The sequence below is a fragment of the Macaca fascicularis genome, chromosome 14 (genome assembly GCF_037993035.2).
Source record: "Macaca fascicularis isolate 582-1 chromosome 14, T2T-MFA8v1.1".
In the NCBI taxonomy this organism is placed as follows: domain Eukaryota; kingdom Metazoa; phylum Chordata; class Mammalia; order Primates; family Cercopithecidae; genus Macaca; species Macaca fascicularis.
The window spans coordinates 100,394,362-100,682,719 of record NC_088388.1 but is presented as its reverse complement, the minus strand read 5'-3'; the positions used below and the strand labels follow the sequence as shown (position 1 = coordinate 100,682,719).

The 288,358-nt window shown below is 37.8% G+C and overlaps 1 protein-coding gene, 1 long non-coding RNA gene and 1 pseudogene across 2 annotated transcripts; 1 reads left to right on the top strand and 2 right to left on the bottom strand.

The window, feature by feature from the left end:
* Positions 1-57,821: 57,821 nt before the first annotated feature.
* LOC123568705 (putative monooxygenase p33MONOX pseudogene) lies at positions 57,822-59,000 on the bottom strand (annotated as a pseudogene).
* A 14,811-nt stretch (positions 59,001-73,811) lies between these two features.
* Positions 73,812-204,433, top strand: TRPC6 (transient receptor potential cation channel subfamily C member 6). Its single transcript, XM_005579435.5, has 13 exons — positions 73,812-74,386; positions 150,020-150,794; positions 162,707-162,889; positions 165,391-165,555; positions 171,331-171,547; positions 177,966-178,199; positions 180,807-181,071; positions 182,286-182,481; positions 183,225-183,428; positions 185,442-185,516; positions 201,243-201,326; positions 202,596-202,671; positions 203,211-204,433. Exons 1-13 carry the CDS (start codon positions 74,217-74,219, stop codon positions 203,360-203,362), a joined length of 2,796 nt encoding a protein of 931 aa, XP_005579492.1. The 5' UTR covers positions 73,812-74,216; the 3' UTR covers positions 203,363-204,433.
* LOC123568706 (uncharacterized) lies at positions 174,737-267,465 on the bottom strand. The gene is made up of 4 exons (XR_006692175.3): positions 267,352-267,465; positions 205,350-205,651; positions 194,486-194,670; positions 174,737-176,521 (listed from the first exon to the last, which is right to left on the bottom strand). It is a non-coding gene; the product is annotated as an uncharacterized lncRNA (long non-coding RNA).
* Positions 267,466-288,358: the final 20,893 nt, after the last annotated feature.

Genomic DNA, 288,358 nt, shown 5'->3' with positions numbered 1-288,358 from the left:
AAAAATAAAAAATAAAAAAAATAATTTTGCTATTGGTTTGTGTGAATTTAAGATGTTCCCCTATGTTCTAAGTTTCCTAAGAGCTTTAAATCATGAACACGTATTAAATTTTATCAAATACTTCTTTGCATCATTTGAGATTGTTGCAGACACTCCTTGACATACTATGGAATTATGTCCTAATAAATGCATCATACATTGAAAATACTGTAAGTCAAAAACGCACCTAACCTGCTGAATATCATAGATCATCCTACCTACCTTAAGTGTGCTCAGAACACTTATATTAGCCTACAACTGGAAAAACTTACCTAACAAAAAGTCTACTTTATAATAAAGTCCTGAATATATCATGTAATTTATTAAATACTGTACTGAAAGTGAAAAACAGAATGGTTCCATGGATACTTAAAGTATGGTTTCTACTGAATGCATATTGTTTTTGCATCACCCTAAATGTGAACCATCATAAGTTGGGAGCCCTAAGTATGATTTTTCTCCGTTATTATTTTAATGTGATCAAACACATAGATTGCTTGCTGAATGTTAAGCCATCCTTGCATTGATGAAATAAACTTAATTTGGGAATATGAATATTATTTCCTAATATTTATTTATAAGTTTACATCTATGACTTTTAAAAATTATTTTATTTATTAAGTTCTGGTGTACATGCAAGATGTGCAAGTTTGTTACACATATTTATGTGCCGTGGTGGTTTGTTGCACCTATTAGCCTATCACTTGAGTATTAATTCAAGCATTCATGAGCTAGTTTTTCTGATGCTCTCCCTCCCCACCAGTACCCCACAACAGGCCCCAGTGTATGTTGTTCCCCTCCCTGTGTACATGTATTCTCGTTGTTTGGCCTCCACTTATGAGTGGGAATATGTGGTGTTTGGTTTTCTGTTCCTGTGTTAGTTTGCTAAGGATAATGGCTTGCAACTCTATCCATGTCCCTGCAAAGGACATGATCTCATTCCTTTTTATGGCTGCATAGTAGTCCATGGTGTATATATACCACATTGTTCTTTATCCAGTCTATCACTGATGGGCATTTAGGTTGATTCCATGTCTTTGCTATTGTGAATAGCACTGCAATGAACATACATATGCATGTATCTTTATAACAGAAGGATTTATATTCCTTTGGGTATATACCCAGTAATGGGATTGCTGGGTCATATGGTGTTTCTAGTTCTAGGTCTTTGAGTAATCGCCATACTGTCTTCCACAATGGTTGAACTAATTTACATTCCCACCAACAGTGTAAAAGCATTCCTATCTCTTAGAAGCATCTCCAGCATCTGTTATTTTATTTTATTTTCAGACAGAGCCTTACTCTGTTGCTTGGGCTGGAGTGTAGTGGCACAATCTTGGCTCTCAGTTCACTTGAACCTCCGCTTCCTGGGTTCAAGCAATTCTCCTGCCTCAGCCTCCTGAGTAGCTGGAACGACAGGTTCATGACCATACCCGGCTAATTTTTATATTTTTAGTAGAGGTGGAGTTTCACTATGTTGGCCAGGCTGGTCTCGAACCCCTGACCTCAGGTGATCCACCCATTTTGGTCTCCAAAAGTGCTGGGATTACATGTGTGAGCCACCATGCCTGGCCTGTTGTTTCTTGACTTTTTAATAATCCCCATGCTGACTGGCATGAGATGGTATCTCCCTGTGGTTTTGATTTGCATTTCTCTAATGATCAGTGCTGTTGAGCTTTTTTTCATATGTTTGTTGGCCACATAAATGTCTTCTTTTGAGAAGTGTCTGTGCATGTCCTTTGCCCACTTTTTAATGAGGTTGTTTTTTTTCTTGTACATTTGTTTACGTTCCTTGTAGACTCTAGATATTAGACCTTTGTCAGAAGAATAGGTTGCAAAAGTGTTTTCCCATTCTGTAGGTTGTCTGTTCACTCTCAGATAGTTTCTATTGCTGTGCAGAAGCTCTTTAATTTAATTAGATCACATCTGTCAATTTGTGCTTTTGTTCCAATTGCTTTTGACATTTTCATCATGAAATCTTTGCCTGTGCCTATGTCCTGAATGGTATTGCTTAGATTTTCTTCTAGGATTTTTATAGTTTTGGGTTTTATGTTTAACTCTTTAATCCATCTTGAGTCAGTTTTTGTATAAGGTCTAAGGATGGGGTCCAGTTTCAGTTTTCTGCATATGGCTAACCAGTTCTCCCAGAACCATTTATTAGATAGGGAATCCTTTCCCCATTGCTTGTTTTTGTCAGGTTTGTTGAAGATTACATGGTTGTAGATGTGAAGTCTGATTTCTGAGTTCTCTCTTCTGTTCCATTGATTTATGTGTCAGTTCTTGTACAAGTAGCATGCTGTTTTTGTTACTGTAACCTTATACTGTATAGTTTGAAGTCAGGTAGGGTGAGGCCTCCAACTTTGTTCTTTTTGCTTAGGATCATCTTGGCTATATAGCTCATTTTGGCTTCATCTAAGATTTGAAATAGTTTTTCAGTTTCTGTGAAGAATGTCAATCGTAGTTTGAAGGGATAGCATTGAATCTATAAATTACCTTGGGCAGTATGACCATTTTCATGATATTGATTCTTCCTATCAATGAGCATGGAATGTTTTACCATTTGTTTGCACCCTCTCTTACTGTCTTGAGCAGTGGCTTGCAGTTCCCCTTTAAGAGATCCTTCACATCCCTCGTTAGTTGTATCCCTAGGTATTTTATTCTCTTTGTAGCAATTGTGAATGGGAGTTCATTCACGATTTAGTTCTCTGCTTGTCTGTTGTTTGTGTACAGGAATACTTGTAATTTTTGCAATTGATTTTGTATTCTGAGACTTTGCTGAAGTTGCTTATCAGTTTAAGAAGCTTTTGGGCTGAGATGGTGGGGTTTTCTAGATATAGGATCATATCACCTGCAAACAAAGATAATTTTACTTCCTCTCTTCCTATTTGAATCCCCTTTATTTCTTTCTCTTGCCTGGTTGCTCTGGCCAGATCTTCCAACACTATGTTGAATAGGAGTGGTGAAGGAGGTCATCCTTGTCTTGTGCTGGTTTTCAAGGGGAATGCTTCCGGGTTTTGCCCATTCACTATGATATTGGCTGTGGGTTTATCATAAACGGCTCTTATTATTTTGAGGTACATTCCATCAATACCTAGTTTATTGAGAGTTTTTAACATAAAGAGATCTTGAATTTTATTGAACACCTTTTCTGTGTCTATTGAGATAGTCATGTGGTTTTTGTCTTTAGTTCTGTTTATGTGATGAATTATGTTTATTGATTTGCATATGTTGAACCAGCCTTGTATCCTGGGGATGAAGCTGGCTTGATTGTGGTGGATAAGCTTTTGATGTGCTGCTGGATTTGGTTTGTCAGTGTTTTATTGAGGATTTTTGCATCGATGTGCATCAGGGATATTGACCTGATGTTTTCTTCTTTTGTTGTATCTCTGCCAGGTTTTGGTATTAGGATGATGCCTCATAAAATAAGTTAGGGAAGAGTCCCTCATTTTCAACTGTTTGGAACAGTTTCATAAGAAATGTTACCAGCTTCTCTTTGTACCTCTGGTAGAATTCAGCTGTAAATCCATCTGGACCTGGGCTATTTTTGATTGGTAGTCTATTTATTAATGCTTCAATTTCAGAACTCATTATTGGTCTAATCAAGGATTCATCTTCTTACGGGTTCAGTCTTGGGAGGGTGTCTGTGTCCAGGAGTTTATCCATTTTTTTCTATTAATGGATTTTCTAGTTTATTTACATAGAAGTGTTTATAGTATTCACTCATGGTTGTTTGTATTTCCATGGGGTCCGTGATGATATCTTATTTATCATTTTTTATTATCTGCTTGACTTTCTCTCTTTTCTTCTTTATTAATCTAGCTAGTAGTCTATCTATTTTATTAATTTTTTCAAAAAACCACCTCCTGGATTCGTTGATTTTTTTTTGAAGGGTTTTGTTGTATGTCTGTATCTCTTTCAGTTCTGTTCCGATCTTGTTATTTCTTGTCTTCTGCTACCTTTTGGGTTTTTTACTCTTGGTTCTCTAGTTCATTTAGTGTGACTTTAGGATGTTATATATGAGATCTTTTTGATGTGGCCGTTTAGTGCTATAAATTTCCTTGTTTTACTTTTGTTTTTAAATCTTTTTTTTAATTATACTTTAAGGACTAGGGTACATGTGCACAACGTGCAGGTTTGTTACATATGTATACAGGTGCTGTGTTGGTTTGCTGCACCCATTAACTCGCCATTTACATTAAGTATTTCTCCCTTTGCTATCCCTCTCCCATCCCCCCACCCACAACAGGCCCCAGTGTGTTATGTTCCCTGCCCTGTGTCCAAGTGTTCTCATTGTTCAATTCCTACCTATAAGTGAGAACATATAGCTTTTGTTCTCTGTCCTTGTGATAGTTTGCTCAGAATGATGGTTTCCACCTTCATCCATGTCCCTACAAAGGACATGAACTCATCCTTTTTTATGCCTGCATAGTATTCCATGGTGTATATGTGCCACATTTTCTTAATCCAGTCTATCATTGATGGACATTTGGGTTGGTTCCAAGTCTTTGCTATTGTGAATAGGGCCGCAATCAACATACTTGTGCATGTGTCTTTATAGCAGCATGATTTATAATCCTTTGGGTATATACCCAATAATGGGATGGCTGGGTCAAATGGTATTTCTAGTTCTAGATCCTTGAGGAATTGCCACACTGTCTTCCGCAATGGTTGAACTAGTTTACAGTCCCACCAACAGTGTAAAAGTGTTCCTATTTCTCCACATCCTCTCCAGCTCCTGTTGTTTCCTGACTTTTTAATGATCGCCATTCTAACTGGTGTGAGATGGTATCTCATTGTGGTTTTGATTTGCATTTCTCTGATGACCAGTGATGATGAGCGTTTTTTCATGTGTCTGTTGGCTGCATAAATATCTTCTTTCGAAAAGTGTCTGTTCATATTGTTTGCCTAGTTTTTGATGGAGTTGTTAGTTTTTTTCTTGTAAATTTGTTTAAGTTCCTTGTAGATTCTGGATAATAGCGCTTTGTCAGATGGGTAGATTGCAAAATTTTTCTCCCATTCTGTAGGTTGCCTGTTCACTCAGGTGATAGTTTCTTTTGCTGTGCAGAAGCTCATTAGTTTAATTAGATACCATTTGTCTATTTTGACTTTTATTGCCATTGCTTTTGGTGTTTTAGACATGAAGTCCTTGCCCTTGCCTATGTCCTGAATGGTATTACCTAGGTTTTCTTCTAGAGTTTTCATGGTTTTAGGTCTAACATTTAAGTCTTTAATCCATCTTGAATTAATTTTTGGATAAGGTGTAAGGAAGGGATCCGGTTTCAGCTTTCTACATATGGTTAACCAGTTTTTCCAGCACCATTTTTAAATAGGGAATCCTTTCCCCATTGCTTGTTTTTATCAGGTTTGTCAAAGATCAGATGGTTGTAGATGTGTGGTGTTATTTCTGAGGCCTCTATTCTGTTCCATTGGTCTTTATGTCTGTTTTGATACCAGTACCATACTGTTTTGGTTACTGTAGCCTTGTAGTACAGTTTGAAGTCAGGTAGCTTGATGACTCCAGCTTTGCTCTTTTTGCTTAAAATTGTCTTGGCAATGGGGGCTCTTTTTTGGTTCCATATGAATTTTAAAGTAGTTTTTTCCAATTCTGCGAAGAAAGTCATTGGTAGATTGATGGGAATGGCATTGAATCTATAAATTATGTTGGGCAGTATGGCCATTTTCACAATGTTGATTCTTCCTCTCCATGAGCATGGAATGTTCTTCCATTTGTTTGTGTCCTCTTTTATTTCGATGAGCAGTGGTTTGTAGTTCTCCTTGAAGAGGTCCTTCACATTTCTTCTAAGTTGGATTCCTAGGTATTTTATTCTCTTTGGAGAAATTGTGAATGGGCATTCACTCATGATTTGGATCTCTGTTTGTCTGTTATTGGTGTATAAGAATGCTTGTGATTTTTGCAGATGGATTTTGTATCCTCAGATGTTGCTGAAGTTGCTTATCAGCTTAAGGAGATTTTGGGCTGAGACGATGGGATTTTTGAAATATACAATCATGTCATCTGCAAACATGGACAATTTGACTTCTTCTTTTCCTAATTGAATACCCTTTATTTCTTTCTCCTGCCTGATTGCCCTGGCCAGAAATTCCAACACTATGTTGAATAGGAGTGGTGAGAGAGGGCATCCCTATCATGTGCCAGTTTTCAAAGGGAATGCTTCAATTTTTTGCCCATTCAGTATGATATTGGTTGTGGGTTTGTCATAAATAGCTCTTATTATTTTGAGATACATTACATCAATACCTAGTTTATTGAGAGTTTTTATCATGAAGTGCTGGTGAACTTTGTCAGAGGCCTCTTTTGCATCTATTGAGATAAACATGTGATTTTTGTCTTTGGTTCTGTTTATATGCTGGATTACATTTATTGATTTGCGTGTGTTGAACCAGCCTTGCATCCCAGGGATGAAGCCTACTTGATCATGGTGGATAAGCTTTTTGATGTGCTGCTGGATCTGGTTTGCCAGTATTTTATTGAGGATTTTTGCATGGATGTTCATCAGGGATATTGGTCTAAAATTCTCTTTTTTTGTTGTGTCGCTGCTAGGCTTTGGTATCAGGATGATGTTGGCCTCATAAAATGAGTTAGGGAGGATTCCCTCTTCTTGTATTGATTGGAATAGTTTCAGAAGGAATGGTACCAACTCCTCCTTGTACCTCTGGTAGAATTCAGCTGTGAATCAATCTGGTCCTGGACTTTTTTTGGTTGGTAGGCTATTATTTATTGCCTCAATTTCAGAGCCTGCTATTGGTCTATTCAGGGATTCAGCTTCTTCCTGGTTTAGTCTTGGGAGAGTGTAAGTGTCCAGGAAATTATCCATTTCTTCTAGATTTTCTAGTTTATTTGCGTAGAGGTGTTTATAGTATTCTCTGATGGTAGTTTGTATTTCTGTGGGGTCAGTGGTGATATCCCCTTTATCATTTTTTATTGTGTCTATTTGATTCTTCTCTCTTTTCTTCTTTATTAGTCTTGCTAGTGGTCTATCAGTTTTGTTGATCTTTTCAAAAAACCAACTACTGGATTCATTGACTTTTTGGAGGGTTTTATTGTATCTCTATCTCCTTCAGTTCTGCTCTGATCTTAGTTATGTCTTGCCTTCTGCTAGCTTTTGAATGTGATTGCTCTTGCTTTTCTAGTTCTTTTAATTGTGATATTAGGATGTCAATTTTAGATCTTTCCTGCTTTCTCTTGTGGGCATTTAGTGCTGCAAATTTCCCTCTTCACACTGCTTTAAATGTGTCCCAGAGATTCTGGTATGTTGTATTTCTGTTCTCATTGGTTTCAAAGAACATCTTTATTTCTACCTTCATTTCATTATATACCCAGTAGTCATTCAGGAGCAGGTTGTTCAGTTTCCATGTAGTTGAGCGGTTTTGCTTGATTTTCTTAGTCCTGAGTTCTAGTTTGATTGCACTGTGGTCTGAGAGACAGTTTGTTATAATTTCTGTTATTTTACGTTTGCTGAGGAGTGCTTTACTTCCAAATATGTGGTCAATTTTTGAATAAGTGTGATGTGGTGCTGAGAAGAATGTATATTCTGTTGATTTGGGGTGGAGAGTTCTGTAGATGTCTATTAGGTCCACTTGGTGCAGAGTTGAGTTCAATTCCTGGATATCCTTGTTATCTTTCTGTCTCATTGATCTGTCTAATGTTGACAGTGGGGTGTCAAACTCTCCCATTATTATTGTATGGGAGTCTAAGTCTCTTTGTAAGTCTCTAAGGACTTGCTTTATGAATCTGGGTGCTCCTGTATTGGGCACATACATATTTAGGATAGTTAGCTCTTCCTGTTGAATTGATCCCTTTACCATTATGTAATGGTCTTCTTTGTCTCTTTTGATCTTTGATGGTTTAAAGTCTGTTTTTATCAGAGACTAGGATTGCAACCCCTGCTTTTTTTTGTTCTCCATTTGCTTGGTAGATCTTCCTCCATCCCTTTATTTTGAGCCTGTGTGTATCTCTGCATGTGAGATGGGTCTCCTGAATACAGCAAACTGATGGGTCTTGACTCTTTATCCAGTTTGCCAGTCTGTGTCTTTTAATTGGACCATTTAGTCCATTTACATTTAAGGTTAATATTGTTACGTGTGAACTTGATCCTGTCATTGTGATATTAGCTGGTTATTTTGCTTGTTAATTGATGCAGTTTCTTCCTAGCATTGATGGTCTTTACATTTTGGCATGTTTTTGCAATGGCTAGTACTGGTTATTCCTTTCGATGTTTAGTGCTCCCTTCAGGATCTCTTGTAGGGCAGGTCTGGTGGTGACAAAATCTCTAAGTGTTTGCTTGTCTGTAAAGGATTTTATTTCTCCTTCACTTATGAAACTTAGTTTGGCTAGATATGAAATTCTGGGTTGAAAATTCTTTTCTTTAAGAATGTTGAATATTGGCCCTCACTCTCTTCTGGCTTGGAGAGTTTCTGCCGAGAGTTCTGCCGTTAGTCTGATGGGCTTCTCTTTGTGGGTAACACAACCTTTCTCTCTAGCTGCCCTTAACATTTTTTCCTTCATTTCAACTTTGGTGAATCTGACAATTATGTGTCTTGGAGTTGCTCTTCTCGAGGAGTATCTTTGTGGCATTCTTTGTATTTCCTGAATTTAAATGTTGGCCTGCCTTACTAGGTTGGGGAAGTTCTCCTGGATGATATCCTGCAGAGTGTTTTCCAACTTGGTTCCATTTTCCCCCTCACTTTCAGGCACCCCAATCAGACATAGATTTGGTCTTTTCACATAATCCCATATTTCTTGGAGGCTTTGTTCATTTCTTTTTCCTTTTATTTCTCTAGACTTCTCTTCTCGCTTCATTTCATTCATTTGATCTTCAATCATTGATACTCTTTCTTCCAGTTGATCAAGTCAGTTACTGAAGCTTGTGCATTTGTCACATATTTCTCGTGTCATGGTTTTCATCTCTGTCAGTTCGTTTATGGCCTTCTCTGCTTTGATTATTCAAGTTATCCATTCTTCCATTCTTTTTTCAAGATTTTTAGTTTCTTTGCACTGAGTATGTAGTTCCTCCTTTAGCTCTGAGAAATTTGATCAACTGTAGCCTTCTTCTCTCAACTCATCAAAGTCATTCTTCGTCCAGCTTTGATCCATTGCTGGCGATGAGCTGCGTTCCTTTGGAGGGGGAGATGCGCTCTAATTTTTTTAATTTCCAGCTTTTCTGCTCTGCTGTTTCCCCATCTTTTGGTTTTATCTGCCTTTGGTCTTTTATACTGGTGACGTACTGATGGGGTTTTGCTGTGGGTGTCCTTTCTGTTTGTCAGTTTTCCTTCTAACAATCAGGACCCTCAGCTGTAGGTCTGTTGGAGATTGCTTGAGGTCCACTCCAGACGCTGTTTGTCTGGGTATCAGCAGCAGAAGCTGCAGAAGATAGAATATTGCTGTAGTGCTGCTGTCTGATTCTTGCTCCGGAAACTTCATCTCAGGGGTGTACCTTGCTGTGTGAGGTGTGAGGTGTCAGTCTGCACCTAGTGGGGGATGTCCCCCAGTTAGGCTACTCAGGGATCAGGGACCCACCTGAGCAGGCAGACTGTCCATTTTTAGATCTCAGCCTCCGTGCTGGGAGATCCACTGCTCTCTTAAAAGCTGTCAGACAGGGTCATTAACATCTGCAGAGGTTTCTACTGCTTTTTTTTTTTTCCTATGCCCTGTCCCCAGAGGTGGAATCTATAGAGACAGGCAGGCCTCCTTGAGCTGCGGTGGGCTCCACCCAGTTCAAGCTCCCTGGAGACTTTGTTTACTTTAAGTCTCAGCAATGGCGGGTGCCCCTCCCCCAGCCTCACTGCTGCCTTGCAGTTAGATCTCAGACTGCTGTGCTAGCAATGAGGTAGGCTCTGTGGGCGTGGGACCCTCCCAGCCAGGTGTGGGATATAATCTCCTGGTGTGCCATTTGCTAAGACCCTTGGTAAAGCCCAGTATTAGGGTGGGAGTTACCTGATTTTCCAGGTGCTGTATGTCTCAGTTTCTAAAGGGATTCCCTTCCCCCTTGTGCTTCCCAGGTGAGGTAATGCCGTGCCCTGCTTCAGCTCTCACTGGTCGGGCTGCACAAGCTGACCAGCACCGATTGTCTGGCACTCCCCAGGGAGATGAACCTGGTACCTCAGTTGAAAACGCAGAAATCACCCGTCTTCTGTGTCGCTTGTGCTGGGAGCTGTTCCTATTTGGCCATCTTGCTTGCACCCCCCTCTTGAGTCAGTTTCTTAATCTTGAGTTCTAATTTGATTGCACTGTGGTCTGAGAGACTGTTTGTTATGATTCCAGTTCTTTTACATTTGCTTAGGAGTGCTTTACTTCCAACTATGTGATCAAGTTTGGAATAAGTACCATGTGGTGCTGAGAAGAATGTATATTCCGTTGATTTGGGGTGGAGAGTTTTGTAGATGTCTATTAGGTCCGCTTGGTCCAGAGCCAAGTTGAAGTCCTGGATATCCTTGTTAACCTTCTATCTCATTGATCTGTCTAATATTGACAATGGAGTGTTAAAGTCTCCTATTATTATTGTGTGGGAATCTAAGTCTCTTTGTAGGTTTCTGAGGACTCGCTTTATGAATCTGGGTGTTCCTGTATTGGGTGCATATATATTTAGGATAGTTAGCTCTTCTTATTGAATTGATCCCTTTACCATTATGTAATGGCCTTCTTTGTCTCTTTTGATCTTTGTTGGTTGAAAGTCTGTTTTATCAAAGATGAGGATTGCAACTCCTGCTTTTTTTTGCTTTCCATTTGCTTGATAGGTCTTCATCCATCCCTTTATTTATGTGTGTCTCTGCATGTGAGATGGGTCTCCTGAATACAACACACTGATGGATCTTGACTGTTTATCCAATTTACTAGTCTGTGTCTTTTAATTGGGTCATTTAGCCCATTTACTTTTAAGGTTAATATTGTTATGTGTGAATTTGATCCTGTCATTATGATGTTAGCTGGTTATTTTGCCCATTAGTTGATGCAGTTTCTTCCTAGCCTCGATGGTCTTTACTATTTGGCATGTTTTTGCAATGGCTAGTACCAGCTGTTCCTTTCCATGTTTAGTGCTTCCTTCAGGAGCTCTCATAAGGCAAGCCTGGTGGTGACAAAATCTCTCAGCATTTTCTTGTTTGTAATGGATTTTATTTCTCCTTTACTTATGAAGCTTAGTTTGGTTGGATATGAAATTCTGGGTTGAAAATCGTTTTGTTTAAGAATGTTGAATATTGGCCCTCACTGTCTTCTAGTTTCTGGCGAGAGTTCTGCTGTTAGTCTGATGGGCTTCCCTTTGTGGGTAACCCAACCTTTCTCTCTGGTTGCACTTAACATTTTTTCCTTCATTTCAACTTTGGTGAATCTGACAATTATGTGTCTTGGGGTTGCTCTTCTTGAGGAGCATCTTTGTGTTGTTCTCTGTATTTCCTTAATTTGAATGTTGGCCTGTCTTACTGGGGTGGGGAAGTTCTCCTGGATAATATCCTGCAGAGTGTTTTCCAACTTGTTTCCATTCTCCCTGTCACTTTCAGGTACACCAATCAAATGTAGATTTGGTCTTTTCACATAGTCCCATATTTCTTGGAGGTTTGTGTGTTTCTTTTACTCTTTTTTCTCTACACTTCTCTTCTCACTTCATTTCATTCATTTGGTCTTCAATCACTGATTCTCTTTCTTCCACTTGATTGAATTGGCTACTGAAGCTTGTGCATGCGTCACGTAGTTCTCATGCCATGGTTTTCAGCTCCATCAGGTCATTTAAGGGTTTCTCTACACTGTTTATTCTAGTTAGCCATTTGTCTAATCTTTTTTCAAGGTTGTTAGCTTCCTTGTGATGTGTTCAAACATCCTCCTTTAGCTTGGAGAAGTTTGTTATTACCAACTCTGTGAAGCCTACTTCTGTCAACTTGCCAAAGTCATTTTCCATCCAGCTTTGTTCCGTTGCTGGTGAGGTGCTGCGATCCTTTGAAGGAGAAGGGGCTCTCTGGTTTTTAGAATTTTCAGCTTTTCTGCTCTGGTTTCTCCCCATCTTTGTGGTTTTATCTACCTTTGGTCTTTGATGATGGTGAGTTACAGATGTGGTTTTGGTGTGGATGTCTTTTTTGTTGATGTTGATGCTGTTCCCTTCTGTTTGTTCATTTTCCCTCTAGCAGGCAGTTCCCTCACCTGCAGGTCTGTTGGAGTTTGCTGGAGGTCCCCTCCAGACCCTGTTTGCCTGGGTATCACCAGCAGGGGCTGCAGAACAGCAAATATTACGGAATAGCAAATATTGCTGCCTGATCCTTCCTCTGGAATCTTCATCTCAGAGGGGCACCCGGCTGTATGAGGTGTCAGTCAGCCCGTACTGGGAAGGTGTCTCCAAGTTAGGCTACACAGGCGTTAGGAACCCACTTGAGGAGGCAGTCTATTTGTTCTCAGATCTCAAGTACCATGCTGGGAGAGCCACTGCTCTCTTCAGAGCTGTCAGACAGGGACGTTTAAGTCTGCAGAAGTTTCTGCTGCCTTTTGTTCAGCTATGCCCTGCCCCCAGAGGTGGAGTCTAGAGAGGTATGGGGGCCTTGTTGAGCTGCGTTTGGCTCCACCCAGTTCAAGCTTCCCAGCCACTTTGTTTACCTGCTCAAGCCTTAGCAATGGTGGACGCCTCTCCCCCAGCCAGACTTGCTGCCTGGCAGTTCAATCCTGGACTACTGCACTAGCAGTGAGCAAGGTTCCATGGGCATGGGACCCACTGAGCCAGGTGCGGGATATAGTCTTCTGGTGTGCCATTTGCTAAGATGGTTGGAGGAGTGCAGTATTTAGGTGGCAGTGTTCCAGTTCTCCTGGTACAGTCTGTCATGGCTTCCCTTGGCTAGAAAAGGGAAATCCCCTGCCCCCTTGCACTTCCCAGGTGAGGCAATGCCCCGCCCTGCTTCAGCTCACCCTCCATGGGATGCATCCACTGTCTGACCAGTCCCAATGAGATGAACCAGGTACCTCAGTTGGAAATGCAGAAATCACCCATCTTCTGCATCAATCACGCTGGGAGCTGCAGACCAGAGCTGTTCCTATTCAGCCATCATCAGATTTCCTTCTTAACACTTTTTTAGCTGCATCCCAGGGATTCTGGTACATTTCCTCTTTGTTCTCATTAGTTTCAGAGAACTTCTTGATTTCTGCCTTAATTTCATTATTTACCCAGGAGTCATTAAGGATCAGGTTGTTCAATTTCCATGTAGTTTTGTGGTTTTGAGTGAGCTTTTTAATCTTGAGGTCTAATTTAATTGCACCGTGGTCTGAGAGACTGTTTGTTATGATTTCAGTTCTTTTGCATTTGCTGAGGAGTGTTTTACTTCCAATTATGTGATCAATTTTAGAGTAAGTATCATGTGGTACCACGAAGAATGTATATGCTATTGTTTTCAAGTGGAGTGTTCTGTAGCTATCTATCAGGTCCACTTGACCCAGAGCTGAGTTCAAGTCCTGAATATCTTTGTTTATTTTCTCTTGAAGATCTGTCTAATATTGACAGTGGGGTGCTAAAGTCTCCCACTATTATTGTGTGGCAGTCTAAGTTTCTTTGTAGGTATCTAAGAACTTGTTTTATGAATCTGGGTGCTCCTGTATTGGATGCATATGTATTTAGGGTAGTTAGCTTTTCTTGTTGCATAGAACCCTTTACCATTATGTAATGCCCTTCTTTGTCTTTTTTGATCTTTGTTGGTTTAAAGTCTGTTTTGTCAGAAACTAGGATTGCAACCCCTGTTTTTTTTTCTGTTTTCCCTTTGCTTGGTAATTTTCCCTCCATCCCTTTATTTTGAGCCTATGTTTGTCTTCGCATGTGAGATGGGACTCTTGAATACAGCACACCGATAGGTCTTGACTCTATCCAGCTTGCTGGTCTGTGTCTTTTATTTGGGGCATTTAGCCCACTTACATTGAAGGTTAATATTGCTATGTGTGAATTTGATCCTGTCATTATTATGCTGGCTGGTTATTTCACAGACTTGTTAAAGTAATTGTTTTATAGTGTCATTGGCCTATGTACTTCAGTTTGTTTTTGTAGTAGCTTTTAATGGTTTTTCCTTTCCATATTCAGTGCTTCCTTCAGAAACTCTTTCTAGGCAGGCCCAGCAGTGACAAAATCCCTCAGCATTTGCTTGTCTGGAAAGGATTTTATTTCTCCTTTAATTATGAAACTTAGTTTGGTTAGATATGAAAGTCTGGGTTGGAAATTCTTTTCTTTAAGAATGTTGAGTATTTGTCCTCCAGTCTCTTCTGGCTTGTAGGGTTTCCATTGAGAGGTCCACTGTTAATCAGATAGGCTTTGCTGTGTAGGTGACCGGACCTTTCTCTCTGGCTTCCATTAATAGTTTTTCCTTCATTTCAACCTTGGAAAATCTGCTGATTATGTGTCTTGGGGTTGATCTTCTCAGGGAGTATCTTACTGGGGTTCTCTGGATTTCCATAATTTGAATGTTGGCCTGTCTTGCTAGGTTGGGGAAGCTCTGGATGACATACTGAAGTATGTTTTTCAACTTGTTTCTGTTCTCCTCATCTCTTTCAGGTACCCATCAGTTGTAGGTTCAGTCTTTTTTACAAATTCCAACCTGATGCCTGCCAGAACTCTTCTGTATGAGGTGTCAGGTGACCCCTGTTGGGAGATCTCACCCAGTCAGAAGGTACAGGATCAGGGACCTGCTTAAAGAAGCAGTCTGGCTGCCCTTGGCAGAGTATGTGTGCTGTGTGTGTGTGTGGGGCGGCGGGGTGGGGGGCGGGGGGCAGAGTTCCTGGAGGTTTTGTTCATTCCTTTTCATTCTTTTTTCCCTAGTCTTTCCTGCCTGTCTTATTTCAGCAAGATAATCTTCAAGCTCTGAGATTCTCTTCTCTGCCTGGTCTATTCAGCTATTTATATTTGTGGTTACACTGTGAAGTTCTTGTGTTGTGTGTTTCAGCTCTATCAGGCCACTTATTTTCCTCCCTAAACGGTTTTTCTGGTTAACAACTCCTCTAATGTTTTGTCATGGTTCTTAGCTTCTCTACATTGGGTTAGAACATACTCCTTTAGCTCAGTGAAGTTCATTATTGCCCACCTTCTGAAGCCTGCTTCTGTCAATTCATCCGTTTCAACCTCAACCTAGTTCTGTGCCCTTGCTGGACAGGTGTTACAGTCATTTGGAGGAGAAGAGCCACTGGCTTTTAAAATTTTCAGCATTTCTGTGTTGATTTTTTCTCATTTTCATGGGTTTATCTCCCTTTAATCTTTGAGACTTTTGACCTTTGGCTGGGGTTTTTGTGGGGTCTTTTTTTGTCGATATTGTTTTTTCTTTCTTTTTCCTTTTTTTTTTTTTTTACATCCAGGTCCCTCTTCTGCATGATTGCTACAGTTTGCTGAGGGTCTATTTCAGACCCTATTTTCCTGGGTCTCTCCTGCACCTGGTAGTATCACCAGTGGAGGGTGCATAACAGCAAAGATGATTGCCTGCACTTTCCTCTGGGGCCTTGGTCCCAGAGGGCTACCAACCTGATGCCTGCCAGAACTCTTCTGTATGAGGTGTCAGGTGACCCCTGTTGGGAGGTCTCACCCAGTCAGAAGGTACAGGATCAGGGACCTGCTTAAAGAAGCAGTCTGGCTGCCCTTGGCAGAGTATGTGTGCTGTGTGTGTGGGGGGGGCGGGGCGGGGGGGGGGCGGGGGGCGGAGTTCCACTTGCTTTCCTGACTCCTCAGAGCCAGCAGGCAGGAAAGACTAAGTCCACTTAACCAGAGATAGCAACTGCCCCTCCCTCCAGGTGCTCCATTCCAGGGAGATCAGAGTTCTGTCCATAAATCCCTGGCTGGAGTTGCAGCAATTCCCACAGGGAGGTCCTTCCTGGTGAGGGGGGATGAATCTGGGTTCCACCCAGAAGCAGTCTGGCCACAATCTGCCTCAATCACTGTGCTGTGCTGTGAGGAATTCTTTCCAGTCCAGACCACCCAGCCTCCCTGGTACTGGCAGGGGAAGATGGCTGGTTGGAGTTGCAGTGATGGCTGCTGCCCCTCACCCCTCTGGAATCAGTGGTCTTGGGCAGTCTCTAGCCTGCTGCCACTGCCCAAAACCCGAGCAGCTGCCAAGAGTCTGTACAGTTTTGTGCTCAGGACCCGAGGCCCAGGTAGTATGGGTTCACCAGCGGATCTCCTGATCCATTGGTTGCACAGATCCATGGAAAAAGTATGGTTTCCCTGGTTGGGTAGCACAATCACTCACCATCTCCCTCGGTTAGGGGTGGGAGTTCCCCTTACCCTGTGTAGCTCCTGGGTGGGCTGTCACTACACCTTGTTTTTCCTTGCTTTCCATTGGTTGCACCAACCACTTATTTAGTCCCAGTGAGAGAAGTTGGATACCTCAGCTGAAGGTGCAGAATTCACTTGCAATTTTCATTCTTCTTTTTGGGAGCTACAGTTGGCAGCTGCATCTAATTGGCCATCTCAGCCTCTCCCACATCTATGATTTTTGATCTTAGAAAATCACTCTGTATTAATTTTCCTTTCTTTTTTGGTTATATTGGTAATATGTATTCCTTTAGTGTTTGGGGAAATTAACTTTTAAAGCCATTATATCCAGAATTTTCTTTATAGTGTGGTTTTTCAGTGACTTCAACATCTTTAGAACTATCCAGATTTTTCAGTTTCCTCCTAAGGTTTTTCAAAAGGTTTGTCTCTATGAGAATGACTATTTTTTTTTGCACTGTTTATATTGGTTAAATTGTGTTTTGTCTTTTTCTCCTAAGGGTTTATGAATTTTACTAGTCTTTTTAAAGGAACAGGTTTTGGCTTCATTAATGTTCATTTATTTTCTATTTCATTAAGTTCTTATTTTACTATTTTTTCTTTCTAGTATTTTTGAGTTTATTTTACAGTTTTCTTTCTAGCTTCATGAGAAAAATAATTAGGTCATGAATGCTTAGCCTTTCTTTTTATCTAGTATATGGAATTTAAGGCTGGAAAATTTCCTCTAAGCACAGCTTTAGCTGAATTTAATTTTTTCTATTGTCTGTTTTTTTCTTGGTTATCAGTCCAATCTTATCTTTTCAATGCTGGATGTTTTTTTCTTTTATTGAATGATAACCTTTATGTGAAAAAATAAAACAGAGAACATTTGAGGTTCTGATAATAGTATATACAAGTAGAAAGAATTTACTTCTTTAAGTATGCTTTTAGACATTAGTGGCAGATCACTGTAATTCAATTGGGAATTAAACTGATTTGAGCCTGGAATTTAGTGTTAGTGAGAGTGCAGATTATTTCCAGTGCATTCCTATTCCTGGGGTAAATAGTCCTTTATGTGTTCTTACTGAAAGCCAAAGATGTTCACCAACAGTTCTTCACTTTAACAAGCCCTGAGCATCGATGTTTATTTCCCTAGTACAGTGAGATTATTCAAAGCTCTGAAAGGTCTGTTAGTCTCTAGATTGCCATTTGCGGACTGAAAAAATGCCTAGAGGAGAGAATCAACACAGAATGTTTGGTTCACCTTTCCTTACTGTGTTGCTCTTTTGAATCTTGTTCACTCAGTGTTGGTTGCTTTGTGAGTTTTCTTTTGCCCTCAAAAATATATTTAAAAATATTTTATCCTCATTTATTAATTGTGATTATTTTCCTTGAACTATATTTAATGACATGTAAACATGCAAAACTATTAAAAGATAAAAATCAGATTACAGTTATTACTCTTTTGAAATCATGTACATTTGTGTATATGTGAGCACATGCATGGAACATATTCTGGCTGATGGATAACAAGATATTAGTAGTAACTGTCTCAGAGTGATGGAAGTATAAGTCATTTTTAGTTTCTCTGTCTGTCTCTCTCTCTCACACACACACACACACACACACACACACACACTCATACATACCCTCACTCCAGAGATTCTTGTGGTGCTTCTCGGTTCCAAAGGGTCCAGGTCCAGAGTTCAGGTTCTCAGATTTCCTACAGTCAGATCATATGTACACGTGTGAAACATGTGAAGGAAAGTTAAATGGTTAAATAGTACCTCTTAGTCTCCATCTGACACCAGAAAAGTCACTGGCAACTTTACCGCTAGGCAAGACCTTGATTCCTCAAAGCCTGTGGTTTCCCTCAGGTTCTGGCACACCAGAAATATGTATATAAGTGATTCTTATTAGATAACAATGAATTTGGTATGGTTAGTTTGGGGCAAGGGGGAGTTAGTGAGCAGAGATACATGAAGTTATCTATGTTCCTATGTACATTTTTATTGATACATAATATTTATATGTATTTGTGGGGTACATGTGATATTTTGATATATGCATACAATCTATAATGATCAAATCAGGATGATTGGGATATTCATCACCTAAAATATTTATCATTTCTTTGTGTTGAGAACATTCCAAATCTTCTAGCTATTTAAAATACACAAAAATTTATAGATACCTATAGTCACCCTTGTAGTCACCTATAGTCATTCTTTTTCCTTTTTTTTGTCTGAGTAAGTTATTTTAAAAGTCCTGTTTTCAAGTTCAGAACGTCTTTCTTCTGCTTAATCTAGTCTATTGTTAATGCTCTTGATTGTATTTTTTATTTTAATGCTTGAATTCTTCAGTTCCAGGATTTTGTTCTGTTCTTTTTTATGATACCTCTTTGTTGATTTTTAAATTCTGGTCATGAATTATTTTCCTTATTTCTTTGTAATGTTTATCTGTGTTGTTTTGCATTGCACTGAGTTTCCTTAAAAGCAATACTTTGAATTCTTATTCAGTTATTTAACAAATTTCCTTTTCTTTGGGGTCAGTTACTAGAGAATTATTGTGTTCCTTTGGAGGTATCATGTTTCCTTGCTTTTTCATGTTTCTGTGTCTTTATATTAATATCTGGTGTAACTGTTGCTTCTATTAATTTTATTGAGTAGCTTTCATAGGGAAAGACTTTTTCCTATAGATGTATCTATAAGGTCAATTGGGCAAGGTTCTTGGGCTTTGATTTTGAGTGGGCAACATAATGTAGTCTCCATATGATTACTTTGGTTATAATAAGTATCAGTGGTGTCCTTAGTGGGTTACGCTGTGGTAGGTTGTGGAGGCTTTTCTGAGGATAGAGATGCCGGGCAGACTGGTCTTCAGGCACCTATCTAGGTGGTTTGTGCAGTCACCAGATGTGGTCGAAATATGCCCTTAGCTGGCTATTCTTCAGGCCTCAGGTGAAGTATGCAGTAACTGGTGGTGGTAGTGTTGGGCACTGAGTGGGGCATGTGGGCACGGGCAGTAGCAAAAATGAGTCAGTCATCAGGCACCTATGTGGGCCTTGTGTATGTCAATGGCATTGATGATGGGTCAGCTGGACTAGTCCCCAGGTCTCTAGGCAGGGCGTGCAGACACTGGAAATGTCCATGTCGGGTCAGTCCCCAGACTCCTAGTGAGCTGTGTCATTCTGCAAGGGCTGTGGCTTTGAATTCAAGTGGGGTCACTGTTGGTAGCTACAGCCTTGGACAGGTGGATCTCAGGCTTTGGGGAGTGCATGCTTTAGTTCCCTATGTCCCAGGGCAGCCTCCCTAATGTACTGGACTGTATATTCCCGAGGGTACAGGGCACTTTGCTGGCTCCGGTGTTGGTGATGTGATCGTACCACTAGGTCCAACTGGTACCACAATGCTGTAACCCTCTAAGTAGATGTGGGGGAATGTTGGTGGGGCTCCAGGGATGTGGAAAATGCAGGGGCTACTGGGCTCCCAGGCAGGTTGTAGCTTGGTGTTGGCTCCACACTCAAAATGGTGCTGTGCTTCAGCAGCTTGAGTCCCAGGGGTAGAACCCAACATAAATTCCTTCTCTGGAATAATACCATCATGTGGACTCCAGGCAGCCCCTTATATTAGGCTCAAGGACTATGAGGGCTGAGGGGCTTTTCTGCAGTTAGAACTGTCAGAGTCTGCAGTGGAAATGTGGACTGCTGAGGACCTCTTACCTTTTCCCCTCATTGGGGAGTCCCTCTGGGCTCTGAGCCAATCTGGCCAGCTCCCTTACTTCCCTCTCTATGCTGTCATGTCAAGCTTCTGTTCCTCATATAGTACCTGTCACTTCCTGCTGGATTCTAGAATTCCCCTCTAGAACATCTACTTGATGTGCAGTTATCTCTGCTATTTTGGTCCTTGTTATGGAGGAGGATAGTGCTGGGTGCCTCTAGTCAGCCATGTTGATGATGTCTCCTCCTTAGGTGAATTTTGATATATTCCCCTGGAGGGATTTATCGCAACGTGACTATTGATCATGGTAGTGTGTGGTATCCCATAGGGATGGTTGGGTATAAATCATAGCTAAGAGTAGTTCATCACTGTTAAAGTGGAGTTGTTCTTATTTTTAAGGTAAGTCTAATACAAGATAATCCTCCATAGACAAAAGCAGAAATCCCTACCAGCCAGCCTTTTTCTACAGAGAATAGCCAAAGGGATCTTTTCAATTCAAGATCAGTTCAGATCACTTTTCTAATTAGCACCCCTGGAAGTTTTTCAGAGCGCTTAGAGTAAAAGCCATACTCTTTACCATAACTAGCAAGGCTTCACATGGTTTGGCTCCTGCTTGCCATCCAATCTCATTTAACATGATCTTCACATTTTGCTATGCCAGCCACCAAGGTCTTCTTCCTGTTCTCAAACTCGCCAAAACTCCTACCTGCCTTGGGATTTTTGGTTCCTTTTGCCTGAACACTTCTACCTCAGAGAGTTATATGGATGATAAGATTTTATTAACCAGGACTCCACCCAAATGTCATCTCTTCAAAGAGGCCCTTCCCCGAACACTTAGGGCTGCTGTGTAGCACAGTTGAGGGGACATTATTCATATTAGGGACTATGGAAATGGCACTGGAATTGGGCAGTGCACAGCCTGTTGTGGCTCTGTGCTTTCTTCCTGGACCACTCTATTTAAAATTCCTCCCCCATTGCTCCCAAGCACAGAACCTTACCATTATCTAAAATTGTGTTATTTATTCATTTACTTTACAGAACACATGCTTGCATGCTGCCACTTGCATCCCAAGAAGGCAGGAACTTTGTCTCTGTTGTTCACTCCTATATTCACAGAGTTTAGAGAAGAACCTGGGACAGAATTTGGTACTTCCTATGTATTTGTGGCACTTCCAATATATTTCCTATATAAAATGGATTGTAGGGGTATCTCAACACAGACCATAGGAATGGTCCCTGGTTTCATTTGTTCTTTTTCTTTAGGGGTCCAGGGGACCATATTGGCTTCTTGTTCCAGATATGAAGTATTTAATAAATATTTATGAATAAGATTACAATAAAGATACAATAATTAAGATGGCATGATGGTCATACAAGAATAAATGAATAAATCAATGGAACAGAATAGAGACATGAGAAATAGAACACACAAATGTGGACAATTGATTTTTGAAGATCTCGCCATGTAATTAAAAGCAAATTAAATGTTTTATCAATAGTGGTCCTGAAGAAACTGAGCATTCATATGGAAATAAGTGATTATTTACCTCTAGCTTATACCACATATAACAATTAACATAAGATGAATCATAGACTTAAATGTGAAAGCTAGAACTGTGAAGCTTCTAGCAGAAAACATAAGAGAATAGTTTTAAGACCTGGGTCTACAAAGATGTTTTAAATAGGAAGCCAAAAACCCTTGCTATAAGATAAAAATAATAAATCAAACATTATCAAAATTAAAATTTTCTGCTCATCAAAGATACCATTAAGAATGTGAAAATGCAAGCCACAGGCTGGAAGAAAATGATTATAATACATATATCTGTCAAGGGTGTCATATCCAGAACAGATAAAGAAAAATAAAAACAATCCTATTTTATAAACATAAATAAAAGTACTTTAAAAGTACTTCACAAAATAAAACATCCAAACAGCTGATAAACACATAAAAAGGTGTTCAACATTATTAGCCATCAAGGATATACAAATTAAAAACACAATAATATACCAGCACACATCCACCCTAAATGACTGATATTTAAATGGCTGACAATGCAAGTATGTTTTTCTAGAATTTTGAGCAAACAGAAACTTTTTTTCAATAAAAGCCCATCAACTGAAAACAACACTAAATGTTCATCATCAGGATAATGGATAATGATGTGAATGCATTACAAACTGGTACAGACAACAATATGAAAGAATCTCAAACATGTGGAGTGACAGAAGTTGAAAGAGTAATAGTACGTGATTCCTTTTTTTTTTTTTTTTTTTTTTTTTTTGAGACAGAGTCTCACTGTGTGGCCTAGGCTGAAGTGCAGTGGTGCGATCTCCACCCACTGCAATCTCCGCCTCCTGGTTTCAAGTAATTCTTCTGCCTCAGCCTCCCAAGTAGCTGGGACTACAGGCGTGCATCACCATGCCAGCTAATTTTTTGTATTTTTAGTAGAGGCAGGGTTTCATCATATTGGCCAAGCTGGTGTTGAACTCCTGACCTCTTGATCCACCTGCCTCAGCCTCTCAAAGTGCTGGGATGGTGGCGTGAGCCACTGTGCCTGGCCTATGTGATTTCTTTTATATGTAGGTCAACAGCAGACAAAACTGATCAGTTAAGCTTATTGACTGAGAAGGTGCACAAGTAAGTAATAGAAATATATATATATATATATATATATTTTTTTTTTTTTTTTAATGGGGTGGTAGTTACATGGATGTTGTGATGGTTAGTAATGGGTGTCAACTTGGTTGCATTGAAGGATGTAAAGTATTGATCTTGGGTATCTGTGAGGGTGTTGCCTAAGGAGGTTAATATTTGAGTCAGTGGACTGGGAGAGGCAGACCCACCCTTAATCTTTGTGGGCACCATCTAATCAGCTGCCAGCCTGGCCAGAATATAAAGCAGGCAGAAGATCATGGAGAGACTAGACTGACTTAGCCTCCCAGCCTACGTCTTTCTCCCATGCTGGATGCTTCCTGCCCTCGAACATCCGACTCCAAGTTCTTCAGCTCTGGGACTTGGACTGACTTTCTTGATCCTCAGCTTGCAGATGGCCTATTGTGGGACTTTGTGATTGTGTGAGTTAATACTTCTTAATAACCCCCCTTTATATATAAGTATATATAGCAGCCTCTCTCTAAGGTTGTCATTTTATATATACATATATCTTTAAGGACATCATTATATCATATATATTATATAGTATATATAATATATATAAAATGACATTATATATATATAAAGGGGAGTTTATTAAGGAGTATTAACTCACACAATCACTATATATATATATATATATATATATATCCTATTAGTTGTGTCCCTCTAGAGAACCCTGACTAATACAAATTTATATGTATTGCTTATACAATTGGTTATACAATTAAGATCTGTTCATTTTCCTACATTTAAATTATAATTTATTAACAATTATACTAAGAAAAATGGAAAATATATGTTGAATGAAAAAACGGAAATTCTTTACTATACAAATATAAATGTTCAGAGAAGGTTGTAATACATTTTTCCTTCAGAACTACATTTATCTCCATTTATTTCACTTATTAATATTGCCTATTATTTTAAAATATTATATAGCTAAATAACTAATATAAATTGCTATTCAGAATTTCCAGCCCGAAGTTTAACTTAAGAAAGAAGAAAGCCATGATTTTAGTTTTACAAATAACAGAAATTTCCCTCATGTCAGACTACTGCCAACAGACGATATTATACTCTGGACAGCAGTTATGAACCTATAATTGACAACAAGATGACCTTCCCTGATGGTTTCATGAGACAAACAGTTTAACATCCTAAATAAGTTACAGAATGCTTATCTCAGATAGCAGCAAAAATAGAACATATTTAATAACCATACTTTGTATGTTTCACATTCTTCTCCATGGTTTTCAAATTCTGTGATTTTTCTTCTCACTGTATCTCTCATATTCACCGCCGCCTTCTCAATCCCAGAAACACACCATAATTCAAGATCTTGAGCATTTCTCATAGGGAGTGAAGATGGTACAGTAAAGGTGACATTTTTGCTGTATTATTATTTGATTCCAGTTTTAACAATGACATCTACAGGTTGACAGGCTTTTCAACTGACTGAATGAAGCTTATATTATGACCTCTGTTACTAAATATTATCCCCATTTTATTCCCCATCTTTTTCACATGTGTTCTCCTTTATGTGCTCATGATGTTATTTGCCCAACTTTTTTCTCTATCACTTTCTCATGATCCACTCAACCATACTCTATCATTCAAGGCAATGAGGCAAAGACTTCCTGTTGTATTTTCCACTGGTGCCTTTTGCTGGCATTCTTGATCTTTCTTGCTTATGTCCTTCATATGTTCACATCTTCACACATAATATATATAGAATCACCGAATGTTCTGGAAATTTCTGTTTCCTTCTCCAAGTTCACAGTCCACCTTTTCCAGTGGGTTCTGTGCCTTAGGAGCCTGACGTCTTTAACTGCATCACTCACATTCCCTCACTTTCTAGTTTGTGGGTGGATTTTGCAGGCGACTCTTATTGGCTAGATATTGGTGAGTCGGAGTAAAGAAAGATGGAGGTGTTTGCTTTTGAGATTCTGCAGTGGTTGCACCCTGTCTCTACGGTCATCATTATTATTGGGTAACTCCTCTCCCACAACTGTAATTTTGCTGAGTTCTGTTAATATTTACCTTCTCTTACCCCATTAGACTAAAGGAGTGTAAAAGTTTCTAGCCATTTCTAGTCCTAGAATTCTTAATCCTTCCTGTGTGTTCCTACAACTTGCCTACAGCTTTTCAAATGATCTCTTCATAAAATTCTCTTTGCTTTCCTCTTTTGGTATGACTTCTCTCAAGACCTTGATGGATACCCGTGTTTGGCATAAATAAATGAGGCTTGAATATGTGACCACCTCTGAGGACACATATGCTACTTTTCCAGCTAGCCATCAAGATTAAACCCATGAGATTTTCATGCTCAGATTCGTGAAATTATCTCAGGAGTCACACAGATTAGGTGTGGCGAATAATCTTGCTATTACCTAGAAATTCCTGGGATTACCATTAGTATGGAAACTTGCTAGGCCTCCTCCTGGAAGGAACAGTGCGTGCAATGAATTATGTCAGTTAAGGTCCTCTGGACACAAATATTATAAAAATAGTTAACAATAGCTGACATTTATCAAATGCTTAGTGTACATTGGAATAATTTCTTTATATTCATTATGTCATTTAGTTATAACTCTACCACCACTACTCCAATAAAACATAATAAAACTCATCTCAGTCTCTGGGGATTTTACTGCATTTGAGTATATAACTCTACACTGTAATGTTTGGCCCCATTAGTTGACAGCTGTCAAGATGATGAGAGGTTGAAAGAGTGTATACCAAGATATCACTTTTTCTCATTCATTGAAAACATTTTATTTCTCTAATTACATCTGTCACCTGAAACAGTACAATGAAAACTGATGAATTTTCTTCATGGTGAAATGACTTAGGAGGAAGATTCCTTTAATTAGTATTTACTGCATATCTGCTCTGTGTAAGATACTGTGTCAACATAGGAAGATGAACTAGGTACAGCCTGTGCCCACAAAATGCTCATAAACATGAACATAAACAAAGTGACCATACAAATACAAAGTGTGACCTAGGTCGCCAGGTTGTAGCACATGAAACACTCTTTGAAAACATCTAATCCGTCCTCCCCATCTTATACGTGAAACCCAACTATAAACCCAACTAGTGTATGCACTTCCCAGGTCTGAATTCATGGAGTCACTCATTAGTTTAATAATTAAAATTTAAATTGTTACAGGGCTGTATTCCATGTATTGGAGGAGTAGAATGCCTTGTACAATGTTAGCAATTTGGCGAGGATTTAAATTTTAATAGTTCTATCCCACTCCAGTTTCATATTTCTAAGAACACTTGATCCTATTCAGGTCTTCCCCACCATGGCCATTCTGTCCTCTTGTCTCTGAGATGTTTAAGTCATTTATCATAGTCCCTGCCTGTGATGTCTCTGAAGCATCACCCACAGAAGTCAGTCTGTAGTTTGGAGGGGAAGGGAGAGATACATTGTAGCATGCCAAACCCTGTACAATTTAATATTAAATATCCTCGTTCATAAATAGCAACTGGACATCCCCTACCTGAGGAATTACATGGAGGAGATAGCATAAGTTGGGCCCTGAAGAACAATAGAATTTTTTGAAGTTAGAAATTGGGGGTAGGGACACATAGAGAAGAAACATTCGAAGCAAAGGTACAAGTCAAGGATGGGGCATGCACAAAAATTTTTTCACAAAAATGACTTCCCTGCTTGTCCACCACTGCTCTGACATACACACCATTCATCTGGCAACAATAGTACCCTGAACTGTCTTAGGGAACAGTGATTTTGCTAAATGGAAGATATGTAAGTGAGGACTGTGGATAAAACCTAGAGAGGTGGCTTGGGTGAAATAATGGAGAGTTAGCTAAATGTGATGTGTATGATGGAAGCCTGTGAAGGTTTTTGAGCAATGGAGTTGCATTACCAACCTGGGTTGTTGGAAGATTAATATGGGAATAATGTATGTGCTAAATTACAATAGGGAGAGGTGAAAAGAGGAAGGCTAGCTGTCACCAATAGAGGGATGTGCTGCCCAAGTGGGGCAGTGCTCCTGGGAGTGTTGATCATAGACAGCCTTCTCTTGTCAGACTTGCGGTGGATTGGCTCACCTACCGAGAGTTCTCTCAGCCAATCGCAGACCCCTTGGAGTAGTGGCTCACTTCTGGTGACTGATGTATGTGTAAGCATAAAGGCCTGGACATACTGGCCCAAATCGGGATGACCCTGTAGTGTCTATCTAGCTTCCGAGCTTCTCCTGGGGTGGGTGGTGGGCTTGGGCTGACCTTAGACCTGATTTTATCTCTATGCACTCAGGTTCCTTCCTCTCCCTTCTACAGGTGTTGATCCCAAGGGCACACTTTAATCAATATTTGGCACCTTAAACGACATCTCAATCTCTTTTCCAGATAAGCCAATCTGAGACATTGGTTAGAACATGATTATCCTAGTCTAGGTTAGGGGCAGTAAAGACCTGAATTAGAACTGTGTCATCTGGAATAGAAAGTTCAGATATAAAGGAATCGGTTCCTCCATGGTATAACTTTGCTGCCATGTAGATGTTACTGGGGATTCTGTAATTAGGATTCACTAGGACCAAGTCCATGTGACTACAGAAATGATTCAGCCTAGTCCTTTCAAAGCATATGTGAAAACACGAATGAGTGAATAATTCCATGAATGAATTGGTAAGCACAACAGATGTGGTAACTTCATTTATCATCTCATGAATAGAGTGGGTCCAGAAATACTTATTCTACTGTTTGTAGAGTAACAGTAACAAGCCATAGAGAAGCTGACTGGCTGTCTATGTTGTTGCATCTGATTCGGCTGTACTTGTATATACAAAGACTGTGATCAGAAAAGCAGCACAGAGCATTTTCAATGAGATATTTATTGTACTACAATTGCAAGTTCCACACATGCTAATCAGGAATTTGAGATATCCTAAACAGGTATATCTTACCACAGTCCACTGCCAGCTGGGAAACATAAAATGACCTTTTGTTTTGCATTCAAGGTATCAGACTTAGAAAAGGATACACTGGAATTTCACCCAGTATTTGTTAACTGTGAATCAGCCAGGAAATTGTTTTTCAACACTTTCATTTTGTGAGGTAGTAAAAAATAAAATAAGACAAATTTTACGGTAAATGAGCTTGTTCTGTTGTAATTTGTCTCTTTCTCCTAAACATAGAAAGAATAAGACCTGGATAATTTTACATACTATCAGTTAGGTACTTGCTAATTGGGTTTTTATCCCATTAAGAAAAGACAGTTTAGGGGATGGCCTAATGCAGTCAGATTCCTACCCTAAGTATGTCCATAGCTCAGACACACTAATCCTTAGACACTAAAACATACCTACTATCCAGATAACATGTATTGTTGTGTAATGTATTATTCTTATCAAATGTATTTTTATTCCACAAATACTTATTGAGGACTAACAATGTACTAAATAACACACTAAGCAGGGGGATCTAATGTTATAAGAAATAAAAGCACTCAAGGAGAAAGGGAGGAGGGGAGGGAGGAATGGAACTCTTGACAGTGTCACTATTCCTGAGGATTAAAATAACATAAAAACCAAAAAACATTCCTTAGATTTAATATCTTGTACATTATAAGCAACTTTTGAAAAGCAGTTTCTACAGCGTAGAGGACAAAATGTGGTAGGTTCATATTTTCACATCGGGAGAAGGAAGTGGACACAGCAGATTCTTTGAGTTTTTTGTTTGTTTGCTTGTCTGTGTGTTTAAGTTCTGTCACCCAGGCTGGATTGCAGTGGCACAGTCATAGCTCATTGCAGCCTCAAACACCTGAGCTCAAGTGGTCCTCCTGCCTCAGCCTCCTGAGTAGCGAGAACTACCAGCATGTGCCACTACGCCGGGGTAACAGCAGGTCTGAGTAGATTTCAGGGAACTCTATGTGAAGAAAAGGAAAAATGCAGGGTAGTGACTTTGGAAGCGGAATAAAAGCAGAGAAAGAAGCTTTTTTACAGATGTGAAATAATTGATCTTATATGCTGAGAGGAAGAAATAAAAACTGCTAGAGAGGAAAATGCAGAAAATACAGGAGAGTGAGGAGATAAATGAAATGGGATCCCTCAAGAGGCAGCATGGGATGGGACTGTGAAGACAGGTGTTGAGGATACGTTTCAACAACCACCAGAGTCATAGCAATAATGATAACTAATAAGCATTGATCTCTATGTGCTATGCCTGCCTAAGGATTATATATGTTATTTAACCTCCCCCATAACATTGTTAGATGTATGTAATTATTATCCCATATTTTAATGATAGCTTAGGAAAGTGAGACACAAAGAGGAGTGGTGTAGATGCCACGCAAGTTTTTAGGTGGAGAAAGAAATTGAAATGTTTGCTTTGGTGGGCCTCACTTTGGTCTGTAAGGCAGAAGGTGAGTCAATCTGCTGAGAATGAGGAGGAAGCTGATACAGCTTGTGAATTGTGAAGGTTGGAAATGGTTGTGAATGAAACTGGAAATCATATGAGACTTCCTTAGCAGGTCTGAGGAAATGAGGTTCAAGATCATGGATTTTCACAATTCCAATCAACTTAATTGTGCAATCTGCTCTAGGAGCAGAGGAGGAGCTCCCAGGAGCAGAGGAGGTAGATGCTTAGTGTTGACACCAGGATCACAGTCTTTCTCTGTAGCTCTAAGAGCTTTTAGCATCTTGAGGACATCAGTGTCCACATGATGGCCATAAAGTATCCCATTGTTAAAGTTCCTTGACCCTCTCCATTCCAATGACCTTCCTTCTCACTCCATTTCATCCACTCATTTCATGGACATTTCATGAACTCATTATAAACCTTATTTGCACAATATATATTCGGAGACCTCATTAAAACTAGCAGTGCTTAAGTCCTCCATCTTTTCCTAAGCTATGAGATTCTTCCTATCCAGCCCGGATCCAAACTTTCACGATTTTAATTATTTATTTTTAACTTGCTTTCTTTCTTTTCTTTTCCTTCCTTCCTTCCTTCCTTCCTTCCTTCCTTCCTTCCTTCCTTCCTTCCTTCCTTCCTTCCTTCCTTCCTTCTTTCCTTCCTTCCTTCTTTCCTTCCTTCCTTCTTTCCTTCCTTTTTCTTTTCCTCCCCTCCCTTTTTCTTTTCCTTTCCTTTCTCTTGCTCTTTCTTTCTTTCTTTCTTTCTTTCTTTCTTTCTTTCTTTCTTTCTTTCTTTCTTTCTTTCTTTCTTATCTATCTATCTATCTATCTATCTATCTATCTATCTATCTATCTATCATCTGTCTATCTATTTAGAGACAGAGCCTTGCTCTATCAGCCAGGCTGGAGTGCAGTGGGACAATTATAGTTCACTGTAGCATCGACCTCCTGCTTTGGCTTCCTGAGTAGCTAGGACTGACTACAGGCATGGCATGTGTCACCACACCCAGATAATTTTTTTTTTTGGAGGGATGGGGACTTGCTGTGTTGCCCAGGCTGATTTTGAACTCCTGGCCTCAAGCAATCCTACTTTAGCCTCCCAAAGTGCTGGGATTACAGATGTGAGCCACTGCACTCGGCCTTAATCATTTATTGATACTGTCCAAATTACTGCCTCCCTATTTGTTGTCCTTGCACATGCTCCTCTCTTTGTCTAGTACATAGTTTTCTGCTTTCTTTGCCCAGCAAAAGCTGTCCTATATGTCATATGTAGTATATGTCTTATATGTTCTCTAGGAAACCTTCCTTGGCTCCTCTCATCCCTAAGGATTTTTTAGTTATGTGTCTCCCATAGGCTTCCTCTTGGAGCACTCTGCATGACTTCTCCAGTTTATTTTCTGGTCTCTCATACAGTTAAATCATGAGGCTCTTGAAGCCAGAGATACTGTTTTTGTTTAATGTCTATGTGCATATAATTTACTGTAGTGACTTAAATAGAGCAATTGCTTAATAAACCCTTGAAAGATATAATCAATTTCTTTTTATATTAATTCAAGACTGCATAAATGTTCTTCTACTCATCATTTCCCAAGAACATGAAAATAAAATTCTGAATACAGATACATATTCACTGTGTAAGAATTTAATGAGGCTAGACTAATATATACTAATTTTCAGTAATCTACATAAGCATTCAGAAGTCTTGATGCTGTGTTTATCCTTTTATTATTTCTTAGACAGTGATGCATCACATGCTTATTCCTAAGAAAGTATCTCAATAACAACATGAGTGATATTAGCACTGAGGGGCTGACAAAGTTACTATACTTCAAGGAAAATATTTTTTAAAAGGGAATAAATTTTATATTTCTAAGCTTTGTGCTATTTTTACAACCACAGAGAAATTAAATGAGATCTGATAGGGCCTAGCTTTATTACTTGTATTACGCCTCATTACTTGCATTTTGGAGTAGCTCAAATCTGTCCTCACTGGAGATAGAATATTATTTTTATTTTGATATGTAAAAATAGTGATAAACAGTTGATCTTTAAACATTTGAAGAGTTATATATGTTTTTAAAACACTGGAGATTTATGTAGAATTTCTAAGACAAAAGTGACAAAATAGGAGGAATGATCTCATGTAAAAGTGCTGAGAAGGTTATGACGCATCATCCAAATATGGAAGTTTATGATGAAGCCACACAATATTCCTCTGCTTCGCTCCATAACAGGCTCATAAGATGGAGCACCCCTTGCTATTTCAAGCCAAGGGCCTTGGCTAACACTGTTCTCCAACACATACCTCATGGCTTGCCTCCTTCAGGAAGACTTAATTCCCCTTTTCTGTGATCTCGTGGGACCCAGGCATTACTTTATCTAGCCGAGCACTCAGAGCTCTGTATTTTGATTTTAGTATATTTGTTGGTTTCCCTCCTGGACCATGAGCTTCTTTAGGTCATGGATCATGTCTTATCTGATTGTTCATCCCCTCTCTTTCTTAACAGGGAGCTTGGCACAGAGTAACTGCTGAATAACTATTGATGGTTGGATGGATGGATACATGGATGGATGAGATGAATAAGTACAAAATACTAGATCTTTGCCTCTTTCCCTGCTTGTAATGCAGACAGGGGATATGTTAGAGCTAGAGAGTGGAATATGGGAGATTTCTGGTTAAGAGTATCTCTCTTTTCTCTCACCACCAGTTGTTTTTCATGAGATTTATACTTCCCATATATAGTTAACTTCCTAAAACAATTAGCTCTACTGTTGAATTCCATCCTGCGAAGATCACGCATCCATCAATCTATGCACAGAGCTCACAGAGAGATGACCCTTTTGACACACACAAAAAATCCAATTCTAATGTCACTGAGCTGCCTGCAGATGTCACTCAGAGATAAAGCCAGTGTCTCTGTACCTGTCTTTCTTTTCTTCATTCTGGGCCACTGTCTCTTTAGATAAAGAGGAAGAGATGAGGATTCTGTTGTCTGTTATGTGCCAGGCCTTATTCTAAGTGCTTTACTTTGTGTCATCTCATCTCACCTTCACACAGTACTGCAATATAGGTACAGTTTATAGACAAGAAAACTAGGGGCTAGCTACATTCATTAGAAGCAATGGGACCCATCGAAAAATGCACCAGCTTTAGATTCAAACATTGACCCAACCATGTACCAAGATATTACCTTAGGCAAGCCATTTACCTTTTCTAATATTCAGTTTTTTAGTCTGTAAATGGCAATAATAAATGCTTTCTTTAGAGAGTGGTCATAACAGTTAAAGCAACTAGCACAGTGTTAGGCACGTAGTGTTAAGCGGATCTACATTATTATACAAATAGTCTAATATCATTCTACTCAATAGTAAAATTAACTCCAGTTTCAGAAGCCCATGTCCCCAGCCTGTTTAATGTCTATGTACATATAATTTATCATAGTGACTTAAATAGAGCAATTGCTTAATAAACCCTTGAAAGATATAATCAATTTCTATTTAATATTAATTTAAGACTGCATAAATGTTCTTCTACCCAACATTTCCCAAGAAAATGAAAATAAAATTCTGAATACAGATACACATTCACTGTGTGAGAATTTAATGAGGCTAGACTAATATATACTAATTTTCAGTAATCTATACCCTGTTAAATGAGATAGTGTATGGAAAACTCGGCATGGTTGTAGAAGTATAGGGACTAAATATAGAAGTAGTGATAGCAGTAATAGTAATCTTTGGAGGACACTAAAATATTACAAATATTTTTCATAAATTATCTCGTTGTATTATCGCCATCTTACACATGAGAAAACAGAAACTTATAGAACTTTAATCACCTGCCCAAGACCAGGTTAAGTGCCAGAGACGAGACTCACATGTCCTCAGATTCTAAATTCTCTCTGCTTTCCACTATAACAAGTGGCCCCAATGGGAAATGTGTTCAGCATTGGTCATGGTGTGGTTGATGAGGTCAGCTTATTATTGAAGTCAGCTTATCGCCCCATTTGCAACCTGGCCCCTCCTCTTCCTGTGTGTGGAACCTGGATTCAAACGGCCAGAGGGAAGCACTCTAACAGGGGACTCTGGCCTTGTGGAGAGTCCCTGTTTCCCCCTTTTCTTCCTTTTCACACAATAAAACCCTGCATTACTCACCCTTCAAACTGTCTATGAGCCTAAATTTTTGTGGCCGTGCAATGGACAAGGAGTAACAAATTTTGCTTCATCTTCATCTTGAGACAGGAATACTGGGTGGTCACAGAAGCGAGAAAATGTCAAGCAGCAATTTCATATGGCAGCAAGAAAGGAGCTGTTAAAATTAGCTACAGGCTGGGCGTGGTGGCTCACGTCTGTCATCCCAGCACTTTGAGAGGCCAAGGTGGGCATTTCATGAGGTCAAGAGATCAAGACCATCCTGGCCAACATGGTGAAACCCTGTCTCTACTAAAAATACAAAAAACAAACAAACAAAAATAGCTGGGCGTGGTAGTGTGCACCTGTAATCCCAGCTACTTGGGAGGTTGAGGCATGAGAATTGCTTGAGCCCGGAGGCAGAGGTTGCAGTAAACTGAGATCACGCCACTGCACTCCAGCCTGAGCAATACAGTGAGACTCCATCTAAAAAAAAAGAAAAAACAATTAGCTACAATGACAAGAATGAGCCTAGGCTGATAAGACCCTAACAGAAAGGCTATGGGATAACCTGGTTGAAACTGGCTAAGTCCAACATGGTGGTGAATTTGACCCATGCCTTCCAGACCTAATTATATGCTCATTACTATACTAAATTACACACCCACCAGCACCACGACAGATCCGAGCATGCCCATATTTAATATAAAAATAGATGCCACCCCAATTCTAAGAAATCACCACCTTTTTTTTCCCTAGAAAACGTCATGATTATTCCACCCCCTAATTGAGAGGAGCACATTAAAATAGAAAACCCAAATTCCTTTGTGTGTGACTTGTTCTCTTGAGCATGCCTGCACTTCTCTCTCACGTGCGTACTTTCTCTTCGCAATACAAGCTTCTTGTCTTTCGCATCATTCTGACTCATTCCCAAATTCTTTCTTGTGACAGTGTCAAGAACCTGGATACTGGCTGGGGCTAGGGTTTCACTAGCATCCGGGGACCTTCCTGAACCCTCCAACAATAAGCTGACCTCATCAACCACACCATGACCAATGCTGAACACATTTCCCACTAGGGCCACTTGTTATAGTGGAAAGCAGAGAGAATTTAGAATCTGAGGACATGTGAGTCTCGACTCTGGCACTTAACCTGGTCTTGGGCAGGTGATTAAAGTTCTATACATTTCTGTTTTCTCATGTGTAACATGGTGGTAATACAATGATACAATGAGATAATTTATGAAAAATATTTGTAATAATATTTTAGTGTCCTCCAAAGATTACTATTACTGCTATCACTACTTCTATATTTAGTACCTATACTTCTACAACCATGTGAAGTTTTCTATACATTATCTCATTTAAACCTCACAAAACACTTGATGTGCTGATATTTATCATACAATAGTTACACCTGGAGAAATTAAAGTTTAGAGAGTTTAAGTCACTTTCTCAAGGTAAAAGAGCCATCAAGTGGCTGAATTGGAGTTTCAACATGTATCTTCGCACTCCATGACCTAAAAATGCTACTCTATGGCTTATAACATGGTAGACAAATGCCCTATTCAAGCTAGTTTACCATATGATATGATGGCAGCAGTTAATTGTATCATGTAACTGAATGCTTAATACTTGTAAGAAGGCATTTGAAAATTTTCTGTAGGATTCATTCTCAAATTACTTCCTTCTGAATTAGCAGGAGCTGTGGGTAGTGCTGCACATCTTGCCACTACTCATCCTGGAAGGTCTATTGCTAAGACAGAAGGAGAGGAAATGTTACACACATTTTCAGAGTATTGAGGGCTCAGGCATTGATGAAGATGAGCCAGTAAGATGGGAGTGGGTCCCTGGCAAACTCCTACTGGCCTGTGCACTGGGAGAAATGCTCACTGAGGTGGGTCCTTGGGAAGTTTGCTCCGTTTGCAGCCTGGCCCCTCCTCTTCCTGTGTGCGGAACCTGGAAATCAAACTGCCAGAGGGAAGCTCTCTAACAGGGGACTCTGGCCTTGTGAAGAGTCCCTGTTTCCCCCTTGTCTTCCTTTTCACCCAATAAAACCCTGCTTTACTCGCCCTTCAAACTGTCTGTAAGCCTAAATTTTCATGGCCGTGCGATGGACAAGGACCCTGTCTTTAGCTGAACTAAGAAAAATCCTGCAACAAAGGCAGTGCCAGGTACTGAAGAGAGCTCCTGGTTTGATTCACACACACATGAACTAGAAACCAGCTTTGCCATCTTGCAGTTTTAGCAGGCAAGCATTCTATACCTCATTACCCTCATTCACAAAATGGGAATCACTATACTTCAATTACTTCATTAACCTGAAAGCACAAAAGGTGATTCAAAAGCCAAAGATTTCCAAGAAGATAACTAGAAGGGCAGGGCAAGTCTGCAAGCCTTTGCCAGACAGATAGCATTAAAAATAAATAAATAAATAACTCCTCAGTGTGGGACACCTCGTGATCCAAAGATCCAAGTTGAACTGGGATTTGTTTCATGAGAAGCAGAGGAGCCAACATGAAGGGGAAAATACAATAGAATGTATGTTGTAATGTGAAGAATGTGATTACAGAGCAATATTTGTTACTCAAAACCCCCCACAAAGTGTGGCGTACTTGCAAAATGCCCATAAATGAATACGCTCTGTCGGGATGAGACACTATAGGACAAGTTTTAGCTTCATCAGCATGTCAGTGCTTATAAGCCCAAGTCAGTTTCATTGCACGATGGAGCCACTGCCTTGCAGAGTGCAGGGCAGGGAGAGAGCCTTCTGAGAAGCAGACTTCAGTCCCCTTTCCATAAGTCAAGGTTCACAAAGGAACATCTCAAATCACTCATAGGTCTGCCTACAGGGAAAAGTGTGTGGACATTCAGGCTTTCAGATATTTCCGGGCTCTGAGGCAGGCACTTTTCATGGTTTCTCAACAACTTCCCATGTTGCTTACCACAGGAGAAGAGTGTGCTTGTCCTACATCTTTTATTGCTGTGACAGTTGTTTTTTCTCTGGCTAACACCAGTTCTTTTGTGCATTTTACTAAGCATGAGTCAGGTTCACAGGATCTGACCACCTTGAGGCATTGACCCAATTATGTCTCTGAGCCTTCACAGAAAAGGGCTACATCCAGTTGCATTTTCTTAGAAGGTGCTGCTTCCCCACGCATAAAAGCACAGTCCCACACTCAGAGCATGCACATTTTAGATGAAAGAAATAAACATAGTTAGAGACCTGCTTGGCTGCCATGGAAGGGAATCTTGGACACTAAGGTCAGCATGTGATTTACTATAAAATTACAAGAGAATGTGCTCTTAAAAAGAAGTGTAGTCTTCTTCTTCTTCTTTTTTTTTTTGCCTGAGGCAGGTCATGGAAAGTGACTGATGCCAACAATTGCCATCATCCCTTTTTGTGACCTTGCTCCCACTTCCTGATTCCTCAGATCTGCATGAACCAGATTGAAACTCGGTAGTGCAATAAAACTTTATGCCATAAAATTCAAAATTCACCCGAATGTTTTAGCCTTAGTTCGTCATTTTCCAACTCTAGTGTGTGAACATTGAACATGCTCAGTGCACATATGTTAACACCACATCCCAGGACAGGAGATGACCATATGGATGAATGAGTGAAGTGTTCCACTTAGCAGCATTCTGTATCTTCAAATTCAGAAGAGCACAAAGTGCACAATACATACATGGAAAGTCAGTTAGACACATTTTTCTCTTAAAAACCATCCCCTCATTTACCAACTTTCTTCTATCAGCCTCTTTGAATTCACTTACATGAAAGCATGAGTCAAATACATAAAATTCTCTAAAGACATCATAGAGGAGACAGAGGAAATTCTCCTCATACATTCCACAGCCAAAATTTTGGAAGAAAATACATGACAATAAATTTTTGTTTGTCCAAGTTCTTTTTTAGCCAGGGATGCTGGGCTACAGAGGAGCATTTTTCTTAAAGTAGAATCACTGGTACCTCAATGATGCTTGCTCCCTTTCCCCCAGATTTTCTTCCAGGAATTTGAAATTGCCCAGTCATTTTTGGAGGACTTATTGTCCATCTCAAGAGTCTTATAAGCAGTTTCTCCACGGAGCATAACCTACTGTGTGAGGAATTCTTATACTAGCTTCTAAGAGACAAATATCACAGTTCCTTATTATGTAATAATATAAAGAATACTCTTATTTTTACATGTGTGTCTGTTAATATGCTACAGAGGTGAGGATATTTCTTTTTGAAACATTTAGAACAATGGAAATAAAAATAAACTACAGACTTCTATATTTATAGATTAGAGAGCTATTTAAAAGTAGTGTTCTATACTCTTCTGTGGAACGACAGGTTAATTATATTTAATGACTGAAAAATAGACACATTGAAACAGCACACTGTATCTCATAAATATACACAATTAGTATGTGTCAAAAATAAAACTTTTAAAAAGCTAGGAAAAAAGCTAGTCTACTGTGTTAAAACCATTAGTCATTAATAGTAATTATGAAAAAGGAAATATTATCATAGTGGTCTGTATTTTGGAAAACTTTGGCTGTAGCTGAGTATGTTTCTCAGAAAGAAGACATATGATTGAGGAAAGTCTACTGCAATCACACCTTCCATGTGGTTATATAAATGATTTGGAGGGATAGTTGCTTTATCAGTCAGGTTCCAGCTGGGAAAAGAGAAATCACTCTAGCTCTTTCAAATACAGTTAATTTGATACAAGAAATGGTGGTACTGGGGTAGAAAGGATGAAAAGCTAATATGAGGTGGTGAGGCAACCTAGAGATTTAGCAGCACCAGTAAGACAATAGGGTGATGCCAGACCTTGGACACCAGGGCTGTGTAGAAGGTGCTAGAAGAAGAGTGGGTACCTGGATGGGAGCTGGGAACCCAGCTTGGTCAGATTGTGAGCCATGGTGAAGGTGTAATTGCTGCCAGACACCATAGGAAGCAGACAGAAAGAAGGAGGGAAAGACACATTATAAGCCCAAGTTAGTTTCATTGCATGATGGAGCTGCTGCCTTGCAGAATGCAGGGTAGAGAAAGAGCTTTCTGAGAAGCAGACTTCAGTCCCCTTGCTGTAAGTCAAGGTTCACAAAGGAACATCTTAAATTACTCATAGGTCTGCCTAAAGGGAGCACTGGTTGCTCCCTTCCTTCTCTCCTCCCATCTTCCACAATTGCCACCAAGTACCCAAACTTACCACCAGACCAAAAGAAATGGCCTAGGCAATGTAGCTTCTTATAATTCAGGGCATAGGAAAGGAAGAATAAGAAATGGATCTGAGAGGAAATGGAATTTTGACATGCATAAATGCTCTTCTCATAATCTGTGTTCGAACTAATAAGAAACTTACAAGATATAATTTTATTGGACAAGTAGTTAAAGGAAACCTAATCATGCACTTTCTCCACTACTCTTCACCAACCTATTGAGCTCTTCATTGAACCCATCCTTACTCTCTTACCTCCTTTATCAAAGGACTGTTCTTCCTTAAGTATCACAATCTACCTAGGCTCATGTCATCCCGCCATGACTATGTTCCACCAACTAATCCATGTGTCCTCAAATATGTTACATCCCTCTCTATTCTTTCAGCCAAGATTCTTTGCAAAAGAGCATATACATGGTTTTTACACTTTTTATTATTCACTTTAATCTGATTTCTGCTGTTACAGTCTTTACATCTGACAAAGTCTTCCAATAACTCATCTCTCACCAAATTGAATGGGACTACCCCTTATAAAACTTTGAAGCTGACTTTGATTCTATTTATCTCTCCCTCCTTTAAATTGTTTCCTAACTTGTCTCTGTGAGACCAGTTCCTGTAAGTTTTCCCTTTTCTTTCTTAAATAGGGAAGGGTGACATTTCTCCATGGGAAGAAGAAACCGAGGAGAAGGCAATGCTAGGCTGGGAAAGAATAGATGACTCTTGGAAAGAGTCTTGGAAAGAAGTTAGAAGATGAGTTTCAACATCCCCAACAATCTCTCTGGCCAAACCCCCTATTTTGTGGCAATTAAATGGATACCAATAACTGTGGAATCCCTGGTAAAACTACCACCATTTTTCTGAAAAGGAAAGGAAATCTTGTAGTTCAAATAGTTCCCAGCAGAGTGGATTCTTTCAGCTTCCACCCTCAGGCCTAGCTACCAGCCAGTTGCCATATGCAAGCTGTCCTCATAATGCAAGGAGGCTGAGCTGGGCATATCACCCTCACCAGTGGTTGGAAAGGCTCCTGTATAGCTTCATACCCAAGGGCTAAAATATAGAGAAAAATTAAGTTCTTCAGCGTGAGCACAGCAACACTAACAAATGGCCACTCCATGGAGTCCAGTCTATCCAGTGTTTTAGGTTCCAGGATTTCTCTCTCTCTGCTTGGACTCTATCAGGCCTCTCATACTGTATCCAAGCCAGCTGGCTGGGGCCTGCATTCCTCTCTCATTCCTACCCAGCTCTGCTTCTTTGGACTCAGCCCAATTTTGAGTATTCCAGGGTTCATCTCAAAAAGAGATTATCCAGGGCATATCTCTGACATCCGGTTGCCGTGTCTGTCTCTGCTCTGCCCTCCGGAATCAAACTTTTGTTCCTTCCCCAAACCTTGAGGCTCTGCCATTGGATATAAATCTTGTGGCTACACTTTCTTAGGATCAAACATTTCTGCCCCTGGTGGTGCCTTCTTACTCCTGTGAATTACCTCTCCCTTGATGTCTTCCTGTGTCGGATGACAGAAAATGGATGGGAGCAAACAACTGAAATGGTTAAAGCTTGCTCTTAAAAGACAGGTCTCTCATGACTGAATACTTCTTATACAATGAATTAATTAGTTAATCAATATTATTGAGCCTCTACCCATACTGTTCCCAACTGTGCCAAATAGCATGGAGGAGGCAAAAGGATACTCTAAAGAGTGTATGATCTAATCGAGTAGATTAATAAAAAGTGAATACAAGTAGTGAATGATTAGACCCTAGTACCAATCTGGGCTCTCTTACTAGTTGTGTAACTGTGAGGCTTAGAAAGGTAAATCACTTTCCCTTCCTATAGTATAGGAATTTAAAACATATCCTTTTGGATTATTGTGAGGATCAAATAAGAAGATGAAAATAGAATGTGTGGCACACACTGAAAAGCTCCTATTTTTTGAGCACTGCTTCAGTAAGTGTTCAATAGGGTAAACAGAAAAGACTTTGAGTATTTGAAACAGGAAATGCAATGCTCACAGTTGGTTACACAGGTGGTAGAAAATGTACAAAGATCACAGGAGGTGAGGGAGGCAGCCCAGAGATTAGCAGCAGCAGGAAGTCGCTACCATCCTTAGGCTGGGGGGAGTGGGGAAGATCTGGGTTATAAGCAGGGTCACCCATCGAAAGCTGGAACCACAGTGACATGTGGAGTAGGAGCAGTAGCCACAGAGCAGCTGCCCCTACTGCTGGAGAACAAGCCCTTGGCACTGAGAGAGGGAGAGATACTTTGTTTTCCCTTTTCCTCCTTCTTCCTCTACCTGCAGTCTTCAGGAGATAATTTTCATTAGCTGAATCCAGCTTACTCAGAAATAAGGAGAGCAACTGCAAAGATTTATTGCACCCCACCAACTATTCCTTGGCTCCCCTTGCAAAACAGGCACACAAAGGTAAGGACAAGGAAAAGATTTAAGGACCAGCCTGCCCAGCATTGGCACAGCACTTGCCTTGGGTATGCGTGTGTATGGTGGGGTGTAGGGTGGGTGGGGTGGCGGATGGGGTCACAGATGTATGGTGTTTGTGCTGGAGAGATGCCTGACACGACTAGCGTGAGAGATCATGTAGCGGTTCTAGAGAGAGTAGGCCTAGGCCAGCAAGCAGGTGGTCTTCTTCTTCTTCTTCTTCTTTTGTTTTTTGAGATGGAGTCTCACTCTGTCACCCAGGCTGGAGTGCAGTGGCATGATCTTGGCTCACTGCAACCTCCACCTCCTGGGTTCAAGCGATTCTCCTGCCTCAGCCTCCCCAGTAGCTGGGACTATAGGCACATGCCACCATGCCTGGCTAATTTTTTGTATTTTTAGTACAGACGGGATTTCACTGTGGTAGCCAGGATGGTCTCAATCTCCTGAACTCGTAATCTGCCTGCTTCAGCCTCCCAAAGTGGCAAGTGGCAAGTGGCAAGTGGCCATATTTAAGAAAACCAGATTGAAGGGGTAGGCAGTAGGGAGTCATTGTGGATTTCTGAGTAAGAGTAATAGCAAGATAAGTATAATATCTAAGCCAGGGCCTTACAAGCAGCGATTGCACTGAAAGCAAAACAGATTATTTTTAAAAACATTTTATTTACTCAATTGCTAAATAAAAATTGTATACATTTATTGTATATGATATGTTGTTTTGAAATATGTATACACTGTGAAATGGCTAAATTGAGCTAATTAATATATGGATTTCCTAACACATGTTATTTTCTGGGGTGATGCAAACACTTAAAATCTACTCTTCTAGCAATTTTCAAGAATTAATTACATTGTTATTAAATATACTCACCATGTTTCACAATAGATCTCCTGAACTTTCCTCCTAACAAAAATTTTGTACCCTTTGACCAACATTTCTACTTTTAAATACTTTTACATTCAGTGTTTAAAATGTAAATGATGGCTATTCTTAATAATTCTACCTGCTCATGCATATGGATAGTAAGAAACTAAAACTTGTACTTTTCAAGGGAATAGCATATGAATGCAAAGGAGACTCATTTCAAGTGTTCTCATGATTTTGTTGTAATTAAAATATACCTGATTTTATTCAAAACTTATATAACAAGATTAATCATCTTTTTTTTTTCTTTTTTTCTTTTTTGAGATGGAGTCTTGCTCTGTGACCCAGGCTGGAGTACAGTTGCGTGATCTTGGCTCACTGCAACCTCCACCTCCTGGGTTCAAGAAATTCTCCTGCCTCAGCTTCCCGAGTAGCTGGGATTACAGGCATGCACCACGATGACTAGCTAATTTTTGTATTTTTAGTAGAGATGGGGTTTCACTATGTTGTCCAGGCTGGTTTCAAACACCTGACCTCAAGTTATCCACCCACCTCGGCCTCCCAAAGTGCTGGGATTACAGGTGTGAGCCACTGCGCCTGGCCTGATTAATCATCATTTTTAATTCAAAGATTACTTGCAAAATGTTTATACAGCTTCTTTGAAAATTTATAGTCTCATAAAATTCCACTCTCTTAATGAATTTTATTTGAAGCCTTTGTGTAATATAAATCTAGTGATCCATGCAGATTACGATGCAGAAAGATCTCTTTCTTTCCATGGAGGAAATTGACAGTGGTGAGTTCATACCCCAGGAAACTACCCCACAATGTTGTCTCTGCTTATTTGCTGCCAGGCACTGATCTCCTCTGAGGCATTATGTTTCTGAAATATCTTCTTATGCCCTGGACCTAGCACACTGCCTGGCACATGGCAGGAGCCAAGTTCATGTTTGCCAATTTGCTCTCATTAAATTCACTTCAGAATATCCTTACTAAGGAGGCCACAAGAGGATCCCATTTCTATTCTTTCTGTTACTCTAATGTCACGCAAATGAGGCTTGAAGTAGTGCTTCTGAGGAAGGGCAGACTTCTTGGGCCTCCTCTGATGTTCTCTGACCTGTATTCAGATCTTCATTGTACCAGTCTTGGGTCATGGGAAATTAGCTTCTCTGAAAATAAGCTTTTGCATTTGCAAGGTGGACTACCCATACCCACATTTAGTGAGTTCTGAGGGTTAAAGAAAATCATGTAGCTGGGAGTGAATAACAGTTATTAGCCACCTACTATGAGTCTGGAGTGGTTTCACTTAGCTACTAATCTGCTAGGACACTACTTATTCTCAGCGGGGCTGCCCTGAGATAGTTTCCTCATAGTGACGTGAAGTCTCATTGAATTGAAGCTATGAGGTTAATTTCAAGACAACTGACTAGGTGCATTCCAGTTGCTTAGCTAATCATATCATCGTTACATGCCTTTAACACCCGTTCTGTTCTGTTTCCTATGGCACAATATCCTTGTGGTTCTTCCTCTGAAATATGCCTTATATCCCAATTCTTCTATCTTCATTGCTACCATACCTATAGGCTCTAGACCCCAAGATAAATTACTGCAATAATTTCTTAACCATTTCTTCAACTCCTGTATTTCTGTCTCTCTATTTCTATATACACCTGCTGGATTTATCTTCCTGAATCCTCCCCTCTGAACCTTGCATCAATTAGAACTGTGATAACAAAACAGAATTTCAAAGAGTATTTCCAACTAGCCTCAAAAAGCAAAACAAAATAAAAGCTAAAACCTAATTTTCCTTTAACATTTTTTAATGCAATTATTTTGAAGATAGTAGAATAGATGTCTTTTAGCATATAGGCTATTACATCAATGTGGTACTTTTAGCTTTATATAGGATTCACTAGATAGTGTTATTATTTTTACTTTTTAACTGAGATCATTAAAAATTTCACATTGGTTGGCAAAAATAAAAAGAAAAATTTCACCACAAGCTTTCAGAAACACTAAAATATACATCTCCTCTAATAGGTATTTGGAGCCAAAAGCAATCTCTAAAACCAAGCCCCAATGAGTAGTTGAGGATGTGAGAGTAAAGGGCAGTATAAGGAGTGGAAATAATTTCTTCCATTAACTCTACTGAACTAGACTCTTTGCTGTCTTTCTCCCCTCTCACCTCTCTAACCTAATTAAGTGTCCCATTGCACCATTCACCCATTGCTACTGGGGAGGGTTTCAGTCCTCACAACCCTGATCACACCCATTCTGCATAGTTCATCACTTGGATTGGGGTAACAAAATGCAGAGTGGCCATGTACACCAGATCATGGGTTTCGAACTCAAGAAGCTCTGCATTAGAAGTCTCAGGTCTACTGCTTAACTGTCTGACAAACTCAGACAAGTTTTTAAAAATTTTGGTGTAAAAATGTCTGGTACATTATAGTTCCGGATATATCACAGTTGCTTAATGATTGGTGGTTACATTTTCTTTTTTTTTCGAGATGGAGTCTTGCTCTGTTGCCCAGGCTGGAGTGCAGTGGCATGATCTCGGCTCTCTGCAACCTCCACCTCCGAGGTTCAAGCGATTCTCTTGCCTCATCCTCCCAAGTAGCTGGGACTACAGGCACATGCCACTACACCCAGCTAATTTTTGTGTTCTTAGTAGAGACAGGGTTTCACCATGTTGGCCAGGCTGGTCTCGAACTCTTGACTTCGTGATCTGCCAGCTTCGGCCTCCCAAAGTGCTTGGATTATGCACCCCACCCCCACCCATAACGGCCTGGTGGTTACATTTTAATTTTTTTTTAGGACATGAGAACAAGAATGGAATAGGTTAAAGTGTTTCAGAACTGTTTGTAGGTTCTTAGTCATGAACAAAATGGAATTAAAATTTCTGAGTCATCTACTTCCTTTATCTTAAACCGTTTTAATACTATTCACTTTTTTCTACTATTGTACATAGCAGAAACTACAGTCATGTGCAACATAATGACTTTTCAGTGAGCAAGGGGCTGGCTGCGTCTACAATGATGGTCTCATAAGATTATAATGCCATATTTTTACTGTACCTTTTCTATGTTTAAATATGTTTAGATACACAAACCAGTGTGTTACAGTAGCCTACAATATTCAGTACAGTAACATACCATACCGGTTTGTAGCCTAGGAACCACAGGCTATACCATATAGCCTAGGTGTGTAGTAGGATATACCATCTAGATTTGTGTAAGTGTAGTCTGTGATGTTTGCACAAGGACATCACCTAATGATGCTTTTCTCAGAATGTCCTCTTACCAATATGCAGAGAATGAGTTCCTAATTTTTCCTGAGATCTACATTAGTAGTCATCAGAGCTCAACTTATTAATAGAATACGTCACATCCTTTCAGAGAAACAAAAATTAATCAAAATTATTCCCTGAAGTATTAATTCCATGTATATGAAAAGGCAAGCCAAGGAGTATGGGAGCAGGTAAGTACAGGAAATAAGGATCATTGAACCTGTGGTGGAACGTCCAATAAATCCTCAGTGAGAAGCTCAAAGGAAAGAGTAGGTTCTGTTTAAGCAGAATAGTAAAGGTCACCCTTGCTTATTTTTGCTGCTTCAGGGAGAGAAGAGGCAGACCTAAATATATTTAAGAGCTTAAAACAGAATGAAGTTGAGACTGTCTGGGTTATCTGACTGCTGGACTTTTTCAGTTCCATTAGATTCTAAACAGAATCCATCTGTGTTTCCAATGTTCAAAATCCGTACTGAGAAAACAGAGGACATAGAACCACAAAGACTCATTAGAAAGCAAATCATATTGAAAAGAGCTGATGTGCAGGGCTTATGACCTTCCACATGTCAATATCCCCTGTAAATAATTATAAAACAAGGTACTGATTCATAACCCCAGCACTGTATGGAAATTCACTTAACTTTCTTCCTGAAAAATTTGTAAATATGTGAACTTTGACACAAAATTTAAGAAAGGGAATTTTGATACACAGCACCAAATTTCTATTTAAAATTCTTTTTTTAGAGTGAAGAAACATTAGTATAACCAATCAAGTATTGATTTGTCTCGTATCTACTTATCCAATATTCAACATATTTACATAATTGTATACTTCTTTAAATGTGCGTGTGTCCTATGTGTTATTAAAGTGCCTGATATGAAGACTGGATGGCAAGAGAGCGAGATAGTACTGACTTGTTTCCTCACCAGCAGGAAAGCAGCCAGGTGTAAAAAACAAACCAAAGGCCAGTAGTGAAGATCACTCAGATCTGATCTGAGCTGAGGTAGTGCATGCCTGGGCCCTTTACTCTCCTGGAACTCTAGGTTCTTTGGATGAAAGATGGGGTTCTAGGTCAAACCTAGGAAGAATGAAGGCAGGGAACAACAACAAGAAGAATACAGAACAATAAACAGTTGAGAACATTGCACTGGAGTCAAGTGATTTTTAAACTCCCAAGGAAGTTGTGGGTGATGCAGAAAGGCCAGATGGGGTTAGAAACATTTGCGATGTTTGAGTTGCCCTGGATAGTTGTCCCTGGTGACTTGAAAGTAGCCTTGCAGCTTCTCCATCACTTTTGGTCATTGATGGAGGACTCTGCTCACCAGACACCCATTCCTGCCCAACAGCCAGTAAAGGCTATCCTTACATCTTTTCCACTTTGGAATGAGAACCTATATTTTCATGCTAAAATTTAGTTATTAAGAGAGAGTAAACAAAACCTGGGATAGGAGACTACAGAATGAAAATTTGATAGAAAGTTTTTGAGAGAGTCCTGTATCAGCAAAATGGGAACTTGTTATCAAGGCAGGTTAGATAGCTAGTTCTCTGCTTGTGGTACACATGTAATAAAAAATACATAAAAATTTTATTGATTAATTATCAATTTCACTTTGCTCAAAAGGGTTTAGTGTAAGGATAGAGCTCTAGAGGGCATTCTTAGCTTAGATCATGCAATTTTAGAGTTTCAGGGATCTTAGACATCAGATAATCTAACATTTTCATTTTGGAAATGGAGATAAAGAAGGCTGAAAAGGTTGGAAGAGAGTCGAAATCACATAACCCATTCATTTATTTTTAAGTATTTTTATGGTCTACAATGTACCAGGCATGTGGACCAGATAGTGACAAAACCAGGACAAGAACCCAGATATTCTCTGCTGTATCCCAGGGGCCTCACCACTGAACCACTGGTGCTGGGTACAGCATGAAACACCCAAATCTTTCCAGTTACACTGTTTTCTTCAGAGGAAAATAGAGTCAAGTAGTTCTTTTATGCATAAAGAATCAAGTAATTATAATCTTCCCCTCTGGCCATTGGAGAAGGCAAAGAAAACCTGCACCACGTTGCTGCAATGCAATATGAAGTTGCCCTGACCTTATCGTATTTGCTCTTTGGCAATAGTAGATGCTAGGAAAAAGTAGGTTTGTTGCCCAGTTTGGATAGCACTGGGCTTAGATTGACTGAATGGTAGGTGAGCCAATTCCTTGGGTTATATGCATTTTTGTTATTCCAGTACTAAATCCAGGGTGAAACAGACTTGATGCAGATAATGCATTACATTGGAGACTAAGGGCTATGAGGGACCTGTATAGATACATTCAGTGAGAAGGGCTACACATTGAAGGAAGGTGTACAATATGATGTTGAAGAAGTATAAAGAAGCAGGAAGACAGCCAGGCATGGTAGCATACACCTGTACTCCCAGCTACTCAGGAGGCTGAGGCACAGGAAGATAGCTGGAGGCCATAATGTGCTATGCTAGCACTTGTGAATAGCCATGACATGCCAGCCTGAGCAATATAACAAGACCTTGTCTCAAAGCTACAACAACAAAGAAGCCATAAGAGGTAACATGGAAAGTTTTCGAGCCACAGTAAGGAGTTGGAATTTATATTGCCAAAGAATTCCAAGATTAATTTATAGCTTTGAAAGGTTTCTTAATAAAATCTAACACAATGTACAACTTAAATATTTAGCATTAAATTTCTCTAATATATTAAGCAATTATTATTGACTACATATGGGGAAGATGGAATTCCATTAAATGTAAGATCAAGATGAAAAAGCAAAAGTGTTTTTCAAGCAAATGTGAGAAAGGTACAAAGGGAGATTTTGATGTCTCATGACCTCCTCTAATCCAGCAAGGTCCTCTGGGATCCAGCTTCAGCTTTTCAAAATAATGTGCCCAAAGTTTTATCAGTAGCAGTTAGAATATAAAAAAACATTTATGGGAAAAGCAAAAAGGTTATGGCTTCAGTTCACATATTATCAAATAAGCCTAATTTATGACAAATAGTATGTCTCCTGTCTATAGCACTCGGGGGAGCTGCACTTAGCAAGGTGGGTCAAAGAAGGTGGAGAATACAGGTTCATGCCACATCCTGTGTTAAAAACTCCTGAGATAACTATACTCTAAGTCTTCACTTAAATTCCCTCTCTGATGAAAAATGCGTATAGTTAATAATGTTGAAGTTTTTCTGCCTTGTTGGAATAGTGAGGAAACAGGTAGACCTTCAGAGACCTAAATATTTCATGATATTTGGGGATTATTTAAGTTCTGCTTGAAACCACAGGCAGATCTGACCCTCTGCAGAGAGTTTTCTGGTAACATGGGAGGAGAAATTGGGAGAAAGGAAATTTATTATTCCTTATTAGATTTCATTTAATTTTCTTTCTGATGGGATTGCCAGTAGATCAGGAATCCTTTAGATTACTGCAATTAGTAAGACCACCATGATAGCTCTGTGAGTTAACAGGGAAATACAGGAAAGAGTTTGGTACACTTAGTTTTAAAACTAAGCAGTTATGTCCAATGAGTGCTGATAAGTGAACTGGTGCCAGCTTGGAAGGTGGTATCTGGTAATATGTCAAACATCAACATGAATTTGAATGGGCTTGAGTCCAAAGATTCAAGTGAGTATTCCTATTCTTCCTCAGTATGCTTTCAAGTTTTGTTTCCTTCTAGCCCATCCCCATCCCACACTCTTACCACAGAAATAGAGCACTATTTCTAGAACCTCACTCTGTCACTTGCCACTTTAAAACTTTTCAAAGATTCATCCTATACTTCAGGATTATGACTCAACCTCTAGGCATGGTTCGACCGTTTGTATTTTCACAGTCTCATCTTTCTTGTCCCTGTCCTCTCTTTTATACTTTAAGAATAATTAACCAGTTTGGGGGTTTTGGACATAATGGCTTTCTCTGTCTGAAACGTCACTTCCCCTCACTCTTCAACTGGCTAACACCAAATCACCCCTCAAAATTCAACTAAAGCGATTCTTCATCAAGGTTCATCTCTGAACCTTTCTTCCACAAGTAGGGTTAGAGTTAGAGTTAAGAAGGTTAAAATTTCTTCACAATCACATAACTTTGAATCAGAAGACTTATTAAATGTATTGGTCCTTTTTCTCATTAATCCTAAATAATGCCTGGCACCCAGATAAAAATTTTTAAATGTTTACTGAACGAAGAGAGAATACTATAACCAAAATTCAAATATTTAAGCACTCTAAGATAGCTATTGTTCAAACATTTCTGAAAATTTGAGCTCACGAATAAACAAACAATACAAAATTAATGAAACCATACAATGGAACACTATACAGACATAAAATGTTATTATAAAAGAATATTTAAAGTATACAGGTAAATATTTACTACTTGTGGTTAGATAAAAGAAGTAGGATACAAAGTCAAATTTATAGATTTTGTAAAAGAGAAAAGTATAAATAGAAAGAAAATTTTCAGAAGAACCTACATCAAATGTTAACAATGGTTGTTTTGGAATGATAGAAGTGGTATGATTTTTACTTTCAGTGTTTCATCTGTTTATATTTTGTAACATAAATGTTTGGTCTGTAATATAAAAAGGAAAATATTTTAGGAAATAGAATTAACTGGCTGAGAAGCTCATGATGAGGAAGGCTCTTCAGGGACACTCCTGCATTGCTGATTCCCTTGGGTATGAGTCAGTGGAGACATAAATGTGCATCAGGGCACACTTCCTTTTGCTCCCCACATTATCCTCACATGGGGTGAAATGACCAGCTTAACAAAGTAATGATATGGTGTGTGCTTGGTGGAAAGGGGCCACCACAGTTTTTACCATGTATGCTTCATGAGATAATCTCTATCATCCTTGAGAAAACCACACCAAAAGTTAAGGCCCTACACAAGAGTTTCCTTATGGTGAGCTTCTGGAACTTAGCCATGCTAACATGTTCTTTGCGCCATGTTTCTCTTGAGAGTGTAAATCTTCCTTCAGACCTCCAGAGTGTGAATTCCCACCCACACAATAGCTGCCTGAGCTCTGAGAAATGCATCATTCATTCCCCAGCCAGAGACTTTGCCAAATAGTGTCAGGAACAGAGCAATCTTTAGGAGATGCACCCTACATTAGAAGAACATTATATAGGAATATCAGCAGAATAATTCAGGACTCCAGTTTGGCCTAATTTCACACCTGACATCCTTTGAGGTCTCCTTGCCATATATACACACACACATTGAAATGCTTCCTTCTTTGCTGCTGAGCCAGGGAAATCTTGAGAACACATTTGCGGGGCATGCTCTGTTATCTTCTGTATATGAAAGGGAAGGCAGTGTGAGGATCTGTTATCCCCAGGTTACGCTAAATGGCAGGAGATGAGAGGGTGGGATGGAGTGTCTATTTTGTGGAAAACAAATTTTCCTAGGTTTTCAAAGTCTGTTAAGATCTTAGGATAAACAGAGTGAATGGAATCAAACTTCACATAGGAGGGTGTGAGGAAGAAAGAGAGATTTTCAGTATAAACAATATTCAAAAGGAGACAATTGTGTGTGTGTGTGTGTGTGTGTGTGTGTGTGTGTGTGTGTGTGTGAGATCATAGTTTTATTATTGCTCAAATCAGTGTACCTGAGCATTCAGGGATCAGAGTTTTCAAAGACAGCTTGGTGGGTGGGGGTAAGCCATTGGGCCAGGAGTGCTGATTGGTCTGGTCAGAGCTGAACTCAGGGAGTTGAAGCTGTCTTCTTACAGAGTCAGTTCCTGGCAGGGGGGCCAAGACCAGATGAGCCAGTTTATCAATCTAAGTGGTGCCAGGTGATCCATCAAGTGTATACTCTGCAAAATATCTAAGCCCAAACCTGGGCTTAGGTTTTACAATAGTGATTTTATCCCCAGGAGCAATTTGGGGAGCATCAGAATCTTGTAGCCTCCAGCTGCATAACTCCTAAACCGTAATTTCTAGTCTTTTGACTAATTTGTTATTTCTGCAAAGGCAGTCTAGTACCCAGACCAGAAGGGGGTTTGTTTTGATAAAGGGCTGTTATCATCTTTGATTTAAACTAGAAATTTCCTCCCAAAGTTAGTTCAGCCTATGCCCAGGAACAAACAAGGACATCTTGGAAGTTAGAAGCAAAGTAGAATTGGTTAGGTCAGTTCTCTTTCACTGAAGAGACAATAATTTTTAGGAAGAGAGGGGAGATACTTTGAAAAGAGAACTTAGATTTCGCTTAGGAGTGAGGTAGCCTCTTCTCACTCCATTTCCTGTTTCAATTTTGTGTTCTAATCATGAAGTCTGCAGCATCCCTGAATCTTCCACGCTGCCTTTCACTTCAGGTTATTCCCTCTTCCTGGAACATGACCACCTTCTCCCCTAACTCCTAGGGTTATCAGTCTCCTGATGTCAGATGCTATGATGTCTCTTCCGACGCTCAAAACAAAGTAAGTCTCTGACCCAAGCACCTCCATACCATTGTGTTTATTCTTATTTTAGGTGCTATCACAGTGCATCCATTCTGCCCTCAAGACAAAAAGTAGACAGGGTTTTAGAGTCGGTGCCATATAAATTTTCACCATTGTATTCTTGGTGCCTCCAACAGTGCCAAGCACCAAGTGGAACTCAATACATTTTTTAAAGATATTAAAGAAGAAATGTTGGACTGAGAATAATCTAGACTTAGATTTGAGAGGGAGATCAGAAATATTCAGAAAAACAAAATTAACAAAAAGAATTTTTTCCACTACAATCATTGTGTAACTTACACATGTTTAATGTACTCACAGAGTTGATATCCCTCTCTATTTCCATTGCCTGTAGTATTGCAAAGCAATTACCCTGGAGAGGGCCACTGGAGGAAATGTGTTATAAAAATAAACTTTCCACCTATTTTCTCTATGACTGATAGAAGCTGAGTTATCTTTGGAACATAAAGCCTTTTTAAATGTATTTCAGGACTATCTCAGTGTCATTAACCTGGGAAAAAACAAATTTTTTCTATCCATATTTCCCTCCAATTCTCAAGGGCCTACTAGGGCAGAATCACAGACTAAAAATAGATTAGACTAATTTAGGCTCCGTTAGGCAAGCTATTTCTTCTTTTGTACATAGTTGAGTTTTTTTCCTTCTGAAATATCTAGTTTATTCTATTAATGCTATGAAAGCATCTATGTGGTATGAATAAGACTGACAAGACTGCTGTACATATTGAGTCACTTCCCTGAAAGTAATTCTCAGAATTCAACTTTTGTTGAGCATCTGTTATTTCTCTCTTCAATTGCATTTTGTTACAACTTATGTTTCCGTATTATAGCCACAAATTCTTTATTATCTGCCTGATTATTGACAACACATTCAACTATGCAAACAACCACATTCTCAACACCTAAATATTTTGGTTATAAAAGGAGAAAATTAGTTTTATACATTTTCATTTCTTTGACTTCTGGATTTCATAGGTTACTTTATATTGAGTACCTGAGTCCTTGTAGTTTATATATATATACACACACATACATATACATATATATATATATATTTTATACAAGTCAAGATATTTCCTTCATTTTCTTCCATGCACACTGTGATCATCATTCATTAATGTTTTATCCATATTTATGTTTCTTACTCATTATATCTTTCAAGTTCTTCCTTTAAAGTTCCTTCATGTTCTCCAAGTATATCTATCATCTTGTTTCCTTCATGTGGCTTTTTATGAAGGTTCAGTTTGTGATTTTCTCAGTGTATGGGATTGCTGGAAAGAACAAGGTCAAAGGCAGTATATTTCTAATATTTCTGTCATGTTAAGAACTCTCAAAGTATTGAGTATTCCATCTTTAGGCAATTTCTAACTTCCACCTCACTTTATCACCTCCACCCCCAGCATGTGTGAGGTTCCAGTGCCTTGCATTTTGCTAAATTAATAAAGATTGATTGAGTCAGTAAGACCCAAGGCATAGTCCTGATATGGCAAATAATTATTGAATACGGATTTGCTATGTACTCTTCTAGGCACTAAGAATTCAATGGTAAAATAGAAAAGGTTCCTGCACTGGTGGATCTCATAATCCAATCATGGAAGATGGCCAATTAATACATGAACATTCTATATGTAATGAGTGCAAAAAAGAAAACCGGAAAACAGGATAGTGATGCCCTGTACTTATTTTGCTAGGATACATTATTTAGTTTGTATATTCTGAGAAGGCTCCTCTGATGTAGTAGCAATAAGCAGAGACAAGAATGAAGGCGAGGAGTCAGCTGTGCTGATAACCACAGGGAGGATCATTCCAGATGGAGGCAGCACACACAACTAAGGCCCTAAAGCAGAAGCACTCTCTGCCTGTTTGAGAAACAGCAAGAAACAAGTGGAAATGTAGAACCACCATGTTTGCAAGTTTCTGCAGGGTCCATATCTGCTAATACCACAGCCAAGCAAGTTATACAGCCAAACTCAGAGTCAAGGGTAAGAAAATCAGCTCCATCTTTAACAGGAAAAACTGCAAAGTCACATGGCAAAGAACACAGAAAGAGAAATGGGTGAAAAACTGGGACTTGGAATATTTTTACCCATATCCCCACTTATTCTAAGGAATAAACGTCAAAAGTAGGAGTTATGAGACAAATGATCTTTTGAGTTTTTTCCTTTATGTAATCAATGTAACAAATAACTTGTTTGATTTTTTAATATTAAATTCCCCGTATGTTCCTAAGATAATATCAACTTGTTCATGATGTGCATAATTTTTAGGTATTTATGTAGTGCATGGTAATGAGTGAAACTGGCTTATAATCTTATTTTCTTACATTTTCTAGTCTGCTTTGATATTAAGACTATGCTGTTCTCATAAAAATAATTGGCAAGTATTACCCCTTTTATTATTCTGTGGCTAAGTTGGTGTGAGATTGGATTCATTGCCTCTTGAAATGTTTGGTAGAATTAGGCTAGTGAAGTGATTTAACATTGTTTTCTTTATGAGACAGTTTTAAACACTGATTCACTCTTTTAATCAGGAACTAGAAAGATTTCTTATTTCTTCTTGTGTTAGTTTTGATGAGATGTATTTTTCTAGGAATTTTTCAGCTTTCATTTGGGTATAACTTTGTTTATAATATCTTTCCATTATTAATGGAACTGTGCACCTCTAAGGTGTACAGTGACATTCTATTTTACAATTCTAAAATTGCTTTGTTTTTTTTTCTCTTCTTGGTAATCTTGCAATAGGTTTATCAATTTTACTAATTCAAAATATATCATATTATCTATACTACACTACTATTTTGCATTATACTGGTGGTATTAACCAATGCAGTTAGAGAAAAGAAAACAACTAGGCTCATAAGAATTTGAAAAGAATAGAAAAGCTGTTTCTAGTTGCAAATGGTATAATGGTACTCCTAGAAAACCCTGAATAATCAATGACAGAAGTAACTGAAACAAAGAAGTTGGTAGGGCAACAGGATATAAAATTAGCATATAGAAATCAGTGACCTTAATGTAAATAAAAATAACTATGCGTATAACATAATGGAAAATAAAACTGTATTTAAATAGATTGATACAAATTTTAAAAATTAAAAATGTGCTTAACAAGAAATATACAAAACCTGTGTGAATAAAACTAAAGCAGTTCTGAAAGATGAAGACATAGATTTGAGCAGATAAAAAGGACATCCCTTGTATTTGGATATAATGACTAAACACATAAAGATGTGATCCCAATAAAAATACCACCAGACACTTTTTCCAGTGTCAGGAATTGTGATACTAAAATTCATATGAGAAAATAAGCATACAGGAATAGCTAGGAATATACAGAAAAGAAATGCTAAGAGCCTAGTCTTACCTACATTAAAATATAAACCCTCTACAATTATAACAATGTGGAACTCACAAGTGAATAAACATATAAATGAAATAGAAAACCAAGTCTAGAAGTAGACCCAAGTACATGTGGAAATTTAATATGTGAAAAAGATGCTACCTAAGAACACTGGGACAGAGGTGAAGTTTTTAATAAATGCTGTTGGGGTAAGTAGATAGTCATTTGGAAGAAGACAAAATTGAATCCATAACTCACACCATACACAAGAATAAATTTCAAAATGAATCAGATATATAGATATAAAAACAAAGCCATAAAAGCTCTGGGAATTGTATTGTCTCTTATACCTTGGCTGTAAGGAAAGGAAATTTATGACTCAAAATTCAGATTAGATAAGATTTGAAGAAGTTATATCACTACGTTCTGGTACTTTAGAGAGAAATCATTGGTTAACTGAATTGTTGTTCACCTTTGTATATTTTGTGTCTCTACTGGCTTCTTTCAAGATTATCTCATGGTCTTCAGTTTTGCAGTGGTTAAACTATGTGTCAGCTTCTATATGGTAAATTAAGTCTCTACAAGACTCACACCTGCCATATATAACAACTATTAATTTTGGGGAAAAAAGCAAAAAAAAGAAATAATACACAAAGGCACTTGAGAATGAAAGAAAGCAGAATAATTCTTGAGGGGAGTGAAAACTTGAAAGAAGAGTCTTATTTGGAGTACATTTCTCTTTTTTTGACTTTTATGGGAGGCCAGGCCAAAATTACCACCAAATCTTCAGTAGAAAACTCGTAACCTTTATGGCATGTAGACAAGAGGACAAAATTCAGGGCAGTCTCAGCTGCTGGGAGGTCAGGGAAGATTCCTAAAAGAAGAGAGCCAGAATGGGGGTGATTTTCAAATTATGTAAACAACTCTGGGCAAGTCTGGCTGGAACTAAGCATACATAGGGGCAGATTCAAAGTAGCACATCTAAAAATAAAAGAACTGCCTTGAGTGGCCACCCCAAAGAAATATTTTGCAACTTAAGTTTGATCAAAGGAATTGTTTTCCAGTAAAAACATAAGACTTTTGCAGAGTCTTCAGAACCTTATGTTCACTTTGCTCAGGTTACAGTCTCATATATATGTGTATATATATATATTTTTAAATTTTTATGGGTACATAGTAGGTGTATATATTTATGGTATACATTAAATATTTTTATTCAGACATACAATGCACAGTAATCACATTAGGGTAAATGGAATAACCATCATCTCAAGCATTTACCTTTTCTTTGTGTTACAAACAATCCACTTATACTCTTTTACTTATTTTAAAATGTATAATAAATTACATTTTATTTATTGTTGACTGTAGTCACCCTGTTGTGCTATCAAATACTAGATCTTATTCATTCTATCTATTTTTGTACCCATTAACAATCCCTCCTCCATGCCCACTACCCTTCCCAGCCTCTAGAACCACTATTCTACTTTCTAGCACCATGAATTCAATTGTTTTAAGTTTCGGCTTCCACAAATGAGTGAGAACATGGGAAGTTTGTCTTTCTGTGCCTGGCTTATTTCTCTTAACATAATGACCTCCAGTTTTATGTTGCTGCAGATGATAGGGTCTCATTCTTATTAAATGACAAATACAGAACTAGGTGGGGAAACCCCATCTCTACTAAAAATACAAAATTAGCCAGGCATGGTGGCACATGCCTGTAATCCCAGCTACTAGGGAGGCTGAGGCAGGAGAATTGCTTGAACTGGGGAGGCAGAGGTTGCAGTGAGCCGAGATGGTGCCATTGTACTCCAGCCTGTGCAACAAGAGCAAAACTCCATCTCAGAAAAAAATAAAAATAAAAATAAAATAGGGAAATGTGACCTTTTTATTTTTTTGAGAAAGTAGTAAGAATTTGTATTGTTAGACAAGAGATTATAACAGAAGATGCAAATAAATTAATTGTTCTGATAATTCTAGATTCCAGGCCTCTCTATGGAAAGGTCAATTTCTTATGCAGATGAGATACTATCCAAAACAAAAGTGGGTGTTTGAGACAGTGTTCAAGACAATGACTGAAGTTGTACACAGTGAGGAGAAATAAAAAGGCAGTTTCCCTATTTCTTTTCCTCAGTAAAGTTATGTGTTGCGTAAAGGAATGAGGCACATTTTGGTGAAAAATGCTTTCGTACAAAAACTTTTGAATTCTTTCACCTCCCGGTGCAGACGTTTCAGGCCCTGACTTGAACAAGGATATCAAAATAAGGTAACACTGGTTTCACATGAGCCTCAAGACTGTAATCTAACTGTACCTACCATCTTACTTTACGTTACTTTAAAAAAGTTTAACATCCATTTACCAATGCCAATTCAGTGGACTGTATTTTCTCTCTTAGGAAGTCTTCGACCAAATTGGAATTAAATTAATCTCACTTTAAAGTGCAAGAAAGCTTTTGACAGACTAGTGTTTGTTCTGTGGCATAGAAAGAGAAGCATGCCTCCCCCAGCACTGGCCTAAGAGGCCCCACATGAAGAACTGGCTGCAGGACAGTGATCCGTTAGGTCTATCAAAAAGCAGGGGGAGTCAAGGTTCAGCCTAGAAAGAGGGGTCCATGCCAAGTGTGGCTTTTTCCTGTACCCAGGTTCTAAACAGATCTTGGGTCCTCTAACTGACAAGGCGGGGAGCACGGCACATGTAGTCAAGAGGGTCACAGTCCTCTCAACGAGTCAGTGAATACCTCTATGCCATGATTTGTCAATGCTCATATGGATAGTGGTAAAGGAATCAGGAAGCCTGGGTTTCAGAACAGCACAAATATTCTTTTCCTAGTAAGCAATGATCGAAGTTCTTATCTAGGGTAAATGATGAAAAAATAGGTAATGAGATCCCCCATACATCACTGCTGAGATTATTTAGTCCAACTTTAAAGCAGTACAAAATGGCTTCTTGCACACAACAAGGGCAAGCTTTGTACTAATGTTTCTCAAACACCAATTATGTCTCCAGCGCTAGCCTCAATTTAACAGGTTTTAAAAAATGTACATTTCCCATGTCACAGCCAAGGTAGAGTCCCTAGAATAGAAAGGGCTCTAGAAGCCAGTGGGTGTGAGCACATTCAAGTGAGGCGGTTTGAGCTTATGGGTCCGTGGTGGCTGTTTCTTCCCTTCCATCACTAGGATGTTCGTCTTGGGCAGCTTCAAGGTTACTGCATCTTCAGCCATTCAGTTGGCCTGGGCATGGATCAATTCCATTGGAGAAGGCTTCTGGGCTCTTGGTAGGCCTGGGTGGCAAAACTTCCAGAATCATACTTCTGAAGGCATCTTGGTCCAAAGAGGCTCCACTTATCTGACAAGTTTCTGTCCTTATCCCCACTTCCAGAATCCATGGTGCTAGGATTTGGGCCAGGTAAGGCTGTGGAAGAACCAGAAGTGAACCAGCCTCTGGGCTTCTGCCTAGGGGAGGAATGAGGAGTGGTGCTTGGGGTGACTGGGCTGATACAGGCTGCCTCTCTTCTTTTGTTATCTGTCCACTCTATAGCTTTAGTTTGTGGAGTGTTTCTGCCACTGGAAGGTAGTTGGTCTCCTTGGTGGTGAGGCCCCTGTGGGGTGTGTAGCCAGCATCTCTCAGCCCTGCCTGTCACCCAAAATGCTGAATGCTTTCCTGGGTCTGTTTTGTTATCAGATAATTCATGATGACATGGGTAGCTTAGCCTTCACCACTGGGACTTTGTCCACACTGTCGATGGCCAGGGTCATGGCTGGGGAGGGTAGGCTGGCCTCATCTTGCTCCACCTTGGTGAGGCACCGATATTGTGCTCTGGAATAACTGGCTTCCAGGGGACAGTGCCTATGTCCGATGGAGGAAGAGTCATGGGCGCAGGGTCCTTGAGGGCATCATGATAGCTGGATGCCCAATGGTGTATCCTGATGAGCAGGAACGTCTTGCCTAGAGACCCACTAGCCTCAAGAGCAGGCACTCCTGGTTGTCTTGAAGCCATTGAAAAACTGGGATCCAGGTGCTTTTTCTATCTAGAATTCCGAGCTGCCACCACAGTGAAATGATGTGATGACTAAGCTGACAGATGTTAAGGAGAAACACGATCCAGCTGCTGCAAATTAGCAAAACTTCCCAGGAAGTATCCATCCAGAGGTTCTGTTATCCTGCTGCCACGGGGCCACCTGCAGCCTGGAATTTGGCACTAAAGAGGTTCCGAGGGCCCAGGTCTCCTGAGAGGATGTGGCGCAGTCTGGACCCAAGCCATGGTGAGAGCAGCAATGACACAGAAGGTCTCCAGTTCCCACCAGACAACACTGCCCCAATGCGACCTATTGTTAAAGGAAAAGATAATGAACAAAGATGATGCAGTTGTTGGAAGTAGAAGATAAGGGCTTTAAAGGAGTTGTTATAACTATGTGCAATGAAGTAAAATAAAATATTAATAGAAAATGTCTAAAGTAAAGGAAGATATAGCTCGCATATATATATAAAGAATAGATGTGCTTCTATATTTATTCTTAATATCTTATCCTTTATGTATAAAAAAGTATCCAAATTTTGGAAGTAATATCAAATTTAAAAATTTATTTCATCATATTAGCAGAATCAAGATGGGAGAGGAAAAGAACGGAGAATTTAAAGATGACCAATAGAAAATATCTAATACATAGAGGTGTTTGTAGTATTCTCTGATGGTAGTGTGTATTTCTATGGGATTGGTGGTGATATCCCCTTTATCATTTTTTATTGCATCTATTTGATTCTTCTCTGTTTTCTTCTTGATTAGTCTTGCTAGCGGTCTATCAATTTGTTGATCTTTTCAAAAAACCAGCTCCTGGATTCACTGATTTTTTGAAGGGTTTTTTTTTTGTGTGTGTCTCTATCTCCTTCAGTTCTGTCTGATCTTCGTTACTTCTTGCCTTCTGCTAGCTTTTGAATGTGTTTGCTCTTGCTTCTCTAGTTCTTTTAATTGTGATGTTAGGGTGTCAATTTTAAATCTTTCCTGCTTTCTCTTGTGAGCATTTAGTGCTATAAATTTCCCTCTACACATGCTTTAAATGTGTCCCAGAGATTCTGGTATGCTGTGTCTTTGTTCTTATTGGTTTCAAAGAACATCTTTATTTCTGCCTTCATTTCATTATGTACCCAGTAGTCATTCAGGAGCAGGTTGTAAATCTAGAAGAAATGGATAAATTCCTGGACACACACACCCTCCCAAGACTAAACCAGGAAGAAGTTAAATCCCTGAATAGGCCAATAACAGGCTCTGAAATTGATGCAATAATTAATAGCCTACCAAACAAAAAAAGCCAAGGACCAGATGGATTCTCAGCTGAATTCTACCAGAGGTACAAGGAAGAGCTGGTACCATTCCTTCTGAAACTATTCCAATCAACAGAAAAACAGGGAATCCTCCCTAACTCATTTTATGAGGCCAGCATCATCCTGATACAAAAGCCTGGCAGGGACACAACTACAAAAAAGAGAATTTTAGACCAATATCCCTGATGAACATCGATGTAAAAATCCTCAATAAAATACTGGCAAACCAAATCCAGCAGCACATCAAAAATCTTATCCACCGTGATCAAGTGGGTTTCATCCCTGGGGTGCAAGGCTGGTTCAACATACACAAGTCAATAAACATAATCCAGCATATAAACAGAACCAAAGACAAAACCCTCATGATTATCTGAATAGATGCAGAAAAGGCCTTTGAAAAAATTCAACAGCCCTTCATGCTAAAAACCCTCAACAAATTAGGTATTGATGGGAAATATCTCAAAATAATAAGAGCTATTTATGACAAACTCACAGCCAGTATCATACTGAATGGGCAAAAACTAGAAGCCTTCCCTTTGAAAACTGGCACATGTCAGGGATGCCCTCTGTCACCACTCCTATTCAACATAGTGTTGGGAGTTCTGGCCAGGGCACTCAGGCAGGAGAAAGAAATAAAAGGTATGCAATTAAGAAAAGAGGAAGTCAAATTGTCCCTGTTTGCAGATGACATGATTGTATATTTAGAAAACCCCATTGTCTCAGCCCAAAATCTCCTTAAGCTGATAAGAAACTTCAGCAAAGTCTCAGAATACAAAATCCATCTGCAAAAATCACAAGCATTCTTATACACCAAATAACAGACAAACAGAGATCTAAATCATGAGTGAACTCCCATTCACAATTGCTTCAAAGAGAATAAAATACCTAGGAACACAACTTGCAAGGGATGTGAAGGACCTCTTCAAGGAGAACTAGAAACCACTGCTCAATGAAATAAAAGAGGACACAAACAAATGGAAGAACATTCCATGCTCATGGATAGGAAGAATCAATATCGTGAAAATGGCCATACTGCCCAAGATAATTTATAGATTCAATGTTATCCCCATCAAGCTACCAATGAGTTTCGTCACAGAATTGGAAAAAACTACTTTAAAGTTCATATGGAACCAAAAAAGAGCCTGCATTGCTGAGACCATCCTAAGCAAAAAGAACAAAGCTGGAGTCATCACACTACCTGACTTCAAACTATACTAGAAGGCTACAGTAACCAAAACAGCATGGTGCTGGTACCAAAACAGAGATACAGACCAATGGAACAGTACAGAGTCCTCAGAAATAATACCACACATCTACAGCCATCTGATCTTTGGCAAACCTGACAAAAACAAGCAATGGGGAAAGGATTCCCTATTTAATAAATGTTGCTGGGAAAACTAGCTAACCATAGGTAGGAAGCTGAAACTGGATCCCTTCCTTACACCTTATATAAAAATTAATTCAAGATGGATTAAAGACTTAAACATTAGACCTAAAACCATAAAAACCCTAGAAGAAAACCTAGGTAGTACCATTTAGGACATAGGCATGGGCAAGGACTTCATGTCTAAAACACCAAAAGCAACGACAATAAAAGCCAAAATTGACAAATGGGATCTAATTAAACTAAAGAGCTTCTGCACAGCAAAAGAAACTACCATCAGAGTGAACAGGCAACCTACAGAATGGAAGAAAATTTTTGCAATCTACTCATCAGACAAAGGGCTAATATCCAGAATCTACAAAGAACTCAAACAAATTTACAAGAAAAAAAAAAACCCATCCAAAAGGGGGCAAAGGATATGAACAGACACTTTTTAAAAAAATTATGTTTTATTTTTATTTTTTTTTATTATACTTTAAGTTCTAGGGTACATGTGGATAACGTGCAGGTTTGTTACATATGTATACCTGTGCCATGTTGGCGTGCTGCACCCATCAACTCGTCAGCACCCATCAACTTGTCATTTACATCAGGTATAACTCCCAGTGCAATCCCTTCCCCCTCCCCCCTCCCCGTGATAGGCCCCGGTGTGTGATGTTCCCCTTCCCGAGTCCAAGTGATCTCATTGTTCAGTTCCCACCTATGAGTGAGAACATGCGGTGTTTGGTTTTCTGTTCTTGTGACAGTTTGCTGAGAATGAGGGTTTCCAGCTGCATCCATGTCCCTACAAAGGACACAAACTCATCCTTTTTGATGGCTGCATAGTATTCCATGGTGTATATGTGCCACATTTTCTTAATCCAGTCTGTCACTGATGGACATTTGGGTTGATTCCAAGTCGTTGCTATTGTGAATAGTGCCGCAATAAACATACGTGTGCATGTGTCTTTATAGCGGCATGATTTATAATCCTTTGGGTATATACCCAGAAATGGGATGGCTGGGTCATATGGTACTTCTAGTTCTAGATCCTTGAGGGATCGCCATACTGTGTTCCATAATGGTTGAACTAGTTTACAATCCCACCAACAGTGTAAAAGTGTTCCTATTTCTCCACATCCTCTCCAGCACCTGTTGTTTCCTAACTGGTGTGAGATGGTATCTCATTGTGGTTTTGATTTGCATTTCTCTGATGGCCAGTGATGATGAGCGTTTTTTCATGTGTCTGTTGGCTGCATGAATGTCTTCTTTTGAGAACTGTCTTGAACAGACACTTTTCAAAAGAAGTCATTCATACAGCCCACAGATACAAGAAAAAAATGCTCATCATCACTGGCCATCAGAGAAATGCAAATCAAAACCACAATGAGATACCATCTCATACAAGTTAGAATGGCGATCATTAAAAAGTCAGGAAACAACAGGTGCTGGAGAGGATGTGGAGAAATAGGAACATTTTTATGCTGTTGGTGGAACTGTAAACTAGTTCAACCATTGTGGAAGACAGTGTGGCGATTACTCAAGGATCTAGAACTAGAAATACCATTTGACCCAGCCATCCCATTACTGGGTATATACCCAAAGGATTATAAATCATGTTAGTATAAAGGCACATGCACATGTATGTTTATTGTGGCACTATTCACAATAGCAAAGACTTGGAACCAACCCAAATGTCCATCAATGATAGACTCGATTAAGAAAATGTGACACATATACACCATGGAATACTCTGCAGCCATAAAAAATGATGAGTTCGTCTCCTTTGTAGGGACATGGATGCAGCTGGAAACCATCATTCTTAGCAAACTATCACAAGGTCAAAAACCCAAACACCGCTTGTTCTCACTCATAGGTGGGAATCGAACAATGAGAACACCTGGACACAGGAAGGGGAACATCACATACCAGGGCCTGTTGTGGAGTTGGGGGAGGGGGGAGGGATATCATTAGGAGATATAACTAATGTAAATGATGAGTTAATGGGTGCAGCACACCAATATGGCACATGTATACATATGTAACAAACCTGCACGCTGTGCACATGTACCCTAGAACTTAAAGTGTAATTTAAAAATATATATATAATACGAAGAAGAACCAGAAAAATAAGATCGAAATAAAGTAAACAAATGACATGCATGTATTTATTTGGAGTCTGAGAAAGAGACAAAAGAATGGGCCAGAAAAAGATATTTGAACATATCACCCAAATTTTATCCAAATTTAGTTAGGCACAGGTTTTCAGATTCAGGTAACTCTTGCTTGCTTTTGATCCATCAATTCCACTTCTAGGAATTCATCCTAGAGATTTACCTCTGTATTAGTCTGTTCTCCACTGCTAACAAAGACATACTGGGTAATTTATGAAGAAAAGAAGTTTAATGCATTCACAGTTCCACATGTCTGGGAATCACAATCATAGGAGAAGGCAAAAGAGGAGCAAAGCCACATCTTGCATTGAGGCAGCCAAGAGCGAGCATGCGCAGGAGAACTCCCCCTTTATAAAATCATCAGGTCTTGTGAGACCTATTCACTATCATGAAAACAGCACAGGAAAGACCCTCCCCCATGATACAGTTACCTCCAACCAGGTCCCTCCCATGACGTGGGAATTATGGCAGCTACAATTCAAGATAAGATTTGGGTTGGGAGACAGCAAAACCATATCAACCTCCAATAATATGACAACACACATGCACAAGACTATTCATTATAACATGATTAATAGTTAAAAATATTGGGTACAGTTTCAATATCCATGCATTGGATATTGTTTGAACAAATTTTGATTAATTTTCACTAAGGGACAGCAAAATTTTCTTAAAAACCAGGGAGGAATTTTTGGCCCACAGTCTCTCATTTCAATTACTTAATTCTGTGGTAGTAATCCAAAAGCCACCATAAAAAAAAAAAAAAGAAAAACATATAAACAAATGTGCATGGCACATCAATGAAAGATCACTTACAAAAACAAATGCTGGGTCAGATTTTACCTGTGGGCCTTAATTTGTAAATCCTTGATTTACACAATGGATTTATACAACAATGCATCAATTTAAAAAGATTGAAGAGGATCTCTATAAACTGATATGGAGGGATTTTCAGAGGCTGATCAAAAGTGCCAAATCTAGAACCATTTGAGCAGCAAAATAAATTATGATGATAATGGATTATAACCACTTCAATTAAAGATCTGTCCATGAATCCATGGATAATGACTGAGTGGTAGAAAAAGAAAAAACTTTTCATTCACGAACCATGCATTCATGGATATAAATTTTATGTATTTATACATATTGTTGTATACATATATTTATGTATTCTTCACAGATTACTCATATTTTTATATTATATATATAATAATAATTATTATGTGCAGGGGAACTCCCCCTTTACAAAACCATCAGATCTTGTGAGACTTATTCACTATCATGAGAACAGCACAGGAAAGAAAATAATAACAGCACAGAAAAAAAAATTATTATTATTATTTCTGGGCTCTCTATTCTGTTCCATTGGTCTGGGTGTCTGTTTTTATGTCAGTACCATGCTGTGTTGATTACTATAGTTTTAGAGCAGATTTTGAGATCAGGTAACGTGATGCCTCCAGTTTTGTTCTTTTTCCTCAGGATTGCTTTGACTATTTGGGGTTGTTTTAGTCAGGGTTCTCCAAAGAAACAGAGCTGATGGAATATGTAGAGAGATATATGAAAAAGGATTTATTAGACTTGGCTCACTTGATTTCACAGGTTGAGAAATCTTGCAGACCATCTTTAAGTGGGAGAACCAGGAAAGACAGTAATGTGTCTGAGTCCAAGTCCAAACTGCAGAACCAACAAAGCTGTGGTGTAATTTTCAATCCTGAATGCTGGTGAGCGTGAGGGCTACATGTATGAGTCCTGGAGTTCAAAGACCAGGCAACCTGGAGTTCTGATGTCCAAGGGCAGTAGAAGAAGGGTGTCCTGTCTCAGGGAGAAAAAGTGAGAATTCTACCTTCCTCTGCCTTTGCTCCATGAGGTCCAAAACTGATTGGATGATGCCCACTCACATTGAGGGTGGATCTTCCCCATTCAGACCACCAACTCACGTGCTAATCTCCTCTGGAAACATCCACACAGACACACCTGGGATAGCCTGATCATCTAATCAAAACCACAACTACCTGGGCTTCCCTTTTAGCAAAAGAGGGATCAGTTCCTCCTGAAACATTAAGAATAATGCCTTACCTGCTATCCGAGTATGCCTTAATCAAGTCAACTCCAAAGTTAACCATCACAGGGTTTTTTGTGGTTCCATGAATGTTTTAGAATTCTTTTTCTTTCTGGGAAAATGTCACTGGAATTTTGATGGAGAGAATCTGTAGATAACTTTGGGTAGTGTAAACATTTTAACAATATTAATTCTTCTAATCCATGAACATAAAGTATCTTTCTATTTATCCATGTCTTTACTTTCATTCTTCAGTGTTTCATGGTTTTCAGTGTCAAAGTCTTTTGCCTTCTTGGTTAAATTTATTCCTAAGTATTTTTTTTAAATTATTGTAAATGGGATTGTTTCCTTGATTTCATTTTTGGATAGCTTTTTTTTTTTTAATATAAATGCAATTGACTATTGTATATTGATTTTGTATCCTGCAGAGTTACTGTATTGTTTATTAGGTCTAACAGTTTTTTTTTGGTGGAGTCATTAATATTTTCTAACTATAAGATTATATCATCTACAACAGGGACAATTTAACTTTTATAAGATTTAACTTTTTTGAGATTTGTAAACTGCCTTTTCTTTAACTATTGAGATGGTCATATGGGTTTTGTTCTTTATTCTGTTAATGTGGTGTATGACATTTATGGATTTGTACATGTTGACCCATCCTACATTCTAGGGAAAAATGCCACTTGATCATGGTATACCATCCTTTTACTGTATTGTTGAATTCAGTTTGCTAGCATGTTGTTGAGGATTTTTACATCAGTGTTCATTGAGGATATTATAATTTCGTTTTCTTGTAATGCCTTTGTCTGGCTTTGGAATCAGGGTAGTGTTGGCCTCATAAAATGAGCTTAGAAGTATTTCCCCTGCCTCAGTTTTTTGAAGTAATTTGAAAAGGATTAGTACTAATTCTTTAAATGTTTGGTAGAATTCACCAGTGAAGACATCAGGTCCTGGGCTTTTCTTTGAAAAAGACTTTGGTTACTGATTCAGTCTTCCTAGTTGTGATTGGTTTGTTCAGATACTCTATTTCTTCATAGTTTAGTTTTGGTTGATTGTAAGTTTCTAGGAATTTATTTCTTCTAAGCTATCCAATTTGTCGGTATGTAGTTATTTGTAATAGTCTCTTAAGATTCTTTGTATTTCTGTATAAGTTGTAATGTTCCCCTTTTCATTTCTGATTTTAGAGTCTTCTTTCATTTTTTTGTTAGCCTAGATAAAGGTTTATCAATTTTATCTTTTCAAAAGACCCACTCTTAATTTTGTTGCTCTTTTATATTGCTTTCTGGGTCTCTGTTTTATTTATTTCTTCTCTGATCTTTGTTATTTCCTTCCTTCTACTAGCTCTGGACTTAGATTGTTCTCTTTTTTTCTAGTTTTTTTGAGAAATGATGTTAGGTTGTTTATTTGAGGTTTTTCTTCTTTTTTAATGTAGGTGTTTATTGCTACAATCTTTTCTCTTAGAATTGCCTTTGCTGCTTCCCATAATTGAGTAAGTTGTGTTTACATGTCATTGTCTCAATATATTCTTTTATTTTCCCTTTGATTTCTTCTGGGATCCATTGGTTGTTCAGAAGCATGTTTTTAAATTTCCAAATACTTGTGACTTTTCCAGTCTTCCTCCTGTTATTTATTTCTAGTTTCAGGCAATTGTGGCCAAAAAAGATGCTTGATATGATTTTAATCTTCTTAAATGTGTTGATTATATGCTTTAAAAGGCTCACCTGTATCTTTCTTTAGTAGGTTTTACAACTTCTTGAATTACATTTGACTTATTAATGCATGCGATTTTTGACAAAAGTATGATATAAATCTCTTATCCAGTTTGATTTATTCCACGTCCCTTCACATCTCCCATTGACTTAAGATGTGCTCTTTATCATACCACAAAATGTTTTGTATCCTTTATTCTATTACATTCTTTATATATTTCTAGTTTGTGAGTACTAATTTATATTATTTATTGTGTTTTTATTAAATCGTTTGATTTTTTTTAGACCCAAGTTTCTTTCATTTATTTTCTTTTTTGGATTTTTCTTTTAGATATTTATTTTCCATTCTGTAGGTTGCCTGTTCACTCTGATGGTAGTTTCTTTTGCTGTGCAGAAGCTCTTTAGTTTAATGAGATCCCATTTGTCAATTTTGGCTTTTGCTGCCGTTGCTTTTGGTGTTTTAGACATAGAGTCTTTGCCCATGCCTATGTCCTGAATGGTACTACCTAGGTTTTCCTCTAGGATTTTTATGGTATTACTCATCTGACAAAGGGCTAATATCCAGAATCTACAAAGAACTCAAACAAATTTACAAGAAAAAAACAAACAACCCCATCAAAAAGTGGGCAAAGGATATGAACAGACATTTCTCAAAAGAAGACATTCATACAGCCAACAGACACATGAAAAAATGCTCATCATCACTGGCCATCAGAGAAATGCAAATCAAAACCACAATGAGATACCATCTCACACCAGTTAGAATGGCGATCATTAAAAAGTCAGGAAACAACAGGTGCTGGAGAGGATGTGGAGAAATAGGAACACTTTTACACTGTTGGTGGGATTGTAAACTAGTTCAACCATTATGGAACACAGTATGGCGATTCCTCAAGGATCTAGAACTAGATGTACCATATGACCCAGCCATCCCATTACTGGGTATATACCCAAAGGATTATAAATTATGCTGCTATAAAGACACATGCACACGTATGTTCATTGCAGCACTATTCACAATAGCAAAGACTTGGAATCAACCCAAATGTCCAACAGTGACAGATTGGATTAAGAAAATGTGGCACATATACACCATGGAATACTATGCAGCCATCAAAAAGGATGGGTTTGTGTCCTTTGTAGGGACATGGATGCAGCTGGAAACCATCATTCTTAGCAAACTATCACAAGAACAGAAAACCAAACACCGCATGTTCTCACTCATAGGTGGGAACTGAACAATGAGATCACTTGGACTCAGGAAGGGGAACATCACACACCGGGGCCTATCATGGGGAGGGGGGAGGGGGGAGGGATTGCATTGGGAGTTATACCTGATGTAAATGACGAGTTGATGGGTGCAGCACACCAACATGGCACAAGTATACATATGTAACAAACCTGCACGTTGTGCACATGTACCCTACAACTTAAAGTATAATAATAAATAAATTTTAAAAAAAAGATATTTATTTTTAGAAATGTGAAAAAATAAACAGTAGAGAAAAACCTGTCCTTAGGAAGATATAAGTATTGAAACTACTACATTCTAACTAAATGTATAAATTTAATACAAGTATAATGAAACTATCAATAAAATGTATTATATAATTTGATACAGACCTTTATTTTTCAATTAGGTCTTAGTGAAGATTTAGAATTTTCATAGGTTTTACAATTCTCTGTTAAATATATTTGTACTTTCTATTTTATGGCTTTTATTGTATTTTGGCTAGCTATTGCTAATATAAGGGAAAACTACTGAATTTTTAATATTTACTTTTATTATCTGGTACTGTACCAAACACATTTCTTACTTCTGAATCTAACTATTTTTCATTAAAAATCTTGAATTTTTTATAGTAGACTATTAGATAACCTGTAAAGTAATAGATTTATGTTCTCATTTCAAACTTTTTCATCTCATTTTTTATCACGTTTTATTTTACTTATTGTTGAAGTTCTTAGCTATGTAAAATAGTAATGATAATGACAAACATCTTTGATTTCTTACATTAATGGAAACATCTCTGGGGTTTCTCCATGTTGTTTTTATCTAAAATAGTTTTCTTCACCATGTTAAAAATTTGTCTGTTACTCTTAGTTTACTAAGCTTTTTCTTATTTTCTTTTACAAAATGAAGAATAGATATTAAATATTATCAACTTTTTGGATCCATGGAGATGATGATTAGTTTTTGAATTTTAGACTTTTTCTTAAAGGACCTTAGTGTTCATTTAATTTTCCATAAATATATTAATTTCCTTTGTAGTATATGTGGAAAATTGAGGTCCAGGTTGTATTTGAACATGTTCAGTGAAAAAAAAAACCAAAACAAAACAAGGCAAAAACAAAATAAAACAAAAAACCAAAAGCAGCTCAGTCCATTCTTGATATGTCTTCATTTATTTAACTTGGGTGACATTGATCTATAAATCAACAATCTTTTCAACGGTCTTCTAACTATTTATGAATCATTCCTTTGTTACCCAGTTCTTATTTTTCAATCGCGCTGACAAACATATCACACAATTGTTCTCTAAGTGAAACCATATTAATCACAAGTGCTTACAAAATAAGCATATGATAATGTCAGAATTTTGGACAACATCTATGTCAAGCTCAAATTAGAGCAAAAATGAAATTAGCAATCCATAGATTCTTCTATTTGTTTCTGATGATTAATAACATAACATTTTAGCTGCAAGAGAGATACCAAATGTAAATTACTATAACCTCTTTATTTTAAACATTAAGAAATTGAGGTTCAAAGATATAGCAGCACCTGCTCAGATTTTACTCAAACTGGAGTTTGCAGAGCACTTTCATTCATAGAGAATCAGCAGCCCCTCTGAAGCTTCTGAGGTGTTTCTGTTTTCACCTGGTCAATTCTACACGTGATAGGAATCAGGGCTCAGGGTTTCCATGCTTTAAAATATCCAGATGAAATCATGACTAAACTTTTATCTGTACTTCTGGCCAACCAGAATTACATTTCCCAGAGAGACTCCTAGGTTAGTGATTTTCCATCAGCAATAGCAACTCACAAACTGCAGGTTTGTGTAACTTTTGAGCTTCTTGAGTCATTAAGCATTTAATGTTTTCTCAACCTTTTGCTCCTGGTGGCAATTTATTTTCCTTTCCCTTTAGGTTCCTTGCCTGAGACTTCCTAGAACAGCGGTCCCCAACCCCCAGCTATGGACTGCTATCCATCTGTGGCCTATTAGGATCGGGGCCACGCAGCAGGAGGTGAGCAGTGGGCAGGCCAGCAAAGCTTCACCTGTATTTAGTATTTACAGCTTTTTCCCATCACTTGCATTACCGCCTGAGCTTTGCCTCCTGTGAGATCAGTGGAGGTATTAGATTCTCCTAGGAGCATGAACCCTATTGTGAACCATGCACGTGAGAATCTAGGTTGTGTGCTCCTTACAAGAATCTAATGCCTGATGATCTGTCACTGTCTCTCATCACCACCAGATGGTACCACCTAGTTGCAGGAAAACAAGCTCAGGGATCCAATCAAGTCTACATTATGGTGAGTTGTATAATTATTTCATTATGTATTACAACGTAATTGTAATAGAAATAAAGTGCACAATAAATTTAATGTACTGAAATAATCTCCAAACCATCCATCCCACCCCACAGGTCTGTGGAAAAATTGTCTTTCACGAAACCAGTCCCTGGTGCCAAAAAATTTGGGGACCACTGTTCTAGAGGACAACGCTTTTTCTTTACTCATTTTTCTTCTATCAGCTTTTCAAAACACTGTGTTACATATATTATATGTATAATATATATACACATAATATATATATATATCCCACATGTATATATGTAAAGTATCAATTTTTGTAAAATCAAACTATTAATCAAACAGTGCAGATGTATAATGAGGCAAAGGTCCTCTCTCAGTAACATTTCTTCCTCCGCCCACAGAGACACATAACTCACTTTCATCCTCATTTCTCAGAATGAATGTTTTTTTTATTTCAATAGCATAAACATACTATATAAACTTACATAACCTATAATTGCATAGCAACTTCCAACTCTGTAAGAACTATCAGTCCTGCATTCACCCAACAATTTTTTTAACTTTAAAAACTATCGTTTCTTTGTTCACTCAGCTTTCTTCATGACTCCAGATCTACTCAATACTTCCATATTTGATTCAAAAATACATTATTTAATCATATTTGGTCTTTTTAAAAAATTGGTTTCACCATGTTTTTAATGTAAAGTGATAAAACTGCATAGGTAACTACAGAATGCAGGAAGTTAGAGATTGAGGTGTAATTGTATACCAGCTTATTGATGAAAAAACTGAGGCAGAGAGAGATTTAATGACCTCTCTGAAATCATGCAACTTCAGTTAGGGAAGTGGCCGAAATAAAAATCCAGGCTTTGAGACTTCTGATCTAATGATTCCACTTCATCATGTCATAAGCTCTTTCAGAATCTTGTAACATTTGTACACCACCTTATTCCTTCTGGGTACTCAATAAATGCCTGGGCTTGTTGGTCCGGTACTCACTATACTTCAAAAACAAAACAAAACAAAACAAAACAAAAAACAGAAAAACATGTCTTATCTTCCCACATGATAAATTGATGTCAGAATAAAAGTTTACTGTAGTAATTTTTTCAGTGTGAAGGTTGTTACCTGTGAATGAAAAACAGTGTTATGAGAAAAGGCACAAACAGCTCAACTAACTGTAACAACAGCAAAATAAATTCTGTCTCAATTTTTGTTTTTTTCCTTTTACATGAAAGGTTAACACTTCAACTGACACTACAAGTGTTTACTAATTTGGCTTTAGCTCACAGAATTTGAAATGGGTAGAAAACCTTTGAATATTACTTTTCCCATGAATGTTTTCCCCATACTTGGTGTTGCCAAAGAGATTACCTTGGCACTGTTTAACTTAACATTTATTGACTAATTCATTCAAGCATCAAAGCTTATGAATACTTACAGATAGCAGTTGCCACAAACAAATATTAGGCAGAATATCTTATTGCTAGGTATAAAAACTAGAAAATTGTAAGAATTTTAAATCATGGCTCCACATGTTGAGAGATCAAAAAGGAAGACTCTAACTTAAATCAGAAAGAATAGACTTCAGAATGATACGGGGGTTGTTTGTTTCCCCAGGAAAAATGTTCTTTCCAGGGCCAAGAGCATTTTCTTATTGTTTCTATATTCCTTCCACCCACCCATACAGGCATGCACCCTACACACCTGTGTCAAATACAAAGCTGGATCCTCAGGACCCAGTGGCTTCTGCTCTGAGTTTCAGTTTTAAATTTAAAGGCAAACTCAGAAGTTTCTAAATGTGTGGCCTCTTTTCCCCTCTATCAAATCAATTGCTTTTTCCCACACTTCCAACATTCATTTTGTTGTCCACCTGTTCATGGGAAGCAAAGGCACCTTTGCAGACAGATTTCGGTCTGGCTTTCTTTCATCCAATTGCAATGGGCCTCTGATCTTTTCATGGCTGGCTGCTTGCCATGCACGTCTCAAGGAGCACCTCCTTGGAGGGGCCTCTTTTAACCATCTCATCTGAAGTAGTCATTCACCAGCTTCCATCACATCAACCTGTTTTATTTTCATTGCAGCATTTGTCCTTGATATTTTTTCATTTGCTTATTTAATTGGTCCCCCTTTCTGCCATGAAAGCTCTATGAGGGCAGACAGGTGCCTCATCTGCTTGTTTGCCTCCGAATTCTGAAATGATTTGAAACGCAGTTGGCATTCATTAAATATTTGTTAACTGAATGAATGGATTCTTAATTGGCTACTACTGCTTGAAGGTCTACAAATACTGATTCATCTTTGTTGACAAGTTTTTACTTCTCACACGTGTGCATATTAATCAGACTTTAAAACTAAGTCTTAAAAATAAAAACAGCTTGGAAACGTGGGAAACATCTGGCAGAGAAATCATTGTGGCATTCGCAGTGATGGAAGGGAAATTTTTTTCTCTGAAGTAAGCAGGTTGTTGGCCTCTTTATCGGTATCGTTGGAAAATGCTTGCCTATTTTTGTTGATTTTCTCAGGAACTGGGAACATCTGACGTTGGGAACATAAAAAGTTCATTTTTAAAGCAGAGTCATAATAACTTTAGTAGTTGAGAGTAAGAGAGAAAATGCCCAAAGAAAATGAAGGCAGTCTGGAGAAAGAAGAGGCTCATGTCCCTTTTAAGGAACAGGTTTCCCTGGCTTTTCGAGAGTGATACTTAAAGGAAGCTTCCTAGAAAGTCCACAGTTGGTATCCTTACTAAATAAGCCAACTAAATAGTAGAGGGGAAAAAAATAGTGCGTGCCTGGCTCCTCCTAATTCAGGCTTATACCGCCTCCTGAAAGTTGTGGCTACAGCACAGGCTTTGGCTGTTTTCTAGAACGTCGCTCGGATCCCTTTAAAGGTGGGGATCTTGACGGAGAATGCCGGGGGATGAAGGCGGGAGCTGAGGGCTGGAGAGTCTCTGTTGACATAGTAACTCTTCAGCTCTGTCTCCCTTGCTCTTCGCTCTTACGCTTCGCTACCACCAGCGGCCCCGCCTGTGCCCTCTCTGCCCGGGAGTCCCGGACGCATCCTCGCGGGGTCTCCTTGGCCTGACCCGCTCAGGTCAAGGTCCCCTTTGCACCCCCTTAAGTGGTGATTTCTCCCCGGGCCAGTGGGCGAGCCACTTGCGGCGGGCGGCTGCACCCCCTGCCTCATCGCCGTTCCCTGGGCACCGGTCTGCCCAGGACCAGTTCAGCCGCTGACGCGCGCCCTCGGCACCGGGTGCCCGCTGGGACTGCCCACTCGGCTCCCCCGGGAGCGGGACCCAGGCCAGTCGGGCGTTCCCGCCATGAGCCAGAGCCCGGCGTTCGGTCCCCGGAGGGGCGGTTCTCCCCGGGGCGCTGTCGGAGCCGGTGCGCGGCGCAACGAGAGCCAGGACTATCTGCTCATGGACTCGGAGCTGGGAGACGACGGCTGCCCGCAAGCCCCGCTGCCTTGCTACGGCTACTACCCCTGCTTGTGAGTGCCGGCGATGCGGGGCGGATAGGGCGCGGGCTGCGAGGAGGGAGGCTGTGCACTAGCAGGAGTGGCCGAGCCGGGTCCGCGCGCGTTCTGAACCCGCGTGTGTACCTCCTAGGACGGTGCTGGGAGGTCAGCGAGAGCCAGGGCTGGGACCTGAGTGAGTGGAGGGGCGCGCGGGGAGTTGGGGGAAGGGGGTGTCTAGGTTTGCTCCTCGTAGGTACGCATGGATATGTTTGCCCACGAGAGTGAGACCGCAGAGTACCAACACCATTGCAGGTGATCAGATGGGTGGTCGATTTCTCCAGACCCGTTCATCCTGTGCTCTCCAAGAGACAGGATCGCTGCGTAACAGGCGTGATCTGAACACGGGGCTGATTCAGATGTGCGCTCGGATGACTCTTAGCTTCCGTGGGAGAGATGACTAGAACTCCAAGGGCTGGAGCCGCCTGGGTGCGTGCGGGTAACTCCTGAACTCGTGCGCCCAGCGGCGGTCTCCACGCTTGGCTTAGCGTTTCGGGCTGAGCGCTCAAGTCCTTGGACCGTGGGACAGCCAAAGTTAGACCAGGACCTCTCCCCGCTCCTGGGGCCTTGGGGTGAAGACAGAAGTAGAACCAATAGGCCTCTCCACCGGCGGCGCGAAGCTTTTTACCAGGGGCGTCTGGGGAGACGAGGCTGTTAGGGGCGTGGGCTGGGAGACTCACGGGCTGTAAAAGTGAGGGTGTCGGGGTCGTTTGTGTTGGGCTATGGGTAACTACAAGCTTTTGTTTATGAATCTAGGGTGTTTTTTTCTTGTGGCTGGGTGGGTGACGGGAGGGGAGGTAGGGAGTAAGCAGAGTGGACTCCAGAAGAAAAGACTCTGCTTCCCCACACTGCTGTGACCACATGTGCAGCGGGTAGATAGCATTTCTGTCCCATTGCCCCTTTGGGTGATTGAGTAGTTAAGTTTCCTGACTTGTCACATCCACCCGCAGGCGGTTTCCCGAGGTTCTCAACTCTATAAACAGCTTTAGTTGTAGGGAGGATTCCTCCCCATAGGTGCCTGGCCTACCCTCTTGATAGATGGGTGCTGTGTCAGGGCTGCCCAGTCTCAAGGCCTGCGGTGCCCTTCTGAAGTAAGAGGTGAGTCCCAGTAAAGGGAGCACCGAAAAGAGGTGAGCCCCAGTAAAGGGAGCATCTAACTTTTCTCAAAGATAAAGGAAAATAGTTAGAACTGGTTTCATTCGTCTTTGTGCTGTGCAAGTTAAGACCTTTTACAATTATGTATATATTTTTCTTTTTAAAAGTTCAAGACATAATTCCGTACCATACAATTCCCCCATTAAGCTGTACAATGCACTATTGTTTAATACATCCTTAAAGTTGTACAGCCGTCGCCAATATCTAATTCCAGAACAATTTCATCGTCCTTCAAAGAAATCTTATACTTCATGTGTTAAATTAGAAGATATTTTTATTTCTCATAGTACAGACTCTTCCAACTTTAATGGGTAGCATACAGATCATCTGGAAATCTTGTTAGAATGCAGATTTTGAGAAAGGCAGGTCTTAGGTTACAGCCCAAGATTCTCCATTTCTGACATCCCTCAGATGATGACAAGATTGCTAGTCCATGAATCACCTTCTGAATAGCAAGGTGATATATGACAAGAAAAAAGAGTGGAAAAAAATTAATTAATCCTGGATATTCTGAAATGCTATTTTAAAATTTGCTTTGAAGGTGTAAGTTTAAGACATAGATGGAATTTTTATTGGCTTAAACTTGAGATCTCCGATGTCTGAGGGTTATAGGTTTGGCAACATTACCTCCTGGCTAAACTAGGTGACTAAAAATTTATACTGCTTTTTAAAAATTAGACTGGTCCATGAACAAAACCTTTTTTCATTCTGTAATCCCTATAATCACTTGTCACTGTGTCTGTCAAAAAATTATTTGATTAAAAAAACTTGTGGTTATATATCAGTAGTGAGAGAGACTAAAAAAAGTAATAATGCCAAGTTGTCCTGAAAACTTTCCCTAGTGCTTTCTTCAAATGTGTCTTACTGCCTAATTTGTCTAATTATTGTCATTACGTTTTTTAGCTATAGGTTCTCACTGTTACCCAGGCTGTCCTCAACATGCAGTATTTAGTGAATATGTATTTTTCTCCCTTAGTTCAAGAATCCTGGACTATTAAAAAATAGAACTGAGCAGCAGAGTGATCAACAGAAATATTTTCAAGTGCTTCAATTCATAACATCCACCCTCTGCATGACGTCAGAGGTACTATAATACATGTAAGAGTGAGCCATGCTCTAGAATTTGAGCTTGGTTTTATGTGAATCTATTATTTCCAAAAGGTTCTATAGCTACATTTCATCCACTGTTTTCTCTGACAAGGTTTTAATTTTTTTCCAGTTGAATAATCAACTAACAGAAACATTTTAACCAATAAACAAAAATACTTCACACCTATGATGTATAAGAAAGAGCTAAAGAAAATTACTCCCTCTGGTAGAGTAGAAATCAACTTTTCCATATGCTTTTGACTTGTGAGTTACACAATTTCATTTTTTTTTCAGAGTAGGGGGTATACCATTTCTGAAAGTGGCAATCACTGGTACATTTTAGATATGAATATTGCCATTTTCTCAAATCACTGAGATTTTCCCTTATGAGATTCCAAGTCTTTGTAAGTTGTCATTTCTGTGGAATGAATTATATGACTCTTGCCAAAAATTTCTCTTTCAGTTTTCTTATTTAGAAAGATTTTACATATATTTACGGGGCTTTTACTGCTGAAAATTGTGGTAAATTATCTTATTTGTGAGCAATTATGTGTTATAAGGCCTTAATTGTTAAAGTAGTAACAAACTGAAATGGTGTTCAGAAGAAAATGACTCAGATTTTCTCTTTGTTCAACGTTCAATAGCAAATCAATTAATACACTCTATTGTTTTCAATTTGTAATGGCGATTAGCAAGAAAGGCCCATGTCCTGCCAAGGTCCCAGGAGGCATTTCAGATTTCCTTTATTTAGAACTTTAAAGATATGTCTATAGTTCATCACTTCTGAACTTGGGGAAGAATCCCAGACATTAAAAAAAGTTAAGCAGTTCTAAAATCTCAGGATCTGGAAACACAGTCCAACTAAACTTCCTACTTGGGAAGGAGTAATTGATTAATTATGAATAATGAAACAGTAAACTGTAAACTAAAGCACTGGCAATGCAGTTGACTAAGACAATCTGAAAAATTTATGGTTACAGACACCTAGCAGTACTGAATAAAAGATTTTAAATGATTTTAAAACATTTCCCAATTTTGTGAAAAATAAAAGGGTAATCTACCATGTGCTAAGAACAAAGACAAAGATTGTGAAGTGACGATGTGGTTGTCCTATGAGTTATGCATCTCAGTGACCAAGGAGCCTGGAATCTAATGTCCATATGAGACAGAAAGAAGGCAAACTCTTGGTGCCAGATGAGGCAGAGAGCTGGAACTGAGATATCTCTGTCCCCTGCATAAAACCATTAAATAAAAATGTAGGCTAGAAATATATGCCCACCAGCATAGAGTGAGAACAGGAAATTTTATTAGTAAGAAGAACTCTCCCCCTTGAGAATATTGTTTTTGGGATTTTTGTTTTTATATCCTACCTAACTAGCCTAGAAATTCTCAACCTGGAAAATACTCCTGAGGCTCCTGTAAGAGTAAAACATAAAATCATTATGAAAGACTAGTACCAAGCATCTAGATTGCCTAGGCTTTTCAAGAAGAAAGCAAGTCCTGCTAAAGATATGCTTGCTATAATGAATAACAAAACACACAAGGAAATAGTCAACCAAGAGTGAGAGTCAGTGGACGATACGATCTATGAGTGAGAGGCAATATAAGACATGCAGTAGCGAGTGGATTTTTTAAAAAGTTGAGATAATCAACATGAAAAAGAATATTTAAAAGTATGTATAAATATTGACAATATAAAACAAGAAATCAAACCTTAAGAAAAAAATGACATTTTTAAAGAAAAGCACAAATAGAACATCTATAAGTAAAAAATACAATTCTTACAAAAATTCAATGGAAGGGTTAAATGCAGATTAGAGCATAATTGATAATACTCAAAATGCAGAGACATAAAAAATATTTTATATGAACATTGTTAAGAGTAATAGAGCTAGAAGGTAAGAATTCCAGGAAAAGATAACATGTAGAAGTGGGAGAGGCAACACTTGAATAGATAATGGGTGAGGATTTTCCAGAAATAATTTTCATGTTCATGAAGTATACCAATATTACTGTAAAACAGAAAAACCCATTTAAACATACCGTTTGAATTGCAGAACACCAAAGACAGGAGGAAATACTAAAAATTAATCAAAACATAGAGATTTGAATGAGAGTTTTAAAATTCAAAGTATTTACAGTGGAAATGCACTCATAATATATTTTGATATTACCTTGGTTATAGAATATATAGCTTGTAAGAACAATGGATTTGCCATTACATAAAAGGTTTACTTTCTAGTTTTTAATGGAGTCAGTGCTCCACTGCTGATAAGGTCTCTGATGGATATGTACTAAAAATTTTTTAAAGGTGACTTATTGAATCACAGTCTTAGGGGAAACTGAAAGGGATTCTTAATTTTATCCTCTATTTCATATGAAAACACAAAAAATGACTTTTTAAAAATGAGTCACAGATCCTTTAAAACTTTATTGACTTCAAGAGGGTTTTGGATGACTTGAACCCCATTTATGAACCACAAGATCCAGAGTTTGAATTACCAGTTTAAAGTAATGTAATATCAGAGACCACAAATAAATAAAATACCCCACATAGTGCTTTCTTTTCTCCAGGCAAAAAAAGTTAGTATTGAACACATTGATAAATAAATAAGGGAATGAAACATTCAGACTATAGGCTAGAGAATCTTTCCTGATATTACTTGCCAATAGGGTAACTTACTCTTTTAAAGAAGTTTAAGATTGAAGAACATGGACTCAGGCCTATGCATCATATTACATTATCATACCCTTGTTATCTCTCCCTTGTTTTTGGCAACCCTGATCATTGAAACATCTGCTACACATTTCTACACTTATTTGTTCACATGTCCTTTTCCTCTTACTAGAGCGTAGGCCATAAGAAGTGGGTCTGTCCTTCATCCCCCTATGCTTAACACAGTACCTAGCAAAGAGAAGGTGCCATGTAATTTTTTCCTCAACAAAGATATTTCCTCCTCAGTATTTATTCTAGTAAGAAATACAATGATGCCAGCTGCTTTAATAAAATAGCATCTGGATCAGCTAAGTTAGGTAGAAGAGTGAATGTCCATATCAAAAGAGATACCTTTATCTTATATTCCAGCTGCCTGTCACAAAGACTCGTGTTTCAGGGAATCTTTCACAAATCACTACACGCTTCTTTTAGCTTTCTAGCCTGAGGCTCTTCCCTTAAAGTTCTCTCTGCACACCTGAGGTGAGGCTATATCTTTACCAGAGAGAATTACTAAAAAGGGAAAAACTCCTGGCTGGCTATAACTGCTCTTCCAGCTCATTTATGGAGTCTCCTAGGGACTGACCCTTGCCTGGACACAAGCATCATCTCTCTTCTCTCTGGCAGTGAGTGTTCTTGCTTTCCCTCTGCAGAACGTCCTCAATTAATCTAGTCCTTAGTCCTAGCCCAGACTGAAGAATGACTGCCTTCCCACCTCCCACCACAACCTTTTTCTTTGGTGTAATATCTGCTTTCCAAACTTTGTCTTTTAAAAATTCTCCTTCTTTCCTAGATGATTGACATTAGATATGTCTACTGCTCTGAGCAAAGATACCACCACTGATCCACAGAGGTGTGGCTTTACTCTCTGACCTCAAAGGGGCAGTCACATCAGAACACGATAGCCCAGCAGCAGTATAAGGTATTTCCAAATAAAATTAAAGGGCTGATTTTCTTACAAGACATATTTATTGAATGATACGTGAAATCAATAAAAGAGAACATGCACAACACCATGATTTCTTATACATACGTAGTGGTTTAGAATGCAGAAAGAATCCTATAATCTATTACACCCTTTGAAATAGCATCTATAACCATAAAGCCAAGACCTGGACTTTGGTGAAAGATTTGCAGTGTGGAAGCTTGCTCTTCCAGGGGAAAAGCACGTGTAAAAACACCTTTGAATCTGGCTCACCTTCTATTAGGAGTAATCATCTCCCCCAACCACTTGGATTAATGGTGGGTCTCATAGCTGATGACTTTGAAGCTCTGTGTTCTGCATGGAAACGACCTGTTTTGTGTTGAAACCTCCCCTGGCTTGAAGTAATCAACTCCACTGGTAACACATTATTATCATGAAACGTTTTTAGGATGCCAGCATTGTAGGTTGTGGAATGATTGCCAGATGTTCTTAAAAGCCCACATTTATTCTGTAACAAAATGTTTGCCTCCAGGAAGACATTGCATAATTTTTTTTTCTCTAGACAGTTATGCTCCTTGAGTTGTAAGAAGTAACTTCATAATGCAATTCATCTTAAAGAAGGTAAAAGTCATAAAAGGAAAACATTTTCTTGAGTCCATTCTTATTTTTCTCCCTCTTTCATAAAAAAATGCCAAATATAATTGGTTCCAGTTGGATACAATTACCATGTGTGATTGCTCTTTGTTTAGAAATCTTCTGATGGCTTTCAATACATGCAGAAGTGCTCATCCATATGCCAAATTTCAATTAAACTTTGGCATCTAAAATTTGGTATGCTGCTCAAGAGGCTTTAAGCCATTGGAACTGACTGAATCACAGTTCTTATGGAATCTCTGTTTAGAGCAGAATACAGAAATGAGTGTTACACATACTCAAACAACCTATATGATTGCAGCATAACTGTTCTCCACCTAATTCAGCTCTCAGCCATGACAAAGAGGAGAAATGATGTTAACCAGAATTAGATACAGTTTAATGTAAGTTGCTGTTTCTGTGAAGGACTAATCCAAAATATTTATGTATATTTGGGGCAACTAACATTTTTTGAATACCTATTCTGTAGCAGGTTATTTTCTAGTTGTCATACAAATGTAATTAGATCTTCAGAGCATCCACTCAGCTATTTTTAGCATCCATTTTATAAAGAACAATGTTGAAATTTAGAAATGTTAAACAATGTGCAGAAAGTTATACAGCCAGTAAGTCGTTGTAAAGTGGGCAAAACCCAGTATATTTTGGGCTGGAACACGTGGACCGAAGGGCTGGCAGGTTGCACGGAGTCCTCTATTCTCTCAGTATCCCATATCTCAGTCCTCTGTTCTCTCAGTATTCAGCCAGGCACAGCTGGATACAGGTGGATTATGCTCTTCAAAAGTGCACTCACCCCCATTCCTTCTCTTCTCCCTTTTCATAGGAATTTGGAGAGCCACACATTGGCTCTGATCTACTGAACTAACATTCCTTGTGCTGTGCTCATTATATCTAAGTTATATCCTGGGTGCAGGCAGAGGACTGGAAGAAAGGGGCATAAATAGCAGTAATAAGTATGTTTAACCCTCACTTTCTCTTTCTGTTGAAATCTTAGCCATCTTTGAAGGTCAAGCTTTATATCTCCCTTATTTCATTAATTGATTAATCTATTTATTCATTCACCTCTGTTGATTTTATATGATTATGTCCAGCAAGCATAGAAATGATAGCTAGATTTATTAGAGATTTCTGTGTGCTAGGCCATTCTCCAAGTGCTTTGTAGGTATTAACTCATTTAATCCTTATAACCTATGAGATATGCATTTTATAAACCTCACTTTACTGATAAGGAAAAGGAATCACAGTAAAAAGAAGGTAGGTGACTTGCCAAATGCTACACAGCTAGCAGTTGGCACAAATGGGAAGAAAGAAAGGGAAGAGCAAAGGATTTCGTTTTATCTCTTATTTCAATAAAGAGTTCAACTAGGTTTTGAAAAATTGCCAATATTTGTCACCAAAGGAAGACTATGAATGTAACAAAATTGTGTGTCGATTGCTAATGTTACCAAAGATCCACAAACTGATCATGACTAAAGATTGTGAAAGGCAAGGCTTTCTTTTACTTTTCAATGCCATCATGTGGATAAAATTGCTTCTGTGCTATAATGCAGGTTGTTTTAGAGACATTGACTCACATGACAGTGTGAAACTGGGGATTTCACCACAAGATTTGCATAATTTTAAAGCATTTACATGGTATTCATCTAAAAATATAAGTTGCTGGGAATCAATTATAGTGTGGATAGTCATGTTAAGATTGACTGCCTATTCAAAGCAGAGTTCATGTTTCAATTGCAGCAGCTTTGGTTTTTGACACAAAAAGCATTTTTTTGTCCTGACTTGCAGTAGCACAAAACCTTAAAAAAAAAAAAAAAAAAAAAAAAAACTAGGAAGAATTCTTTTCATGGGAATCGCTAACAAAACTATCTTAAGAGTTATGAGTCGTAATAAGAATTATAAATGGCAATTTCTAAAGGTAACTTATAAATTCTTTTAGGGAGTTAAACTGTTACAGATAAAAATCATTTTTGTTGTTACTGTGTTAGCCTTCTTGAAACAGAATTTTGCATGGAGTAGATTGAAGGGTGGCAGAAGCAGCTATAAAAAGCTGATCCCTGGGCAGTAAGAAAATCCTCACACTTACCTAGAGGAAGGATTTCTGCAGGAACCCTTTTCTTGGAGGGGCATTGAAGGCCAGACACTATATTCCGTCTGGAAAGATGCTTAATTTATTTCAACAAACATTTGTTTAAGTTCCTTTGGTACATTAGGCACCATGTTAGGGTAACCATGAATACCATATAGCATGAAGTCTAAACTTCTATCAATTGTAACCTGCTCTGACATTTTATGTATCTTTAAGAAGTAAGCAAAAAGAAGGGTTATCAGTTAAATTATATCTTAGATTTTTATTTTATACTTCTTAAAACAGTTCTTCATACTCAATTAGATATAGATTTGGATCATCTATAACTCAAGCACATAATAAAAAAAGATATAAACAAAATACATTTGTTATGGTATTCTTAAGTTCCTTCACATTTAGGGATGGAGTCTTCAGAATCGCTTTTCAACTCAGAAGCTTCAGTGCTCATATTTTTTCACAGTGCTGTGCTCTGTGCCAAAAGGATATTGGTGATGAAGGATTTCTTTAAAACAATCTAAAGAATCCATAATAGACCAAAAGCTTTTGGTGCTAGACAATTAAACTGACTTTGCAATTACATATAACTAGCCTATTTCGACTAACAGTTCCAGAATGTTGCTAAACAAATCTGATTCCACACTGTTCCTCATGTATTCTCCACCCTTCTCAACACACACACACACACACACACACACACACACTTGTTTCTCAGGCTTGAAAGGAGCTTCACTACTGTTCCCAGGATTTTTTTCAAGCCATGCCATTCATTCTGAAACTCTGGATGCTATTGTTTTTAATGTTGGCACATGCACTGATGATGAAAACTATGTCACGGTAATGACTGACACTTGACTGACAGTGATTGCAAGAAGGCTTAGATTATAAGACATGTTGTATCTAGAGAAGTTAAAATGGGAGAAATATGTCTCTTAGAATCAATGAAATATGATGTTCAGTGTGCTAGAGTTACTGTAAATGAGGAAGAAGAGGAAACATGGAAGATTACAAGGCAAACAGTATTGTTTATGATCTGTCCAAAAGTTAAGAAGTTTGGATTTTATTCTCTAGCTGACTTTAAAACACAGATAAGACTATGCCAGGCCCTTGCTTTATTTACATTAGCTTATTTGATCCTCACAACAAACCTGGGTGGTTGGTAATATTATTTCTACTTGTAAATGCAGAAAAAGAAGTTCAGAAAGGTAAAATAATTTGCCAAAGAATTAATGGTTCTTAAGTATCTCAGGATTTGGGCTCATATTTGACTGTTTTGTTTATTTGTCTACGCTTCCTCTGAAGTAGAATACCAGTTTGATGAGAAAAGGATGTATGTACTCTGCAAAAAATGACTAGCATCTGGTAGGGACTCAAGACATATTTGTGAAATGAATAAATCAATGCCTGCCTTATACAAAATTATTTCAGTGTATTGGCCTTATCTCTACAATTCTTTCTTCTACGGACATCATACGGTATCACCAGACTTTGCCTTTAGGGTATCAAGTTTTCATCTTAACATTTTTAGAAACACATTATTGGAGTTTTATATTCTTGAAGCTTAGGTCATTTGACAGTTGCATTTTTTAAATTAAACTTTAAATTCTGGGGTACATGTGCAGAGCGTGCAGGTTTGTTACATAGGTATACGCATGACATGGTGGTTTGCTGCACTCATCAATCTGTCATCTGTATTAGGTATTTTTCCTAATGCTATCCCTCTAATAGCCCCTCACCCCCTGACAGGCTCTGGTGTGTGATGTTCCCCTCCCTGCGTCCATGTGTTCTTCTTGTTAATCTCCCACTTATGAGTGAGAACATGTGGTGTTTGGTTTTCTGTTCTTGTGTTAGTTTGCTGAGAATGATGGTTTCTGGCTTCATCCATGTCTCTACAAAGGACATGAACTTATGACTGCATAGTATTCCATGGTGTATATGTGCCACATTTTCTTTATCCAGTCTATAATTGATGGGCATTTGGGTTGGTTCCATGTATTTGCTATTGTGAACAGTGCTGCAGTAAACATATGTGTGCATATGTCTTTATAGTAGAATGATTTATAGTGCTTTGGGTATATACCCAGTAATGGGAATGCTGGGTCAAATGGTATTTCTAGTTCTAGACACTTGAAGATTGCCACACTGTCTTCCACAATGGTTGAACTAATTTACACTCCCACCAACAGTGTAAAAGTGTTCCTATTTCTCTACATCCTCTCCAGCATCTGTTGTTTCCAGACTTTTTAATGATCACCATTATAACAGACATGAGATGGTTTTGATTTATGGTTTTGATTTGCATTTCTCTAATGATAAGTGAAAATGAGCATTTTTTCATATGCAGTTTGTTGACTGCATAAATGTCGTCTTTTGAGAAGTGTCTGTTCACATCCTTTGCCCACTTTTTGATGGGGTTATTTTTTTTCTTGTAAATTTGCTTAAGTTCTTTGTAGATTCTGGATATTAGCCCTTTGTCAGATGGATAGATTGCAAAAATTTTCTCCCATTCTGGAGGTTGCCTGTTCAATTTGATGATAGTTTCTTTTGCTGTGCAGAAGCTCTTTAGTTTAATTAGATCCCATTTGTCTATTTTGGCTTTTGTTGCCATTGCTTTTGGTGTTTTAGCCTTGAAGTCTTTGCCCATGCCTATGTCCTGAATGGTATTGCCTAGGTTTTCTTCTAGGCTTTTTATGGTTTTAGGTCTTATGTTTAAGTCTTTAATCCATCTTGAGTTAATTTTTCTATAAGGTGTAAGGAAGGGATCCAGTTTCAGTTTTCTGCATATGGCTAGCCACTTTTCTCAACACCATTTATTAAATAGGGAATCCTTTCCCCATTGCTTGTTTTGTCAGGTTTATCAAAGATCAGATGGTTGTAGACGTGTGGTGTTATTTCTGAGGCTTCTGTTCTGTTCCATTGGTCTATATATCTGTTTTGGTACCAGAACCATGCTGTTTTGGTTACTGTAGCCTTGTAGTATAGTTTGAAGTCAGGTAGAGTGATGCCTCCAGCTTTGTTCTTTTTGCTTAAGATTGCCTAGGCTATGTGGACTCTTTTCTGGTTCCATATGAAATTTAAATTAGTTTTTTCCAATTCTGTGAAGAAAGTCATTTGTAGCTTGATGGGGATAGCATTGAATCTATGAATTAACTTTGGGCAGTGTGGCCATTTTCATGATATTGATTCTTTCTATCCATGAGCATGGAGTGTTTTTCCATTTGTTTGTGTCTCTATTATTTCCTTGAGCAGTGGTTTGTAGTTCTCCTTGAAGAGGTCTTTCACATCCCTTGTAAGTTGTATTCCTAGGTATTTTATTCTCTTTGTAGCAGTTGTGAATGGGAGTTCAATCATGATTTGGCTCTCTGTTTGTCTTTTATTGGTGTATAGGAATGCTTGTGATTTTTGCAGATTGATTTTGTATCCTGAGACTTTGCTGAAGTTGCTTATCAGCTTAAGGAGATTTTGGGCTGAGACAATGGTATTTTCTAAATATACAATCATGTCCTTTGCAAACAGAGACAATTTGACTTCTTCTTTTCAAAATTGAATACCCTTTATTTCTTTCTCTTGCCTGAATCCCCTAGCCAGAACTTCCAATACTATGTTGAACAGGATTGGTGAGAGAGGGCATCCTTGTCTTGTGCCAGCTTTCAAAGGGAATGTTTCCAGCTTTTGCCCATTCAGTATGATATTGGCTGTGGGTTTGTCATAAATAGCTCATTATTTTGAGACATGTTCCATCAATACCTAGTTTATTGAGAGTTTTTATCATGAAGGGCTGTTGCATTTTGTCAAAAGCCTTTTCTGCATCTATTGAGATAATCACGTGGTTTTTGTCATTGGTTCTGTTTGTGATGGATTACATTTATTGATTTGTGTATTTTGAACCAGCCTTGCATCCCAGAGATGAAGCCTACTGGATCAGGGTGGATAAGCTTTTTGATGTGCTGCTGGATTTGGTTTGCCAGTAGTTTATCAAGGATTTTTGGATCAATGTTCATCAGAGATATTGGCCTGAAATTTTCTCTTTTGTTGTATCTCTGCCAGATTTTGGTGTCAGGATGATGCTGGCCTCATGAAAAAAGTTAGGGAGGATTCTGTCTTTTTCTATTGTTTGGAATAGTTTCAGAAGAAATGGTACTAGCTCCTCTTTGTACTTCTGGTAGAATTTAGCTGTGAATCCGTCCGGTCCTGGACTCTTTTTGGTTGGTAGGCTAATAATTGCGGCCCCATTTTGTTATTGGTCTGTTCTGGGATTTGACCTCTACCTGGGGAGGGTATATGTGTCCAGGAACTTATCCATTTCTTCTAGATTTTCTAGTTTATTTGTGTAGAGGTGTTTATAGTATTCTCTGATGGTAGTTTGTATTTCTGTGAGATGAGTGGTGATATCCCCTTTATCATTTTTTATTGCATCTATTTGATTCTTCTCTCTTTTCTTCTTTATTAGTCTGGCTAGTGGTCTATCTAGTTTGTTGATCTTTGCAAAAAACCAGCTCCTGGATTCATTGATTTTTTGAAGAGTTTTTCATGTCTCTATCTCCTTCAGTTCTGCTCTGATCTTACTTCTTGTCTTCTGCTAGCTTTTGAGTTTGCTTGCTCTTGCTTCTCTAGTTCTTTTAATTATGATGTTAGGGTATCGATTTTAGATCTTTCCTGCATTCTCTTGTGGGCATTTAGTGATATAAATTTCCCTCTAAACACTGCTTTAGCTGTGTCCCAGAGATTCTGGTATGTTGTGTCTCTGTTCTCATTGCTTTCAAAGAACATCTTTATTTCTGCCTTAATTTTGTTATTTACCCACTAGTCATTCAGGAGCAAGTTGTTCAGTTTCCGTGTAGTTGTGCAGTTTTGAGTGAGTTTCTTAATCCTGAATTCTAATTTGATTGCACTGTGGTCTGAGAGACTTGTTATGATTTCCGTTCTTTTGCATTTGCTGAGGAGTGTTTTACTTCCAGTTATGTGGTTAATTTTAGAGTAAGTGAGATGTGGTGCTGAGAAGAATGTATATTCTGTTGATTTGGGGTGGAGAGTTCTGTAGATGTCTATTAGGTCTGCTTGGGCCCGAGCCGAGTTCAAGTCCTGGATATCCTTGTTAATTTTTTGTCTTTTTGATCTCTCTAATATTGACAATAGAGTGTTAAAGTCTCTCACTATTATTGTGTGGGAGTCTAAGTCTCTTTGTAAGTCTCTAAGGACTTGCTTTATGAATCTGGGTGCTCCTGTATTGGGTGCATATATATTTAGGATAGTTAGCTCTTCTTGTTGCATTAATCCCTTTACCATTATGTAATGGCCTTCTTTGTTTCTTTTGATCTTTGATGGTTTAAAGTCTGTTTTTTCAGAGACTAGGATTGCAACCCCTGCTTTTTTTTTTGCTTTCGATTTGCTTGGTAAATATTCCTCCATCCCTTTATTTTGAGCCTATGTGTGCCTTTGCATGTGAGATGGGTCTCCTGAATACAGCACACTGATGGGTCTTGACTCTATCCAATTTGCCAGTCTGTGTCTTTTAATTGGGGCATTTAGCATTTAGCCTGTTTACGTTTAAGGTCAATAATGTTATGTGCGAATTTGATCCTGCCATTATGATGCTAGCTGGTTATTTTGCCGGTTAGTTGATGCAGTTTCTTCATAGCGTCGATGGCCTTTACAATTTGGTTTGTTTTTGCAGTGGCTGGTATTTGTTGTTCCTTTCCATGTTTAGTGCTTCCTTCAGAAGCTCTTGTAAGGCAGGCCTGGTGGTAACATAGTCTCTCAGCATTTGGTGGTCTGTAAAGGATTTTATTTGCCCTTCACTTATGAAGCTTAGTTTGGCTGGATATGAAATTCTGGGTTGAAAATCGTTTTGTTTAAGAATGTTGAATATTGGCCCCCGTTCTCTCCTGGCTTGTAGGGTTTCTGCAGAGAGATCTGCCGTTAGTCTGATGGGCTTCCCTTTGTGGGTAACCTAGTCTTTTCTGTCTGGCTGCCCATAACATTTTTTCCTTCATTTCAACCTTGGTGAATCTGACAATTACGTGTCTAGGCATTGCTCTTCTCAAGGAATATCTTTGTAGTATTCTCTGTAAAACCTGAATTTGAATGTTGGCCAGCCTTGCTAGGTTGGGGAAGTTCTCCTGGATAATATCCTAAAGAATGTTTTCCAACTTGGTTCCTTTCTTCCCATCACTTTCAGGTACACCAATCAAACGTAGATTGGGTCTTTTCACAAAGTGTCATATTTTTTGGAGGCTTTGTTCGTTTATTTTCACTCTTTTTTCTCTAATCTTGTCTTCATGCTTTATTTTGAGTTGATCTTCAATCTCTGATATCCTTTCTTCCAGTTGATCTATTTGGCATGTATGATACTTGTGTATGCTTCATGAAGTTCTCGTGCTGTGTTTTTCAGCTCCATCAGGTCATTTGTGTTCTTCTCTAAGCTGGTTATTCTAGTGAGCAATTCTTCTAGCCTTTTTTCAAGGTTCTTAGCTTCCTTACATTGGCTTAGAACATACTTCCTTTAGCTCTGAGGAGGTTGTTATTACCCAGCTTCTGAAGCCTACTTCTGTCAGTTCATCAAACTCATTCTCCATCTAGTTTTGTTCCCTTGCTGGTGAGGAGTTGTGATCATTTGGAGGAGAAGAGGCATTTTGGTTTTTGGAATTTTTGGTCTTTTTGCGCTGGTTTCTCCCCATCTTTGTGGATTTATCTGCCTTTTGTATTTGAAGTCGGTGAGCTTCAGGAGGGGTCTCTAAGTGGACGTCTTTTTTGTTGATTTTAATACTATTCCTTTCTGTTTGTTAGTCTTGCTTCTAACAGGCCTCTCCGCTGCAGGTTTGCTGGAATTTGCTGGAGGTCCACTCCAGACCCTGTTTGCCTGGGTATCACTAGCGGAGGCTGCAGAACAGCCCAGATTGCTGCCTGTTCCTTCCTCTGGAAGCTTCATTCCAGAGGGGCACCCGCCAGATGCCAGCCAGAGCTCTCCTGTATGAGGTGTCTGTTGACCCCTACTGGGAAGTATCTCCCAGTCAGGATACACGGGGTTCAGGGACCCACTTGCGGAGACAGTCTGTCCTTTATCAGAGCTCAAACACTGTGCTGGGACATCCACTGCTCTCTTCAGAGCTGCCTGGCAGGGACATTTAAGTCTGCTGAAGCTATGCCTACAACCGCCCCTTCCCCGAGGTGCTCTGTCCCAGGGAGTGGGGGTTTTGTCTCTAAGTTCCTGACTAGGGCTGCTGCTTTTATTTTTCAGAGATGCCCTGCCCAGGGAGGAGGGACTCTAGAGAGGCCATCTGGCCTCAGGGGCTTTGCTGAGCTGTGGTGGGCTCTGTGCTGTTAGAACTTCCCCACAGCTTTGTTTATAACTGTGAGGATAAAACCGCCCACTGAAGCCTCAGGAATGGCAGACGCCCCTCCCTGCACCTAAGTAGAGTGTCCCAGGTGATCTCAGACTGCTTTGCTGGCCATGAGAATTTCAAGCCGCCAGATCTTAGCTTGCTGGGCTTCATGGGGTTTGGACTGGCAGAGACAGCCTTCAGCCCCCTTTCCAGGGTGTTTGCTCAAACAGCTGCCCAGTTTTGTGCTGGAAACCCAGGGCCCTGGTGGTGTAAGTACCCAAGGGAATCTCCTGGTCTGCGGGTGGCCAGGATCGTGGGAAAAGCTCAGTATTTGGGCCTGAGTGCACAGTACAGTCCCTAATGGCTTCCCTTGGCTTTGAGAAGGAGTTTCCCGACGCCTTGCGCATCCTGGGTGAGGTGATGCCCCACCCTGCTTCGGCTGGCCCTCCGTGGGCTGCACCCACTGTCCAACCTGTCCCAGTGAGATGAACTGGGTACCTCAGTTGGAAATGTAGAAATCACCCGCCTTCTGTGTTGATCTGCTGGGAGCTGCAGACCGGAGCTGTTCCTATTCTGCCATCTTGCCAGCAACCTTGATGAGTAATAAGAGTTCTGTGATCTCATTGTTCAGTTCCCACCTATCACTCGGACTCAGGAAGGGGAACATCACACACCGGGGCCTATCATGGGGAGGGGGGAGGGGGGAGGGATTGCATTGGGAGTTATACCTGATGTAAATGACGAGTTGATGGGTGCAGCACAGCAACATGGCACAAGTATACATATGTAACAAACCTGCACGTTATGCACATGTACCCTACAACTTAAAGTATAATAATAATAAATAAATTAAAAAAAAAAAAAAAAAAGAGTTCTGTGATACATTCTTGATCTCTAAAGTGGTGCTTGTTAAATATTTTTTAACAATCCTACAAACAAGATGTGTATATAAACAATTTTTCTTTTCATCTTGCTAGAATGCCTGTGAGGATACATCTTTTTTTTTTTGTTTTTATTTTAATAACAAGAGGAAAGGGGTATAAATTTTTATTTAAGTTGAAAGAATTTATGAAAACTAAACTTCCTGAGACCAGAGCTCAGTATCTCCAGGAAAAAAATCTTAAATACTGAAATGAAGAAATCCAACTTAAAATCAAGAAAGTTAGAAAAGAATGGGTAAGCAAAAAATGGTCTAAAAGTTACACATTATTGATAATATAATTTTGATTTGTACCAGGTTGTGCCTAGGCAAAACTTACAAAGTTATTTAGTTGATTTGTATTGTAATCTGTCTTCTAGAAATTAGGTCGATCATTTTCAAATTAGATTACAATATGCCCCATATACCCAAAGTGGCTTAGAAATTATCCGCATGTCACTTCTTACCTGCAAGAATCTAATATCCTTTTACTAGAAACTTATGGCGGAAGATATCACTGAAGAAAGAGTGTTGTGTGTTAAGTGAACATAGAGAAAATATTAGCAAGCCCTTGTCTAAACATGTACGCCAGATGATGGGGATTAACAAATGTTTTAATTAGTGTTTTTCACATCTGGTTATATTTCTGAATCACTTAAATGATTTTTAAAAATATAGATTCCCTAAGACTGACTCCCAACACTTTGGGAGGCCGAGATGGGCGGATCACGAGGTCAGGAGATTGAGACCATCCTGGCTAACACGGTGAAACCCCGTCTCTACTAAAAAATACAAAAAACTAGCAGGACGAGGTGGCAGGACGCCTGTAGTCCCAGCTACTCGGGAGGCTGAGGCGGGAGAATGGCGTAAACCCGGGAGGCGGAGCTTCCAGTGAGCTGAGATCCGGCCACTGAACTCCAGCCTGGGCGACAGAGCGAGACTCCGTCCCCCCCCAACCCCCCCAAAAAAAGAGTCCAAATAAATCAGAATTTCAGAAGACAGAGCCTAGCAATGACATATTTTTAAAAAAATTATCCAGATGATTCTAATATGTAGGTAGTTTTGGAACCTATTATTTCAACTATTTTAGATTCACTATGAAAACCAGAGTTGAAAATAAACCTAGTTTCAATCAAGGAAGCTGTTACTGTGTATTTATCCAAGAAAAAACATATGAGATTAAAAATTATGCCATTTAGGATCCAATGATCAGATATTGTCAAATAAATTAGAAAATAATATATTCTAATTTAGCAAATTTTCATCAAATATCTATTATATAAAAGGTGCTATTGTTAATATATTTTAGGAGCAGAAATGATGGGTCTCTATGATATGCTTGATAAGATGTCAGGAGAGTAATGTCAGAGAGTTGTTTTTTGAGAAAGTATATGAAAAAAATTCCCTTTCCAGTTTGTTTCTTAAAGAACCGCCTGTTGGAATAATTTTATATTTGAATTAAAGGATAAAAGAATTTCTCAGAATTTTATTTTTATCTTAATATTGACTTTTTTCCTTATTTGGATTCTCAGTGTAAACTTCAAGTTCTGTAATTTCAGAAAGTATTGAGGAAATTTGACCTTTTTCAAATCACTCAAGATTTTTAGGGTAAAATTTCCCAAAGGATGAAAATTTTGCTAGTAACTAACCTCATTATCACTTAGGTGGGTTTCTTCTTTTTCTGAATATTATGTATTTTTGAACACTTGTTTTCATTTGTTGTTTTCTTTGCTGTGCAGAAGCTTTTAGTTTGAAGAAGTCCTACTTGTTTACTTTTGCTTTTGTTGCCTATGCTTTTGGTGTCATATCCAAAGAATTATTGTCAAGACCAATGTCAAGGAGCTTTTTTCCTGTGTGTTCTTCTAGGAAAAGGTCTTATGTTTAGGTCTTCAATCCATTTTGAGCTGATTTTTGTGTATAGTGTAAGAGAAGGATCCAATTTAATTCTTTTGTGTGTAGCTATCCAATTTTTCCAGTATCATTTATTGAAGAAACCATCTTTTCTTCCATTATGTCCTCTTTGTACCCTTGTTGAAAATTATTTAACTCTATATGCTTGAGTTTATTTATGGACTCTCTGTTCTGTTCCATTGATCTATGTGTCTGTTTTTAAACCAGTACCATATTGTTTTGATTACTATAACTTTCAAATATAATTTGAAATTAGGTTGTGTGATGCCTCCAACTTTTTCTTTCTCAAGATTACTTTGGCTGTTTGGAGTCTTTTGTTGTTCTGTATACATTTTAGAATTGTTTTTCTATTTCTGTGAAATATGCTACTGGAATTTTGATAGAGATTGTTTTGAATCTCTGCATCACTTTGGGTAATATGAAAGGTTTAACAATATCAATTTTTCTAATCCATGAGCATGGAATATCTTTCCATTTGTGCCTTCTTCAATTTCTTTTGTATTGGAAGCATCTCTTTTTAAATTCAGGAAGAAGACAATGATGCCTACACTGCTGCTTCTATAACCATGTACTGGAACCTTAACTAGCACAGTAGAAAGTGAAAGAAATAAAAATGATAAGTTTGTAAAGGAAGAAATAAAAGTGCCACTATTAGCATAAGATTGTATAATAAAGCTCAAAAATTCCATGGAAAAATTATTAGATACAGTAAGAGAGTTTAGCAAATTGTTGTATATATGGTTGATATATAAAATCAATCATACTCATATCAGCAATGAACTGTTAGAAAACATATGGTTCACATAAACAACAAAACTTAAGTTCACTGGGAATAAACCTAGCAAAAAACATGGCTTTAATGGAATAAAATTTAAAATTATATTGAAAGACATTAAAGAGTATTCATGCAATGCAAAAGTATACAGTATACACCATCTTCACAGATAATAAAACTCTGTATTAAAGATGCCAGTCTTTTTCTTTTTCTTTATGAACTGATGTGTCACATTGGATTCTTTATTGGGGAGGTGGGAGTAGGAAGGACAAGTCTGTTAAATACTGCATTGTGTGCAGTAACATTCTCTGTTTCTGTAGCTTTATGCAGTTAAACATATAACCCTGTTTTCCTCTGGCCATCTCTTTCTCACTCTAAATGTACAAATAGAAATGGAACAAAGAAGGGAAATACTTAATATGAAACTAGTTGGGTGATTCTTGGGTAGAGGGATGCAGAGGCCTGTACTGCCCTCACCTTCGCTCTATACCCCCTCTGTGTGTTCACTTCCTCCCTCATGCTCTGCATACCCAGTTGTGCACAACCCCCCAGTGTCTCCTCCCATCCTGCCCCTCTCATTTCTTCTCCTTCCAGTCCCATTTTCAGATATTCCCATCCTCTCTATCCTCACTCCATTCATACTTGACTTTTAAAATTTATAAATTAAACGAATGTATGGTGAGTACTATTAGGCAGTTATTATTGTACTAGGAACAAGAAATTAAAAAAAAAGATTTACAGGACATACACAGCCTACAGACAATAAATAGCTTTAACATTTTTTGTGATGTTTTCCTACCTAAAACCTATTCACTCTTCAAGACTCCTTAAGCTTCAGTTTTCCAACATATCAGCCCTGCCCCACTCTTGCAGACACATGGGAAAAGACAGACACGTGCACATATAAGCATCCTCAGCACTTCACACAGCTTCTGGTCCAGAGTAAACACTCACTCAGTATTTTCACAACTACCTGACTCAACAACACATTCTTATCCTGTTCTAGTCCCTTGGGTCTCTGTTATTCTTGTAATCAATCTCATAATCAGTTCTAGTACAACACTATGTGGTAGAACTTTTTGAAGTGGTGGACATGTTCATTATCTGCTCTGCCAATGTAGCCACCACTGGTATTGAGCACTCGAAACATGGCTGGTGCAACTGAGGAACTGCATTTTCAGCATTAATTAATTTTAATGAATTTAAATTTTTATATATGGCTAAAGGTTACCATATATACTGGACAACACAATTCTAACCTCTTTACATGGATTGGTTTTCCAGATTACTGGCAGAAGAAACGCTAATAAAGAACATACTATCTGCCAGGCATGATGCTAAGCGTTTTACACATAGGAATCCATTAATACCTCATGACAGCCCCATGAAGTAGGCCTATTATTTTCTTCATTTTTGCAGCTTAGGAAGTGAAAGCCCAGATATAAACTAACTTTCGCAAAGTCACGTAGGTAATTCGGAGAACTGAGATTCAAATCCAAGCAGTCTGACTCCAGAGTTAATTCTTAGGGCCTATTCTTTACCCTCTTGGACAAGGTGTTTTTAATACTTTCAATGTCATATTTCACAGGGGTCAGAAAGAAGGATAAAGGCATTTTACCTATTATGCTTCAACTCACAACAGTAGGTAGCTACTACATATGAGTATGGCTCAGATTATTTTATTATGTATACTAGGATTTTTGGTATGAGGTCTGTAGAGCAAAATTTAAATGACTAGTTCTACAATTTCAGGTGTTACAGAAACAAGCATTTTCATATAATATATAAAAATTATCCAGTGAAAAAGAGAACAGAGACAGAATTTTAAAACATGGGATTTGCAAAGGGATTTACCCTGGAAATATTCTGGAACTCAAGATGAAGCCATAAGCTTTTTGAATTTAGGGACTGTCCCGAATTCATAGGTACTAAATAGTTAACTAAATTATGTACTAAATACATAACCGCTCATTTAAATCCTTGCAAGTCCCACTGAAATTGGATTATTTCCCCTAGTTTTGTACCTTCCTCCTTGTATTCCTTTCTTCTGTTACCATCTTTATTTTTAAGTCAATTGTGTCTCTTTCTCTTCCATTTTATGACCAGGTTTATCCATTTTCAGGAGTATTAGAAGAGGACAAGAGCTGAGAAATAAGAACCATCCCCAATCAAAGATAGTTTGAATTTTTAGTTTCCCAGGATATTTATTTACCACAGGTTCACTTCACTCACCCAGGCAACCAGCACCATCTTTTTGTGATCCTATGGTATATCTTAGGCATTTGTGAGCTGTGCCCCAGGCAACTTGTTAGTAATCAGAATAAAGAACCAAACTCTTAAAATGATTTACTTTTAAAAGCATTGTAATGTATATTCTTTAATATCCTTGTATTAATAAATATATATGTAAACTAATATGTATAAATACATAAACTAATATATGTATATTTAATATATATTATTTAATGTCTTCCTATCTATATTATATATATTTTTAATGGGGTCATACCATGCTTACTTATATTGCAATTGTTTTGCTTTCCCATTTAACATGATTATGAATTTTAGGAGGTTTAAGTTTAGCCCTGGAACTCTGATATTGGCATGCTCTCTCACATGTTTCCTGAGTAGAAGAGAGAGGAATCAGGCTTTTGAAAGTCCCAGCCTACACTGTCAGTGCCTCTATATAGCACTATAGCATCTATATAGTAAGGGAGCTCTCTCTCATTAGATATCCACCAGGTCAGATGTAGAGTAGAAGGATATAAAGGATGGAAACCACCGTTCTCAAATGTTCTTGACAGTTTCCATGAAAATTTAAAATAAAAAGTATGGAGAGGCTTCTAAGTAAATAAAAGAGTTGGCATGGAACTCATGTATACAATTTATAAGGGTGCTTATTCTAACTGAAATAAATGGCTTACTTTGTATATATCTAATGAACTTGCTCTTTTAACTTATAGTATATTAGAACAAATGAGAAGCAGAGGACAGTACTTGAGACTGAGATTTTGTGGTTGTCAATTTGCTTAATGCTTTATATTTAAAAAGATGAGTTACTCAAGTGGAATATTATTAGTGTAGGAGGAAAAGTCCCGTAACCCTCAAACCCACTGATAGCATTGATACATTATCAGCAGCGTGCTATAATGATTGACATTCATAATGTATTCTTGAGTCATCCAAAGAAACTTAATCTGATCATTGTGAATACAATTTAAGAAAAGAGAGATGTATCCAATGTATTTTAGAAAGATTTCAAATCCAATACAACAAAAATGTTCATGCTGTAAGACATCGTATTAAACTGGGATGCTCTTTTATATGGATTAACTCACTGACAACAATCTGAGACCCTATTGTGGGTAGTTCAGGTTGACTTCTACTCTGACTTCTGTGTTCCCTCATCAACATTAACTCTCCTTACGTTCTTCCCCATCTTTGTGCTCAAATAATAAATGATCAGTGCTTCTGACTGCTGTGCCATTCCTACACTGTTCTCTGCCTAGATTACCTTTGACTCTGAGTCTTTTTTCTTCAGGAAGAGCCCTTCAGAGAATCCTTCCCTGAATTTTCCTCTGCACCCTGGGTTGCTTCTTAGAGCTCTCATAATGTGCTGGGCAGATCTATGCTATTTTTTTTTTTTTATCACACTGTAGTACAATGATTTATTTCTGTGTCTGCTGTATGGGGCTTTCGGGTATTTGAGGGCAGTGGCTATGGCTTAGTGATATAGCTGTTAGTTATAGAACAGTTTGCCACAAACATTATCTAAAAACGTTCAATGCATGGAAGGATGGTTGAATGAATCACTCCTGCCAACTCAAATGCGTAAGTGCAAGAAATGAAAACAAGTAAAGCACATCTGTTGTAAAGGACGGTTGGGGACGTCGTGACCTTGAGAGGAGCCTTACATAAAATTGATAGTGTTCATTCAACTCTGATCAGTTGTTGCCTGGAGACTCTAGAGGCTTGTGTTCCAAAATTCTCTCTCTATTTTTTTTAAAGAGAAGCCAGAATTAAGGTTTTATATATGAAGTGTTCTGATTTTTTCAAATGCTAAATGGTCCAAAAGAAGTATACACCAGGCTCACTCACAGACTAATCATTTTTAAAAGATTTAGAATGAATAATAGGTCAGTTTCCATGAAATTCTAATTGGAAATTGAATACATTTTGCCCACTCTTATGCCACCATAATGAAACCTAAAACTCTGTTGATCCAAAACAAAATTGAAGTTATCTTGTTGTCAAACAGGTTTTATTTTTATTTCGAAACTTGATCTGACAGATGTTACTTTTTCACAAGATGGTCAGCTCTTGCTTTAAAAATGAACTGTAAGAAAAGACATTATAGTAGATGCTTTTAGGTGTAGAGAAAAATAAATTTTGAAAAATCACTGAAATAACAATTCTTTCAAATTGCCAATAAATTCTCTTAGCTCCCTATGAAAAAAAGTTCACTTTTATTTAGAAGTGTATTCACGATATGTCATGATCATTATTTGTTTTGTTAAAATCTATGATGATAACTTCATGGAAAATAACTCCCTGAGGAATAGCTGGGATAGTGCTCCTCAAACTTTTTAAAATTGTAAATGGGCAATTTATAATTGTATAATTTTATGGGGTACAAAGTGTTATGATTTATGAATACGGCGTGAAATTAGGGATTTAGGCTAATCACTAAACAGACTAGCTCAACAGATTAGTGATGTTGAACATTTAAAAATACGCCTGTTGGCCATTTGGATGCCTTCTTTTGAGAAATGTCTATGTAAGTCTCTTGCTCATTTATTAGCTATGTTTTGTTTTGTTTTGAGTTGTTTGAGCCCCTTATATAGTATGGATATTAACCCCTTATATATATGGCTTGCAAATATTTCTCCCAATTCATAGGTTGTCTCTGTACTCTGTTGTTTCTTTTGCTGTGCAGAAGCTTTTTAGCTTGATATAATCCCATTTGTCTGTTTTTGCTTTTGTTGCCTGTGCTTTGGGGCTTAAATCCAAAAAAACATTGCCTAGATCAGTGTTGTATAATTTCTCCCCTATGTTTTCTTCCAGCAGTTTTACAGTTTTTGATTTTATGTTTAAATATCTAATCCATTTTGAGTTGATGTTTGCATATGGCATGGGATAAAGGCCCAATTTCATTCTTCTGCATGTGGATAGCTAGTTTTCTGAACACCATTTATTGAAGAGACTATCCTTTTGACAGTTACCATTGTGTATTCTTGGCACCTTTGTCAAAAAATCAGTTGACCATAGGCTGGGCATGATAACTCATGCCTGTAATCCTAGCACACTTGGAAGCTGAAGAGGTAGAATTGCTTGAGCCTGGAGGTCAAGGCTGCAGTGAGCTGTGATTGCACTGCAGTCTGGGTGACAGAGCAAGACCCTGTCCCAAACACACACACAAAAAATCAATTGACCATACATAAATCAGTCCTGGGCTTTCTATTCTGTTCCACTGGTTGGTGTGTGTGTGCATGTGTGTGTGTGTGTGTGTGTATATGTGTGTGTGTGTGTATGTGTGTGTGTATATATACTTATATATGTATACACACATACATGTATATAAATGTGCGTACACATGTGTACACACATACATGTATATGTATATGCACATACATGTATATGCACACATGCGCACACACATACATGCATATACATTTGAGATCTTAATTTGAGATCTTTCTTCTTTTTTGATATAGGTGTTTATTGCTATAAACGTTCCTCTTAGAACTGGTTTTGCTGTATTCTGTAAGTTTTGGTATATTGTGTTTTCACTTTCATTTGCCTCAAAACATTTTTTAAAACCCCCTTTTAATTTTCCTTTCACCCATTGGTTGCTCAGGAGCATGCTATTCAGTATCCATGCATTGGCAAATTTTTCCAAAGTCGTCTTGTTACTGATTTCTGTAATTTCGGTCTTTTGAAATTTGCTGAGGTATATTTCGTGCCCTAACATGTGATCTATCTTGAAGAATGTTTTGTATTCACTGTTCTTCAAGTTTTATAAATAAATTTTATTTATATAAAATTCTCCACATTTTATGTTCCTGACTACAGAAAAAAAAATGACTGGTTCTCATAGAAATCTGGTACAGTCCACCATAAACACAGATATTCTTTGACATCTGTTTTACATTAAAAGTTTGCATTCTATTACATAATGTTCCCATGTTCATCTAAAAATAAAATTGTTTTTCCACCGTCCCTTCTTCCAAAAAGATGAAATATGTTTATCCATAGCTTTGTGTGTCCTTAGGTCACACCGCATGCTCAGGGGTATTCATACCAGGATGCGGAAAAGCAGATGACTCACATTGATAACTATGAGCAGAATATATCAGCTCAACCACCTACCAAGCTCAGGTCATGAGCAAATATGTTGAGTACACAGGACCCTTCCTAGACAGGAAAAGGAAGCCTTTTTGTGGTCGTTGTTAAATAATAGAAGAGAAGTCCATTGCAGGATGGTGAAAGAGTAGGATGCCATGTGACAAAATTGAAAAGAAAGGTACAGCCTTTGGAACGGAAGAAATAACGTGGAGTCCTCATATGTTCCATGACCAGTTGACACCAAGCCTAAAACATCCTGCCTTTGAATAATAGGTGAAGGCTGATTTCATCAAAAAGAGATTTAGGTGTATAGTCATCTAGTGAATGTACACTTCACAAGGATGAGTTCCCAAAGCCTGAAACTCTCCTGCTCATGGCAGTGTCCCTTGGCCTACCACAGAGTGAGGGCTCAGTGACTATCAGACTGCACTGTCGTAGCACTGAACATTATCTAGGTAAGAAGAAAGAGCAAACACGCATGGAACCCGGAACAACCTTAACCCATGGAGTGGCATCTTTGTGGCCTGTTTTAAGACTCAGGCATAGAGAACAAGACAAACTTAGAGAGGACAGAGAGGGAAGGGAGTCAAACGGGTGGCATGCCTACACCCAGCGGGAGGACAAGGTAGGGCGAGGAAATAGGGCTGGGATTGATTGAGGGTGTTACTCAGCTTTGAACGAAGATCAGCTGCTATCCATCTTAGAATGGAGTTTACAATAACTTTCATTAACTTTTAGTTAATATAGAATTTTGTTGATTGGTTATTTTTCATTTTTGTTTTTTAAATTTTTTCCTTACTTTTTGGGTGATGCAGGGAAAGGAATATAGTGAGGCTGATAACTTGCTTCTTCCCATTGCCTGGCACTGGGCAACCACCACCTGAAACTGGCCGGGACACTGAAGGATACTATAGAGGTCAGTGTCTCACACTGAAACCAGGAAAACCCACCATATTCCCAATTTATATATATGTTTTATATATATATTCATGCAAACATGGGAAACATTAAGGATTCCAACATAATCAGGTTACTGTTTATTCTCTTAACAGGTTATTATTTATTTATTTATTTTTTACTATTGCTCCACTTTGAAATAAGCTTAGATGCCCAGTTAATATTTGTTGTTAGATGCCCAGTTAATGTTTGCTGTTCCAGCTTCTCTGCTACTGGCCTCTTAATGAAAAGCAGAAGTGAAAAGGAATATACACAGTATAGAATATACTGTCTCACACATCCATGTCACTGAATGTGCTGGTCTGTCTGCCTGGAGCGCCGATTTCTCCTTCCTCTTTATTTATGGAACCCTTTTGCATCTGACCACGCGTGCTTTAAAAGTCACCGGCTGGTGAATTCAGTTTCAACTGATGCAGAGTCCATTGTGTCTATATCCGTATTTCCATGTGCATTGTGCATACCTCTAGCATAGCATTTAAACCATGTGTGAAATGTGTTCACATGAACGTTTTCATCACAGAACTATGAACACTTAAAACAGCATCTAGTATAGAGCAGGGACTGAATTTTTTTTCAATTGTCTCATTTTCCTTTACATATACCCTATTACTGAGCTTGGTATCTGGAACATGATACATCTTAAGACCCTTTGTGTGGAGAGAATGATGTATGAGTGCACTTGTTCTTTTAAAAGTAACTATGGGAGCCAAAAGAGACGTAAATAAAATAGAGGAGCTTATCCATACATGTGTGCTAGAATATGTCATAATTCTTAGCGAAGGAGATCCACTATGTATGCTAAGTTCTCAGTAGGTGAGCTGGTTGACAGGGAGGAGAGCTGGAAACTTTTAGAAACACAACCTGGTGGATTCTAAAGTATTGATCAGCAATCTAGAGTATGTTGTCCAAAGGCATGGGACTAACATTACTTGCTTTAAACTAACATTGGTATCCAAGAGGGGCTGATGTGACAGGTGAGGAAGGCAGTAGGAGGTAATAGGCAGGGAGATATTTACATTTAGCCTATGGTTTCATCTCAATTACTCTTTTGTTTATCCAGTTTGAAATAGAATACCAGCTGTGATAAAGGTTCAGGGAGAGGGTTACAAAGTCTAGTCAGGAGGAAACAAAAGCAAAATTAAAAAAAAAAAATAAGGCTGGTATCAGAGTAGGCAGAGATGGGTTAGGTTACAGGAAAGAGCTTAGAATGGCATTTGGCTTCTGCAGTAAACTTCAGTGTTTCAGTGGTAAACTTCACTGGCTAGAGTTATTACATTTATCAGAGTTGGCTCAGGTTCACAATCTTGAATCAGACAAAGAAAGAGGGGACCGGCACTGACTCTTTGATTACATCACCTATCTTACTTCCCATTAATACTCTACCTCACCCCATCTTACTTCCCGTTAATACTCTACTTCCCAAATTTCTGCAAACCCAGACTTTAAGGAAGCTTCTCTTTTCATATTAGCCAAATGCCACATATTTCTTTGCCATTATCTGATGAAAGAATAAACATTTATTGGTTCTGATATTTTCACTTAATTTCTGCCGCTTGAAACAGAAAAACCACACTGGATAAAGTCTGACAATGTTTGTCACTGTCATTTATATTTATGCCATATCATTTACTCATGTTATTCCAAACACCAGAACCCAGAATTAGACCTGATCCTCAGCTGCTATAAGATGTATATTTTAGTACCAATTGAAAAATAATAATGTAGGAATTATAGAGGAACTTTGTGGAGTTTGAGACATTTATCATCTTAATTAGTTGGAGAATTTTTTTTTTTAAATGGGTAATCTAACAGCTAAGACTAAACTTCTTTTAGGATTTGTTGTTGGATCCTAAACCAGTGTTCTCTTTTTGATTTGGGCAACAAATAAACAAGCCTAAATAGAAGAAAGATGTCTGAAGAGCAAAACTTGAACTGTCTGACTCACCTCCTTAGTTTGCCTTGTGTCAGAATGGATTGACTAAAGCTTTATTATTTGGTACAAATACTTTCTGGACCATTTTGTTTCTTGACATACAAACTGCTGAGACAGAAGGTGATGAAAATATTTAGAGCCAAGTAATTTTGGGTGATTAGAAAAGCCAGCCTCAGGTGGCTTTGTTACTATGTTTTCAAATATAGGCCACTGTGTGTTTCAATTGTGGGTTACCTTGATTTCTCCTCTTCGTCATCTTTCTTGTTTCTTACAGCTAGGGGTGACCTGCTGCCCATTGGAAAATGTGCACTGAATGGCCCTGGCTTCACTTAACAAAAGAAAACTATAAGTTTCTAAGTTCTGAAAATAACTTATAAAGGGTAAATAAAGTATATGATCTTATTGGTGTAAAGAACTGTGAGGGGTCTGAGATTTTTATTTGCAAACTGACAAGATGGCCTGACACAGTTTCATGGATGCTGATAAAAGACACAAACCTCCTGGGCAAAGTTGGACAGCCTTTAATCACAGCAATAATTGGAGCTAGTGTATTCTCATTTTTGTATCAGTTCCCCAAGCCGCAATTTCTACAAGGAGACACAACAGGATGGGATGGTACCTGCACTCACAGTGAGTTGCGTTACAGAAAGGATCTCTGAGCTTAGAGAACCTAAATCTTTTGTAATGAGCAATAACCATGATGGCCCTGAGGCTCTGGTGGGAGACATTCTATCTTCCAAGGCTGTTTGTTTGCTTTAGAGATGTCCTTGAAAATATAGTTTGGATCAAAGGGCAAACATTGCCTTGCACACAATATGTGTAGAAACTCTAGACCCATCTGTAAATAATGGAATTTTAGGAAAGTTTTTGAATCATTAATTGGCAGAGACAATTGTTGGTGGGGGAGGGGGAAGTTGATTTAAACCTTGTTTAGAACTACAGAAAAAATGTACAACTTTATGACTGTATGAGAGAGTAAGAAAAGCAATTTCATGGAGCACTGATGAATCAAGATTTTTTTTCTAGAGAATGTTATTTCTTAGAAGAATAATTTGTATTAAGTAATTTTTAAAAAGAGAAATTATGCCAACAAATAAAATACTTTCAGTGGTCAAATCTAATGTATTTTTTGGCCTTCTTTTTGACGAACAGTTTATAAAAATATTTTGTTACTAAGATTGTTACTCCAGATTGGCCATCAATACTGTTTATTCTTTAATACTTTATGGTTGCAGTTAATGACTGCCAGTTCATAATATTGATTTAGTCCTTTGAATTCATTTAGTAGTTTCACTGACTGTATTTAATGATTAAATGTTAAATACTCATTTCCAGGAAGTTTGAAATTGAACTATTTATTTATAGAAGGATGTTGACTTGAAGATATGCTCTTATATGGAGAAACTATTTTCTGATTCCTAAAGTACAGAAGCATTTTCTCTAAGCAAACTAGACTAGGGATACTGACCACTTTGTCCTGTGTACTTATGTATTTGTAATCGTATAGTTGCTCTTAATGAAAAGATTATTTTAATTTTGGTCAATGCAGCACCAAAATTAAATATTTCCTTATTAAATCACATGGTTCAATTTACTTTAAATACTATGATCTAATAAACTATGGGAATCATCTTTTGTATTACAATGATATTAGGTGAGCTCAATGAATGTATGGTTAAGCACATATATTTTTAAAATAAAAATGAAATATAAATATGCAATATTTCAAAGTACTACATTTGATAAGAATACATTTTTTTCAGTACAGTGAGGTCATACCACATACTCTCCATGTTGTACGTATTTTTTACTTAATCTGTTTGTGTTTTATAATGTATCATCCTACAAAGGCCTTAGGCAACATTTATATATAAAGAATAATACTGTTATTCAATTGCCCTTTATCCTTATTTATTAATGCTTATTACAAATATTACAGATTTTGCTGTTGAAATTATTTTTTTTTTATTTCTGTTGCTTAAAAACACTACTGTGTGTTTTAAGGTTATGAAAATTATCAGTTGAACACATATTTGTATAATAGCATTAGCAGAAATAAAATTGAAATTAAGAAAAAGTATCAATAAATCTGCACTCTAACAAATCAAATTATATTTCTCTCAGTTACCTTACTTTACCTCTCCATATATATGCGTGATTTTACATCCATAGCTTATATACTTGTGTCTTTTTAAATTTAATGTAACATCATACTTGTGTTTTCATATGTGTAATATGTATTCTTCATAATAATTATGATAAAAGGCAGATAAAATTCTGTCAAGGAACTTTTTGTTGAGGAATTAATTATATGATGATTTTGTAACTGTTGGGCATATGTAAGTTGATTCTAAAATTTTATTCTTATACATAATGTTGCAAAAAAATCTTAATTTAAAAAAATTTAGATTCTTTTTAGACTAAATTTCATCAATAATAATCTTCAAAGCAAAAAACCTGAATAGAATTATTTTCATGAGTCTTAGATTATATTATAATTTTCAAAAAGACTGTTCCAATTTCTGTGTCATCAGAAAAATGTGAGGTTATAATTTTGTATCAGTCTTGTATACTTTCGGTATCGTTCTTTAAACTACTAACTCAGCATGGAAAAAATAATACCACATATTGTTTTTAATTTGTATTTATCTGTCTATTCGTTGAATAAATATTTTTCTAAGTATTGCTTTATTAATTATATTTTTAAAATTATATTTACATGAAATTTACCTATTTATCTATTAGGGCCATACTAGTTCTTTCTCAATTTTATTTTATTTTTTTTTTGGCATTTTTTATTTGTGTTTTATATTTTTATTATTTAAGTTATTTTGTGATATTTCATTTTACATACAAGAGTTTTCTTTTTTATCCCTTTTTTCTTTGTCAATTTTTCTCTCAATTTTAAATATAACTCCTCTTTTCTATCTTATTCAATGTAATGTTTTGCTCTCTGCCACTTTTTATTGAAATGATTTTATCATAAAGATTTAAATATTTCTTTTTATTATAGCCTCTTGTAACATATCAAAGTTTGTAACTACCAATATAAGATCTGATAAATGTTGACTTGCCTTTTTGCTATTTTCTTGGATTTGTTTTTATTTAGCTAGCTAAATAAAACATGTATAAATGTTTTATTCACTTTTTTTTTGCTTTATGGTATAATATGAGGTGTGGATATATAATTATTTTTCCATATAGCTGACCATCCTCACATTGTTTCAGTAATTATTTTTCAATTTTACAGTATCTCCCTTTTTAAATCAACCTATTGAATACGTTAGATGTATTTCTAGGTTTTGAGTTCTGTTCAACTTACAGAAGTATTTGATTTTGTACTTCACTTGCTCTTAAATCACTTCAGGTGATTAAAGCAGGCATATCTAGTATTCAGCTCCTCCCATTAGTAGGCCTTCGTTCTGATCTGTACATCTCACAATCTTTTCTAGAATTGGATTATCTTTTATTTTAGAAAGTGATATTTGAACATGAAACATCAAAAAATACAGAAGGATACAAAAGGAAAATGTCAGTCTCTCTGCATGAACCCTACCCTTGGTACTACCCCCAGAGTTACCCACTGATATTTCCTTGCACATTCTTTCAGAACTTGTCAATGCATATGCAACCCTATATACTTTTTGACAAAGCTAAATTATATGATATCTTCATACTCTTCTACACCATGATTTTTTTTCACTCAATAGTATATCTATTTTGTAAAATCTTGCATTTTAGCAAATATACATTTATTGTATTCTTTCTAATAGCTGCACTATATTTCATTGTATGGAAATAAAAGTTTTAAATAACCATTTTATCTCAGTTTTCTTTTTATAAATAAGCATGATTGTTTATGGATGCAGCATCTCCTCAAGTCAGAGTGGTATGAGCTTTGCTATCACACAGAATTGGTGTGAATAAAAAAAATAGAATTGGATTCTTACTGTGGTTAAAGGGCTTGATGCTTCTTTGGATAAGTTACTTAATCTCTTTCAATCTCACTTTCCTAATCTGTGTGTGTGTGTGTGTGTGTGTGTGTGAGAGAGAGAGAGAGAGAGAGAGATCTCAGTATATATAATTATAATATTATATCAGTATATATAATTATATATATAATTATATATTATACATGATATATTTATATAATTATATAATTACATATAAATTATATATATTTTATATATGTGATCTAGTTCTTAGGCTGTTGGGAAGATTAAATGAGATGGTAAATTTTAAATGCCTAGCATACAGTTCAAGAAGTGAAAGGAGAGAATATTTCAGGAAACCTTATTTGTTGAAGTTCTCTTACAGTTGGTTGAATAGAAATCCTATTTTAGCCCCATTACTGAAATAATAGATTCACTGTACGTGGCAAGACTTCCATACTCTCAATAGTCTTAGGGAATCTTAAAGTCATAATTGGCATCTCCTGGAGACAGTTTATATGTGAGAAGTATGTGTGAATATATTTGCAGCATATTTATTGACATAACAGTTACATTTTGGTGTCAGAATTGTCTAGTAGTCTTATTTCAGTGTTCCTTAGTTTGCTATATGATTCTGAATGTTGGGAATTAATGAGTAGGAGGAGACAGGCAGCAGGCTAGGAGCATATAGTACCTACTGGGATTAAAGAAGATACACACCTGTGTGCACCTGTTCCATTCTCCATGTCCATTTGTTAGTGTATGCTGGACCTTCAGGCAGTTTTCTAGGACACAAGTCAGAAAGATTACTACCTGGATACCTGTTAATATAGTATGTCTTCTACACAAAATTTCTGATAACTTGTTGCTTTCTAAATTACAGACAGGAAGAAATATTCGTAACAGAAATTGATGGTCTCAATTGATATACTGGGGGCATGGTTGATGTAATTGATGGGGCTTGTGCTAAACACACAGGGAATGTAAGTTCTCCTTAGTTTGAACCAAGAAGGTTTTGGGAATTTCTAAATAAGCTATTAGATTCCTACAAAATGTTCTTGGCAGCAGAGCCTTTGTTCCATGCCATGCCATCCTATTTGTGCTTTAGAGTACTTGAGATGCTTTGTTATTCTCATCAAAAAGGAAATATTACATTAATGTTTGTGAGTACATGGGAATCTCAGGGCCCATATATACTTAGATGTCATGTGTTTGTGAAAGAAAAGGAACATTAATTAACTAAAAATAATTAATACTTTGTAATAATAATGACATTTTTGTTCTCATTCTATATTGGGAGACACAATGCACACGTAGAAAAGTAAATAATACATATAAAGTTTAATAATTATAAAATGAATTTCATGTAGCAATGGTCAAGATCAAGGAACAAAATGCCACCAAACCCAGAAGATTCCCATGGACCTCTTTCTGACCTGACTCTTGTGAAGATCATTTGTTTTTCATTATCGCTTAACGTTTATATGTTTATCCTTAAACAATATAATGTGTTTGAACTTTCTATAAGTGGATGATGTCATTTGTATTTTTTTTATTTCTTGCTTATTTTGTTCACCTGATAATTTTTTTTTTTTTTTGAGACGGAGTCTCGCTCTATTGCCCAGGTTGGAGTGCAGTGGCGCGATCTCGGCTCACTGCAAGCCCTGCCTCCCGGGTTCACGCTGTTCTCCTGCCTCAGCCTCCTAAGTAGCTGGGACTACAGGTGCCCGCCACCATGCCTGCCTGATGTTTTGTATTTTTAATAGAGACGGGGTTTCACCGTGTTAGCCAGGATGGTCTCGATCTCCTGACCTTGTGATCCGCCCACCTCGGCCTCCCAAAGTGCTGGGATTACAGGCGTGAGCCACTGGGCCCGGCCCATCTGATAATTTTGACATTCATAAAATGTTAGTGTCTCTCTAGTTCATTCATTTTATTACTGCACAGTATCTCTTGTATAAATATACCATCATTTATTTATCTCTTCTATTATTGATAGATATTTGTGTTACATGTATATAGTCTCTGTTTTGTAAAAGACATCTTTATTAAAAAAATAATGAATAGAAGTAAAATTTCATCAGTTTTCCTGCAGCTGCACTTCACTTTTTTTGAAAGCCACTGCTTCCCAGATGATGTGATAGATGCTTTATATACATCATGCTTAAAACTCAGATCAGAGTTACAAGTCAGTGTTACAATTCCCATCTTGTACATCAAAAAGCCAAAGCTCAGAAAGGCTAAGTAGCTTGCCCAAATTTCTAGGTACTAAGTGGAAGAGCTAAGATTCAAAGTCAGGTTTCTCTGGCCACTTCATTCACTCATTCATTAATTTATGCATGTGTTTATTCACTAACTTGTTACCAAGGAACCTCTATCTTATCTTGAAATCTTTGCAGTGCTTCCTTTATCTCATCACACCGGTCTGACGATAAAGAGTTGTAAATGTGATACTAGATCCATTATTTTTCTGTTTTCCTGTGAACTCAGTTTATCTTCACTCTCTCTTGTTCTTTATAGCCCTATTCACAGAATGAAACAAGTTGAACATCATAGGCAAGCAAATAAATGAAGGGCCTATCTGTGTGAAAACCAGAAAACACCAGGAATGCTACATGTGTAATTAGGTCAGACAAAATCGATGCCTATGTTTAGTAGCTGATATGAAAAATAAAGTCTATCTCAAGCAAGAGGGAAGATGTCTTAATTAAAGGAAGGTAAATGATAAAGGCCTCTCCATAATCTACCTAAAAATTATTTTAAGGAATAGGGGGAAGCTCCTAATGTGTTACTTAGAAGAAATGTATTAAGCCTGAATCCAAATGATTGCTTTATCCGACTATTCGGTTTTTATCGGAGACTTCATGATGTTAACAGAGTATTGGATTAGCAGTCAAAAGACGCAGATGATCTAATAATTTCAAGAAAGCTATTCTACGGATTACAAAATGAGCCAATGTGCCTTGTAAAACAGAAGTTTATTTCAACTGTTGTGGCAACGTAATGGATATATATACAGTTGTTCCTTAGTATCCATAGGGGATTGGTTTTGGGTTCCCCACTCCCCATGCAGATAGCAAAATTTATGGATGCTCAAGTCCCTGATATAAAATGTTGTAGTATTTTCATATAACCTAGGCACACCCTCCTATGTACTTTAAATAATCTCTAGATAACTTACAAAACCTAAAACAATGTAAATACTGTGTAGTAGTTGTTATATTGTATTGTTTATTTGTAATATTTTTATTGTGTATAGTTATTATTATTTCAAATATTTTGGATCCACAATGGGTTGAATCAGTGGCTGACTGTATATGATGTGTGTGTGTGTGTGTGTGTGTGTGTAAAGACTAATACGGACCTATTTTTCATTCAGAACAGTAACTCTTATAGGAGTCTCACACTTAAAGGCTAGGTGATCTTCATAAATTGAACGAATTCCTACAATGTTATTTCACAGGGCAGGGTTTCTACATATAGCACTACTGGTGCTCCAAGTACATTCCTAGAAAAGTTAACAAAGTGTCAATTAATTTGAAGACCACTGAACAAACTTTTAAAAAAATTATTATTATACTTTAAGTTCTAGGTTATATGTGCAGAACATGCGGGTTTGTTACATAGGTATACATGTGCCATGGTGGTTTGCTGCATCCATCAACCCGTCATCTACATTAGGTATTTCTCCTAATGCTATCCCTCCCCTAGCCCGCCACCCCCAACAGGCCCCTGTGTGTGATGTTCTCCTCCCTGTGTCCATGTATTCTCATTGTTCATCTACCACTTATGAGTGAGAACATGTGGTGTTTGTTTTTCTGTTCCTGTGTTAGTTTGCTGAGAATGATGGTTTCCAGCTTCATCCATGTCCCTGCAAAGGACATGAACTCATCCTTTTTTATGGCTGCATAGTATTCCATGGTGTATATGAGCCACAATTTCTTTATCAAGTATACCATTGATGGACATTTGGGTTGGTTCCAGGTCTTTGCTATTGTGAACAGTGCCACAATAAACATGTGTGTATGCGTCTTTATAGTAGAATGATTTATAATCCTTTGGGTATATACCCAGTAATGGGATGGCTGGGTAAAATGGTATTTCTACTTCTAGATCCTTGAGGAATCATCACGCTGTCTTCCACAATGGTTGAACTAATTTATACTCCCACCAACAGTGTAAGTGTTCCTATTTCTCCACATCCTCTCCAGCATCTGTTGTTTCCTGACTTTTTCATGATCATCATCCTAACTGGTGTGAGATAGTATCTCATTGTGGTTTTGATTTTCATTTTTCTAATGATGAGTGAGGATAAGCATTTTTTCATATGTTTGTTGGCTACATAAGTGTCTTCTTTTGAGAAGTGTCTGTTCATATCCTCTGCCCACTTTTTGATGGGGTTGTTTTTCTCTTGTAAATTTGTTTAAGTTTTTTTGTAGATTCTGGATATTAGCCCTTTGTCAGATGGATAGATTGCAAAATTTTTCTCCCATTCTGTAGGTTGCCTATTCACTCTGATGATAGTTTCTTTTGCTGTCAGAAGCTCTTTAGTTTAATTAGATCCCATTTGTCTATTTTGGTTTTTGTTGCCATTGCTTTTGGTGTTTTATTCATGAAGACTTTGCCCATGCCTATGTCCCAAATGGTATTACCTAGGTTTTCTTCTAGAGTTTTTATGGTTTTAGGTCTAACATTTAAGTCTTTAATCCATCTTGACTTAATTTTCCTATAAGGTGTAAGGAAGGGATCCAGTTTCAGCTTTCTGCATATGGCTAGCCAGTTTTCCCAACGCCATTTATTACATAGGTAATCCTTTCCCCATTGCTTGTTTGTGTCAAGTTTGTCAAAGATCAGATGGTTGTAGATATGTGGTATTATTTCTGAGGGCTCTGTTCTGTTCCATTGATCTATATCTCTGTTTTGGTATCAGTACCATGTTGTTTTGGTTACTGTAGCCTTCTAGTATAGTTTGAAGTCAGGTAGCATGATGCCTCTAGCTTTGTTCTTTTTGCTTAGGATGGTCTTGGCTATGCTGGCTCTTTTTGGGTTCCATATGAAATTTAAAGTAGTTTTTTCCAATTTATCTTGGAGTGGGACTGCATGGTCATACAATACATGTAAGCTGAACTTTATAAGAAATTGCCAAAGTGCTTTTCAAAATGGCTACACCATTTTGCATTCCCATCAACAATGTATGAATTCTAGGTGTTCTACATCCTTGCCAAACTAGATGTGGTCAGTCTTTCTTATTAGCTCTTTCCTGATTAATTATGTAGCACCTTTTCACATGCTTAAGGACATTTGCATATTTATGTTTTCATTTTTTGCCCTTTGTTTTGGGTTGTTTGTCTTAATTGAGTTGTAATAATTCTTTATATATTCTGGATAGAGGTTCTTTACTGTGCATATATTTTGTAAATATTTTCTGTCTATAATTTGTTTTTAGCATTTTCTTGAATATCTATCAAAGAGCAGAAGCTTATAATTTTAATGAAGAACTGTTTACCAATTTTTAAAATAGTTAATGTTTTTAATATCCTGTCTATGAAACCTTTGTCTAATCTAAGGTCACAAAGATTTTCTCATGTTTTCTTAAGGTTTTTCTCTTGTGTTGAAGTCTGAAGTTCATAGAATTTTAATCTGTTTAGGTGTGTCTTTTATTTTCATTTAAAAATTATATATATATATCACATTCACTAGGCATAATAGATTATATAAATCTAACTATAAAGATAGTCAGAATTTGTTTTATTCACTGGTCTTCATAATGGCAAAGTATGCTTATTTTTTAGTAGACACTATTCTCTCTTTAGTTTTCTTTTGTGTTTTTTTTAAATGTAACTTTTTAGGATTCATAATAAATGGTTTAAACTTTAGACAATTATTTACTCATTCTGAGTAAAATGCAGGATGCAAAACCCAAATATATCATTTGGTTTCCGCATATGAGTTGGGTTTGACTGCTGACTTTAGTGGTGACTATCAGCTAGTTGAAATCAGCATTTACACAATACAAACTTGCAAAACTACCTAACAAAGCTAGATTGATCCCAGAAAGATGTATTTTAGATTTTTATTTAAGGGGACTATCTTTATCAGTGGGTCTGAATAGCGTGGCTAATGTACATTTTTTCAGTCATGAGGAGTTAATTGGCACCCTATTTATAATTGATCCTGGTATTCATTCATTACATATTTAGATAGGCTGCCACAGGCAGGTGCCCAACAGTCCTTGCACTTCTCTTTTACTCTGTGTCTCATCTGATTCCATACTTGAAATTACAATGGTCAAAATTGTAGATTAAGACACAGTAAATATGCTAAGTACAATTATGGCTCTAATTTCAGTTCTTTCAATAATTAAAAAATTTAGGAATCCTTCTTTTTCTCTTCCAGTAGAGAATGCACCAGCCATTCTACCGATTACATTTTAGACCTGACAATTGCTGATTTCAGCTGAATTATCCAAGAGTTGCCTGATATTTTCCAGATATTCCAAACTTCTAGACATAGTATATATTTCAAGATAATAGGGTGGTTCTTGGTTGGAGGCTCTCTGCTTGACTCCTCCCTGTAAGCCTCTTGAGAGCCCATTGTCATTACTAATGCTAAACATGCATATACATTAGCATGCTCTGCGCCTTAGCTCTTGAATTATTAAGAAAATTAATAATGTAATACTTTTTTGCTTTTGCGCTGCATAGCAATTGAAGAAGGCATCCTCCAGCCTGACATCCTCCAAGGTGTTCTTCAGCCCTTGGCAAAAGTAGGCATGAGTGGAGCCCTTAATCAGAAATTGCCCATGGAGAATTCCCTCACCATATCCATCTACTGCCTCTGGCCTAAGCTTTCTGTCTTATATAGACTATAAGAAATGCAGTAAAACGTCATTTCTACTAAAAATACAAAAATTACCCGGGTATGGTGGCAAGTGCCTGTAATCCCAGCTACTTGGGAGGCTGAGGCAGGAGAATCGCTTGAAACCAGAAGGTGGAGGTTGCAGTGAGCTGAGATTGCACCAGGCCACTCCATCCTGGGCGAAAGAGCAAAACTCCGTCTCAAAACAAAATTAAAAACCAAAAAATACAGTCACTTTAAGAAGAAATTTATTTGTTTAAAGCATTATAACTCTTCTACCCCATTTTGTCAAAAACCTCACATAATTGGATGATAGATAACCAGCAAGCTGAATGAGTTTAAAAATTTGAGATATGTTTTCATCATAGAAAATTTGGAATGAAATTCAGTAGACTCCAAGCGTGTAGGATACGACCATTTAACACTACATATGCCTAGGAAATGCAAAGGAAAAAATACTTTATGGTGTGAAGAATATCACATTGTTCTTTTCCTCCATGTCTTTAAGAAAAATTAAAACATCACAAGATAATTTAATTTGCTGTAATTTAATGTCCTGCTCTGAGTACCTAAGTCTGCTTAACTCTCCCAATGTTCCTTAGACCCTGCGTTATTTTGTTTCCTCATCTGCTCTTGTTCTGCCTGTGCCCTTCCCATCACAGCTGAAGAGCAGAGGCCTCAGGCAGTCTTCTATGTGTCTACCCCATTGGTGTTGCCTCATTTCCACTGCTGATAATTGTTTCAGCATTTCCTAGAGAACAGGAAATTTTACACATATGTGTTGTTCACAGCTAAGAGAAGCTAAAGAACTTTTGAATAGCTTTTTAATCTTATATAACTCGCTCAATTATTTGTTGTATTTTGACATAGCTAGAGGTTTAAAAATGATTTTGTATTTCAAATCTATAATTAATTACATAATAAAAACAAATGCTCCCATTGAAACTTCCATGATTGACTCTGAATGGCTGTTCCTTCACCACCTGCCAATTCTCCAGCATTGGTGTCTAGACAGGTGGGCTTCATTTCACAAACACTCCCCAAATTCATAAAACAGATGGACTAGGACTTAAATAAATTTTAATGTCACTCTCCTTATGCAGAAACTTATTACTAAATTTCTTTATAAAGACAACTGCCATTAGAAGATTGAAATATGGCCTGTTTTAAGAATAATATGAGTAATTTTTCTAAAGTATGTTTAGATTAGGCCCAGGATTCTGGAAAGATGCTTATGGCAGAAGAAGTATAGTTTTTAAAAATGTCTTCAAACTCCCTCCTATAAACAGCCAAGGCAACTCTTTAGTAAAACCAAAAAATGATGGACAATATTTATGACAAAATTGGTGACAAGGTTTCTCCACAACGCCAAAATGTACGTTGATGAGGCAAGTCAGCAATAGCCAAAAGGTCTGCTTAGAATAAGTGCCTTCAGAGGAAAACTCAGAGTGGCATCTAAGAAACTGAGAACAGGTTAGCTCCACACAGAAACAGATATTTAATAGAAAGCCCAGGCAGTCTGAGAACAGCAGCTGAAAATGGGAGGGCTTTCCTCACTCTAATAGCAAAGTGCACAAGGCTTACGGTCATTTCTAAACGTAAGAGCAGTCTAGCCTCAGAGGTGGAGCAGTCTAGCTCCAAGGAATCTGAAAACTGAGACTTTAGCGCTGCTTTCTAGGACTAGACCTCACAGTGAGGGTTGGAGTCAAAATTGAGCGTAATAAAGATGATGGAAAGAAACGAAAAATATTCAAATACAAGTGGATATGTTTGTTTTCAAATTACTAGTGTAAAACACTGCCACAAATTTAGTGACTTGAAACAACATAAATGTATTTCTCGCGGCTCTGCAGGTTAGCAGTCTGGATGGGCATGGCTGATTTCTCTGTTCTGAGTTTCACGAAGCACAAACCAAGGTATCAGCTGTCTGGGCTCTTGTTGGGAGACTTTAGAAATCGTTCACTTCCATGTTCATTCAGGCTGGTGGCAGAACGTTGTAGTGTGTAGCTGAAGGACTGAGGTCTCTGTTTCCTTGCTGTCTGTTCTGGGGATCATTCTTAGCTTCTAGAGCCTGCCAGCATTCTCCGGTTCATGGCTCTCTTCATCTTCAAAGCCGACAACAGTGGCCTTCTCACATGGGTCCGGTCTTTATCATGTCTCAAATCTCTCTGATCTCTCATTCTGCCTTATGTCTCCTGCCTTCAGTTGGAGAAAGTTTTCTCTTTTTAAGGGCTCATGTGATTAGATTGAGTTTACATGGATAATCCAGGAAAATCTCTCCAGACTATTTCATAGTCTATAACTTTAATTACATCTGCAGAGTCCCTTTTGCCACGTAACGTAACATACTTACAGGTTCCGGGGATTAAGGCATAGACATCTTTGGGAGACCATCCAACCTCCCACACAGGATTTGGTTGAGGGGATAAGGTAAGGGGCCACAGAGCCAGGAAGTCTTGGGAAGCAAAGCTGCTGTACAAAAATGACAGAAGAGGGAGCTTTGTGACATTAGAAGGTTACCCTGAACTATATACCTCCTAAAAACTCAAACTAATTTCATAGAAAAATAGGCAATAGAAAAGTATAGAAATAGCTTTTTCAAAATAAGCTAAAATACTTTAAAAAGATGATATAAGAGCAATATTCATCAGAATGAGAAAAATTCAGAAAGGAGGTAACAGAACTGAGGTATTAGAAATAACAAAAATCCACACAAGAGAGAAGAAACACACTAGAGAGTGCTAAGTAAAAAATTTTTTAAAAATGAAGAAAGGGATTTTAAAAAGAATTAGAAAGTTAACAATTGTGAATAGGCAAAGAAGAATCAACGTAAAGGTAATTGAGATCTCTGGAAAAAAATTAAAAACAAAGCAAGCAGACAGAAAAATATACTAAGAACTGCAATCCAAGAAAACTGCAAAAAATATGTATACATTTAAAACTATATATTGAGGGTACATGGAGTACCTAATAATATCAACCCAAAATGACCAACATCAGACACATTCTAGTAAAATTATTCATTTTAAAGAAAAAATAATTTGGCATCTAAGCAAAACCAGTAGGTGAATTATAAGGCAAAGAAATGTAAATTATCATCAGACTTTTTTTTTTGACAGCAATTTCTTTTTTGCTAGCAGAAAATGGAATAACATGTTTAAGATACTCCAGGAAAGAAATATTAGACAGTGATTTTTATATTCAGCAAACTGACCTTCAAGTAGAAAGGGTGCAGTTTAACTGTGAACAACATACAAGAACTCAAGGAAATAGTTCCCAAGATCCATTCCTGAAGAAGTTTCTAGAAAATGTGCCCCAGACATCCAAAATGACTAGAGGAACATCAACATAAGGCCGTGTGGCAGCATTAAAGAATTCTATAAGTTACTTATAGAATTCAGACAAGTGTTTTTGAAAGAGAGAGAATGTAGTATATATGGCCAAATGTTCAGACAGAATATGGTGTAACTCCAAAAAAAAAAAAAAAAAAAATACAGGGAGAAAAAAATAAACCCATTCTCAGTAACTGCATAGGCAACAGTAGCATTAGTGTAACAGTGAGACTTAATGACTGTAATGTGGGATAAAGTAAATGAATATATATGGAATATTCTATCATCCCTTGTGTCCTTGGGAGTCAGGATTCTTGGTGTAGTTGAATAAAAGATATAAAAGAGATTAAGTGAAAAACACTGTAGTCTTGAATTTGGATTTAAACCGGAAGTACTATTTTGAATATTATCTTAAAATTTTCTAAAGGAAGTGAGGTTCAAAGTCTGCATTATCTTATCCCAAAGTGCTCCAAATGTAGATGGCAGCACTGTAACCCCAGATGTTCAGTCCTGACACTTGACACTTGGTAAACGCATTTAACTTTTTACATCCTTAACTCTTTGCTCACAGCCAGTCTGTAAATCCTGTTTATTCTACCTTTCCAAGATTTCTCAAATTCATCAACCCCTTTCCATCCTAATGGTGCCATCTCTCACCTGGAGTACTGCAATAGTCTCCTAACTGGTCTCCTTGCATCTAGTCTTGCCACCCTCCCATCTGTTCCTCAGATTGCAAAGTATCTCTACAAAACAAATCTGATTGCATCACTCCAGGTTTTAAACTCATCAATGACATCCCAAAATCCTAAGAATGGTACAGTGGCCTGAATGCTCTGGCCCCTGACTAATGACTGAGCCCAGAGAGGCATCATTCTCCTTTCAGCTCTCTGATCCCCCAGACCTACTGGACTTTTGGCTCCTCAAACATGCCAGGATCTTAAGGGCCATGATATTCGTTATTTTCCCTCTCTGGAATGCTTTCTTCTCCCCTCTACTATGTCTTACTTTTTCTTTGGTTTTCATCTTAAAAATCATTTTCTCTGGGAAGATTTTCCTGATTCCTACCCTGGACTAGAGAATATACCTGGGAGTGTATTGCATTCTGCAGTTCTTATCACATTCTGAGCACTTGCAGTGGCCTTTTCTTTTCTTCACTTTCTCTTTCTCTTTCTTTCTTTTCTTTTTACAGGGGCGGGGAGGGGTAGGGGGCCGAGTCTCGCTCTGTTGCCCAGGCTGGAGTGCAGTGGTATGATCTCGGCTCGCTGCAACCTCCGCCTCCCGGGTTCAAGCGATTCTGATGCCTCAGCCTCCTGAGTAGCTGGGATTACAGGCACCCACCACCAAGCCTGGTTAATTTTTGTGTTTTAAGTAGAGACAGAGTTTTGCCATGATGGTCAGGCTGGTCTCAAACTCCTGACCTCAGATGATCCGCCCATCTTGGCCTCCCAAAATGTTGGGATTACAGGCATGAGGCACTGAGCTTGGCCTGCAGTTACATTTTCAATGGCAGTTTTTCTCATCCACATGGAAGTTCCATGAAGAAAATCTGTCTGCTTATTTCCCACAGTTTCCCCATTTCCTAGCACATAGCAATGCTGATTAAATAAATATTTATTGAATGGATAAGGGAATTACTGTCTGAATAGACAGTATTGGAGCATTTTAAACAGTCTTCCATTTTGCTTGTTAATCTTTGCATTAATTAAAATCAAGCATGATGTCATCTATTTTATTTATAGGAATATTATTTAAAGGATATTCTCACATTCTATAGCCATTAATCTGGTTACAAACTTTTTTGTTATTAAAATTTTTCCAAGCAGGTCATTTCATTTATCTACAGAGCATTTTATTATTTCCATCCTAACTTCTAACTTCAATAAAAGCTGATTGGCATGCCTAATCAATAATGCTTTTATGCTCTGCTGTGATCACACTAGACAAATCACAAAGGAGAAATAGTCTATTATCAGGGATTTTACTAACAAGTAAACAAAAAATCTATTAAGTCATATCCTAGTCAGCCCAGTTTTCTGTATGTTCTATATTTGAGGTAAACATAAATGTTCAGAATAATGACTCTGTAGTCCTCAGAAGTTCTGTGTCATTAAAAAGATTCAGAAAGTTTCAAACAGAAATAGACAAATATCTTTTATGAATACTTTCAGTAACAAAGGTTTAAAGCAAAAGAAAAAAAAAAGATTAAGGAATTAGTTGGCGAGTAACTAAGGTATCCATAAAAATAAGTTAACGAGAACATGGTACTTCTGAGCATTCTGGAAAGTGTTTACCTTTACTTTTATGTTATGATACATTTCTTAATCGCGTTGGCTCCTCAAAGACTTTGTGTTTGTGTCCTTCTTTTCTTTTTCTTTTCTTTTCCTTTTCTTTTCCTTTTTTTCTTTTGCTTTTGTGACAGAATCTTGCTCTGTCACCCAGGCTGGAGTGCAGTGGTACGACCTTGCTCACCGCAACCTCTGCCTCCCAGGTTTAAGCGATTCTTAATCCTCAGCCTCCTGAGTAGCTGGGATTAGAGGCATGCACTACCATGCCCGGCTAATTTTTTTTTTTAATTTTTTTTAATTTTTTATTTTTAGTAGAGACAAGGTTTCACCATGTTGGCCAGGCTGTTCTCGAACTCTTAACCTCAGGTGATCTGCTCACCTGGGCCTCCCAAAGTGCTGGGATTACAGGCATAAGCTACTACGCCCAGCTTGGTGTGTGTTTATTTTCTCATATAAATCTTACAGGTGTATATGAACCATTTATGTTTCTGGTGTTTAGAAATCTCCTAATAAACCTTTTAAAATTTTTTCTGAGATGCAGATTGGATGGAAACCTCACTCAGCTGTGAAGTAGTTGTGTTAAAAAGATGTGAGCCATCTCTTGCTAAATGAACCACTAATTCTAAATATGTATCAGTTGTTATTTAATCTTTCTTTTAATTAGGAATACATGGAGTTATTAATCTTGTTTCTATAGTATTATTTAGCAACCTGGGTTTTTTTTTTTTTTAATAAACATCCTGGACATTTTTCAAAACATAATTCTAGGTGAATTCATTTGTTTTAAGATTATGTTTACACCAAATCCTTACTATCATACCTTGAAATGATACTTTAGTGTGGGCAGTAGTAGTTCAGATTATATAAGAAGTGAAGGGGTGCCAGTCACGGTGGCTCATGCCTATAATCCCAGCACATTGGGAGGCTGAGGTGGGTGGATCATTTAAGGTCAGGAGTTCGAGACCAGCCTGGTCAATATGGTGAAAGTCCACTTCTACTAAAAATACGGAAACTAGCCAGGCATAGTGGCAGGTACCTGTAGTCCCAGCTACTTAGGAGGCTGAAGTAGGAGAATCACTTGAACTTGGGAGGCAGAGGTTGCATGGAGTGAGATGGTGTCACTGCACTCCAGCCTAGGCAACAGAGCGAGACTCCATCAGAAAGAAAAGAGAGAGAAGGAAGGAAAATAAGGAAGGGAGGAAGGAATCGGGGCCCAGTTCAGTATCCATCATTGAGGAAGGATCAGAACAGAGGGACCTTCCTGATGGCAGAGCCTGATTTTGGAAGAGCTGCCTCCTGAGCTAGATGGAATGGGAGCTTCCAGACAGGCATATAGCACACAGCATCAAGGAACCTATTAATAGCTAATGTGGAGTTACAGGAGTGGATGATCATCAGCCATAAGCCAATATATTATGGAGCCCTCAGTTGCCTGAGTGGGGCTCTGAATACATTAAACTGGCCTTTGATATTGGGCTGAGGTTCAGGGTAGGATTAAGTCCCAGAAAGGAATGGAATCCTAAGCAGAAAGTAAGTTAGAATAAAGGAATGGTGAGAAAGATAGAAGTCCCTGTATATAAACTGAAATACCATTAAAAAAAAAATGGCCAAAGCTTAAGCAAAGCCCCAGTTAAATTTAGGAGTGACACCAAGATCCCAATATGGTCAGGCTCTTTCTGCTGTGACTCCCTGAACCTGACACTTGGCACTTCAGACCTACAACTGCTGATATGGTTTGCATATTTGTCCCTGCCCGAACCTCATGTTGAATTGTCATCTCCAATGCTAGAGGTGGGGCCTGGCAGGAGGTGTTTGGGTCATGGTGGCAGATCCCTCATGACTTGGTGCCATCTTTGTGACAGTTCTAGTGAGATCTGGTCATTTAAAAGTGTGTGGCACCACCGCCCCCCACGCCTTCCAACCCCTCCCCACAACCAAACTCTCACATTCCCATTCTTGCCATGTGATGTGCTTATTCCCGCTTTGCCTTCCACCATGATTGGAAGCCTCATGAGGCCTCCCCAGAAGTAGATGCCACTATGCTTCCTGTACAGCCTGCAGAACTGTGAACTAATTAAACTTCTTTTCTTTATAAATTGCCCAGTCTCAGGTATGTCTTTATAGCAATGCAAGAACAGCCTAATACAAACTCTTACTCCCATCTTTTTCATCCCTGATCACCTCCCAAAGACTGAAACTTATTCATTGTTCATTTTCTGTATTCTCAAGCCCATTTTTCTAAGTGCTTCCTCTACCCTGACCTTCTTGGTTTATGGCTCACCATGGCACTGTTGAATGTCTAGCCATGCAGCTCAGCCAGCACTGAGGTTTTGTGATGCTTTTTTTCTGAGGAGCTCAGAGTGGCTGCTGGCTTGGCAATGAATCCTCGGGGAAGCTGGGAGGAAGAAGGATCTGAGGCTGCCACATGGTCTCAAGAACCTTTGTTGTTGGAAATCTGATGTGCCTTCCCATACACTGCCTCACCCTCTTAACTGCCACCCCCAAGTGACATGGAGGGGAACAGCTTCTCCCTTTCTCCCACACTCCTCTGTCATGCTACTGGGTGCTCTTGGCTAATTCTTTCTCCTCCTCAAAGCATCCTTCTTAGCAGCCGAATTTCACCAGCAAAACAATGTTGGCTGAGGGCTGGAGCCACACTTTTCATTAGCCCTCTTCTTTTTTCAGGAGTTGATTAAATTCACTACATTGTCCTCTCCCAGTTACTTCCACCACTTGGACAGTCCTGATGAACAGGCCATGCATCTTTCAGTTGTTCTCATGCCATGCTATGAGTGACCCTCATGCATACTGACCCTAGGCTAGGACTCAAAATGCTGGCAAATCATTTTTATTCCTGGATGCTTTTAGGAAAAGAACAAGATCTATCTCAAACTCAGGTTAGCTTCAATAATTTATAAAACAAATTAAGAATTCCTCAAAGGTAGGGTGAAGCAGACTGTAGGACACCAGATACACATTTTGTCTGGTTTCCAATTTTCTAAATAGCTGAACCAAATTCCACCTTGACGGTGTGATTAAAGCCGTAGCTTCAATGAGAAGATTTAGGTTTTGTGGATTCTTGCACTTATATAATTTTAGGGACCTTTGTTAGAGTCTTTCCCAAGACTTGGAAAGAGACCTGTACCATGGAGATACTCTGAAGACTGAGTTACTTCGTTTCAGGATGCATGTGCCCTTGGGTTCAACTGTATGATGTTGTTGCTTGATCTAAACCCTGGACTTGCTTTTGCTTTAGCACCATGAATGATCTCATTTTGGTCCTTGTCCATCTAACTGTGCGTCTGCCTCAGGACACTTCATGCAATGCCCAGGAACTGCAGAGCCGACACCTTCCCAAGTCTCCCAAACCTGCAATCTCTGTTATGACTAAAACAGGCAGACAGGAGAGGGAGAGAATGCTTAGGGCAGTTCTGCAATAACCCGGGAATGGGCTTTTGAACCTCAGTGGAGCAGAAAGAATGGGGAGAAGAGACAATGAACTCAACTGATTATAGAAGATGCAAATAAAATGTAATATATAATGTCAATACTAACTGGAAGAGGGGACAATGGATGTGGAAAAGCTGCTGATTTGGGCCTTGTATATTTAGATTGGGTGAAAATACGGTAGGTAGTAAAATAGTATTAAATACAAAAAGTCTCAAATTATGCCTGCTTCATTCATCCTATTCATAAGATTTGGGAAGAGTAATTAGCAAATAATCTTCTTTCAGTAAAATCAGATATTCCCAGAATCAAGATTGTGAGTCAAATTCTTTTTTAGAATAAATGCTATGCATGCTGTTCATACACACTAACACAATCTTTCATATCTCGAAAAAGTAATACTGAATGCCTACCAAGGTAAAAGGCAATGCATTTGAAAGGTTTAGGATGCAGACTTTGGGTGCAGACCTCCTGGAGTCAAGTCTCTGTTCCACCAGTAAGCAGCTGTGCTACCAAGACCAAGTTATTTATACTCTTGTTCTTCAGTCTTCCCACCTGTAAAGTGGTGGTACTAATATTATGTACCTCATAGAGTTCTTACAGGGATTGAATTTTTCCCCAGATTTATTAGGGTGTAATTGACAAATAAAAATTATATGTGTTCAAGGTATACAACATGATGATTTGATATATGTATGCATTGGGTAATGATCACTACAATCAAAGTAACCAACTCATCCACCACCACACATTGTAACTGGTGCGTGTGTATCTGTGTGTATGCGTTAAGCACACATTAGGTTACTCTCTTAGCAAAGTTCAAGTCAACAATACAATATTATTTACTATAGTCACCATGCTGTACATTAGATTCTAAAACTGAAAGTTTATATCCTTTGACCAACACCTCCCCATAGCCCCCAACTCCAGGCCCTGGCAATGCTATGTGTTGGACTTTCTAAGATTCTACATTATAAGTGAGATAATACATATGTCATTCTGTTTGATTCTTTTTTTGGTTTCTATTTATTTATTAAATATCTTATTTTGTTGATGCATTGGTTTTGTGCTTGTTTGGGTCCCAGGGCTGATGGGATTGCCTCCAGATCACAGTTTGTGGTTGGCAGGCCTGTTACCAGGGGCTCGAGCTGGCATGAATATTGTCTGGTCCCTGGGCAGACTGGACTTCCAGGATCTTGGTCAGTAGGGCTGGTATTGATACAAGGATCACTTCAGGGTCTGCAGACAATGGGCCTGTTACCAGGTCTGTAGACAGGCGTGGCTTCTTCTGGGTCCTTGGGTGGGTAAGACTGACCCCAGGCTGCAGATAAGAGGAGCTAGAACTGAGTGAGTTCCAGCTGCTTCAGGGTCTACAGCCCAGCCTCATGTCTCAGACCTGCCTCTGGAGGCACAGATGGACGTGTCTCCTGCCAGGTTCCTGGACAGGCAGAACTGACCATGGATCACAATTGAAGGACACTGGAGATAAATTTCTGGGCTGTCTTAGGATCTGCTGTGGGATGGAGTTCCGCAAGCCTGCTTCCCAGGGTACATACAGGTGTGACTCCTGGCAGGTTCCTGGGTAGGCAGGACTACTTTCAGATTGCAGTTTATAGGGGCTACAGCCAAGTTAGAGCTTTTTCAGGGTCTGCTGTGGGACTGAGGGTAGCAAGCCTGCTTTCCGCGGCACAGATGGGTGTGTCTCCCAGCAGGTCTCCGGGCAGGCATGATTGTTCTCAGACTGTAGATGAGGGGCTGGAGCTGAGTTACAGGGGCACTTTAGCATCTGCTGCCAGGCCTGTGGTTGGTGGACCTCTCACCCCAGGCATGAATGAGCACGACTCCTTAGAGGATGGTTCTGGTGGCAGGACCAAGGCTAAACAGGATTGTAGCTGGGTCCACAGGGGATGGGTTCATTTTTGATCAATGGGGCTTATACCATAGTCAGCAAAATGGCCACCCAAGTGTGGGCCTGCCCTATTAAAACAAGCCCACTTGGTTTTGGCCTGTACCAGAGTTTTAAAATCTCCCTGGATCCCAAAGCTCCCACTGAGGCACTTTTATCAGTGGATGGCTGCCAAATCCTTCCTGCTGTGTGGGTATGTGAGCAGGGGGCCTCCTATTCCATTATCCTGCCAACTGTGATTGACTTATCATTTATAAAATCATGTTGAAAATTGTACCTGGCATGTACATAGGAAGCAGTATCTGTAGCTCATAAATAAGTGCATGTTTTTTAAAGTCCCTCCTAATTCCGAGATTATCAAATTCTGTAGGACGATCTATTCTAGCCAGGCTTTAGCATTGGTTTACTTTGCATTCAGATGATTCTGCATTAAAACAAACAATTTTGAAGTACTACGTATGTCCGAAGTCCTAGTTAAAGGGCAAGAGATGACTCAGTGCATGCTCATGCCTTTATCCAGGCAATTTAATTCCTTTGATGAAGCAGCAGCATCTACTGTTTCCCTTAGGGGAGTGCTCCAAAGGAGCTTTCATTGCCAAGATGCCGCCCTGATATTTAGCGTAGACCTCTCATTTAGTCTATGTCTCACCATCCCTCCTAATCGACTGTATATGCATTATCCTACTCCCATCCTCAGGAGTAGAGTTCACTGCCCAATCCCTGGTATTGGGCAATGAACTCCCTTCATCCTTTCTGATCTTTCTAGGTTTTTAGTGAAGTCTGAAGCTTTTTTGAACCGTTTGATCTGTGAACCCATGTGTCACAACATGAAGTCTTGTGGATCCAGAAGTCTTTATTTAAAGTATGTGGGAATTCCTTAGAAAACGTACTTATTATTTCTTACTTTCAACTAATGTTCAGTACATGAGTTGTTCAAAGGAGAAAAATGGTGCCTATCCACTGTTCATGTCTCCTGCTTGCTAATGCGGCTGTGTGCTCATTAGTTGGAATTTTCCAGAATATATGGCTTGGGAAGAATCATTAATATTTTCATGATTCCAGATGCCAATTGGCCTGTAGTATTTTTTACAAATTATTTCTTCATATGCATTCTTAGGTCAACTCAGCCTTCCAGAAATCATTTAAGAATCTTTCAGTCTGTTGAAATTCCATTTGGCCCAATGAATTTTTATTGATGCAATTAATTCTTACCTCATACTGCTAAGCATGTTTATGTTTTTCAGATATGCACAGGCTAAGAAAGTACCATATGGCAAAGGTGATGGTCCTGCATCTGCACAGATTTCTGTAAGAGAAAGCAGACTACACATAATATAAACAATAATACAATAGTAATAAGCTCATTTATTGAGTGCATATTATGTGCAACTCTTTATAACATGTTGCCTCATGTAATATAGATGCCAACAACCCTCTAAAGTAGTATTGATTTAAAGATAATTTTAAGTATTTCATAATAGATCATATAAAAAAATAAGATCATATTGCATATATTAAGCTTTATGCAGTGACAGTGCCTATGAGGTTTGCAATGTGTAGGCAATGAGGTTTATCCAAGGCACAATATTGCTGATTGAAAACTCTTCCCATATTGCATATACCACCTTATGATCTACTTCATTTTTCCAGGTCCCATGTGGTAGACAATTTTCCATGTCAGTAGCTTAAGTTCTAATGATTAGATAATGCTCCAGTAATCTGACTTTTACCTTTCCCATTACACATTCTTTAAGATAATAAAGAATATGTAAATATAATATAGATTTATTTATTCATATTGATAGAAATAAATCTGTTTATAGATATGGATATACAGACATAGACATATATATATATATATATATTTTTTTTTTTTTTTTTGAGACGGAGTCTGTCACCCAGATTGGAGTGCATTGGCATGATCTTGGCTTATTGCAACCTCCGCCTCCCAGGTTCAAGCGATTCTCCTGCCTCAGCCTCCCGAGTAGCTGGGATGACAGGTGCCCACCACTATGCCTAGCTAATTTTTTAAATTTTTAGTAGAGACAGGGTTTCACCATGTTGGCCAGACTGGTCTCAAACTCCTGACCTCATGATTCGCCCGCCTTGGCCTCCCAAAGTGCTGGGATTACAGGCGTGAACCACTGTGCCTGGCCGACAAAAATATTTTACACTCCATCACATTCCAAAAAATGTTTGTACTATCATGAATTTTATCAGAACTATAAAAAAAACTTAATCAATTATTTAGTTGCTTTATTTTAAAATGTCTTTCTGCAAATAACTTTATAAAGTCAATTAGCCAAATTCAAATTTTATACCATTGTTTTTATAAAGGCTTCAAAATGTCCATGAAAAGAATTAAATAAGGTGCATGTGTGCACACCATCCACCAACTACACATACTTCACGAATGCATATAATCTCCTGTTAACCTAGGATACAGTATTGGAATTCTGTCATCAAAAATGTAAATTTTGAAATGCGTATTTCCTTGAATGTTATATAAAAACACGTACTAGCCCAGTCAAATCATGATGGGCATAAAATGATCAAGCAAAAGACTTGCTTCATAAAATTATTAAGTGTCCTAGAGGTTTCTATTATGATTATAGTGCTTTCAAGTATTGTTTTTCAAACTTCAGAGTAATTAGTGAAAACATAAACATATTTAACCAAGACTTGGAGGCAGTAATTCAACAGAGCCTTGTCAAACCAAGAAACCCTATTTAGTATTTAAGAGGAAGTATAGATTTCAGAGGCAAATAATATATTGCAGTAAATGATTTAAAAAACAAATTTTATTCCTGAATAGTCATAAATAATTAAAACTGTTCATATTTCCAGCATGTTTTTCTTCTCCAGTGTTAGTAGTGTGCTGTATAAAATACTACACAGCCTTGTAGCTATACAATAGTTTTTGAAATTGTAGCCTTGTTCATTCATTTAACATGTATGTAAACAGTGAATAGTATTACTCACCAGAAACATGACCAAATCAGATATACTTTAAGAATACATTTTCTATTGTCCAGGAACTAAGACTATTTAATTTTTTGTTGTTGTTGTTTTGAGACAGAGTCTCCTTCTGTTGCCCAGGCTGGAGTGCAGTGGCGCCATCTCAGCTCACTGGAAGCTCCACCTCCTGGGTTGACGCCATTCTCCTGCCTCAGCCTCCTGAGTAGCTGGGATTACAGGCGCCTGCCACCATGCCCAGCTAATTTTTTGTGTATTTTTAGTAGAGACAGGGTTTCACTATGTTGGCCAGACTGGTCTCAAACTCCTGACCTCATGATCCACCTGCCTCTGCCTCCCAAAGTGCTGGGATTACAGGTGTGAGCCACCACGCCCGGTCAAGACTGTTTAATTAAATCATCTTCTAATCAGAAAATTTTGGAAAGAATTTATGTACAGAAATAAAGAGACAGTTTAGGAATAACACATCTGAAAAGATTCACTCAGTAAGAAAACAACTATACTTACTGATCTTGACTTTAATAAAAGGAAGAGAAACTATGCCAAAATGTATTTTTTTAAGTTCAAAGCAAGTATCTTATATAAAAGTTTCTGAGGTCAGAAAATGTGCCATATTTAACTTAATGTTCAGCATGTAATACCATTTCACATGGATATTAGCACTGAGAGTTTCTGTAAGAATAACAGCGGTCTTCTATCTATTGGAGGAAACAGTTCCATTAATTAGAGGGGTCTGCATCATGCGCATGAGTGGTCATTGTTAAAAAGAGAGGAACAGAGAGAGATTCATATTTACACCCTTTCATTAATGTACATATATGGAACTCTTCAGGTGCCAGAAATCACATGAGGGACTGGAAACAAGACACATCTCTTGTCTTGTTGGAATCTGTTCTACCATGTAATTAAAATATACTGTGATAAGCACTCTGCAATGAGGGCCATGAGTACAAAGGACTATGGATCACGGAAGAAAAGGAGCTGCCCCGCCCATCCTATGGAATCAGGGAAGGTTGTCCTGATGTGTTCTCTTAGTTCCTGCTGTTGATACCTCCTTTAGGCCATCACTGCGGCTTGTAGCCATAGTCTCTTGCCTGGTCATCCTGCTTCCTGACCCTTCTCCTCTCAACTTCAAATATGATGTAGAAGTTTTCAGTGTCTCCACATTATGCTCAGGATAAAGTACAAACATTGCATCATAACTCAAAAGTTTCTTCATGACTGGCTGCCCTTTCCCTCCATCTTAATCTCCAGCTATGCTGTTGTACTTGACTGTCAAAGTATATCAAATTACTTTTGAGTTCCAAAAATGTGTTATGTTCTCTCTTACCTTCTACCTTTTGTTCATGCACTCCCAAGTTCTACAATAGTCTCTTTCCTTACTGAATGTTTACCTGGCTGATTCATACTCATCCTGTAGGTCTCAGTTTGTATCTGTTCATCCAAGCCAGAACTATGAGTGTTGTCCTAGTCTCTTCCCTTTACTTCCTCCTTTCTGTTCAATTCATCACCATGTCTTGGAAATTCTAAGACTAAGCATCTTTGCTGTGGGTTACTTTTTAAATTTCCCCTAGTTATTAAAATAAAACCGCACAGTTGGTTTTCTTGTTCCTCTTTCAAAGGTGGTGAAACTGAAGCTAAGAGATACTAAGTTAGTCACTCAAGATCACACTCTTAATAACTCATAAGCTAAGATTCGAGCCAAAGTCCATTTGACTCCAAAGCCAAAATGCTCTACTACCTTGCCTTTCCATTGCAAGAGATATGCTAATGACCATTACGTGCTTGTTCCAAAATAATAGTACTTTGATACTTTTCATTTTGTTTAATTGTTCCTTCTGTGGTTATGCAAAAATCAGTGGCTAATGTAACTGGCACCAGATTCTTAAACATATTCATCTCTTCAACAGTTCCTTTAAGATTTCTACTTAATTCAAAGGCTATTTCAAGTGAGGCAATGAGACTTGATTGATTGTTGCTTAGGTATTTCTAAGGCTTAGAAATGGAGAAATACTTGGAAAGTGAATCAAAGCAGCATTTCATTTTGTATCAAGGAAAAAAGTATTATTTAAAAAGTATTGCAGGCACACCGTGGGAAATTCATAAAATAATGACAAAAAACAAGTGAAAGATAAAATCACCTGTACTTATTCCTTCTATGGATAACACTGCATCAAATTTTACTGTCTGCTTTTCTTAAATGAAGTCTATGTATCACATTGTATACATACCACCTACTACCTGCTACTCACTATTTTGATAAATGGAGAATATTGACATAGAAAAACAAAAAACAAAGTGCTGAAATCAAAGCTCTTGCAGCATGGTAGAATTATATTTAATGGTAGAATTACATTTATGATTTAAATACATTTAAATTTAAGGGATAAAAATGGCCTGAGGCTGAAGCCCCTACCTCTCCGTTTGTTGGTAAATTCACTTAAGGGACCTTGATCAACCTATAATCCCAAATTTGAAAACGGAAGACTGTTTTAAAGTAAAATGAATGAGAGGCTACTTTTAGATTGGAGGAATGTGGACTAAACAATGGGATGTTGGCAGCTGAGTATCTATGGGTAATCCTATGTTGACTTTGACAAAGACAATGGCTGTTCCTTTCAGAGGAATGTCTTCTAAATTAACAGCCATTATAATTTTAAAACCACAGAAGAATCAGGGTGGGAGAAATAACGGGACAATATATTTTACTAAAATGTAGGCAGGGAAAAGAGCAGAAAATTTCACATGAATCACCATCCCCATTCTGAATCATTTTATGCAATAATAGAAAAATTTTAAAACAACCTTGTTTCCTACTTGTATGCACATGCCTTAAATCATCACTGTAAGTGGAGCAAAGTGTTTGAGTAGAGATTAGATACATTTCATCTCAAATGTAGAACCACTGAAATGGTTTAGTCTTTTTCAGTTTACTCTATTCGGTTTCAGCTAACAATAAGTATCTGTGAAATGAACTCCTGTCTAAACTAAAAGAAAATGTGGAATTTTTGCGTTTTTACTCTCCAGTGAAGTTTGAAATTGGTTTCTTCAAAGATTTAGTCTACAAAATTTAGTGTAATCTATTTTATTTCTGCTATTATTGATTTAAAATGTTTTATGAGAAAGATAAGAGAAAATTAGATAGTTGAAGACAATGACAACTGTTCAGTTCCATTTTCTAATATATCTTAGAAATGATATAGACTAAGAAAGGAGAAATAAAACTTCACAGATGTCATGCCCATGGCATAACTTGAAGACAGAGAATCACCAATTTCAAAATAACTCTGACCAGTAAAAGAAAAAACTACTAAATCCTAATGCAGGTCTCTCATCCTCCTGCTCCCTGCTTTCACTCTGACCTGTTTTGGGACAAGCAAAGACAGCTGGTGAACAGCCACAAGTTGATCTAAAACCACTGCCAGAAAGACTCAGTTGACCTTAAGTCTGAAGAATACTGAAAAAGTGCCTTGGTAGATCAGAGCATGAAGAGTAAGGATTCTTTCTTTTGATGATGCCCAATTTGTCAAATTTTTAAATTCATAGAATCATGCTTTTGGTGTCATATCTAAAAGTCTTTTGCCAATTCAAGCTGTCAAGTTTATAGGCATAAATTAGTCCACAATATACTATAATCCTTCTGACATCTCTAGACTCTGTAATGCTATCATATCTCATTCTTGGTATTGGCTATTTGTATTTTCTAACATTTTTGTTTCTAATTAGTCTGATAGAGCTTTACAAATTTTATGGGTTTTCTCAAATAATTCTATTATAATGCTGGCACTGAGGCTATGCCTAACATTTCCTTGCAGACATAGATACCTAGGTTATTTCTATGCATGCTTTCATCCATTCAAAGATATGTGCTGAGTACCTACCAGGTGTAGGCCCTGTTTTATGCACTGGGAATACTTTGGGGGAAAATAAATGCTTTCATAGAACCTACATTCTTATGAAAGAGACAAACAATAAACAAGATAAATAAGTAAAATGTATAGATGTTAGTGATAAGATGAAAAAAATAAAGATGGGAATGTAGACCTGGAATGTTAGAGGTTGAGATTTTACTTTTAAATAATAACCAGGGAAGGCCTTAGTGAAAAGGTGACTGTATTAGTCTGTTCTCACATTGCTGTAAAGAACTACCTAAGACTGGGTAATTTATAAAGAAAAGAGGTTTAATTGACTCACAATTCTGCAGGCTGTACAGGAGGCATGGCTGGGGAGGCCTCAGGAAACTTACAATCATGATGGAAGGCAAAAGGGAAGCAGGCACATCTTACATGACCAGAGAAGGAGATCTTGTGAGAACTCACTCACTATCATGAGAAGAGTAAGGGGAATATCCACCCCCATGATTTGATCACTTCCTACCGGCCCTTTCTTCAACACTGGGCATTAAAATTCAACATGAGATTTGAGTGAAGACACAAATCTAAACCATATTATTCTGCCCCTAGCCCCTTCTAAATCTCATGTCCTTCTCACATTGCAAAATACAATCATGCCTTCTTAATAGTCCCCAAAGTCTTAACTAATTTCAGCATTAACTCAAAAGTCCACAGTTCAAAGTCTCATCTGAGATAAGGCAAGTCCCTTCAGCCTATGAGCCTGTAAAGTAAACAACAAGTTACTTACTTCCAAGATGTGATGGGTACAGTCATTGGGTAAATACATTTGTTCCAAAGGGGAGAAATCAGCCAAAGGTAGGAGCTATAGGCCCTGAACAAGTCTGAAACCCAGCAGGGCAGTCATTAAATCTTAAAACTCCAAAATCTCATTTAACTCCATGTCTCATATCTAGGCCATACAGATGCATGGGGTGAGCTTCCAAGGCCTTGGTAGCTTTGCCCCTGTGGCTCAGCAAGGTTCAGCTCTGATGGATGCTCTCAAGGGCTGGTATTAAGTACCTGTGGCTTTTCCAGGTGCACAGTGCAAACTGTCAATGGATCTACCATTCTGGGGTCTGGAGGACAGTGACTATCTTCTCACAGCTTCACTAGGCAGTGCTCCAGTGGGGACTTAGTGTGGGGGCTCCAACCTCACATTTCCCCTTACCACTGCCCTAGTAAAAGTTCCTCATGAGGGCTCTTCCCCTGCAGTAGACTTCTGCCTGGACATCGAAGAGTTTCCATACATCCTCTGAAATCTAGACAGAGGCTTCCAAGCCTCAACTCTTGCCTCTTTGTACCTGCAGCCTTACCATGACATGGAAGCCACCAAGGCTTATGGCTTGCACCCTCTGGAGCAGCATCCTAAGACATATCTGGGATCCTTTCAGCCACAGCTGGAGCTGGAGTGGCTGAGAAAGAGGGATCAGTGTTCTGAGGTTGCATAGGGAAGCTGGGCCCTGGGCCTGGCCTACGAAACCATTCTTCCCTCCTAGTCCTCCAGGCCTGTGACAGGAGGGGCTGTCACAAAGGTCTCTGAAATGCCTTTGAGGCATTTTCCCCATTGTCTTGGCTATTAATATTTGGCTCCTCTTTACTTATGCAAATTTCTGCAGCCAGCTTTAATTCCTTTCCTGAAAAATGGATTTTTCTTTTCTACCACAGGGTCAGGCTGCAAATTTTCCAAACTTTTATGCTCTGCCTCCCTTTTAAATATAAGTTCCAGTTTCAGATTATTCCTTTGCTCATGTATATGAGCAAATGCTGTTAGAAGCTGCCAGGCTACATCTTGAATGCTTTGCTGCTTAGAAATTTCTTCCATTAGATACCCTAAATCCATCACTCTGAAGATCAAAGTTCTACAGTCCCCTAAGGGAGGGGCACAGTGACTCCAACCTCTTTGCAAAGGCATAGCAAAAGTGACCTTTACTCCAGTTCTCAATAAGTTCCTCATCTCCATCTGAGACCACCTTAGCCTGGACTTCATTGTCCATATTGCTATCAGCATTTTGGTCACAACAATTTAACAAGTCTCTAGGAGGTTCCAAACCTTTCCTCATCTTCCTATCTTCTTTTGAGCCCTCCAAAACAATTTAACAAGTCTCTAGGAGGTTCCAAACCTTTCCTCATCTTCCTGTCTTCTTCTGAGCCCTCCAAACTGTTCCAACCTCTGTCTGTTACCTGGTTCCAAAGTTGCTTTTACATTTTTAGGTATCTTTATAGCAATGCTCTACTTCTCTGGTACCAATTTCTATATTAGTTCGTTCTCACATTGCTCTAAAGAACTACCTGAAACTCAGTAATTTATAAAGAAAAGAGGTTCTGCAGGCTGTACAGGGAACATGGCTGAGGAGGCCTCAGGAAACTTACAATCATGGTGGAAGGCAAAGGGGAAGCAGGCACTTCTTACATAGCCAGAGAAGGAGGAAGAGCGTGAAAGGGGAGGTGAGACACACTTTTAAACAACCAGATATCATGTGAACTCACTATCATGAGAATGGAAAGGGAAAAATCCACCCCCATGATCTAATCACCTCCCAGTAGGCCCCTTCTTCAACACTGGGGATTACAATTCATCATGAGATTTGGGCAGGGACACAAATCCAAACTATATCAGTGACTTCTAAGTAAAGAAGTACCCTAATGAATTGAGAGTGTGTGCTCAGGTATCAGGATAAGAGCTTCCAGGCAGATGGTAGAGAAAGTGCAAAAGCACAAGCATGCTTGGTACATTGAGGAAGAGCGAGAAGATCAGTGTGGCTGGAGCAGAGACACTGAGTGAAGGGGTCAGAGAGTTAAGAGAATTAGTACAGGTGAGATTGTACTGATTCTTTTAACTCTCTGACACCCTCGCTCAGTAAAGATCAGATTGTGCCAGGCCTTCAGGTCATCAAATCTAGATCTAGTATCTAGATGCCTGGACTGTGGTAGTAGCAAGAGGTGTTCAGATTCTGGATACATTTTGAGATACAGCTCAGAAGTTTGAAAAATAAGCAGGATTTCCTGATTAAATGGTTTTGGAGTATGAAAGAAAGAAGCCCAGGACACCACCATGATTTTTTTTTTCCTGAGTAACTAGAAAATTGGGGTGCCACTAACTTACATAAGGAACAAGATGGGTGAAGCAGATATGGGAGAGAACATTGTTTTGCAGCATGTTTTCACCAAGTTCTCACCTGACTAGGTTATTTAGCTTAGTCTTTGTCCTCAAAGCTGTTGAAAATGAAGGTAAATGTTCCACTTAGTTAAAACAGAGAAATAGAATTAAACGTTGTATTAACTGGAAGGGTCCTTAGAGGTTGCTTTATTTATCTTACTTTATTTTTTAAAATTATTTTTAAAAATTTTTGTGGGTACATAGTAGGTATATATATTTATGGGGTACAAGAGATGTTTTGATAGACATGCAGTGTGAAATAAGCACATCATGGAGAATGGGGTATCCATCCCCTCAAGCATTTATCCTTTGAGTTACAAACAATCCAATTACATTCTTCACATTATTTTTAAATACACAATTAAGTCATTATTGACTATAGTTAACCTATTGTGCTATCAAATAGAAGGTCTTACTCGTTCTTTCATCCTTTTTGTACCCTTAACCATCCCCAACTTCTCCCAAACCTCCACTACCTTTCCCAGCTTGTGGTAACAATTCTTCTACTCTCTATGTCCAGGAATTCAATTGTTTTAATTTTTAGCTCCCACAGATGAGTGAGAACATGCAAAGCTTGTCTTTCCTTGCCTGGCTTATATCACTTAACATAATATCTCCATTTCCATCCATGTTGTTGCAAATGACTGGATCTCATTCTTTTTTATGGCTAACTAGTCCTCTACTGTGTATAAGTACCACATTTTCTTCATCCATTCATTTGTTGATGGACACTTAGGTTATTTCCAAATCTTAGCTATTGTAAACAGTGCTGCAACAAACATGGGAGCATAGATATCTCTTTGATATACTGATTTCCTTTCTTTTGGGTACATACCCAGCAGTGGGATTGCTGGATCATATGGCAGCTCAATTTTTAGTTTTTTGAGGGGAACCTCCAAACTATTCTTCGTAGTACTGATTTACATTCCCATCAACACTGTACAAGGGTTTCCTTTTCTTCACATCCTCAACAACATTTGTTATTACCTGTCTTTTGGATGTAATCCATTTTAACTTGGGTGAGATGACATCTCTTTGTAATATTGATTGGCATTTCTCTGATGATCAGTGATGTTAAGTATCTTTTCATATTCCTATTTGCAATTTGTATGTCTTTTGAGAAATGTCTATTCAAATATTTTGCCTATTTTTTGATTAGATTATTAATTTTTTTCCTATATGATTGTTTGAGCACTTTATATATTCTGGCTATTGATCCCTTGTCAGAGGGGCAGTTTGCAAATATTTTCTTTGATTCTGTGGATTGTCTCTTTACTTTACTAATTGTATCCTTTGCTGTGCAGAAGAGAGATTACTTTAGAAGCAAGGAAACAGAAGACCAAAGAGGGCAAATGATGCTTTTCTTTCAACTGAAATGGTGGCAAAAATCTGGCTGATTCTATTGATTAAGTTCCACAATAACATCTCATGAGCAGATATACTGGTATATCACAACTCGGGGCTCCAGCTAAGATCTGAGAAATATTGACTCAAACAACTTCTTAATCTAGGCCAATTCTTCTGCTTTTATTTGGCCACAGTATAAATGGGAACAAATTTAACACCAGCTATTGGAATATGTAAGGAAGAATATGTTGTTTATTGAATTGGATCTTCATCATAAGAAAATTCTCCTTAACAGGACCAGAAACTAATTTCCTTTCAATAACATTTGTTTTTAGGTAATAGCATTTTGGAATAAAAATGAATTAACAGCTCAGGGGTCTAAGCAGCTGTTTAACATTGGGCAAGTTAGTTTGTATGTTGGTTTCCTCAGGTAGAAATGAACTATATAATTAATAATTTTTATATACTCCCTCCTCTAGGAAAACTTAAAGAGGTACTTGAAAAGTGACAAGGTTGAAACAGACAATTTTAAGTACCCTTCTAGTACTTACAATTTGTAGGTTTATCATTATTACTTTGGTGGGTAAAGTGGAAGTAATGTAGAAATGTATTCCGTGCATGCAAACACTTAAATAACTAGCATTCAGTCAGTGACTAATGGCAGTAATAAAGAATCACCGAGTAGGATGCATAGAGGAAATATAAGCCTTCGGCAGAGTTCTCAAATTTAAATTTACTAGCATAGGAATAAAAATACAATTAGTAAAAATGGTTTGAGTTATATCTGTAAAGACTGAAAATGGGAGTTCTTACCATAAGAGAAAAAGGGTAAGATAAGAATCACTTGTCCATGGAAAATAGAACTTTTTTTTCATGTTGTACCAAAACACCAAGGCTTTAGTCACTAGATTTGCTTTATGATGTACCAAAGCAATGGCTTCACTAGTTTCACTGAATTTGTTTCCCTTTTCACCTTCCTTTAGGGAAGTCATATAACTTTTATAGCTTGAACACACTATTCTAAGTAGAGGCACATTGATCACATCCCTGAAAGTTGAATACAGCTGCAAATGGATATAGACAAATTCCATTATTGGCTCAACATAATGGGTAGCTTTCCAGCTACTGGCTGCTCATATTATGTAGCTTTCAGTGTTTTGCTTTTGTAAAATTGATTTTTTTTAAATGTGGGCAAAAGGGGAAACATGGCAAAAAACCTTGATTGACAACCTTACTCTTAAAGGCAATGTGGAAGAGTTCAATGAGGGTGAGCCCTCTCTCGCCTCTGAGGTAATGTGTTCTGACCTGCTCTTTTATAGCGGAGTAGGGAGTAGAGAGCAGCAGATGCATGGCCAGATGCCCTGCTGGCTACCCTGCCAGCTGCTGCAGCTCTGAGGAGCCCTGTGTTCCAGGATGAAATTCATGGTCAGCCTTTGACCAACCTACAGGGGCTCTTACAAACTCTCAGGGAAGCTGGAGCCAGATAATGAACCACAGACTCTGCTCTGCTTATCTTATTTTAAGAGCCTTCCTCTAAGAGTGTAGCAGTCCCTTCCTTATTCTACCAAGTTTGTGCTAAGTACTTACTTTTTTTGAGTTAATTTGTGTTGTTTAGGGCATGCAAAGCTGGAAAAGCTATTAAAAAATAAGAGAATTCTTAACATAAAAACCAGATAATGGTTGGTTGTTGGGGTTCAGGGGAAGATAATAATTTAAACAGGCACACAGAGGTCTTCAAAGTGATCAGTGATCATGTTCTTAAGTGGAGATGGGTAGGAAAATGATGTTAATTTTGTTATTAATCTTAAAACTGTAGTTCTTTTCAGCATGTGTGCTTCACAATAATAAAAAATAAGATTAAAAAAATGAAATAGGACATCTGCAAACCTAGGTTTACAGTCTTGCCTTACCACTCATTGCCAGCATGAACTTAAGAGGGAAGTTTCTATATATCAACCAGTTTATAACCAATTCTAGGTATTGTTGAAATCCACAAATGTTCACAGTTTTGGGGGAGGGGATATTGAAACTCTGCTTTTTTTTTTTTCTTCAGCTGCATTATGAAAGAAATTCAGAAAACAAAGAAAGCCCCCAAACGTTTTTCCTTATATTGCCATGCCTGTTCAGGAGTGATCTCCAGACATTTCTTCATGTAGCGAAATAACAAAGCCAGCCTCACCAAATGCTGTGAAAATTAAATAAAATAACACCTATAAAGTTAATTGGTCATAGTAAAAACTTTTAATAAATATCAGGTTCCATCCTCCTAGCCTTAGTCAAATTAATTTAATATATGTGTACTTACAAGTTTATATATTTTTATTGATAAAGCTAGAGAAACGAGTAAATATATAGTAAACTTATAATTTACTTGACACAATTAGTATGCTCAAAAATCAAACTCCATCGAATTGCTGTATTTCATTTTTACTTAGGGTGGATAAGTACATTTCACTTTATGACAAGTAAAAATTAGTTTAAAATACTGTGAAAAAATACAATTATGACTACTGAGAAATCACTTGGTAAATACAGGATACACTTCCTTGCAAAATTTAACTCTGACAGTAGAGGTAGTTTGTGTAGTAGTATGTTGTTATGCATTTGATTATTGATCGATAAGCGAAATTCTATCTAATTTTTAAAAACGTTTTTGATAGGGAGTAAAATAGTTTGAGAAACTCCTAAAACTGTGACAAACTAGGGTGCTCTCCACTCATTTTTCTTTTCATATTCTTTTTTCTATTGCTTTTTTATTCATTTGTAGATGCATAAAACATTTTGTGCATGGCTCTGTGCTTGGCACTGGAATTCAAAGATAAGTTCAGGTTTAAAGAATACAAGTTAGAAGGGAAAGTCAGAGATGAAGGTATAAGATAGAAAAAAGAATATGAAAAGAAAAATGAGTGGAGAGCACCCTAGTTTGTCACAGTTTTAGGAGTTTCTCAAACTATTTTACTCCCTATCAAAAACGTTTTTAAAAATTAGATAGAATTTCGCTTATCGATCAATAATCAAATGCATAACAACATACTACTACACAAACTACCTCTACTGTCAGAGTTAAATTTTGCAAGGAAGTGTATCCTGTATTTACCAAGTGATTTCTCAGTAGTCATAATTGTATTTTTTCACAGTATTTTAAACTAATTTTTACTTGTCATAAAGTGAAATGTACTTATCCACCCTAAGTAAAAATGAAATACAGCAATTCGATGGAGTTTGATTTTTGAGCATACTAATTGTGTCAAGTAAATTATAAGTTTACTATATATTTACTCGTTTCTCTAGCTTTATCAATAAAAATATATAAACTTGTAAGTACACATATATTAAATTAATTTGGTATAAGAATAGAACACACTTTAAGAACAGTGGTAGCAAAACAAAACACAGAGTATTCTGAAGATTAAAAACATAATGCCCTTTTGGCCATGTTGACATCACAGCAAGGGAAAATACAAAAACAAAAAAGGGGGATCAAACTGTGTTCTTTGGACACATGGTGCAGATTTAACAGCTGGCATTAAAGGAAGAGAAGCCATTTAATGATTTCTTAGTTTCTATCTCATTTATAAGCAGAGCATCTTCAAACTGGAAAGTCTTGAATAATTATGATTAAGAAGGATTTGAGGTCCATGACAGATGAGGCATTGAATTACCTTAAGCAGAATTCCACAAATCACCAATTTCATAGTAACGCTAACAGGTAACTGCCATCCTTGATGCTGTTCTCTTTCCAGTTTTACAGTTAAGGAATCCGAGGCTGAGAGGGATGACACAGGTAGTACCTGACAGAGTAAGGATTCCCAACTCAGTTTATCTTTCTTTAAAGCTTTGTTCTTCCAAATATTTTGCAAGGTTCCCCAAAGTTTTCTCAAGTTTAGGTCCCCAAGGACTCAGTTCTCGGTTTCCCTCAATTTGTCCACAATTATTCTCAACTTGAGATCTTGAATTATAAAAGCTCCAAACCCCTCAGAACAAAACCTTGTGGGGTGGCAATCCAGTCTCCGAGTTTTGAAGCTTGAATCTCCTAAATCGGAATCCTGAGCTGTTAAGGAATTACCTAAATGTTTGCCTTTCTGCCCTATGGTGGAAGTGCTAAGTGCTAAACTGTGAATATCAATGGATGTTTCGCTTCTAAACCTGAGTGCTAGACGTTTAGTTAAACTGAGCCCGGAACCAGAAATCATGTTGGGGATGGGAACTCTCATGTGTTCCAGCCATAATAAACATTTTTCAGGGTTTTTTCTGGGCTGCTGACTTATACAACTGTGATTTTCTCTGCCTGCAGGCTGAGTCTCCTCTTCCCTCCTCTCAACTAACTCTCCTTCATTCCTTAGGCTAAGTGACATGTCCTCAGAAGGCTTTCCCTGACCTTCCGATTGGGTTGAAAACTGTTTGCTAATCATTTATATGCCACACTACTTCCTTTTTGGTAACATTCATCACCCTGTAATCTTTTGCTTATTCTCTTTTTTTCTGCCATACCCTATTTTTTTCTGGCTGTACCCCCATGTGCCTAACACAGTACCTAGAACATGTTGAAGCTGAGGTTCAGTAAATATTTGAATTGACAAATGAATGAATGAATGAACTGTCACGATCCCAGTGGTGGTGGGTATGAGGGTTGATAAAGATGTCTGAAATCATACCACATCAGCAAAGAAAAGCATTTCACAATTTTGGTTTCAATAAATGAAAGCTATGTGCTGCATGGTCCTGCCAATTTCTCTGTCCATGTACTCTATTACACATAGCAGTCTCATACAGACTGAAACCTGTCCTGTGAGCATTTGGAGCTGTCCCCCATTGTGGAGATTTAGAGCATGTTCCAGACCTATTATTTAAAATCTTTCTTCAGCACCATTATCTCTGGTAATCAGCAGCTTCAGCGTGTGCTCTTCACATTTTGAATGTTTCTATGACATCAGATTATCCTTGTTCTCACCCTCCACATCAGAGTTGTTCATCCTAAGCCTCATATGAACATCAACTTAGAATTTCTATGGATGAATCTTAGTTACAGATTAATTTTTTAAGATAATGGACTGCATGAACTTGAATGTGGGTGTCTTTCCTGACAGCTTAAAGAAGGGGAAAATAAGCTCAGAAGGGTGTGAACTGATGATGCCATAATTACTCATCATCAAAAATACACTTACCATTTTTTTGGTGCATATGTTTTCATCAGTAATTTCTTTTCCTCTCTCTCTCTCTCTCTAGTAGTTTAAAATCTTTTTAAAAATTATTTCAATAGGTTTTTTGGGGAACAGGTTGTGTTTTACATAGATAAGTTCTTTAGTGATGATTTCCGAGATTTCAGTGCAGTCATCACCGGAGCAAGGAGTTAATTATGGCAAAGTCAAATTATCATATATAGAGCACATGCTGGGTGTTGTTGACTTGGTCCTCTTGGCCTACTCTTCATGCTTTGCATACTGTTCTCTGACTGTGGCAATGTCACCAATGCAGACCTGTGTGAACTGCATCAATGGGCTTCTTTGTCCCCCAGCACTGGGCTGAGTTCAGCCCATCAGAGGCACTTGTGAGATATCAGAGGGCAGGAGAGTGAGGTCAGAGTATCAGTTCCCTTGGCTCTCTCCTTGATGGTGGGCTGTCAGCCTTTATAGAAGGTCAGGGGCCACTGTCAAGTGTCCCTTGTCTTATAGTTATCCTGTTCTGGTAACTGTTCCCTCCTTATGCCCCTTCAGACTTAAGCCTACATTGTCCTAGATGTGAGCACTGCATGGTGCCATGTTGGATTTCCCTAACTTCAGAACACATACTCCTAGAGTTCCTTCATTAACTTTTTTAGATTGTCTTACAATTGAAGTATGTTTTTTCCTCCCCGGAATCTATCTTATGCACAGGATATTTGTGGAATTGGAAAATGCTTGTGTAATACACATGATTATGGCAGTCATTGATAATAGAAGCAAAGAATTTAAACCTCTTCTTTGATGAGATAATTTGGATATAGTTTGCTAGTATTACACAGAAACTTTTTAATATTCCCAAGAGTACTCTATTTTGTTCTTAAAGCTTTGTTCTTCCAAATGTTTTGCAAGGTTCCCCAAAGTTTTCTCAAGTTCAGATCCCTAAGGACTCAGTTCTCAGTTTCCCTCAACTTGTCCTTAATTATTCTCACCATAAATGTCTGGTCCCCAGAACTCTTCCAAAGAGCATTTCAAAGTAGGAAGACATGACACATGAAATAAATTAAACCACCAAGGAGAAGCTAAAAGGGAACAATGACATTTCAGACGTTGTTTTATAAAAAGGCAAGTTCCTATAACTTCCATTATTTACTCACAATTTCATTCTGTCACACAGTTTGAGTTCTAATTTATACAAAAAAGATGTCAATTGATGATACAGACAAACCAAAAATTTGTTACATGCACCTGACATTTTTCAGTCATACTTTAGCTGGCTCCTGACTGAAAGTGACAAGCAGCTCAGGCTCTTATCATTTCATTCATAGAATACTAAGGCAGGGTGTGATGTAGTGTGACTGATCAAACAGAAAGTTCGTATTTGAAGAAATGAGAAGTGTTCATGGGGAAAATTGAAACTAATTGAATCAAAACGAAGAATTGCTATCTAGAAGACTATTTGGAAGTTCAAGGGATTTGGTAGTGCATTGTGAAGATGGATGCTCACACTCTATGTAGAGTGTAAACAAGAGGGAGAGAGAACAGGGTAAGAAAATATTAGTTCTGGCTTTATTTTTGTTTTTTTTGTTTTGTTTTGTTTTGTTCTTTGAGACTGAGTCTTGCTCTATCACCCAGGCTGGAGTGTGCAGTGGTGTGATCTCAGCTCACTGCAACCTCTGCCTCCTGGATTCAAGCGATTCTCTCACCTCAGCCTCCCAAGTAGCTGGGATTACAGGCGCCCACCACCATGCCTGGCTAATTTTTGTATTTTTTAGTAGAGACAGGGTTTCACCATGTTGGCCAGGCCGATCTCAAACTCCTGACCTCAGGTGATCCACCCACCTAGGCCTCCCAGAGTGCTGGGATTACAGGCGTGAGCCACCGTGACTGGCCCTAGTTCTGCCTTTAAAGTCAAGAAAATCTCTGCTTCTGGATCATGAACAAGTCACAAGGATGCCATTAAAAACATGGCTTTCAACTTCCTTTCTCCCCTGTTGAGCTCACTACTTATTTGAAATGAATATAAAATATTATATATACACCAGAACACACTGTGGCTCAACCTTTGTATTTTGTTCCTTTTTTTCTGTGTAGGGTTGTACTTTGTAGTCATTTGCAGTCAGGTTAATAGGGAACAAACAGGCTTTAAACTTGACTCCTTTGACAGGAGGGATTAATGTATTCCGCAGTTATGTTCTGAGAGTTTACAGTGTGTCCCTCTTCAAAGAGGGGTGAATTCAGTGTGAATAAGGCAAAGTCATCATTGCTCTCATAGGACTAAGGAAAACCACTTTAATTGTTTATTGCTTCCTCAACCTCAGAGGAAGGGCCTAGGGTATGTGCCCAGAGATTAAGTAGTCAGGGCAAAAACAGTGTCAGTGTTGTAAAATGAGAACCAATGACTTATTTCATTCCTCTCCCTAAAGTGGTTTGCAAACTTGCTAGTTGTGTATAATGTTAATCTCTAAATATCTGAGTCTAATTATTCCCATTGATAATTGCGCGTGTAATAAAACGCAAATTTTGGAATTTCTTTTATTTTTACTTTCCTAGGATGAATCTATATTACTCTTGGGGCTGACCACACTGCCTGGAATAGTTACATTCCGTTTACAATTTTAAAACTTCTGCTGTAATAGAATTGTGCTTTAAAATATTTGTAAGGATTTTTAAAGCACAAAGTCAAAGTTAAGCTGAGTACTTAATATGGAGCTTAGTTTGTATAAAAGCAGTTCCATGTGATAAAAGTGTATCGTAGTTGAACAGGAAGTAGAGAAAATTACTACACATGCTCTGGACTCAAGCATGCAATCCACTCTACTCAGAAGCTAATTTACATTGCTGGCATTTTCAATAGAGATGGATTATTCCATCTCTCACTATGTGGGGCAACAAGCACTAAAGGGATCAGGAAAATGAGGTATGTAAAAACACGGTTTTCATGACCTAATCTATATTTGAGTGCCATAGGGGTGGTGGCTAGTTATATTCTTTCTTAGAACCAATATTTGTATGTTGTGATAAACACCTTATAAAAATACAGACATGAAAATGTAGGTTACTAAGCTTTTAACCATGCTAAATGTGGCTAAATGGGTGAAGAAAATTTCTTAATAAATATTTTCATAAGTAGAAGAGCTGTATTTGAAAAGTGCGCCCTTGAGCTGAAATGAACAGGTCTTTTGTTGAAGTAGTGCTATGGAGCTATGGGCTGAGTTGTTCCTCTTTTTAATAGATGATTTTGCTGGGTTTCATTCGCTATTAATGTAAAATTCTACAACATAGTTTTATAAAAACCATTTGCAGAGAGGTTTGTAATATAATCTGGTAACATCTAGTATCTTTCTTGAATTGCTTTCAAATACCTATTACTTAAAAAGTTGTTTTACACATTTTGCTTTTGCATAGGAGAGGCAGGGATTAAGCGACACCACTTGTGACATAAAAATACAAATAGAATCTTGTATTGCTTCTGCAGGCTGCAGTTAAGAAAGCTAAGGAGAGCAGCAAGGCATGCGTTTTGTTCTGTCAACAACATTCGAGCAGCTTTTACTGTGTTCACTGCTCATGCAAGGGGTGCTGAATCCATTGTGCCTGCATTTGTAATATGCCTAAAACAATAAAAATTCATTGTGCCTGCAGTTGTAATATTCCTAAAATCAGCAAAAACAAACAAAAATGTATCAGATACATTCTGGCTTTTCAGATACAGAATGACAGAGTTGTAATTCTGTCACAGACTCATATATAGTTGACAGAGTGCTAAAGAGATTATGATAATCCAGGACTTTTTATAAAAATGTATCTGAAAATTATATGATTGCATATGATTAATATGTGTGGTCACAACAACTAAGAAGATGCTTTAAAACTGAAAAAGAAAATTCTACTGAAATATCTTTGCTGTTCCTTCAAGAAGTTATAAGTAAAAAGCGATAGTAATTTAGAAGGAAATAGGACACATCATTAGGATTAGTGGCTTGCCAAGATAGCACTTGTCATTTTTCAAATAAATGGGAAGGAAAATCATAGATTGTTATTTTTAAATTTTAGAATAAAAGATGTCATAACTCAGATATTCTATTTAGCTCAATGTAAACTTAGTATTGGATGAAAAAATAAAGTTTTATTATTTAAACCAGATTAAAAATTGAGATATAAGTAAAGTTGCTAATTATTATTTTTCTTTCTTTAAAAAGACAGACAAAGGGCAGGTGTGGTGGCTAACACCTGTAATCCCAGTATGTTTGGAGGCTGAGGTGGGAGGATCACTTGAGCCCACGAGTTTGAGACTAGCCTGGGCAATATGGCGAGACCCCGTCTCTACAAAAAAATACAAAAATTAGCTGGGTGAGGTAGCATGTGCCTTTAGCCCAGCTACACAGGAGGCATAGTCTGTTGAGATAGGTCAGAATAATTGTTTCTCCCATTTTAATGGATGAACAAAATGGAGGCTTGTTCTTGATGTTTTAGTATGTTACTATTTTGTGTCAGTTTTGTGTCATTTTTTTAGTTACATGAGAACTTATCTTGCAAGTTCTCAGTCCCAGTTCTTTCATCTTACTTTTATAGATCCCTGATCCTATTTTTTTCTCCCTTAATTTTACAGTTTTTCTTTTTCAAAGCATTCTTCATGTTTGGAATATATTGTCTCTCCCCCTAATTTTTGAACTTCCTCTTGTCTACAATAGAAACTATGCAAAGCAATAAATACAGAAGATAAGAGAGAGGAAGTGAAAACCTAAAGAGGTTAGTAGAAGCCAGAAAAGTGACAGAGAGAAGGGAAGAGGGTTAAGAATTTCAGCAGGAAGATGATGGATGGTTCCTCATGTAACAAACCTTGATGATCTCCTGTCTCTTCTACCTCATCCATCTTGTTAACTCAGAAATAATGTGATTCTTCTAGAAACTCACCCCTTACTCAGGAATCACCTTTTGCCAAAACCAACATTAGGCTCAGTCTAGTTTTTATAAGGGGAAATTATACTCTCTTAGAAAAGACATTATAAGGAATATTTCTTTAAAAAGAAGCAAAGAATAGCTACTAAGAATCACTAGCTATATGAGGAAAAATTCTATGAAATACAGAGACCAAACCAAACAAACACAAAAAAGCAACTCAGGAGTAAGTTCTCTGAATTGTGATCTGTGCAGTCTTTATCATTAACATCCCCAGAGAGAGAAGAGAAAATTTTTGTGCCTTTAAAAGCAGAAAAGTCTTATAAAAAGTAACATTTGAAAATAAGGTTTTTTGAAAATCAAAAATATAATTTTCATAGATATAATCTAAAGTTGAAGAAATTTCCCAGAATATAATAAATAATATTGAACATAAATAATTGGAAAGAGAAAAGATAAGAAAATTAAAGGACAATTCCAAGATGTCCAATCCAAAAAGGAGGAGTTCCAGAAATGGTACATTGGAAACAGGAAACAAAATGATCAGATAAATAGGGCAAGAATATTTCTCAGAAAAGGACACATTTTTTTTCCAGATTAAATGGTCAGCACTGTGGAGAAGAAGAGACTCCTTTCAATAAACAACCATGTAATTTTAGAACACCAGAGACAAAGAAAATATCCAGAATCAAAATTGCATCATGCTTCTCAGTAGTAGCCATAAAACTATAATTTATTAGAGCAAGCCCTCCAAAATTATCCTCAACTTGAATTCTCTACCCAGCCAAACTATCAGTTAAGTTTAGAGGTAGGACAAAGTCAGTTTTAGATGTACACCTTCTTTAAAAATTCACCTATGCATGCTTTATTAGGCAGCTGTCAGAAGATTCGCTGTACTAGAACAAAGAAGTCAACTCATAAGAAGATCTGGGATACAGAAAACAAGGACTACAATACACAGCAGCAAAGTAAAGAGAATCCTGAGAGTGATACTGTAGGAAGATTCAAAGACAACATACATGCATAAAGTCTAAACAGCAACTGGTCCAGGTTTTCCAAAATTGAAAAAAAAAATCCACATAATATGTCGAATGTATTAAAATAAGACTTACACTGATGGAGAAGAGAGTTTGATTGAATTAGTCATATGTATATAGAGCACTGAGAAAATGAAGAGAATTTTTATCTACTAGGTTTGAGGTTTTAAGGAAGCTGTACCTGAAAAGACACTATAGTTTACCACTTAGCTGTGATTAGCACTTGCATTGTCATATTTTAAACAGTAAATAGTTATCTAAAAAAAGTCATGATATAATGATTCTGGAATGATACGGCATCATGAAGGGGGTCTGTGTGTGTGTGTGTGTGTGTGTGTGTGTGTGTAAGAGAGAGAAGTGTGAAGATATGGTGTAATGGGAAGTCCATAGGTAATGCCAAACCTGAAAAATCAAGAAGTAACAATATAACCAAAGCTATGTGGTTATAACATTTAAAATTATAAAATAGCCAGCGAAAATAGTTAAATTGAAATGTATTACCTCTGGAGATCAAGACATGGAGAGAATAAACTAAAATATGCACATGTATAACTTTACTAAAATTAAAAATGGAATTAAAAATAAAGTAATAGCTACAGGACAAAATAGTCACAGATGCTATCCCTTTATAATAAAAGTTGCATATATATTATCTACTGACCCATTTTGGAAATTATTATTATATTGTATAATTTGATATTGGTCCTTCATGTCATTTGTGAAACTTACAAATTATCTCTTTAAAAAAACATCAGTTTGGTTGATTTTAAATGGGCCTTGGGTAGCTAAAGGAATCACTGTTGAATGAAAACCTATGAAAAATATTTGTGAATATCGCAGCATACTCTTCAAGCTCCTCCAAGAAGTAAAATTTGTTTGTGAGTTGCTGAAACTTTACTGTCTTCCTTTCTATTCCTGGCCATTACACTGCCACAGACAGCATTGTCTGGAGACGTGGAATCAAGATTGATAAAGGCCAGTAGGGAAAGCAACTAAGATTCTCCAGACCTGAACATATTGGAGGGAAAGATGGCTTATGAGGTCCTTGGATCTTTTTATTGTCCTCTTTATACTGGGAAGTTTGTGACAGTTTTTAAAGAGGGATGAATCTTGGAACATTCATAAAGAGAAGAAACAATACTCATTTATCACACCTTTTACTTTCTCTTTAGCCTCCCCTATAACCTGGCCCTGTCCCAGTTCTGCAAAAGCATGCCTTCTTTGGGTTCAGTTAGTGATACCAGTAAGAGTTGAACCTCTAATTGTAATGAGATCCCTTCAAGCTCAGAAGACCTTAAGACACAAAGTTATGAATTAATAACAAAAAAATCTTCATTATAGCATTTTGATCAGAGGAAGAATCACATCCCCTCCCCCCGCTTTGATACAGGATTTTGCTCTATCATCCAGGCTCGAGTGCAGAGACAGAATCATGGCTCTCTATAGCCTTGACCTCCTGGGTTCAACTGATACTCTGCCTCAGCCTCCTGAGTAGCTGGGACTACAGGCATGTGCCGCCATGCGCCACCATGCACCGCTAATTTTTCTATTATTTGCAGAGATGGGGTTTTGCCATGTTGTCCAAGCTGGTCTTGACCTCGTGGGCTCAAGTGATTTGCCCACCTTGGCCCTGCAAAGTCCTGGGATAATAGGCATGAGCCATAGCACCCGGCTCACTTTCCCTTCTTATAACAGATTGAAGGACTACATTGAAGGCTGGCCACTGCTCTGACCACTGCCTGCACCACAAAAGTGTTTTTTCCTACCTGACACCTTGATCGCAATTTTCTCCAGTTTGCAGTGATTTTTAGGACAACAGAGTTCAAGCATTTATTGCCCTTATTAATGAAACCTATACTCTAACATCTAGCTGATACCTCTGCTAGAGAAAACTTTCTACCTATACTCAACCCCTGTCTCACCCTCCCGAAAAACACTCTCACCTGACTTCTACTCATACTTCCATTTTCAGCTTGTCATTTTCCCTCAGAATCTGGGATAGATGCCCCGCTATAGGCTTATCATTATAATTAAGCAACTGATAACAAATCAATATGCTGATTGCCCATCTTTCCCTTTAGTCTATAAGACTTGTAGAGGCAGGAAACCCATCTGTTGTTTTTTTTTTTTTTTTACGATTATCTTTCTTGGACCTAATATAGTTCCTGGACCTGGCATCAGAGGGACTCAATAAATATTTGTTAGCTTGGCTGGATTTGTTATTGTCTCTACTTCTTAAAATGTAGTCTTATATTCTCTATCACATTGTGACTGATTATGGATAAGAGAGTCCATCTTTCCTAAGTCTATACCATCTATAGTACATTAGTTTCTATTTGAATGGCACAGAGTAATTATAGCAATTGCTAGGCTCCACCCCAAATTGGAATGTTAAAATCTGTAAAGTGCTTGGCTTTCTTAGACGTGAAGTTCTTGGAATCCATTAACAAATAAATGCGTCTTCATTTTATAATATAGTAGGTCTAGAGATGATGAGACAACATCTAATATACTTGAGGATTGTATTAGATAAATGGCAAGTCATTTGGCACACTAAAATCCTCTTAATATGATTTGTTTACAATCTTTCTGTTTTATTGCAGCCGGGGATCTGACAACAGACTGGCTCACCGGCGGCAGACAGTTCTCCGTGAGAAAGGGAGAAGGTTAGCTAATCGAGGACCAGCATACATGTTTAGTGATCGCTCAACAAGCCTATCGATAGAGGAGGAACGCTTTTTAGATGCAGCTGAATATGGTAACGTCCCAGTGGTGCGGAAGATGTTAGAAGAATGCCACTCACTCAACGTTAACTGTGTGGATTACATGGGCCAGAATGCCCTACAGTTGGCAGTGGCCAATGAGCATCTGGAAATTACAGAACTTCTTCTCAAGAAAGAAAACCTTTCTCGAGTTGGGGATGCTTTGCTTCTAGCTATTAGTAAAGGTTATGTTCGGATTGTGGAAGCAATTCTCAGTCATCCAGCTTTTGCTGAAGGCAAGAGGTTAGCAACCAGCCCTAGCCAGTCTGAACTCCAGCAAGATGATTTTTATGCCTATGATGAAGATGGGACACGGTTCTCCCATGATGTGACTCCAATCATTCTGGCTGCCCACTGCCAGGAATATGAAATTGTGCACACCCTCCTGCGGAAGGGTGCTAGGATTGAACGGCCTCATGATTATTTCTGCAAGTGCAATGACTGCAACCAGAAACAGAAGCATGACTCGTTTAGCCACTCCAGATCTAGGATTAATGCCTATAAAGGCCTGGCAAGTCCCGCTTACCTGTCATTGTCTAGTGAAGATCCAGTCATGACGGCTTTAGAACTCAGCAATGAACTGGCAGTGCTGGCCAATATTGAGAAAGAGTTCAAGGTAGGTCATTAACAACAGAGACTTCACCCTCCACAAGCCACAGTCAAGGTGTATTTACCAGCTTCCACCATGTGCTCAGCACTGTGCTAGTTACTGTGGACACTAGGTAATTTTATAAGTTTATTCAACAAGCTTTTTATTATAATCATTGTAGCAAAAGTTGTGATCGCTACCATTTAGTGATGCTCTACTGTCTGCCAGACATTTTACATTTATTATGTCTAATCTTTATCCCTCCCCCTTGAGGAGACATTATTAGTTCCTGTCTAGATGGGTAAATGAAAGCATAGAAAGTTTTGGTAATGCCCAAGATCAACAAATGGGAAATGACACAGCTGGGTTCAGAATCCAGGTATAGTGCTCTCTGAAAAGTCCAGGCATTTTCCTCCCAGAAAACACTATTTCTATGTTCAGAGCACAGTGATAGATGCTGTTGAGGTCAGAAAGAAGAATAAGCTTAAGGAAGTCACAGTTGACTTGAGAGACAAATAGACACATGAATAAACAATAAAACTACCAGGTAGAGGTAAAAGCAACATACTGTAGAAATTCAGAGAAAACAATATTTAATTCCTATTAGGCTGCAGGGAAGTTATGTGGAAGATGGCATTTCAGCTGTATGTGGTGGAACAAGTAGGATTTTGGAAGGCAGAGAACGACAGAAAAGATATTTTAGGCCAAGGTACCAGCAAAAGCAAAAGATTGGAGATATAAAATAGTAGGAAATTAGAACTTTGACCAGTCAATCTCTTAATAAGAGGTATATGGAGAGATAAATGGTGTCAGATGCTGCCATTGTCCACATGGGCTGTACTACATGTGGAGAGGATGAAAGCTTGCATCCCTAGCCAAGATCTTCCCCACGGGTATCTCTAAACTCCCTCTACCTGTTTGAGGTAGTTCTGATCTGTCTTCTAGTGCCCATCACCTTTTACCATGGATTATTGTTATTTATGATGTGCTTATCTCCTTTACTAAATAATGCAGGTTGGAAACAGGTTTGATTCATCAAGTACAATGTTTTACAAAAGTGAATATTGGTTTCATTTTTTTCTATTCTATATGCTGTGAGAAGGCTTGTTTTTCTATACTCTGTTCTTGAGGTATTGCAGCCCAGGCTTTCCTGGGCAGCTTCTTGGTGCCACTGTCACCGATGTTTCATCCCAGTATCGGATGTCATGTGTCCATCTATCCTCAGGTCCAGTCTATCCAGAAAGGATAGAAGGAGGAAATGGCTACGGAAACACTCAGTATGTGCTTGGCTCTCAAGGTAGAGGAAGGTGTTTTCCTGCAGCTACCTGGCAGCTAACAGGGCAAGACAAGCAAATGGTCCTTTTCAACGCTGTCTCAGATTCTTACCTACTTTTTGCTTGCCTCCTAGGACACAGAGAAATTCACCTGATTCAAATTAAAGCATTTTGAACTCTGATGAATATTAATTATTTTCAAAATCTATATTACTAAATTTGCCTAATTTCAACATTTCTGTTTGCTTTACTGTATCCCTGTTTACATGCTTTCTCTAAACCACTGAAGGCTATTATATTCTCTATTTGTTCATTAATTCACTTGCCTACATCTTTTGAGTCCCTGCTCTTTTTTACTGGGGATAGTTGAGGATGAGGATGGTGAGGCGGTACAAAATACAAAGATAATTCAGTCAGCAATCCTGTCCTCAATTAGTTTATAATCCAATGTGATAGAAAAGATCTGTGTGTAGTAACTATCATATTAGGCATGACCTTATGAAGTGAGGAGGGGGGCTAGTGGCTTAAAGGTGGGAAGAATCACATTTAACCAGGATGTAAACCCTTCATGGTCCCTAAATGCATTGCAAAATGTTGAGGTCTCCACATGATGATGAAGACGTAAAGATCTGGACATTCTTCTGTTTGTTCATCACATCCTTCTTTCTGCTCTCATCAGTGTGAAGTGTATGGATTAGCCACTTTCTTCCCATTTATGCTTCTCTGTTTGCTCCATTGTCTTGAGCAGTTACCCAGAACCTCTGAACATGCATACCTTTCTCTAATGCCCTGCCTCTGTGAAGGTTTCAAGGCAAAGAAAAGATAAATCTAACCAAAAACATGAATGTATTTAGGAGTATGTTATTAATGTCTTTTAAAAATCACTTTCAAAAATTTGATTACTGTTAAACAAGAGTAGCAGTTTAAAAAAAGTATATCCTAGAACTTGACAATTTTTATAATTAGAAACCTGACTCAAAATTATTGCACAAGGAGAAAGGGCAGTTGTTGGCTTGATTTTTAAGGCCTTTTTACAAAAACAAACAAGAAAAGATTTCTTCCCTGCCAGGTATCACGCATTAAAACAAATACTCTTTTTCTCTGAGATTAGTTTGGACAGCCTTGCCGCATACAGGGCTGAGCCTCCCTTGCCTTCACGTGTAAACTAACAGAGAAATCACATTCTGCCACCACCCATGGCTACTGCGACACTCACTCTTGTCCCAGCATCCCAGCCTCAGTTTACAGCAGGGTGGGACCTTACAGGAATAGAGAAGTTGATGTCTCTGAGGTGAGGTTTGCTGCTGAGTCTGCTGCTTCTGCCCTTACAAATGACTTCTTTTTTCTTACTTTAAATAATATATCGCCATGTTAGAAAATAATAATATCAAAATGAAGGACGCTTTAAAAATCATTCCTAATTTTGGCCCTCAAGAAATAAACACTGATATACTACAAACATGCCAGCACATACCCTTTTGGTCTTTTTTTTTTTTTTTTTTTCTTTTTAATCTTTTTAAATAGTCAACTCCCTTAGAGTCTCAGGAAATAAATGTCACTGAGGCTGGATAGCTTAGGCCTGGTCAGCCTCACAGGGACCTGAGAGATTGCATTGGCCACAGGAGATCCTCCCTGTTCATGGTTGGTAGGTAGGTAGGTAGGTAGGTAGGTATGTATGTATGTATGTATGTATGTATGTATTTTTCTCCCTTTCTGTCTGAAAGATGTTTGAAAAACTCTGTTCATGTGTTCATTTGCACAGTTTAAAATTAATATCTATTTTTTTGTCTTCTGTAAGTATAAATGTTTTTAAGGGATATGATTTCTGCATGGTATACATATTGCCATTTAAGAATAGAACTCTTCAATTCTCCTTCAGATACATGCAAAGGACTCTAAATGTTATAATGATTTCATGCCCACCATCAACTAAGCGAACAACATCTGTAATGTTCAGAATAGCTGCATCTTTCCTTTTACTCCTGAGGTTATATTTTCAGTCCAATTTCCTTCACAACTGTGATTCCTCATATTATAGCTTTTTATTATTGTAAAGTCTCTTAAAATTGCTTTATATAGATATCAACATATATAATATATATAAATAAAATACATATAACACACATATATATGAAATTGTAGAATTTGTTTCATTTCCTTTTGCTAAAAGGCTCTAGATATTGAAAATACTCTGGAAAGAGTTGTCACTATATCTATTATTAGCATATTAGATCAAAAACTACAAAAATAAACCCAGTTGTTAAAATTAATTAATATGGGCCAAGCGCAGGGGCTCATGCCTGTAATCCGTGCACTTTGGGAGGCTGAGGCGGGCGGATGACGAGGTCAGGAGTTTGAGACCAGCCTGACCAACATGGTAAAACCTGTCTCTACTAAAAATACAAAAAAATTAGCTGGGCATGGTGGTGTGCACCTGTAATCCCAGCTACGCAGGAGGCTGAGGCAGGATAATCACTTGAACCTGGGAGGCGGAGGTTGCAGTGAACTGATATCATGCCACTGCACTCCAGTCTGGGTGACAGAATGAGACTGTGTCTCAAAAAAAAAATTTTTTTGAAAAATAAATTTTAACTATGTGACACAATTCTTATTGGATGTATTTTTTAGTGGTATTAATCATGTTCACGCTTTTGCTATATATTTAAGGAAAGAAAAATGTGTGTGTGTATATACATACAATATAAAATATGTATATATACACAATTTATATATATCTATGTATATGTAGCTAAAAATTAGTTGGTATGGCAACCAGTATGTTATTTTAGTCTTTGTTAATAGGATATATAAATTATTAAAGATTTTATAGAATAAAAATTAAAAGGATAAATAGTAGTAGGAATAAATATTTCTAGATATGATTTGATAACTATCTTACTGGATTAAAATTCTAAATCACAAAGAAATCACATGTAAGTTTCATCCATGGGTTTTGACCATTTTCCTGTAAAAATTTTGAATTCTGTAAACCATTCCAAGTCACATTTAAAATAATCACTCTTACTAAGCTTTTCTGCTTTACCTGTTTGAGACACTTTTCTTTTCTAGCTAATGATACATCTGAAAGATATTAAGAATAATATAAGGAATAATTTACATTTCAATACTTGACAAAGCATTGTTTGGTATTCGGTATTCCCTACTGATGCTGTCTTTGCCTAACTCTTTCTGGACTCTCACTCAAGAAGTGTTCATTCTTTGACAATTGTTGGCAAATGAAGGGGAAAAGTCATTAAAAATGGCCTTTGTTTCTGTCTCCACCCTGCACTCGCCATCTGAAATCAGAACATCCTAACATGAGCCACGGTGCTGCATTTCTATCACTAAGCGTCATCTTCAGCAGAAGTGTGTATTTATTCAGGGAAATACAGGAAGCCCTTCAGGGTTTATAGTACCTGGATACTATACAAGGGGGACTGTCTGTTGTTTAAAGGGGGACTCTCTTTTGTTTGCTACATGGGTGGGTGGGTGAGCCAAAGATGCATTTTCAAGGAAATCCATTTTAGGAAAGCTGAAGATCTGCAAATTGATTCCCTAAAATTTGTCCATATTCTACAGCTCCTTGGAAAGTATTCATGTACCTCTGTGTGAAGACGATTCATCTATTTTATGACAGTCAGAGAATGAGACTTTTCATAAAGATTTTATAAGCTCCAATATATAGCTTGCTTTTCTAAGCATCTTCCAAACTGTCTCCTACTACAATAACCCATAGTCCATTAACAAAAGAGACCATGGGAGATGTTACTGGGTTTCCGAGGCAGTTTTATCCTGTGCCTTGAACCTTCTAAGCCTAAATTTTTTGTTACTCATATCACCACATGTATAGCTGGTTCCAAGCAGAGGTGACACCAGACCTCAGCAGAGAAATCTAACAATTAGGTGAAGCCACAGGAACAAGAAGAAAACCAAGAGATGTTGGGGAGTTGCAGGTTTTAAAAGAAACTGGGGAAATATAATAAATATTTTTACCCATTCAAATTCAATTTTTATACTGAATCTTTATAAATAGTTTTAGGTTTTGGTAGCATGAGACCTCAGCCATCTTAAGCTTAAAATTGGGTTAAGACAATTTTGGCAACACACACAAACTCAGTAAAAAACAGAAAACCCAAAACTTTGACTGGTTTTGATACCAAAGAAGGACAGCAAAAGCTCTTGGTTTCTCTCCTTGACTTGAGTTTTCATTCAAATAAGGGATAACAGACTTAAAGACAAGGAGATCAATACCAGGGATGGTCTTGTCCACAAATACATTCCCCAGCAATCTTAATTTCTTTTTAGTTCTCAGTATGTGTCTATGACTTACGTCTCTAATTCCCTCTTTTTTTGAACCTATTTACCTTTTAGGTTTGTGTCTTTGTAGTGACACACAAGGTTTCCTTTTGTTCCCCTTAAAAATCCTCTCTTTTGGGGCTTGTCAGAGGGTAGGGGACAATGGGAGGGAGAGCATTAGGACAAATACCTAATGCATGCGGGGCTTAAAACCTAGATGACAGGTGGGTAGGTGCAGCAAACCACCATGGCACATATATACCTATGTAACAAACCTGTATGTTCTGCACCTGTATCCCAGAACTTAAAATAAAAATTAAAAAGGGGAAAAAAATCCCCTCTTTTATACAGCAGGAATCGTCCTCTTCTCTGTCATTCTGGATAGAGAGCTTTTCTGGAGGTCTTCCAGCTCCTTTACATCTTCCTAGAGGTCTGCGCACGGATGTGCACATGGCCCTCCAGATGCCTCTGCTGCTGACTCTGAGAAAGAGGAAGAGTAGAGAAGCTCCCGCCGTATCTGTTTTTAAACTGTTGCTATGTGTATAATATTCAAAAAATGCCTGGCATTGTTTCAAAGATAACTATCCTCCAAGAAAATGGCTGCTTTCAAAAGCAGCCATTTTGTTGGGACAAAGATGATGTGACTGTTATCAGACCTTAACAGGCTGACAAAGTGTGTCACATGCAAAATAGTCTGTGAGGCAGAATCACAGCTCCAGAAGAAGAGAGCTTGGATCCTGACCAAAGAGGAAGAAGAAAGTGTACCTTAGCTGAGCTTTATGAATTATTCTGTTATTTACACTCTGCTATAGCAAAATTTAAGTTGTCCATAATGACGTGAAATTAGGAGAAGGCCAGCAAATGAAATAACCTTTTCAAGGTCATATAGTTATTTAAGTGGCAGGGCAGAAATTCAAATCCAGGTATGCTTTCTACTCAGCTATGTTCCTTTCGTTACATCAGTTAGCAAAATGTGTTGATTACCTACTATGTACTTCACACCATGCTAGGTTGGGAGGATTCAAAGGTGAGTAAGATATAATCCTTGTCTTGAAGGATATTGAGTCTATTCAAGAGAGGCAGAAACATAAACCAATAAATGCAATAAAGTGATATGGGTGTGTGTGTGTGTGTATGTGTGTTATTGTCTTTGAATGTCCTATTGTAGTTTGAAACAGATGGGCAGAGAAAATCTCATTCTCATAGGACTGTAGGTCTGTGACAAGTCAACAGTTAGGGAGGGAGTTAAGTGCAACAGTTTGCTTGAAGAGCAACCCCAGCCCCTGAAACTCTTTACCTTCATCGCTGCTCTCCAAGCTTCGTAGCTTCAATGGGACCTGAAAATTCTTATGCAAAGGCAAGAGTGAAAGCTAATCAGACATTATGCTAAGTGTATATAACCAAACACTATATTAACTAAGCAGCCACTGCTGATGGCAACAATCAATAGAAAAAACCTGACATATCTAGGAAAATGTTTTTCTTCAATTCTTGTTTTGAAATTGTATTCCATTTCTTTTTACCTTTTCTATAGAATAGTGCCTGATTAACTTTTATATCCTCAGAATCCCACATAGTAGATGCTTTATAAATGCTTGTTAATCATCACCACAGAGCTCCATGATCAGTGTGCCATCTGGTGACATTTATCCTGAGGAGCAAGCCAGCCCCAGAGTTACACTTGGTCCCAAGAAGCATGGCTGGCCAATGCAACACTGTATATATCATAGTATTATACATTCATCTTACTGATATGGTTTGGATTTGTGTCCCTGCCCAAATCTCATGTCTAATTGGAGGATGGGCCTGGTGGGAGATGACTGCGTCATGGGGATGGATTTTCCTCTTGCTATTCTCATGCTAGTGAGTGAGTTCTCATGAAATTTGATGTGTGTGAAGTGTGTGGCACTTCCCCCTTCACTCTGTCTCTCTCCTGCTGCCACGTGGAGAAGCTGCTTGCTTCCCCTTTGCCTTCTGCCATGATTGTAAGTTTCCTGAGGCCTCTCCAGAAGCAGAAGCCTGTATAGCCCATAGAACCATGAGCCAATTAAACCTCTCTTTTTTATAAATCACCCAGTCTCAGGTAGTTCTTGAGTGTCAGTGCCTCTGTTGCTGACTGAGAAAGAGGAAGGGACTAGTATGCTTACTCTTCACATATATAATCTCATTTTACAAACTCCCATCTTAGTAAGAGAGTGGTATCTATCACAGTGCTGTGCATAAACTATTTGTTGTGAAAATACATGAATAATTGTTTTATTTCCAACATTTGCAGATGATATCCAGGAATTCCAACATGACTTGATATTTGATAGCATAGCTTTGTGATGGGGACTGCAAAGAGCTAGATACAGTTTGTGAAATAATGAAGACAGTAATAATTATAATTACCATTGATCTGCACTACCCTGTGCCAGGAAGTTGGCATTCATTGTCTTGTAAAATCTTCACAGCAACCCTAATTCATGGGTACTAATATTATTCCCTTTTTAAACATGAGGGTTAGAAGCTTTAAGAGATTAAATCATTTATCTAAAGTCACATAGCTAGTAAGTTTCAAACCCAGGTCTGCCATCTCCAAAGCCCACATAGTAGATTACTGAGAATCAAGGCATACATTTTTCTCTACCCTGTTAATTTCTATGAAGTAAACTTCATTCTTTATATAGAAAGAAGAGCCAGAGATTAAAATCACACATCATAACATTTATTATTTAAAATCCAGCTAAGAGAAACTTTCGAAATGATCATTTTAACAGGGGTATTTTTTTGTAGTTTCTAAACTGTGTTTCATTAGCCCACTATGAGTTATCTCTTTTCAACTTTTCAAAGGTTAATAGGCAAGCACCCATATCTGATTAATGAACGTACGGTGTAGGTGTGTGATCCAAAGACATGACCCAGAATTAAGTTAACCCACCAACTTCACTTTTCCTCTCACGGAACCAACATCATAGTGCTGCATTCTAGCTAATGAACTACCACCAACGTTGTATTTGAGGAGCTTACATGTCAGTTACTGAAAATATGAATTAATAGTAATGTCAATAACTTAAAATAGGAAAATATTTGTAAATGATTTCCCAAGTAGAAAAAGTACATATTTCTGAAATCATAGTCTTATTCTTTCTTTCTCTCTCTTTTTCAATAGGTATTTTTGCTTAAGAAAATGTCTTAGGAATTAGTGATGAATTGGACAGAAATTTATAGATTAAGGTATTAAATACCACAAAACTCTTGCACTTTACTTTTTCAGTCCATGTGGTTTCTGCTTTAAAAATTGTTACCTACATTTGTAATATCATACGTTCTTTTCCAATATCTAAATATATCTGAGCTTTCTTAGAATTCTAGAGAGCACTGATTTTGACAATTACTTTGTTGCTTTTAAAAGGACTAAGAATTCACTATACTTGAACTCTACATTCCAGAGAAGCCAGGTGCATTAAATTTTGTCTTAGCTCCATGGTATGTTTTGAATGTCAAGTGATGGCCTGTTTTCAGATCTTCTCTTTGATGATGTAAAATAAAGTAGTTACCCTTTATCGAATGCTTGCTAAATGCTCACAACCATGCTAAGTCCTTGGCATGCATAATCTCTTTAATACTTATTTAATCTCACTAAACCTCACTGTTCTTATCTGTAAAATGAGAGTAATAAGAACCCCTACCTGATAGACTGCTTCTGACTTATTAAAGGTTACATAGCTCATAAGTAAAAGAGTTGGGATTTGATTACATGTATCCAGCTCTAAGCTACCAAGTCGTAACTACTATAGTATAGTGGACACGGACAAATATGTACCTCCGTGTCTAAGAGTTTGTCCCCAGGGCCCTAACAGACTATTTTATAAAATGGGCAAAGCCCTTTCCTTGTAACACTCTATATACTATCTGCCTAGATGTCTGTTTATAAGTAGTTTGAGCCATTTTCAGCTAGACATTCTCAAGTAAGACACAATTTGCTTTATCAATTTGCTTTTCTGGAATCTTTTTGGACCTGCATTTTAGCGAATTGTAGCCTGTTTAGCAGTTACTAAACTGCACTGATACTCACTTTTGGCATGATTTACAGAAAGGAGCCCAAGCAGGTACCTTACACATACCTAGTATTAAGCTGTTCTCCATGCAGACACCCCCTAAATATGGCCTTATTGACTGACATCCAGAATCACATATATTTCTCTGGATCTTTCCAAAGAAATCTGTTCATCCTACAACACACTGGTTTCAGGAAGAGGAGACAATTAACTTTAAATCTGCAGTGCTGGGTTTAAGAGAAAAGTCTGTCATTGAAGCTGTGTAAGAACCTTAGTTTTTTCATGTGCAAAATGGTAACAGTATTTGCTCTGCTTGCCCCCTCAGTTGTTTCAAAAATCAAAGTAGAAAAGCACTCTGCAAATAAGAGAGAGAAAGTGGCATTATCCCAAAGGCAAAAGGCTTGGGGCCAAGAAGATTTAGGGTTAAAGCTTGATTTTGGTGCTTACTAGCTGCATGATTTTGGACACACAATTCAACCTGAGCAATTGTAAAGATTAAATGAGATAATACCATCCACCTGCAATACAATAAGCTCTAGCTCAAGCTTGTCCAACCCACACCCCAGGGACATGTGGGTTGAACATGAGGCCCAGGATGGTTTTGAATGCAGCTCAACACAAATTTGTAAATTTTCTAAAAACATTGTGAGATTTCTTTGTGAAAATGTTTTAAGTTCATCAGCTATCATTAGTGTTAGTGTGTTTTATGTGTGGCCCAAGACAATTCTTCTTCCAATGTAGCCCAGGGAAGCCAAAAGATTGAACACCCCTGCTAATAGGCTTTCTTGATTAGCATTTAGTTATAGGTGGTCTTAGTGTAAGAAAATAGAGGGAGGAAATGTTAGAAAGGCATGAATGAAGATGTAAAATGATGCCATATAGAAGCATGACATGAGTTTATGGTAATCTGAATGTGACCTGCACAATTTAAGTCTTCCCAATAGAGTATTAGGTCATCAGCAGCAAACTACAAAACTACAACAGTGTTTCATTAAACTTTCTTTTCTCTAAAGAGATGAGTCTCAAATTGCAGACTCAGTGTCTAGATTTCATCTTTTGAGGCTGTGCCTGCCATACAAAGTTCTTCAATTAAAATCTGTTAAATAGACATGTACTTGCTCTTCTCTGGAAACTTTCCAAATGTTCTATGCTTCTCAAGTTTACTAACACAGTTTACAAGGTCTTCCAAAGACCTATTAAATGTATATTGCATGCCTAACTGATGAAGTTGTGCCCGTGAAGGAGATGATATATGCAGAGGTCCTATGAGCATGCTGTGGAAAAAGTTGGTTATTTTTTATTTCTTCTGAATCAATAGGTGAGTTTGGTACACCATACTCTTTTTTTTTTTTTTTTTTGGAGACAGGGTCTCGCTTTGTTGCCCAGGCTGGAGCGGCAGTGGCACAATCATGGATCACTGCAGCCTCAACCTGCCCGGGTGATCCTCCCATCTCAGCCTCCTGAGTAGCTGGGACTACAGGAACACACCACCACTCATGGCTAATTTTTTCTGTATTTTTTAAAAATTATACTTTAAGTTCTAGGGTACATGTGCACAACGTGCAGGTTTGTTACATATGTATACATGTGCCATGTTGGTGTGCTGCACCGATTAACTCATCATTTACATTAGGTATATCTCCTAATGCTTAGAGACAGGGTTTTGCCCTGTTGCTCAGGCTGGTCTCCAACTTCTGGGCTCAAGTGATCTGCCCACTTCAGCCTCCCAAAGTGAGGGGATTACAGGCGGGAGCCACCACACCTGGCCAGCATACTCCTTTTTAAATAACTTTGATTATGCTTTAAATAAATTTCCTTTTTGAGGGTATGAAGAAAATCTTCATGTGCTAAAATATTTTAGAGGTCAGCAGAAACTGCAATTGAAATATGATAAATGAACGGTAAAACTAAAAATGGAATGTTTCTCGGGTGCGGTGGCTCACGCCTGTAATCCTAGCACTTTTGGGAGGTCAAGGCGGGTGGATCATGAGGTCAGGAGATCGAGACCATCCTGGCTAACACGGTGAAACCCCGTCTCCACTAAAAATACAAAAATTAGCCGGACGTGGTGGCGGGCGCCTGTAGTCCCAGCTACTCTGGAGGCTGAGGCAGGAGAATGGCGTGAACCCGGGAGGCGGAGCTTGCAGTGAGCCGAGATCGCGCCATTGCACTCCAGCCTGGGCAATAGAGTGAGACTCCGTCTCAAAAAAAAAAAAAAAAAAAAAAAAAAAAAATGTTTCCCCTGAAGTGTAAAATCCTTCAAGTCTCTGAAGCATAGTAAAACGAGCTATTCTCCATTATTGCTTTTGTTTTGCTTTGTCTTTCTTAGAATGACTACAAAAAACTGTCAATGCAGTGCAAAGACTTTGTTGTCGGACTCCTTGATCTGTGCAGAAACACTGAAGAAGTCGAGGCCATTCTGAATGGGGATGTTGAAACTCTCCAGAGTGGTGATCACGGTCGCCCAAATCTCAGCCGTTTAAAACTTGCCATTAAATATGAAGTAAAAAAAGTAAGGTCAGGCATGAAGCCTATTTACATTATTTTGGTTCTTGTTAGTGCTAAATAAGGATAAAGGGTTGATATTTTTAGATTAAGCTGGGATTTACTTTTTTCTTTCTTTTCTTTTCTTTTTTTTTGTTTTGTTTTGTTTTGTTTTTTGAGACGGAGTCTCGCTCTGTTGCCCAGGCTGGAGTACAGTAGTGCGATCTCGGCTCACTTCAAGCTCCGCCTTCTGAGTTCACGCCATTCTCCTGCCTCGGCCTCCCGAGTAGCTGGGACTACAGGCGCCCACCACAGTGCCCAGCTGATTTTTTGTATTTTTAGTAAAGACGGGGTTTCACTACGTTGCCTAGGCTGGTCTCCAATTCCTGACCTCCTGATCCGCCCACCTCAGCCTCCCAAAGTGCTGGGATTACAGGCGTGAGGCACAGTGCCCGGCCGGGATTTTCTAACAGTTGCACTAGGCAGATTCTCTAACAAATCATAAGCATCTATACTAGTTGTGAGGTACTTTACCTACACTAAATGCCAGTCGTCTTTAAAATCTGGACGTATTTATGTAGAACCTTACAGGGATTGCCACTTTCTTTGACTGGGCTAATGATATAACAATGACTTTATGAATCCAAATTCTAAAACATTTGTTATAAGACAGGAACATCATTATTTGAGACTCAATTCCATTTTCCCATTTCTTCCTGTTTTCCAATAATGCCTTCAATTCCTTCTTTGCCACATTAGACTTTCCACCAGCTGCATTTTTATTTGTGAAATATTTTTAGTCTCCGTCTTCAAGCATTGGTCCCATTCTCTTCTTTCTTAGATTATGTGAGGTATCTTTTAAAAAGCTGGCCGGGCACAATGGCTCATGCCTGTAATCCCAGCTCTTTGGGAGGCAGAGGCGAGTGGATCACTTGACGTCAGGAGTTGGAGACCAGCCTAGGCAACTTAGTGAAACCCCGTCTCTACTAAAACTACAAAAATTAGCTGCGTGTGGTGGCATGCACCTACAGTCTCAGCTACTAGGGAGGCTGAGGTGGGAGGATCACTTGAACTCTGGAGGCAGAGGTTGCAGTGAGCCAAGATCATGTCACTGTACTCCAGGCTGGGTGACAGAGCGAGACTCTCTCTCAAAATAAATAGATAGATAGCTAGCTAGCTAGCTAGCTAGCTAGCTAGCTAGCTTTTAAAGGTAGGTTTTTCTAATAAAAGTAACATATGCTTATGGTAAGTTTTCAAATAGTATAAACATGTTTCCTCCCAATTTTTCCAGTTCTGAAGGGAGAATAATGAACCATTGTTATGTTTCTATACACAAATTTCTTTCTTGGATAACTTTACATTATAGTCAATAAATGTCCACTTTATCTTTTTAAAGGTTGTATTGTTATCTCATTATATTCACATCTGTTTACTATTTAGGGATGTTTATTATAATTTTCAGATTTTTGTTATTAGATTTTTATTTATTTTTTATACAGTAAACATTTGTTCATATAGCTTGCTTACTTGCATGACTTTTACTTGTAAACAAAAATTCTTAGATGTGGAATTAATATGTCAATTTTTATTTTTAGGTTTCCAAACATTTGCTAGGTTTCCCTTCAAAAATGATGTACCAGTTTCCATAAACACCAACAGTGTGTGACAGGGCCTATTTCTTCCACCCACAGTGGGTTTTATCTAACTTTACCATTCTGAGTAGATAAACATTCTATCTTGTTTTAGACTTAACTCCGTTTTCTACCTACCTCTCAAACTGTCTTTGAGGTTAATCACCCTTAAGAGTCACTTGTAGTTCTTTTATATAACCTGCCCTTTGTCATATTTTATATTAATATTAAATATTGTAACTTTTTAATATCTTTACCAATTTTTATTTTGGGATATTGCTTTTTGTATATTAAATAACTCTGCCATATGTATGTTTCAGTTGTAAAAATAAATACATGAGAATTTAAAGATTCCCTCAAAAAATAAATATTGAAAATTTAAGTCTTCTTAATTGAAAGAGTTCTTGGCACAAGAATAAAAGGAGAGATCAATAGAATAAAATAGGCAGTCCAGAAACAGACCCATATACAAATGGGAATTTAGTATTAACTGTGTGACATTGTAGGTCAATGCAGGAAAGGTGATATTTTTAAAAAAGTATTTAGGCACCTGAGTTAATATGATCTCTTTCTAGATGAAAAACTATATAATCATAAGAGCTCTACATAAAATGTAGATTAATCTTTTTATAATCCATTAAAATTTTTTCTGTGCTTTGAAAGAAAGCTTGTTTGTTATAAAGGAAAAGCTTGATAAATTGGAATCTTCAAATTTATGTAAAACATATTAGAACCTTTTCCCATTTGCTTGTTGCCTGTTAATTTGATGTTTTATGTTTGCTCTTTAATTCTAACAATATATTTCATTGGAAAGCATGGAACTATTAGAACACATGAAAATCATTTATGCTGAACCTTTCTTTAATCAAACTTAAATGTTTTGTCACTTCCCTGCTAGTTTGTAGCTCATCCAAACTGCCAACAGCAACTTCTCTCCATTTGGTATGAGAATCTTTCTGGTTTACGACAGCAGACAATGGCGGTCAAGTTCCTTGTGGTCCTTGCTGTTGCCATTGGACTGCCCTTCTTGGCTCTCATTTACTGGTTTGCTCCATGCAGCAAGGTATGTATGTGAAGCCTACACCTCTATTATCTACTAGAAGAATGTCTTAAGTGGGGAAAAAAACTTACCTTCAGAGTGAAAATTTAAGGAATTATAGTTGAGTTTCAGTAGTCTTTATTGTTTTTAATATTATAAAATAACTCCTGTTTGGGCTTAAATAATTTTCTTGCTTTTATTGTCATAAAATAATACATGTTTGCTATAGGAAACAAAAAAATGGAAAAGATAAAATTCACCTGTAATATCACCACTGTTAATGTATGAAAGGAAACTCAGTAACTATATTAGTTTATTTCCTTTTACTCTTTTCTCTATGTACATCCATGCATATACTTTTATATTTCTTAATGAGGTCATAGTACCATTGAGCATATATTTCAAATGACATCCTAAAAGATGAAAACTTTTTCTGTTTCTCCTCTGGAAAAAATTGAGATGAAAGTTTTGTCTTGTATTTATTTTAGCTAATATGACCAGATAAATCTTAAATCAAAGGCAGTCATGTAAATACTAGTGTAATACTTGTTTCAGTAAAGAATATATATATATATATATATATATATATATATATATATATATATATATATATTAGGGACTAAGTACACCAGAGCCTGAGAGCAAAAATAGCCTATTTTCTTAGCAAAAGCTATCTACCCATGCTTTGGTAAAAATGCTATGTTCAGATGGATCTAGCCTTTCATTAGCGTGACAGGACAGGTTTGAGAAATATTGACCTATTATTCTGTTAACAAGTGGAGAAATTTGTGTCCTGCTAACAAGCCTATTCTTTATGTTTTTGAAGCCACATTTCTGGATCTGTTGAACTCGGAGAGGCAGATTGAAATAAATCTGAAGCTTAGTGGCTAAATGTCTGCTGGACCATCTATTAATGTGCTATGTAGAAAGAACTATCAGTTGGGTTACTTCCAGTGCTTACACATGGGCATGATTCATTTTCAAACATCTGTAATATGTGGGCGCAAACACAAACATCACCATTACTAACATATTGTTTTCTAATTACTTTGTCATATTTTTGGTGTTTTAGCCATATAAGGACCGTTCAAAATGACTCATGCTAGAAAGCTTGTGCAAAGCCTTTTAGACAGTGGAAACATCCTAATTATTTCTAGTGATGATGATAGGAACTACAGGAAACTGGACGTTTTTCTCATGAGAGTAAAATCCATCATCATAGACATTTGCCCCTTAAAATATATAAGGCCAAAATTTGGTATCTTAGATACGTAAAATATAAATGAAGAACATAAAATGAAAATAGTGCAATTTACTAGAAATGACATCTATAGTACAGATGTTCATCTAGAAAGTTGAAATTTTTCCCCTTTTTACTAGAAATGACAGATTTTGCCTGGAAAAATAATGTGTGTACATGGACATGGAGTGTGGAATGATAGACATCAGAGACTTAGAAAAGTGGGGGCTCAGAACAGGGACAGGTGGCGACACATTATTTAATGGGTACAGTGCATATTATTTGAGTGACTGGTACACTAAAAGCCAGGACTTCACCACTATGCAGTATATTCGTGTAACAAAATTGCACTGGTACCCCTTAAATTTAGCCAAATACATTTCTAAGTGTATTTCCCTAGAACATGAGTTATATCTATGTAGGTAGTCTCTTTCTTCTTCTTCTCCTTATATTTCCTGAGTCATCCGAGATTTAAACTGAATTAAAATAGGGGGAGTTTTTGAATTATCCCTGTTCTCATTCTGTGACCAGTTAAATTATAATCTCTTTCCTAAACTGAATAATTTTCCTTTTCCATAACCAGTGTGTTCGAAAGCATAATGTATTCCAGAGTGTCTGGTGCTTTGACACAGACTATTTTTGGCAGTCCTTAGAGTTACATATTTCTTAAATTTTGATTGAATTCTAATTAAACTGATTTCCTTTACTATTTCTTCTTCCCTGGCCATATTTCTTTCTGGCATCTGTTTTCCATCCTCGTTTATGAACATTGAGGCAAATAATCAAATTAAAAGGACATTGTCAAGGTATTTTTTTCTCCTATCCAATACCTATTTTACTGTTTTTATCCTTTGAGTCATGATGATAAAATCTATTTTATAGTTTTCCATTTGTAATGAACATAAATATGCTTTACAGGCCACAGGATTTTTTTTGTGGGAGGAGATTGCTTCAGCTAAATTGGTGCTTTTATTCCAAATATATTTAAAAAATTTTGGATTTTCCAATATATCCGTGAACATCAATAAGATCAAATTGCAGGCCTATGCACTGTGACTGAGTCCCCATTTCTGTTTAAAGTTGGTTTTGCTATAGGAAACAAAAGTTGATGTTCTTTTTTCCCCTTTCTGAAATCCCTTTTGTTTTTACTTGCCCTCTTTCTTCTACTGTAATCCAAACATCACTTGTTTTTGTTCATTATAATAAGAATAGTCACACTGCAATTACAAATCATTTTAGTTTAAGGTAGTCTCAACCTTTTTCATTTCTATGTGGTGTTGAGTAGCTAGGTATTTAGTCATCAATAAACACCTAAAAAGAGTCTGACATATAATATTTAAAGACAAGTATTTATTTCAATGCTTACCCTCAGTAATTTTCCAGGTACATCAGTTGTTCAATTTCTTCATCTAGCTCTCCTCCTTTACGATTATTTTTTGGAAATTTGTCTATATCCCAGAGTATATAGATGGCAAATCTTACTAAAAAGGATAACTCACTTCAATTCCTAAAGTCTAGTGAGAGATGCCAAAATCTCCCTCAGTTTAAAGAGAAATATAATTCTCAACCTTTGTAAGAAAAATAAAGGCTATGAGGTTTCAAACATGCCCATTTTAGTTTCTAGGCAACCAGCTTTTTGTTTGATTGTTAAAACAAAACAAAACAAGAAAACACCAACAAACAAACCTAAAAATACCCTAAGACTTTTAGTAAGCAGAAGAAGATGCCTGGATTGACACTCCCTTTAGAATAAAATAAAGGAAGAGTAATATTATGTAAAGGTCAGTAGGCCAGTGGAGGAAGAAGGGAAGCCAGGTAGGGGCCAGGCACACAGATCAGACACCTTGCCCTGAAAACTGAAGATTGACTTTAGAGGTGTTCGGGACAGTTAAACTAAGGTTCCAGAGTTTTCAGATATCAATAATGTAGATAGCTTTATTTCAACTCCATTTTATGTCCCCAACCTCATGTTTTCTATTTATGTTATTTATTTGGTTCTATTTTAACTTATGCTCTACTGTATGATGTCCTTGAAAGCTGCTTCTCATTCTTCCTGTAACCAGGCAGGTGATAAATAACATTTTCATGAATTTCACTAACAGTCATTGCCTCTAATCCCAGTTTTCCCCAAACAGTCAAATAAATTGAGAATTTAAAAAGAAATAGTTTAGGATTTATAATGGATTTTCCCATGAGATAGATATGGATTCCTGCAATAACTTTAATACACAGTTAAAACAAATCATACATAAAACATTATAGAATTAAAATTTTATGTATAACACATCATGGAAATATAACATTGATGTTTATTTTTAACTGTTTATATTTAAAAAGAAAAATAGCAAAGGACAATAGAAGAAAATCAAACTTACTTTTTCTACCATTTGTTTTAATTTTGCCATCATTTGATTACTTGAGAGTTAGATTTTAAAAGGATCTTAAAAAAAACAAAAAAATTTAAATCAATTCCATAGGTGATAGTATCTAAGCATTTTTTTTACAGCAAATTTTTACAAAGTAACTTTGGATTGGCTCTGCAATCCTAGAATCTATTGGCTTAAAACTCTGTGTGTGTGTGTATGTGTGTGTGTGTGTGTGTGTGTGTGTGTCTATGTGTCTATGTCTATTCTTTGGCCCTCTGTAACTGTGGGTTCTGCATCTGTAGATTTAACAAACCACAGATTGAAAACAGTTGAAAACAATTGTGTCTGTGCTGAACAGGTAGAGACTTCTTTTGGCATTATTCTATGAACAGGATATTGAATATTCTCAACACAAAGAAATGATAGATGTTTGAGATGATGGCTACGCTAATTACCCTGATCTAATCACTATATGTTGTATGTATTGACACATCACTGCGTACCCTCCATAAATATGTACAAATATATGTCAATTTAAAAATGTATCTTATAACAAAAATTTACATAGCATTTACACGATAATATATATTATAAGTAATCTCAGTATTAAAGTATATGGGAAGATATGCCTAGGTTATTTGTAAATATTATGATTTTATATCAGGAACGTGAGTAGCCTCAGAGTTTAGTATCCATGGAAGGACCTGGAACCAATCCCTCATGGATACCTAGGGACAACTGCACACACACACACACACACACACACACACACACACACACAGCATGAGAGAGAGAGAGAGATACAATACAATATCTCCTGTTTCTGGCCTAACATTCAGAATGTCAAGATAAGTTAATTGGTTCCAGCTCTAAGTTTTATTATTTTGAAAACCATATAGACAAATAAAGTTATGGAAATAGAGAACACCAATTGTTTTCCTTCCATAATAGCATTTATCTTTTCCGAGTCTTAAAAGATAATTCCTAATAATTTACATATGTAGGCCCATTGATGAGAAAGTATGAAATTATTCTGTAAACCAAATAGAAGTATTAAGTTAGGGACAAGAATGCCTGGGTCCAAGTTCCAGCTCTACCACTTATGAGATATGTGACCTTGAACAACTTTCTTGACCTCACTTCCTCAGTTTCTTCATCCAAAGTGGGCATTTGAGGGCATCTACCCTTTTGAATTGTTGTAATGATTACAAGTTAACAGTGTAAAGCACTTAAAAGAGTGCCAACTAAGTGTTGGTTGCATTTTATTAGTTTGTAAAGTTTTCTGTGGTAATAAACTCATTTGAAAAGCTGTTGAAAGCTATGGACCATCTTCTAAAGGGTGGGGGAAACTGTGCACACAGTTTGAGTTTTTTTCATTTCAGAGGATGTCCAGACCCCTTAGTCTATCCTAGATCCTCACTCTGCCGAAGTGAAGATCTGTACATCTTAGAGAGAAATTAATCTTATACTATAAAAGGCACACTAGCTTTTATTGTCCCCATATTTCATATAAGAATCTGGTTTTCACATAATTTAGGAAATGTGCTCATTGTCACTCAGCTAATGAGGGAATAAAACTGGAACCTGAACTTAAAATGTTAGACATTAAATCCAGTGTCCTTCCAGGACATTGTTCCAGTACACTATAGGAACTGCCCTGCTGCCCTGTCCTCACTTGGGAGTTCTCTTCTTGGTACTCATGACTTTTACTGCATTTACAAGATCACCAAAATAGCAACATCCACTCAGGCCTCAATTGCATGCCTGTCAATGGAGTATATGTGAGGACACCCACCAAGGTTCTATACTTTGCAAAGTAGACTCAGTTTCATATTTTCATTGCCACTTCCTCAATACCTCAGGCCCACTAAATTAGTTGCTTTATATGAATAATGCTGACATTATTATGCTCCATATTTTGTCAACAATATTATATATTTTAAGAATTTAAATATCGTTTATTAGAAAAACACATGTATTTCGTTATTAATCAAGAACATCAGCACATGTAGGTAAGGAATGTGAACAAAATTTTATAACAACATAAAGATATTACTCTATCAGGAATTGCATAAATATAGACAATTAGGAGATGGTTGGAATATGCGATGTTTATTCTTGTATGTATGTATGTGTGCTTTGCAAAGCGTACAAAACAAAGTTAAGATTTTCTTTTGGTGTGTGTTGTGGCAGATGGGGAAGATAATGCGTGGACCATTCATGAAGTTTGTAGCACACGCAGCCTCCTTCACCATTTTTCTGGGACTGCTTGTCATGAATGCAGCTGACAGATTTGAAGGCACAAAACTCCTTCCTAATGAAACCAGCACAGATAATGCAAAACAGCTGTTCAGGATGAAAACATCCTGCTTCTCATGGATGGAGATGCTCATTATATCCTGGGTAATAGGTAAAGACTGATTTTCTGTCATGTTTTTTCTTTGCAGTCTTAGCAGTTGGACTGAATGACACTGATTCTTTCACACATCAGTTATACAAATGTATGCAGCATGATACAATGCACCGCACATCATAATTTTCTTTGTGTTCTTAAAGTACAGTTCCTTGGGTTCATTATCGGTGCCATAGTCTTCTCACATGCTGTGCGTTTTTTTGCATTTCCAAGGAAAACCCAGGAAGAAAACCAACAGGATATTATCAATCACACCCCACCAGTGACACAAAGCCATTATGCCATTCATATTTTGAGAGATAGCTGTGATTTCAAGCTTCAACACAACCACAATTTTACATTGAGATTTGACAGGAATTGAAGCTAATAGACACTTGCATTTATTGAACATTTATTATGTGCCAAGAATTATTCCAAGTACTTTATAGACATCAAATCACATCATTTCTCTGCACCTCAGTTTTCTAATCTATAATGTATAATCACATCTGTTTTATAGGATTTATCTAAGGATCCAGTAACTTTCTTTAGGACTCCTGGGTGGTAAGTGGAAGAGAAGGAATATGGTCGTAGTTGCTATACTATTTGTCTTAAGAATCAATCGTACATGTAGCATTAAATATAATACAAACAAGAAAGATATTTCAATTCGACATTTATGAATAAATAAATCCAGTGACTGTTAAGTGCCTTTGTGAAGTAATGAGGATACTAAAGTGAATGAGACATAGTGCCTGTGCTCAAGGAAGTTAAGTCTGGGAGGCAGGTCAGTAAGTAAATCAATAATTAAAATTCAAGGTGACAAATGCTATAATTGAGGAGTTATTGGGGTATTATGAACATACACAGATTGGGAGTATCTAAATCTGAGGTGGGCTGTGAAGTGGAGGGGGCAAGAAGCCCTTCCTGGACAGTACCTTCAATTTGATACTTTGAGGATAAGAGAATGTTAACTAGACCTGTTTGGGGGACAAGGATACTACAAGGCATGGGAACATTAGAGATGTGAGACTACGGCAACACCTGGCACACTTGGAATATGATGAGTTAGGCAGAGAAGGAGTCAAGGTGCATTTATGGATGTGAGTGATGGGAGATAAGGGTGGAGAAATGGCTAGAGGATGCTTTTCAGCAATTGGTGATCTGATCTGATCATGTTTTAGAAAGGTCACAGTGGTTGTGAAATAGAGGGTGGCTTAAAAGAGTCCAGAGGCTGAGACTCAGTGGAAGTGCTCCCTGCTAGGAGGATGAGGCCTGGAACTCAGGAGCTAGGGGAAAGGACTTGAGAGCACCCTAATAGGTAAACCCCAAACAACTTGGTGATTATTGCACCTCAGAAGGGAGAGCTGTGGATTCTGCCTTGGATCAGTAGGTAGTGACTACAGTCTCTAAGAGGGAGAATACAGAAGGAAGACCATGCCTGGGACTGGAGGAATGAAAAGCTGATAAAGTTTAGGTTATGATTGACTTTGAAGTGCCCACGGAATTTCAAAGTGGAAATGTCCATTCAGTAATATAAAGTATGATCCCTGGGAGTATTTGGGTTTTGAGTAAAGTTCTAGCAATCCTCAATCCCAGATGGTACTTAAGGCCCTGACTATGCATAAAACTACCTCGGGTTAACATATGTAAGATGTAAAGAAAATTAGGCTCAGGGGTTTTCATATAAATCCTTTAATAATCCATAGACTTCTCCATTCCCCCCATAACATCCCATCTCCCTCTTTAGGGACCTGGAGAAGCATTGTCAGTTTTGTATCACTTCTAAGGCAGGACATGTCTTCTTGGTTTCATGCTGGAGCTTGATGAGATGATCAATCAAAATATTAAGAAGCATTTTTCAAATTACCATAGGAATATTTTAAATGTAATTCAATAGCATTTGAGTTATTCAAAACTTTCAAATCACTTCATTTCCTGAATATGTTTTAGGGAAAAATATGGATAGTGGCATAAAATGTGAATTGTATCACCAAAGTAATGATAAATCTTGGACACAGAAGATGGCTTTGATTTTATTCTAATTCTTTTCTAATTTAATTGATGAGGCTATAAAAAGAAATTATATTTCACTTCTAATGTCTGATTTAAAATAAGAATAAACAATCACTTTTGCATGGCCTTTATCTTATTAAACTAAAAGCCCATGTCTCATAGTTTATTTTTTATGTGTTAGCATATGTAAGGTAAATAATACAGTACTTGGCACGATGGACATGTTCAAGAAATTTCAGAAAATTATAATTATTATTCAACTTTTCACTAAGCGTTTATATGTCACTTTTACATAGGAGTGCTATTTCCTATTAGGCAAAACATGACTGTTTTAGGACAAGATGAAACTTTGAAAAATTAAATTTTCTATAAGGGGTAAATAATTTTAAAAATTAAATTTTATATAGAGGGGTATGAGGAGAATGATTTATGGCAAATAATAAATTGAACATATTATATTTTACATATAAAAATACATATAAACTTGAGAGCACCCTAAAAGGTAAACCCCAAACAACTTGGTGATCACTGCACATCAGAAGGGAGGAGCTGCTAGTTCTGCCTTGGATCAGTAGGTAGTGACTACAGTCTCTAAGAGGGAGGATACAGAAGGAAGACCATGCCTGGGGCTGGAGGAATGAAAAGCTTTGAAAACAACTAGACTGCACGAGTTCAGTGAGTTATGTTTTATATAACATGTTCATTTTATTCTTTACCATAAATTATCCTCCTCATACTAGTCTTAGTTTTATTTATTTTTTATTTTATTTATTTTGAAACAGAGTTTCACACTAGCTGCCCAGGTTGGAGTGCAATGGCGCGATCTTGGCTCACCGCAGACTCCACCTCCCGGGTTCAAGCAATTCTCCTGTCTCAGCCTCCCGAGTAGCTGGGACTACAGGCATGCACCACCACACCCGGCTAATTTTGTATTTTTAATAAAGACGTGGTTTCTCCATGTTGGTCCAGCTGCTCTGGAACTCCCAAACTCAGGTGATCCACTCACCTCAGCCTCCCAAAATGCTGGGATTACTGGCGTGAGCCACCGTGCCCGGCCGTCTGAGTTTTATTTTAAACTTTATATATATTTTTTCCTTTTTCATTTAGAAACCTAATGCGGGAATATTAAATGAGGCTTTAATCAAAAGCAATTTCCTTGTAACTTTTGTCCCACCAGTCTTTGTATTTGACTTCAGAGACTAGCTAACAGTGTTTATTTAAAGGGAAAATAATGAACAACTCAGGACAGGTGATGCTTTTGTAGCATATGTTAGATTCCTGGTTCCGTTTCTGACACTGGTATTTTTTTTTAAGTTATTCTTGAAAGAAAGTTGTTGTACTTTCTGGAAATGTTAATAAGAAGTGGCCTACTTAGATGAGGTGTTGGGTGTGTTATGTGGGCTTGAGGGAGAGGACAACACTGTTAGTCACAAAGCAGATTTATCTAATGTTTAGTTGACAGAAAGTTGAAAGGCTAAATGACAAAACTGATGTGTCAGGAGATGTTGACAAGGCAGAACAGTGAGCTCAAATCAATGAGAGGACGTATAGCAGGAACACAGGGAGGCGGACATGCTTGAAGACACTTGTGAAAAGGGCCTTAGGAGCACTTGTCACTTAATGGTCAGTCTGAGCTGCTGAGAAAGCAGATGCAGTCCTGGGCTGACTCTTCAACAGAAGGAGAGGATGGCAGTTGAGGGCAGTAATTACCCAATGGCCAGACCACATCTGCAGGCCCCGGGTGCCCCGTGCAGCCAGTTGGCAAACTAAGGAGCATTTCAAGCACAACAGCAGTTTGGAGAGTGAGTCATTCTCAGAACAGCACTTGAGGCGCTGGGGAAGCTTACCCTAGAGGGTGAGGCATGGGGTAAGACCCAGTGGAATCTGAGGCTTGTTTATTCAGAGGGCCCCGTTTAGAGAAAAAGAAGACAAAGGGAGGACTTAGAAGAAGCCTGGGCACGTAAAGACATCTGGAAGCTTCAGTTTCATGTTTAACCTGCCTCTGCTAGAGAAAAACAGATTTAATGAGCACACAGGTAGGTTTTTTGGTTGTTTTTTTGTAAAAATAAATTTGAAGGCAGAGGGAGCTGACTCATTTGCTACCTCTCTAGAGGGCAAAAATAGAACCACTGCATCCACGTTGAAGGAATATTCTGAAAATTCAACAGTGGGATGAGCAGCCTTCAGAATTAGCGAAGCACCTTATCGCAAGATCTGTATGAGCAGAGGCTTGATCCCTGTGAAGTCTCCTGCTTGCCGTGAGCTTGGACTTGATGCGGGATTTCAAACTCTCCTTGGCAGCTCTCAGGGGTCCTCAGGACAAATGAGACAGGAACTTTTCCTTTGAGCAGAATAGCTCACTTACTTGTTTTAGATTTTAAGCTTCAGGAAGACATCATTTGTGCCACGAATTCTACTTCTTAGAGAAAGAGAAAAGAAGATGAAGTGGGAGGAACAAGAGGAAGGGAAGTTTTGAAAACTAGGCTGCATGAGTTCAAATGTCCCTTTAGTCCCCAAGCTTGTTACTCTGCACCATCCTCATCTCCTAGTGAGGCTGACAGGAAACTGGTGACCACAATGGGGGGAAAAAACTGCCGTATTTCCTGTCACAAATTTGATCCCCCAGATTTTATATTAAATCAATCCTAGTCCCCTCTTAACTTGAAACAACTCAAAATAAGTAATGAAGTCTTCTCTTAAATCCATGTCTTCTATGTTGCATTGAAAACTGGCTTTAAGAAAAGGCACATGATGTGCTCTTGGAGATTAGAGATGGGGTGTTTCCTTAATCCCCACAGGGCTCTGCAGCTATTCATATAGCAGGTTCTGTGATTGACATTTAGGACCAGTGTGAGAATTTGAGGCAGGTGGTTGCTGAGAGTAAAAGATTAATTTCAACTCGAGGCTGTGAAGGACTTCTTGATGGAGACAAGTTTTGATCCGTTGTTGGAGTTTGGGTTGTATTTCTCCAGATGGCTGCAGAAGGAGACAGGATGTCAGAGTAGAGTATCTTAATAGGGATAAAGCAACTTCTTTTTAATTAAAAAAGCGGGATTCTTCAAATTAAGAAAAACATACATGTGCCAATCGTGGAAAATTTTAAATAGTAAGCACTCAGTAAACATTAGTCATAATTTTTTCCAAGTGCCAGACACTGAGCTGTGTATTTCACATGAACTATTTTGTTTAAGGCTCATAACAATCCAGTGAAGCGGGAATGAACCAATATCATTTCCATTTTACAACCTGAGTTTTAGATAGTTTAAATACCTTATCAAAGACTTCATAACTGAAAAATGGAAGAACAAATTCTCAAATCCATGGTAGCCTGTGTACCTAAATTCCTCAAATCCAGTGTTCCTAAATACTACACTAAAATTTTGAAGAAATAGGCAGTACTATTAATAATTCCACCAGAAAAAGGCAACTACTATTAATAAGTTCGTGTCATCCCATCTAGGCTTTCACTGTGCTGGTTTTAAATATAAACCATACATCATAACATAACATTTGAAACATTTTTACTTAGCATTACAATATAAAGGTTTTTGCAATGTATGTTAGTCCAGGTCCTCCAAGAAGCAGGCACAAAGATGAAATGTTCAACAGGTTTATTAAGGGAAATGGAAATTTTATTAAGGAACATTTCTTGTGAGAGGAAATGGTGAGAAAGCTGAGAAAGGTCTCAAAGGCTCTCAGGCAGGGATATAAGTCAAACCCCAAGGGACAGAGAGAAGGCAGGAAGGTTGAGTAGAAGCATCCTAGATATTTACACAGTCTAAGGAAAGCTTGGCAAGACTGTCATGAAATCCTTGAGCCAAAGTCAGCCATCAGAAGAGTCCCATGTCTCCCAAGAAGAGGTAACCTCAGTAATTGGCTGAGATCAGTCTGGGGGAGACATGGCCTTGGACAAAAATGGCAATGGTTTTCAGAAGACAGTAGGTGAGGCCTGTGACCAATCAAATTCCTATAGTTGGATGTCACTGAGGCACATTCTCATGGTCACTGTCCCATGGTAATTAATAAAATATCACATTAAATGGCTTCATAATACTCCATCTGTGGAAGTCCCACTTCCATTTTACTTCTATTGAGTGTGTGGGTGTGTTTGGGTTATTATAAAGTATCCTACAATAATCATCTTTTAAATATATTTTTATGTGTGGAATTAATTGATCAGCAGGACATTTGTTATTTTAAGGTGTTCAATGAACTTTGTCAAATTGCTTTCAGGTATGCACTGATATTTCTGGACTATGATATTTGTGAGGATATGGGAATTATGGTGGGACGGCAGGCTGGGGCCAAATTTTGAAGGGTTTTGTAATGTCAGGCTGAGACCTTTCAAACATATTTTGTTTTAAAGAACAGCTAAGACTGAATGCAATTGAATTGATATTTTAACCCCTTTCTGACACAGGCATGATATGGGCTGAATGTAAAGAAATTTGGACTCAAGGCCCCAAGGAATATTTGTTTGAGTTGTGGAATATGCTTGATTTTGGTATGTTAGCAATTTTTGCAGCATCATTCATTGCGAGATTCATGGCATTTTGGCATGCTTCCAAAGCCCAGAGCATCATTGATGCAAATGACACTTTGAAGGACTTGACGAAAGTAACATTGGGAGACAATGTGAAATACTACAATTTGGGTGAGTTTACAGTAGAGTCAATATAATTAAAAATGTAGAATTTTCTTGTAAAACAGATGTCAGTAGTAGTTTGGTTACTGCCCAATTCTCATAAAATTGTTCGTTTCCAACATCTGTATCTGAAGAATGAGCATCTATATGTGAGGAAGCATGCTTTCCGCTTCTTCCTTTGATTTTTCTACTCCCTGGAAAACTCTCTTAATCACAAGACCCATCTCCCTTTATATCTTGGATCAATTGGCTAGTTACCAAACTTCATTGAGAATACATGTCTTATGTCCTGGATTTATTTTTCCCTCTTTCTTTTTTTTTTTAATTAAAAATAGTTCACATTTGATCTAGCTAGCTAGCTATCTGTATCTCTCTCTCTGTATACATATATATGTGTGTATATATGTATATGGATATATACGTGTGTATATGGATATATACATATGTGTATATATATGTATACGGATATATACACACATATATGTGTGTGTGTGTATATATATATGTGCAATGGAATACTATTCTACCTTTTTTTTAAAATTTATTTATTATTATTATACTTTAAGTTGTAGGGTACATGTGCATAACGTGCAGGTTTGTTACATATGTATACTTGTGCCATGTTGGTGTGCTGCACCCATCAACTCGTCATTTACATCTATTCTACCTTTTAAAAGAAGAAAATCCTGTTATTTGTAACAACATGAATGAATTTGGAAGACATTATGCTGAGTGAAATAAGGCAGGCACAGAAAGACAAATGGTATATGATCTTACTTATTTGTAGAATCTAAAAAAAGTCAAACTCAAAGAGATAGAAGGTAATGGTGGTTGTCAGGGGCTGGGTTAAGGGGCACAAAATGGGGAGATGTTGGTCAAAGGTACAAAGTTTACAAAGGGTACACGGTTAGGGTGAATAAGTTCTGGAGATATACAGTATGGTGGCTAGAGTTAATCATCATGTACTGTATACTTGAAAATTCCTAAGAGAGTAAATTTTCAATGTTCTTACCACAAAAATGTATGCGAGGTGATGAATATGTTAATTAGCTTCATTTAATCTTTGCACAGTGTAGACGGACACATATGAAAACATCAAGTTGTGCCCTATAAATACATATAATAAAGTTCACATTTGAGTGCCATTTGCATTTAAGATATATAAAAAGTATTTGAAAACAAAGGAATTGTTGGGATCTCTGAGAGGTTCCCCAGTCAATAACACCACTGCTTCCCAACCAGTCTTAGAATTAGTTGAGAAATAAAACAAGACATTAATATGGAGGCCAGATCATCACCTCTAACACTGATAAAATCCGGGGTGGATGACATAGGTCTGAGTCTATTAGCTAATGGGTTCAGTAATACTGAACCCCAGAATTAGGCAGACATATCCTCCAATTTCTAGATAGCAATGGACCAGGGCAGTCCTCCCCACTAAAAGAGGATGACAGCTCCATGGAGGACCAGAGGAGAATTCCCAGGACAGAGAAGGCAATGCTGAGCCAGCTATGCCCAGTTATTCATCCCAATTGAGCAATCAGATAAGTCGTTCCAGCTTTCCAAGAAGAAACTGACTAAGGGATGGAAACTGGTTCAGTTATTTACTTAAGGAGACTACCACCTCGTAGAAACCTGGATGGGGAAAATATATTCCCTTTGAATACTCATTTCAAACCCTCTGATAAGAAATTAGTTAACATTCACTTGTGAGTTTATTGGCAATATCACATAAGGGCTCCATTATTATTAATGTTTATTTTAATGAAAGATTTTTAAAAATGCACTTAATTAAAAAAATTCAAAGCTATTTGTAGATAATACTTATATTCAAAGCACTATAAAAAAGGAAACTGCTTTTATTAGTTTCTTGTTATCCTTTCCTAATTCCACTTCTCAACAAATAAGCAAATTCAAATTTGTAATTATGTTTTTCCCCTTTCTTACACATTGTTTTGTGTTCTTCTTCATAATGGTTTCTTAATTGCATTTTTGATGACCTGATGTAATAATGCCAGAAAAATTCATAAGTGAATAATTGCTACATTTTATGGTAAAAATAGACTTGAGTGTCCAATAAAAGTTACTCCTAATTTAAATGACTACAAATATGCTACAAGCCTAAAATTATAGTGTAATTATAGTTTAAGACTGAATAATAAACACTACCATTTATTAAGTGCCAGGCACTTGCTAAACACGGAACATATGCTGACTTATTGAATTCTCACAAAGACAAGAGAGTTAGAGGGGACATTGTCTCATTTTCAAAAATCGGGAAACAAAACTAAGAGAAGTAGTTTTGTAAGTTCTTTGATATACGTGTATGTGCATACATATATATACATGAACTTTTACAGATACTGAGTCTATAGTTTGAACTCTTAACTATTATGCTATCCCCTTATGGGAAATTGCTAGCAAACCAGGAGAGTCATGTTCTCAATAAACTAAGAAGCTCAACTATAGCAGACACTTAAGAAGCCCTTTAAGATAGGAGACTTCCATTCAAAAACTGGATTCTAATGTAACTATATTTCTTTTGCAGAAAAAGAAGTTACCTAAATAAACAATTTGAAGAAACTCACACAACCCTTTATCTTTGCTTTTTCCTAGCCAGGATCAAGTGGGACCCCTCTGATCCTCAAATAATATCTGAAGGTCTTTATGCAATTGCTGTAGTTTTAAGTTTCTCTAGGATAGCTTATATTTTGCCAGCAAATGAAAGCTTTGGACCTCTGCAGATATCACTTGGAAGAACAGTCAAAGACATCTTCAAGTTCATGGTCATATTCATTATGGTGTTTGTGGCCTTTATGATTGGAATGTTCAATCTCTACTCCTACTACATTGGTGCAAAACAAAATGAAGCCTTCACAACGTATGTGATCTCAGATGTTCTGATGATAGTTACTGCAAATTAAATAAATATTAGTTTAACAGTGTTTATGTAAGTCCATGGGATAAATAATGTTTTGGTAAAGACTTCATCTCTAGTTCCTCTTTTGCAAAATGAGGGGATTTTAAAAATGAGTTAGAGGGACTCTAAAATGTAGGAACCTTTCTAATATTAAATAATAACTAACATTTTTAGAGCCAGGTAAATACCTTGCATGCCTCCCTTTATTATCTCTATTTCACCAAGAGGAAACTGAAACTCGAAAAAATTAAGTAATTTGCTGAATATTCCATAGCTGTATGTGGAACAGCCAGGGTGTAACCCTTGCTTGCTGACTCTAGGATCTGTTGCTCTGAACTCCCTTACCCTCCTGCTTACAGGGGACTCCTGGGGACACTAACTATGAAAACAGCTGCTTTCCTAATTGAATTGCTCAGATCTTATTACTGAGTAGATCTGACTTATCAATAGTGACAAGAGTTTTGACTTATTTCACCATGGACACATTTTTTTTTTTTTAAATAAAGAGTGTTTGGAATAGATTATTTAAATATTAGGTCTGCAGTGTTACAATGAGAAGCAACAACTGAAACATAAGCCTACTGTTTTCCATATTTTCTGAAATACAGTTTGTCAGGGAAATGTAACCACCTAAGTTAAGCAAATTGCCTTAGCTTTGGTCAATAATTAGACCTACAGCATTGAAATTCCTACCTAAGACATGTCAGTGATTTTGGTAACATTGTCTGTTTATATTGTATTTTCCATTAAGATGTATATGATTATTATCTATTTATTGGATATGAGTAGAAGTATAGATCAGCAGGAAAACTAAAAGGATTCTAACAAATTATGTTATTTTTAAGTAGTACATTTAACAATTCCATTGCCAAAGCTATGGATTATTTAAGTGTTCATATCTGTGGTTAGAAATTATGTTAATAGCATTTATTGAGTGCTTTTTATGTGTTTATTGAGTTATGATTATGTACTTCATATGCACAATATTACCCCATCCTTGCAGCAATCCTATTGTAACCATTTTACAGAAAAGAAAAGTGAGCTTCTGAGAAGTGAAGGTTTTTTTTTTTAATAAATAGTAATTTGCAAAGACACTAAATCAACTCACTTTTATTATGGTAATATTGTTATTTACTTATACACTTTATTTCTTTTCTTCTTTTATTTTTCCCCAGAGTTGAAGAGAGTTTTAAGACACTGTTCTGGGCTATATTTGGACTTTCTGAAGTGAAATCAGTGGTCATCAACTATAACCACAAATTCATTGAAAACATTGGTTACGTTCTTTATGGAGTCTATAATGTTACAATGGTCATTGTTTTGCTAAATATGTTAATTGCCATGATCAACAGTTCATTCCAGGAAATTGAGGTATAATCTTCAATACATTTTTATCATTTGTGCCTACATGTTTTAATTATTCCAAGGACTAACTCAGCAATGAGGATGAAAGTATGGATTGCTCTTCCCCCTTTGTTCATTCCCTGTTTTATACACTCGTTTGACCTGTAATCTGGAAAATTTTAACTCTTTGCTTCTACATGCAACATCAATAAGGTGTCATGGGGCAGTAAGGCATAAGAAGCAGAAATGCTGATTTGATACCGATTTAATAAAAAAACTTTAGAAATACTATATCAGCATGAATTTATATTTTATTCAAAAAATTACTACTTATGAATACTATTATTCTCCAAGTCTTTTTTGAGTGATTTTCAAAATTGACCTTTTCTCAAGTTGAGATTAATAGTGTAAATTTTTATTCCAGAAATCTTTCTCTGTGTCCCAAATAAATGAGTGGTATATTGTGGGATAAAAGAATAATTTTTCATAGCGTTTTTCAGAACGTAGGAAAATACATTTATATCTATCAGGTATTTATAAACACATGGGAACTTGGAGATTCACAGTCTTGTACAACTGTCAAAATTTTAGACAAATTTAAGAAAGAGTGTGTGAATAGAATGTTAACGTTTTGAAAAAATCTTGGAATGATCATTGGGGTCTGGGAGTGTTTATAGGCATTGTCCTCCATCTAGCCACACAATGGTAAAAGCATCCCAGTAATTCTGTTTATGCATTTCCTTGCTGACCTGTCATGTGTATTTGTATAGGATGACGCCGACGTGGAGTGGAAATTTGCAAGAGCCAAACTCTGGTTCTCCTACTTTGAGGAGGGGAGAACACTTCCCGTACCTTTCAATCTGGTGCCAAGTCCAAAGTCCCTGTTTTATCTCTTACTGAAGCTTAAAAAATGGATTTCTGAGCTGTTCCAGGGTCATAAAAAAGGTTTCCAGGAAGATGCAGAGATGAACAAGGTAACTTAGCATGATAATGTATAATTGTATTCTTTAATGCTGAGACTACTGTAACCATTGTGCCACATCCCTTTTTTTTTTTTTTAACTATTATTATACTTTATGTTCTAGGGTACATGTGCACAACGTGCAGGTTTGTTACATGTGCCATATCCCTTTAAAGAGAATCGGTTCCTGATAACTTGTCCATTCATTCCCACATGCAGTCACTTCACACAGCACAGTCCTTTGGCTTGTGTCTGTTCAACATGAGCACACTGGACATTTCCTACTTAAAAGAATGTAAGAAAAATTCATGAAATATAACTAAAATAATATGTTATCTGGAGCGAGTACTGAAAGAAGAGCTATTCTGGGCTGCTTTTTTGCTGTTGTGGCTACATGTCCCTCACTTCTCCTTCAATTTATAGAGCCGGGTAAATCAGCAGCAGCTCGTTATGACTGGGGGGCAGCTTGATTAACTCTTAGATAACTTCTATGTTGAAAAGTTCAGAAATCAGTTGCTCACATGTAATTTAGGGGACCAGACTTGGCAATAAGTAGTTCAAGAAAGAAAGAGCTAAGGATATTGATTGAAAACAATAATCCCACAAGGCGATGCAATCTTTAAAAAGAATAAAAAGATTTAGTGCTTAGATGAGGCAGTAGGGCGATCACAGCATGTTCAGATATGTTTAGAGAACATGTGGAATTTTGTCTAACTGGAGGTGGAAGGTGAGGGGTTATGCTGTGCAAAGATCTCTGCTGAGCACAGACCACTATACTCAGAGGGAACACTGAGATACGAGGTGCATCCAGAGGAGGAAGACCAGAATGGGACACATAGGGATACGGTGTCATATGAGGGAGAACTGAAGGAGCTGGCTGTTTCTTCTGAAAAAGGAAGATTGAAATTGACTAAAAATATCTTTGTAATTTCCATCTTTAGGAAGTATACTTGTTTTTCAAAAATGGGAAGAAAAGCAACGAGCAAAAAATTTAAATAGTTAATTTTTTTTTTTCAGACGGAGTCTTGCTCTGTCATGGTTCACGCCATTCTCCTGCCTCAGCCTCCCCAGCAGCTGGGACTACAGGTGCCTGCCACCACACCTGGTTAATTTTTTGTATTTTTTAGTAGAGACGGGGTTTCACCGTATTAGCCAGGATGGTCTCTTATCTCTTGACCTCATGATCCGCCCGCCTCAGCCTCCCAAAGTGCTGGGATTACAGGCGTGAGCCACTGTGCCCAGCCTCAAATAGTTAAATTTTAATTCGATATAAGAACAAACTTTTAACAAGAAAATCTGCCCAACAGAAGAGTGGGCTGCCTTTCAAAGTAGTGAGCTTCCCACCATTGTAAGCAGTCAATAAATTCCAGATGGCTGACAGTGGGAATTTATTGAAGATTTTTCCTTTTTACACTGCGTGGGCAATTGGACCAAATGATTATAAGTTTCCTTGCAATAAGATTCTATCATTAAATAAAAGGAAAATGTTGTAATTCCTGCACTGTTTACCATTTACTATTTAGGGTTCTCAAGTATGTAACACATTCTCTGAGTTCTAGTTTCCTCAACTGTAATATGTGAAAAAAATTATATCTACATCCTGAAGATCAACTCAAATAAGTATATAAAAGTACTTTGAGAATTTTAAAGCTTTCTTTAAAGAATTTTAAAGCTTTCTTTAAATGTAGTTATGATTAATTTGTATAGTAATTTTTGGGAAAAATACCATCTATGACATTATTCCAGAAGTATAACTTATAGAATTCAGTGGATTGAGTGGCAAAAATTTCCTTTCCTTTTTTTTATGTAATTAAATGAGTGGTTTACAGGTCTGGTTAGAACTGCAACCTGAGGGAATTCAAAGTCCAAAGGAAATGTCCAAGCACTTGCAAAGGGAAGAACCCCGTATGAATATGTTTCTCTCATTAAAACTTGTGGGGAATTAGACGAAATGGCTTTTAAAATACAGAATGAAGAGTGAAATTGGTTATGCAGTTATACTCATTTTACTATCTATCTTTAAAAGATAAATGAAGAAAAGAAACTTGGAATTTTAGGAAGTCATGAAGACCTTTCAAAATTATCACTTGACAAAAAACAGGTAAGCTCATATTTGAAAATATGAAGTCATGCACATGATCGGGCTCATCTTTTCAAAGAAAGGGACAGATGTTCAGAAGCAATTTTAGGAAGTAGAGAGCAGACACATTAAATAATTCAACTATTTTAACAGTTCTCAATTCCGTTATTGAGAGGTAGAAGTAAGCTATATTTCATAAGCAAAAAAGAATAGCATGTATATTTAAGACATACACTAAGCAAATACTTACATATACTTATGGTGATGGAATATAAGATTAGTGATATACAGAAGGGAATATTAAGAGATGAATCTGTCAGGAACCTGATGGAGGTTATGATTAACTTCACTCTTTGCAGCTCAGGTAAAGAGCAGGCATAGTCCCCAGTGCCTCCCAATTTGTCAATAATCAAGAAGTGATGGAAAAAGGCACTGTGGGACCTTAATGGCTATTGTGGTTGACACTGTGTATAATGAACAATGTGCGCTAGAGATCTATCAGCTCCATAACTGAGAGTAGCAAAATCCTCAACGATGAGGACATGTTTCCTTTTTTGTGGCATGTACATAGTAGGGGTACAATAAATGCTTGTTGCTAAAAGGAAATGATAAAGGAATGAATCAGGAAAAGGGCAATATATCAGGTAGGACCTGCATTCAATTACGCACAGTAATATAAAATCCACATCATGGTGGTTTAAACAAGACACATGTTTGTTCCCCGCCTCATTTAACTCTCCAGATTTAGGCAGTATGGGGCTGTTACCAGGCATGAGTTTCTGTGATTCTTCTGGATTTTTGTCATAGTCAGATGCAAGAGGACAGCTTTACCTTTAGCTATTATACCTACTTTTCAGGCATGTAGGAGTAAGGGCAATGGAAAAGTAGGGGATGCTAGCTAAATCTGCCACCACCTTCAGAAGAATCTCCCAACAATTTCTGTTGTTATAGCTCATTGACCAGAACTGTGATACATGGCCATCCCATGGAATACGAATGACAAGGAGGGAGACCATTTTTTTGTGTGTTTTTTAAGTTGGTTATGTTACCTCCCCCAACAACATAGGAATCCTGTTAAGGCCTATCATCTGATATCCAACCTCCCAGCTTCCTTTCTAACCATCCCTTCCACTAGCATGTCAACCATTACCCAGTACATATCAGAAAACAGGAGAGCTTTAGGTAAGGGGAACCCTAAGCCATTAGCCCTAGTAAGATTGGGAAGAACTTCCAAAGAACAATATCACAGGTGAGAAGGGCTTCAATGGGAGGTAACATGTGGGTGAGAGACCTGTGCATGAATTCTGCGAGCCCTGCCACAGTCTGGGGCTCGGTCACAGCAATGGGGCTGCATGAGCTGAGAGCAAGACAGCAAGAAGGCAAGTGGAAATTGTCCCTGGTCATCCAAGAGAGTCAGCAGATTAGGGTCATTGCAAATTGGCACATTCTTGCTGTTCAGACAAGTTTTGTTTGGGTTGCCTATCCAGGTGAATCTAGATTGCGTTTAAAAATGATGCCAATAAAGGAAATTTAAGAAATGGAAAATAAGGAATGTAACAGAGCTACAAAGTCATTTCACTCTAGAAAGGATAGTTTAGTGGTTAGGAGGCTAGTGTATGGGGGTCAACAAATCATAGCCCTCAGACCACATTTAGTCTTTAGCCTGTTTTCAGACTGAGAGAGATTTTTAAAAAATTACATTTCTAAATAGTTGTGAAAAAAATAAGGATATGTGAGAGAGACCATATATGGCCCACAAATCCTAAAATATTTATTATCTGGCTCTTTACAGAAGAAGCCTACCACCCCTGTTCTCATGATGATGGTTATGATGAAGAGAATACATAGGAAACACAGAATTAAGTTCAAATATTTTGTGAGCAATTTCTATGATTCTAACGCATGCCTGTGTGTATTCTACTTAGAATGTTGTCTCATTAAGACTCTACTTGTTCACAGTTGTAGGCAGTAATCACACCAACACCCAAATGTTCTTTTGAATATTAAATTACTTAATACTGTAAAGTTCTGACAACAGGGCCTGGCACATAGTGGGTATGTAATAGCTACTTATTATTTTTATTGCTATTACTAGAGAGCAGGAACAGTAAGTATACCACATAATTTGGTAGTGATATTAATCCAGTGAGGACAGAGAAATAATACTAAGCCTAAAAGCCCTATAAAAAGAATGCAAAAAAAATGAAATAAATGAAGCAGTGAGTGGAAGAAACAAAAACAGGATTTCTGGCAAGATGGCTGAATAGGAACAGCTGTGGTCTGCAGTGCCCAGCGAGATCGACGCTGAAGGCAGGTGATTTCTGCATTTCTAACTGAGGTACCCCGTTCATCTCATAGGGGCTGGTTGGACAGTGGGTGCAGCCCACAGAAGGTGAGCCAGAGAAGGGTGGGGCACCACCTCACCTGGGCAGCACAATGGTTTGGGGAATTTTCTCCCCTTCCCAAGGGAAGCCATGAGGGACTGAGCCTGAGGAACCATGCACTCCGGCCCAGATACTGCGCTTTTCCCATGGTCTTCACAACCTGCAGACCAGGAGATTCCCTCTGGTGCCTACCCCACCAAACTGGGCGGCTGCTTGGGCAGACACTGAACTAACTGCAGGAGTTTGTTTGTTTGTTTGTTTTCCATACCCCAGTGGTGCCTGGAATGCCAGTGAGACAGAACCATTCACTCCCCTGGAAAGGGGGCTGATGCCAGGGAGACAAGTGGTCTGGCTCGGCGGGTCCCACCCCCATGGAGTACAGCAAACTAAGAACCACTGGCTTGAAATTATCATTGCCAGCGCAGCAGCAGTCTGAGATCTACCTGGGATACTCAAGTTTGGTAGTGGCAGGGGCATCCGCCATTGCTGAGGCTTGAGTAGGCAGTTTGGCCAGGAAGTTCAAACTAGGCAGAGCCCACTGCAGCTCAGCAAGGCCACCGTGGCCAGACTGCCAGATTTCTCCTCTCTGGGCAGGGCATCTCTGAAAGAAAGGCAGCAGCCCCAGTCAGGGATTTATAGATAAAACCCTCGTGTCCCTGGGACAGAGCACCTGGGGGAAGGGGCGGCTGTGGGCGCAGCTTCAGCAGACATAAACATCCCTGTCTGGTGGCTCTGAAGAGAGCAGCGGATCTCCCAGGGCAGTGTTTGAGCTCTGCTAAGGATCAGACTGCCTCCTCAAGTGGGTCCCTGACCCCCATGTATCCTGGAAGGTGCCCCTCTGGAACAAAGCTTCCAGAGGAAAGAACAGGCAGCAATCTTTGCTGTTCTGCAGCCTCTGCTGGTGATACCCAGGCAAACACAGTCTGGAGTGGACCTCCAGCAAACTCCAGCAGACCTGCAGCAGAGGGGCCTATTAGAAGGAAAACTAACAAACCAAAGACCAAAGGTAGATAAATCCACAAAGATGGTGAGAAACCAGTGCAAAAAGGCTGAAAATTCCTAAAACCAGAATGCCTCTTCACCTCCAAAGGATCACAACTCCTCGGCACCAAGGGAACAAAACTGGACGGAGAATAAGTTTGACAAACTGACAGAAGTAGGCTTCAGAAGGTGGGTAATAACAAACTTCTCTGAGCTAAAAGAACATATTCTAACCCAGTGCAAAAAAGCTAAGAACCTTGAAAAAAGGTTAGAGAAATTGCTAACTAGAATAACCAGTTTAAAGAAGAACATGAATGACCTGACGGAGCTGAAAAACACAGCACAAAAACTTTGTGAAGCATACACAAGTATCAATAGCCAAATTGAACAAGCAGAAGAAAGGATATCAGAGATCGAAGATCAACTTAATGAAATAAGATTAGAGAAAAAAGAATGAAAAGGAATGAACAAAGCCTCCAAGAAATATGGGACTATGTGGAAAGACCAAGCCTACGTTAGATTAGTGTACCTGAAAGTGAAGAGGGAGAATGGAACCAAATAGGAAAACACTCTTCAGGATATTATCCAGGAAAACTTCCCCAATCCAGTAAGTCAGGCCAACATTCAAATTCAGGAAATACAGAGAACAGCACAAAGATATTCCTTGTGAAGAGCAACCCCAAGACACATAACTGTCAAATTCACCAAGGTTGAAATGAAGCAAAAAATGTTAAGGACAGCCAGAGAGAAAGGTCAGGGTACCCACAAAGGGAAGCCCATCAGACTAACAGCAGATCTCTCTGCAGAAACCCTACAAGCCAGAAGAGAGTGGGGGCCAATATTCAACATTCTTTTTTTTTTTTTTGAGACGGAGTCTCGCTCTGTCACCCAGGCTGGAGTGCAGTGGCTGGATCTCAGCTCACTGCAAGCTCTGTCTCCTGGGTTCACGCCATTCTCCTGTCTCAGTCTCCCGAGTAGCTGGGACTACAGGCGCCCACCACCTCGCCCGGCTAGTTTTTTGTATTTTTTAGTAGAGACGGGGTTTCACCGTGTTAGCCAGGATGGTCTCGATCTCCTGACCTCGTGATCCGCCCATCTCGGCCTCCCAAAGTGCTGGGATTACAGGCTTGAGCCACTGCGCCTGGCCTCAACATTCTTAATGAAAAGAATTTTCAACCCAGAATTTCACATCCCAACTAAGCTTCACAAATGAAAGAGAAATAAAATCCTTTACAGACAAGCAAATGCATGTTGTCACCACCAGGCCTGCCTTACAAGAGCTCCTTAAGGAAGCACTAAATATGGAAAGGGACAGCTGATACCAGCCACGCAAAAACATGCCAAATTGTAAAGACCATCAACACCATGAAGAAACTACATCAACTAATGGGCACAGTAACCAGCTAGTATAATGACAGGATCAAGTTCACGTATAACAATATTAACCTTAAGTGTAAACAGGATAAATGCCCCAATTAAAAGACATAGACTGACATATTGGCTGAAGAGTCAAGACCCATCTCACATGCAGAGACACACATATGCTTAAAATAAAGGTATGGAGGAATATTTGCCAAGCAAAAACAAAACAAAACAAAACAAAAAACAAAAACATACACAAAAAAACAGGAGTTATAATCCTAATCTCTGATAAAACAGACTTTAAATTAACGAAGAACAAAAGACAATGAAGGGCACTACATAATGGTAAAGGGATCAATGCAACAAGAAGAGCTAACTATCCTAAATATATATGCACCCAATACAGGAGCACCCAGATTCATAAAGAAAGTTCTTAGAGACCTACAAAGAGACTTCGACTCCCATAAAATAATAGTGAGAGACTCTAACACCCCACTCTCAATATTTGACAGATGAACAAGACAGAAAATTAACAAGGATATTCAGGACTTGAACTCAGCTCTGGACAAAGCAGACCTAATAGACATCTACAGAACTGTCCACCCCAAATCAACAGAATATACCTTCTTCTCAGCACCACATCACACTTATTCTAAAATTGACCACATAATTGGAAGTAAAACACTCCTCAGCAAATGGAAAAGAACAGAAGTCATAACAACCGCACAACTACATGGAAACTGAACAACCTGCTCCTGAATGACTACTGGGTAAGAAATGAAATGAAGGCAGAAATAAAGATGCTCTTTGAAACCAATGAGAACAAAGACACAACATACCAGAATCTATGAGACACATTTCAAACAGTGTTTAGAGGGAAATTTATAGCGCTAAATGTCCACAAGAGAATGCAGGAATGATCTAAAATTGACATCCTACATCAAAAATTAGAAGAACTAGAGAAGCAAGAGAAAACAACTAAGATCAGAGCAGAACTGAAGGAGATAGAGATGTTTAAAAATGCTTCAAAAAAATCAATGAATCCAGGAGCTGGTTTTTTGAAATTATCAACAAAATAGATAGACTACTAGCCAGACTAATGCAGAAGAAAAGAGAGAAGAATCAAATAGATATAATAAAAAAAAATGATATAGGGGATATCACCACTGATCTCACAGAAATACAAACTATCATCAGAGAATACTATAAACACCTCTACGCAAATAAAACAGAAAATCTAGAAGAAATAGATAAGTTATGGACACATACACCCTCCCAAGACTAAACCAGGAAGAAGTGGAATCCCTGAATAGACCAATAACAAGTTCTAGAATTGAGACAGTAATTAATAGCCTACCAACTAAAAAAAGTCCAGGACCAGATGGATTCATAGCCAAATTCTACTAGAGGTACAAAGAGGAGCTGGTACCATTCCTTCTGAAACTATTCCAAACAATAGAAAAAGAAGGAATGCTCCCTAACTCATTTTATGAGGTCAGCATCATCCTGTTACTAAAAACTGGCAGAGACACAACAGAAAAAGAAAATTTCAAGCCAATATCCCTGATGAACATTGATGTGAAAATCTTCATTAAAATGCTGGCAAACCGAATCCAGCAGCACATCAGAAAGCTTATCTACCATGATCAAGTCGGCTTCAACCCTGAGATGCAAGGCTGGTTCAACATACCCAAATCAATAAATGTAATCCATCACATAAACAGAACCAATGACAAAAACCACATGATTATCTCAATAGATGCAGAAAAGGTCTTTGACAAAATTCAAATTCAATAGTGCTTCATGCTAAAAACTCTCAATTAACTAGGTATCGATGAGATGTATCTCAAAATAATAAGAGCTATTTATGACAAACCCACAGCTAATATCATACTGAATGGGCAAAAACTGGAAGCATTTCCTTTGAAAATCAGCACAAGATAAGGATGCCCTCTCTCACCATTCCTACTTAACACAGTATTGGAAGTTCTGGCCAGGGCAATCAGGCAGGAGAAAGAAATAAAGGGTATTCAATTAGGAAAGGAGGAAGTCAAATTATCTCTGTTTGCAGATGATATGATTGTGTATTTAGAAAACCCCATCGTCTCAGCCCAAAATCTCCTTAAGCAGATAAGCAACTTCAGCAAAGTCTCAGGATACAAAATCAATGTGCAAAAATCACAAGCATTCCTATACACCCATAACAGACAGAGAGCCAAATCATGAGTGAACTCCCATTCACAGTTGCTTCAAAGAGAATAAAATACCTAGGAATCCAACTTACAAGGGATGTGAAAGACCTCTTCAAGGACAACTACAAACCACTGATCAACGAAATAAGACAGGACATAAACACATGGAAAATCATTCCATGCTCATGGATCGGAAGAATCAATATCATGAAAATGGCCATACTGCCCCAAGTACTTTACAAATTCAATGCTATCCCCATCAAGCTACCACTGACTTTCTTGACAAAATTGGAAAAAACTACTTTAAACATCAAATGGAACCAAAAGAGTCCACATAACCAAGATAATCCTAAGTAAAAAGAACAAAGCTGGAGGCATCACACTATCTGACTTCAAACTATACTACAAGGCTACAGTAACCAAAACAGCATGGTACTGGTACCAAAACAGAGAGATAGACCAATGGAACAGAACAGAGGCCTCAGAAATAACACCACACATCTACAACCATCTGATCTTTGATAAACCTGACAAAAACAAGCAATGGGGAAAGGATTGCCTATTTAATAAATGGTGTTGGGAAAACTGGCTAGCCATATGCAGAAAACTGAAACTGGACCCCTTCTTTACACCTTATACAAAAATCAACTCAAGATGGATTAAAGACTTAAATGTAAGACCTAAAACCATAAAATTTCTAGAAGAAAACCTAGGCAATACCATTCAGGAAAATATGCATGGGCAAAGACTTCAAAAGCAATGGCAACAAAAGCCAAAATAGACACATGGGATCTAATTAAACTAAAGATCTTCTGCACAGCAAAAGAAACTACCATCAGAGTGAACAAGCAACCTACGGAATGGGAGAAAATTTTAGCAATCTGTCCATCTGACAAAGGGCTGATATCCAGAATCTACAAAGAACTTAAACAAATTTACAACAAAAAAACAACCCCATCAAAGTCGGCGAATGTCTCAAAAGAAGACATTTATGCAGCCAACAAACATATGAAAAATGCTCATCATCACTGGTCATTAGAGAAATGCAAATCAAAACCACAGTGAGATACCATCTCATGCCAATTAGAATGGTGATCATTAAAAAGTCAGGAAACAACAGATGCTGGAGAGGATGTGGAGAAACAGGAACACGCTTCACACTCTTGGGGGGAATGTAAAATAGTTCAACCATTGTGGAAGACAGTGTGGCAATTCCTCAAGGATCTCAAACCAGACATAACATTTGACACAGCAATCCCATTACTGTGTATCTACCCAAAGGATTATAAATCATTCTACTATAAAGACTCATGCACACGTATGTTTATTGCGGCCGTATTCACAAAAGTAAAGACTTGGAACCAACCCAAATGTCCATCAATGATAGACTGGCTAAAGAAAATGTGGCACATTTACACCATGGAATACTGTGCAGCCATAAAAAAGGATTAGTTCATGTCCTTTGCAGGCACATGGATTAAGCTGGATCAGCAAACTAACACAAGAACAGAAAACCAAACACTGCATGTTCTCACTCATAAGTGGGAGTTGAACAATGAGAACACATGGACATAGGGAAGGGAACATCACACACTGGGGCCTGTCAGGGGGTAGGGGACTAGAGGAGGGATAGCATTAGGATAAATACCTAATGTAGATGTTGGGTTGATGGGTGCAGCAAACCACCATGGCACATGTATATCTATTTAACAAACCTGCACCTTCTGCACATGTACTGCAGAACTTAAAGTATAAAAAAAAGGAAACAAAAACAATAATGGAGAATTGTAATATCAGAATGCATTTGAATGTCAGTAGACATTATTTGCAAAATGGCAACAAAATTAGCATTTGTCAGGTATGTTTGGCAGCAACACACACTTACATAGTACACACACACAGGGTCATGTTGGTTTCCCACCACTTTCCAGCAATGGATGTAGATACACTTTATGGCCTTCACAGGCCTGAGTTTCCTCACTTGTCATTACTACAGCCTTGAAGGGTCATTAAATTAATGAAATAACATACCTAGTAAGGAACATGGTAGGAAGTATATTTTACTACTCACATGCCCGTTTCTTCCTCCCATTCCTCTTCCTTGGTGAAATCATATAGGTCATGGTGTGTTAACCAATCCCCCAGACCAGGAAGAGGCAAACGAACTGATGAAGGTGTGGGTTCTCGAAGATAGAGCCCATGTCTTAGTTTAACTCTGATCCTTAATACTTCTTTAGTTTTGGTACCTGCAAGTGTCTGTGGAAAGAAAGAATGCATGAATGTACAGAGGGAAAGGTATATGGACAGAAAGATGAAGGGAAAAAGTTACTGAAAGAATATGAAATAGCTTATCTCCAAAACGTGTTCAACTCAAAACATTTTATTTTTTTTTTCATTTTATTTTTTGAGACAGGATCTCCATCACCCAAAGTGCTGGGATTACAGGCATCAGTCACCGTGCCTGGCCCAAACAATTTTATAATTTGCTAGGACATTTTAGTAAATTATTTTGTGTGAATTAAATTATCTGCACATATCACATAAGAAAACTGGAGTAAGGTGAAATGATTTAATTTCTCGAAGCCTTCCCTAGTTAGTGGATATATTCAGAAAAGAATTCAATTATTCCTGGTGACATATTGTTTGGTCTCAATCATTTGTAACATGTGTACCAAGCATTATATAATCAAGTCTATCTTACAAGTTTAACTTCACTCTATGTATTTTAAATATTGAAATGCTTAAATATTTAAGCATTTCATGGCACCCCTTAATGGCATTAAGGGGTGTCATTTCAGCTAGTCATATTATTTAGTCTTTCTTATGAGAGTTGTGTTATAATTGACAATGTGGCCCATTATGTTTTCTTACCGATAAGAGGTTATGGATTATTAATCTCAAGAATAACAGTATCCCTCTCTAAAACCTAAATATTCATAGCAATCCTTGGAGTTGGCATATACAGGCAACTGACTTCTTTTTTATATTTATTTTCATTGTTATAAAATATATATAGCATAAAATTTACCATTTTAACCATTTTTAAGCGTATGGTTCAGGCGCATTAAGTACATTCACAATGCAGACAACTAATTCTTAATTGAATATTCCAAGGAGATGGTTCTGGCTCTTTTCCACCTACCTCCCATTTATGAGCTATAAAATGTGTGATATGACAAAATTGTTTTACAATTTTGCAAAGGGCATTTCAATTAAATATCACACATGCACACGCAGTCCACTCTCCATGTCCATATGTTCTGCATTCGCAGATTCAACCAACTATGGGTCAAAAATATTAAAAACATCAAAAATAATATGATCATAAGAATAATAATTTAAAAAACAGTACAGTATAACAATATTTGTATTATAGTTACATAACATTATATTGGGCATTGTAAGTACTAGAGATGATTTAAGGTATACCAGTGGCTATGAATAAGTTATATGCAAATAGTACACCATTTTTTATAAGGGGTCTGGGTGTCAGTGGATTTTGGTGTGCTCAGAAGGGTCTTGGAACAAATCCCCCGTGGATACCAAGGGGTACATGTACTGACTTTATATAATATGCAATTGACTGCATATAACATATATTATGGATCAATATGAATATATAAAATTCAGCTTGTTTGATCAATATTTTATATTCACTACTTTTCCTTCCTTATCAAAACTGCACTTTGGAAATTGATATAATAAGAGTACTGAACCAAGTACTCAGAAGATTGAGATCTTATAATAAGTGTACATCTCTGCCCCTTCAGCAATTCATTTAACTTCTCTGAACCTTAGTTTCCTCATCTATAAAACAGAAATAATCAAGTTGTACAACCCATCACACAAGCATATTGGAAAGATTATATTGGTACTTTGACAATCACAGACTATGCAAATGTAATATACTCGTATTATAAAGAAATGGCTCTTTTTGTTATTTGGTTGTAAAAAAAACTCAATAAATTTTTTGCAAAGATAGGTCAGTGTAATTGGATCTTATATTTTTCCGGTAAGAAAATACTCATCCTGAAAGCGTGAAGGATGTATAAGTCACTGGACAGATAAGAGAAAAATTCAAATAGAATCAAAATGCCTTTTCTTTATGATAGAAACTATGGTATCTATCAAATGAAATAATTTTATTTTCCCTGTAGCTTCTCTAAAAATGTGGAAAATTAAAATTTATTTTAATCATCAGCAAAATATATATGATATATTGTAAACGAGTTACAGTTTTCAATAACACATATTTTAATCATAGCTTAAAACCAATTGTAGAAGAAATACTAACCCTGTGATGTCCGACCTCAATTGTGAAGTTTGGAATAAAACGTTGATTCCACTGTCCATTTAAGAATCTAGAGAGCCTTTTGTGTAATTGTGTATTGTGGTAGCCATGGAGATGTGCCGCTCCCCCTTGGGCTGACTGACTTTCCCAGACAATCTTCTTACCTCTCCCCCTTTCACAGGTGAGCAGAGCATCACAGTGGAGAGGCTTTCTCTGCCTTCTCCCGCTCCCACATATTATACCACAGTGGTTAATATATAATATACCATATGTATAATCCTGGGTACATCTCATACTTCCAACTCAGTCTTGGCATTTGATTCTTGAAGGCTTAAATCAACAAAAGTATCTCTTTTCCCTTGCCATATGAGCCTGTGGTGAGCAAAACTTGAGATACATTTCACATGGTTTGGTTTTACTACATACATTACACTGTATTCCTGAGAAAAAATTTTAAGGCAATCATTTATATTTCAAATAATTTTTGCCCATTGCTAATGAGATGGTTTGGCCCTAGTGTATACATACTAAGAAAAACTCTCATGGTTCATTCTTTCCTACCCAACTCATATGGCTTATGCTTAATCTTATTTTCATAACATCTATATCTAAGATGGTAAGTGAATTTCTGATTCACTCAAGTCTTCTCTCTCTGACCTCTTGAATTTTAAAGTATTTAGTTAGCTGCACAAACACTGCTCCAGGTGCACCACAGATATAAGTAGGATGAACCATATATAAAAATACATTTTGAAACAAGGTAAGCAGACCTATTCATTATCTCTGACTGTATCCTTTAACTCTAAAGGTCACTGACTTTGGTGGTTGCTAGCATTAGCTTTTCATATAATAAGCAGACCTATTCGTTATCTTCAATCATATCCTTTAATTCTAAAGGTCATTGAGTGTGGTGGTTGCTAGCATTAGCTTTTCAGATATACAGTCTGAAAGGATAGCATAAATTAAAAGTTGATCTCTTCCATAGTCTATTACATGTGTAAACCTGAAAATGCCAGATAACTTCTTGAATAACTGCCCTGTTCCAACTTCTGAACAGATCACATTCCAGTTGTCATCTTAGGGTAGGTGTTTAAACCATGTAGGGTAGAGCTTAGGAGATTTTAATGCTCATCTGAATGTGGGAATCACTGTTCATTCCCTGAAGGACTTAGTCATGGACTTGGGCACATCAGTAAAAATATTTGGCAAATCTCTAGGATGAATTAACTACAGACAGTCCCAGACTTACCATAGTTCAACTTAATGATTTTTCAACTTTATGATGGTGTGAAAGCAATATGTGTTCAGTAGAAACTGTACTTCAAAGTTTGACTGTTGATTCAAATTTTGTGTAATAACTTTAATATAAAATAGGTGTTGTGCTAGATGCTTTTGTCTAACTGTAAGCTAAGGAAAGTGCTCTGAGTATGGTTAAGGTCAGCTAGGCTAAGTTATGATGTTCAGTAGTTAGGTGTATTCAGTGCATTTTCACCTTACTTACAATGGATTTATCAGGACATAACCCCATCATAAGTAAAGGGGTATGTGTAGATTAAAGTTAACCATGAAATAGACCTAAAGCCACATAGTAGATATTTATCTTTCTTCAAAATAATAGCTATTGACAGTTATAGAATGTCCAGTGTATTTCAAGCTATATATTCTCTATACCTCATCTCTTTAATTGTAATAGCTCTGGGAGGTGGGTAATACTATTTTCCCTGTTCTATATCTGAGGATCCTAAGGATATAGAGGTGAAATGATTTGCCTACAGTCCCATTTCAAACAAGTGACAGAGCCTGAATTTGAAACAACATCCACTTGATTCAGAGCAGTATGTTTATAAGCCCTGTATAACACAGCTTCATTTCATATCTACATTCACTGCTGACTGAATATATTGTCCATACCTTTTCAGTTCATTGCTCTGTTCCTGGCTGCAGGACATTTAATGCTTGTGGGAAATAGGTGACTCCATGAACTCTTCCTATATCCAGCAATATAAGAAACTTTAAAGACTTAAGATTACTTGTTCTTTTTAATGAATTAGAAACAAATTATTAGTGTCGCTCACTCTAATCCTACAATGAACCTACAAGATGAGAAATGTTAATATCAAACTAATTATTAGGAAATGAAAAAGAAAATGAATAAAGAATGCATAAAATGTGGTAGAAGGTATTAACAAAGGGGGCAGGCAATGGTTCATTCAGAATTGGAGAGAGTATTTATTTGCATATTAGGAACAAAACGTGCATCCAGTCCTTCCTGCTTATAATCAACAAGCTTCCCACTTCCAACCTCTGTGGCAGTATACATGTTGGCACCATCTATAAATACCCAAATCCTTAAGCTTTAAATACTATTCAATTTTCAAACTGAATTTTCTTTTATGTATAAAAGTGTTGCAGACTTGGATTTCCAGACATTAAATAATTGTCTATTAGGATTTTCTGCCACCAAGTGGTAATAATACTTCCTTGCACCATTGGATAGGTTTACTCTTCTCTGTATCATTCTGTTTTTTAAGAAACATTTACTGAATTTCTATGATGTATTAGAAACTGACTAGAATTTTTTTCTGAAAATAAAATATGTTATATATGCATCCAAAACTTGGTATTTCATACTTAGAAAAAAAACTAGTCACATAAAAATGCTCCATGTGAATTTATAGATATTTAGTTTCATACCATTTAACTGTGCCATGGGTGATTGTGCCCTCCACCCCAATCTAGTGCATTTGATAATACCTGCAGATATTTTTGGTTGTCACAATGGGGTGTGGTGGGAGCTGTGATTGGCATCTAATCCGTAGATGAGAGGCCAGGGATGCTGCTAAGCATTCCATAATGCACAGGAGACCACCCGCACTGAAGAATTATCTAGCCAAAAATGTCAATGGTGAGTTGATGAATAGATAGTAAATAAATCAGAGACATGATGGTTATGAGCCTGTCCTCACCTGCACACTTTATCATAATGGGCCTAATGGGAGCTTCACACTGGTCCTCACCTTTTATGATATTCTTAAGGCATAAATCATAGTTTCAAACCAGGGTTCCCATTATATTATTTAAAATGTTATGTGGAAGTTTTTATGCATTTCACAAATTTATAAATTGGTGGGGCTTGAATGATAGAAGCTAGCTAGACCACTTCCTTCATTGTCAGACAAGGTGATAGAACATTGAAGCATCTTGCCTACTGTTCCATGGCTAGCTTGTGGCAAAGCCGGATGGCATTTATCTTTCAGGTTCCCATCAAGTGCTCTTTTTGAGAACCTAAACTGCCTCTCTTTGGTTAATTTGATGAATTATATAATTTATCAGAGTGATTTTAAAATTCAGTATAAGTAAAAATATATGGACACAGACATTTTTAGAGTGAAGGAAAAAGGAAATAGATACATGAAAAATGATGCTATCTAAATTATTTTCAAATTTATATATTGTTTATTATTCTTATCAATCTTGTCATATTTTTCATAATTGAGCTATTACCATAACTCAGCTACACCATAATTGCTTATGTTCATTTATACACAGAGCCTAGCACAGCAGCTTACATTTTGAGGACCCTCGATATATACTTGTTCAATAGATGAATGTCTGAGTAGCTGTTTTAATTCAGTATGTGGCTATTTAAGGTATCAAAGCAAAGCACTGAGGTTAATGCAAGGATTTTAATTCAGTCTCATTGAGCTTTACTTACAACAACATAGATATTACCAGGAAATATGAATCACTGTGTATCTTTGAAGACAATCTCGAGGTGTCTCTTCCCCTAGGAAACAGTTGTGTATCATAAACATGCAAATTTAGAGCTGCTTGTTTTGCTTCAGTTCTTCTACCTATTTCTTTGTAAAACCAGTGGTTTTTTTTCCTTTAGAAAATGCATTAAAGAGGTTTTAAATCATCCTCTTAGCATGTTAATATGATATGCTACCACTTTTATTGCAGATTGCTTTAATTTTTTGTTATTTGCCTATTTGGGTAAATGTATTTTAATTTGAAAAGTGCTGCCCAAATGGGATAGTATTCAGTATCTAAAATTCAAACATTAATTAGAGCTTTTTTCGCAACTGAATTCTGTTCCACCACAGTCTTACCCTGGTGTTTCTGCAGGATCCACATCAGACCCTGCTGCAGGTGTGGATGTCTTAGGTAATCAGGTGACACTGTTGATCCCTCATCAATGGACTTCTGAGGTCACCACCATTATTTCCTCAATTTGTTTGGCTCTTTGACTACCATGGATGTCTCTGTGAGAAGGCTGAAGCGTGATTCTCATGACAGCGTGATTGGCAGCCACAAAGTCTAAGAGACACCTCAGACAACCTCTAATAGCCATTAACCTAACACACCTAAAATGTCACTGATTTGTCTTGGAAGACAGAATATTAAGCACAATAAATGGCACTATACATACAGATAATTTGTGTGTATGAGACTTTTAGTTCATTAGATAACTAATTTCATATTATTATTTGAAAGAAAATTTAGGAATCCATTTCTAAATCTTTTCAAATTACAGGTTGGGTACAATAAGCAACCAAGTGTAAGGAGCTCAGAAGATTTCCGTTTCAATAGTTTCAATAATCCTCCAAGACAGTATCAGGTAAGCATGGATTTTTAAAGGAACAAGACTAGTTATTTGCAATATTTAGATTCTTGAACTATGTGATTCTTTAAAGTATTAGGATATTTTTCTCAATATCAAATAATGCATTAATTCAACAAATATTTATTAATTACCAGTACCAGGCATTTTGTAAGTGATAGAGATATATAAATTAAAAAAATAAAGTCTTGGAATCACAGATCTGAGAGTCTCCGTGTTCACTGAAAAAGGCAAACTTTACAAAAAACATAAGAGAGTAAAATTCATTTCAGATTCCACCAGTGAGAAACAAAGACTGCTTGTTTTTGGTGAAAATTCTGCCAGCTGATTATATGTCTAGATGTGCATAATTTTACATATATTTTATTATAAAATGCATATATATAATACTATATGAGTTAATTGTACTTATATAATGAGTAATCATTTTTAGCTTGTGATTTTCTCTCCACAAAATATATATTCCTATTAATTTCAGTGAATTATCATATTCCCTTATACAAATATATAATTTACTAAAAATAATTCCTTATTGATGGACATTTAAAGTTTCATTTTTGTCTGTTATATAACTAGTTCTATGAACATACTTGTTAATGTACTAAACCATATCTTTAGAATAGATTCTTGAAGGTAGAGTTTTACTATCTATCATTTAACCTTGGCTTAGGTGTAAAATTTTGTTTAGTTCTAAAACCATCAGGACTTTCTGAGCACCCACTAAGATGCCTTCTTTTTATGAAAATTATATAGTAAAAGCAATGTTTGCATGATAGAAGCCCAGGTACTTGAAAAATGTATTACATTGAAACTAGCCATTCCCAAATTAATAGAAAGTTTAAAATAAAAAGTGGTTCCATTTTTTGGTGGGTCAGACGTGGGGCTCCAATGAGTAGACCTTAGCTTAATCCCCCATTTCCATGAGCGGTAGTGTATATCTTTTACCTACCTTACTGAAAGACTGTCTTGCTCCAATACTTTTCAAATCAAATACAGACAATGGACATAAAGGCTTACATACTTGCTCTAAACATTCTTTTCTAAGAACTCACTTTTGAGTCATTAGCCCAGGTGACGTGAAGGCTGTTTTAAAAAGGAAAGCAAAATGTGGCGATCGCATGCATCCCGCCTGAATCATCTTAGTCTTTGACAGCCATCACTTCCAAAGGGCTCACTACAGGGACGAGAACTCTGAAACTTGTTCCAAATGAGAGATTTATCATGAATCTGAAGCTGACATAGATTTCTCCTTTCTCTGTCTTCTAGAAAATAATGAAAAGGCTCATTAAAAGATATGTACTGCAGGCCCAGATAGATAAGGAGAGTGACGAAGTGAACGAAGGTGAGTTGAACGCAGAAGCAAATCAGCCCCTGAATGTGAGTCAGGATGGCAGCCTAATGCAGAGTGGCAGGAAAGCTGCAGAGATGGGCATGGGGAGAGTGAACTTCAAGGAAGCGGCAAAGTAGAACAGGATCTCACCAGCCACCATTCTGTTAAAGGTGGGGAATAGGCTATTTCTCCACAGGCGGGGACAGGTACCCCTGGCTAGATAAAAAGCTCTCATTCTTATGGTGGACTTGGAGGGAGGAGGAAGTGGGTGGGAAAGGCAAGGAAGGGGCTGCTGCCTCAACCCCTGAATGATTCACCACCGTTTCGTTTTAACCTACTTGAGGGCTTTTGTTATCATTCTTCTATAATCTCTTCATTCACCAAAACACTGAGCTTAGAAAACTTGGTTCATTAGGAAGTTATTTCCTTTCAAAGAATTCAAAATAAAATTGTGTGTGAAACTAGAGCTGATTTCCTCCTGTCCCACAGTCACTAGTGAGTCACTGCAGTGAGTATTTATAGTTGACTTCTTATCACTCTTGCTTTCAAAGGGGAACTGAAGGAAATTAAACAGGACATCTCAAGTCTCCGCTATGAACTCCTTGAAGAAAAATCCCAGAATACAGAAGACCTAGCAGAACTTATTAGAGAACTTGGAGAGAAATTATCCATGGAACCAAATCAAGAGGAAACCAATAGATAATGTGAAGACTTCCTTAGAAATTCATATTTATTTGTCCACTTGAAGCCATATTATTTTCTGATTTATTTTCTTAAGTGCCAATGTGCCCACCTTTTAAACAAGAAGAAGTTAAAGGATACCTTGGGCCATCCTATCTTCTGGAACCCTAGTATCTAATTTTTTTGGTGATTAAACTCCACTGTTCAGGGTAAAGGCTGTAGATTATGATGAAAATTATGTCCAGTTGTTTGGTGCTTGTTTTATAAACTGCTTTCTTGGATATAACTGTTGTGATGATGTCATTGCCATGTAGTGTCTGCCTGAAAATGGGTCCCAGCAGACAGGGGCTGACCTACGTTATTCCCCATGCAGTTTTTCCTCTGAAGGTTATTTCAGGTTTCTTTTTCCCTGCTCTTAAAGGTGGGGAATAGGCTATTTCTCCACAGGGGGTCTCCCAGCTCTGAAATTTTGGAGAGAGTCGTCCATGGGCCTTTAGAATGCTTTAGTCCTTTCTTTAGAATGCTGTTTAACCACCATTTACCCTACTTACCCCTCAAAGCACATGACTGATACTGTTCATACAAAATGGGCTTATATCTATGTAAAATTTCCTGATTCATCTATTTGAAAACATTACACTTAACAATGAAAAAAGTTTTTCCTCCACTGAACCCTGGAAACATGATCCAGTTGTGTGTGTGTGTGTGTACACACACACATACATACATAAATATGTGTGTATACATATAAATGTGTACACACATACATAAAGTAATTGCCCTATTTATTTTGTGGCTAATGTGGGCACATGAAAGCTCTTTATGTTATAAATTTTTATTGTGACTAAAAAATTACTGTCTAAATAAGTACGTTTTATTGGAGAAAAATCAAAACCCCAAACATTGTGGTTATTTGGTTCCATTATAGCACAATTTTGTGCCATTTCTGGGGGCATTTACAGATGAATTCCCACACTTAGCCATTGAATGTAAAGGGGAAAAATAAAGTGGGAATTTGTAAATACTTATCTGTTATTTTCAATATGTTCTATCCTACCCAAATATATAAAACAGGAATTTGCATTCATGTGCATTTATCAAGAGGTGGTTGTTGTTATTTACTGATCATGTGAAGTGGTGTCTTAAACAACTAAAAGAGATGAAAGTTCGTATGTTTACTCAGAGACCATTGGCATTCAGAGGATGATGGACATCAACTGGAAATGCTACTACCAATTCAATAACAGGAGATTTCAAATGCACATCTTTAACTTCATCTTAAAGATGAAATGGTCGCAGAAAATCTGTTTTAGCTCCGACTTTGGCTTAATTTAAATCAAAGAATAGTTATGTAAGCAGATCAGAAAATACAGCTGAAAATTTATATCCAGTGATTTTGTATTTGTGGATGTTACTTATGGAAAAGTTACTTGGTGATACATAAAGATCAATTTTTAAATATTTTGTGACAATATTTGAATCAGTAGTTGTAAAAAGTCAACCTCATACTAAATGCACTACCAGCAAATTAAAATAGTCTAACATCCACAAAAAGTGTGTGTTGTGCCATGCAAGAGATGGACCTTCATCCCAAGGATGCTCTATGACAGCACATGGGCTTGACTCCAGAAGACTCAAGAAAAGATATTCAGATTCCTCAGTGTCTTCTAAGTTGGATTGACTTGACAAGATATAAGTTTTGGGAAACTCAACAGGCATGACTGTGGGTTCCTCAGCAAAAGGCACTACCCTCCTGGTGGCTCCTATGGTTCAAATTAATGTCCTAAAGTCAGATTTTCATCAAAGTGCAACTTAATTGACATATCTTCGAATTTCATCTTCCAACTTAGAATAATTGGCATTTCTTCTAAGTTGGAAGATGAAAAAGGAAATTAAACGTATTTTAAGAAATCTTTTAAAATTCTGACAAGAGCTTAATTACAGGCACATTGCCAAAAGGTGGTCATAAGCCTGGGAAAAGTCTCAAGACCACTGGTTTTAAATCCTACCTTCACGTCGCAGTCGTCTTCATCTTTGAAACTAAGATGATAAGTTGAAACGTTTTTATCCCAGTTGCTCTCTCCATCCTATTTCTCCCCTCCGAGTGGATGCTTTCTGGAGGCTCATGCACCCATGAGGAGGATGAAGCAGCGCTGCTTTTCTCTGTGACCACACAGCTGCTCCCCAAGGGCTGAGCCCTGCCCACTCTTCACCGTCTCACCACAGATTCACCACCAACGAATAGAACAAGGTCCTCGTTTTTGTCCATCAATGCCTGGGTTTCCTCTCTGCTGCTCTTATTACTCTGAAACTGAGAAATAGCACAAACTCAGTATGATTTTATGAGGCATATCAAAGAAATTAACAGAAACTGCTGTCTGCTTAAAACTACCAGGGATTGAAAGGAGAAGAAAATGAACTCAAGGTACTTGCAACCAAATGGGGTAATGGGCCTTGATACAAGTATGAGAAATGTTAAATATTTTCTATGAATTATCAAATGTAATCTAACTTAATGCTTACAATGACTGTCTGAGGTAAATGCTATCACATTTCTCATTTTGGAAAGGAGACAACTGAGGGAGTTAGAGGCTAGGTAACTTACACATGGAGTGTCAAAGCCAGAAATGAACACTATGCCTGCCTCGCATTCATTGTAGGTCTTGATGAGCCCTATGGAAGAGCGGTCGTCTCATTGTGTAGCTTATATTTAAGTTTCTAGGTGAGGAAGAATACGTGGTACCTGAACACCCTAGCTTCTGTTATATGTCCAGTCTAGGGAAAAATGAGCATTAGGCAAAGAAGGCTGTGGGTTAAGAGAGGATTTGGTTTCAAAAGGATTGTAGATATAGGGGAGGAGAAATATCTCTCACTCATCCTATGTTCATGACTGAGGCCTCTATAACCAAAGACACGTTAACCAAAGAAAAGCGTACAAATTTATTTACTGTGTTTTATGTGACACAAGAGCCTTCAGAAATGAGGACTCAAAGAAACCCTTAAACTTATGTATTTTTATGTTAAGTTTGACGAAGAGTAGAATTGGACGGGGGGGTATTATGTAATGGTACTGAAGTGGTGGGAACTTAGCAAGGCCTGTTCAAATTCTTCTCTTATTCTTTGGTTCTATAACAAGAGTCTTTTATTCTTTTAATCATTTATGATCTATCTATAACATTCTCTTTAGGGGTCTGGGTAAAGTTGAGTATCTTTGAAAAACCACTGATGTGATTAAGTATGTGATTAAATATAGGGTACAGAAATCTATTTACAGTCAATAAGCCAATAAGGCCTGGGGCTTTGAGAGATGTGAAGCCTGTGTGTGTGTGTGTGTGTGTGTGTGTGTGTGTGTGTGTGTGTGTCTTATCTGTGACCCCATGTCTTCAGAGATAAGGAGTTTCCTGTCTTCCATGTATAGGAAGGACACTTCTGGAATGAGGGTCTCATGACCTGCTTCAGTGGAAGATCATTAAGTTTTCCCTGGAAAGAATTTTCCCTAGAAAGGGAAACCTGCTTCAGGAGAGAAGGATGAGGGGAAGGTGAGAATAACCTTCCTGCTTCTGCTGTTTCTTGAATTCCTTCAGCTCAAAATATTCAATATGCTAGGGTGCCATATTTTCGAGTAGCATGTCCTGAACCCTGTCATAGTTATAAAAAAAGAATAAAAGATGGAGATGTATATTTCTTGGCAGGGACAGTATGAGCAAAACCAAGAGCTGGCCATGAGTGTGGGACACTTAGGGAGTTCTTTGGCAAGCAATAGTAAATGCAATGGCTATGAGTCAGTGAGGAGAATGGATTGACTCAGGAGCAAATGTTTTCACTTTATTTGGACGGTCTTTCCCACCCTTCCAGGACTGTTTCGGTATGAAAGAATTTTACTGCCATGTGAATAGTGAAAACAAACTGAACTTTCAATTAAAATGGAGAGACTATATGTCAGTATTTGCCTGCCAGCCAGTCCCCTACTGAAATCACTGTCAGGATTGATTACCAGCTTCAGACCAAGGAAGAGCCCCAGACACAGATGATGTTCCTCCAGGTGGTACGTTCTAAGCATGCCCCGCATCAGTTCTGATTTGAACACATAAATCTCATCTCCCTCTTGGCTCTGAAACCCTCCTTTATCACTGTGTGCCAAGTAGGGTTTGTGAGCGTCATGCCAGTCATCCTGGTAGATCTGATGAATGGTGCTGAATATGAATTCCTACACTTTAAAGTCTCTGCCCTTTGATGTAGACAGCACATGTTTCCAAGTTAAACCAAGGTTGTGCAGTAGTGCAGCCCAGAACCCTAAAATGATGGAAGCTGAAACTTCAGCTGTTATCTGTTATTGTACAAAACACGGAATGCTAGTCCAAGTCTTTACTTCTATATGTGGTTAGCTGAGGTGAGAGACACAGCAGAGACTCTCTCAAAGACCTGGTAATTAAAGCAAATTCATTTTTTCTTTTCATGAATCTTGGAATGATTGCTTGAATTTTCTTCCTTACTCTGTGTTCATAGCTACAGCTATCAAAGTTACCAGAAGTGCTTTTCAAAAACGCTTTCCTGGGATGGATTTAATGATAAGACCTATGAAAAATATTTCATTTTAAATTAGAGATTTTTGTGTAGCTGAGTAAATAGCTAGAGACATTGACCAACTGTATGATCATTTCTTTTTTTAATACTAGTGCCATTTGATGGATAATCAATTTATCCAATATAAGTGGATCACAGACATAGTGGCTCATATTTTTCAAAATCTCATGAAAATTACGTACCAAAAGGCACTTTATTCAATGGCAAAGGTAATTGTATCTACTAAGAAGATCATATATTCATAATGACTATAATACTTCGTAAGTATAATGTTACCTGGAACACTGAAGAAAAAACAGAAGAAAAATGGATATTCTAGTCTATTTGGGCTGCTAGAATAAAATACCACATTGGATAGCGTATAAACAGCAGAAATTTATTTCTCACTCTTCTGCAGGCTGAGAAATCCAAGATCAAGGTGCTGGCAGATTCATTGTCTGGTAAGGGCTCACTTTCTGGTTTTTGATAGTGTCCACTTGCCGTGTCTCACATGAAGGAAGGGGCAAGTGAGTCCTCTAGGGCCTCTTTCATAAAGGCACTAATCCCATTCATGAGAGCTGTGGCCCCATGACATAATCACCTCCCAAAGGCCCCATCTTCAAATGCCATCACATTGGGGGTTAGGATTTCCACATATAAACTCGGGGAGGACGCAAGTATTCAGATCATAACAACTGGTTTGTATAGAATCGAATGAATTTTTAACCTTTCTTCTTTTTCTAATGTCCACCCTGGAAGCCACAAGGCTTTCATCATTGTACATTGATAAACCGTAGGGGCAGTGTATCAAAAGTTGACAGAGAGGTACATCCTCTCGCAAATGCATCGAAAGCACACTTTTTTCCCCCCTAAATAATGAAAGAAAACCTTGATGCTGACATTCAGGAAGTGAGTTTGGAATTTCACGTCCCTGCATTTTTGTCCTAATTATTGTCTATGAAAAGATACTCTTATACCACCATAGGAACAATTTTTTCAAAATAAAGTAAGTTTACTTATTATTATGTCTCAGGCTAAAAGAACTGTGGCAATGCTTTAACCTTTTTAGTAGTCTGTGATTCAGCGGTGTGACATTTACCCTTCACTCTTCTTCAGAAAATGGACTTTCACCAGAATCATTGGAAAAGGTCAAATTGTAAAGTGTCTTCTTATATTTTGAAAAATGTTAACATGTCCTGTTGTTGCTACTCTTTGTTAACATTGGGAAAAATGTATACATACACACACACACAAATATATATATATAAAGTCTGCCATGATATACAATGGATAGCCAAAGAACACATATATATGTAATTGTATATATATGCTCAAAGACATTTTTCAAAACACAGCTATCTATAATTCTATCAAAAATTATAAATATGGATCTTTTTCTTTTCCCACATACCCTTTTATATTCTTTTTTTCTTCATTTCAATGATTTTACTCTCTCTCTAGTCTCTCTATATTATTTATCTCAGTTCTTTTCATGCCGATGGTTCAGAGTATAGCATCTATAGCCAGAAGTATTGGGTAAATCCCAGCTCTGACAATAGCTGTATACTCTTCACCAAGTTTCTTAACCTTTTTGGACCTCATTATCCCAATTCTACAGGTGAAAAACAAAACACTAATATCTTCTACATTGAGTTTTTGTGAGGATTAAATGAGTCAATACATTTTAGGCTGATGATAAGCATTCAGTTAATACTAGCAATCATAGAGAAAGCATGTGGCTTCAAAATTTCTTTTTCCACTCTGTCTTAAACATCTCTCCCTTAAACCTCACAAATCTATTGAAACTGAGGTTCTAACTCATGTTTCTCTGATCACTTGGTACATCATGTCTAGTGCATTGTGCTAAGGATTCTGAGGCCCAGTCAGAATTGGTAGGAAAGAATGACATAGAGACATTGAATAATGCTTGCCATGGCCATGGGAAGTTGGCCCTCATGCCACATATTTGCCATTTTTGAAAATGATGAGTCACATTTGAGCAATATGTGGGAAAAATTCAAATCACTTTTGTTACTTTTGAGCATGATAATTTGTATCATTTTATAATAGTATCATTCATAAGATGGCTTAGGGCAACTCCCATGCTAGGTCCAGCTCACAAAACTTTTATTTGAAACCTGTGAAATTCATTGCAGTGTTCTGGGTGCTACTGCCAGTAACAGTACTAGAAACAGAATGCAAGTAGTCTATTTATAAGCAAAAGACCTGATTAATACAATCTACTTCCATGAGGCCCATCTTAATTTATTCATCCTAGATAGCTATACAACCCTTGAGAATGAAGCCTGGACTAATTTGTGTTGGGTTAATTCACCTGCCACAGCTTGTGGTTTCATCCTATTTTGTAGAGGGCATACCAAATCCATGTAAGAAAGCCTTGACATTGTCCAGTCACTGCGTGGCTCCTGAGTGATTTGCATCTCCGTCCTGGAAGGTGATGACTTTTGACTCATTCACTCATACTTTTGTTTAATAAGAAAGCTATCTTTTGGCTGAAGAAGTGGAAGTAAACAATCAACGAATCACATGCCAGCTTTTTCTGCTAGTCCATTTATGGGTCTAGTCTATCAGGCCGCCTCGGAGCCATGATCCAGTTGTCTTTCATGATCTACTAATAGGATAGAATTAATCCATACCTTGTGTCATTAGTTCATTTGACATTTAGCCTCACTGACAAGCAGGACACAAAGAACCTATCTCAATTTCATCACTTCTGCCTGATACTGTCCACTCTGAGACCTAATTACTTTTTCTTGTAAATCCCCAAAACATTTAGGTTTGAACTTAGGGTAGGTGTTTCTCTCCTAAACCACTGACATCTCACTAATGATTTAAGAGCCCCGGGGGAGTTTATAAAGAAAACCTGTGTGAGGAACAGTTATGGCCCCTTATAGCCTTTGAATTACTATCAATCAGGACAAGCCAGAAATCTTCCAATACTGTGGTTGGTAAAAGACATTTAATATGTCACAGGATCAGCAGTTATTTTTTAAAATAAACTTTTTCCAATAAGAAGTCTGGCCTGAGGCTGACATCATGAGGACATAACTTTTCCAGCAATTCATTTATTCTTAGTGTTACAATCTAGACATTAATTGTAACCTACCTGCTGCTGACTGCATCCAATTAGATAATCTAAATCATCCCCAATTCCTTCCTCTCGAAGCAGGCACCAGGTATACAGCCTTCTAGTATTTTCCAGTATTTCATGAGAATTGCAAAAATAGCCATAAGAAATGCATTATCAGAAAATCAAAATAATGCAGTACTCCATGTGTCTTGACCTGTGCTTTGCAAGAGAAGTATCTAATGCCATTTTCATTCCAATGACTTTTATGTGTCTCCATGCTTGGAAGAGCTCCTTGGACTTTGTGGCTGCCCAGCAACATGTGATTTATTCACTCTCTAAACCAAAAATAAATTCTAAGCTCTGCCCAACTATCTGAATGGGCCCCTCCTCTCAGCCAAGGACATTCCAAAGTTATCCTAAAAAACTCATTAAGGCCATGATGTGAACGGGGAGCTAGAATGCTTTATTATACCCTCCTGTGTTTTGGAATTACTGGTAGAACAGACTCTTTAAGTCTGATAAGAAATATTCACAATCTACTCTGTCTGAAGCCTGCTACCTGGAGGCATCGTCTATATAAAATCTTGGTTTCCACAACCCCTTATAACCCAGACGTTCCTTTCTACTGGTAATAGCTCAACCAGTTGCCAATCAGACAATGTTTAAATCTGCTGATGACCTGGAAGCTCCTGATTCGAGTTGTCCTGCCTTTCCAGACAGAACCAAAGGACATCTTACATACATTGATTGATGTCTCATGTGTCCCTAAAACGGACAAAACCAAGCTGTGTCCCAACTGTCAGCGGCGGTAAATCCTTACGAATCTGCAGTAACCTCAATTCTTGCTACTTCAGAAGAAAGAATTCAACCAAGGGGGCATAAAGCAGAGTGAGAGACCAAGGCAAGTTTTAGAGCAGGAGTGAAAGTTTATCAAAAATCTTTAGCGCAGAAATGAAAGGAAGTAAAGTACACTTACTTGGAAGAGGGCCAAGTGGGTGACTTGAGAGATGAAGTGCACAATTCTGCCTTCCGACTCACTGGCATGCGTCCAGGATCTTGTGCTACTTCTGCCCTGATTCTTCCCTTGGGGTGGGTTGTCCACATGCATAGCGGCCTGCTAGCACTTGGGAGTGGACACATGCGCAGTGTGTTTACTGGAGCTGTATGCATGCTCACTTGAGGCGTTCTTCCCTTACCAGGCAAACGTCCCCAGAAGGTCCGATACCAGTTAAATTCTGCGATTTTTTTTTTTTGCCTCTTAATGTGCACGCTTGAGCCCATTCCCCCAACTCCTGAGATCTTGTCAGGAAGCTGCTGATTACCAGTTTCAGGTGTTTCTGTTTATAGGGAGACTGCCTTTCCCTGGTGCTGGCTGCAACCAATTATTTTAGAGATAGTTTCATAACTGTCCATCACCTGATGGTTGCCTGACATTCCCGGTTGAGGGGGACCTTCTCCTGCCTGTTCATGTCTGTCTGACTACCAGCTATAACACAATCACCTTGGGCACATGTTGTCAGGATCTCCTGAGGCTGTGTCATGGGCATGTCCTCAACCTTAGCAAAATAAACTTTCTAAATTGATTCAGACTGGTTCACAGTCATTTCACAAATCATTCTGGGATCACAAATCATTTCACTTAAAATTCAAACAATAACTAAGACACTTTATGCTCTCAAAGAGTTCTGAGCCAGACATACAGCCTACGAAAGTAGCTGTGAAAGCCCCCAGGAGAAGCATCTAGGTATGTATTTGGAAGGGGGTGGGTGGGCTGGAATTTCAGGTCAAAGATGCTTCTGTTTGGAAGTAGCATACATTTTGGGGAACCCTGCACTGAGACTGAAGCATCGTTACTTCCATTCCTTGGGACAACGATGTCAGAAGGAGACCCTAGAACAAGGATTCATGTGCAATCGATTTATGAAGAGATGCTCCCAAGAAAGAACTGAAAGTGGTAGGGAAGGCAGGACAAGGAAGGAGAAAGCCAAGCAATTGTGCAATTCAGGCAAAATCCTGCTAAGGGTAATTTCAAACAGATCTTGCACAGGAATTCTCTGAGCTGGACTTTCATTTTCCATTTTCTATCAGTCATTGGCTAAGGGCTGCCTCAGGCGGATGTAAACTCTTGGGCACTTTCAGCAAAGGCTCCAGTAGCACAAGGGTAGGCGTCCAGAGAAAGCAGCAGGTGTAGGCATTTAGAAGCAAAACCACACAGTCTTCATGGACAGACACATTGATAAGAGATGATGGAGGAACGCTAACAGCATCCACTCCACACCCAACGCACAGCGCCAGAAACAGTACTCTTTGTAGTCATAGATTGCATCAGAATTATAAAATGTTACTTGGTGGCAGATTTTTTGGTACTTTGTAATTTTGGAATTTTGTTTTGGAACTTTGAGATTTTGAGAAATTGTTTTTTTTTCTCTTTGTTTTTGAGTCTGTAGAGGAAATGCATTGTATCCTCTTGAAATCAAGGAATGTCGGGGTTACATGGGGTTAAACCAGGTGACATCTTTGTCCCCTGGGGACATGGCTGTTTTTATAGGTGGCTGCTTACTCCATTAAGTTATATCATTTGGTTACAGTGATATCCCAGGCCCACCTCCCCACCTTATGAGGCAGCTAGGCCCTTCAAATTGCACACTCATTGTCCTTCCTTTAAGTGAAGATATGCTTCTTTGAAATGAAATTTTAATGAGGGTTATATATGAACCAGTTATCATGAGAGAATTTATCTGGACCTCTAAAGGAGACCCAGAATCGATAACTTTAAATGAGGGTCTAAGAAAATATCCAGAATATGGGGTCATTTTGTTAGGCTGCGTTGTAACCGAGAATACCATAGCAATGTCCTTGGCCTGAGGGGCAGCAGTAATGTATCAGATAACTATGGGAAATGTAAGGGCCAAGGGCGGCCTTGAGAATAGGCAGCCGGCAGCACAAATGACTAATTTCCCTTAGGTGGCCTTGTTCACAGTACTCACATTCCTATTGCCACAAAAAAACAACCCTGCACAAATTTTAGAGACTCATAACCCAAGGAATTAGTTCACAGTCACTTTCAGGCATTCTAGCACATATTGGGTACTCAAAAATATTGACTGAATGAATACATTTGTTGAATGAATCCTTTGTTTGGTGCGACTTGCAACCCCAGAGGGGCTGGTAGCCACAGCCTGGGAGGGAAAAGGTGGAACAGGCCTTAGGTAGAGAAAAACTCCCAAGGGACCATTTCAAGACTTTCTGGCTGAGCCTTGTGACATAGATGCCTCAGTAACCTTCTCCAGGCTTAGTCAGCTTTGAGATTTGGTGGAGGACACGCTGTACGGTAACAGGGGAGCTATCTCTGGCTGGCTGGCACAGGGATCTCCTTACAGACTGCCAGAAAGAACACACAAACCTGGCTTGACTTGGGCTCTCTTTGTTTCCTGTACACCTGACTGCTGGTCAAAACACACAGTACTCTAGATTGAGAGGTCACACTGACACAGTTCAGGCAGGCTGGTGACAAGGCCTGTGAAGAAGTAGGTGGGAAGCACCCACCCCCTGCCGCTGGTGCTGATGTCATGTGGCAAAGTGGTTCAAGGAAACGTACACAGCTCCAGAGTCATAGCTGGAGCAAAGCCTACCAGCCTCCACTCATCAGCTCCCAGGTGAACTTGGGCAAATGTTGAGCCTTTCTGAGACCCACTGTCCTCAGCTGCTTAAAAATAACCTATTTGATGAGGCTGAGTGATGGTTAAACAAGAAAATGTATATGAAGGGCTTTTTCTTTGAGGGTCTTAAAATTGAGCATCCCTCTGAGGAACTGGGCTAATACCATGCCTTATACATCTGCATCAGGTCTGCCCTACAGGCCTAACTCAACCCTGAGATGATATTTGTGCCTGTAAAATAATCCCAGGACAAGACCCGGGGTATGCATCTGGGCTAATAAAGACAAGGCTGAGACAGGAACAGACCAGTCTTGGGGAGATGGGGAGCAGACAGGTAGCAGAGTGGGAAATGGGGAGCTCTGGCCCAGAGCCGCAACAAGACAAACACACCTGCTCTTGTCTATAACTCTTGGTTAATCTAGGTGCTAAATTTCGCCTCCACACTTCACACTGGTCTTCTCTTCTATATGTGGCTGCTGTCTCTGGGGTGGGGACATGGCTTCAACCGGGCTTTATTTTCTGACACTTCCCTGATCTTGATGATAGGGGCTTAGTCATTGGTACCCCAGTCTTATGCCTGTTCTCAAAGTCGGCTGGGTTATGATCCCATAAACTGCCGGGGATCTACTGCTGAATCTTAAACACTCTGTAAGCATTCCTAGGCACCACTGGACTACAGCCCCTTCCTTGATACTTCTGTGACAGCCCCATCTGCTCAGGACTTAAGACTCCCTGGAGCATGTGTGCCCCATCAGAGATACGGTGCTGAGAATTGCAAGTCCAAGATACATTTGTTGACAAACCAACACGCTGAGTGCCTAACATGTGCCAGCAGCTGTGCTGAATGATGAAGACAACAGGGAAAACCTCTGCGTCCCCATGGAATTTGTATTCAAGGAAGTAAAAACAGACTAGAAGCAAAATAATTAGAGGTAAAGGAGTTGCAGTTTTAAATAGGGTGGTCAGGAAAGGCCACCCGAGCAAAGATCTAAAGGAGCTAGAGGAGGGAACAAGTAGATATGTAGGAAGAACATTCTAGGCTGGGTGAACCTGAGTACAAAGACTCGGATGCGTGAGCATGTCTGGCAGGGGGTTGCGGAACGGCAAGGAGGAGAAGGGGGTTGGAGGGAGGGAGGGGGACAGCAGGAGGAGATAAGGTCAGAGGGGCCACAAGAGGGGCCAGAGCATGGACAGCTGTGAGAGCCACAGGGAGACTGTGGCTTTTACACTGAGTGGAAAAGGAAGGCCTAGCAGAATTTTGAAGACAGTGAAAGTAACATTGTTCTCTGGCTGGCTGGCTGTGGGGCCTGTTCCCACCCTCACTTCTAGAGCTGAGACCTTCCTTTCCTCATCTTACTTGGCCATCATCTCCTGAACGGCAGTTTCTTGTGATATTGGGAGCATCAGAACCGGCTAGGTCGGGTCAAAGACCCACATTGTGACATTCTGTGCAGACTTTCGCTCTGACAAACGGCCGGAGCTGAACTGGAACACACTATCCAGTTCACACTATCTCCAACACCAGCCTACCCTCCCCACAAGCCTTCCTCCTTCCTGCTAGCTTCTAGCTGAATCTCTCTGCCCCTCCTTTCTCCCACCCTTTCCCCATAATTTCCTTCACATGGGCTCTTTTGCCCTAGAAAACCTGATGCTAACCTCAGGGTTTTCTAAATACCTATTAGAAGCCAGTGTTGACAGTGTACCAGGCTACCTGGTCTTTCCCTGGAAGCTTCCACTCCTTCATCTTCCCACCTACTTATGTAAAGAAATGGCAATAAAATTAGCATAGGGCTTGCCTCAGGAAATTATAGGCCCAAATGAACACTGATTTCAAAAAGAGTTTCTAAAATCTCTTCATTTTTCTTTTTGAAATTGACTAACTTGAGCCGGCATTTCAGCACAAACCAACTATGGTTTGTGACTAAATCAAACCACAGCCACGTTGAGCCATAGTGCCCACATCACTCTCTAGCACTACCCTGTGGTGGAGAAGGGGTGATGCATGAAGTTGTTTGTTTTTGTTTTTTTGTGTTTTTTTTTTAAACTCTTGAGTTCAGGGGTACATGTGCTGGTTTGTTTTATAGGTAAACTTCTGTGTTGGAGGTTGTTGTACAGATTATTTCATCACCCAGGTATTAAGCCTAGTACCCATTGATTATTTTTACTGACTCTCTCCTCCTCCCACCCTCCACCCTCAAATCAGCCCCAGTATGTGTTGCTCCCCTCTATGTATCCCTGTGTTCTCATCATTTAGCTCACACTTATAAGTGAGAACATGCGGTATTTGGTGTTTTGTGTTCTGCGTTAGTTTGCTAAGGATAATGGCTTCCAGCTCCATCTATGTCCCTGCAAAAGACATGATCTCAATCTTTTTTTATGGCTGCACAGTATTCCATGGTGTATATGTACTACATTTTCTTTATCCAGTCTATCATTGACTGGCATTTGGGTTGATTCTATGTCTCTGCTATTGTGAATAGAGCTGCAATGAACATATGCGTGCATGTGTCTTTATAACAGAAAAATTTATATTCTTCTGGGTATATACCCAATAATTGAGAAATGGCCACATTACCTTCCACAATGGTCAAACTAATTTATACTCCCACCAACAGAAGGTAAGTGTTCCCTTTTCTCCACAACCTCACCAGCATATGTTATTTTTGACTTTTTAATAATAGCCATTCTGACTGGTATGAGATGGTATCTCATTGTGGTTTTGATTTGCATTTCCCTAACAATCAGTAACATTGAGCTTTTTTTCATATGTTTGTTGGTCACATGCATGTCTTCCTTCGAGAGGGGTCCTTGTTTATGTCCTTTGCCCACTTTTTAGTAGGGTTTTTTTTTTCTTGTAAATTTAAGTTCCTTATAAATGCTGGATATTAGACTTTTGTCAGATGCAGTTTGTAAAACTTTTCCCCCAATCTGTAGGTTGTCTGCTTACTCTGTTGATAGTTTATTTTGGTGTGCCAAAGCTCTTTAGTTTAATTAGATCCCATTTGTCAACTTTTGCTTTTGTTGCAATTGCTTTTGGCATCTTCATTGTGAAATCTTTGCCCATGCCTACACCCAGAATGGTATTGCCTAGGTTGTCTTCCTGGGTTTTTTTTTATAGGTTTGGGTTTTACATTTAAGTCTTTAATGCATCTTGAGTTGATTTTCATGTACGATACAAGGAAGGGGTCCAGTTTCAGGCTTCTTCATATGACGAGCCGGTTGGCCGTCTCCAAGGCAAGGAGCAGCCAGCAGGGAGCAGCTTGTGCTCCAGCTCTGGAGCAGCCTGCCAGGAGGCCTGGAGCACTGTGACATGGACTGGTTTTATGAGTAACTGGTAGGTTCTAATAACCCTGCTCATAACAATGGCATTGGAGATGGGGCCCTGAAGATCATTCATAGAGTCAAAGCAACTATGGCCTTGACTTGTACATGGGCCATCTACAAGTCATTCCTTCATGTCATCTTCCCCAGCAGTGAGTGAGATGCTGCAATATTTGAGTTTTGCAAATAAATATATTCAAATATAACATAAATATATCTGAAAAAATAAAGATTTTTAATAAATAACTTATTTTTAATTTTTACTATGTAAAAGTCCTAATTCTTATAGAAGATTTAGTAATATTAATCAATAACTGTCATGTATTAAACAGACATAAATGGCAGATTCTGTGCTAGGTCTTCTAACTACTTCACCTCATTGAATATGACAACCCTACGATGTAGATATTGTTTTTTCAGAGATGAGAACATTCGAGTTCAGTCAGATCAAATAACTGGCTCAAAGTTATATAGCTAATACGTGATAGACTCAGGATTTAAGTAAGATCTGTTTGGAAATAACAGTAAAACGCAAGAAGTACAGCTATTGGAATTAAAATGCCTTAATTCACCTGACTGTGTTTGACTTTTGTGGATGGAGGATGATTTACACACATTTAATGGTGTTGCATCGGTATGTTATAGCATTGCAAAAATGGAAGGATATAGTTTCAGCTCCCACTTTATTTCCCACTCTGAGAAGAAAAGCAACTCACTCCACACACTATCACAGGCCACCAGGAAAGCCAGTCACTCAGAGGAGCTGTGACGGGCAGAGCACTGTAGAAGCTCAGGTCATGGAGAGAGAGCCCATTTTGCACTGCCATGTCCAGAGTTCACACACACACAAAAGACTTATTTTTGTGGGTTATAAAGACACAAAAACATAAAGCTAGCATACAAAGAATGATCTGTTTTGGTGACACTCTTGATTTTGTTGCTGGTTTATTCTGAATTCTATTTCCTCATCACATAGGTTAAAACAAACGCTAGCTCTTTAGTAAGAAACCCTTGGAGTCTAAGCTCTGCAACTGATCACAGATGGGTACAGAAGGTTCTGATAAATGTATGGCATTTCTTTATTTTTCCTTGCAGAGCATTTGACTCAGTACCTTGTGGAGAAGACAAAAAGATCTGCTAATCATCACTGCACCCCTTTTTTCATATATATATATGGATCCCATCTGACTATTAAAGTTGTACTTCATAGTGAGAAAAAAGTAGATGGATGCTTACATAATGCTTCTTTAATATATCTTATTTTTCTCTGGGTGCACTTCATGTTCTAGGTTAACACATTTGCTAATTTAATTTTCACAGTAGTCCCCATCTTGCATCTTAGAGAAGAGAAGTAGCAATCATTGTTCTTGCTGAAGACCAGGATTCTAAACTCAACACTTTGAAGACCAAGGCCAGTACTTTATGTATGCAAGCATGTAGAGTAATTGCAGAAGAAGAGGCTCTCTCAAGAGGAAGAGTGTTGAAGCAATTTTCAAACTCAGGTCAAGTTGCTCCTGTCTATCAGCAGTGAAGTTAAAGAACAATTCGTCTTTCCATTTGCCAATGAAAGATAGAAGCAAAAAGCATCTTGACCTAAGTAAGCCAGCAGAGGGTGCCGTTGCCCCTTCCTGTAGATGTAATCATGCACGCCCACGGGGCTCACCTTTCTTGCCTAAAGGAAAAGGTCCAGGCGAGAGGTCCCAAACTTCTCAGGTCATAATGCTCCTGCATCTTCTTTCCACAAAATTGAGAACATCAGTAAAAAATTTTCCAATAAGCAAACAGGGAGTTGAGCTTTATGGATACAGGTAACTTAGTATCTTTGAAACTGGCTTTAAATAATTTTTTTGAACTCACTAGAAAATGTTTTTTTCAATGACTAAATGAGACCTGAGAGGACAAACAATAGTCCCTGCTGTCTGACTTCGAATAACTTTAATTTTCTCTTTTAGGAAGAGAGGATTAGTCTGTGAAGCAGCAGCTTTTCCCAGCCCTACCAGAAGAATCAGAGTTTAAACTGTCCTAGAATGATTTCTAACCCCATCCCCAAACCACCACCACCACCACTAATCCTAAATTCTCATCCAGCCACCTTCCCGGATCTATTCAACAGTGGACAACACGAGGACTTCTGTCCACAGGAAGTACGTAATAAACAGTGGTTGAATGTGCGAGTGCCGCCCCTGCTTCAATACTTAAATACCCCCAACAGCAACAAAGTGATCTGCACATTCCCCAGCTATGCATCCTGCCGCGTTTTTGAGCTGCCCTGCTTGTATGTGTCAGGAGTGAGCATGCTGAATATCAAGCATAGAAGGTGTTTACAAGTGTCTTGTCCCTGCCAGTGGTTACAGACACAGCCTTAGTCTCACCATATATGCTTCAAAAGTATCTGGTGAACTGAGTAAGTAGGAGCTGGCTCTAATTATGAGTAATAAATGGAACTGGAAAATTGAGTATGAAACAGTTTAAGGGGGAGCCATTCATGATAAAATCTGCTCGTGTGTGTAATTGCCTCCCACCAGCAGCAATGGCTGTCCCCTGCCTTAATTAACTTAGTAAAAGAAATAGTTCAGCCTAGAGCTCTTCATGTAGGGATGCAATGACAGGATGAAGGAGGCAGGGGAAAGCACAGCAAAGGTGCCCTAATGGGTTTTCCACATCTAGGTTGATTGACTGTTGAGAAAAGAACAGCTTGTACTATTCTGGGTAGCATGAGCACTGTAATTTGTGACAGCTATAGGTCATGTATCTATTTTTCTGTCTGACAAGGACGAGCAACAGCTGGTGGCTGGTACAAACTCAGACTGGCTTGGTCAGGCTGTGAACTATGAGGATAGAGCCTCGGTTTTCAGCCTGAGCTACAATGGAGGAAGGGTTTGTGGTTAATGCTTGCATGTCTGTGCAAATTTAACTGTAGTTAACAGATTTGTTGCTGCAGGTGGAAAATGAAGCTTAATGATTCCAAGAACTCTGTCCTTAATTTCCTTCTGATTCTGAAAACAAGGTAGATTTTATACCTTTCGTATCTCTCCCCACTTCCACTGTGGCCACCTTCAATTGAGTCCAAAAACATTGTTTTAGTTCTTGTTAAATACTTGGCACCATGCTGGGCATTGAGGAAGTGAGAAGAGTGTGGCATACTCCCTGTCCTTTGAAGATTCATTTAATACAGAAGACAGATAAGTAATCAAATAGGGTGGTAATTGTGATAACAGATCTATGCACAAAAGCTACAAAGATGCAGTACAGATAAGGGAGCACTTTCCTCTATTGCTGTAGAATAAGGAGAATGTAGAAAACATCTCAATTCATAGAAATGAGAAGACCATATTAAAGAATGCAACTTTCCAATGCATAATTCAAATTCTTCCCTCCTGTAAGGTGACTTAAAAAGTGTTGAAGGGTAAAAAGACAGCCTCATCCTTATAGAGAGACTTTCTTCTCTGCTTATCCAAACCTCCCATGCCAAGTGATGGACCTCTGCTACTGTGACCAGACCCCTAGCAGGTTCCCTGCTCATGACCCCCACCCCTTCCTAGGTCGCAGTGTCATGGCCTCCAACTACATTAATATCATATATTTTTTTGTCTTGCAAAATATTCTGTGATTTTTATTTTATTTCCTTTGGACATTAAAAAAAAATCCTGGAAAATGCGTTCAACTGGAGCAGGAGTGTCCAACTTCTGGCTTCCCTGGGCCACATTGGAAGAAGAAGTGTCTTGGGCCCCACATAAAATACACTAACAGTAGCTGATGAGCTAAAAAAAATTGCAAAAAAAAAGTCTCATGTTTTAGGAAAGTTTACATAATTGCACTGCAAAGCCATCCTGGGACACATGTGGCCAGTGGGCTGTGGGTGGATAAGCTTGAGCTAGACTGCTTTTGTCTCTGCAAGCCTGAAGTGTCAGTGTTTCCCTTAGGAAAAGAGCATTATATCAAAGCTCCATGTAGTTAAACCACAAGACAAATGCATGTATTGAAACTGTGAACTTCAGAAAGTCAAATACACAGTTTCCTGACATCTTCTTGTTCCTAACGTGTTCATTAATTCTGTCCTCATTTCCCCTTATCCCTTCTTAACCACACCTTCCATCACTCCTCCCTTTATGGACCTTCTCCCTGTTATGCCACATGCCAAAACAAACAGGTCTCCCTCGTAGACACTGTCATCCTTCACGAGGAAAAAAATTACCAAGTGGAAAGAGGGAGTTGCAATGTCCTATCACTATAGGAATAGCAATGTGGTTCGCTTTTGGAGGACCAGTGCAGAGTGAACAACAAATTAATAGAAACCAAGTCTTGTGTATTTGGAAAGATCTCAGATTCTTGGAATAAATCCATGCCCTCAGATCTTCAGTGGAAGGAAGTGAGTAATAAATATATAAATAAAAATAAATATTGAAGTAAATCCTCAGTGGTGTATAAAGAAAATGTATGGAAACTTTTAAAGAAATTGCAAGTAATAACTGAATATTCCACAGTGTGACAGCAGTCCTCTTTATATGCCCAGGCTCATTGAGTTATTCCTGGAGTACTTAAACATTGAATTCTGTCCAACCATCAGACTGAGCCTCAAGATTGTAAGAAAACCACCAATAAGGGAATGTCCCCTGAATTCTAGATCCCTAGGATTTGCTGTATTAGCCAAGCACTTAAATCTTTTCAATTTTACTTAGGCTGTATTCCCCGCCTGGGTTTGTCAGGTGATCTACATGGAAAGGTGTCCCTAATTCCAGAGAATAATTGACAAAGATGTTCATTCTAAAGCAATTCAGGTTATGTTTAGACCATAGCACATATCAGGAAGTCTCTGAATGTATATGTATCCTGGAGTTTGCTAAACTTTGGGTTTTGATGCGCAATAGATTGGAATATAAACTGCAATTTAGGAGGCCTTCGAACAGAAGTACAGTCTGGACCCGTGGCTTATGGTGTGTCACATAAACAGGAACAGTTTGTTTAGCAAAAGCTTGGAAGTTTTAGTGTTTCCAAAGCAGATATTCAGGGACATAATCCAATATCCTCTATTGCCAAATGAATTCCAACTGTGACCTGTTTTTCTCAGCCACGATGAGCTTTGTGTTTTTGATGGGACCCAATTGAATCCAGGAAGAAAAGGAACTAAAATAATTAACTGCACATCTCAAAGTCTGTGTCTGGCAGTGTTTAAAGTTGAAGGCAGGGACTAGCATTAAACCCTTTTATGTTGCCATAGAAGCACCCAGGACGTTAGAATCAAATCATTCGCAGTCTCGATGTCTCGCGCTGCAGGAAGCTCCTTGGAGGGGCAACAGGGATCAGACTTATTTCAGTAGAGACTCCTTATCAGGGTAAGGCACCCCACACCCTTCTCAGCACACAGCCCTGAATTTTGTGCATGCCAGCCCCTGAGGCATCAGCTGTGAAGTTACTGCAAAAATCAAAATGGACTCCATGAATTTTGTGGTAAGTAATTTTGGAAGTTATTACATACTTTATCTTCCTCCTGAATATTCACCACACTCTTGATCACCTTAAAGACCCTGAGAAGTCTTAAAGCCAAAATGTTTTCTGTGTTCCTATACATAATGTATTTTTTAACACAGACTTTTCTAATTTATTTGACTCTGAAGCCATTTTTGCAGAACAATTATTAACATCTCAAGGAATCGATGTTCTATGATACACATTTTGGGAAAGGCATATCAAAGTAACACACATTTCACACAGCAAATGAACACTGGCAAGTAGGTGCACAAACTACTCACAGGTGAGGAGGGATGCAGAAGAATATTTATAAAAATTCAAAATATAGGAGCCTCGGGGAAGGCAGCCAATATCAACCAGGTGATTCTTGCTCAAAAGTGAGGGTGTGTTTGATGAAAGTGAAAGTGGCAAAGTAAAAGTAACTTCCCTCAAATGGAAGGAAATTGGCACAAGGTGGGCTCTCACTTCTACATATTTTCATTAAACCCCAAGGCAGATCTTCTGGTCAAATTACAAAAGCCCTGGGCAGGGTGGAGCCTGAAACCTAATCAGAACCACACAAGGATTTGTCTGCGGTGGGTTCTACGTGGGAACAGATCTTATGGCTCCCTAATGGGTCACTGACAACATTATTAAGTATGAAAGTAAAGGGAGGGATGGAGACACATTGCACACAGAGAGACCACACAGGACTGCGATCAGCAAGCTTCCTTTTGTTTCCATAATTATCAGCTTAAAACTGACTTGGAATGGGAACTCTGAGGATAGAATCAGAGCCCTTTGGCCTCAGAAGTCTAAATTGGAGCTCAAGCTCTTCAATCTCTGCTGTGTGAGTGTTATAATTTATATTCGCCTGTGAAGGGGAGTAGCCTTGGGAAATAGAATTCTAAGTCTGAGGGTATAAGGATAGCTTGGGGACAAACAACTCATTGCTTGTTTACTGGAGATTTGGGGAAAAATCCAGGGAAAATAATTCCTCAAGAAAAACAAGTTCTTATGGAGTTTCTACCTCTTCCTGGCTTTTCCTCTCATAGACTAATACCAGAATATTCCTGTATGTTAATTTGAATTCCTCTTAAAAGCAGACACCAAGACGAGATATGTTGCATATAAGAGATTCATTGGGGGAAATACCTATAAGGATAAAGAAGAGGGAAATTCAAAGAGTGGGCAGAGACAGACAGCTGTGAAAGAGGGGAAAAGAAGAGTGGGTGGAAGGCAATTCAGCCTGCAGCAAACTGCAGTGTAGTTCTAAGAAAGTGTCAGCCAGGCCAATGGCAAACACATCAGCTGAGGGTGCCTGTTGAAGTACTCCAGGCAAAACTGCATTTCTCACAGGAAGGAGCCTGCAATTTACCTCCACAGTGCTCCAGGCTTCTAATAGCCACCCTAGCAGTGAGTTTGCCCTATCTCCAGGGGTCCTCACGAGAATGGAAAATTCAGTGTCAAGAAAGTTCCCCCAAGTCAATGAATTCTTGCTTGTCCACTCTTACATTCCAGTACCCTCCAACAAATATCCCTAAAATTCCAATACAAGTATAAGCTAGCTAAAATTCATAGTTTCTCTAGTATATAATTTCTCCTTCCCTTATCTGGCCCAGCACATCTTCAGCTGGAATCATAGTTATCAGCGTGGAATCTAGGAGAGGAAGTAGGGGCAGCTCTTGAGTGGGATTCTTCTTGACTCACTGCTTTATCTTCTAGCAAGAGGGTTGTGTTAGTTCTTGCTAGGGAAGGGTTGCTAACTGCTGAAAGCTCTGAGAATCGTCAGGATGGGGAGAAGTGTGCAGAGTCAATATCCTCAGGAAATCCACCCAGTTGCCCCCATCTCATTTTTTGGGGTCCCAAGTTTTCTCAACCATTTTCAACCTTTCTCAGCATTTAAACATCTTTGGGGCTTAGAAAGGAGAAAGTAAGAGGGATTAAGTAATAAGACTTCCAAGCTGTAGCACAGTTCTAAGAAGGCTTTAGCCATATGCAAATTCTCAAGTAAAGTCACCAAAAAAAGGAGTCCTGTGTTTTACAGGAATAGGCCTGCATCTATTAGGCCAGTATCCCCACTATGCTCATTTGTTATCTGGGAGGAATTCATGGGAGACATGATCTTGTCGCAAACAAATGAGCAGGGAAGAGCCAGAAGAAGAGCAGCTAAGGCTACCAATCAGTTATGCTCCCCGAAGCAAGAGATCTGATTGGCACATTTTTATGGCCATCCCATCCTTCCAGGTACTGTGTGGCTGCCCTGAAGACCTGTCTGACATTGAAATGACCTTCTGGGGAAGTCTGTCTATAGCTTGAAGAGGCCAATTCTATAGACAGCAAACTATCCCTCTGGCTGATTCCTGTTGATACTCTCCAAATGAAAGATGGGTGAAAGCCAAGAGGCAGAAGAAGAATATGGAATAAAGTGGAGAAAAAAGATAACACAGACTGAAGGGTGGAGCAGTGCCTCTTTTATGTCAAAATGAAAACTCAAAAATGAAGTAGCAGCCAGAAGATGAAAAAGAATAACAACAACCAAACAATTCAAGAAATACGAGGGGAAGAAAGGTTGCTTCTCTGTAAGGCTGTGTGCTGGACTCAGAAAAAGAAACCTTAAGAGGCTGTTCTTGCCCTCCTTCTTCCCTTGCAATTGCTGCTGATTTTTGACTCTGCCATGTGAGAGTCTAAGTTTGCAACCACTTAGCTGCCTTTTGTTAACATGTCAAACGAAGTTTCTTCTCTAATTACATCCAGCAGACAATTTAGTGAAAATTTAAAATGGATTCACTGATAGCCATCAAAATGGCAAAGTAGGAGCAATCTGGCTTCACTCATAGGAAAGCAAAAAATAACTATCCAGTGCCAAGGTTATCACCCAGAATATCCCAAAACTTACAACTGAGGCTATGACAATCCCTAAAGCCTCAGAGAAGTGAAAAACCAGGAGCAGAAGGTAGGGGAAATGAATTTCTTTAACCTTGATGCCCCTCCAGCAAGCTGCCAAGCAGCACATGGAAAACTGCCCCTGGACTTCTACACTGGAAAAGTGTTGCCTCTACACTTGGAAAAACTGAGATCAGTGATCAAGGCAGATGTCTGGCTTCCCCACCATCCTGGGTTCCTTAGAAGGAAAAACATTCCTGCCTTAACCTGTGGGAATCATTGCAAGTATCTGTAGGGTAAAAACTCCTTAGGTCAGCCAGAGACAAGAAGTGGAGGTGAGGCTAGCAGCAGTCAGCATGCAAAACTGGTGGCTGCTCTTCATTTCTGCTTTGGGAGGCAGAAATCAGAAAGGCTACTCAGAAGCATCATGCTATAGGAGGCATTATCCACGAGTGCTTTGGGCACAAACCTTCAGCCAGCCTTCCCAGACAGCCATGTATCCACTTTTCATCCCACCTCCAGGCCCATCCAAAATGGGCACTATGCAAAACTCCGAACCTGTGAAAGAGCTACAGCAAACATTAGCTTAGGGAACCATCTAGTGCTGAAAAGGAGTCAGCAATCTTGAGATAAGGGCCCTTAACAGTCTGCCTAGGACCTTTAGACATATATACTCTAGAAAGATCAACACAAACCCAGACAGACAGAAAGCCTGGAATAAATACCTAATATTTCAGTGCAAAGACACAGACACATACATCCAAAATAAACAAGCGCAAACAGGAAACTGTGGCCTCAAAAATGAACAAAATAAGAAGCCAATGACTGACTGTAATAAGATGGCAATGTGTAACCTCTCAGATCAAGAATTTAAAATAGCAGTTTTGGGGAAACTCAGTGAATTCCACAATAACACAAAAAAGCAATTCAGATATTTAATCAGATAGCTTTAACAAAGATATTGAAAAAAATTTAAAAATCAAACAGAAAGTCTGAAGCTGAAAAGTGTGATGAATGAACTCAAACATACAATAGAAGGTCTCGACAACACAATTGATCAAGCAGAAGGAAGAATCAGCAAGCTAAAAGATACACTAGTTGCAAATAAACAGAGGAGAAAAGATTTTAAAAATGAAAAGAAACAAAGCTTACAGGTTCTAAGGGACAACATCCAAATAGTAAATATAAGGGTCACTGAAGTTTAATGACAAAGAGAATGCAAGAAATGCTAAAGGGGGTTTTTCAAACTGAAAGAAGAAGTGTAACAAGAAAACACCTGAAAGTTTAAAACTCACTGGTAAAATTAAGCATACAGACAAATTCAGAATACAATAATATGGTAATTGTGGTATATAAACCACATATATCCTTAATATGAAGAATAAAAGACAAAAGTTTAAAAATAATTGTAACTACAAAAGTTTGTTAAGGTATAGGCAATATAAAAATACGCAAATAGTGACATCAAAATTTCAAAATTTTGGAGGGGGCAGAAATAAATTTAAAGAGTGGAGTTTTAATTTGATTATTTCTTTTTGACAGGACTAAAGTTGCTATCAGGTAAAAAATAACTGGTTATAACTATAAGATGTCTTTTGTAAGCCTCATGGTAAGCACAAAGCACAAACCTATAATGGATACACAAAAACTAAAAACCAAGGAATCAAAACACATTGCTGAAGAAAATCACTTAACCACAAAAGAAAACAGCGAGAGAGGAAAAAAAGGAGAAATAATCTACCAAATGACTAGAATATGAGTAACAAATTAGCAGTAGTCCTTACCTATCAAGAATATCTTGAATGTAATGGATTGAATTCTCCAATTAAAAGATAGAGTCACTGAATGGATTTTTGAAACATCAGAAAAACAAAACAAAAAAAGACCTGATGATATGTTATATACAGAAAACTCATTTCATTGTCAAAGAAAAATATACACTGAAAGTAAAAGAATAAAAACAAAATCCATGCAAACAGAAACCAAAAGCAAGCAGAAGCAGCCATACTTACATATGAATTAGACTTTATATCAAAAATGGCAAAAAGAGGTCAAGAAGGTCATTATATGATGACAAAGAGATCAACACAACAAGAAGATATAACAACTTTAAATATTTATGCACTCAACACTAGAGTATGCAAATATATAAAGCAAATATTATTAGATCTAAGGTGAGAGATAGACTGCAATATAATAATAATAGGGAACTACAATGCCCCTCTTTCAACAGTAGATAGATCATTTAGACAAAAAATCAACAAAGAAACATCAATCTTCTGACCAGGCATGGTGGCTCATGCCTGTAATCCCAGCAGTTTGGGAGGTCGAGGGGAGTGGATCACCTAAGGTCAGGAGTTCAAGACCAGCCTGACGAATATGGTGAAACACTGTCTCCACTAAAAATATAAAAATTAGCTGAGTGTGGTGGTGTGCACCTGTAGTCCAAGCTACTCAGGAGGCTGAGAGAGGAGAATTGCTTGAACCTGGGAGGCGGAGGTCGCAGTGAGCCAAGATCGTGCCACTGCACTCCCGCCTGGGTGACAGAGTGAGACTCCGTCTCAAAAAAAAAAAAAAGAAAAAGAAAAGAAAAGAAAAGAAACATCAATTTTCAATTACACCGTAGACCAAATGGTCCTCACAGACATTTACAGAACAGTCTAAGCAACAGCTGCAGAATATACATTGTTCTCAACTGCACATAGAACATTGTCCAGGAATGATTACATGTTAGGCCACAAAACAAGTATAACAACTTTAAAAAGATAAATGTCATATCAAGTATCTCTTTGGAACACAATGGTATAAAACTAGAAATTAAAGAGAAACCTCAGAAACCACAAAAATCCACGGAAATTAAACAACTTGCCTCTAAGTAACCAATCCATCAATGAAGAAATTAAAAGGGAAATATAAAAATGGTGTGAGACAAACAAGAATGAAAACAAATTATACCAAAACCATGGAACACAACAAAAGCAGTTATAAGTGGAAAGTTCACAGCAAAAAATCCATACATAATAAATGAAAAAGATATCTAATAAACAACCTAACAATGCACCTCAAGGAACTAAAAAAAACAAGAATAAATTAATTTCAAAATTGCTAGAAGGAAATAATAAAGCTCAGTGAAGAAAGAAACAAATTAGACACCAAAAAATGCAAAGTATCAACAAAACTAAGAGTTGGTTATTTGAAAAGATTAGCAAAATTGACAAACCTTCAACTAGAGTAACCAAGAAATAAAGGAAAAACGACCCAAATAAATAAAATTACAGATGAAAAAGGAGGGAGACATTACAACTGATATCAAAGAAATACCAAAAAACATGAGACTCTAACGAAAAATTAAACGCCAACAAATTTGAGAATATAGAAGAAATGGATAAATTGCTGAACACATACAACCTACAAAGATTAAATTATGAAGAAATAGAAACTCTAAACAGTCTGATAGCTAGTGAGGAAATTGAACTAGTGATTAAAAGTATTTTATCAAAACACAAAACATGGCATGATGGCTTTACTGATGAATTCTATCAAACTTTCAAAAGTAAAGAGGAAGAAATCCTTCCAAACTCATTTTATGAGGCCAGCATTACCCTGATTCCAAAGCCAAACCATAACACAACAACAACAAAAAAGTACAAAGCAATATCCCTGATGAACATAGATGCAAACATTCTTAAAAAGATATTTGCCGGTGGGCTCTATCCCAAGTATACAAGAATGATCCTACATATGCAAATCAATAAATGTGATACACCACATTAACAAAAAGAGGGGAAAAAAACTCACATGATCATTTCAATAGATGCAGAAAAAACATTTGACAAAATTCAACATTCCTTCATGACAAGATGCTCCACAAATTAAATATAGAAAGTATGTGCCTTGATAGAATAAAGGTCATATGTGACAAACTCACAGCTAACATATTAAACAGGGAAAAGCTAAAAGCAAGACAGGGTGCCCACTTTCACTATTCTGTTCAATATAGTACTGGAAGTCCTAACCAGAACAATTAGGGAAGAAAAAGAAATAAGGGAATCCAAATTGAAAAGGAGAATGTCAAATTGTCCCTGTTTTTAGATGACATTATCTTATATATAGAAAACCTTAAAACTCCACCAAAAACAAAACAAAACAAAACAAAACAAAAAAACCCAACTGTTAGAAATATTAAATTAATTCACTGAAGTTGCAGGATACAAAACTCAGTAGTGTTTTTATTTGTGAATAGCAAACTATCTGAAAAAAATAAAACAATTTCATTTACAGTAACTACAAAATTAAAGGTACCTAGGAATAAACTAAATCAAGAAATTGAAACAACTCCACATGGAAAACTATAAAACACTGATAAAAGTAATTGAAGAAGACACAAATAAGTAAAAAGACATCTTGTGTTCATGAATTGGAAGAATTAATTTTGTTAAAATGGCCTTACTACCCAATGGTATCTACAGATTTAATGCAATACCTACAGAAATTCCAATGACATTGTTCACAGAAATAAAAAAAAAATTCTAAAATTCATATGGAAATACAAAAACCTAAAACAGCCAAAACAATCAAGAGCAAAATGAACAAAGCTGAAGGAATCACAGTATGTAATTTCAACATATACTACAACACTACAGTTAACAAAAGAGCATGGTACTTGTAAAAAAAAATAGACACATTGATCAATGAAACAAAATGGAGAGCCCAGAAATAAATTATTGCACCTACAGCCAACAGATTTTTGACAAAGAACACACACTGGGGAAAGAACACACATTAGACTTAAAGTCAGGGTTCTGGAAATAATTCAGTTAGACAAAAAAAAAAAAAAAAAAAAAAATCAAGAGAAGAAAAAAGAATGAAGTAAGGCTTCTTGACATATGGGATAACATTAATTAAACAAATGTTTGAATTTTAGGATTTCCAGAAGGAGAGGAGATAAGAAAAGGCATATAAAATTTATTTAGTGAAATTATAGCTGAAAATATCCAAAGCCTTAGGAGAGCTATAGACATCCAGATCCAGTAAGCTCAAATACCCTGACTTAGATTCAATCAAAAAAATGTCCTGTCTCTCAAAAGTCAAAGGCAAAGAGAGAATTCAACAAATAGCAAGGAACTGTTCCACACACAGTCAAGCCACACATAAGGGAATCCCTATCAGACTAACAGCAGATTTTTCAGCAGAAACTTTATAGGTCAGGGGAGAATGAAATTATATATTCAAAGTGCTGAAAAAATTCTTTAAAAACGCTTCTAGCCTAGAATAGTATATATATTCAGCCAAGTTATATTTCAAAAATGAAGAAACAATAAATTCTTTCTCAGACAAGCAAAAACTGAGATGAGATAATTCATCACCACTAGACCAGCCCTCCAAGAAATACTTAAGGGAGTTTTACATATGGGAAAAAAAGACAATTATCTGACATTATGAAAACACATGAAGGTATAAAACTCACCAATATAGCAGATACACAAATGAGAAAGAGAAAACAATTAAGCATCATTACTGCAGAAAATCATCAAACCACAAAGACAAACAACAAAAGAGGAAGCAATAACAAAGGGTACATAAAACAACCAGAAAACAATAAATGAAATGACAGGAGAAAGTCTTCATCTATCAGTAACAACTTTGATTGTAAATGGCTTAAATTCCCATTTACACGATACAGTCTGGCAGAAGGGAGTAAAAAAAAACTATACCCAACTATATGCTGCCTACAAAAAACTCATTTCACCTGTAAAGACACACATAGACTGAAAGTGAAGGGATGTAAAAAGAGATTACATTCCAATGGAAAAAAAAAAAGTACAGTAATACTTATAATTATATCAGACAAAATAGAATTGAAATAAAAAACATAAAAATATTCAAAGAAAGTCATTATATAATGATAAAGGGGTCAATTCAGCAAGAGGAGATAACGATTGTAATATATATATGCACCCAACACTGAAGCACCCAGATATAAAAAGCAAATATTTTCAGAGTTAAAGAGAGAGGTAGACCCCAATACAAAAATAGTTGGAGACTTCCACACTGAACTTTCAGCATTGGACAGACTATCTTGACAGGAAATCAACTAAGAAACATTGGACTTAAACTGGACTTTAGACCAAATGGACCTACCAGACATTTGCAGAACATTTTTTTTCCAACAGCTGTAAAATACACATTCTTCTCATTAGCACATGAAACATTTTCCAGAATAAATGATATGTTAGCCCATAAAACAGATATCAATAACTTTTCAAGAATCAAAATCATATCAAGTATCTTCTTATACCACAATGGAATAAAACTAGAAATCAGTAAGAGGAACTTGGAAAACTGTAAAAATACATAAAAATTAAACAACATACTTTTGAATGACCAATGGGTCTTTTAAAAAATTGAGAGAAATCAAAATAGCTTCTTAAAACAAGTGAAAATAAAAACAGAGTCAATATGGTTTGGATTTGTGTCCCTGCCCAAATCTCACGTTAAATTTTAATCCCCAATTTTGGAGTTGGGGCCTAGTGGGAAGTGATTGGATCAGGGGGATGGTTTCTCAAAGTTTAGCACCATCCCTCTAGTGCTGTTCTCATGATAGAGTTCTTACAAGATCCAGTTGTTTAAAAGTGTGTTGCACCTCCCACCTCTCTCCCATTCCTCCTGCTCCAGCCATGTAAAATGTGCCTGCTTTCCTTTTGCTTCCACCATGATTTTAAGTTTTCTAAGACCTCCCCAGAAGCAGAAGCCAGTGCAGCCTGAATAACCATGAGTCAATTAAAATTCTCTTCTTTATAAATTATCCAGTTTCGGGTATTTCTTTATAGCAATGCAAGAATGGACTAATACAACAATGTACCAAAATCTATGGGAAACAGTAAAAGCAGTACTAAGAGGAAAGTTTATAGCAATAATGTCTATATCAAAAAAGTAAAAAGATTTTAAATAAACAACCTAACAATGTACCTCAAGAAAGTAGAAAAACAGAACTAAGACCAAAATTAGTAAAAGGAATCAGAAAGATCACAGCAGAACTAAATGAAATAGAGACATAAAAATAATACAAACAAAAAATTGTTTTTTTAAAAAAAGATAAATAAAATGGAGAAATCATTAGGAAGACTAAGAAAAGAAGGAAGAAGACCCAATAAATAAAATCATAAACAACAAAGGGGATATTATAACTGATACCACAGAAATACAAAGAATTATTACAGACTATTATGAACAACTATACGTCAACAAATGGGAAGACCTAGAAGAAACAGATGAATTCCTGAACACATATAAGCAACCAAGATTGAACCAAGTAGAAATAGAAAACCTGAACAGACTAATAATGGTAACAAAATTATATAAATAATAAAAAGTCTCCCAACAAAAAGCCCAAGATAGATGGCTTTACTGCTAAATTCTATGAAACATTGAAAGAAGAATTACCACCAATTCTTTTTAAACTATTCTGAATAATTGAAGAGGAGGAAATTCTAATTTATTCTACATGACCAGTATTACCCCACTACTAAAACCAGACAATGATACAACAATAAAAGAAAACTAAAGACCATTATCCCTGCTGAAAATAGATGCAAAAATCCCCAATAAAATACTAGCAAACTAAATTGAAAAGCACAATGAAAAGATAATACAATACAATCTAGTGGGATTCATTCAAGGGATCAAAGGATGCTTCAGTATATGTAAATTGATAGAGGTGATACATCACATCAACAGAATGAAAGATAAAAACCATATGATCATTTCAATAGATGCAGAAAAAGCATTTGATAACATTCAACATCCCGTCATGATAAAAATTCTCAATAAATTAGGTATAAAAAGAACATACCTCATCACCACAAAGTCCCTATATGACAAACCCACAGCTAACATCATACTGAATGAGGAAAAGCTGAAAGTTTTGCCTCTAACAACTAGAGCAAGACAAGGATGTCTACTTTCACCACTCTTATTCAATGTGGTACTGAAAGTCTTAGGCAGAACAATTAGGCAAGGGAAAGAAAGAAAGGGCATCCACACTGGAAAAGGGAAAGTCAAATTGTCCCTCTTTGCAAATGACAGATGATCTGCTATAGAGAAAAATCTAACAACTTCACCAAAAGACTCCTAGAACCAATAAGCAATTTCAGTAAAGCTGCAAGATATGAAGTTAACATTAAAAAACAGTAGCGTTTTTCTACTAGCAATCAATTAGCTGAAAAAGTTTTTTAAAAAAACACTTAAAATAGCTACAAAAATACAATACTTGGGAATACATTTAACCAAGGAGGTTAAAAATCTCTACAATGAAAACTATAAAATATTAGTGAAAAGAACTCAATAGAACACAAAAATAAAAGGACATCACGTTAATGGATTAGAATATTACAAAAATGACCACACTACTCAAAGCAATCTACAGATTTAATGTAATCCGTATCAAAATACCAATGACATTCTTCACAGAAATAGAAAAATAAAACCTAAAATTCACATGGAACCACAAAATACTTCAAATAGCAAAAGTAATACTGAGGAAAACAAACAAACAAACAAACAAAACAAAGCTGAAGGCATCATACTACCTTACTTCAAAGTGTATATTCCAAAGCCACAGTAACCTAATCAGTATGATACTGGCATAAAACCAGACACACAGACCCACAGAAAAGAGTATAGAACTCAGAAATAAATCCAAATATTTACAGCCAACTGATTTTTTCCACAAAGGCATTACCAACATGTAATGGGGAAAGGACTCTTCAATAAATGTTCACCAAGAACATGCACTGGGGAAACTCTCTTCAATAAATGGTGCTAGGAAAACTTGCTATCCATATGCAGAAGACTGAATCTAGACCATCTATCTCTCAACATACACGAAAATTAACTCAAAAAGAATTAAAGACTTAAATGTAAGACCCAAAACTCTAAAACCATTAGAAGATAACACAGAATAAACTCTTCAGGACATTTTCTATACTTTGGATTTTCGACCCTCCAAACCTCATGTTGAAATTTGATCCCCAATGTTGGAAGTGGCGCCTAATGGTAGGCATTTGGGTCAGGAAAGAGGATTCCTCATGAATGACTTGGTACTGTCCTTGAAATGAGTGAGTTCTTGCTGTAATAATTTCTGAGAGCTGCTTGTTAAAAAGAGCCTGGAACCTGGCCGAAGGCGGTGGCTCACCCCTGTAATCCCAGCACTTTGGGAGGCCGAGGCAGGTGGATCACAAGGTCAGGAGATCGAGACCTTCCTGGCTAACACGGTGAAACCCCATCTCTACCGAAATAAAATACAAAAAAAAAAAAAAAAAATTAGCCGGGCGTGGAAAATTAGCGGGGCGTGGCAGCGGGTGCCTGTAGTCCCAGCTACTCGGGAGGCTGAGGCAGAATGGCGTGAACCCAGGAGGCGGAGCTTGCAGTGAGCCAAGATCGCGCCACGGCACTCCAGCCTGGGCGACAGAGCCAGACTCCGTCTTAAAAAAAAAAAAAAAAAAATGCTGGAACCTCTGTCTGTCTCTCTCTTGCTTCTTGTCTTGCCATCTGACCTTTATGCACCAGCTTTCTTTCACCTTCTGCCATGAGTGGAAGGAGACTTAATCCTTCACCAGAAGCAGATGCTGGTGCCATGCTTGTACAGCCTGCAGAACTGTAGACAAACAAACCTCTTTTCTTTTTAAATTACCCAACTTCAGGTATTCCTTTATAGCAACACGAAAAGACTAAGACAATGTTGGTCTTGGTAAAGATTTTATGGGTAAGACCTTGAAGTACAGGCAACAAAAACAAAAATAGAAAAATGAGACTGTATTATACTAAAAAAGCTTCCGTACAGCAAAGGAAACAATCAACAGAGTGAAGAGACAATCTGTAGAATATAAGAAAACATTTGCAAACTATTTATTTGGCAAGGGACTAATATACAGAGTATAAAAAGAAACAACTGAATAGAAAAAAAAAAAAACCCAATAATCCAATTAAAGAATGGGCAAAGGATCTGAATAGACATTTTTTTAAAAAGATATGCAAATGGTCAACAAGTACATGAAAAAATGCTCAGCATCACTAATCATCAGGGAAATACAAATCAAAACCACAATGAAATTTCATCTCACCCCAGTTAGAATGGCTATTACTAAAAAGATAAAAAGTAAATGCTGGTGAGAACATAAAAGGAACTCTCATACACTGTGGATGGGAATATACAATAGTCTAGGCATTACAGAAAACAGTATGAAGTTTTCTCATAAAACTAAAAATAGAACTAACATACAATCCAGCAATCCCACTACTGGGTGTATATCCAAGGAAAAGACATCAGTATATTGAAGAGATATCTGCACCCCTATGTCTACTGCAGCACTATTCACAATAGCCAAGATATGAAATCAACTTAAATATCTATCAGCGGATGAACAGATAAGGAAAATGTAGTGTATCTCTCTCTCTCTCTCTCTCTGTGTGTGTGTGCATCCCCACAATGGAATCCTACTCAGCCATTAAAAAGAATAAAATCCTGTCATTCAAGGCAACATGGATGAGCCTGGAGGATATTATGTGAAGTGAAATTAGGCACAGCAAGATGAGTATTGCATGTTCTCAGTCACATGTGGCAGCTAAAAAAAGGTGGGCTCATGGAAGTAGAAAGCAGAATTGTCATGATTAGTAGCTGGGAAGGGTAGGAGGGAGAGGAAGTTAGGGAGAGTTAGTTAACAGATAGAAAATTACAGTTAAGTAGAAGGACAAAGTTCTAGTGCTCTGTAGCACTGTAGGGTGAATATGTTTGTTTGTTTTTTAAAGAAACTTTCATTTTAGGTTCAGGGGTACATGGAGAAGTTTATTATATAGGTAAACTTGTGTCGTGGGTGTTTGTTGTACAGATTATTTCATTGCTGAGGTATTACCCAGTACCCAGTAGTTATATTTTCTGCTCCACTCCCTCCTCCCATTCTCCAGCTTTAAGTAGACTCCAGTATTTGTTGTTCTCTTCTTTGTGTTGTTCATGAGTTCTCACCATATAGTTCCCACTCATAAGTGAGAACATGTGGTATTTGGTTTTCTGTTCCTACTTTAGTTTGCTAAGGATAATGGCCTCCATCTCCATCCATGTTCCTGAAAAAGACATAATCTCATTCTTTTTTATGGTTGCATAGTATTCCATGGTATGTATGTGCCACGTTTTATTTATCCAATCTGTCATTCATGGGCATTTAGGTTGATTTCATGTCTTTGCTATTGTGAATGGTGCTACAATGAACATTCACGTGCATGTGTCTTTATGGTAGAATCATTTATATTCCTCTGGGTATATACCCAGTAATGGGATTGCTGGGTCAAATGGTAGTTCTGTTTTTAGTTCACTGAGGAATTTCCAGACTGCTTTCCACAATGACTGAACTAATTTACACTCCTACCAACAATGAATAAGTGTTCCTTTTTCTCCACAGCTAAGCAGCATCTATTATTTTTTGACTTTTTAATAATAAAGATTTTGATTAGTATTAGATGGCATCTCATTGTGGTTTTGATTTGCATTTCTCTAGTGATCAGTGGTATTGAGCTTTTTTATAGGCTTGTTGACCACATGTATGTCTTCATTTGAAAAGTGTTGTTCATGTCCTTTCCCTACTTTTTAATGAGGTTGTTTTTCTCTTGTATTTATTTATTCAGCCCGCAGCTCTCAACACCTCACAGGAAGGGGAACATGCAGGTGAGCAGGTACAGGGGCTTGGATAGGTGCTTCTGGACACCAGCAGGAATAGAACCCTGTGAGGCCTGTGGCAGCATCTAGGGGAGTACTCGTGACCCCTGGAGCCCAAGAGGGCATATGTTACCGTGTGCTCTTTTAGCTTTGCTTAAATGTTTAACAGCTCAGTGAAGGGTCAGGGTAACAACCTTTTGCACCCACCCTCTTGGTACCCGAGTTGTTGTCTGGCATCCAGGAACAATTAGATTGCATGAATGAATCGAAGGGTGGTGAATGTGGAGGAATTTATTGAGCAATGGAAGTGGCTCTCAGTGGGATGGGGAGCTGGAAAGGGGATAGAGCAGGAGGGTGGTCTTCCCCTGGAGTTTGGGCATCCCTGGCCTAGGTCTTCTCCAAAGTCCTGCCATTAAGCCATCCCTCTGAAGTCAAGCTGCTTCTCTCTGACATCTGGCGGCTGCTTCTTTTCTCTCTTTCTCTGCTGCTCCACTCTGCCACTCAGCCACTTTGCTGTCCCTCTGCCAGTGGAGCCTCAGGTTTTTTGGGGTACATGATGGAGGGTGGGGCAGGCCAAAAAGCAACATTTGAGCAGGAAAACAGGAATGCATGTTCTCACTTTGGGCCGTGGATCCAGGCTTGAGGGTGGGACTTCGCCAGGAACCCCACCCTTTTCTACCTAGTATTTCCCCGCCTCCTGTCCACATCAGTTTCAGGATGGGGGAAGAGGTGGTAGCACTTAAAGTCAAGGAAATATTTGCACGGAAAAGTGACTTTGAACATCATTGGTGAACTTGAAAACCAGTCTCAATGAAGTTGAGGAGCTGAGGCCAGCTTATAGAGGCTTTAAGCATGAATGAAAGATGAAGAAGTGATAATAGATATAAGAAACCACATTAAAGCAGCTGGAAGTTTATTATTTTGGAGAGAATTTATTATTCTTAGGAGAGACATTTAAGCATAATTAAATCCTGATGGGCCATAAATTGAAAGAGGCAAGGGACTGGTAAAGCAGGAAAGTCAGTCACCTATGGAAATGAAAGGATGTGCAGGAATACAGACAGAGAGTTTATTTTTAGGCAGGAAGACAATATGTCTTATTTAACAGACAAATAATAAAGAATACTGTGTGGACTCCATAACTATGTGAGTTTGGTGGGAGAGTATATCAGGAGTTACCATTAGCTGGCTTTAATTTTCTCTTTAAAGTCAGAGACAAGGGAAATTCTTGTTTCTAAACCATTCAGTGCCTTGTTATCCCTTGATCATTACTTCTATCTCTTTTCTCTTCCCAACATTTACATGAAGCTCTTGATAATTTTGCATGGATTTCAAAAACATTATCTCTTTTTTATCTAGGGTGACCATATAATTTGTCTTCCAAACTAAGACATTTTAGTGAGTGAAGGAAATACTAACGCTTAAGCCAGGCAACAGACTATAAACTGGTTCTGTTCTGACCAAACAGGGATATAGGGCCAATCCTATTATATGTATATTTCCTCTTTTCAAAGAACTTTCCCTAGACCTAACTAAATCATAGCTGTTCTAGAAGATACAACTTCTTCTGAAGGTACTTCTATGAGAACTGCTTATTCTGTTGCATTTTACATAAGAGAAGGTCAGAAGGTGAAGCCCCATCCTTCTAATTCTCAACGATGCTTTCATGGCTTAATTCCATTACTGCTTGAGGCTTATACATTTGGCTTCTCATCATTTTGTCTGTCATTAACCACTGCCATGGTTATACATTAGAACTTGATCTTGTCTGAAATTGTTCTACTTAGGGATTTTAAGCCCTGAATCTTTTTCTAAGATATCAATTATTTTTACGATCCTCTCATAACCTTACAATGACTACAGATCCTCTGCATCAGCATGATTTAAAGTATTTTAGCAGAATAGACCTTCTTTTAATCAGGTTGATGGTTAAATGCTCATGGAACAGTTTATAAAAACCGACCAAAGTTTAAGTCACCAAAAATTCTATAAATTTACCAAATTAGAAATTATCTGACCAACATGCAATATAATCAGAAAATAATTCCAATGAAAAGAACAAAAACAAGAAAACCCATTACTTCAAATTTTTCAAAAATCTCCTAAATTCAGATACCTTCAAAGATAAAAAACAAAATTTCAGAATGTCTAAAAGATACTAATATTGAATTTATTATATATAAAAATATTAAAAAATATAAATATGACTAAATCTATGACGAAAGAAATTCATAGCTTGAATTTGAGTGTTTGTATAATTTTTAGTAAGTATTCAACTCAAGAAGTCAGAAAAGGACCACAAAATGAATCTAAGCTATAAAAAGAAAGGAAATAATGATAACAAGTTAGAAATTGTTACAAAAGAAAGAAACAGTGGGATCACTAATATATGTGTGATATGCTTTAAAGGTACACAAAATAGATAAGATACTAGCCAATCTAATTAAGAAAAAAGGAAAAAGGCCCAAGGACAAAAAATGAACAGTAAAAAATAAAGTGGGTTTTATCAGGAATTAGTAAGAGTAGCTTACAAAATATGCCAAAAGATCTGAATAGCTTACTGAGATGAATGAACTCCTAAAGAAATACAAACTACCTATTGCTTGTTAGGTCATTTTGATAACTTCTATATTTCCTGTAAGGCCATAGATCTGTTTCAGTTTTCTAAGAGTTAATTCCTCATAAAAGACCAACAAAGCAACTAAAATATTTAAACAGAGGAGGGAAGAGATCAAAACTGAATTGTAAGAGATCACTCCTATCCTCCAGCCATGACATTCCTTACTCTGTAGCCAAACAGAATGTCGGGAGACCAGTTAAGAGGCTATTACAAGATGCCAAAGAAGGATGTTGGTGGCTTTGACTGGTGACTGTAACTGAGACATATGCACAGATTCAAAATGTAGTGAGCAGAATGAACAGGATGGATGATTAAGTAGATAGAAGTGACGGGAACCGCACACAGCAAAATGATCGTATTCATTTCCTCACTTGTCTCTCCCCTTTAATTGTCTCTGTAGCCCCAGGACCGGGCATAGTATCTGCCCAAGTTACAGGTATTCTGTGAACTGTCCATCAGTTTACTCAACACATCTTTATTTCCAAATGACACTGAGGAAATATTGATTTACCTTTTGAGTGTTGCTATTTAGACAGTAAAGGTTACAAAAAAAATTGTCTACATGGGAAATTGCTTAGGAAATAAAGAGATTTGAATAAACTCACCATGACTCTTGATTTGCAATCAAAAGGACTATGGTGGATGCATTAGTAACACTCTAAGAACTTACATTATGTGAATGACATTTGGGTGGCCATTTTCCTCAGAAAAAGTCTATTAACTCAGATGTGTGACTCCATTCCCAACGACTGTAGAAAATATCTTTTACTTTGTTCATGCTTGGTAAAAGCATAAGCCCATATAAATGAATTTGAAACTAATTCTGGGATTTTTAAAAGCATACCAGAAGTACATAATGACAAAGCATATTAAAAACCCAGTAGACTGAGATTCTACAAGCATACCAGCATACCATAAATCTCAAACTGTAGTCAAACTTCCTATTCAAACAAAATTTCTAATTTTCATAATTGAAAGTCTCTCTGACCCAGACAGAGTTCCTCGACCGTTCCATTACATGACTATCTGAGCACTTACACATTACATAAAAATGATTGGATTTTCGGTCAGCCTCCCCTCAGTTCAGTTTGAACTTCCTAAGGACAGCAGCCATGCCTTATTTATTTTTATGTCTTCATGGGTAATATTTGGCACACACCAATGTATAATAAATAATGAATAAATGAAAATCTGTGTTAACTGCTACTAAAAAATAAAAGCCTTTGGAATGCCAAAAGGTAGATGAGTTAAAATTAATATCCAGTTTTAAAATGCTTCTGTTCGTTCAACTTACTTGAATTCATGTTTACTGCTAATCTAAGACTCATCTTTTGTGATGTAGTTACCCAATTCAATTTTTTTTGTCCAAGGTTTCTCAACCTCAGCACTGTTAACATTTTCAAATGAGTAATTCACCATCGTGTTTCACTGTGCATCATGGGATGTTTAGCGGCATCGACTCTACCCATTAGACACTAGTAGTACCCTCCTTGTTGTGACAATAAAAATGTCTGCAGACAATGCCAAATGTCCCCTGTGGTGTAAAAATCACTGAAAGTTGAGAACTACTGCTCATGTCTGCCTTGGATTTTATCCACAGAGGGATAAGAAAAACAAAACCAAATCCTTGTCTAAGACAGGCTAATTGGCATGTACCAAGTTATGTGACTCAAAAGTTACAATGGGAATGAAGGCAATTCTAAACGTTCATGGTGGGAATTACATGTGATAAAATAGGTAAGCATCCTTGACAAATTTCCTAGCACATACTGGGTCTTAGAAACACTTGTTGATTCTGAATGCTGGTGTGTGATGACTCTGGAAAAATGTGTAATTTAGCAAAAACTAACTGACAAACTGAGACATTTGGGGTTTGCTGTCAACATGTTCAGCTGCAATGATATGGCTTTATTAATATGAGATTTTTTAAAATTTTGTTCTTTATCTTGCATTACTGTTTATAAAAAGTAGAATGATAGCCTTATTTTTAATTGAATTATTCACTTTCACCAAATTTTTAATCTGGCATTGTTCTTCTAAAATTTATTTTGACATAAATAGAGCCTCACTATCACCAAAGTCAGCATTTGACATGAAACCATTCCGTAAACTTAAATACATTAAATCTTCTAGAATGCTTTAGCTATCTTTAGTTTTGACTTTGAATACAAATGGAATTATGAATAGGAATTAAACCCGATTCTCCATATATTTCTTGACAAGTCATTGAAGAAAATATTAAATAATTAAACAAAGGAACACTGTCCTCTAAATTTTGTCTTTCAAAATCATTTTTTCCTCATATTCAAACATTTGCATTAATCAAATCTTAAACGAGAAGCTTTTAAAAAAATACAAGTATACTACATGGTATTTTCTAGGAACTTGAATGCAAAACAATTTCACAAACTAGATATATGGCTTAAGGGGCAGAATCTGCCACTTAAGCCTAAAATGGAATGGGAAAGGTCAGGGTGTCCTAGAGAACAGGTCTCCATGGCTTTGGGTATGCTTTCATTTTGCTGTGGGAGAAAGAAAGAATAAGGAACTGTTCTTTCCTCCTTAGGGGAAAGGCAGCTCATCCCTTGGCAAGCCTGCTACATTCCTCCTGGTTTCCAAACAGCCCACATAAGGTCCTGGAAGTCTTACCAACCTTGGACTTCTCTGTGAGCCTGAGACACTTTTGAGATTGTTTTAGAGACAGGAGCCATACACAGGCTAAGAGGCAGCTACCCACTCCTATACAACTATTATTTGGGTGTTCAGATCTTGACAGTCCATACTATACAGTCAATGTCTGTGTCCTTTCAAAATTCACATGGGGAAATCCTAACTCTGAAGGTGATGGTATTAGGAGGTGGGATTTTGGAGAAATGATTATGGCATGAAGGAAGAACTTTCATGAATGGGATTAGATCCCTTATAAAAGGGACCCCAGACAGATCCCTCACCCCTTTTGCCATATAAGGATGCAGGGAGAGGGCATTATCTAAGAACCAGAAAGTGAGCCCTCACCTGACACCAAATCTGCCAGTGTCTTGAGTTTGGACTCTCCAGCCTCCATTTAGTTCTCCGTGAGAAATAAATTTCTGTTGTTTCTAAGCCAGCCAGTTTATGGTATTTTGTTACAGCAGCCTGAACAACTAAAACACTTCACCACCACCCCATCCCCCTTCCCCTTTCAAGCTCTCAAACCCCATCCCACCCCCCATCTTGATGCAGGTGTTTTAAAAATGGTTTCCTCAGGGCTGCCTTAGGGATCTTCCACAAGCCCCACTCTTCCCAGTCCCACCACTGCTCTAGATGCTGCTACAGATCTGGTCCCTGCTGTCTGCCAGCTCCATGATCATGACTTCTTGCTTCTCATGGCTACCGTTATCAAGGAGCCTCATTTCTTTTTTTGCAAGCACAGAGACCACAATTGCCTGTGGTTGAAGATTTACTCCTTTGGAAGGTGATATGTACAAGAATTTGGAAAAGAACTATACGGAAGGACTTGTATACTTATGGAATATACCTTCCTTAGCAGGCAGTGAGAATCTAATACTCGCTTTTGCAATCATCAGTACTGGATGTTGTGTCTACACTGATCTAAGCTTAAGGCAGAACGAGTACCATTCTCACTTTGAGATGTAGTTTCTGAGGAAAACAGCACTGTTTCTTGTGCTCTACAGTAACCATAAAAATACCTGCATGAGGCACCCTGGGAGCTGGAGAGATACTCTCTGGCCAGCAGCTGGATTGAAGCTACATTCTGCAGCAGGACTGTTCGTTAGCAGATCAAATGAACTGGAAAGAATTATGAAAGGGGGACTAATAACTATAATTAATAATATCTGTAGATAACGTTTTAGTGAATCCTCCTATAATCCTTTAAATAGGTACAGTGATTATCCCTATTTCAACCAAAGCATAGAGTTGTTAAGAAACTTGCCAGTTTTCAGGCCGGGCGCGGTGGCTCAAGCCTGTAATCCCAGCACTTTGGGAGGCCGAGACGGGCGGATCACGAGGTCAGGAGATCGAGACCATCCTGGCTAACACAATGAAACCCCGTCTCTACTACAAATACAAAAAAATTAGCCGGGCGAGGTGGCGGGCGCCTGTAGTCCCAGCTACTCGGGAGGCTGAGGCAGGAGAATGGCGTAAACCCGGGAGGCGGAGCTTGCAGTGAGCCGAGATGGCGCCACTGCACTCCAGCCTGGGCGACAGAGCGAGACTCCGTCTCAAAAAAAAAAAAAAAAAAAAAAAAAAAAAAGAAACTTGCCAGTTTTCTGACAGCTAATAAATAATGGAGGCATGATTTAAAAGTAACCCTGTTGGTTTCCAGTGTCAGTGTTCTCCACCACCAGGCTCTTTTGCTGTAGACTACTTAAGTTAATTTAAGTCCTAGTTCTTAGTTGTCACTTCAGCTTGCTTTGCCGTGGCTACTTCACTCATTTACAGCATTTGAAATTTGCTAAGAGAGTAGATCTTAAGTGTCTTCACTGCACACATACACAGACACACACACACACACACACAAAATGGTAAGTATGGGTATTGATAAATGTATTAATTTGACTGTGATAATCACTTCACAGTATATATATATATATGCTATATATATTTATAACATAAAATATATTTATATCTATAGTACAAGTCTAATTATATGTATATAAATATGTATTTTATACATATATTTATATAAATATATAAATTATATATATTAAATTATATCTAAATATTATATATTAGATATATAAAGATATATTTATATATAATTTATAATATGTTGTATGTAAATATATAATATATGAATAAAATATATAAAATAATTAAAATTTTATATAAATATATAATATAAAAATTATATAAATATATTTATATAAAAATATATATTTATAAAAAAATTTTATATTTATATAAAAATATATTAAATGTGTATTTATATATCAATATATTTATACTGTACATATATACTATGAAATGATTATCATAGTCAAATATTTATATATTTAAATTGCAAATATTTCTATATTTCTATATATAATTATATATATATACTGTGAAATGATTATCACAGTCAAATGAACACATTTATCACCACCCAGTTACCATTTTGTGTGTGTGTCTGTGTGCATGTGCAGTGAAGACACTTAAGATCCACTCTCTTAGCAAATTTCATACGTTGTAAATTAGTGAACATGTATATATATAATCATCACATTATACACCTTAAATACATACAATTTGTATTTGTAAATTATATCTCAATACAGCTGGAAAACATAAATTTTAAAATAAATAAAGGTTAGGCAACATCTTCCTCAGAAGACCGTTGTGGAAATGAGAGAGATAATGGATGTGGGAGTGAAATATTTCAATTTTAGGCTATCTCGTTGTTATGGCAAGATGTAGTGCATTGTTGAGCTTATGGTAATACAATGGAGTGGCTTCCAAGAGATGCTTTTCACAGCTGAATTTAAAAGAATATGTCTCTATCTCTGTGACCTGATCTTTTAGAAATTCAATTCAGGCAACATATTATTTTGTGACAGAGTTGAGTTTCAAATAGAACAACTTGACACGGGTGTTGCCAGCCTGGATTTATAGTCAGTTTGTCACTGTGATCTTAAAAGAGGAAACAGTGTAGGTTGGAACAACATCTGACATGTTTATCATGGGAAGTCATATGTTAACAAAGAACTTGGGGCTTCAGTCAAGGTTTGTATTTGTAGAAAGAACCAAACTAATGCTATTTAATAACCTTTCAGGAAATTGGATACTAATGTTTTATTAATGCTGCAATTATTCTGAAAAAACTACCAGGCACTGGAAACATAAAATGACCAACTCCCGGAAATAAGATGTAGAATAAGAGTGGTTGAAAAGAAATAATGAGGCTTGAGGACTGGTCTACGTGAAGGTCAGGTAAGTGCCATTTGTACAGGCACACAGGTATTTTCCTTCCAGAAATTTGCTGCAGTTATTACAATTGTAATAACTTCTAAGTTTCTAATATTAGAAAGCCCTTTTTTTTGGTCTAAGTGTCCAACTCTTCCTGCCCCTTCCATTGTAAAAGGAAAGTCCTTATGAAAGAGAGCACGGGAGTCTGTGAGCGATTTATTTAGTTTCCCAGATTATTTTCTGGAAAAGAATCTTATAATGGAAATGGAACTTGTTTTCAAGTCAGACATAGCAACTTCATTTCAAATTTCAGCCTTGCCACTTTCTAGCTTTGCGAGTGCAAGCAAGTTTCTAGCTTTGAAAATGTAAGCAAGTTGCAAAAGCATTCTGAATCTCAATATTCTTCAGTATAACAGTAAAAATAGTTAACTACATTGTATACCATTTCACATAATCTCACAAGGTATTCTGGGGGCTGCATGTAGATCTGGGTCTGCCATATAGAAAGGCCTAGACAAATCATCGCTTCTCCACCCATCTTCACCATGATCATTCAAGTTTGATGTCAGGGGATGAAAGAAAAAAAAAGTAGTGAGCTAGAAATGGAAATCACCTTAGGAACAGTCATATTAGTTAAACTTAACCAACATCCTCTCCCTTGGGTTATTACTCTAGCTTTGGGAGTATTCTTGACTGCCAAGGAGAGATAAAGATCCTCCCCTAGGAAAATGCTGGCATCTACTTCTGATACCACCATTCTCTGTCCCTTACTCCTTAGGCTGCAATGAGTGTCCATTTGTCAAAGCAAGTCTGCCAATCTTGCTTTCAACCTTAAACAGCACAGTGGTAGCCTGACTCTTTTGAGAGCTGAGAGCGACACTATTTAGCTCCCACCAAAACCAGAATTGTATTTGTGCTCTTTAAAAGTCAGTCATGTGGTAGGTGCTACAGAAACAGTAGTAAACAGGACAGCCTGTCATTTAAATAGCTCACATTCTGGTGAGAGAGAGGGGACGAAGAATAAACAGGAACATGTTAGAAACTGGAATTATTTCTTTTAAGGTGATTAAATAATTTGGGCACTGAGACGGAGAATAACAGAAAAGTCATTTTCTAAATGGGGCAGTCAAGAAAAATGGTATTTCAACCTAAAAGGAGCAAGTCATTCAAAGGGCTGGAGAAAGAGCAGTGCAGGTGGAGCTTGGTGCGAAGAGCCTAGTGCATTTAGAGGAAACTCTAAGGGATTGTAGGTCGTCTGGGGCAACAACCATTGGGGAAGTAGGCTGAGAGATGGTTTAGAAATGGAAGCCAGGGGAGAGAGGAGCATTCCTCATAGTCCTCTTGTCTTCATTCAACAGGGTAGATGGGAACATCTTCACAGGAACCTCAGGTCAGGATATTTGGTTCTTGTCTTGAAGTTGGGTTCCAGAGGAGAAAGGTCCCAGTATCACCTGCTGTGTCTGTTTTTCCTTAAGATGCCACAGTGAAGGTAGAATGAGATGGGTTTCCTTGTCCCTTCTCAACTTCTTCATTGAGCGCACTTTAGCGAGAGAGCCTGTCCTTCCCCTCATCTCCAAGACTGAGGTTTAAGGACCCGTTCAGTCAAGTCATCAAGGAGATCAGGCTGACCCTCTAATCTTCCTGAAGTTTTTACTTTCCTTCCGTCCATGTGCCCCAAATTCCTCCATTTACTCTGAACAACTGTCCTCAGCTACTATCCTAAATCTGCTATCACAGGGCAATTTTCAATAACCTACAATCACCCACGCCTACTGACCACATTCCTATCAAATCTCTTTCCCCTAAAGAAAAATATTTTCTTGGCTATGGTTGTTGCTGGGGGTGGGAGTGGAGAGATGGCTTATTAAAATAAATAGCACTGAGGAGGTATGAATAACTAAGTTTCCTCTTAATACCTCCCAAAGATACTTACATTCTTGAAGAATAGCTTAATGCACACAAGATAACAATTTTCTATGATAGAATTCTAGAAAAGATAAGCTTTCTGTCTTATGAATCCATGAAATATATAAAATTTTTAAAATGCACTGAGTCAAATTGGCTTCTTTTGATACATACTCATGCAATAAATACTTGGGTCAATCATGGCATACTTTTTATAGTCGATGGAAAGTGCTATTGATCTAAAATTTATGAGTGTTCTATTAAAGAATGCTGACGAGAAGAATAATGTTTGTAAAAAAAATAGCAGTAAAAATACTCCACAATAATAAAATTCTGTTTTTAAATGTTATGTTCAGGGGTACATGTGCAGGTTTATTACACAGGTAACCTTACATTGCTGGGGTTTGTTGTACACAATTTTTTGTCACCCTAGTGTCCAGTAGTTATTTTTCCTGATCCTTTCCCTCCTCCCACCTTGCAGCCTCGAGAAGTCCTCAGTGCCTGTTGTTCCCCTCTTTGTGTCCATAAGTTCTCATCATTTAGCTCCCACTTATATAAGTAAAAACATGTGGTATTTGTTTTTCTGTTCCTGTATTCATTTGCTAAGGATGATGGCCTCCAGTTCCATGCCATGTTCCCATAAAAGACATTAGCTCATTCTTTTTTATGGGTGCATAATATTCCATGGTGTATATATACCACATTTTCTTTATCCAATTTGTCATTGATGGATATTTAGTCTTTAATATTGTGAATAGTGCTGCAGTGAACATTTGTGTGCATGTATATTTATGGCAGAATGATTTATATTTCTTTGGGTATAAACCCAGTAATGGGATTGCTAGGTCAAATGGTATTTTTGTGTTTAGCTTTCTGAGGAATTGCCACACTATCTTCCGTAATCGCTGAACTAATTTACACTCCCGCCAATGGCGTATAAGCATTTCCTTTCTCCACAGATTACCAGCATTCGTTATTTTTTGACTTTTAATAACAGCCATTCTGACTTGTGTGAGTGCCATCTCATTGTGGTTTTGATTTGCATTTCTCTAATGATCAGTGATATTGAGCTTTTTTCATATGCTTATTGACTGCATGCATGCCTTCTTTTGAAAAGTGTCTGTCAATGTCCTTTGCCCACTAATCAATGGCGTTGCTTGGTTTTTGCTTGTAAATTTGTTTAAGTTTCATATAGATGCTGGATATTAGAGCTTTGTCAGATGCACAGATTGCAAATGGTTCTTTTGCTGTGCAGAAGCTGTTAGGTTTTATTGATCTCATTTATTGCTTTTGTTGCAATTGCTTTTGTCATTTTCATCATAAAATCTTTGCCAGTTTCTATGTCCAGAATAGTATTGCCTAAGTTGTCTTAAAATCCATCTTTAGTTGATTTTTGTATATGGTGTAATGAAGTTTCGATCTTCTGTATATGGCTAGCCAGTTATCCCAGCACCATTTATTGAACAGACAGTCCTTTCCCCATTGCTTGGTTTTGTCAGCTTTGTTGAAGATCAGATGGTTGCAGGTGTGTGGATGTTGTAAAAATGGAAGAAACAGATCTGGTGTTTTGTTTTCCGAATAGCAAACAGAATACAAAAATTTTAAAGTATATATTTGGCAAAGAATTATTTATGAGAAATTATATATATTTGGTGAAGAATTCAGATTGTTTATGCTGCAGAGCACAGTTACAACACATCCAGCAGAATGAGAACCAAGTTTATGTAGTACCATTCACACAGTGAGATGGTAGTAGGACTCAGAGGACAACTCTAAACCTAATTTGAAGGTTTTTATAGAGTCGGCTGAGTAGCATGACCCAGAGATTAAATTGAGGCAGGATTTTGACCAGATTTGATTTCTGATGACAATGTAAGAGAAGATTGGGAACAATGCTGAAAGGAAGAAGCTCATTCCTTAAATAAGCTAGTTTCACCTTTTTCCTCTAACAGCTCATCTTACCCTTCATTCTGGGCTTTTCTGTTCATGAAATTTTGCCTCATTTTGATTTGTAGCATAATTGCATCCATTCTTGAAAGATTTATCATCCAGCATAGTTCCTAAGTACTTGGATTTAAACATCTTTTCTTGTGCCATGGTGTTCTTGCTTTATATGTCTTTTAATTCTCTGCCCTAATATCCCTCCAAATTTTACATTTTGTCATTTTATTCTAAAGAAAATTGTCTTCCATTTTCCCAAGGAAATCTCATCTCTCTGTCTCTGAATGCTCAGGTTCTGGGCATCCCTTCATAATAAGGGACATTAGTCACTATGAGGTATCTCATTTCCTGAAATTCAAGCTGTTGATCTAAGGGAAAAGGCCAAAAATCAAGTTGTAAGTGAATCACTCATACATTTTAAGGATGCATCACAGTTTTCTTGTATCGAGTTATTATGCTACTTACTACAATTTCTGTTTTTTATATTAACAGTGGAATTTCCAGTGTTCTATGGAAATTCCACACTGAATAAAGAGATGTTCCTATGTTTAAATTACTTATAGTTTTTTTTTTAGAAAGACAGCTTATGTTCCCTATCATATTTTCTAGGGGCCAAGTCTATTTAGACATAGCTCTAGGCACAAGAATTAGTCCAGATCAACTCTAGTGGGGTCATCACTGCCAGACATGGTTCCTCTCTCTCCATCTACATGGTTAGTCCTTAACAAATGGATATTATTGTAATAATAACAATTATTAGTTACCACGCACTGTGTTAAATGCTTTATCGTATCCCATTTAATATTTACAACAGATGCGTTTGCTACCATTAGGGAAAACGAAGCTCACAGAAGTTAAGTAAGCTGCCAGAGGTCACGCAGTTTGAAAGTGATAGAATTACACTAATTTAGTGATCCCTCAAGCTTGTACTTGATCCTGTGATCTCTCTGAAGGCTGGTATTCCAGATACCAAAGTCAAAGTCATATTGGTTTCAGGAACTTAGTATTACATGAATTTCGGTTTCCTCCTGTAACTTCTCATATGCAACAGGAATCAATTTTCCATTCTTTGTCAGTTTAAATCAGACCTAAGGCAGATGCCTTAGGTCTGTTTTCATTCAGTCCAATTTGTTCACGCTCAAGATAAAACTGCCTCATTCAACAAGGTTGATTATTTGCTCCATGCATCCTCTTATTTTTTATTCATAGTTTGCCCATCAATTAAGATACATTTTGCTACAGGAAGCCATATCCAAACTGGCATTAAAGAAATGTATTCTCACACATAACAAGAAACCTAGACATCGTGTGGACTCCAAGCTTGGTTGTTTGATCCCCAACACTGTCTTCAAGGACATAGGCTCTTCACATTTCTTCTTCTCTAATAAAATGGCAGGAGCAGTTCCAAGAGTTACCTCCGGAAACAACAGGGTCCCGGAAAAGAAGAGAAATCATCCCTCCATATAGACCTCTTTATAAAGCTTATCGATAATAAAACATGTAGAAAGTGGGCAGAAATATTACTGTTGACTGGAATGTAATGGATGTTGGACAATCCAGAACAATGTCTGCTTCAACTTGTGAACCACTTCTACCTAGGAAAGAACTTACACTTAACAAAGTGTTTCTGCATATGTGATTGTAAAACAGTGCTGTTGGGTGGATATTACCAGGTTTCTAGTTTTACAGTTGCAGGAACCGAGGCTCAGAGAGGCAAGTGTCTGTCCATGATGAAAATGCTAACATAGTGAACTAGACCTGAAGTCTGTGCTCTTTCCACTCAAAAGAAGAATATATGTGATTGTGTATTTTCATACTCTTTACTGACTACCCAATTTCTGAAGCAATGGTTCTCAACCCTGACTTTGCATTAAAACCAAAACAACAGACAAAGAAACAAATAAGTAAATAAAAACTGAGGAGCTTAAAAAAAATCCTGATGCTATGCCCTGTTTAATACAAATTAAATAAAAATATTCAGAAATGGAATCTAATTTTTTTGCAAAGCTCCCCCAGGGGATTCATATGTGGCCAAGATTTGAATCATAGTTTTAAAAATAAAAGCCAAGCTGTTTTACTTAAAACTTATCATGATCTGACCTCTCTTTCTTGTCTCACCAATGAGCCTAGTGTGTCAACCAGCTGGTCCCCTCAAGGATCTATATTCCAACAGTACAAGATTGTTCCTGAACTCCTGCGTATACTAGGCTGTTTCATGATTCTGAGCCTCTGCATGCATCTACCTACCTACCTACCTACCTGTGTACCTATCTTTTTATGTGAAATGTTTGTTCTATCACTACCTATTCCCTATCACAGCCACCTAATAAACTCCAATTAGCCTTTCAGTTGCAGCTCATATATAACATCTTCTGGAACATCTTTCTAGACCGTTCCTCAGTAAATAAAGATTATCACTCTCTCTGCTTCTTCCTCATTTTTGATTTACATGTCCAAGGGCAATACTAAAATCATGTGTCAAAAAAGTGAAATTGCCATGTCCTAATGGGCCATAAGTTTTTTAAGGACAGGGACAGCATTTTATTTATCTTGGTGTCCTAAGAACTTAGCATGATGACTAGTACTTGGGCAACACTTAATAAATGTGTGGTGAATTAATTTCTTTTACTTTTTTTTCTCACTTTCAGGAAAATTTTTCTATTTCAATTATTATTTTATTTTCACAAAGCTTCTTCTTATCCAGGCATTCCTCTTTAAAAAATAAAACAGGCTAGAGAAGTAAGAGCAAACAAATTCAAAAGCTAGCAGAAGGCAAGAAATAACTAAGATCAGAGCAGAACTGAAGGAGAGAGAGACACGAAAAACCCTTCAAAAAAATCAAAGAAGCCAGGAGTTGGTTTTTTGAAAAGATTAACAAAATAGATAGACTGCTAGCCAGACTATAAAAAAGAAAAGAGAGAAGGATCAAATAGACACAATAAAAAACGATAAGGGGGATATCACCACTGATCCCACAGAAATACAAACTACCATCAGAGAATACTATAAACCCCTCTATGCAAATAAACTAGAAAATCTAGAAGAAATGGATAAATTCCTGGACACATACACCTTCCCAAGACTAAACCGGAAGAAGTCAAATCCCTGAATAGACCAATAACAAGTTCTGAAATTGAGGCAGTAATTAATAGTCTACCAACCATAAAAAGCTGAGGAACAGATGAACTCACAGCCAAATTCTACAAGAGGTACAAAGAGGAGCTTGTACCATTCCTTCTGAAACTATTCCAAACAACAGAAAAAGAAGTACTCCTCCCTAACTCATTTTATGAGACCAGCATCATCCTGATACTAAAGCCTGGCAGAGACACAACAAAAAAAGAAAATTTTAGACCAATATCCCTGATGAACATCAATGCAAAAATCCTCAATAAAATACTGGCAAACCAAATCCAGCAGCACATCAAAAAGCTTATCTACCACGATCAAGTCTGCTTCATCCCTGGGATGCAAGGCTGGTCCAACATACAAAAATCAATAAATGTAATCCACCACATAAACGGAACCAGTGACAAAAACCACATCATCACTGGTCATTAGAAAAATGCAAATCAAAACCACAATGAGATACCATCTTATGCCAGATAGAATGGTGATCATTACAAAGTAAGGAAACATCAGATGCTGGAGAGGATGTGGAGAAATAGGAGTGCTTTTACATCTCAATAGATGCAGAAAAGGCCTTCAATAAACTTCAACACCCCTTCAAGCTAAAAACTCAATAAACTAGGTATTGATGGAACATATCTCAAAATAATAAGAGCTATTTATGACAAACCCACAGCCAATATCATACTGAGTGGGCAAAAGCTGGAAGCATTCTCTTTGAAAACCGGCATAAGACAAGGATGCCCTCTGTCACCACTCCTATTCAACATAGTATCGGAAGTTCTGGCCAGGGTAATCAGACAAGAGAAAGAAATAAAGGGTATTCAACAGGAAGAGAGGAAGTAAAATTGTCTCTGTTTGCAGATGACATGACTGTAAATTTAGAAAACCCCATTGTCTCAAGCCCCAAATCTCCTTAAGCTGATAAGCAACTTCAGCAAAGTCACAGGATACAAAATCAATCTGCAAAAATCACAAGCATTCCTATACACCAATACCAGACAAATGGAGAGCCAAATCATGAGTAAACTTCCATTCACAATTGCTACAAAGAGAACAAAATACTAGGAATACAACTTACAAGGGATGTGAAAGACCTCTTCAAGGAGAACAACAAACCACTGCTCAAGGAAATAAGAGAGGACACAAACAAATGGAAAAACATTTCATGCTCATAGTTAGGAAGAATCAATATTGTGAAAGTGGCCATACTGACCAAACTTATTTGTAGATTCAATGTTATCTTGATCAACCTACCATTGACTTTCTTTACAGAATTGGAAAAACCTACTTTAAAGTTCATATGGAACCAAAAAAGAGCCCGTATAGCCAAGACAATCCTAAGCAAGAAGAACAAAGCTGGAGGCATCACGCTACCTGACTTCAAACTATACTACAAGGCTACAGTAACCAAAACAGTGTGGTATTGATACCAAAATAGACCAATGTAACAGAATAGAAACCTCAGAAATAATGCCACACATCTACAACCATCCGATCTTTGACAAACCTGACAAAAACAAGCAATAGGGAAAGGATTCCCTATTTAATAAATGGTGTTGGAAAAACTGGCCAGCCATATGCAGAAAACTGAAACTGGACCCCTTCCTTATACCTTATACAAAAATCAACTCAAGATGAATTAAAGACCTAAACCTAAGACCTGAAACCATAAAAGCCCTAGAAGACAACCTAGGCAATACCATTTAGGACACAGGCACGGGCAAAGTCCTCATGACTAAAACAACAAAAGCAATGGCAACAAAAGACAAAATTGACAAATGGGATCTAATTAAACTAAAGAGCTTCTGCACAGAAAAACAAACTATCATCAGAGTGAACAGGCAACTTACAGAATGGGAGAAAAGTTTTGAAATCTATCTGACAAAGGGCTAATATCCAGAATCTACAAGGAACTTAAACAATTTTACAAGAAAAAACAACCCCATCAAAAAGTGGGTGAAGGATATGAACAGACACTTCTCAAAAGAAGACACTTATGTGGCCAACGAACATATGAAAAAAAGCTCATCATCACTGGTCATTAGAGAAATGCAAATCAAAACCACAATGAGATACCATCTTATGCCAGTTAAAATGGCAATCATTACAAAGTCAGGAAACAACAGATGCTGGAGAAGATGTGGAGAAATAGGAACACTTTTACACTGTTGGTGGAAGTGTAAATTAGTTCAACCATTGTGGAAGACAGTGTGGCAATTCCTCAAGGATCTAGAACTAGAAATACCATTTGACCAGCAATCCCATTACTGGGTAAATACCCAAAGGATTATAAATCATTCTACAATAAAGACACATGCACATGTATGTTTATTGTGGCACTGTTCACAATAGCAAAGACTTGAAACCAATTCAAATGTCCATCAATGATAGACTGGATAAAGAAAATGTGGCATGAGTTCATGTCCTCTGTAGGGGCATGGATGAAGCTGGAAACCATTATTCTCAGCAAACTAACACAGGAACAGAAAACCAAACACCACATGTTTTCACCCATAAGTGAGAGTTGAACAATGAGAACACAAGGACACAGGGAGGGGAACATCACACACCAGGGCCTGTTGGGGTTGGGGGCTAGGGGAGGGATAGCATTAGGATAAATACCTAATGTAGATGACAGGTTGATGGGTGCAGCAAACCACCATGGCATGTGTATACCTATGTAACAAATCTACATTCTGCACATGTATCCCAAAACTTAAAGTATAATAATAAAAAGAAAAAAAAATTACATATAAAAAACAGAGCAGGGATTTATTATTTTATAATATATCTGTGTATAATTGGAATGTTTTTCTTATCACTTATCACTCAACCTTAGCAGAAAAATGCTGTGCTGACTCTCTGACAGCTGTACTAAAGCAAATGAGAAAAAGCAGCACCTTTTCACTCTGGAGAAAAATTAGGCTGTGGCTAATATAGCAATTTGATAAAAATTCACTGTGTTCTTGTGTGTAGCATTTCAAGTTTGGGACAGGCTAGAAAATCTGACAGTCATTTTGTATTTAATCAGAGCAAGAAGAAAACAAGACTGTTGGAATACTGTGCTATATCATTCAAAGTAGCCATCCGCATCGTGGCTAGTCTGGAAAAACAAGTGAATATTCTACAGGTACATTTAGATTCAAAGTGTATGTAGAAAGCTAAGTGAATTTTTCACATTCTTCTAGCCTAGCTTGGGCAAGGAGACTGCACAAAACAAGAAAAGAACTCAGTATCCAATCCAAAATTAAAAGTACTTGTAAAGCTGTGAATCCAAAGGGAAGAAAAATTACTCAGAATGGCAACAGGATTAATGACAGGGAATGCATTTCTATAAAACATAGAATTAATTATTTATGAAGGAAGATGGAAGAATTATGTTTTACATAATCCCTGACTTGGATGTTCACTTAAGTACTTATACTCTTAGAATAACACATATGGAAACAAAGAAGGAGATGCCCACGGCAGTGACAGAGGAGCTCTGAGAGCTGCTCCAGGTAGGGAGGGTCCAAATGCCCCTGCACAAGTGTGGGGGCCAGTTACCCACATATAACAATTCTTGATCAGTCTTCTTATTTTAGCAATATATTCACAGCTGCCTATTGAGATCACCACAATCCTTCATTCTGGTCGCTGAGAAAGCAACCTGACCATCTAAAATAACAATTCTCATCTTGCTGTCTCTTTTCTTTTTCTTTTTTGAGACAGAGTTTCACTCTTGTTGCCCAGGCTGGAGTGCAATGGTGTGATCCCAGCTCACTGCAACCTCCGCCTCCCATGTTCAAGTGATTCTCCTGCCTCAGCCCCCTGAGTAGCTGGGACTACAGGCACACACCACCATGCCCAGCTAATTTTCTTATTTTTAGTAGAGACAGGGTTTCACCAGATTGGCCAGGCTAAGTTAAATGCCTGACCTCTAGTGATCCATCCACCTTGGCCTCCCAAAGTGCTGGGATTAGAGTGCATTTTCTTTATAGTACTTATCACAACCTGAAACTACTTTTTAAAAATTATATATTGTCTCTAATCTCCACTAGCATAAGAGAATATATTTTATCTAGTTTATTTACCATTTTTTATCAACTAGAATATTGCATGATGCATCACATGTGCTCAGTAAATACATATGTGTTTATATATGTGTAAGTGTGTATATGCATATATATGTATACACACATATTTTAAAATGCATCAATTACTTTAATGAGATTTTCTCTTCTGTGGCGAATATTTTGGTGTAGTTGCTAGTGAATCTAAAGCATACAAAATGCAGGTATTTGGCAAAAAATATATATGTATACACACATATATTTGTATACACACACGTGCACACACATACTCACATATATATCTACACTTATGTAGTCTCCTCACAACTGAAGTAAAATTGTCAGTGAAAAGAAAGAACGGAATAGGTTGAGAATGTCTCTGTTCCAGTCAGGAGTTGAGGAGAAGTGATCCAGAGGGCCTAAGAAATTTGGTATCCTCAAGGCTAAGTGATTGTAAGAAAGTTTCCCAATATAATGCAGACCTGGAAGGAAGTAGATATTCTTATAAACTTTTATGTTTATAAAACAAAAATTATGCTGACAGAGAGGACACGCACCTTGCAGGAGGACCCTGAAAGGGCTGCTGGCAGAAGATGAATCCTTATGCTATGAGATAACTTCTTTCATTTAAAAAACTTGCTTGAGTTCAACAGAAACCAGTAAGAGGCAGTAAAACAATAAACTACCATCTGGATTTAAAATTACTCTTAAATTCTCCCTTTGTTTCTCCTAGCTCAGGGGCAGAAGTTTTCCCTTTCCCTAGCCAGCAGCACAGGGTGTAATGAAACCTATGAACTCGTACTACCAAGCTAACAAGACACAAGAAGGGGCCAAGGAAGGGTCACAGCCCGGAAATGCAGGGCAGATGGGGCCTCCAGGGGAAGCTTGTGCATTAAGAAGGTGAGATTATCTCCATGAGGATATGCCTGGAAGCTCTGCACAGTGATAACGGGTTTTATTTGATTCTTGGGGACATTTTAGATAGTTTAAAATTTCTATACTCAGATTTCTGTCCTACACCTTACTTGGTTTGGAGTCTACCGTTATTGAAGTGTGGTAAGAACCTTTGAGACAATTTTTGAGGTCCTTGGCACAAAGGGAGAATAAATCATTTTCTGAAGCCCCACCACAGCCCCTGCAATCATTAGTAAGCAAAAGACATCATTAGTGAAGGCACAGGACTGAAAAGAGACAGTCAAGCTTATCGCCAGGTAAAGGTGAGGCTAATTTCCCTTACTGCAGTTCTTACTTGGGAAGAGGTAAAAGGCCAAAAGCACCAAAAACCAAAAATCTAAGGCTTGTGGCACACAAAGAAAGAGAAGCCTACCCTGATTCCACAATTTTAATATTGACATGTAATGCAGTGAAAGAAAAACGTATCAGTTGGCATGTCTTAAGCAGTTACCTCAGTACAAAATGTAAATGAAATTATTGAGTTATACAAAATACTAAAAATAGAATCTGGTAGTATATTAACATACAATGATAAAGTAAGGTTTATTTCAGAAAAGCAATACTTAATCATTATTAAGACATAGACTTGGGGAAGAATTTCCATAGATCTTATTCTCTTACTGTCTTACGATATCAACTTGAGTTTCTTTACAAGTGAGTCCATCTCTTTTTCATTCCCTTATCCCTATCCCTACTGATAGTTTTTAGAGGCTGTATTGATAAGAGGTAGTTTGGGTGTAAAGGTAAAAAATTACAAGGTAACACCACTGACAGAGTAAACAATCAGGATGTACTGTATAAATGTTAAATCTATTCTTAATAAATTATAAAGAAAAATGTGTCATCAAAATTGACTCAAGAATTACTTATAAATCTAAATGACTGAAAAGTTTTTCAAATTCTTCTATAGCTAGTGAATGATTTTCTCAAAGAAAGATTCTAGATTTTTTAAATCAAGATGGTATATTGAACACATAAGTCCACCAAAATATCCATGAAATAGAAAAATAGAAAGGAGTATAAGAATAAAAGCATAACAAATGTGTAAAACAGGAAAGAGTGCCACCAAGTGGAATGATGTATTATTTAGGGTTCTTCTGAGAAACAGGACCAGTAGGAGACTGGTTCTCCTATTCTCACTAATAAAGCTATTATATATGTAATATGACATATTATTTAATTATATATTTATATATATTATTATATAATATATATTATTTAATGATATATATGTATATATGGGCTCATGTGGTTGTGGAAGCAGGCAAGTGTAAAATCTGCAGAGTAGGCTGACTGGCTGAACACCTAGGGAAGAGTTGATGCTGCACTTCAAGTTCAAAGGCAATCTGCTGGCAGAGTTTCCTCTTCAGGGATGTCAGCCTTTTTCTATTGAGGCCTTCAACTAATTGTATGAGGCCTACCCATATTATGGAGGGTAACCTACTTTACGCAAGTCTACTAATTTAAATGTTAATCTCATCTAAAAAACACCTTCACGAAACATATAGAATTATGTTTGATCAAATGTCTGAGTACCATGGCCTAGCCCTATTGACATATAAAATTGATTATCACAGATGATACTTGAGGAATTCCTAAAAGAAACTGAAAGCAATCATATTTGCTGAAAAAAAAAAAGAATCACTGTCAACCCATATGAGGAAAAGAGTGAGTTTAAGGTTTTTCCAGAATCCATTTTCTTCTCCACAAAGTCACCAACAGGTAACAATGAGCAGAAGAGAGCCATTGGACAATTGTTGGGATAATTGACTTCATCTCTATATTCAGAGCAGGTAAACCCTTGGCTCCTTGCCCTTCCTGACTTGAGCTGAGCAATGGGCAGCAGCAACGTTAGCTGAGAGGTTTCAGCTCTGTATGGATAATGGGGTAGAAGGGGCAACACAGAACCAGGGGATAGGTTCTGACTCTCAGAGAGAAAGAGATCACACACTGCTAGAAGCCAGGATGAGGAACACCACATTTAGTGGCACATGCCACACTTTACCATGATCACATAATCAGCACTTACTAAAGGGAAAACAGAAACTCTTAAATTCAGAAATAAAATCAAAATCACCACTCATTTGAATAAGGAATGCAAAGAACTGTAAAAAGAGCAGTATGACCAAAGCACAGAAGGTCAAGAAGTAATGTGGCATGAGAAGTCACTGGAGCATTAGGAAAAGGGGATCATGCAGGGTTCTGTAAGCCAATTCATGTTTTAGCTTTATCCTAAGAGAAACAGAAATCCATAAAAGGAGTTTCAGCCTTGATGTAATATGACAAATTAAAACAAAAACAAAACAGATAATGTGGTTGTCAGAAGAAAATAGTTTGGACAGGCTTTCCATTTCCAGTTATGATAGACTTAGTAACCAAGCCAAATTTCCCTCTGAAAAAAAATTCTAGATAAAACACACACACAAAAACCCCATCAACCGCATGGAAGAAATATACAGAATATTGACTTTAAAATCCACATGCAGATAGAAACTCATATGAATGAAGGTAACACAGAAACCACTTTTGGCCTAAATTCGGCTAAAGATATTGAACTCAAGTTTTGTTCTTCGTGCTTTTTGGGTACAGGCAAAATGAGGCACAGTGCAAGGCCAACCAAAGTATGGAAGATAACAACAGCCTTTATTTTTATAAAGCTGGTACCCTAAAAGGCACATCCTCAGTACTTGAGTGAATTAGAAATAAACACAAGATTTCCTAATCCTGCTCTTGCCATGGAATGTTTCCTGTTCCAATGATGTTACTGAGAAAAAGGGGGAAATAGCTCTGAGAAATGTGACATAAGGTAGCTTTCTTATGGATCTGTAGCTCAAATTCACAGTGACTGGGTAAAGCAAAATACCTTAAGTAGTGATTTTAACTAAAATGGTCCCACACAGGTAGTAGCTGTCAGAGACGTGAAACAAATCTACATGAAGGGAAATTACCTTTATCCTAAGCATCGAATAATTCTCACAAATAAACCCACAAGGAAAATGAGCAGCTTACAGTAAAAATATAGTAAAAATTAATCACCAAACACTAAGTAAAACAAGTCTTCATGAGCAAAAACCAGCAGAAACAATGAACAACTGAAACATACCTGTAGAAAATACATAATAGTAATGTTTATTATATAAAAGGAAATAAAAAACAAGCTTGAATATCAGTTCAGGATACAGAAAACCAAAGTAACCTAGAAAGAAACATTAAAGCATCAAATAAATATTCAAAAAAATTAACAATTAATATTTAAAATAATCAATGGATGATTTTAATAGGCTATACAAAATTAAATAATTTGTGAACTGGAAAATATATCAGGAAAATAAATCTACAATGAAGAAAAAGCGCCAAAATATATGAAAATATGATGGAGAAAATAACATACAGAGATCATAGAGTAAGAAAGTCCAATATATATCGATCCAGATATCCCAAAAATAAATAGGACACCGGCAATATTTGAAGCAATAAATACTAAGCACTTGCTCAAATCTAATGAAAGACATCAATTCACAAATCTAAAAAGTTTAATAATTCCCAAGCTGGATAAAAAGAAATCTATATTTGAGCACTCATAATGAAAATATTGAACACCAAGCATAGAGATAATATACAAAAACAATAGTTTTTCAAGGAGAGTAGTTAGATTGGGAATTGACTTATCAATAGCAACATAATGCAAGTGGAGATTTAGTGGAATAAAATCTTCAGTGTGCTGAAAAAAAAACAATCAAAATATTTTACCAGATGATTCTGGTAATTGCAAATAAGATTGCTGTCGATAATTACTTCTTTCAAAAACAAGTAGAAAGTCTGAACAAAATACAAAGCAAAAGAAAAAAAAAGTATTTGAAGATGTCAGAGAACCACCTAGGAAGCAAAAACTTGATGGGACAACAGAGAGAAGCAAACCTGACATTCATTGTTACTTTTATAACTGGAGCATTTGCTGTCTTGGAAGCAGGTATTGAGGGACTGAAAATGTGCCCAAACTTTTCAGTAGGTTTTTAAGGCTAGGGGGAAAATGAATGTGGGTCTAGAAAGAGTTGGGGACCCAATTAACACTGTAGGCTATCAGCTGGAACTCCCAAAGGGATACACTCTAGGCATAGCAGTGAATTAAAAATAAACACAAACCCTGAAAGCTAGCTTTGAAACAATTATAATCTCTAATTAAATTGAAATGATCTGTCCCAATTTTAACTGCCTAACACAAAGTAAATCATCTCTCAGGGAAGATTTATCTTCAAAAAACAAAAAAAGGGATTAGTCATCAGGAAAGTTAATGTAAATAAAAATCATAATGAGATACCACTGGATACACAACAGAATATCAAAAATTAAAGAGACTGACAATTCCACATTTCTAAGTGTTAGCAAGGATAAGAAATGGTTAAATGTTGTTGTTGAAAGCACAATTAGGTACAAACACTTTGGCAGAATAACTGTGGAACATGCATATAATCATCCCCAAGCAATTCTTCTCCTAGGCATATAACCAGTAGAAATTAATATATGTGCACAGGACAAGTACAAGCAGGTCACACTGTTTTATTGTAATTGCCCTGAACAAGAACAATCCAAATGTCCATCATCCATAGAAAGGATAAATAATTTGTAGTATGTTTATACAAAATAGAAAGGATAAATAATTTGTAGTATGTTGATACAAAGGGAGCACTATAAACAATGAAAATAGCCAAACAAATGCTGCACAGAGCATGAATGAATTTTGCCAATGTGATATTGTACAAAATAAGAAGTCAAATAATACATACTATATGTAAAGTTTGAAAATAGGCAACGTGTATCTATGATGTTAGATACCAGGATAGAAGTTACCTCTGGAAAGAAGAGAGAAGGGAAGGTCACTAGGGCCTCGGAGATGTTCTCTGTCTTGATCTAGGTAATGGTTACACAGGATGTTCAGTTTATAATTCATGAAATTGAATACTCAAGAATTATTAATCATTTGCAAATGATGCAGTGTAAAAAATGAGGGCAAAATAAAGACATTTCTAAACATAAACAAATAGAACTTGTTACAGCAAACTCTCCATAAAGGAAGTTCTAAAGCATGTACCTCACTTAGAAGGAAAGTGATAACTGAAGGAAACATCTGAGGTGCAAGAAGAAATAACGAACAAATAAATAGTTAAATATATAAATAAATGTAAACAAATATTAACTCTAAATAATAATAATAACAATATCTTGTCCAGTTTTAAAGAGAGATGAAAATAAAACATATTAAACAGTAGTATATAATTGGGGAGTGGGTTTAAATGGAATTCAACTGTTTTGAGTTCTTGTATTGCTTAGGAAGCAAGCAGGTCACTGATTAAATTTAGGTTTTGAAAAGTTAATGTGCATGTAATAATTTCTAGCCTATCTTCTTGTAGTGAAAAAAGGTGTAAAACTTTCAAGCTAGTAGAGAATAGAGCAGAACAAAAATTTGTCAGTCCAAAGCTAGTGAGCAGAGGGAAATAAAACACAGAAGAGATAGAACAACTAAAAAGCAAAAAATAATATCATACATACAAGCCAAAATCTATCAGTAATCACAAATATAACTTAAATTTTCCAGTTTACAAACATTACAGATTAAAACTATAAAAACAGACAAAATAACCTCTACAACAAACCCCTATGACACAAGTTTACCTATGTAACAAACCTGCACATGTACCCCTGAACTTAGCAGTTAAAAAAGAAAAAGAAAAAAATAATAATTTTATATATATATATATATATATAATGTAGGTAAAGGATGAAAATTATATTTTAGTCAAATATGAATGAAAAGAAAACTCAAAAATTATGTAAATATCAGATTAAATAAACTTTGAGGCAAATATATTCGCAGAAATGAAATTGAAAGTTCAATTCACCAAGAAAAATTTACTATTAAAAAAATGTAGTTATTTAAAACAGTAGGAGATTTTTCCTGGGTATGTTGATTTCTCCTTGTTCTGTGATTTTTTGCTATATAATTGCTGAGTATAGAAATACATTTGCATAAGTAACTAATAAGCAGATAAATCAGTAAATTATAGAATATTTGAATGAAACAATAAGCCATATTTAATGGACGTAACATATAGAACACTGAACATATTACAACAGGGTAGATTTCTTTTGTTTAGCCCACATAGAATATTTATAAAACTGAACTGCAGACTGGACAATAAAACAAGACATATTTCAAAGAAAATGAATCACAGAGATTTTTTTCTACGATCAGCAACATTAAAATGGAAATAATGACAAAAGATAGCAAAATAAATTCTGTATGTTGGAAGTTAAGAAACATTGAAAAAATTTAAAATATATAGAATCAATAATCACTACCTATCAAATCTTGTGGGGTGCAGTTAAAACAATACCTATCATTTTATAGCCTTAAAAGATTACATTAGAATATAAAAGTGGCTAGTATTTATTGAGCTAAGCATCTGTCTTTAGAAGCTGGAAAAATAACAGCAAAATAAGCTCAGAAAATGGATAGGCAGAAGACAGTAACAAAAGTAGATATAGGGAACCAGTTAAAGACTAGTGAAATGTCCTGTTGGAAGAGGCTCTTCAGTGATATGAGAGATGGAGAAAAGATCAACTCTAGAAATAATATGAGGCAGGGAAGCAAATCTCTGTGAATTAATTGATATAGGAGAATGAGGGAAGGGAAGTTGTAGGATTATTCCCCAACTCTGGAATTGATTCAAATTATGTTTCATTGGAAATTGATGAACAACTTGGCCAAGTGTAGAAAATGGAAGTGAAAGGAGATATCATTTATTGAATGCAAATGCACATACCATTTTTGAACAGCCAGCACTGTAACATTCTGCACATTGGTCTTATTAATCCTCACAATAGCTTTTTGAGGTGAATCCATTAATATACTCCTTTGAGCTAAGGCTTCAGATGTATTAACTAGCCAAAAGCCATACAGCTTATGTATGAGTAAACAGAGACTTAATTTAGGTGTTGCATTTAAAGTCCATATCCATTCTTGATTTTGATTCAGACATGTTACATTTGAGTTGTCAGAAAAAAACTAAGAACATTGGGCAAAATACATATGAGCTGGCCAACAAAATAAAAGTAGCCAAATATAGGATGAAGATATATTCCAAACTGAGAAATTTCATTAGCATATTACTAAATTGCATCTATTAAATTTTCTTGTGGTTCACTTTATTTTCCATGATGATATAGGGGTACTTCTTTGTCCAATAATAACTATAATGCAGGTTTAAAAAGAAGCAGGAACTTGATAAATGTTGTTCTTACAAACGACAAATCATTTCAATGTGTTCTGCTTGTTGACTTATGAATCACTTACAGAATTGATTGCAACTCTGTGGAAGTGGAAATAAATGAATCAAACTCAATTCAGTGTCCTTAGAAGTCTCCCAAACCAAAATTTGCTGCAGTCTTTTGGCCAACAAATTAGAGTGCTTCATCAGAGGTAACACAAGGCTTGATGGTAAGCAGTCTCTATCTACTTAGTGAAATAATCTTGAAAAATAATCTTATCAGAAGAGGAAAACAGGAATTGTTTAGGGGAATTTTCTATGGATAATAACTTTACATGAATAATTGGTTTTTCCACAAATTCTTTCATGCCTGTATAATCATTCACAATAAGGAAATAAGTCAATTGAATGCATTATTCTGCCATGTTAATTTTGGACAGCAAAATTGCTTACTATATTCTAAAGAACATTTACCCACACATGGCTGCTTCTTACTGGTGAAACCACAAAGATTATTACAGTAAAATGAAAGTGCAATAGGACTCAGAAGGAAGAATATTTTTTAAAAGTTATTTCTAGAACATGGAGTCAATTTTCAGAATATAGCAGGTAAAGTTAAAGGAACAGAAACTTCACTTTTTCCAGGCAACTCTCAAATATTCAAGGATCAAAAAAACAAAGCTGTATTCTATTACAAGAAAATGTAATATCTCTCCACTAAAAACAGCGGGCATTTGAGCTCAGTAATGAGGAGGCAGAAAACATTTTAATCTTGTTTTACAAATGAAGGTAAGTGAAGTAAAGTCTTTCATGTATGACAACTATATAGCAAAAATTATAAGAAAAACATCATAAGGGAGAATGAACACATGTTAAAACAATGAATATATGAAGTGTTAATATTTTCCATATATATTATTCTATTTTTTTATTGTTCTTATTTCTCTGCAGGATTTATTTATCCCTTAAGCAAATTTCTATACCAACAAAATGTAATCTTTTAAGTGCTCTCTTATAAATGATATCAGGATTATCAGCAGCCATATATTAAGCCAAGAGGGAGAAGGGAGGGAGAAATGGACCACGAGTTAGGACACTTTGGTAAAAGTTGTAGTTTCACCAATGAGGCCAGTACTATACACTACTTATCAATAGCCATTTTGCCCCCCTCTGTGCTTCCACACCCTGTTTTAGTCAATATTTATCTAAATGTACAATGAAATATAACTTTACAGTGTGAATTTAATAGCTAGGCTTATTAATTTATTTGCTAAATATTTATTAAGTATCTGTTACAGACCAGGTGAGAAGCTTTGCAATATAATACTAAACATGTCTATCCCCTCAAGTAGTTGTATATTATAGGTAACATTTCTATCATTGTATATTTTTCATGTTCCTTTTTATGAACAACATGGACTTTCATTTTTCATTCTGTCAAATCTAAAAATATCTTTTAATTGGGAAGTTTAGATCATTTACATTTATTATGATATATTTGGTTTTCTGTTGCTGTAATAGAATATATTCGAGATTGGGTAATTTGTCAAGGAAAGATAAAAGTTTTCTTTGACTCACAGTTCAGGAGGTTGGGAAGTCCAAGACTGGTGGCCAAATCTAGTTAGCTTCTGATGAGGGCCTCTTGCTGTGTCATAACATAGCAGAGAAGTGAAAGGGAAGCAGGCATCTGTGAGATCACAAAAGCACACAGGGAAAACTCACTGTAACAACCTGCTCTCCCAGTAACTAACCCACTCCTGCTATAATAATATGAACACATTCATGAGGGCTCCACTACTGTGACCCAAACACTTCCCAGTAGGCTTCACCTCCAAACACTGCTGCCGTGATAAGGAATCTTCCAACACATGAATTCTGGGGAGCACACACACAAACCACAGCAATATATAAACACACTTGCACATACATAAAACTTTCTATCTACTCTCTATATTTCTTATCTTCTATTTTATATTTGTCATCTTCTTATTTCTCTATGTGGTTGTCTGAGAATTTATTCAGGCTTATATTCTAAAGATTATCTCTTCAGCTTTGACTAATATTCTGTATAACCAGGTATGAAGTTTTTAATTTAAAAATTTAATTTCTATCTAAAATTTCTATTTTGTTCTTTTACAGATCTGCCTAGTAATTTTGGTGTTCTCTTAATTCTTGATCATTATTTATTTACCATTTATAGAATTTTATGAGATACAAGTACAATTTTGTTACATGGAATTATTGTGTAGTGGTGTAGTCAAGGTTTTTAGTGTATTCATTATCTGAATAACAAACATTGTACCCTTTAACTAAGTTTACATCACCTACCTCCCTCCTACCCACCCCCAACCTTCCAAATTTCCATTGCCAGCATCGTCACCATTATTCAATACTGTATGCCCACGTGCACAGATTATTTAGCTCTCACTTTTAAGTGAGAACATGTGGTATTTGTATTTTCGTATCTGAGTTGTTTCACTTAAAATAATGGTCTCCAGTTCCATCATGTTACTGCAAAAGACAAGATTTCATTCTTTTTATGGCTAAATAGTATTCCATTGTGTATATATGCATCATATTTTCTTTATCCAATCGTCTGATTGTTGATGGACACTTAGGTGGATTTCATATCCTTGCTATACAGTGAATCGCGCTGCGATAAACATACAAGTGCAGGTATCTTTCGATATAACTTATTTTATTTTCTTTTGGGTGGATACTCAGTAGCAGAATTTCTGGATCAAATAATGGGTCTATTTTTTATTTTCTATTTTACTTCTTGAAAATTTTATACACGTTTATTTTATATATAGAACCTGAAAACACTAATATCTGAAGCTCTTAGATGTCTTGTTTACTAATTTTGCTGGTTCTCTACAGTGATTTCTCATCTTGTGGGTTTGAAAATGCATTCATGTTCAAGTTCATATTTTATTGAACTTAATCCAGAATTATAGGCAACTACAGTGGAAATGGTTTCTTCCAAGAGAATTTAGTTATTACTTTACAGGGCATCAAAATATGCTACTAATTGTCTATGGCTTCATTTCCTTATTGCATCACTAATCATCAGGACTCCATTGCCTTTCATATTCACAATTTTATCTTGGGGAGGCTGGGGGCTAGAGGTAAGCTTGTCGGTTTCATTACTTTCAAGGAATACAGGGAAAAAATTTATTTTTGTAACATGTAGGATCTTGTATTTTAGCAGACAGGCTTTTCATAAAATCTAGTCTATCACAGTACCACCAAAAATAGTCCCCTTTATTTTTCCAACTGAGGTAGTGGAAATATAACATTTATTTACCCAGTAATAAATAGATTAAATCCCATGTGCTCAATTAGTTACATAATTAAGACTGTAGTAATAGGCAAGGAGCTTCAGTAATACAGAATTAAAGCTGGTATTGGTAGACATCTGTATACATCTATGTAACATCTAGGTGAGTTATTTTAATTGAGTACACAAACATTTTAATTAGGATGATATCTACAGAGAGAGTTTTGTTTTAAATGAGGATGAGAAGGTAGAAAAAATAGGATGAGGAACAAACTTTTGAACAAAAATTATATAAATTACATAGTAGTTATATGTAGTATAATTACAAAAATATTTTCATTTGCATATGTTTCTAAATCTGGTAAGTCACTTTCTTTCTAAAAACCCTTAAATGATGCCCCATTTTTAAAGGATAAATCCGAACTCCTTAGCATAACATACTAGGAATGTTATGACCTGTTTCCTCATCAGATCTTATAGTTCGCCACTCTCCACTTCATAGTTTACACTCCATCTATATTGAATTACTGAATGCAGCAGGCATCTACCTAACCAAAAGCTAGTTGTTTTCCTCTGTTTTGCAAACAGAATCTTGAGTTTGTTGCAATATTGAGAAGAGATCTTTTTCTGTCAGAGAATTCTGGCCTATTATGTAATATGGAAATGGGCATATTCCCGAGTTCTGGGTAAGAAGAAGTCTTCTAAAAAATATTGGGAAAAGATCTCTTATGAATAAAAGAAAATATCCATTTTCCCTGTATTTATTTTGCTTGTGAAAAACCAAGATGCCTAGCGCTACAGTAGCTATCTTACAACCATGAGACAATAAGACTGGAGCCCAGATCTATCAGACTGTAGTGTCCACATTCTTCTCACTACCTCTTTGACTCTTGAACAACCTTGAGGTCATTTGGCTAAGATTGCCATCTCATCTGTGAATAAAATGAACAGAAATTTCAAGTTTAATATGCCAAAGCTGAATTTCAGATCAATCCCACTGCTACCGGACACATGAAAGAACAATCTTGATTCACCTACAATGTTCCCATTGTAGCTGCTGTGACTCTATACAATTTTAGTTGCTGAGGCCATAAACCTTGAAATTGTCTTTGACTTCTCTTTTTGCACATGTCCCACAGACAATCTGACAAGATAAATCTAGTTGACTCCACCTTCAAAATGTATCTGGAATTTGATCACTTCTTATCACAGATCCTGCCACCATCCATGTGTGAGGCACTGTCCCTTCTCACCTGGATATTTGCAACAGCCCGCAAACATAGCAGACAGAGTGAGCCTTTACAAAAGTAATCCAGATAATGACATGCCTATGCTTAAAACCTTCCAAAATCCCTTCAACGATTTCTATGTTCTGTCCATTAGTCCCCCATGGACCTCACATCACAGACCCTGGAATGTTAGAAGTTAAATGACTTACCCAAAGTCACAGAGCCTATAGTAATAGGGCTAAGGCTAGAACCCAACTTAAGGCAACAAGATGAAGATGGCAAGTTTCAGGTTCTTATGTTATATTTAAACATGAGTAATTTATCTAATTTAATTCATAATAAAGAAAATTTGGGAAAGGACTGTCTTCCCTACCAAAATGAAAGTTGATCAAAGGCAATGATAGCCCTTATGATTCTGGAATATTCTCAGGTTATTTCTTAAATTACTTCTCATAATGACCAAGTGAGCACAATGACTTTCTAAATGTATACTGTGTTCTATGTAATGGATATCATCCATTAATAATCATCAGAGTCAGGATTCTCCTACTATTCTCCATTGTGCAATACCCAGCAAGTCATTAAGAAAGTCTTCTGATAGTGTATATATTTGTAACCAAGTGCCTAAAAATTACATGTATAGTGAATGAAGAAAGTATTAGTTCAATAATATCTTTATACCTCTCAAACTCAAACACCTTCTTCACTAAAGTCTCCTTGGCTAAAAATGTCCCCTTCCTCTCATCTTCCCTTCTATTCCTACACACATGTGAAATAAACTCTGTTAACCTGAACTCCTTCCTTTGGAAAACAAACATTAATTATCCAGTTTGCACTAGGGCTGGTTGAAAATGTTATTAATCTATGGTGGATACTGAAAATGGAAGTCCCTTTGCTAGCACTGTGTAACATGAGGCTCTCTTTCAAGGGGAAGCAGGCCCCAAATTACAGATTCTCCCACCCTGAATTAATGCAAGTCGAGTAGATAAAGTTATAAGGCAAATGCCCATTGCCCTTTGGCATGATTCCAATCCTACTTGATTCTAGGGAAGAGGGTTGTTGATTTCTGATAGGTAATATTTTTACTAGCAGCCCTCACCAACACAGTATCTTGGTAGTGGTAAGAGATAGATATGTATAGACCACCAAAATAAATATTGTGTTCTATGTTTACATATCTATAACCCCAAAACTCTGCATCAAAAATGACACTCCTTTCTTGAAGTTAGCCGATATCACGCCACTGCACTCCAGCCTGGCTACAGAGCAATATTCCATCTTAAAAAAAAAAAAAAAAAAGGAACATAACTGGTACAATTTTTAGTTTAATTCTCTGAGTTTAAAGTCTCTTGAATACTTTGTGCCAGGTCACACTAGACAGCAATCTTTATAGGTCACTCATTCTTTCTCATTTCATTGATGAGGATCAAATAATTTTCCCAAAGGCACAGAACAGAGAATGCCAGCACCAGACCCCATGATCCCATCACCCAATGTAGAGTCAGACAAGGCCATTTGTGATATTCTGATAACAACGCATCCGTGGAGAGAAGAGGAACCAGAGGCCCTAAAAGCTTTGCTCCAATTTCCTTGATTGAAAGTAACATCAAAATTGCTCCTTATTTTTCACAGTGAAAAAATGCTGCTCTTGAAGAAGTTTTTAAAAGGTTATATTAAGGGACGTTATCTGCGAAACAAACATTTCCCAGGTTGTCTACCATCATAACAGTCACTTGCATTCAAGAGCGTAGTTTGTTTTTTATTTCACTTAAAGGATTTTGTTCAGAAATTGGAAAATAGATAGAATATCCTCAACGAAGAGCTCCTTTAATCTTTTGAAATGTAAGCTAGAAAACAGAATCAACAAAAATCTTTTAATAACAAGATGATAGTGCCTGGGGAGGTTACCGAAATGCAGGACACAGTGTTTCCTGATGGTTTGAATGAGACTTGCTGTAGAGAAAAGGGCCAAAGAATGCACTTTAGACATTGTTGACTCACTCCTCTCAAGGCCCTTTAAGAACATGAAGGAAGAACAACAACAACAACCAAAAACTACGTACTAAAATCCAAAGGACCTGGTACTCATACCAAATCTGCCACCACTACTGTGGTACTTTGAGTAAGTCGTTTAACCTCTGGAAGGTTTGATAAATGAGAGGGTTAAACCTAAGTGATCATATAAGGTTTTATTCAGTGTAGAAATTTAAAACTCTACACTTTAGCTTCAACAAAATGTTTACTCTAAACTCCATTGCATCCCTTGCCCACAACGAACATCTATATCCAAATATTCCCCACAGTGAAAAATCTCACAATGTTGGATAAACTGCAGTTCTGAGAAGTCATTCCACTCTCTGAAATCAGAGTCATCATTTTATAACACATGTCTAATCATGTCATTCCCTAGATTAAAACACATTATAATTCAATAGCTAACATTTATGGAGTGCTTACTATGTTCCAGGTTAAGTACTTCAGCTATTCTATGTACTTTATGGGGTTTAAATTTTTCCACTGTTTCAACAACCCTATGAGGGAGGTTTTGTTATTGTCATCCCCATTTTACAGATAGGAAAAATAAGGAATGGAGTCCATAATCCTAAACATTCTATTTTGCTGTGTCTTCTTATAGGACTGTTGAGAATGCATTGTCTCCATTGCCCTTCCGATAAAGCTCAATTCCTAATTAAGGTGGGTTGAGTCCATATTCAACAGCCTCGTTTTGGTCAGATCCTCTCCCAGTACTCTGAACTCATTGCAGTTCTTCTGAAATGCAGTCTTCAAGAGATAAATAGGGAGAGACTGATGTTTCCTCTGCCCCTACCATTGCTCTCTTAGATCATAAAAATGTTATAGTTCAGAATTCACTTCTTCTAAGAAAAGATTAGTTGGTTGGGTTGGTAGGCACCCCTTTCTCATGCTCCTATATCTTTCTGTATTACTTTTACTGTAGCATGTCTTGCAGGATATTGAAATTAACTGTTTACCTTTATGTTCCTCAGTACTGTAAGCTTCTTGGCTTTTTTCTCTTTTTTCTTTTTTAGAAACAGGGTCTTACTCTGTCATGCAGGCTGGGATGCAGTGGTGCAGTCATGGCTCACCGCAGCATTGAACTCCTAGGCCAATAAATTTTCCCATCTCAGCTTCCTGAGTAGCTGGAATTACCATGATAAACCAACATGCCCAGGTCATTTTTTAAATTTTTATTTTTGTAAAGATGGAGTCTTGCTGTGTTTCTCAGGCTGGTCTCAAACTACTGACCTCAAGCAGTCCTCACACCTCAGCTTCTCAAAGTGCTGGAATTACAGGTATGAGCCACTGCACCTGGTCCTGTAAATTTTTTGAACATGGAAACTATGTATTCTCATGTTTATGATCTTAAATATTTGTTGAATTCATGTAGAGAAGGAAGCATATTTGCCTTTTTCCTGTTTACATTATACATCCTCAAGACCATTATGTGACTTTTGAGAAACCTAGTGGATTCCATAGTGCTCCAAATCCATTTTTCTTCTTTCCCATTAAAAGTTATCCATTCTATGAACTTCTCCGTCAGAGTCTTGATCTACTTGCCCATTTGTCTAATACTGCTTACATTTCCCCACAAGTTTTCCAAAGGAGTTATTACAGGCAATCGAAGCACTGAGGTAGATGAGATACTTCTGACCAAGTCATACCGCCAAAGGGCCTGTCTGCTCTATCAACACATCAGGGGCCTTCCCTGCTGCAACATTATGACGCTCTCGATTTTCAGAGGCCTTCCCTGCTACAGCATTATGACACTCTCAATTTTCAGAAATTTTTGATGTTCTGCAAATTAGGATGATCACTTTTATTCCTGGAAATAACGTAGAAAAACGATTGCTAATTCAGAGAAAAGTTATTTACTATTTATAAATATTTGCCTGACATTTTCAGATTTTGAAAAAACACTTCTCAATTATTTTTATTTCTTTAATCCTCAAATTGATACATGGATTTATTTATAAAGATATCACTTTGACAATTCCATCCAGAGAAAACAACATGAAAAAGATTTGGTATCAGAAAGTTAAATTGTATCTTCCCATGAGAGAAAGTATAAAAAGTGTTGGGAAGAAAATTCTTCATTTCACGGTTGGTCCCATGCCTGTTTAAAAGCAAGGGTTTCTCAACATTTGCACTTCTACTGTTAACTGCCTCACACATTTTTTTGGATGTAAGGTTTGAGGTTTCTAGATTGTAAACACAGAAACATGACAGAATGTGACTAAAGCAGCCAATAATGTCTGTTGCCAGTTCGAATCACTGTAAGAATACTAAGCATTTTTTTTTTTTTTTTTTGAGACTGTCTCATACTGTTACCCAGGCTGGAGTACAGTGGTAATGATCTCAGCTCACTGCAACCTCTGCCTTCGAGGTTCAAGTTATTCTCCTGCCTCAGCCTCCCAAATAGCTGGGATCACAGGCACATGCCACTACACTGGGCTAGTTATTCTATTTTTTAGTAGAGACAGGGTTTCGCTATGTTGGCCAGGTTGGTCTTGAACTCCTGACCTCAGGTGTTCCACCACCTTTACCTCCCAAAGTGCTGGGATTACAGGCTTGAGCCACCATGCATGGCCAACCTCCTAAGCTTTTAAGTACCGTTTAAAAGAAACCAAAGAACACAGATTGCCCATAAGAGAACAGGAAATAGCATATTGCTAGTCTGGAGAATTCTAAGTCAGGCAAGCACAAATTGACTGGAGGTTTGTGGTGTGGAGCAATAACATTAGCAAATCCAGCAGAATTTGGTGGCATTAAATCAGCGTCTGAGATATCCAGATTTGGGATGGAATCTAAAGTTTAGTCATGCACGGAATGGTAATTTATTTGGCAGCATCAGGACTATAAGAATCATTGCAGAAACTATCACTTAAACAAAACTCTTTGCCCATTTCACATTAGTATTGACATGTTTAACCTTTAAATTCTATGAAAATGTCCCCTTTGGAATTTAGATGATTTTGACTTCTGGGACTTTTCAAATAACAGAACTCTAAAAGCAAGGAGGGGGGAAATCTGCATACCAGTCTTCTCCCAGCCCATTTCTCACCTGAACATTCTCAATTTTTAGTGCACCCAAGAACTCTGTACCTTCTGTCCCTTCAGCCAGGGGAATAGAAGCGAACTGTTACAGTAATATTTGGCAGGGTACATAGCACATGGACATGTATTACCTTGGTCCTGTCAACACCCCTGAAGTTAGGCTGGGGGCAGTTGCTACTATCACCATTTAGGAGACAAACTGACGACCAAAATATTAAATGACTTCACCAAATTTGCAAAGCTAAAGAATAGAGAAACCAAGATAATAATTCCAGCCTATTGTTCCTAGGACCAGTGATTGCTGTATGTCTTCTTCTACTTATAAGATCCTGATATATAATGGGGGGCTGGCAAGATGGCCAAACAGGAACAGCTCCAGTCTGCAGCTCCCAGAGACATGAATGCAGAAGGCAGGTGATTTCTGCATTTCCAACTGAGGCCCCTGGCTCATCTCACTGGGTCTGGTTAGCCAGCGGGTACAGCCCACAGAGGTCAAACCGAAGCCGGGTGGTCAGGGAACTCCCTCCCCTGGCCAAGGGAAGCCATGAGGGACTCTGCCAGGAGGAATGGTGCATTCCAGCCCAGATACTGCACTCTTCCCATAGTCTTCGCAACCCACAGACCAGGAGATTCCCTCAGATGCCTACACCACTAGGGCCCTGGGTTTCAAGCACAAAAATGTGCGGCTGTTTGGACAGACACCAAGCTAGCTGCAGGAGTTTTTCATAACCCAGTGGCACTTGGAATGCCAGCAAGACAGAAATGTTGACTCTCCTGGAAAGGGGGCTGAAGCCAGGGAGCCAAGTGGTCTAGCCCAGCAGATCCCACCATGACGGAGCCCAGCGAGCTAAGATCCATTGGTCTGAAATTCTCACTGCCAGCACAGTAGTCTGAAGTTGACCTGGGACACTTGAGCTTGGTGAGGGGAGGGGCGTCCACTATTACTGAGGCTTGAGTGGGTGGTTTTCCCCTCACGGTGTAAACAAAGCCACCAGGAAGTATGAATCGGCCAGAGACCACCGCAGCTCGGCAAAGCCTATGTTGCCAGACTGCCTCTGTAGATTCCTCCTCTCTGGGCAGGACATCTCTGAAAGAAAGGCAGCAGCCCCAGTCAGGGGCTTATAGATAAAACCCCCATCTCCATGGGACAGAACACCTGGGGGAAGGGACGGTTGTCGGCACAACTTTAGCAGACTTAAACATTCCTGCTTGCTGGCTCTGAAGAAAGCAGTGGATCTCCCAGCACAGTGCTCAAGCTCTGCTAAGGGACAGATTGCCTCCTCAAGTGGCTCCCTGACCCCCATGCCTCCTGATTGGAAGACACATCCCAGAGGGGTTGAGAGACACCTCATACAGGAGAGTTCCAGCTGGCAACTGGCAGGTGACCCTCCGGGATGAAGCTTCCAGAGGAAGGAACAGGCAGCAATCTGTGCTGTTCTGCAGCCTCTGCTGGTGATACCCAGGCAAACAGGGTCTGGAGTGGACCTTCAGCAAATTCCAGCAAACCTGCAGTGGAGAGGCCTGTTAGAACTAAAACTAGCAAACAGAAAGGAATAGTATTAAAATCAACAAAAAAGACATAGAGACCCCTTCCAAAGGTCACCACCTTCAAATACAAAAGGTAGATAAATCCACAAAGATGGGGAGAAACCAGCACAAAAAGGCTGAAAATTCCAAAAACCAGAATGCCTCTTCTCCTCCAAATGATCACAACTCCTCACCAGCAAGGGAACAAAACTAGATGGAGAATGAGTTTGACAAATTGACAGAAGTAGGCTTCAGAAGGTGGGTAATAACAACCTCCTCAGAGCTTCACAGAATTAAGAAAAAAACTACTTTAAATTTCATATGGAAACAGAAAAGAGCCCATATTGCCAAGACAATACTAAGCCAAAAGAACAAAGTTGGAGGCATCATGCTACCTGACTTCAAACTATACTACAAGGGTACAGTAACCAAAACAGCATGTTATTGGTACCAAAACAGATATATAGATGAATGGAACAGAACAGAGGCCTCAGAAATAATGCCACACATCTACAACCATCTGTTCTTTGACAAACCTGACACAAGCAATGGGGATAGGATTACCTATTTAATAAATGGTGTTGGGAAAACTGGCTAGCCATATGTAGAAAATTAAAACTGGACCCCTTCTTTACATCTTATACAAAAATTAACTCAAGATGAATTAAAGACTTAAACATAAGACCTAAAACCGGAAAAACCCTAGAGGAAAACCTAGGCAATACCATTCAAGACATAGGCATGGACAAAGACTTCATGACTAAAACACCAAAAGCAATGACAACAAAAGACAAAACTGACAAATGAGATCTAATTAAACTAAAGAACTTCTGCACAGCAAAAGAAACTATCATCAGAGTGAACAAGCAACCTATAAAATGGGAGAACATTTTTGTAATCTATCTGACAAAGGGTTAATATCCAGAATCTACAAGGAACTTAAATTTATAAGAAAGAAAAAACCCCATTACAATTGAGTGAAGGATATGAACAGATACTTCTCAAAAGAAGACATTTATGCGGCCAACAAACACATGAAAAAAAGCTCATCATCACTGGTCATTAGAGAAATGCAAATCAAAATCACAATGAGATACCATCTCACACCAGTTAGAATGGTGATCATTACAGTCAGGAAACAACAAATGCTGGAAAGGATGTGGAGAAATAGGAGACTTCTACATTGTTGTTGGGAGTGTAAATTAATTCAACCATTCTGGAAGACAGGGTGGTGATTCTTCAAGGATCTAGAACCAGAAATACAATTTGACCCAGCAAATGTGAGAACATTTGAAGTTTGTTTTTCTGTGCCTGGCTTATTTAACATAATAACCTCCAGTTCCACCCATGTTGTTGCAAATGACTGGACCTCATTCTTTTTTATGTCTGAATGGTGCTACATTGTGCATATGTACCATATTTTCTTTATCCACTCTTCTGTGGATAGGTTGCTTTCCAATCTTGACTATTGTGAATAGTGCTGAGAGTACAGATATCTCTTCCATATACTGATTTTCTTCCTTTTTTTGTATATAGCAATGAGATTGCTGGATGATATGGTAGCTCTGTTCTTAGTTTTTTGAATTTTCCATAGTGGTTGTACTACTTTACATTTCCACCAACAGTGTATGAGGGTTCCCTTTTCTCCATATCCTTGCCAGCATTTTTATTGCCTGTCTTTTGGATAAAAGTCATTTTAACTGGGGTAAAATGAAATCCCATTGTAGTTTTGATTTGCACTTCATTGATAATCAATGATATTGAGCATCTTTTTATATAATTGTTTGTTGTTTGTCTTCTTTTGAGAAATGTTTCTCCAGATCATTGGTCAATTTTTATAATTGTATTATTAGATCTTTTCCTATAGCTTTGTTTGAACTCCTTATATATTCTGGTTATTAATCCCTGGTCAGATGGATAGTTTGCGAATATTTTCTCCCATTCAGTGGGTTATTACTTCACTTTGTTGACTATTTCCTTTGCTATGCAGATGCTTTTTAACTTGATGTGATTCCATTTGTCCATTTTGGCTTTGGTTGCCTGTGCTTGTGGTGTATTACTCAAGAAATCTTTGCCCTGCACAATGTCCTGGAGAGTTTCCCTAATGTTTTCTTTTAGCAGTTTCATAGATTGAGGTTATATATTTAAGACTTTAATCAATTTTGAATTTTTTATATGGCAAGAGATAGGGGTCTAGTTTTATTCTTCTGCATATTGATATCCAATTTCTCAGCGTCATTTATTGAAGATACTGTCTTTTCTCCAGTGTATGTTGCTGGCACCTTTGTCAAAAATGAGTTCACTGTAGGTGTTTAGATTTGTTTCTGGGTTGTCTATTCTGTTCCATAGGTCTATGTGTCTGTTGTTATGCCACTACCATGTAGTTTTGGTTACGATAGCTCAGTAGTATAATTTGAAGTCAGGTAATCTCATTCTTCCAGTTTTGTTCTTTTTGCTCAAGACAGCTTAGGCAATTCTGAGTCCTTTATGGTTTCATAAAAATTTTAGGATTGTTTTTCTATATCTGTGAAGAATGTCATTGGTAGGGATTGCACTGACTCTGTAAATTGCTTTTGGTGGTATGGACATTTTAACAATATTGATTCTCCCAATCTATAAGCATCTTTCCATTCCAAGAATATTTTTACATGATCATTTCACAAATATGAAAATGAAATACACAAAACAAGTTTCCTGTTGTTACAAAAGCTATTAGAATTAGATGTATGAAAGAAAAGTCATTGATCTCTATGTCTAGAAATCATCTTGAAAGGAAATAAAATCTGCTGGTAACAACCAACACTTGTTAAGCTTTATGTCAATTATTTAATACTTAATTTCAATTTTTCATGTTTTACATAAGAAAAAAAGTTGTTGGCTTTCATCTCAACACCTGCTTCCTTTTAGCCAAAAGAAGCAGGTAAGGGAAGTCAAAAACTTCCCTGGCTTTGGACCAATTAACAAATATGACATTTAATTCCTCATTATGGAGAGGAGGTAAACATTGGGTCAGTACTGAAGCCTGTTCCTGCAGCTGGGGGGCATCGGTCCAAGACTGACTAGCATCTCTGGGCAATGGACAAGCAGGCAAGGGACAAGTAATAGGGATTCTCAGTGCAAGAACAATAAGAAGTCTGTCTGCCCATAGCAGCGTCATGCTGACCACTCCCTGGAGGAAGGCTTGTATCTTCCTCAGGACAGTTTATTGTTACCTTGGGGTTGGATCCCTGAATCATCACTCACAAGGGCCCTGTGAATCAGGAAAGATTTTAGGTCCATCCCCTTTGGCTTATCTTCTGAACAAACCAGGAAAATGCTTATTATGCAGATCAACTCAGCAGTCTGCATGATTTGAAATTTAATCCTTATATATTCTGAATGCTGGCACACATCCATTATTTTACAGGATGAAGAATTTATAGCCACTACATAGTAGCTTTTGGAGGGGGTGATGCGAGCTAAGTACACAAATTCAAAGATTTTTGCCTCCAGTTTTCCGTGATACTTTTATAGAGCCAGTGATTTGTCTATGATCAAAAAACTAGTCACTAGTGAATCTTAGATCCAATCTAGAAATCTCTGATTCCCTGTTGGTATTCAGTTTATGAGTCTGGTGGATGGGGTGAATAACCTCACTACACCTCATAATACTGGGGGAGTTTCCCTCTACAAATTAAAATGAACATATTTCCCATCTAGATCCCAGAAAAAAAAAAAAAAGATGTATCAGCAATCTCTAAAGTACTATTTCAGATCCTCTAGTCTTTTCCTGTCTCTTGGTCTAGTTGCTGTCATAGTACTCTTTGTTTTTGTTTTGTTTTGTTTTTGAGACAGAGTCTTGCTCTGCTGTGCAGGCTGGAGTGCAGTGGCGCGATCTCAGCTCACTGCAGCCTCCACCTCCTAGGTTCAAGCAATTCTCATGCCTCAGCCTCCCGTGTAATTGTAGCTGCAATTACCGGCACGTGCCACCATGCCCAGCTAATGTTTTTTTGTATTTTTAGTAGAGATGGGGTTTCGCCATGTTGGTCGGGCTGGTTTCAAACTTCTAGCCTCAAGTGTTCCTCCCGCTTCGCCCTCCCAAAGTGCTGGGATTACAGGTGTGAGCCACCTCATCCAGTCTGTCATAGTACTCTTTATGGGATCTGAGGCAACCTGAAAACACCATATCTCATGCAGGTGGAGATGCATTGTACCACTTACCTCCTCCCCAGAGTGACATGGACTGAGACCCCATATTATGTTTACACATGCCTAACCTAGAAAAACAAGCGTGTCAATGTCCTGTAGAACACACTCTTAACCAGTGGAATAAAAGGAGATTTTGGGCAATTCTTTACCCTTCTTCGTCACTAATGGATTATTCTGAAAAACAGTTTGTATGACTTCTTAAGGACCATCTTTTAGGATCAAGCATTCTTATCTTGGCTCTTTCTCCTTTCCTGCTTCACTGCCTACAGTGTAAGGGAGGAATATGTCATCATTGAGACTGAAGTCCTTTCTATGTATCATTGAGAAGTCACTATTGTAAGGTATAGTTTGCATAAATCATGCTGTCACATGCCATAAACCCTATTAAATTTGAGAAAGCATAGTATTGCAATGACAAAGTGATGACAAGAGGGTACATGGAATAAAAAAGGGTAAAAATCCAGACTATTATGCTAAAGCCATCTTCATGGATGGTTTGTTCAACCCCTGCATTTTAGAAAAAAGGAAACTATAGCCAGAGAAGTTAGGTGACCTCTCTCAAGTCACACAGCCAATTGATGGAACAGTCTGGGTGACATCCAGATCCCCCGTACATCTCGACAGTCTGCGTCTCCCACTGAATCCTGACCAGCGACATCAAAATTCTGTCCCCTTGGCAGTTTTGGCACACAGAACAAATAATGTGTCATCAGGCTCCCAGAGTTTAATGAAAAATATTCACTAAAGGCTCCAAATCATCATTCTTGGTTCTTCCACATCTTTTGGGTTATCACTTTTCACAGCTGATTCCAAAAAGTGATAGCCATGATTGTTGTACATAAATATTAACTCTACCTAATAGCTGCATACCCAAATGCAAATTATTTTGAATCAGTTCTTCAGAGCCCAATGTCTCTAAGTAAATGAATAGTTAAAATTTTGTTTCCTGAATTGGAGAGCCAGAGGACAAGACTTCAGAGCATGAGACTACATTTGAGCATCTGCCCAACGCAGAAGCCAGACTCCAATCCATATGACTTTTTCCTCCTCTTTAGTCCCAATCTGTGAACAAAAAGTTTGCTCCAAACATCACGTCAGTTTAACTCAACAAACATCTGATGAGGGCCCACTTATGTACAATGAGCTGAGTGAATGAAAAGCCAGGCATCCTTTTGAGAATCTGCTCAAGTCCTTTCTAGTTCACAAAAACTTTCTACAGAGAGAGAGGCTCTCTCTCCCCAAGGGTCAAAAGTGCTTAACCAATGTACATAAAACCATGTGGCATAATCAGTATCACACTTTTCTCCTTTCAAGAAGAGACTTTATGAGGGCAGGAACTGTTTATGTGTGTGTCTTGCTCACTACTGTAATCTCTAGTTTATAACATAGTGTACACCACATGTACTGGCTGGGCATTTAATATTTGTTGCATTAACTCGTCTTCTCCTTGCCTGTAGGATAACTGACTGGTCTCAATTTGCTAATGACTTTCTTGGTTTTGCATAAAAGTCCTGCATCCCAGGAAACTCCTCGGTCCTAGGCAGATGGAGAATGTTGGTCATCCTCCTGTAGGAGTTTACAAGTTGATCAAGTTGGGAAAACCATGTATTTTTAAAGTATGTAACCCAAGACTCTGCTGGATACATAATAAATAGCAAATATTCACTTATCCTGGACACTAACTGGAATGCTTTCAAAAGAGACTGTTTTCCCAGACAATTCCCAAAAATCTACTAATATTACCCTCATATGATTAGAATTATCTCAGAAAATCTCTTCACTGGCAAAAAACAAAATTCCTTATCGTTAAAATCTGACTCACAGCGATACTTAAGTGACTGATGATTAGGGCAGTTCAGAAGGAAGAGGAGAGCATAGTGACCCAGAAAGTCTCTGTGAAGGGCCATGAAAGTCACAAAACATCAAAGTGAGGAGAGGCAATTTCCCTTAGTTATTAGTAAGTGACTGCATCTTGTAACCCTTCTTTGAAGCCGCAGAACTGGCAGTCCTTTTTTTTTTTTTTTTGTCCCACATGCTGGAGGTGTGGTATTAAAAACTGTAGAAAGCATTCTGCAGTAGTTTAAGATTTTATGTTAGCATTTTTGATCCAATTTCCCCTTTGTCTTATGTCTCAGATAATGCAATGCATACATTCTAGTTGTATTAAAAATAAGAAAGTATGTAAAATAAATAATTTCAAGTGCAGTCCCCACTCCATGCCCAACCCTACCAAAATATTTCCCTCCCCATAGGGAACTGCCTTAAATAGTTTATTGTGGCTCACTCTTGTGTTTCTCTTGCGGAATTCTTGCATACATTATATAGAAACATAATTTTTTCAAAAGTAGATTCATTCGTTTCTGTATGTATATGACAGATATTATGTGTGTGTGTATATCTCAGAACTTTTTATTATTACTATAATATAGATTTACCTCATTATTTTTCTAGATTGATGCTGTACCATATGGGTGTAACAATGTAACTATTTTCTCATTGATGTCCATTTAGTTTGCTTCTAAGTGTTTGCTGTCACTATTAGTGTCACAAAAACATACATCCCTGCTTTATTGCAGTATTGAAAGGTAGGTGGATTTTAAATTTGATATATTCAATTAGTGTGTTTATAAGTGGTGTATTTTTTTGGCAGGCAACTTGGGCAGTATCTGGGAGTACCTAAAAAGTTGCCAACCTGGCAGGGAAAAGAAATATAGTATCATGTTATTTTCCTTCATTATTAGATAAGTTTTATTCATTAAATCAACAACTCTTTTTTGACAATATGGAAGCCTTCTTTTAGATCCTGGTGATATGGAGCAAAGCATCCTCATTCTCATGGAATTTATCTTTTACTCCACGGAAATGGGTAGTATACAATTTAAAAAACTGTCAGATGTTTATAAATTGTATGAGTCAAAATAAGGTACTGAGACAGAAGATAGTAACGTGGGGGCATGATATTTTATATAGAGTGAGTATGAAGGCATCTCTGATAAGAAGATATTAAAGCAGAGACTCAAAGGAAGTGAGAAGATGAGTCATGAGGATATCTGTAGGCAGTAGGGTTTCAAGCAGAGGGATCAGCAGTTGAAAAACAATTAGGCAGAAACATACTTGGCATAATCATTATGTTGGCCATTTGTATTTTCTTCTGTGAACTACTTGTTTATATGCTTTTTCTATGTTTCCACTGGGTTATTATTTTCTTGTTAATAAATAGAAGCTCAATATATTATAGACATGTAATAGGATAGTCATTCTTCACCTTTATTTATGCTACAAATATTTTCTTTCAGTTTTTCTACCAGACTTCCATTTATTGTGTTTCTTTTATTGTTCTTGTGAACATGAGTTTTAAAGTTTTGTGTCTTGTGTCAAGAAGGTTTTCCTCGACAAACCACTTTAATTTTTCCCATGAAAATAGGGGTCATGATCCTTCCAGATCAATTACCCTCAACTGCCTTAGTTCTGGCTGCTTCCCCCAGCCCTGCTGGTATTCCTGAAGAAGCTCTTGGACTTGCAGACATGTCCTAGGAAAGCTGCTGGACCCAGGAACCACCACAAGCAGCTGTCAGCATCTCTAAGACATGAGTCTGCTCCATGAAATACATAGCTCTATAGTGAATATAAGAGAGAAACTTAGAGTGGATGTATTTCTAGGCTATCCTCTGGGACATTCTGAAAATGGTTTAGTAAATTGGTTAGCCATAAATTCTTCCCCATCCCCAGATTCCATGAAACTATATGACAGAGGAATGCAGAGCATATTGAGGAACTGAACCCTCAAAGCTTTGGAGGACAGACAGTTGAAGCCTGGGTTGGAATACTCACTTCTGGATATATTCCAGATCTGGCATATATCAGCTTTGAAATAAACCCCTAGGGCACAGTTCTCAGTTCTGGTCAAGCATTAGAACCATCTGCATAGCTTTCTGAAAATGCAAACCTGGAACTAAAAAACATTCGAATTCACTAGTCTGAGATGAGCCCTGGAAACAGCAGTTTTAAAGCCTATGGGCAATTCTGGTGCTCATTCATGGTCAGGAAGCCTGAATACAAACATCAAGTTCACACCTGAATCGTTTTGCCAATTATCTGTACACATCCACCACATCTGTTCTTACTTACAAAACAACTACAGAGCATTTGAATACTATGAGCCATTTACTCTTCTTTTACAGGAACTTTGAGTGACAAATGTCATGTAAACCCAAGTGTATGTGCATTTAATTATTCAGTTTTGTAATAACGAAACACTAAATTTCCCCCCCCTCCCAGAGTTAAGGGCCTCCGTGACAACATAGCTGTTAATTGCCTCATATATATAAGTTTTATTGTTTCTGAATATGAATTTTAACTAGCTTTTGTTCTATTTCTTCCTACTAGTTTTTTTCTCATAAATAGGAATAATTTCTACTATTTGTTCCATCATAGCATCCAACAAGGTCAAGAACAATACTGGAAGCAGAATGGTGGTTTATAAACATATGCCATCTGACCACATGCTCCAGAAATGAGAAAACTGAATAAATCACTATCACTTTTTAAGTGCTAGTTGTCTAAACAGCATGATTAGGTTCTCTATGTACTATCCATAAAAGAAGATGTCTTATTAATTAACAATCATCATAAAAAGGACATCAACTCTAAAAACAAAAACAAAGAGCATCTTTATCTTGAGTACAGTCCTAACTAGGAAAAGAATATCCAACTAGTGTGTTTGGTAAATAAAACACATGGAAATTCAAATATCAGAACGTATAAATAAAGTGATTTTTTTTTTCCTGGAAGATCAAATTTGAGGAGGTTGGGGTAAACACAGGAAACATGTGGAGGACGTCGTTTCTGGCAGCTTTATCTACTTTTATGACCCTACAAAATCATTGCAGGAGTATGTCATTCCAACCCCAATCACAAGACAGAAAAAAAATACTCTCTGTTGCTCTAACCACCAGACAACTGCAAACCAAGTTTATGGTTTTTTCAGGAATCCATGATTCACTTTGAACAAATCAGAGACCAACACAAACTAGCAAGTCTTCTAAGCCACATTGAGACACAAGCCCACATTTTCAGGCCTCCGTTTGAGAAACTGTCTTCCTAAATTCATTGTGAGTACAGTTGGATGCTTTTCTATATTTCCCATCACACAGCTTCCTACTTACCTCTCCAGGCTTGGTTTCTCCGCAGCCGACTCCCTGCCTCCACACGCACTCTGCACTCCAGCAGTACTGAAAAAAGCATCACAGCATCAACACCTGTTTCCTTCCCTCCTCAATTTTCTCAGGAGTCTGTAATTGTATTACTTAGCTCTAGAAAACACTGTGTGGTCAAAATAATGAAAACAAAATAAGATGGAAGGGCTAAAATATATGTGTCAGAACCAGGAAAGTAGGTTCCCAATGTTATGCCTTCTGCCAATGACTGGCTTTACGGGTACAAAAAGCAGGCCCTTTTTCTGAAGTGCGGAGGACAGCTGTCTGGTGTGGTTTTTGCTACAGAGCCCTTCCCCCTTGGATCAGCAAGGCTAGATCTCACCTGAAACAGCACGCTTGCTCAGCTCAATTTCCTAATTATCCCGCTTCCTTTACAGGTTCTTCCTGACGTTCCTGAGTGAATCACCTGCACCCTGATTACTGCCTCGGGCTCTGCTTCTAAGGAACTTCAGCCATAAAGTCAAAGACACTTAGAAATCTTTCTATGTGTTGTGTGACTGGCTACAATTCCAAGCTTTTTTGATACTAGCATTTTGTGTATTTTGAAAATATCACTACGTGGAAATGGCCTTTAGTGATAAAGCAATAAGGCCTGGACTATTCATATTAAAATGAACTTCTGTGAGTGCCATCAAATGTATCTTACCTTCTCTCCTCTTCTCACATGCTGTTTCCCATGGTTAGAACAATTTTCAGCTTATTTTTTGTCTAGAAAATTGTAACTTATCCTCAGTTTAGATGCCTTTAAGGAGCCCTCCCAGATCTCTCCCCACCTTTCCAAAATTTATGTTAGGTGTTTCTCATGTAGTCCCGTAATACAGTACATTCTCTAGCCATGATAGATTATACACCCAGGAAGGAGGTGGAATGAGACTATTTTGGTCATTTCTGAATTCCCGGAATCTAACATCATACCTGACACATGATAGGCATCCAATTTTAAATTTTAAATTAAAAATGAGTGAACGTGTAAATGCTAACAAAATGGAAGATACCTTGGGTGGTATTATTTATTCTGTGATACCTAGAAAGGGCTTGGGCATGATATGGGCTTGGGGAAGTTTTTCTTAACAGCTGGATAACTATTCTACTCTATCTGTGCTCTCTCTATTTCACTCTGTCATCTTTCCAAAATGGTGCTGGAGTTGGGTGTGGTGCTCCTTGTTTCACTTGGAGAGATCTTGAATTATCATCATTAGACTGTATGCTGCTCAATAGGACGAACTGTGTCTTGTTCACCTCTTTATTCTAAAACTCTAGCACAGTGCTTGGCACACAGAAGATATGCAAGAAATGTTGAATAGGCAAAGGAATTTCCTTTCTGGAGCCAGATAAATTTGTTATGAATAAACTTCCGGTGGAATAATAGACGCTGGAGACTGGAAGAGGTGGAAGGTGGGAGGGAGGCGAGGAATAAGAAATTACCTAATGGGTACAATATATACTAATTGGGTGATGGTTACACTAAATTCCCAGATTTCATCACTATGAAACATATCAATGTAACAAAACTGCACTTTACCCCCAAAATCTATAAAGATAAAATGAATTTTAAAAAGAATAAACTTTTGAACCTGACTTTCTCACCTACACTTTTCATTGTTAATACTGTGCTGACCTTCCTCTAGAATCCACTGACTCTCCTCTTCTATTGCCAGTCACGTCTCCATGCCTGCAGATATGCTGCTTCCTTGATGGAGAACACCTTTCCTATCTCTTCCGGGCACCCAAATCCCGCAGAGTCCACTGAAGTCTTCAGTTGATTCAGGAGGCTTTCCCAGACTCCTCCAGCTCTTGTTGACATTCTTCTCCATTGGATTTCATAAAACTGAAAACCACAGAAATGCTGTCATCTCCTCTAGGGCAAAAGTTCTGCCTCAGACACTGGGAATGCAGAGATAAATAACACAGTGCCCAGAGCATAACTGGTATTCAATAAATGTTTTTGGAGTTTTTAATAAGTTAGGATAGGGGAGTAGATGTGAGCCAAAAATTCTTTCATCACTTCCTGCAGTCGAGACCTAACTTTTAGAGGAGAGAAGTTTGGGCCTGGACAAACTGCTCTTCTCTAA

Bases quoted from the DNA above. Each gene is read 5' to 3' on its own strand.
- TRPC6 (XM_005579435.5), top strand. From the start codon at position 74,217: ATGAGCCAGAGCCCGGCGTTCGGTCCCCGGAGGGGCGGTTCTCCCCGG. The intron at 74,387-150,019 runs GTGAGTGCCGGC...GTTTTATTGCAG, and splicing joins TACGGCTACTACCCCTGCTT to CCGGGGATCTGACAACAGAC. The intron at 162,890-165,390 runs GTAAGGTCAGGC...CTTCCCTGCTAG, and splicing joins TTAAATATGAAGTAAAAAAA to TTTGTAGCTCATCCAAACTG.